We start from the raw sequence: 288,358 nt of genomic DNA on the forward strand, positions 1-288,358 counted from the left end.
CCTATTGACAATAGCTAGAACATGGAAGCAACCTAGATGACCAACAATGGATGAATGGATAAAGAACTTGTGGTACATATACATAATGGAATATTACTCAGCCATAAAAAGGAACTCATTCAATTCAGTTCTAATGAGGTCGATGAACCTAGAACCTATTATACAGAGTGAAGTAAGTCAGAAAGATAAAGATAAATATTGTATTCTAACGCATATGTATGGAATCTAGAAAAATGGTACTGAAGAATTTATTTACAAGGCAACAATGGAGAAACAGACATAGAGAATAGGCTTATGGACATGGGGTGAGGGGAGGAGAGGGTGAGATGTATGGAAAAAGTAACACGGAATTTTACATTACCATATGTAAAATAGATAGCCAACGAGAATTTGCTGTATGGCTCAGGAAACTCAAACAGGGGCTCTGTATCAAACTAGAGGGCTGGGATGGGGAGGGAGATGGGAGGGAGGTTCAAAAGGGAGGGGTTATATGTATACCTATGGCTGATTCATGTTGAGGTTTGACAGAAAACAACAAAATTCTATAAAGCAATTATTATTCAATAAAAAATAAATAAATTAAAAAAAAGAACTGCCTATATTTTTAAGTTTGAATAATGTTCCCTTATATTATATACCACATTTTATTTACTGATTTACTCATTGATGGACATTTAGGTTGTTTCAACCTTTTGGCTATTGTTAATAATGCTGCTATATAAGCATGGGTGTGCAGATATTTATTCAAGTTCCTGCTTTCAGTTCCTCGGGTATATACCCAGAAGTATAATTGCTGGATCACATGATAATGCTATATGCAATTTTTTGAAGAAAAACCATTTTCCATAGCGGCTGCACCCTTTTACATTCTTACCAGCAAGGCACTAGGGTTCCAATTTCTCCATATCCTTACCAACACTAGTTATTCTGTGTTTATTTATGTTTTTTAAATATAGTAGCCATCCTAAAGGGCTTCCCCAGTAGCTCAGCTATAAAGAATCTGCCTGCAATGCAGGAGACCCCAGTTCAATTCTTGGGTCAGCAAGATTCCTGGAGAAGGGGTAGACTACCAAATCCAGAAATCTTGGGCTTCCCTGGTGGATCAGATGGTAAAGACTCTGCCTACAATGTGGGAGACCTGGGTTAGATCCCTAGGTTGAGAGGATCCCCTGGAGGAGGGTATGGCAACCCACTCCCGTATTCCTGCCTGGATAATTTCATGGACAGAGGAGCCTGGTTGGCTACAGTCCATAGAGTTGCACAAGACTTGGACATGTCTGAGTGACTAAGTATGCATTCATGCCATCCTAAAAATCTGAAGTGTTAACTTGTGATTCTGATTTGCCTTTCCCTGGTAGTTGGTTTTTATGACCTTCTTTCTAATATTTAACATTATTCTTTTAAAGGAGTCAGACATCTCAAGGCAGAGAAAGTTAATGAGCATAGAAAGATAATGCCTCTATATGAGAAAAGCAAAATGGATGTTGGTGTCTGATGGTGAACACTAGACATATATATATATATCTAATACAAGTAAGAGCGAGGCTCTGAGTTTCCCTTTATAGCCCTTCGGAGATTAAAGATCCTTGCATGAAGAGGTATGCTACTGGCAGCCTCCAGAGAACACCAGAAGGCTGTGGGTTTGATTGTCTTAGGCCCTGGTCTGCAATCCTTGGCAGTGGGTTCAGGAATAGTAGGCTATCTGGGTTCTGCTTTTGGTCCCATTGATTCTCATTACTACATAAAACTCTAAGCTGGGGAATTTGAGTTATAAAACAGTTTCAGAGAATCCTGTTAATTCTGCTAGGATGTTTGGGGGCAGCAACCAAAATTATAACTCTCTTATATTATGTGAACTCAGTTTAACCCTCAAGAAAATGACATGAAAAACTGAGGACTCTTGAATCACATCAAAGCTATCTGATTTTTCACCACAGGGCCATAGGAGAAGAAATATTTAATATGTGCTAGGCATTGGGCAGCCCCACTCCAGTACTCTTGCTTGGAAAATCCCATGGACGGAGGAGCCTGGAAGGCTGCAGTCCATGGGGTCGCTGAGGGTCATACATGACTGAGCAACTTCACTTTTGCTTTTTACTTTCATGCATTGGAGAAGGAAATGGCAACCCACTCCAGTGTTCTTGCCTGGAGAATCCCAGGGATGGGGGAGCCTGGTGGGCTGCCATATGGGGTCACACAGAGTCGGACACGACTGAAGTGACTCAGCAGCAGCAGCAGGTATTGGGCGGAGAAGGCAATGGCACCCCACTCCAGTACTCCTGCCTGGAAAATCCCATGGACGGAGGAGCCTGGTAGGCTGCAGTCCATGGGGTCGCTGAGGGTCATACATGACTGAGCGTCTTCACTTTCACTTTTCACTTTCATGCATTGGAGAAGGAAATGGCAACCCACTCCAGTGTTCTTGCCTGGAGAATCCCAGGGACAGGGGAGCCTGAAGCGACTTAGCAGCAGCAGCAGCAGGCATTGGGTTAGATTCTTTTCATATAATATCTTATAAATTGTATATTACTATATTTTACAAGCAAACAAACAAAACCCCAAAAACAGGTTAGTGATTTGCTAAGGTCACATACTTAGTGCTAAAAACAGAACTAAAATCCAGGTGTAGTTCTAAACCATGCTACCTCTGGAAATACCTATTACACATTGGACATATTATGGTTATTTTTATATTTCCTTTAGTGACTAAAGTAGGTTATCTTTGCAATTCACAGATTAGGTTTGGTATCCTTGGAAGTATTATGGAATTTTGGAAAGTGAAAGTAAAAGTGTTAGTTGCTCAGTCGTGTCTGATTCTTTGAGACTCCATGGACTTTAGCCCACCAGGCTCATCTGTCCATGGGATTTTCTAGGCAAGAATACTAGAGTGACTAGCCACTCCTTTCTCTAAAGGACCGTCACAACCCAGGGACTGAACTCAGGTCTCCTGCATTGCAGGCAGTTTCTTTACTGTCTGAGCCACCAGGGAAGCCCATGGAATTCTGAAATACTCTAAAAATGGCTCAGTTGAGAAAAGATGCTGATTCTAGCTTGATGCTTATTAAAAAGTGTATAGCTGTGAATAGATATTCTATGATTTACTTACAAATGCTTGAGCTTATCCAAGTCACAGAAAAGACTTGGCATGGCCTTGTTTATCAGAGTCAGATTCCAGAAAATGTAAACCCCAGAAAAATTAGATTTTTTATCTTTCAAACTCTTTGGGCAGTGAATTGCATATAAAGAGGTAGCACAAGCCAAGAGGTGATTATACCACTGTTTCTGAGTTTCTGTTCTAACACCACTTTGTTTACCTCACTCCTGTTGACCAAAAAACCATTTAAAATATATTAAAAATATAAAACCTGCCCTATAATAACACTCAATTGCCTGCCATGTGATAGCAATGCTCAGGGGCACCTTTTATCTAAGGACTTCACAGGGCTTTATAGACTCATCAACTCACAACCCATCTGTTTTACTTCATTTTATAGCAGAGAAACAGAGGCATCATGGAAATCACACAATATGTTGTACAGCAGCTTAATAGGGAATTCTTCAGATTCTGAGTCTTTGGCCTGTTCATTCCTGACTTAATAAGAATTCCCCAGAGATGGAGAGCAAGAAACATCATAGTTAGTATTATTGAGAGTTTATTAAGTTCTCAACTCTGTACTAAATGCTTTGTATGTATCAGTTTGAATGTATGTTTCACCTTACAAATTCTATGAGGTGGAAGCTGTTATTATCAGGTAGAACAACTGAGGACCAGAGAGGTTGTTATTGCTGTCAATTTATAGTAAATGATGGAAACAGGATTCAAACCAGCCAGAGTCCATGTGCTAGGTTCTTGCATGACATTGCCTCTCAACATAACAGAAGGTCTTGTGTTTTAAACATATTAAAGCTTAGTGGTTTCAGAGAAAGCAGCCATCTTGCTCTGAAACATACAAAAGTGTGTATCAGTGTATTAATTGATATTCTGCAGAGAAATAGAACCAACAGGATGTGCATGACTATAAATCTATAAATATTAATAAAAAACTTAAAAAATATATAAAGAGATTGGTTTTAAGGAAACTGGCTTACATGATTGTGGAGGCTTTTGGTCTTTGGTAAGTCCCATATCTTTAATCTGGCAGGCTGGAGGCCAGGAAAAAGCTGCAATCTGAGTCCAAAGGCAGTGTTTTGACAGAATTCCTTCTTGGTGAGGGAGGTCAGTCTTTGTTCTATTAAGGCCTTCAACTCACCAGATGAGGTTGACCTACTTTAGGGAGAGTAATCTGCTTTAACAAAATCCACTAATTTAAATGTTGCTGTTGTCCAAAAAACACATTCACTGAAACATCCAGAGGGTTTGATCAGGTGTCTGGGTACCATGATCTAGCCAAGTCGACATGCAAGACTAATCATGACAAACAGACAGTATCAGGGAAGTTTTTCTGATGATTAATAAGCCATTATCTGATCCTCTAGTCAGAAGGGGGACAGAGATTTCAGTTTCTGTATAAATCAGACCCTAGAACCTCCTTTTATAACCTCGTGGGCTGTGTGAGATACAGGGCAGGTGCCAGGACACACTGTCCCCTGTTGACTTTGCTATCTCGAGTGGACTGGGGGTCTGACCCTGAAGTCAGGGTCCACCCTCCCTCGACTCCTCTTCTGTCATAGCTCTGGGTTACTGAAGACCTTCATTGTGGACTATCTTCGTCATCAGAATCATGTATTGATACCTTCCTTCATCTGAACCCCCCTCTGAAACTCACCTGTCTTTGGTTTCCTGATCTCCATAGTTGGTTCTCTGTACTTTTCAAGGTAACTAACGCAGCACATCTTGAAATTCTAAATGCAATTCCTAACTTCCAAGGAAGCAAAGCTAAATTGTTAGCTTTTTTAAATTTAGGTCTTCTATTTTAAGTCCCTCTGGAGATCATACTGGTTACTTATAGGTTGCTCAGCAAATTGATGGCAAACTTTTTTAGTTTCTCTGTTTCCACCTTTGTAACACTGTGATAATACTACCATGTTCTATGTCGGGTTAGGGTGTGGGTTAGGGGTTAGGGTTAGGAGATACACATGAGAACATTTATATTAAAATGCCTTGAAAAGTAAACTTACAGTGTGTGTGCGATATTTGTAACTTCTAGAAGTAGTTCTTCTCTTATGGCTCCAAAGAGTGACTTATACCTTGTTCATCAAAACAGCCACGGTAGGTATTTCAGACCATGCAGAAGGAAACACTGACCCTGGCAAGAGGATGAGGTGGTTAGAGGTTATAGGTGGTTAGTTATTTTCAGGTAGGACTCTTAGTACCTCCTAAATGTTACTTTAAAGTGCTCAGCAATTTCATTTTCATGGAAGAGTGACTTTGTTCTATGTATATGCTGATCTATTGGCTGGATTCTATTTATGAGCAAAATAAACTACTTAAGATATTATGGACATTTGAGTGATATAAATGGGACAAAAGAACAGTTGCAAATGATATCACAATAAGTATCAGCTTCAAATTATCTCTCAGCCCTTAGCTAAAGATGCAATTAAGCTGGCTATTACAAACTCAAATTTATTAGCCATATTAAATAATTACACAAGTGATAAAATAGAGCCCTCAAGAGATGGATAATAAAACAGTAAAGGAAAGAAATAAAACTAAAAATTAAAAGGAGGCACTGACCCAGTTATGGATTAAATTTAAAAATAAATACAATTAACACTATATTCATTGAGCAGTTATTCTATACCAAACAAACATGGTTTTAAGCTTATTATATGTGACAACTCATTTAATCGTCATAGCAGTCATATGAAGAATTATCATTTCCATTTTACAGATGAGGAAAGATGCACAGAGAGGTTACTACTTTGCCCTAGGTCACACAGCTGGTAAAAGGTACAGCCAAAAGTTGAACCCAAGCAGGCAGTCTGATTCTAGAGCCTGTGTTCTTATTGATCAGGCTAGATTAAATGAGAGAAAGTGATTATCAAAGATCCATACAAAGTGACTATCAAAGATCCATATAAAATTCAAAGTATTATAGTCATGATTATGGTTAGAAGGTTCATTTAAGATAATCTATCAGAGCCCCTCTTCTTGCATCTGAGAGAACAGGCCTGGTTAACTACTCTGTTCAAGTTCACAGGTGAACTCCAGCAGAAGCTAAATTTGCTCTATTTTAGACATCGATACTGTCAGCACCCTACATCACCCTTCCCCCATTACATTGAGAGTGTGGATTCTAATAATTGGGTTGCAATTCTGGCTTTTGCCAATGCTAGCTTAAGATAGTTCAGTGCATTGAAAGAAAAAAAATGATGGCAAACTGGAGTAGGGAGTTAAATAAATTAAAATAGTAGCAAAAAGACAATAACATCTCAATTACTGACACTCTTTTAGGGGCAGATTTATTCCTAAGATTCAGCAAGTCCCCATGACTTTCTGACACTTGAATGAACGTCTGCATATTAAGTGACTGCCTCTCCAACTTTCACCACTTACACACCTATGTGTCCAATCCCACACAGAATTCTGGAGTTGAAAACATTCATCTATCTCACCACAGATCTCCTTCCTGAGAGTTGTGTTCAAAGATGTCTCCTTCAAAGATTGCCTTCAATACTTATTTTAATCATTTTGACAGTATTAAATATGCAAGTGCTAAAAATAAATTAGTTCAATAAAGTGGGGTTTTGAAAGCTTCCCCTCTTTACTCCAGAAATGTTCCTGTCTTTTAGACTCACATTTTCCAGTAACAAACCCCAAATAATAATTTAAGGAATGTAATTATTAGGTATAACTTGAAGGTTCCCAGCCTCACCAGCCTGTGGGAACAAATGAGATCACTGAAGTGTTTATACCCACTTTTCACTGGTGTGGTGCTTGAGTCCCAGCTCCTAAGGCTTTTGCCACCAGAAAAGCCTATTAACAATACTCAAGGAATAAAGATAAAGTCTAACCTTTTTTCCCTTTATGCTTAGCCTAGTTTCACTTGCTCCTAGGGTGCTGTGTGCAGAGGCCATGCACGCAGCACACTTCAGACCAGAGTTCTTAGTGGGAAATGATTGTGCCTGACACTTCAGCTTAGTGGACCGTGTGCAGAAGGGCTGCAGCAAGTCAAGATGGCGGTGGCATACTGTGTGTAGAGAGCTTAGGGGTTCCCTGGGGATGGACAGGTTTCTCTGCATCTGGATCTGTAGCTGTGATCTAATAGTTAGGTCTCTATAAGAAAAGTTGAAAGGAAAGATGATGATCCTTTTGAATAGAATTCAGAATGCAGAGGAGTCTTTTAAGAATTGAAAAAGCAATTACTTCAGGTCCCTGCCCTGGCATCCCCAGATTTAGCTAAACCCTTTGACCTTTATATTCAAGACAGAAGGGTATTAGCCTTGAGGTATATCGCCCTTGAGGTATTAGCTGAAAAACTGGGGCTGCTTACTTGAGTGGTGCTTATTTCTTTAAACACTTAGGTCAAACTGCTAAAGGATGGCCTCCTTGCCTATGGGAAGTAGCTGCTACTATAGCCCAGATAAAAGAGGCTGAAAAGTTAACATCTGGTTAGCTAGTCACTATATGGACTCCCCACCAGGTTCAGGCTTTAGTGAGTTCTAAGGGAGCAGGATGGCTATTTTCCATAATGTTGATTCAAGTTCAGGTTATGCTTTTAGACAACCTAGAGGCTACTATAAACACCTGTCACAAGATAAATCTTGCCACCCCACTGCCCACAGAAATGGGGGTCCCAAGAGTATGACTGTATAGAAACCATCGATGTGATCTATTCCAATTGCCCCAGCCTAAGAAATGAGCCTCTCCGAAATGCTGAATAGGAATGATTCACAGATGGGACCAGTTTGTGAGAGCAAAAAAGGCTGGCAGGATATACAGTCGCCTCCCAGGCCCAAGTCGTTGAAGCACGCAACCTAATCCCAGGGACTTCTGTTCAAAAGGCCAAGCTTACAGCCCTCACCCAAGCCTTGTAGCTGATTGCAGGGAAGATCTTAAATGCTTATAAAGACTCCTGGTATGCCATTCTACATATACACAGGGCTATTTGAAAGGACAGAGGTATGCTTACTGTGAAAATAAACAGGTGAAACATGGCTTGAGCACACTGAAGTTCTTAGAAGCAGCACAGCTTCCAAAAAAGGTGGCAGTGATTAACTGTAAGGATCACCAAGGGGATGGCAGAGTTAATAAAGGGAAACAAAGCCCTAGAATGACTAACCTGGCAACTACCCCTCATACCTTGAAGGCTAGATCCATCCAGTTGTTCAAAGTCTTCAGTAGAGATCTAGGAGGTCATGTGTGGCTAGTTAGTGAACATGAGCCATGCTTCTTTCCCCAACTGTGGCTTATCAAGCCATCAGGAAAACTCATCAAGGAACTCACTAAGGGAGTGAAGCCTTACATAATTGGTTAGCTGATGTCATGGTAACTCCTGGCATTAAAAGTATCATCAGTCAGAGAGTTGACACAGTCCCCATCTACACAATGAATAACCCTAACACCAGGCCCCCAGAAGCCCCTAGACAAGGCCCAATCGTACCAGAGGGACATATACCGGGGAAGATAGGCTGATTTCACTGTCATGCCTGGATCATCAGGCAGCTTCAGGTAGAAAGATGCTGCCCCTGCATATGTTTTCAGGTTGAGTAGAAACACTCCCCCTTGAACTGAAATTGCAGCCAAAGTGGCTAAGGCCATTACTAAAAGAGATCATATCCAACTGTGGGCGCCTAGGAGCTCTGCAAAGTGATAATGGCCCAGCATTGTGTTCCAACTGACCAAGGAGATAACAAGTGCCCTGGGCATAAAATGGACCTTGCACTTAGCCTAGCGACCCCAATCCTCAGGGAAAGTAGAGAGATATGATCAGACCTTAAAATGAACCTTAGCCAAGCTATGCCAGGAGACTCAAGAAAACTGAATTAAGTTACCCGCAGTTTGCCCTACTCTGCATGTAGTTAGCTCGAAGAGATACGTTAAAGTTAAGTGTGGCGGGATGAGCTAGGAGACGGAAGGGAGGCTCAAGAGAGAGGGGACATATGTATATCTATGGCTCATCCATGTTGATGTATGGAAGAAATCAACACAATATTGTAATTATCCTTCAATTAAAAATAAATAAAAAAGTATAAAAGCTAAAAGTGTAGGGGGTAACACAGAGGCATTAGGCCCATATTTGAGCTTCTAAAAATCATATAAAATATTGCCTTGCTCAATGTGGGAATGCAGGTAATAATTTGCATAAAGTTTTGATTCCTAAAAAAAAATATATATATATATCAAAAGTAAAGTGTATATGAACTTATGTATGGTAGACTCATGCCTCAAGCATAAAATCAATAAAAGTGTGACCAGGGATATTTAAGGATGGAACTTTATTGATTATTGGATCTATCACTTCCAACCTGAAACAGGAAAGGACCATTAGATGAACTGTATTTAAGATGAACCTCAAAAACTGAAAAGAAAGCACTAAATACCACTCTCCTCCTAGCAGGCAATCCCAATATAAACCCAATCACAGCAGTGAGCCTCAGCATCAGGGCACACCAAGATACCTTCATTTTTAGGAAAAATTTGCAGGTCTTTAAAGCCACTCAACAATTGTTGCATACCCTGGTGTCAATCCTACCTGACAGGCAATGTCACCCTTACAACTGGACAGTACAACTTGCAACCTGCAAGGGAAACCATGTCCAAGTTCCAAACTGTAAATAGACTGATGTCAAAACTGGCCCCAGTTATGACACTTAGTCCAAAAGAGAAAAACACAGCTAAGTAGGATATCTAGATGTCCCAGTAAGACCCCAGATGTACCTATGTAGTTAGAATGCCAGGGTACCAGTCCTTCAAGAACTCATGTTAATGGCGTAGGGTTGGTGGGTTTATATGGAGGTTACTTGTTCTTAGGTAAGCACCCAGACTCAACAGGAGGCTGGGTATCCCAATGCTTGGACAATACCAAGGAAAGGGGCTATATCACCATTGGAACAGTGGGGCCAGGTCCGAGGCTGATTGAAGTTTACAATCAGACCATTAACAAAAAGGGGAAGCCACAATGCCCCAAAAGAGTGGCAGTACTCCTTTCAGGAGTCACTGTACTCACAGGCATGCCAGTGACCTTGGCCCAGGAAAACAAATACAACACGTGTCACCATAAAAAGGTAACAGCCCCCATGGAAACAATGGCCGATTAGTCTTGATTTCAATCCGTTATAAAAGTCTGTTGACTCACTGTTCAGGACTGTCATGGAAAACAAAATTGCCCTAGATCAGCTGACCAGATGAGGATCTATACATTAGCCAATATGAAGTGCTGTTTGTACTTCAACGAAACTGGCCTGTCTTGCTGTATCTCACTGTTGGCAGAACCCAGGATAGGCAAGGCCAGAGTGTGGAAGCTGAAGATGCGAGGAGACGTAGAAACTGCAGATATTCTTTATTCACAGCAGCAAGGCAGACATGCTTTACTCTCTAATCGCTGACAGAGCAGAAACAACAATTAGGCAACTGGACTCAAGGCCACTCGCCTAAACTTGATTACAAGAGCTTTTCAGGTGGTGCTTATATAGGTTATGCGCAGTGCTACAAATGATCTCAGCTGTTACATAATCATTATTTACAAAACGTGGGTCAAGAGCTGAGCGGATAGGGACCCAGAGAGCCTGACCACTGCCATATTGGCTAATTTGCTCTTTCCTTACGTGGCCTAATTAAATAAAGTGCAGACAGACTACTGGAAAAAGCCACTTGTCTAGCAGAAATCCAGCAGCCTAATCTGGCTGGATAAATCTGGAGCGGGGCAAAACAGGCCCTCCCTAGCGTCACTTTGTTTCTACTCTTCCTTGGCCCCTTAATGACCATTATTCTCTTGATAATATTTGGGCGATGCATGCTAAATGCTCTCCAAAAGCTTAGAATCCATAAAACTCCAAATGGTGGTTGCTCAGGGATGTGAACAGTTAGGGCTGAGGCCTGATGACAATCAAACACATCTAAAGGAAGCTGGGGAGAAGTTCTGCTCCTCCACCCGGGGGCTATTATTACCCCTAAATCAGCAAGGAGTAGTTACTGAAGAAGGACCTATGCCACTCAGCGCCCCTCAAAAACCAGGAGCAGGACAAGAAAACCAGTAAAGCAGCATTAACAATTCCCAGGGAATAAAAATAGAATCCGGGTAATAAAATAAGAGTCTAACCTTTTTTCCCTTTGTGCTTAATTTAGTTTCAGTTGCTCACGAGGTGCTGCATGCAGAGGCCTTGCCCCAAGAACTTTGGGCTAAAGTTCCCAGTGTGAAAAAGACACCCTGCTATTACTGCTGCTAAGTCGCTTCAGTCGTGTCCGACTCTGTGCGACCCCATAGACGGTAGCCCACCAGGCTCCCCGGTCCCTGGGATTCTCCAGGCAATAACACTGGAGTGGGTTGCCATTGCCTTCTCCAATGCAGGAAAGTGAAAAGTGAAAGTGAAGTCTCTCAGTTATGTCCGACTCTGTGCGACCCCATGGACTGCAGCCTACCAGACTCCTCCGTCCATGGGATTTTCCAGGCAAGAGTACTGGAGTGGGTTGCCATTGCCTTCTCCAGAAAAAGACACCCACTATACCTCAATTCAAGATGTTGTGGCGTGCCCTCTGCCGAGACCTAGACCCAACTGCACAGCTGTGCCTGTCTCTCGAGAGCTCCGTCACCTCACGAGAACTCTGCTGGCCCCGCGAGAACTCTGCTAGTCCCGCGAGAACTCTCCCAACTGCCTGCCCAGATCAGATCAGAACGTTCAGTCGTTCAGTCGTGTCGGACTCTTTGCGACCCCGTGAATTGCAGCACGCCAGGCCTCCCTGTCCATCACCAACTCCCGGAGTTCACCCAGACTCACGTCCATCGAGTCAGTGATGCCATCCAGCCATCTCATCCTCTGTCGTCTCCTTCTCCTCTTGCCCCCAAATCCCTCCCAGCATCAGAGTCTTTTCCAATGAGTCAACTCTTCGCATGAGGTGGCCAAAGTACTGGAGTTTCAGCTTTAGCATCATTCCTTCCAAAGAAATCCCAGGGCTGATCTCCTTCAGAATGGACTGGTTGGATCTCCTTGAAGTCCAAGGGACTCTCAAGAGTCTTCTACAACACCACAGTTCAAAAGCATCAATTCTTTGGCGCTCAGCCTTCTTCACAGTCCAACTCTCACATCCATGCATGACCACAGGAAAAACCATAGCCTTGACTAGACGAACCTTTGTTGGCAAAGTAATGTCTCTGCTTTTGAATATGCTATCTAGGTTGGTCATAGCTTTCCTTCCAAGGAGTAAGCGTCTTTTAATTTCATGGCTGCAATCACCATCTGCAGTGATTTTGGAGCCCAGAAAAATAAAGTCTGACACTGTTTCCACTGTTTCCCCATCTATTTCCCATGAAGTGATGGGACCGGATGCCATGATCTTCATTTTCTGAATGTTGAGCTTTAAGCCAACATTTTCACTCTCCACTTTCACTTTCATCAAGAGGCTTTTTAGTTTCTCTTCACTTTCTGCCATAAGGGTGGTGTCATCTGCGTATCTGAGGTTATTGATATTTCTCCTGGAAATCTTGATTCCAGCTTGTGTTTCTTCCAGTCCAGCGTTTCTCATGATGTACTCTGCATATAAGTTAAATAAACAGGGTGACAATATACAGCCTTGACGTACTTCTTTTCCTATTTGGAAGCAGTCTGTTGTCCCATGTCCAGTTCTAACTGTTGCTTCCTGACCTGCATATAGGTTTCTCAAGAGGCAGGTCAGGTGGTCTGGTAGTCCCATCTCTTTCAGAATTTTCCACAGTTTATTGTGATCCACTCAGTCAAAGGCTTTGGCATAGTCAATAAAGCAGAGATATATATTTTTCTGGAACTCTCTTGCTTTTTCCATGATCTAGCGGATGTTGGCCATTTGATCTCTGGTTCCTCTGCCTTTTCTAAAACCAGCTTGAACATCAGGAAGTTCACGGTTCACATATTGCTGAAGCCTGGCTTGGAGAATTTTGAGCATTACTTTACTAGCGTGTGAGGTGAGTGCAACTGTGTGGTAGTTTGAACGTTCTTTGGTGTTGCTCTTCTTTGGGACTGGAATGAAAACTGACCTTTTCCAGTCCTGTGGCCACTGATGAGTTTTCCAAATTTGCTGGCATATTGAGTTCAGTACTTTCACAGCATCATCTTTCAGGATTTGGAATAGCTCAACTGGAATTCCATTACCTCCACTAGCTTTGTTCGTGGTGATGCTTTCTAAGGCCCACTTGACTTCACATTCCAGGATGTTTGGCTCTAGGTCAGTGATCACACCATTGTGATTATCTTGGTCATGAAGATCTTTTTTGTACAGTTCTTCTGTGTATTCTTGCCATCTCTTCTTAATATCTTCTGCTTCTGTTAGATCCATACCATTTCTGTCCTTTATCGAGCCCATCTTTGCATGAAATGTTCCTTTGGTATCTCTGATTTTCTTGAAGAGATCTCTAGTCTTTCCGATTCTGTTGTTTTCCTCTATTTCTCTGCACTGATCGCTGAAGAAGGCTTTCTTATCTCTTCTTGCTATTCTTTGGAACTCTGCATTCAGATGTTTATATCTTTCCTTTTCTCCTTTGCTTTTCACTTCTCTTCTTTTCACAGCTATTTGTAAGGCCTCCTCAGATAGCCATTTTGCTTTTTTGCATTTCTTTTCCATGGGGATGGCCTTGATCCCTGTCTCCTGTACAATGTCATGAACCTCATTCCATAGTTCATCAGGCACTCTATCTATCAGATCTAGATCCTTAAATCTATTTCTCACTTCCACTGTATAATCATAAGGGATTTGATTTAGGTCATACCTGAATGGTCTAGTGGTTTTCCCTACTTTCTTCAATTTAAGTCTGAATTTGGCAATAAGGAGTTCATGGTCTGAGCCACAGTCAGCTCCTGGTCTTGTTTTTGCTGACTGTATAGAGCTTCTCCATCTTTGGCTGCAAAGAATATAATCAATCTGATTTTGGTGTTGACCATCTGGTGATGTCCATGTGTAGAGTCTTCTCTTGTGTTGTTGGAACTGCATTTTCTTGGCAAAACTCTATTAGTCTTTGCCGTGCTTCATTCTGTATTCCAAGGCCAAATTTGCCTGTTACTCCAGGTGTTTGTTGACTTCCTACTTTTGCATTCCAGTCCCCTATAATGAAAAGGACATCTTTTTTGGGTGTTAGTTCTAAAAGGTCTTGTAGGTCTTCATAGAACCATTCAACTTCAGCTTCTTCAGTGTTACTGAAGAACGCTGTAGGGCATTGGGGCATAGACTTGGATTACTGTGATATTGAATGGTTTGCCTTGGAAACGAACAGAGATCATTCTGTCGTTTTTGAGATTGCATCCAAATACTGCATTTCGGACTCTTTTGTTGACCATGATGGCTACTCCATTTCTTCTGAGGGATTCCTGCCCGCAGTAGTAGATATAATGGTCATCTGAGTTAAATTCACCCATTCCAGATCCTTATAAAGCAGCCCTATCCGTGTCCTGTCAGTAAAGCCTTTGCTCATACCTTTCTATTCTTTGATTAATGAGTAAATCTGTCCTGTGCTTCTGAACCAAACTGCATCTGGTTCTATTGATGCAAGTGACACTGAGGAGGAGGACCCCTGTTAGGGCTGGACTTGGGAGGGCCAATAGCACTTTGGTAGGCACTCTCATGGGTGGCACTTCCATAGCATCTCTGCTGGGCACAGAGTCCAGTGCTCGTGGCTGTCCTTCAAGTGCCTAGGGTGGAGTGGGTGAAACACTTTCCCCTTGGAATGAAATACAGACACAGGAAGTCAAAGCAGGGTCACTTGGTGGCCAGCGTGTTACAGAATTGAGGATGGTTAGCCTCCTCTGCTCAAGAGCAGGCCTGCGTCCAGTGCATAGGGTATTGGGTGCAGTGCCATTCTTGGTCAATTCTCAAGAAGCAGGAATTTTAAGGAATGCCTCCCTGAGTCCATGAAATCATAGATAAGTTTTCAGGACTCTGAGAATGCCTCTGGAATGGTGTAAGAAATTGAGTGTTGTAGGGGCAAATGGAATTTTTTCTATGGAGAGGGCCCAGTACTTTCAGCAGATCCTCAAAGGGGTCCAAGAAGCTGAAAGACTAAGAACTATCTCCCTCGTCCAAACTTTGTTATGAGGTTATACTCCTTACCCCATTGCTCTGTCCTCTTTCCCAGAAGACTCTTCTTTTTTTCCTTTATTTTTTTAATTGAAGGATAATTGCTTTACATAATTTTGTGGTTTTTTGTCATACATCAACAAGAATCAGCCATAGGTACACCCATGTCCCCTCCCTCCTGAAACTTCCTCCCATCTCCCTCCCCATCCCACCCTTCTAGATTGTCATAGAGCGTCCCAGGGGATTCTTTAGGCCCCCTCCACTTGAGGCAGGCTGCAGGGAGAGAAGTCTGTTTCCTCTGCTCTGCAAATAGACTTTTCTCACGCCTCACCCCCTGCAAAACTCTCTAAACACGCTCAAATATGAGATATGACTATGTTCAAGACTATGGTTCTGAAAGACATCCTTGCTACATGAGTTTAATTAAATTTAGAAAAGGTAAGTTTGCACATCTTATTGCCAGTCCTCCTGCATTTGTAGTAGAGGTTGTATTACCATTTTAAAACAGCCTTGGGGGTGAAAAAACCTCTTAGAGAGAGTGACAACTTATTCTGGGGAAATAGTAGGAGTGGTAACGGAGAGTGTTGATTTAATTAATTTTACTGCCTATCTGCATTGCTCAGGAAGAGGTAAAATAACCAAATAAAATGGCAACATTTCATTTTCATGATCCCTGCAGTTAAGTTCAGGGGGAACTTACTAAACTGCAGAAGCTGCTGTGGAAGGCATGGTTCAAAGAATACGAATGAGATGGGGAGGTCCCAGCATTCAGAGGCAACTTGGGTCTCCTAAAACTGAGCTCAAGTGGGATTGTGGGCACTGGCTTAAAGCAAGGGAATGGCCCTCACCTAGGAGAGGGTACCCTCAGGTTAAGCATGGTGGCGGGAGGGGACTAGGGTAGCCAGTAGGGCATTTGGGAGGAGGTTTTATCTGCAGGGGAGCCTCATACTTCTTTAACATGTGTTGATTCACACTTTATTCCATACTTTTCCTTTTTTTCCCCCTTTTTACCCCTAAGTGGTTCAATTAATTAACAAGTGGCCTGTATATCTTTCCTAGAACATTCCATTTTCTTCTAAGCCTCTTTAGGGATAGCTCCCACTTACTTGTGGGATCAGCAAAACTGCAGACTTCCTTCTTCCTTTGCATCAGTTTGTTGTCATGGTTCCCCTCTGCTCCCCAGAGAAGGAAGTTAAAAACTGCGCTGCACTGGGCACACGGTGGGTCAAGGTTTTCCACTGCGCTTGTGAATGGAGCCGAGCACATCTGCAGTCTCTCCAGACTGCTCCCTTTCTGGACAGAACTGTCCTGAAGATGGGGCTGTGTAGACTGGGCAGGCTTCCCAGCCTTGGAGCCCTTGCAGCTGAAGCAGCATTTGCTCCTCAGACTTCACTTCTGGCCCCCCTAAATGCCAGATTGCTCCTGTCCTTAAGGGTTTTGACTCATTCTAAACTATCAAGTTTCCGCATTGCCTAAGAGCTTGGCTCCACTTTCTCTATTTGCTTGTAACAAGCAGCATTTTACCTACTTTCTGAGACGCTGAGAATGGGTAAGCAGGCCATGAGAATTGAACTCCAAGTGCGGAGGGCTGTGGGCCACTACTTCAGGCCTCAGGAAGTCAGTCCCAGAGCTGTAGCTCCACCCAGCTGGTCACACCCACTGACCTTATTGTGCAAACCCGGTTCACCTCCTCCACACTCACAGATGGCAGGGCTTAGCTTCCAGGTGTGCAGCAATGAAAACATGTGCAGGAGGCCTTCCATTACCTGCTGGTTTCTCTCTTCAATGGCTAATTGAGGCAGAGCTACGCAATGGGAAATTTGGTGAATATGATTGCTTTTCTGCCTGTAATGGAAGTTTTCCAGCTTTGCTCTGGTAAGTGTTGTAAAAGATGCAGAAAAGGGAGCTACGCTTTTTTTCTCTGAGGTGTTCATGGTTGGAGCACATGCTAGTATTCATCAATGGCACCCCTAAATAAGAAAGCCACACCAATTGGCTAGCAAAGTGGGGCAAAATTCAAAAGGAGGAAAGAGAAATTAGAGAGTGCCTCCCTTCTTTTCTCTCTGTCATGGAAAATATGATTCTGGTTCTGTTGCCGTCTTCAGCTGTAGCAGGAGCATTTGACTCTGTGAGGATCCCCCTCTGGCTCAGTTTACAGATTCTGATCATAATGACATATGAGATCTCAGAGGGGAAATTAGATGACATTAGCACACAGAAGAGCCTGGTGGGCTGCCCTCTATGGGTTCGATGCGACTGAAGCCATTTAGCAGCAGTAGCAGCCGCAGACGAAGGCCAGCAAAATTCAAGCTCGTAGCAGATAAAGATCATTTATAACCTTCTAAACACTGTTCAACATATGCCATGGTTCTGAAGCATCCAAGACTTTTCAAGCATTCATGTCTCTAGCTATTATTTATTGTTATTATTTATTAAGTATGTGGGATCATCTTTCCCCACCCTCATTATCTTCATGATATAGCCCAATATCCTACATGGATTTTTGGAGTCAGTCATACAGGAATTTGTGTAGATTGTGGGCAATTAAGTAATTAATATCATTTAGCATCAACAGTCTAACAGATTATTCTGTGTCACTTAAGGAATTTCTAATGTAGATAAGTAATTTTAGGAAGTTTATTTCCAGAGTTTAATTCTTTTCCATCAGAAGTTTAGCAGTAAATGATAACAGTTTTCTCCCCAAATCTCCACGAACATAGTGCCAGATGACAGCTGAAATGCTCCGTAGGTCCATACCTAAGTGGGTTAGATGATGGTTTGATTAAGAAAAAAAAATACATCACTTAACCAAATATTCTTCCATCCCCCACTTAGAAAGCTGGTTTTTTTGTTTGTTGCTCCTCAGACGTACAAAATACATTTGCCTTCAGTAGTGATCAGGACACTAAATTTCTCTCACAGTCATAGGTGTGGTCCCTCTTTAGCTTTAAATAATTAGTAATCAATTAATGTATCTAATAATAACAAGTAATTAATAATAATGTATCTATACCTGGCTTCTCATTCAGGTCACCTAGAGAGTTTGTTTTCCTGTCAATGCCCACGGCTCATCACCTACATTCTGCTTCAGTTGATATAAGGCTTTGCTATTTTTGAAAGCTCCTCAGGTGATTCTCCTTTCCTGGAGAATCCCAGGGACGGGTCATGAGGTCATGGCTTTGCTATTTTTTGAATGCTCCTCAGGTGATCCTCCTTGCCTGGAAAATCCCAGGGACGGGGGAGCCTGGTGGGCTGCCGTCTATGGGGTCACATAGAGTCAGACACGACTGAAGCGACTTAGCATAGCATAACATAGCAGGTGATCCTCGGCCTGATTCATTTCAGCATTATCAGAAACAAAATAAGTCAAGTTAAAACAAATAGACATATGTGAAAAGGAATCTACTACTCAATTTTTACTTTCCTTGAAGGGCTTAATAAGCTCCTTTAGGGCCTGGTGAGAGTCTCTTTATTTTAGTATTCTTAGCACTAGTGTCTGGCACCTCATGGCTTGTAGAATGAAGATGATTATTTATTCCTATTGTGCAATAGTGGTTTATATGTTTCAGAAGTTATTTCTTGACAACCTCAACTTATAAACACTATGGAACATCTGAAAGTAAAAAAAAAGAAAAATTAAAAAATGCTGCAGTTGAGCAGCTAAAGCATATGTCAAAAAACTAAAAATGGTTCTAATACACTTTATTCCTGGGAGCATCCTTCAGGCTGCTCGGTGAGCTCTGTTCTTATTTTACACACAGTTCTACTGGTCTTACTTCTCTGGTTCTTCATTCACAGAAACTTAGAGGAGTGACTAAGGACAATGACACATCACAAAAGTAAACAATGGAATTCAGAGGATATGATAGTTGGGGGACAATTTAGGATGAAGGCAAATAGCTTTACATACCCAGCAGCCCTGACCAGCCCTGACTTGGTGCCCATCATTCATGTGTTTATTGGGATTCACTAGTACGAGGTACCCTGCTGGATGTATGGGGATGACAAAGGTGAACACTTTCATTGAGTAGGAGTATTTACCTTGGCTGCAGCTTCATTATTCTTGATCTTGAGCTGCTTAAAACACAGGAGTGTCAAGCTGCCGCTGCTTAGTTTTCACATAGCATTTTTTGCTGTCCAGAGCGTTTCATAATTTTTTATTACTGAGGCCCTAGTTCAGGTCATCCTGTGGCCGCATAACTGTCTCTCTGGTCTACATAGCCTTCTCTAACCCACACTTTATATTTCTACCAAAAAGATCTCTCTAAATGCAAATCTGATCATATGACTCCCAGTTAAAACCCTCGAATGATACCACGGGCCACACGACTTCACTGAGACTTCTGCATGAGGTTCTTCATGACTGATCCACTGACTGAGTCAGCTCATCTCCCAGCTGACTATTACCCTGTTTTTAGTAATAGTAATAGTATTACTATGACCATGTTTCCCATTTTCAGGTTCTATGACCTGCTCATGATTCCCTCCATACACTGTATTTCCCACTTCTGTGCCTTTGCTCACACCATTCCTTCTTTTTGGAAAGATTTTTCTTTTGCCTACTTTAGCTACCCTGTTCTCCAGAAAGTCTTCCTTGACATCTACTCACTCTGCATATGTGCCACCCCCACACACTGGGCTCATTGTCTTCCATGTGCTTTTATTATACACTGAAATAATGTTCACGAGTGTTGTCTTCAAAACCAACTCCTCCCTCTTCCGTCCCCAGGCTTCCCAGCATTTTAAGTAACCTAAAGTCAGGAACTGTTCTTATAATTTCACTGTCTTTCCAGAGTCTGATATCAACAATAAATGACTGCTACAGGAGATTAAACTGAAAGCTCTTTCCCATCCATTTCCCCATTTTTATTACTCGGATGTCATGTCTCAGCAGGAACTTCTGTAAATAGTTCACAAGCCCTGCGTTGCTACAAATGGTTCCCAGGATTTAGATGAGGAGTCTAAAGCTCTGAAAGTAGTGAGCAGTCTTGGAGGCTGTCTGGGATGAATGTGTGAGTTACTTCATCTCTGGAGCTTTGTTACCTCATCTGTTTCCTGGGTGTGTGCCGTGCTTATCAAGCCAACAATATATTAGCTAAAAATTCATTGAGCATTTATTATTTATTGTTTTTATCAGATCTTCACAATACATTTTGATATTTGCAGGGCAAGTAGTATCATCCTCATTTTATAGATGAAGTTATTGAGTCTCAAAGTTGCTTAAGATAAAGTGCCAGTAAGGGTAGGCTCTGGGGACTGGAATTTGGAGTTTCTGATTTTTGTCCATTTTTCTTTCCATAACTATATGACATCTTCTGCATATGTGCCACAAATGATGGCTTTAATGATGAGCTTGAATCATCAAGGAAATATTACAGACAATATATCATGTTTAAGAAGGCAGGACAATAGATTATAACTTTTAGAAAAGGTTCTATCCAAAAGTTCAAATAAAACCAAGAAAATGTGGTTCTGAAGGGACTAAGATTTGCATACGTAAAAAATAAATTTATTTGGACATCATATCCCCTGGTTTATAAGTCAAGCATTATATTAGCTAAATTTTCGTATCAAGGGATAGAGTTTCCTTGAGATGTATCCTAGAGTATTCCCCTATGTTTGCTTAAAGCCATGTTTTTCCTAGTCCACAACAATAAAGGATAAATTTTAAAGATACTTCTTTAAAAGCCACCTTAAAATATCCTCTTACTTTTCTAGAATTGCTACTGAAGATCTAGGAACAATCTTCCATAAACACCTAAAACCTCTTTTCTCTTATTTCTCTTCTTAAATCAGAAGTAACTTGGTTCCTTTATTTGTCTTGAATCGCTAGGTCTTCTTCCATATTACAGATGACTTCTGTTTTGTTTTGCTTTTTTGTTTGCAAGGAGAAAAACAAGTGAATTGATTCCTAGGGCATTTAAAATCTTTGTTTCATTAAAAGTATTTGATTGTTTGAAGATGGACCTCTTGGAGTCTTAATCTGAAGTCTGGTCTGAAAAGAAGTGGAAGTGTTAGTTAGTCATGTTCAACCCATTCCCTTCTCTAGGGTATCTACCCAACCTAGGGATCAAATCCAGGTCTCCTGTATTGCAGACAGATTCTTTACCGTCCAAGCCACCAGGGAAGCCACAGGTCTGGTCTACTCGGTGTAATCTTTGGAAATATTTATTGCTTTAATCTGGCTCAGATGGTAAAGAATCACCTGTGATGCAGGAGACCCAGGTTCAAACTCTGGGTTGAGAAGATCCCCTGGAGAAGGAAATAGCAACCTACGCCAGTATTCCTGCCTGGGAAATTCCATGGACAGAGGAGGCTGGCAGACTGAAGTCCAAGGAGTCACATAGAGTTGGACAAGACCGAGTGACTAACACTCACTTTTCTGGACTTGATATGCAACACTGCCTAGATCCATGAGTCATATATGTATCCTGAGGCCAATAATGCTTTTTTCAGTGTTATGAATCTGTCTGTCTTCTATCTTCTCCATGTTACATTGGGGGTGGGGTGGGAGTGGGTACCTGTTACGATGCAGATTACTGGGCATCACTCTTGCCCTCTGGAATAATAATCTCTAGAGGGAGGGGTGTGGTGCCCAGGAATATGCATTTTAACAAACTTTCCAGGTGATTCTTCTAATATTACTCTTTGAGCATCCATGATCCAGGTGGTCCTTTGAACCTCAGTGAAGGCTCAGCAGTCAGTTCAAATTTTTTTCCTACAGACAAAACAAAGTGGCCATGAAATTAAAAGACATTTGCTTTTTGGAAGAAAAGTTTGACAAACCTAGACAGTGTATTAAAAAAAGCGGAGACATCACTTTGCCGGCAAAGGTCCGTCTAGTCAAAGCTATGGTCTTTCCAGTAGTCATGTACAGATGTGAATTGGACCATAAAGCTGAGTACCGAAGAATTGATGCTTTTGAACTGTGGTGTTGGCAAAGACTCTTGAGAGTCCCTTGGACTGCAAGAAGATCAAATAAGTCGATCCTAAAGGAAGTCAACCCTGAATATTCATTGGAAGAACTGATGCTGAAGCTCCAATACTTTGGCCACCTGATGCAAAGAGCTGACTCACTGGAAAAGACCCTGATGGTGGGAAAGATTGAAGGTAGGAGGAGAAGGGGATGACAAAGAATGAGATGGTTGGATGACATCACCGACTCAATGGACATGGGTGTGAGCAAAGGCCGGGAGATGGTGAAGGACAGGGAAGCCTGGCGAGCTGCAGTTCATGGGGTTGCGAAGAGTTGGACACAACTGAGTGATTGAACAACAACAAAAGCAAAGCAACTACCCTATTACAAAAGCACTGCTTTCTAAGGCTTGAGACCAGTGCTACTTTTCTACTCTTGCTTGGTGTTCTGTATTCAAGCCAATTTCAGTGCTTAACTGCTCAGTATATTGATTTAAAATGGGCTCAGCCATACTGTGAATTGTGAGTGAGAATTAAAGCCAGCGTTTTGTTTTAAAGAAGGTGTGAACTTGACTGCGAGCTATCAGTAATGACAATGCACCTCAGGAGAGCCTTCTGTTACCTGGAGCTACACAGAGAAGCCTACTGATCTTTATCTTAGAAAGACAGAAATCAAAGTGCAACGTGTTCCTTCACTACATGGTTTTCCTATTTATCATGCAAGCTTTGATTTTAACGTTTAGTCCCATATGTGCCATGAGTTTATGTGCAGTGGAAAGTGAAATGGTTTTGGCATCCAAATAATGAATTCTCTTAAGGGAAGTGCCTGCATGGGATTCCAACCGCCTGACAGGAAGGAGAGTTTGTGTGTTACATTATCCTTTTATCATTTGAAACTTCTGGGTTCTGTAGGTTAAATGCTGTCAGCTGCTCTTCAAGGAAATTTTACTAGCTCTCCGCTCTTAGTTCTTACGTAGTTTGCGCTTTTTATGCATTTGGTTCTTCCCCTCTGCCTAAATTATAGAGGATGAAACATCAGATGATATGCCTAAAATGGCTGTCATCTCAGAGAAGGGAAAAGGAGACTGCCTTTTTTCAGTTGGTGGCCTATTGACTAGATTATGTATTTTATAATAAAAATGCCCTTCCAGTCAACAGTGAAAGGTGAATTCATTTTGATCTTATAATAATGTCATGGAGTTGAATGAATCTGCTGCTGCTGCTGCTAAGTCGCTTCAGTCGTGTCCGACTCTGTGTGACCCCATAGACAGCAGCCCACCAGGCCCCGCCATCCCTGGGATCCTCTAGGCAAGAACACTGGAGTGGGTTGCCATTTCCTTCTCCAATGCATGAAAGTGAAAAGTGAAAGTGAAGTCACTCAGTTGTGTCTGCCTCTTAGCGACCCCATGGACTGCAGCCCACCAGGCTCCTCCGTCCATGGGATTTTCCAGGCAAGAGTACTGGAGTGGGGTGCCATGAATCTAGGCGTTATTTATGCAATTGCCATAGAATTGGTGTTTAGTAATAAAAGACAGAATTGGTTGAACAACAGAACTTAGAACATGAGATAGATGAGAAGAATCTATATGAGAGGCATTGAGAATCATAGATCTGAAGAGGCTATTTACATTATTTAAATTATTAGGTGTTTCCTTTTTTAAAGTAATCTTATTACAATTTCTCAATATGTCAGCAAAATAGTCTTTCTCAAGGCAGAAAAGAAATCTGAATGGTAAAACTCCTTTTTTGCTTTTTATCATTATTTTTATTTGACATTTATTATGCATTTATTCTCCAATTATAATTTCTTGGGGTCTTTTAAAATTGTCCCTCTGTCATTATATAGTGGAGGTCTATTTTGGTTGTAACAGGGTAACTGATTATATTTACATGATCCTGAAATAACAACATGTGTTCCTTGTAAAAAAAAATGCAAAAATTTACCAAAACTTATGAATAAAATATAAATTCACATGAAAATCTACAACTCAGGGGTAACGTCTATCAGTCTGTATAACTCTTTTATCAGACATTTCTCCAAGTATATATACAAATGAACAGATAGTTTAAACTTTAATGCAAATGTGATCAAACTCAACATGTTGTTCTAACCTTTTATTTCCCCCATTAGGACACATATCATCAACATCTTTTCATAATTATAGGATTATGTCATTATGTGGTTTCCCACTCTGTAATTCCGTAATTTATTTACTCGTCTCTATAAATGAACTTTTTTCCGCTATTTTGAAACGTACTTCCAGACTCATAGCACCAATCTCTATATATCAGGTAGCTGAAAAAATAATTTCAATGCTATTAAGAACTCTGCATCAGATTAGCAAACCGAGTCTCAGAAAGGCTAAGTTACAAAAAAGGCACAGAGTAAATGGAAATGCCTATACAAAAAAAAAAAAAAAAAGAACTCTGCATCAGATTTAGATGTAAGCCTTAACCAGCAGTTACAGTAACATTAAGCACTATGACACATGCTATCTCTTCAGCTATTTTTAATAGTCTTCTACTTTCAGCCTTGATAAATAAGGTTGTAAATTTGTGTTGAACCAGACTTAAACTATCATTATCCCATTATTTTTCATCTGAGTGAAATTACTGAGGCAGATATTTTGAGGAGATGAAGAAGGCTGGTATCTTTCAGAGTGCAAAGTGTTTTTGGAATGTAAAGAATTTCCTTGAGTTGAGTTTCACTGAAGTTTGTAACTTACCCATGTTCCTGAACTATGAAACTATGAATATCTGGGCTAAGGAATAGTTTCTCTTGATAAACAAACAATTAAGAAACACTGTAGACACAAATCTTCTTAAATTTACAGGGTTAATGTCCTACAATAGAGCCTTGGATATGGAATTCCTGGCCCCAAGATTATGGGTAATTGACATAATGATACATATAATTCCAGAAAAGTCAAAGCAATATTTATTAATACAAACAGTGCACGAATGTATCTGTTTCCCCACTCTCACTGACATAAGGTTTAGAGAATTTATAATTTGTCAATATGCTAGATCAAAAAAATTTTGATGTAATTTGTATTTTTTAATGATGATAAACATCTCTTCATATTTAATAAGCATTGGTATATATTTTGCCTTTTCTGGGTTGCCTTGTTGCCTGTTTTGCTATTGGACTTCTCATCTTTCTTCTCTGAAAGAGTTTCCTCACTTCATTTTATGACCTCTCTGTATAATAAAGGTATGAAATTATATGTCACACTTATTATAAATATTTTCTTAATTTGTCTTGCATGTTTAAATCCTCCTTATAGTGTCTTTTAATTTTCTATATCAGAAAGGAACTTATTTTTGTAACAGTAGTAATTTTTTAATAACACAAAGAAGATTTTGATTTTCTACAACCTGAAATTCTGTTTTTGTTATACGGAATATAAGATTTATAAACTTCAAACAACTCTGTGATATATAAACACTTTGCATTTATTTTGGCTCTATTATTTTAGTACTATTTCTATTTGCATTATATTCTTGTGAATAAAAGCATCAACTTACAATGAATGGATTTGCTATTCTCCATTACAGATGTATTTTCCTCTGAGTCTAGGTTAACACTAAAAACTCAAAAATTGGCTAATTTGAGAAAATCTTAAAATTTAGAAATTTAAAATGAAAAATTAATTTCATTTATCTACTTACTGTGAAACCTTGTTTAGCAAACTGTAATTTACAGAAACATTTTTACATGTTTAATTTTATTTGCTTCTCAGAATTACCCTGTGAGTTGGGTATCATTGTGTCTGTTTTATATATGTGGAATACTGAGGTGTTGGGAACTTACATAAGATCATTTTCTGACATAAGGTCATAGAACTAACGAGCGTATGAAATGACCAGAGCTTCAGTTCAGGTCTTTCGAGTACAGAATATGTACTATTCTTTTTAATTCTCCTCTAGTCTAACTTTACTTTTCTACTATAATAAAAATGAAAAACAGGTGTTTAATGACAAGCTTGTCCAATCATCTGTAGATAAGTGACTTCTTTAAAATGAATAATGTGACACAAAGATATTTTCATTGCATCCACAGAGGGATTGATCTGACAACCTGAGGTTTGATATAGTCTGAGCATTTAGTGAGGAGTAGAAGAACACATTATATTTTCATTCTGGCTTTAGAAATTTTAGCCAAAGAAATCAGGGCAGTTCCTGACAGTCCCTTTTCATAGTTGCTGAAAACCTGCCTCATATCCCTGATGAATTCTCCTGGGGAGCTAATTACCTGGAGGAAGGAAGGAGGCAAAGATGAGCATCCCCTGTGGACTCTTCTCTTGCAATACTCATTTTCTCCTCAACCCACCACAGTACCAGAAACTGGCATTTTCTCATAGAGGTCATGTCACCTGTAATATTAATTGAGGGCCAACAGATTAAAGAAACAAATATCTGGTAGAAATAAAACTATCAGCAGAGACCAGAATCCACACAGCAGACCTAGAGAGGTGAAATGAAATTCTTCTGCCTGTTACCTGAAGATGCATGTGCTTATCAAGGGGGTATATTTTTATGTGAGTTTTTTTGGTTGTTTGTTTTGGGGGCATGCCATGCGCCATGCAAGATCCTAGTTCCCCAACCAGGGATCGAATCCATGTCCCTGCTTTGGAAGCTCAGAAAGTCTCAACTACCGGACCACCAGGAAGTCCCAAATGTGTATGTCTTGCTGCTGACCTATCTATCAAGGAGTTCCTGCTCATCGTCCCCCTCTTGCCATGATCCCTCTCTCTGACGGCAGCTCAGGCAGTGGGCACCCATTCCTCAAAACACCCCCCCAAACTCATTCTCCTCAGTTAATCTATTTAGACTCCCAAAAGGAGACAGCACAACAGGATTTTTACCTGATGTTCTATCAGTTCTTTCTCCTTCCCCCCCTGCCCCAATGGGAATCCCTTGGTTCTCTGTCTCAGCTACATTAACTGTAGTGTAATTTGCCTTAAAGCACTTTCTGAGAGAAAAATTTACACAACCACAACCATTTCTGCTCCAGAAAATAAGAATTCTTTTAGGGCAGAGAAGGAACAACTCAAGGGTGATATGTTTTGTGCATAATATAAAAGGATTTTTTTTTTTGCTGTCATAATACTTTAATTTTGTTAAACAGGTATCAAAACAGCTTTAAGTTAGAGGCATCTGCAGCTACATATTTCCCTGTCCTGGTCCTATCAATGTCAATATATCATTGACATTTACTTACCGCAAGTTCCTTCCTCTGTCTATTTGTGACTGTGTTTCACAGTGTGCCTTTAAGAATCTCACCATTTAGCTTTTAACACCCAGGAGGTCACTTCTCTCCTGAACGATTATGGTACTTGAGAAGAAGAGGAATACTCCTGAGACAAGTGTTGCCAGATTTAGCAAATAAAAATACAAGCTGTCCACTTAAATATGAATTTCAGATAGACAACAAATATTGTTTGGTATACATATGTTCCAGATACTTATTTATGGAACATACTAGTCTATGTGTAATGTCATAATACAAATTATAAAAATTTATGCTAAAAATTATTCATTACGTATCTGAAAATTTAATGAGGTATTTTTATATTTTATCTGGCAATCCTATGTGAGACCAGTTTTTAGATTCTATAGAGACCAGAGGTGGACCATGTCAGAGTAAGCAGCACATTTTTTGACTTTCTGAATAAGTAGGGGGTAGAATAGTAGTCTTTTCCCACTAGAAATGGCATAGGAAGGGGTACCCCTCAGGATTGATCCATTCTGCCACCTCAGAATCAGGGTGGATGATAAGATATATCTGCTTGATAGTGTTTTATAAATCATTGCTTGAAGCTATCCTTGGCTTCTTTTGCATTTAAATTAATTATTATGCTTTCATACTTCCTCCCTGAGGTGATGTTTTAAAACTTAGACTCTATAATAATCAGTAAATTCCTAGGTCTATTTGTATGTAGATACTTAAAATTTTTTGAGGATTGGTAAAATTTAGTGAGATTTAGAATGATACAAGAGAAATGAAATGTAATTGTCAATGGTGTCTATTAAAAAAAAAAAGCTTCTCTAGAGTTGAACTAAAACACAGTTTCTTCAAAATATGTCTGAGGGTCCAACCAGTGGTGAGAATTCGAAAGAGTCATATTGAAAATAGGCTTCCCTTGTGGCTCAGCGGGTAAAGAATCTGCCTGCAATGCCGGAGACCTGGGTTTGATCCCTGGGTTGGATAGATCGCCTGGAGAAGGGAAAGGCTACCCACTCCAGTATTCTGGACTGGAGAATTCCAGGGACTGTATAGTCCATGTAATAGTAAAGAGTCCGACACAACTGAGCGACTTTCATTTTCACTTTCAAATTGTGAGTGTAAAACTGGAATCTTAATAGACATTAACACTGACCTGATTATAAGTCAATTTTCAAACAGTGGAGTAACTCTTTGATAGAGGAAGTCTGTTGCCACATTTCAGAGCTGCACAGTCATCCACTGGCCTTAATATCTTAGAAATGAGAATTTAGCTCCTACTTCAACCCCTGTTTTTCTCAACTTAAAAAACTGATATAATCTGGACTTAAGATGGAGGAAAACAGAATCTATAATAGCCACAACGTGGCATTAGTGGTAAAGAATCCACCAATACAGAAGGCACAAGAGATGAGGTTTCAATCCCTGGGTTGGGAAGATCCCTTGGTAGGAAGTGGCAACCCATTCCAGTACTCTTGCCTGGAAAATTTCATGGACAGAGGAGCCTGGCGGGCTACAGTCCATGGGGCCACAGAGAGTTGGACATGACTGAGCACAATAGCTATAAAGCTACTACCAGTTCAGTTCAGTTCAGTCACTCAGTTGTGTCCGACTCTTTGTGACCCCATGAACTGCAGCATGCCAGGCCTCCCTGTCCATCACCAACTCCCTGAGTTTACCCAAATTCATGTCCATTGAGTCGGTGACGCCATCTAACCATCGCATCCTCTGTCGTCCCCTTCTCCTCCTGCCTTCAATCTTTCCCAACATCAGGGTCTTTTCAAATGAGTCAGCTCTTCGCGTCAGGTGGCCAAAGTATTGGAGTTTCAGCTTCAACATCAGTCCTTCCAATGAACACCCAGGACTGATTTCCTTTAGGAGGGACTGGTTGGATCACCATGCTACTACCACTTCCCTCAAAATTCTATAACAGATTAGTAGATTAAAGATGGCCAAAAATTCTTTTCTCAAAGTGAATAATCTCCTTCTCTTTGAATCTAGATTGATCTCAGGGACTTGCTTGATCAATAGAATGCAGCATAAGTGACATGCTGGGAGTTTTGAGACAATTTTATAAGAAGCCTTTTGACTTCCACCTAGAACTTCTTCAAATGCTCTCTCTGGGAGCCCTGAATTACTAGATAACTACCTGAGACCACTTAGCTGGGAAGACCACCCAAAGGTCCTTGAACTGTTCCAGTAGAGTCTAGCTTCCCAGTCCCTCCATCTAGGCAGACATACAAGCAAAGCTGTTTTGGCCTCCTACCAGCCAAATACTACCCAGGGATCTTTTATTGAGGACTCAGGAACAGAACAGCCCAGCCGAGCCTTGATAGAATTACTGGCCCCCGAGACTGTGATACGATAAAATGGTTTTATCTTAAGCTACTATGTATTAGAGCAGCTCATTAAGCAGATAACCAGAAAAAACCAGGATGTATTGCTCTTTACACTTAAAAACGGAATGAAGTGGAAGAAAAGAGGGGTTGGCTGATTAGAGAAGGTCAAAGGGGAGAGTGGAATCAGTTCCTCTAAAAGGAGATCATTATTGTGTTGGACTTGAATAAAAGATGAGTTTGGGATTTAGAAGACTCAGGGAATGTTTAAAAACTATGTCAACATTTTTGGCAGGCTGCTACTGTGATTTTGGGTCACACTTACAACTTTGGTCCAACTTCTTAGAGATTCAGAGGGAAAACAGCAGTAAAGTCTCACTTCATGCAGATGCTGTGAACAGTAATGAATAAACATGACAAATAAATATGCTGAAAATAAGAAGTGAAAATGCTAAATACGTTAGAAGCAATCTTTACACCTACTGAAAATCCTTCATCAGATGAGTTCAAATTGGAGGTGTCTCAGGAGAAAATAACTTTGAAAATAAACAGATTTTATTTTTTGTACTTTTATTGAAAAGGTACATTTAAAAAAATACACAGACATTTTACCATTTACAGATTGCAGATATAGATGCTCTAAAAGAGTTCATTTTATTTTGCTGTCTTATACCTCTTGCCCCTGATATCACAAACATTCCAGTCTTGTTGATATCAGCTTAGAAACGGGGGCATGGGAGCATAACCTGCAACAGATTCAGTGAACAGAAAGACAGATTGTTCAATTATAAATTTTTTTTTATCTTCTGTACATTATTGCATTAGGGAGCCACAAAATTATGTAGCATCATTACAAATGAAAACAGGTTAAAAATGAAGATAATGACATAGAAATACATAGATTTATTGTCTTCTTGCAGAGTGCACGAGAGGTGCAAAAATGTGCAATTTAGGAAGCTCTTTTTCTGTTTGTATACATTTGCTTAGCAACTCAAAACTGGTGAGGAAGCTCCAAAATAAGTTAAACAAAAATAGCGGACAGGTAGTAATCAGAGCTATGTTATATGGCTTTCTATTTTGTTTAAATATCACCAAATAAAATGTAAAACAAAGAAAATACATTATCTTTTGTTCTCTCAAAGAGAAAATTCAAAGCTACTTTGCCTCCTAACATTTACACAGCAACTAAAAGTGTTAATTCAGACAAGAAATACAGATCTAGTACTACACAGGATACAACAGCACTTGGGTCTAAAACAGTACACGATCCCTGTCAACAAGAGTACACCAGAAGGAAAACGCGGTGATCCGTTGGTAAGATGGTATCCACAAGCAAGCACTTGTGTTCATCTAGTTTTGTTCCACACTAGAATGTGCCCAGTTGGATTCCAGGATTATTTACAGACGTGTGAGGAAGACCCTAGTTTTCAAGTCTGTCAGGAAAATATTCCATATTGTTTCTAAGCCAGATCACACCCATGGAAAAATTGTCAGAGAATGATATATACGCACATATATATTTTTTTCTGACAAACACATTTGCAAGAAACTCAGTATTTCAAATACACAAATTGAATGGGTTAGGGCAAGGGGAGGAAAGAGAGAGACAAAGCTTGTGCTGCTCAGATTCCGAAATTACAGGAGCGCCCCCCCAAAAAACACTTTTGAATCTCAGTGACTTTCTCTTTGGAGTCAGATGCTGCATTCTGCAGCTGGGTGCGGCACTGCAACTCAAAATGCTCGAATTGCTGAATCCTTTTTTGGCTTTCCTGCTCTACTTCCCTACTGCCTCAACCGTCTGGGGGCTTGCGGAACATCAGTACGGGGCAAAGAGGATGGAGGCGGGGGTCGCGCGGATGGGGCCGTGGCCCGGCCTCAGCAGAGCGGGAGGGATGGCTGCAGCCTGGAAGAGCGAGGCCGACGGCCGGGGCGGCAGAGACAGCGCAGAGGACACGGCCGCCGCCGCCGCCAGGGGCGAGGACAGGAAGGCCGGGGCCAGGGGCTTCATCATATCCTTCTGGAATGCAAGTTTTGCCTAGGAGAGGGAGAAAACCAGGAGTGGGGTGGGGAGAGAGTTTTGAATGGTGGCAGCGCTGATATATTTTCATAAGTAAAAACCAACATTCAGAAGTCAAAATTTAAAAATCTTGACCTGTCTAGATTATTTTCACAAAGCTGGTTTCAAAGTCTCTTGGCATACCTTAACTATAATTTGTTTCCATTTCAACTCTTGTCTGGTGGTCCTTGCCCCTGGGCACTAGGTTCGGGGGAAAGCCTCTATGAATAGATACTGAAGCTATTTTATGCTGCTGCTCACAAGGAAAAACCAAATATACCCAGAAGGTTTCCTGTGTAGAGTGTGGAGGAGCTCCATTCAAAATTCTGGCTTATCTTAAGCCACAATGAGGCTTTTAAGAGAATGTGCCTTACCCTTCACCTCACATTAAAAAAGCTGCACTGGGTTGAGGTAACTGGAGTTTGGGACACTGGGGACCCATGAGGAGTCAAGAAGATATAGTCAGTTTATGCCTCTCTGGCTACTTAAAAACTATTCCCTGAAAATCTGCAGCTAACTCAGAGTTGTCATTGGTAATGATTGTAAGTGGGCTAGAAACTATCTCTATTTAAAAGGAATCCCAGGTGGACTCTTGCTGTGAAGTAAGAAATCAATCCTTAATCCCTCTCTTTTGCAATCAGGAGGAGCTTTGCAAGCTGGATTTGCTTAATGCTCGTAACACCTGCTTGCAGCATCCATGGAGCTTTGGAAAAGCTGGGGGTAATGTCAGTATCACCTCCAGCTGGCCAATCCCAGCTTTCAGCCTCAGACAGACCACCACATTGGGCTAAGTCCCAGGGAGACTAGGAAATCCTTCCATCTGGGTATTTATATGACATCTATTGGTGGAACCCATTGATATTTTTGCAAAGAAACTAAAAATAGCACATACTGAGAGCAGGTAAGACAGGCTGACTCTCAACATGCCTGCTAGACAGGGAAAGAGAGAGGAATATACACAACCCATGTGCTTTCTGGAAAAAGAGAAAAACACCCCAGAAAGGAGGAGGATATTAAATAGATGCACTTCGTTTTTGGAAAGCAGTCCCTTTTCCCTAAAATGCTCCAAGATTCCTCCGGCATCACTGCCCTTCTTCCCAAGACTTGACTTTTCTTTATATGCTAACGAAGGGAATCTTCAGAAAAGGTCCTGTGAACAGTAAGGTACTGGCCCTTACAGAGGTTCAGTTTCTTTCTTCTAAACAATCTATCTTCAAGGTGTCCTATAGAAGGGACTGAGTTCCTTCTAAATTTCCTCTCTATGAGGGCTATTTAAAGTCAAAATGCTTTCAGAACCAATTAGTCCCTAGACCCTCCTTACCCACAGTCTCTGCCCCAGCCAGCAAGGCGGCCCCACAAGACAGGTGAGCAGGCAAGGTGAACTTACTGCTAAAATGCTTGGGCTCCGCTGGAGTTTGTTATAAGGGCTGTATTTCGGCTTTAATGGCTTCCCAGCAACTCGATCCTTATGCCTTCGGCTAGAAATGTGCTGAAAAAAGTTTGATGCGTTAGCTGAATGGATGTGTGAGTCTTATGCTATGTAAAATGTATTTCTTAGACAGAAAAATATGTCTGGTTCCTGGAAATAGGACATACTGAGACCAGGTGAAGAGCTGGTTCCTCCACTCCCAGTTCCAGGTCCCTGGTTCTGTGGTGGTGTGGGTAAGATCACCACACTCTCTGAATTAAGATTTGCTCCGCATTATACTGCAACACCTCTCTCCCTTCCCTTTCTCTGTGGCACTCCTTGAACTTTGCCTGGTATTAACACTGTGACTAGGGGTTTCCCAGATGGCACTAGTGGTAAAGAATATGCCTGCCAATGTAGGTGATGTAAGAGACACAGGTTTGATCCCTGGGTTGGGAAGATCCCCTGGAGGAGGACATGGCAACCCACTTCAGTGTTCTTGCCTGGAGAATCCCATGGACAGAGGAGCCTGGCGGGATACAGTCCAAAGGGTAGCAAAGAGTCGGATGGGACTGAACAGGCATGCATGCACCACAGTGACTGATGAATCTGTCTCCCTAAGCAGACTTTGGGTCCTTGGAAGACAGACTGAACCTCTCCTATCTTAGAAGTCCCTGTTCAGCTGTAAGCTCCAAGTGACCGCGGTGCTCCTTGGTCTCTAACACCAAGCCTGGAATCTGACATGTGGTAATAGTAAGTGAAAAGTAAAGCATTAGTTGCTCAGTCATGTCCGACTCTTTGTGACCCCATGGACTGTAACCCACCAGGCTCCTCTGTCCAGAGGATTCTCCTGGCAAGAATGCTGGAATGGGTTGCCATGCCCTCCTCCAGGGGATCTTCCCAACAGAGAGATCAAACTCAGGTCCCCCTCATTGCAGACAGATTCTTTACCATCTGAGCCACAGGGAAGCCTGTAGTATTAGTAGGCACAGATATTTAGTACTAACTTTTTCTTCCACATAGCACTTCCATGTTGTATATCATAGGCATCCTATAAGGTCAGGAAATTTAACTGTGAGCACAGTGAGAACCATTAATATAGACCAGGGATACAGTCAAAAGGATACCCAAGCAACAGTGACTACTAATTCAGGGTACGTTACCTGTTTGAGTTGAATTTCTGAATTAACGTGAACATCACAGATTTCACAATGAAATGTCTTGTTCTGTAGTCCTGACCCCTTACTGCCATTCTGCATCTTTAATCTTGATCCAGGTCTTGGATAGGACTTAATTGGACCAGCTCCATTACGAGCTTCAACCATAGTCTTGTGTTTTGATCCTAAGACAGAAAGAAACATATAGTAAATAGCTATTTAAGAACTATATGAAGCTCTTGAAAAGTTTATCTTTAGGTTGCATTTCCCAAAACTTTTTGAAATGACTTTTTTAATGCTAATCTGGTGCTTCCCAGGTGGCGCTAGTGGTAAAGAAACTGCCTGCCAATGCAGGAGCTGCAGGAGACTCAGGTTCCATCCCTGGGTTGGGAAGATCCCCTGGAGGAGGGCATGGCAACCCATTCGAGGATTCTTGCCTGGAGAATCCCATGGACAGAGAAGCCTCATGGGCTAGGTCCCCACAGTCGCAAAGAGTTGGACACAGCTGAAGCGACTTGGCATTCACATAGATTTAACATATTTTCATTGAAAAAAAAAAAGGAAACCATGAGTATATAATAAAGAGAATATGAAAATATAGAGAAGCATAAGAAAATAAACATTACCTCTATTTTCACCACCCAGAGATAACCACTGTTATAATTTTAGTGTATTTCTTTTCAGTTTCTTTTCTTAGTATACTAAAAAAATATGTTTTCAAAATTGGGATCATGCAAATTAAATATCCTGAAAATTTCACACATCAAATCATATTTTCTTGTAATTTTACTGTAATGGCTGAGTGATATATTCTATCATCCTGGGTTACTATAATTCGTTCAACATTTCCCTGCTGAGGGACTTTTAGGTTGCTTCCATTTTTTTTCTCTTAGGAGTGTGTTGCAGTGAACCTTGTGCATAGAGAGAGATTTGTCTTCATTTCTGTCATTTCATCATAATGAGTTTGGGGAAGTACTAGATGCTTTTGAGAAAATAAAGAAGAGAACAAATTTTATCTCCAAGCTGCTTCTGCCTTGCTGTTTCTAAAGTTGTTATACCATACTTTCTTAAAATCACAAAGTAGAGAAGACCGAACAAACCTAATGTCTGAACAACAAAGGATAAGGTATTCTGATGGGAAAAGCTGGATCTTGTTATGAACATTATTTAAATTCAAACAGTAGCTGCTAACCTGTGTTGTGTGCCTCTAGCTGTGACAGGGAGTTCACAGCCACTTTGCATAGTGAACAATAAAGCAGTTTTTTGGCTTTTTCTTCTTCTGATTCTGAAACAGTACCAGGCGCTCCATTCGTGCTCTTGGAGGGAGAAGTGGCTGCTGCAGGTGGCAGGGCTGCTGTGCCAGGCTTGGGAAGAAATAAGCCACCTTCAGAGCTTGATACTTGATTGGAAATGCTGCCTTTTAACTTCCCTTTTTCTTCTAAGAGAGACACACAGAGACAATGTTAAGGCCTCATATACCATAAGGACAGACAAATTGACATAAAGGAATTAAAAATAAAAATCTGATTTATGCATGTAGTTTTTGAAAAAATTTTATTTTATATTGGAGTATAGTTGATTTACAATGTTGTTTTAGTTTCAAGTATACAGCAAGTGGCACCCCGCTCCAGTACTCTTGCCTGGAAAATCCCATGGATGGAGGAGCCTGGTGGGCCGCAGTCCATGGGGTTGCTGAGGGTCGGACATGACGGAGTGACTTCACTTTCAGTTTTCACTTTCATACATTGGAGAAGGAAATGGCAACCCACTCCAGTGTTCTTGCCTGGAGAATCCCAGGGACGGGGAGCCTGGTGGGCTGCCATCTCTGGGGTTGCACAGAGTCGGACACGACTGAAGTGACTTAGCAGCAGCAGCAGCATACAGCAAAGTGATTCAGTTATACATATATCCATCCTTTTTCAGGTTCTTTTCCATATAGGTTATTACAGAATACTGAGTAGAGTTTCCTGTGCCATACAGTAGATCCTTGTTGTTTATCTCTTTTATCTATGGTAGTTTGTGTATATGTTAATCCCAAACTCCTAATTTATTCTTCCCTACCCCCCACCTTTCCCTCTGGCAGGCAGAAGTTTGTTTTCTATATGTAGTTCGTGTGTGTGTGTGTGTGTGTGTGTGGTGCAGATTTTCGTTGAGATTGATTGAAGAAAGAACTCCATGGCTTCAGTTCCCATATCAGATCACTGCAAGGTCATGATGACTCCTGAAACATGACTTTGTTCTCCCACTTGCAGCAGGTAACTTTCTGTCTGATACCCCTGAGTTATAAATTTTGTCCCTTTAATATATAGGGAAACCAGCTACCTTCCAATCTGATTAAATGATATGATGGTAACATGAAATAAGACATGCAATGGCAGTTTCATTTGACTACTCATGTTTTAATTATGACATGGAGAACATAAAGTTAAAATTCAATTTTTATACCAAGTTAAAATTTTAACCTTAGGGAATAGGGCAGAGGGGAGGGAAGAAACATAGTTAATTTTGGTTATGATTGGTTAAGTTTTTGCTGCTCTTTGAATAGCAATGCAGTTTACCCCAAATAAAAGATTCAAAGATTCTACTCATTATACTTATTAACTACTGCCAGTCTGAATCATAAGTTTTAAATAATGACATTAACCAGAAGCACAGTATGAGGATTAGCCAAATCATTTATAGATGTCTTGGAATTTTGATCATGTAGGTACTTAATGTTTATAATCCTCAAGGCCCATGTGCAGGCTATAAGAGGGGTCAAAGTGACTTTAACAGAGTCTAACACTTTGGGGTTCATTTGTTATTCAAGACAGACTCTATTCAGTGGCTCCTTTGAGAAAGAAGGTGGAGCTTCTAAGGCAAGTACAAAATTCGTCACAAGTTTAATCCTAGTAGAGCCTTGCTCTTAGAAAATGTCTGTAGGTATGCTGATAAACTCTCATTAAGAGAGAAAGGGAATTAAAACTGAAAATTTATGTAATTGCCCTAACCATGTACCACGGACTTGGATGACCAAGAAGGAAGGAAGGAAGGATGAAGGAATGATAAGGTTCTGGGTGTCTCTTCTGTATTTGGGGCAAACCAACACTTCCACACACATCAAAAATGAGGGGAGATGGTATTTCTGCTTAATTGATTTAGGGATCAGCAGTTGATTTCCATCTCTTTTCCCGAGTTGGATTCATCAAGGTCAAGACTAGACACAGCAGGGATACTGTAGATACATTTCAACACCTGGGTGGTGTTTGGAATAAAGGAATGCTCAGATCCCTTTTAATCCTTGGTTTCCACAATCTCTAGTCCTTTTTAGAGAGTTTATTAAAACTTCAGGATACCATGAAGTATGATGGAAAAGATCTCAGGCTTTTACTAAACTGACCTCAAATAGTATGAGTGAAGGAAGTAAATCAGTCTTCCTAAATGGTAATAGTAAGTAAGTTAGATTGAAGATTACTTCAAGTCTGGTATTCTCTTGTCTATAAGGATCCCTCAGATTGAATTTGCAATTTTCTAGAACTCACAAAGCAGATATGCAGATAATAATGGCAGAAAGCGAAGAGGAACTAAAGAGGCTCTTGATGAAAGTGAAAGAGAATGAAAAAGCTGGCTTAAAACGCAACATTCAAAAAACTAAGATCATAGCATCCAGTCCCATCACTTCATGGCAAATGGATGGGGAAACAGTGACAGACTTTATTTTCCTGGACTCCAAAATCAATGTGGATGGTTACTGAAGCCATGAAATTAAAAGATGCTTGCTCTTTGGAAGAAAAGCTATGACAAACCTTGACAGCATATGAAAAAGCAGAGACATTACTTTGCCAACAAAGGTCCATAGAGTCAAAGCTATGCTTTTTCCAGTAGTCATGTATCAATGTGAGAGTTGGGGCATAAAGAAGGCTGAGTGCCAAAGAATCAATGCTTTTGAACTGTGGTATTGAAGAAGATTCTTGAGAGTCCCTTGGACAGCAAGGAGATCAGCCAGTCAATCCTAAAGGAAATCAGGACTAAAATATTCACTAGAAGGACTGATGCTGAAGCTCCAATACTTTGGTCACCTGATGTGAAGAGCAGAGTCATTGGAAAAGACACTGATGCTGGGAAAGATTGAAGGTAGGAGGAGAAGGGGGCAACAAAGGATGAGATGGTTGGCTGGCTTCATCAACTCAATGGACATGAGCTGGAGCAAACTCCAGGAGATAGTGAAGGACGGGGAAGCCTGGTGTGCTGCAGTCCATGGGGCTGCATAGAGTCAGACATGACTTAGTGACTGAATGATACAAAGCAGTGAAATAATTCAGTAATCTTTTAAGATTTGTTCCTACGGTATTACTCAGTTTCTTGTGATGGGAGCTTAAGTTATTGCGTGTAGCAAAATCCTTCTTGGCTTCAAGCAATTCATAAAATATTTATATAAATTCCTAAAGAATCTGACGTGTTTTAGTCATTTAGTCGTCACTCATTCTGTCTTTTATCCATATTATTTTAATTTCCCTTATGTTGACTTCCCTCCTATATTCTTACATAGAACTTTATAATTTACTAAGTACAATCACTTACATTATCTTTTAATCTCTTACAACAAACTTGTGAAAAACGTAAGGCTAAAGATTATTTCTACCTTAAAAATGTGGCAATGGGGGCTCATTAATATTCGAAAATGCCCCACAGATTAGTAGGTAGCATCAATGAGCATGATCTTTTCTGTAACTATTCACCATGTAATGTATTAATCTTCCTGCACAGAGAGGACTTCACGTGGCATTAACATTATAAGAGGCATACATTAGTCACCTGGAGATGTGAAAAAGCTGTTTCTTTGTTTTACAATTATAGGTTAGTTTTAAAGCATGTTTGCCTTAAAAATATTTATGGTATTCAACAATCATCTGATTCAAGCTACATTGAGAAGATGGACAAAACTATATCTTTTTCCTCTGTGTCCCTATTTCTTTAAGAAAAAAGTACACAGATTTCCTTTTTACATCTCCTTTTCAAAAGAGGTCATTTACTCATTAACAAGTGCGTATTTATAATATGCTAACTGCTGACAGTGTGCTAGTTACTGAAGAGCATAGTTCTGATAAATAAAGTAGGTACAGACTTTAAAAAGGGCTTCCCTGGTAGCTCAGCTGGTAAAGAATCTGCCTACAATGCAGGAGACCCTGGTTTGATTCCTGGGTCGGGAAGATCCACTGGAGAAGGGAGAGGCTACCCACTTTAGTGTTCTTGGGCTTTGCTGGTGGCTCAGATGATAAAGAATCTGCCTGCAATGCAGGAGACCTGGGTTTGATCCCTGGGTTGGGAAGATTCCCTGGAGGAGGTCATGGCAACCCACTCCAGTATTCTTGCCTGGAGAATCCCCCTGAACAGAGGAGCCTGGTGGGCTACAGTCCATGGAGTCACAAAGAGTCGGACCTGACTGAGCAACTTAACTTCAAGCATAGCACAGACTTTAAAAAAGTAATAGCTTAGCAGCGGATATAAGAAATTCACTCAGAGATCTCTAATTTATGACACAAACTGGCAAGAGGCATGGGAATCTAGAATTGAAAGTAATTATGTTTGGTTAATTGGAGAAGGAAATGGCAACCCACTCCAGTGTTCTTGCCTGAAGAATCCCGGGGACGGGGGAGCCTGGTGGGCTGCCGTCTATGGGGTCGCACAGAGTCGGACACGGCTGAAGTGACTTAACAGCAGCAGCATGTTTGGTTAGGAAGGAATTTTTCATTAAGGAAGTGACATTCTGTCTAGGTTTTGAAGATGAGTTTTGAAGATCAGATTTAGATAAGCATGGAATGGAGTGGAAAGGAGCAGGGAGTGAATGGTTAGAAGTGGAAATGTGAGGGAATGTTTAGCTGTTGGAAAGCGTGGAGTTTCCTGGTGAGTACCTGGTAGGTCAGCACAGAAAAGGGCAACAGGTGTAATGGGAGATATAAGGATGGATTGAGTCAGAAGGCAGAGAATATTTTAAAACTATTAAAGTAGATACTGCTGCTAAGTCGCGTCAGTCGTCTCCGACTCTGTGCAACCCCATAGACGGCAGCCCACCAGGCTCCCCTGTCCCTGGGATTCTCCAGGCAAGAACACTGGAGTGGGTTGCCATTTCCCTCTCCAATGCATGAAAGTGGAAAGTCAAGTCGCTCAGTCGGGTCCGACTCTTAGCGACCCCATGGACTGCAGCCCACCAGGCCCCTCCGTCCATGGGATTCTCCAGGCAAGAGTACTGGAGTGGGGTGCCATCGCCTTCTCCGAAAGTAGATACTATGAATAGCTGTTTCCCTTTTAAAAAGTTATAGAGTGTTTAAGATTTACACGGTTCACATTTAGATAATTTATGTTTTAGTTTGCATGCCCTAGATAGATTAGAGTCTTAAACTTTGAGAATATTAGGAACATATTGACTTTGGAAATGTGTAAATGGTGTCATCATATTCAGGGGATTCTGCGGCAGGAAAGTCTCTGAGCAATAGTTTAAATTCTGACTTTGTTTTTGGATATGTATACTTATAAGCATCAAAGCCTAATTTTATTATTCTCATTTTAATTGTTAGATATTTTTATCAAAGTGTGTTATTTCTCTTCCCTTACTGACATTTTTACAGCCTTCTTATTTTGTGTATTTGAAAGTTTAATTAATGAACTGTTTACTTCTGTTTCTTTTAATAAAGATGCATGTCATCTGGAACTTCTGGTTAATATGAATTCCAGTTTCAAGTATTCCCTCACCTAATGTTAATTAGCAGGTTTTCTGACTGTCTTAATTATTTCCTGATTACTCAAACTCCTTTCTTAAGGTTTTATCCTGCAGGATTTTGAAGTAAAATTTGCTGAGCTGCATCAGAATTGCCCTTTATAACAAATATCCATAATTTATGCATCCAAATGAATTTAGTTTTTCAAAGTAGCTTTCTTGAAAGGTCCCACTCTGATTCACTTATTTTCCAAAGCTCAAAACATTTTGAAAATCTCTCTTTTTGGAATGTTTTAATCTCCAGTTGATAAACCAGGTGAAAGAAATCAGTTTTCAATACTTATGTTTCACTATTTTTTTTACTCCAAAAATTTTACTCGAATTGACCCAGCTTAACACTATTTTACTTATATACAGCCTCAGAGCACAAATACTCTGACATGGAAGATGAAAAGAACGTGTAAGAATTCTGAAATCAGTTTTCAGAAACTAATACTGTTGGTAATTAGAAGAGTCATGTCCATTTACAGGTCTTGATTTTCAAAACAAATTAATATTCTAACTATAGCATAGACCTTATTTGAAGTAGAACTTTGGAAGCTATAATCAACTTTTGGTTTACACAAGGTTTACTCTTGAGTTTAATGTTATAAATAAAAGTTTTTTTCTAATCAGGTGTCAATGGCTTCAATAACAGATAACAGATATCAATAACAGATACATGCAGTATTTTATATGATAAATGCTTGATATAGAAAATAAAGTTAGACAAACATTTAAAAAAATTAAAATCGCCCATGATTCTATTATCTAAAATAAAAGTCAACAAACTTTTTTCTGTAAAGCACCGGATAATAAACATAGTGAGCTTTTAAGCCACACAGTCTCTGTTTCAACTTGTGCTAAACTTTGCTGTAATAGCAGGAAAGTAGCCACCTGCACATGTGATTATGGCAACCCACTCCAGTGTTCTTGCCTGGAGAATCCCAGGGACAGGGGAGCCTGGTGGGCTGCCGTCTGTGGGGTCGCATAGAGTCAGACACGACTGACGTGACTTAGCGGCAGCAGCACGTGTGATTGAACAAACTCAGATAAAGAGGCAGCAGGCTAGATTTAGCCTGCAGGTAGCAGTTTGCTGATCCTTGACTTGGACGCTTATGCTTCGATATCTATTACTCCATATTATTGTATATAATAGTGTATATGAATAGACAGTGGAGAAGGCAATGGCACCCCACTCCAGTACTCTTGCCTGGAAAATCCCATGGATGGAGGAGCCTGGTAGGCTGCAGTCCATGGGGTCGCTAAGAGTCGGACACGACTGAGCGACTTCACTTTCACTTTTCACTTTCATGCATTGGAGAAGGAAATGGCAACCCACTCCAGTGTTCTTGCCTGGAGAATCCCAGGGATGAGGGAGCTTGGTGAGATGCCGTCTATGGGGTCACACAGAGTCGGACACAACTGAAGCGACTCAGCAGCAGCAGCATGAATAGACAGAAACATAATGTTCTATTATTAACATTTGTTGCTTAGCAATGTGTCAAGAATATCTTTCCATTTCAATAAATATAGATAGAATTGGATCATAATTTATAACACCAAATGATGTATACTTACATGGATATACTATATTTAACAAATCTTTTGATATTTAGGTTATTTCTGGTTTGCACTTTTACTATTGTTAAAAAGATAGAGTAGGAATTCTTTTACCTGGGAATGAAGCCCACAACCCCAAACTGAAAGCAATTGGTATCAGGTAATTCAGTACCTTAGAAAAGGTCCTCAAAGAACCCCCAGACACATACTGGTAGCATTTAAAAAAAAATAGTAGACTTATCCTGTTACCAACACCCTATCACCTACCACTTGGACTGTATAAGGATTGGAGGACTTGCTGGCATTGTAAGTTTCTTGTCTGGTTGGAGGCTTCTGAATCCAGACAAATAAGTAAAGCTAGATATGCATGTAACAAGGGGACACTGGTATTTCATTCCCCCATCAAACGACTTTAGGCCTTGGTGATCTGTCTCTCATGCCAGGTGAGGTAGAGGAAAGGAAGGCTGGACAGAGATGAAGCTGAGAAAAGGTGGCCAGGCTTGAGCCTTGCTATTGGTATAAACACAAGAGGGCTGATCATCAGGACCCTGGCAGTAAGCCTGAGGAGTAGATCTTTAGTGGTCAGGACTGAGGAAGAATTGAACCACGTGGAGACCTTACTCATGGTCTTTGAGAAGCATCTGGATACCTACCATGCAGAAGGCATCAATAGTTGTCCTTAAGTACCAAAGTATTTGCCCTCCCTTCCATTCCTTCTCCCATCCCTAAAGATTGGAAAGGGTAAGAATCAGAAATGATATAATGGGGAAGAAGGAAAGGGCAAGCTATGCCTCTTCCCGTGGTCCAATCTGAGCCAGGATGAAGGCAGTGTTCAGTTGGATAAGAGCCTAAAGTTGCAGATAAGACCAGACTTTCTTCTGATATCTGACAGTGCCTTTGAGGAATGAGAAAGGAAGATTCAACAGAGTATATAGGCAATCATGTTTGTATGCCACTGAATTCGCATATACTCAATAAACAGCACTGTGTACAGACAGCTCTGTATACTTGTATTATAGTTTCCTCAGGACCTAAACTTTGAAGAGAAATTGTTGAGACAAAAAGCTTGTGATGCACATTGCCAAATTGCCCTCCAGATGGTTATACAAATTAATACTCTTAGAGCTTTGTAAGAAATTGCTGGCTTCCCTGTACCTTTACCAGCCTAAGCATCCATTGTTTTTTGCCAATATGACAGATGTAATACAGTACCTCATTGTCAATTTGATTTTCATTTCTTTTTATACTAAACAGGTTGAATATGTTTTCATGCATTTCAAAGTAATTTTTAAAAAAATTCTTAATTCTAAAAGGGAACAAAACTCTTGAGCTAAATGCATTTTTAGGAGTTAAAATTTTTACACTAAATAAGTAAACTTTACCATAATAACAAGCCTCCTTTTATATACAACCAATATATATACATATCTGTGTGCTCAGTCGCTGATTCATGTCTAACTTTTTGCAACACTATGGACTATAGCCTGCCAGGTCCCGCTGTCCTGGAATTTTCCAGGCAAGAATACTGAAGTGGGTTGTCATTTCCTACTCCAGGGGATCTTCCTGACCCAGGGATCAAACCCAGGTCTCCTAGGTCTCCTGCACTGGCAGGCAGATTCTTTTACCTCTGGGTAGCCTATATATATATATATATATATATATATTAATTATATATATAATTAATATATATTTATATATATTAATTGAAGCTTGTTGATTTACAAGGTTGTGTTAGTTTCAGGTGTACAGCAAAGTGATTTAGTTATACTTACATATATATATCTATTCTTTTTCAGATTCTTTTCCCTTATAGGATATTACAAAATATTGAGCATAGTTCCCTGTGTTAGACAGTAGGTCCTTGTTGGTTGTCTATTTTACATGTAGTAGTGTGTATATGTTAATCTCAAACTCCTCATTTATCCCCCCACCTTTCTTAACACTTTGGTAGCCATTAGTTTGTTTCCTATGTCTGTATACGTAACTAATACTGTTAAGTTGGTTGGAGCAGTGTTCTTAGAAGCTGAATTCAGAGGCTCAATCCTTATTTCAAGAAGTTTACTTTTATGTAAAACAAACAAAAAGTGATCTAGTAGATGTTCCTGGCAGTTATAGCTTAGAGTGATAGCAAAAGCAGCCATAATAATCACAAATTAATAGCCAATACTAGTTGAATACTCTCTATAGACCAAGCAGTATGGTAAGAACTTATGTTCATTATCTCGTTTATTTTTCATATCCTCTAATGCAGTACTGGTAACTATCTGTACCTATTTCTTTCTTTTTTATTGAGATATAACTTATATACTGTAAAGTACACAAAGTTTAATGAATTTATACCTATGTATACATTTGTGTCCCCTTCATGGATCACAGCCTTGTCGTGGTGAAGGGGCTTGCATAACTCAATGAAGCTATGAGCCATGCTGTGCAGGGCCACCTAAGACGCATGGGTCATGGTGGAGAGTTCTGACAAAACATGGTCCACTGGGGAAGGGAATGGAAAACCACTCTGGTTTTCTTGCCGTGAGAACCCCATCAACTGTATAAAAAAGCAAAAAGATATGACACAGAAAGATGAGCCCTCGGGTTGGCAGGTGTCCAATATACTATGGCGGAAGAGCAGAGGAGAGTTACTAATAGCTCCAGAAAGAGTAAAAGAAGAGGGTGGCAGAGGATGAGATGGTTGGATAGCACCACCGACTCAATGGACATGAATCTGGGCAAACCTGGGGAGTTAGTACAGGGAGGCCTGGTGTGCTGCAGTCCATGGGGTCACACTGTTGGATATGACTTAGTGACTGAACAACAAGAACAAATACATTTATGTTAACCTAAGATATACATAAGATATAAAATATTAATATATAAGATATAGAGATATAGAATGTTTCCACCACCCTGGAAAGGTCCACTGAATCCCCAATTAGTTGATACTCCCCTTCCCTTCAAAGATAACCACCATTCTCATCTCTATCAACTTAGATCTGTTTTGCCTGTTTTCGAACTTCATATAAATGGAATTGCCCAATATATATTATTTTATACTTGTCTTCTTTCATACAACATTATGTCTGAGATTCATCCATATTGTTGCACATATTATAGAAGTTTGTACTCTTCCTGATAGTTGGATAGTATTCATTGTATGACTATGCCATAGTTTATTTATCTACGTTAGTATTAATGAGTATTTGAAATGTTTCAATTTTTGGCTATTTTGAGTAATGCTACAATAAACATTCTTAGACATGTTTTTGATAGCCATAAATACTCATTTATGTTTTCTGTCTATCTCTCTACATATATATTTATCTTTGGTAGATTCTTAAGAGTTTTCCAAAATGGCAGTACTGATTTATATTTCTACCAGCAATGTATGAGAATTCCAATAGTTCTACATTCTCTCTAACAATAGTATCACTGTTTTCAGTCCTTTTGACTTTAGCTGTACTGGTGGGTGACTAATGATGTGGAACATCTTTGCATATTATAGGCTAACTGTATATCTTCTTTTGTGAATTGCTTGGTCAAATATTTCCCTCATTAAAAAAAATAGATTGTAAGCTTTTTTCTTAATGATTTATAGGAACAGGAGTCCTTTTTCAGATACATATATTATAGATTATCTCCCCAGAGAGTGGTATGCTTCCCTCTCTCTAATGTTGTGTTATAATTACAATTGTTCATAAATAAAAAATAACCAAGTCTTAGACAGACTAAATAACTTCCCACATTCATCCAGTTACTAAAATGGTAGAGCATGGATTCAACTACAGGCTTCTGAATCCTAAGCCAGTGCTTCTTATTGCTCTTCTGTTTTGAGGGAGTACAGAATAAGAATGTTCAGTCTCAGTAATACTTTTGTGAAGGCCTGACATTGTTGAATAAAGGTAAGTGAGTGGATGGAAATATCTTTGTATATCTTAGTTACATGGTGCCATATAAACATAGCACATTATAGGCAAAATTTGCTGAGAACCAGACAAATAAGTCTGTTTTAATAAAGTTTCTGTAAGGTTGCAAATTTGCATGAAACCTAGGAAACCTTCTTAAAGGCATATCTTTTGCTTCTGTGTTTTCTTCTCTGAGTTCTCACTTGACTAATTTCCCAGAAGGGTTAATGAAGGTTATGATACCCTATGGGAAGTAAAAATGTCCTTGCATTTTTGTTTTTGATAACACATGTGTTGGTTTATAAAGTTGTACAAATAACAACTAAAAATATTTTCTGCCACTGAGAAATGGCAAAGATTTAAAGCTTATCAGAGATGGAAAGATAAGATATAGTACCTGCTTGACTGAAATGTGGAGCAGCAGAACCATTCTGAGACATACGTGAAGTTCACACCACTCTACAAGTAAGTCCCACCTAAGAATACATCATAAGGAAATAACCATCTACCCATCCAACTAATTTAATAATTATTGACTACCTGTGACATTATCCTAGGCACTAAAGTTAGAGGTGAAAAGACCAGATCTTTGAATCAATAAAATTAATTATCTAGTGGTGGAGCCAGAAAAGTATATATATATATATATATATTTATATTTTATACAAATACACATATACTTTTATTACATGTGTATATATTTATAAAATGTATGTTAAATACATATAAGCAGGTATATAGTGTGTTTATATTATATATATATATAAGCATATATAAAAATGTATATAATATATACATATATATACATGCATATATATGTATAATGTGTGTGTATATATATATATATAGTCTCATAGTATGACGTGTACTAAGAAAAATAAAGCATGGCATGGTAATAGAGTCATTTCAAGGCTGTCTAAAGAGGTAATATTGACAGACCCTTGAATAAAATAGCAGGAATTCTGGGAAGAAGAGCATTCCAGGAAGAAAGAATAGCAAGTACAAAAACCTTGAAATGAGCAAGATCAAGGTGAATGAGAAGAGTGAATGCAGGCTGTGAGGTGAAGGAGCTGATCAGAGGCCATATAGTCTGATAGAGCATGAGAGAAATTTGGATGTGATCTAAGTGTGATTTCTGAGTCTCCTGAGGGGTGATCCGAGCCATGTTTTCCTAGGATCATTCTCACTGGTATGTGGAGAAGAATTTATGAAATGATAACACAGGGAGGTGAGTTAGGAGACTACTGTAGTTGTCCAAAAGGGAGCCGATGGTTGCTTGGACCAGGGTGGTAGTAGAGAATTGAGCAGTATATTTAGGATATATTTATGGGTAGAAACAACCAGACTTACTGGCTGATTAGATGTAGGGTACCAGAGAAAGGAATCAAGGATTACTACCAAGATTTCAGCATGAACACTTGGTGAATGGTGGGTAGTATCATTCACTGAGATTAGAGATAATGGTATTTAGGAGGGTGACCAAACTTCCTGGTCTCTCAGCCAGGAAAACTTGGGTATTTTTAGTTCTGTTTACTGATGAATAAACCTAAAGCAAGTGACTTAAGTGATTGGTGCCTTAATCTGAACATGTGCAAAATACCATCATTTTCTCCTTGGGCTCTAAGAAACAATAAGATTGTAAAGGTAAGGCAAGGGCTTCAGGCGGAAGACACGATGAAAAGTTAATAGTTTTGGGGCCTATGCTCAAGTGATTCACAGTTAATGAGATCAAGGTCATGTTCTGTTTCACATTTAAAGGCTGTGGATATCTAAATCTGTGTCTTGTGTTGAGTACCGAAAAAAATGAGTACTGAAAAAAAATGTGAACCAGTCTTTAGAAGTAAATCACTGCAAGTGGACAATGCCAGCTCACACCCCAGGCCCCAAAGCAGTGAGTTTTTAGGAGCAATAATATTCATTCAGTTACATAGTATTTTTATCATTATGGCTTCAAAAGACTTAAATTTTGGATAGAATTTTAATATATGAATTTTGCTTTCAGTGAAAATGCAACAGGTTCTCTGTTTATTGTGCTGTCATTTACCATTTGTCAGAGCCTTGCTCACTCACACCTACCAATGTCTTTCCAAGCCAAGCTTTCCAGAATAGCAAAGGAGTTCCAAATTCAGAAAAGTGCTCATGAAAAGAAGACTACAATTTCAATAGAATCGTACTTTGTGCTTTCTGACGTCACTGAAGGATACTGCTTGTCAGTTTTTACGATAATTTCCCTTTTTACACTTGATTCTGCACAAAAAAGATTAGGCACCAGAAGCATGCAGTGAAAGGATGGCTGGTCATACTGTTACCTGTTTTCACAAGTGCCTTGTCCAACATCTCATTTTTATTTCAAAAAAAACACAAAAGAAATGCCCGGATTATAGCTTAACACTCATGAAAGCAAATTAGTTCACTTTGAAACAGAATTCTGAAATCATTCTCTTCATTTTATCCATTTCTCAATGATGAGAAATGAATGGGTGTCAGTCAGAGGACCTACTTTTTTCGTGTGGTCTTGTGAGGAATGAAACTGAAAAGCCCATGGGACTCTGTACCAGACAAAGAAACATGGCGGACCTGTATGTATGTCAACTCATGTGCTGCAGAAGACTTCTTAAGCCTCTGCCCCACTTGTCCACTTCTTATCTATGCTCTGACACAGTACAAATGATAGAAACCACCAACTGATGACACGTTTTAAAGTTTAAGATAGAATTCCATTAAGACAGTTAATGGATGTATGAGGGAGGGGAGGAAGCAGCAGCATATGAACTGCAAGATGAAGAAGCCAATTTGTTACCTTGGAGTTCTTTGCAAAACAAAATGTAATTAGAGATGTACAGATGCTGGAGCATCATCACTGTATCGGTAGATGCACAAAGAAATGAGGATTCATTTGTAGTCTAACAGGACTGCAGCTGTTAAAAGAGCAGGAAGAGAAGACCTACATTGTAGATAATGTTTGGATATAACAGTTTGCCTCTCTTTATTTATTAGATGTTTTCTTTTTTTTTTTAATTAGCATAATCTTTATTTTTTTATATTTATTAAGTATTCTTGTCCATGGATACTAACTATAGATATAGTTATAAATATAGATATAAATATAGATGTTTTCTTAGAAGGTGACGTGCAAAAAGATCTTGGAAAATCTAGTAATAATTTGAATGCACTATTTAAAAGATTTTTTTTTTTGAAAGTAGAGCTCTTTTGGTAATGGAATAACCACACACACATTTTTAATTTCTGTAAACTTACATATTGCTGCTGCTGCTAAGTTGCTTCAGTCGTGTCTGACTCTGTGCAACACCATAGACGGCAGCCCACCAGGCTCCGCCATCCCTGGGATTCTCCAGGCAAGAACACTGGAGTGGGTTGCCATTTCCTTTTCCAATGCATGAAAGTGAAAAGTGAAAATGAAGTCGCTCAGTCGTGTCCGACTAGTAGTGACCCCATGGACTGCAGCCTACCAAGCTCCTCCGTCCATGAGATTTTCTAGGCTAGAGTACTGGAGTGACTTGCCATTGCCTTCTCCAAACTTACAGATTAGATTTGCTTAATTAGAAACATATATAGTAGAAAAGTTATATACCTGGAGAACATGTCAATAAATCAGACAAGTGGGAAAACAAGTGATTCTACAAAGGAAATATACACAACCAGTCAGCTTGCCCAAGGCAGCTTTAGCCTTTTTCTTAAGTCCTCTATTGATACTGCAAATCTCTCATGAGCAAATGTCTGGCTTTCCATTCCTGAGAAAAATGGCCCAGCTGGATGAATTTACCACTGATGTTACAGTTTCTTCCTTCTGCACCTATTTTGTTTGCATCTCTGAGGAAAGGTGAGTGCTTTCCACCTGGACTATCTATCTTTTAAATCTCTTCTCTCTTTCCTATAGCTCTATTTTGTTTCTATTAGGTTCTTTCTGTTTACAAAATGCTAACATTTTCATGTTCCAAAGCCATTTTCTGACTTGGTTCACTCATGGAGCTTTCCATTTATCTTTTCTTTGGCACTGAACTTGAAGTGGTCCTGTGCAGTGGCTCTTTCCCGTTCCTCTCTCCCTGTCCATCCTTCAGATCAGATCAGATCAGTTGCTCAGTCGTGTCCAACTCTTTGAGACCCCATGAATTGCAGCACGCCAGGCTTCCCTGTCCATCACCAACCCCCGGAGTTCACCGAGACTCATGTCCATCGAGTCAGCGATGCCATCCAGCCATCTCATCCTCTGTCGTCCCCTTCTCCTCCTGCCCCCAATCCCTCCCAGCATCAGAGTCTTTTCCAATGAGTCAACTCTTCACATGAGGTGGCCAAAGTACTGGAGTTTCAGCTTTAGCATCAGTCCTTCCAAAGAAATCCCATCCTTACCCACCTGCAAAAGCCAATGGTCTCTCTGTAGCATTCTCTTGCAATGGGTATACAACTTCCTTCCTGAAAAGCTCTACCCACTTGATGTCAACTACCCTGCCCTTGCCTGGTTCTCCTTCAGCCTCAATAAAAGCTCATTCCAGGACTTGTTCATCAGTTCCTCTTCTTCTGCCTGCCTCTAAGTGTTGGCATCCCTCAAGGTCATTTATTGTCCTCTTTGTGCATTATGTAATCTAATTCACTCCAATGACTTCCTCTACCACACTGACAGAGATTCCTAAGGTGAAAGTTCTACAGGTTCATGAACTGCCCCCCTTCTCTTTCCCTAATAGTCTGTGGACATATATTTCTGGGTATTTCCAACTCAACATGCCAGATACTGAATGAATGAGCTGCTCCACAAAGGGACCCTTCCAAGAAGTGCCCACGTCCACTGATGACCTTATGGTTGTATATTAGAATTGTCAGCAAAGACTCCTGAATTCTTCCCTCTTTTATCCTCTACATTTAATGAATGACCAAAATTTATTGATACTACCTCCTAAATACCTCTTCTGTCAGCCTTATTCACCTTTTCATCCCATAGACATTTATTCAGCATCTACTATCTGCCACTGCCTCATTTCAGGCCCCCATTTATCCTCCTTGGATCATCATAAAACTTCTTTAGAGATATTGTTCAGATCAGATCAGATCAGTCGCTCAGTTGTGTCCGACTCTTTGCGACCCCATGAATCGCAGCACTCCAGGCCTCCCTATCCATCACCAACTCCCGAAGTTAACTCAGACTCACGTCCATCGAGTTGGTGATGCCATCCAGCCATCTCATCCTCTGTCGTCCCCTTCTCCTCCTGCCCCCAATCCCTCCCAGCATCAGAGTCTTTTCCAATGAGTCAAATCTTCACATGAGGTGGCCAAAGTACTGGAGTTTCAGCTTTAGCATCATTCCTTCCAAAGAAATCCCAGGGCTGATCTCCTTCAGAATGGACTGGTTGGATCTCCTTGCAGTCCAAGGGACTCTTAAGAGTCTTCTCCAACACCACAGTTCAAAAGCATCAATTCTTCGGCGCTCAGCCTTCTTCACAATCCAACTCTCACATCCATGCATGACCACAGGAAAAACCATAGCCTTGACTAGCCGGACCTTTGCTGGCAAAGTAATGTCTCTGCTTTTGAATATGCTATCTAGGTTGGTCAAGGAGTAAGCGTCTTTTAATTTCATGGCTGCAGTCACCATCTGTAGTGATTTTGGAGCCCAGAAAAATAAAGTCTGACACTGTTTCCACTGTTTCCCCATCTATTTCCCATGAAGTGGTGGGACCGGATGCCATGATATTGTTACTTCCAGTCTACTCTCCAAGTTTTTCCCTCTCAACCACTGCTCTATGTTCTCATAATCCTCTTCATATAATTATATTTTGATCTCACACTAACTGCAATGTTTCACACTTAAATTTATTACCGGGATAGAGATATTCTTATGCTCTAGAACAATGTTTTAATTAATCTTTGTGTCCGATATTCAGAAAACCATAGGTGGACAATAAGTTTGTTGAGGTAAGGAATATTTAACTCATTGCAGGGTTTTCTAATCTCACAAGTAAAAATACTAGAAAAATCCACTGTTAACAGCCAAATCATAACTAGTGAAATGAATATAGATAGAATGGATAAATACATTTTAGCCATTGATTATGTAAAGTACTTGAATAATTATTTCCAAAGGTTTTATATATGTATATATATATGTTTATATATGCATATCAAATATCAATGCATATATATTTTTAGGAATCCTACACAAACTTACATATAAATAATAAGCATGTACCTTTGCCAGAAAATCTAAAGTACATGTGAAAACACAAATATCACAAAAATATAGCCAGACCTCTTTGCAACTTAACTGGTGTCTGGGTCTCAGGAAGGTTTCTCATGGGCTCTTTGTGTTTGGAAACTCATCAGAGGTTTGTAGCCCAACAACCCACCTGACCAATCAGTAACCGTAAGGAGTCAGTAACAAACTACATCATACTATACTCATCTAACTCAATAGAGGAACTAAAAAGCCTCTTGATGAAAGTAAAAGTGGAGAGTGAAAAAGCTGGCTTAAAGCTCAACATTCAGAAAACGAAGATCATGGCATCTGGTCCCACCACTTCATGGGAAATAGATGGGGAAACAGTGGAAACAGTGTCAGACTTTATTTTTGGGGGCTCCAAAATCACTGCAGATTTTGATTGCAGCCATGAAATTAAAAAACACTTACTCCTTGGAAGGAAAGTTATGACCAACCTAGATAGCATATTCAAAAGCAGAGACATTACTTTGCCAACAAAGGTCCGTCTAGTCAAGGCTATGGTTTTTCCTGTGGTCATGTATGGATGTGAGAGCTGGACTGTGAAGAGAGTTGAGCACCAAAGAATTGATGCTTTTGAGCTGTGGTGTTGGAGAAGACTCTTGAGAGTTCCTGGACTGCAAGGAGATCCAACCAGTCCATTCTAAAGGAATCAGTCCTGGGTGTTCATTGGAAAGACTGATGTTGAAGCTGAAACTCCAATACTTTGGCCACCTTATGCGAACCCATTTGAAAAGATCCTGGTGCTGGGAAAGATTGAGGGCAGGAGGAGAAGGGGACGACAGAGGATGAGATGGCATCACTGACTCAATGGACATGAGTTTGGGTGGACTCCGGGAGTTGGTGATGGACAAGGAGGCCTGGCGTGCTGCGATTCATGGGTTCACAGAGTCTGACATGACTGAGTGACTGAACTGAACTGATACTCATCTGAGTTATCAACAATTACATGATTGATAAACTTACGCAACAATGCTCTTTAAGAAATTCCAAGTACTATGTCTTGTGGTATTATTTAACTTTCCTCACCCTTTTAGATATCAGATGCAGGTTTTGTATCCTAGTGAGGATACCACTCATGACCAACCCAAACCCCTAAGACACATCATCTTTAGCAGGTGGCCTGAGACTGACCCAGTATATTCTGAGTCCTATAGTCGCCCATTTAGGCCTCCTCCACCTAGGAGCCTCATTTGGACTTGATCTAATTCCAAATGTCCAGAAGGGTCACAATACCTGCCAGTTAGCTCACCTGCTTTGACAGTCACAAGACTTCTCGTTGGAAAATGTTGATCTCAGTGCCCCACTTGAGAGTGAATCGCTGGACTGCTTTGAAAGTGGAAAGAATAAGCCATATAGAATTCTCCATATGGCTTATGATATGTAAAACAAAGTAAAGGACTTGCATGACAAGCTCAGAAACACCAAAAAGCTAAGTACCAACGTGGAAATGAAAGCTAGTTTATGAAATTCTCATAGCACTAAAGTATTATACAGTGGGTCAATATGATGCTTGCGGGCCCTTTCCACCTAATGCCATGTTACCACGGCTCTAGCTAAATTCCAGAAATCCTGTCTCTTCAAGCATGGTTTATCACTGTGACGCTTGCTAATTCCTAATTAACTGTGTTTATGTCTAATTTTCATATCTTGGCCTTTAGACTAATCCTGGAAGCACGGGAAATTATCTATAAATAAAAGTGACTCTACTGAATTGGAATGTGCATGCACTTACGATTAAAAAACAAAAAAGCGTATTTAAGTAACTTAGGACCCATCAGTCAGGTGGCTAATTTTATAAATTCAAAACAGGTCCTGTGATGTAATTTTCTGCCAGGCTCAATAGTGACTGAGGACATCCCTGCCCTTTCCATTTGAAAGCCTGTGCCAATCAGGTTCTGGCCAGTGGGCTACACCCCCCTCAGTGATTTTGTGACCCAGTGAAATGATAGTCACTGCCCTCCTTGTCTGAGCACCACATGACACCTGCTCCATCGTCCCTTGTGCCACTTTGTTTGAGAGCAGAAGCTGCCAGTCTCACACTCAGATAAAACAGTGGCATCTCCAAATACCTCCATGTTGGCAGCTGGCAGCTTACACTCTGTATCAGTGAGCTGGCACTGATGTAGTGAACTTGTCACTTCTAAGTGAGCACAAAACAGGTCTTATTTGCTAGACCTTGAATCTAATGAACAGCTTTCTCCTATTTTGTACAGTTTTCCAGTCATTTGACTTATACAATAGAGAAATCATATTTCGACTTCTTCAGGTTGAAAAATTGCCCCTTTTCTGATTTGTCACCAAGAGATGTGACACAGTTATTTCTGAGGCAGCTTTATTATGGAAAACAGAATAAGTAACTCATGTCACTCAAATCAAATCCCTCGGGGAGTAGGTCCAGTAGCGATTCAAAAGCCAGGAGTAAGATTAAAAACTAATTTTCTAGGTGGAATGAGGAACAGGTTCTTTTTCTTCTAAACTAATGGCCCTTCACAGAGGAAACATTCACAAGGTACAAGGGGGACATTTGAATTCTCCTCCCCCCACCTTCTTCCTTTCTAGACGCAGACTTTAGGCTTAGCTTTGAGGCTCCAGGCAGGGTGAGGAGCACGCCGATGATGGAAAGGTCAGCCTGAGAGGTACTGAGGAAACTGAGTCCTCACCTAAAATGTATATCTTTACCTAATAGAGAATGTATAAAACATTGTCAGCCAACAAGTTTATTGCCTTAGGCTGTTCCAAGAGATAGGTACAGGCTTTTACTCTTCATGGACTTAACTGGGTACTGCCTGCCCTAAGGAGACTGTGTAGACTTTTAGGGGCTGGACTGCCCAGGTATAACCACCAACCCCTTAAAAATACATCGCTAAAAGGCAATCATACTTCTCCATTTCAAATCTAGCATTTGTACCTAAATTCAATCTGCTGCTTTATTGCAAAGTTGTCAAAGCCAGCTTTATATTTAAGACATACAGGTTGCAGGAAAAAGTCTGTCGACCAGAGAAAGTCTCCTTTAAAAAGGTGAGATTGATTTAAGAAGCCTGATCTCTAAAGGGGTTTGTCTAGGGTGTCTCATCATGCTTAGGGGTACTGCAACATAGGGGCTTATGACTGTGACCATGATGAAATTGAGCAAGAAAGAGATACGACATTGTACTACAGACTGTGAGCTTCCCAACTATAATACAAAACAAATGGCTAAGAGTTTCTTTCTTGCCCAGCTTTGCCCCAAGGTATACAAACCTCATTAAGTCATTGGTTGTGGTGGTGGTTTAGCTCTAAGTTGCATCCTACTCTTGTGACCCCATGGACTGTAGTCCACCAGACTCCTCTGTCCATGGGATTTCCCAAGAAAGAATAGTGGAATGGATTGCCATTTCCTTCTCCAGGGGCTCTTCCCCATCCAGGGTTTGAACCAGCATCTTAAACCCGCGTCTCCTGCACTGCAGGCAGATTCTTTACTACTGAGCCACCAAGGACGCTCCATCAACTCATTAGAAGAAATTCCTTTGCAAGTAATATGGTATGTGGAGAATAGAGAGAGGAAAAAGAAAACCCACAATCGTCTTAAACACTAAACAGGAGTTTTTAACCTGGGGTCTGTGGACTTCCAAGGGGTCCATGAGTTCTCAGGATCCATGAAGTTGGATGATAAAAAGATACAGATATTTTCATTTATCTCTAACTGAAATTCACCGTATACTTCAATTATAAATGAAGGCAGTCTTGGTAATACATTTACCTTTGTCACCCATACACGTCAGATATTTTTAAATGAGATATTACAGTTGTCATAGAAAGGTTAAATACTGTTTAGCAACACTTCAAAATTATGGCAGATATGAGACCAGCTGTTAGATCTTATTTAATGCATTTTTGGTATACTACTGTATCATAACAAACATTGACAATGGTATTTTAATACAATTGGTTTCCTTTGTAAAACTATCAATTTCATTTTATGGATTTATTTTTTTTTACTTTTTAACTTTACAATACTGTATTGGTTTTGCCATATATCAAAATGAATCTGCCACAGGTATACACGTATTCCCCATCCTGAACCCTCCTCCCTCCTCCCTCCCCGTACCATCCCTCTGGGTCGTCCCAGTGCACCAGCTCCAAGCATCCAGTATCATGCATCGAACCTGGACTGGCGACTCGTTTCATATATGATATTATACATGTTTCAATGCCGTTCTCCCAAATCATCCCACCCTCTCCCTCTCCCACAGAGTCCAAAAGACTGTTGTATACATCAGTGAAACATCATTCAGAGAACAGGCTTCACTAGTCAGCCACAGGAATACAGTGGCTAAGACTCTGCACTCCCAATGCAGGGAGCCCGGGTTCAGTCCCTGATAAGGGAACTAGATCCCACAAGCTACAACTAAGAGTTTGCATACTGCAACTAAAGATCCCGCATGCCACAACTAAGCCTGAAAGCAGCCAAATAAATAAGTTAATAATAAAATAAAAAATTAAAAGATTAGAAAAAGAAGCATTGTGTCTAGGCCCATCACTTCATTATGCCCATACCACCTTCATTTCTGTCCCTAGCCATCATTGCAACTACTCTCTCACCAACATCCTGAGTTCCTTCTCTTGTCCCCAGGTGTTCTTTCATTGCCTCAGATGTTTGAATAGGGCAGTCTTTCACATCTTCCATTGTACGCAGTACTGGTCATTTTTCTGAGAATCCTCTTCCCTCCACCTCTAACCAGAGCCTCTGTGTCTCTCCCAACAGACAGAGACAGCTTCAGCCTCCTGCTTAAGCTCTTCCTTCATTCCCAGACTAGGTCAGCATCCCTTTCTTTCTATCAACCTTGTCATCATCTGTTTAGTATTACCCTTCCAGCTGATATGCTCTAATGAGGGCAAAGCCCACATTGGCCTGGTTCACTATCATGTATCCAGTGTGTAGTGTCAGGCTGGGTACCTATGGAAGCTCAATAAATATGTGTAAATACATGTCCCCAAAACCATTCTCTAACTTATGCTTTAATATATTTTATAACTTTTTGATTTAATGTATTGTACTCTTGTTTCATGTTGTTACTTTTATTTAAAGTGGCATAATATTCTATGGGGTATAAGTACTTTTTAAAAATAATTTCCCTAAAAATATTTAAAGCGGCATAATATTCTATGGGGTATAAGTACTTTTTAAAAATAATTTCCATCTTGTTTTCAGTTTTTACTAATGCTGTGATGAATGTCTTCATGTATATCATTTTATTTTTCTTGCTTTGTATGTAGGATTATTTCCTTAGTAAAAATTACAGGAAGAGGAGTTAATTCATCTATTGGAATTAACATTTTTATGGTTCTTGATTTATTCTATGACATTGCTTTCCAAAAGGATTCTCTCAATTTAAAATCCCATAAATAACATAAATAGAACATCTGCTAATGATTTTTCAAAGTACTTAAAATAACATTTGCTAGATTGTCATCATTGGATTGGTTAATAATGGGGTAAAATTTTTGTTGAAAAGGATAACATAAAAAACTTTAACTCAAAATGTAGTACACTAATTTCCACATTGAGGAAAATATTTTATTTGTTAACAGAGAAATAAGGACAAAGATATTGTGCTAGGGAAGACAAATTGTTTTACCTTAGACATGGCCATTTTGTTAGTTAAATGGGCAAAATTCATTGAAGACTCTATCTGAAGTTCAAATATTTGAAAGCAAGGAATAAAATAATCTCTATTATGTTATTTCATATTGAAAAGAAAAAGAACATAATTTCTAGAGGCTTAGTAATTAGTATATTAATAGCATACAAGAAACAAAAAATTAAATACTAAGAATTTTTTGCAAGCTGTTTGTTAGAAATAAAATGTATGGACTTACAAATTTCTCCTTATTTACGGACATACATGCCAGCAGGGACTTGTCAGGCAGGGCCGTGTTTCTCCTTCTGATTACACGTTCCCTCCTACTCCTGTCGTCTCAGTAGCCAACCTGGGCTTCAGGCTGGGCTGCTTCTTCACGAGTAGTACCCAATTTCTCCCTCAATAAATGAAGTTGTTTTGGGTTGTCCCTTGTTTTAATACCCTAGCTACACACAGAACAGACTGTTGACTTAGGAGGTGGGGCATCCGTCTTATTGAATATGAAGAGAAAGAGCTAACCAGTGTCTTGCTGCCCTGTTCATATTCTAGGGAGGGTACCAGAGCTTACCCCATTAAATTCTTCTTAATGATAGTAGTCTAATATATGCTAACTATGTGACTGCTGTGTGCAGGATGCAATGCCAGCATCTGCAGGGAACATAATGGATGATACGTTAACCAGTGGGAGACAAGTAGAAAGACATTTCCTGCATTATACAAATATGCACAGGAGAACAAGAAGGGTCCTTCCACATCTTTAAATGTCCCACTGGGAGAGTTCAGGTTCATCAGACCCTAATGTCCTGGAATGAAGACAAAAATGCAAATAATTGAACTGAGCTAATAAATCAAGTGCTTCGCTGAGGCTTAGTGGTAAAGAATCTGCCTGCAGTGAGACTCGGGTTTGATCCCTGGGTTGGGAAGATCCCCTGGAGAAGGAAATGGTAACCCACTCCAGTATTCTTGCTTGGGAAATCCCATGGACAGAGGAGCCTGGTGGGCTACAGTCCATGGGGCTGCAAAAGAGTCAGACTAAACAATAACAACAATAAAAGAAGCACATGAAGGGATGTAAGTGTAGGTCACTGTTGCATGGCGTGAAATGGTCATAAACTCAAAAGGACAGTGTCTTCAGTGAGCCAGGCACATTTATTGACGCAGTACTCCTGATGACAATCATGGGAGGTAGATATCAGCTCCCCCATTTTATAGATGGGGAAAGAGAAGGTCAATGAACATTACTTAGAGTTAAACATTCAGTGAGAGGTGGAAATGATCAAGCTTATGCTCTTTCTACTACATGCTAGGTAGGTAAAGGTACTCAACAATCATACCTTGGTTAATATATCTTTATCCAAAGCTACTCAAAAATTGATTTTTAAAAAACAGTTGTAAAATGGAATGGGGAAAGAAAGAACACACATTTCTGAGATGTCAGACCCAGTGAAAAAGGATCTCAAACAGTCTTCAAAAAGCATGTACAGTAAAGTTTATGAATCTTCATCTAAAGGCAGTGTATCATGGTAGCGAATTTGAGGGATCACCTGGGTGAGACCTTGAAACTACTTTTCATCTGAATGACTCTGAGCCATTATTTTCCCTCTCTAGGTCTCATGTTCTAGTATCCCTCAAAGGATTTTTATAATTAAATAAGATAATCTATATAAAATGTTTAGACATTGGTACTTTGTGCAGATCACAACAAACTGTGGAAAATTCTTAAAGAGATGAAAAAGTTGGCTTAAAACTCAACATTCAGAAAACTAAGATTATGGCATCTGGTCCCATCACTTCATGGCAAATAGATGGGGAAGCACTGTAGATGGTGACTGCAGCCATGAAATTAAAAGATGCTTGCTCCTTGGAAGAAAAGCTATGACCAACCTAGACAGCATATTAAAAAGCAGAGACACTACTCTGCCGACCAAGGCCCATCTAGTCAAAGCTATGGTTTTTCCAGTAATCATGTATGGATGTGAGAGTTGGACTACAAAGAAAGCTGAGCGCCGAAGAATTGATGCTTTTGAACTTTGGTGTTGAAGATTCTTGAGAGTCCCTGTACAGCAAGGAGATCCAATCAGTCAATCCTAAAGCAAGTTAGTCCTGAAGATTCATTGGAAGGACTGAAGCTAAAGCTGAAACACCAATATTTTGGCCACCTGATGTAAAGAACTGACTCATTGGAAAAGACCCTAATGCTGGGAAAGATTGAGGGTGGGAGAAGGGAACGACAAAGGATGAGATTGTTGGATGGCATCACCGAATCAATGGACATGAGTTTAGCAGGCTTTGGGAGTTGGTGATGGACAGAGAAGCCTGGTGTGCTGTAGTCCATGGGGTTGCAAAGAGTCAGACACGACTGAGCGACTGAACTGAATTGAACCAGGCATATAATGATATACTTTAATTATCAGTTGTACTGCTGTTAAAGTTATTTTTTGCATATAAGTCTAATAAGCTTGGATCTGTTTTATCTGTTTTCTAGAATATACTATATTAGGTGCAGCATAATAAAAGATAATGATAGCTGACTACCACAAGGGGCAGCTGTCTCATTGAAAGTAGCTGAGATAAGACCCCACAGGAGGACCAAAAACAAACAACCTCTCCAAAACTGTAAGAACACCAATAACAGTTGTTTTAATTATGCTTTACACTTTGCAAAGTCTTTCTGCAATCATTTCATTTGATTCAGACAACGTTACTGATTGTAGGGAGGGCACTGCTCCCACTTTACCAATGAGAAAAGAGGGTCTCAGAGAATGGAATGCCTTCTCTAGAATCAGAGCTAGTCAAAAGAGCAAAGAGTACCACAGTCTATAGATGTGCTGTGCAATAGGGTAGCCATATGTGGCTACTTAAATAAAATCAAATATGCGGCTCCTCAGGAGCACAAACCACATTCCAAGAGCTGAATAGTTCATGGCACTCATGTTGGACAACCCAGATTACAGACCATTTTCTTCACCATAGAAGGTTTTATTGAGTTATGCTGGCCTATAGAAACGAGAGCACCAAACCATTACTGCGTAATACTATGCCCAGTGTCCATGACAGTGACCCTGATTCTCAGAGAAAGATGTCAGGGAAAAGGAAAATACTTTAGAAATGTTTTTATGAAAAACACTAAACTTTTAACTCTAGAGTTAAATTTGTGTGGCACTAGGCTATAAGCAGGAGAAGGCAATGGCACCCCACTCCAGTACTTTTGCCTGGAAAATCCCGTGGATGGAGGAGCCTGGTAGGCTGTAGTCCATGGGGTCGCAAAGAGTCTGACACGACTGAGCGACTTCACTTCCCTTTTCATTTTCACGCACTGGAGAAGGAAATGGGAACCCACTCCAGTGTTCTTGCCTGGAGAATCCCAGGGATGGGGGAGCCTGGTGGGCTGCCGTCTATGGGGTCGCACAGAGTCGGACACGACTGAAGCGACTTAGCAGCAGCAGCAGCAGCAGGCTATAAGCATCATCAGAACTGCCCAGAATCTCCCAAAGTACCTAGAACCAGTGCTCTGCACACAGAATCTACAAATAGTTATTTAGTAGTTCTATTTCATGATTGACTCATTTCAGGAAAATATGTCAGTGTAAGAGAATTCTTCCCGAAGCAAATAAATTGAATGTCATAAAAATGTAATCTTTGTTAAAATCTCGAGGGAATTTATGTTTGTACATTTATAAAATTTAGTGTCCATACAAAGTCATTTTATATTTCAATATCTATTTGATGCAGAAAAGTTGTAAATAAATGTAATCAAAAGAGATGAATGCCAGTTAAAATAAATGTCTGAAGATGAGAAAAATTTTTAATAATGATATAAGCCTTAAAATAATGGTTTATAACATATCCCCAGTAAGTCATAAGTTAACAGATCCTCAGTAAATCATAAGTTGGTCTTAACTTTTGGTTCATTTTCTTAGAGCAACACTAGGAAATAACTTTCAGAAGTGGAGAGCCTGACAATAAGTGCTCAGTATTACTTCAAAGCAATATAAAATGCTCAGAAGTTTCAGAAGTTAGTTTCCAGAGGATGACAAATACTTGACTACACAAGAGTCATCGGCCTTGCCTGGCAGGATGGTGCTGTCAAATTCAAGGTGCACGGACAAAGATGGAGGCAGTTTCATTTTTTAAATCGACTTTGAACGTCTTAATGATATATGTACGTTTCATGGAAATATGAGCTTTAGTATAATGGTCTGTTCTCTTTAGACAGATGGGACTCAATTTATGTTGTACATGATTGTATCCCAGAATTTCAGCCTTAAGATGTTTGTCATAATATAGTTAATCTATTATTTTATGAGGGCTACTAAATCTTGGCCTCCTGAATTTGGGTAGATGCATGCCAAATTTATGATGGCGCTTGTCTAAAAATGACAGATGCTGCCAAAGCAGAAAACTATCATTTTCTTCTACTCAACAGCACAAGGTCTTGGTGTGAGAGACAGAAATGGGGGAAAGAGGCATTTACAAAGACCTTGCTGGCTAATCAATGGAGTCCTGCAGCAGTCTGTGGAAATGAGAAGCTGTCAGTTGGGAAACTTAGCCCCATTTGTAACAACACATAAAAATTGTGAAACACACAGGGGAACCCATAAAAACGATGAGGCGAGGGTCTCCATTTGTATCTTTGGCAGCAAAACTCTTCAGCAAAATTGAAAAATGCAGTTTCATAAGGTAATAGGATGACCATAAAAAGCTGAACTGTAGCCTTTCCAGGCAAATCGTACTGATGTACTAGTTGATAACTGCTCTGGGTTCACACGTGAGGAATTCCCACCATGCAAAAGCACATTATACTGGAAACTAAAACAGGTTTTGAGATGTCCTCACTTCTTTCCTTCCTTCTTAGGTATTTTCTGGTACTGTCATCTCTATCTCCATGTTATGGTCATGGGTATGGTTAAACAGGGCTTCCCAGGTGCTGCTGGTGGTAAGGAATCTGCCTGCCAATGCAGGAGACACAAGAGACATGGGTTCAGTCCCTGGGTTGGGAAGATCCCATGGAGGAGGGCATGGCAACCCACTCCACTATTCTTGCCTGGAGAACCCCATGGACAGAGGAGGCTGGTGGGCTATGGTCCATAGGATTGCAAAGAGTCAGACAGGACTGAAGTGACTTGCACACACGCATACACATAGGGGATAAACAAAAGAGTGTTTCTGTGCCCAGTAGAAATCTTTTAGAGGGGTGATCCAAATGCTACTGAAATTGTGGACAACATTCAGGAAAATCCCCTGGACCCCTGAGGAGGCAGCCAAGGCTCTGCCATATTGGTGATGCTCTTGCCCTCTGCTGACCTCTATCTAAAGGAGTGTGTCTGCCTCCAGTTACATAAAGTCAACATCTGTCAAGCAGGAGCTTTGAGAACACTTGTCATTTACGTGAAATGAGTGTTTCCATTCAAACTTGTCCTTGAAAAAATCTCTAACTCCTAAAGCTTTGGTCTCTTGCAGTTAAATGAAACAGACAACATATTGCACAGAAACGAAAGATTATCAATAAAACAAAGCCTTAATGGCCCTTTCACTGCCACATCTCCTACTGAAAAATACCGAGAGATAGCAAACAATTTAAAAGTAATACATAATCCTACTCAATAGTCTTTTAAAAAGTGGGTTAGTGGTTTCTGACTTTGCCCATTGGGACACTTGTATTAATTTTTCCGAGTTAGGAAAGTTTAGAAATAATGGGAACAGTGGAATCTGCATGGGACCAGAAGCCCCAAGTTCCTGCTCCGACTCTACTGGGATATGAGTGGTGCAAGCTCACAAAGCATTTCATTTCTCTAAGACCCAGGTACTTCAGTGTTGCCATATTTTGGGGAGCAGCTTGAAGGTGGCTACTGTATGTTATTTTTCTCTGTAGTCCTAAGAGACAATATAGGAAAACGAACAAAACCCCACTACTTTGGAAGCTCCTTGGGAGCAAGAAAGTGTCTTTCTGTTCATTGCTGTACCCTAGAAATGGCAAATGTTATAGATGCACTACACTACTTAGCACAGATAATAAATACTTGCTGAGTGAATAAATGGATATAGAGTTTATTGTGTGCATGTATGAAAGAGGGATACTAGTCTCAGCCTGACCAGTCACAGGGTTGTTGCGGGGGTCATACGAAAATAGTTATGTGACTGGATTTTACAAACTGAACAAACCCAAGGTATTCCTATTGTTATATTTTAAGCAGAACATGTTGGTTCCATCATCTTTTGCTCTTAATTGCATTTATAAATATATCTATAGCATTTTGAATCATTCCATCTGCTATCATCTTTTTAGACAGCAACTGATTAAAAGCTGTTTAGCTTTAAATAGCTTTATATACTTTGAGCTAGACGTGTATTTTCCCCATCTTGATACCTAATTAATTAAAAAAATCTTGTGCTAAAGACTAGACATATGGACCATTAGGTTGAATTATCACAATATTTATCTCTAGGTTGATTATCAAAATATTTCATTATTTTCTCGAAATAAGGTTTTCCAAAGGCTCTGCTATGAGTGGTTAAATGCTGTCACAAAGAGCATTCAACTTGATGTAAGGGGCATATTATCACAGGGAAGTGTACTGTCATATGGCATTATGACACTTGAACTCCAGGGAGAAATTTGGGTAGAATGTCTGGCCAATATGTTCTAGCCATCTTCCTGAAGCTGCCTAATGCTTGCTGTGTCTTGACCCCAATTTTCCCAAAGCACATTTATCCTCCCTCCTGCAAAGTTTTGAACTCCCACTGATACATCATGAAAAGTGGGGATAGATCCTAGAAGACTAGAAAGCTATTTCTTTGGATTTTATGTTTAATTCTATTCTAACTTCTAAAAAGTGAATAGGACAGCTATCCTTGCCTGAAATAAAACATATTTAGTTTTTTTCAATCATGTGGTCAAAGCTTCTTACAATAAATAAGTAACAGGAATTACTGTAGTTTAAACTCATTTTCTTTACAGATTTGAAAGAAAAAAAAAAAAAAGAGAGAGAGAGAGAGAGAAAGCTTCCAATAATACCCTGAACTTTTTATATCTGATAGTTTCATTATAACAAATCTCAGATCCAGACACAACATGATCAAATTATGTCTCCAAATGCATCATAAAAAATGGCTGCCCCAGTTGTTAAAATAGCAGGTAAAAAGGCTTTTCTAGCTCTTAGAAGATTGTTAGGTCACTTCTTAGAATAAATAATCTGTGTTCTCAGGGAGTAAAGTGAGATCATCTGTCAGTCCCGTACTTGTCAGATTCTTTGAAACGACATTTTTCTCTCAACTGATTTTCAGTGAATCCCCAGATGCTGTACTCCCAGAAGCTCCCTCCCTTAAAAGTTGGCTATTTCCTCTTCCTCAGGATTTGCCCTCATTTGGACAATACTCTATTGCTAAGTTATTGCTGCTAAAATATGAGAAAGGAAATTGAATTACTAAATCTTTTGGATGCTCTGAATGCCCGGATTTTGAAATGATAGCTGAGACACCATGTTACTAGCATATTCCCTTTTTACTCAAATATCTCAGAATCACATAGATACTGCTTAAACTCACTTGATAGGAACTCTTCATTCAAAACAAAAAGATCAGTGCTAGTGAATTTCAGTCTTGTAAGAATTATCAGTCAACCATGACTTCTCACTGTGACTGTTACTCTACTTTTTGGCTGACTCCTTAGAGGCAGCGTTGTCTGAAATAAAACACTTCAGTTAATTAAGTACCACACTCCTTCCTATTCCCTCCCCCTTCCCTCTGTGACCCACCTAGACTGTTTATGAAGGTGTGGTCCCTGGGTCTCCTATTCTCTTAAAGTGGGGTTTTAAACAAAATCAAAACCAGTTACCAAAATGTCATGACCGTCTCTCATAATAATGTTATGACAAAAGGAACTTTTTAAGGATTTAGAAATAGGTGGTCAACAATAGGTTTTGTATTACATTATTTAGACCAGATTTCCCATCTGGGCAAACTTTCTAATTTTCTAACTTGAAAATTGTACAAAACACATGTGTAAATTATTGCTTAGAAGCCAACATTTAGTTGAAGGTGGAAAAAAAAAAAACCATATATCTATTTAGCAAATATAACCTTTATTTTTAAATAGTGCCATTTTCCAACAGCTTTGGTATTGCTTTTATAGATATAATAGGACAAATTAAATGTTTCACTAGTATCAATATTTAAAACATGGAGAAACAAAAAAGTAATCTGAATGACCTAACCAATGACTTGCCTACTAATTTATGAAGATTTTGAGTATGAAGAACATGGAAAAGTGAGGTAACCCTCAAATACATATAGCTTCCATGATTTCTAATCCAAGTCTGGACAATGACATGGTGAGTGAGGTCAATACTGCTGGACCACAGGTATTTTGGGGGGGTACATAGGGGAGTGGCAGAAGCAGCAGAGGATGTAGGATTAAAGACAACCACATAGCTACTGGAGAAGAGACTCTGGGCTTGAGATTTGTTTTTCTCTCCCCACTGTCATCTCTTAGGGTTCTTCTAGATCTCAATTCTCTTTCCTTGTTTATACCACTACTGTGCTTGATCTTGGTGTGTTCCTATTACCCGCTAGGCAAACATGATTATTTGTAAAGTCTTAAATAAGCTGAAGGAATGGAGTGACAATAACCTCCACTGTTTTTTATCATTTGCTTATAAGGACTTCTGTGCATAAGTAGCACAAGTCAGGTAAGAAAACCTTTCTCAGAATATTATTTCATAGAGGCAACAATATCCTGTAGAAAATGAAATCAGGCAGGAAGTCAGAGATGATGGATCCTAGTCTTCCAAACACTGGGTAACATTGGGCAGATAGCGGATGCAATGTGGACCTCACCGTGGCTTGCTGATTTATAAACTGGAGATAATATTTGACTCTAATAACTGATAAGTCTGGGTTAAAGATTAACTTGCTAATATGCAGAAAAAGGTTTTGTTCTTTAGAAGGGGAGAAGTGTGATGTAATAATTTAGTATTTATTATCTGTTCATCAGGTATCACGATTTAGTGATCCTATCACACAGAGAACAAAAGTCTTTTATCACCAAATTTGAATCAGCTCATTCATTCCAGGCTTCAGAGCTTTGGGCACCAGCATCTATGGGACCTCACCAATAATGGTCACATTTTACATAGTCTCTTTGTCCGATGAGGGTTTTCTGAATCCTCCTTTTACAAATGGATTTGTTTTTCTCCCAAGCCCCTGGGCAACCACAGGAAAGCATTCTTAAGTCTCGTCCTCAAATTCTATAATGATTTGGAGAGGAGAAGAAAATCAGAAGAGCAGTGTGTGTCTGTGTGCTTCCAACAACAGAGAGGTACCTAAAGAGAGAGTCGAACAAAGGAGAAAAGGACCACTCTCTCAGTTTTCCTTCATAGATGGTCACTGCAACAGGGAGACTCCTCCATCTTGGGTGCTGACAGGTGGCTGTGAATGTGTGGAAGCCTATTAAACATCCAATTTCATGGCATACCCACTAGAAATACAATTTTTTTTTCTTCTTCCTGAGTCATTCAGTTTGAACCTACTCAGAAAAACTGCTGATTCACTGGGACTATGAAATAGAGACTCTTCTTAAGAGGCCCTTCCATGAGTAGCCCATTTCCGATTATATAAAGTTCTTTTAGTCAGCTCATAACTGTGAAAAGTTCCTTTAAAATCTTTGAGTTCATTTATAACTCTGAGGGGAAGTCTACAAAGACCTTAAAAAATCAATAGCTTTTATTATTGGACACATTTCTAGATTCACTTAATAGTGTTACTCTCTCAAAAAACTTTACTCTGTTGCCCTTCAACTCCTCTTCACTGGGGTAAGAAAATATAAAAATGTCTGTTAATAAACAAGTTTAAGAATTCCTTGACTGAAAGGTCCATTGCAAAAACCAAACATAAAAAGAATAGAGGGGAATAATAAACTCAGTATTTTAGACCCATTTCTTGATTTTTGTCTAAACACAATGTGACCAAGAAGCTTCCACTTATTTTCATGCATATATTATATATATATATATATTTATACACACACATATATACTTAAAGGTATATATTTAACAACATGGAATGGTAACATATCAAATGCTTAGATTCCGTGCAAACACATAACCTTTCCTGTGAAGGAAATATACTCATATTATAAAAACGAATCATGGAGAGTAACATGCAACAGTGGAGGGGAAGAGAACGAGGTAGGGACAGGACCAGGAGGAACACAGAGAATGTAAAGAACAAAAAGTGTCATTGACCTGATTTGTCAGAGTTGTTGCCTGTGATTGGAGTGATGGAGCAGCTGGGATTAGCCTTTGCGCTGTCCTTGGAAGAAACCATTTTGGGTTTATTTTTCGTTGCCTCTAGTGCTTTGACCTTCTTGGCATGTTTACTTCCTTTGTAGTGGGCCTCGGCCTGGCTCTACAAAGGAGAACAAATCAGGCTCATTGTTTTGCTACTTACAAACACCACAATGGATGATCATGCAGGAAAAAATACATTCAGTCATAGGCACCACAGACATTTATAGCTCAGCACTCAACTACGTTTTTGGCATTTAATGAGTAGCAGACCAGTATCTAAGAGATTTCTGCATACTGAGACCTTTTTTTATACAACACAGAGGACCTGTGTTTTTCAAAACCAGACATTATACAAGTGGACAGAAGGGTTAGGGCAAAACTGGGATGAAGGTGAACTTTGTCATTAATGTCTTCCCACCACTGCCCATCTGGGTTACTTGTCGAATGTTTGGCCGGCAACAAGCACCTTGAGTGTCCTACCTGGGTAAGACCTTACACGACCACTTCATTTAGTTTCCTTTTAGCTACAAATCTGTCTTCCCTGCACCTATATTTCTCTTGGCTCTGCTCTGAGAGCAAGTGATGTGATAAAGCAACCAGCTAGAGAGTGGAAATGGCACTGCATTGTGGAGTCATCTCTATGTGCTTAACGCGTCATTCTGATGACTCCAATTCTAAGAACAGACAATAGAAGCCACAAAGGAAATAGGGACAATGCTTGCTTCTGATCTCAGATGTGATTCTGAAGTCAAAGCAGTTAGTACTACATTCACGTATACTCAAAGCATAGGTGAAACTGTGACTTCAATACTAGATCAAAAAAAAAAAAAAAGAGTGATCAAGGCAAGTGATTTTTAAAAATTTTCAAAAGACAAAAAACAAGTTATGGAAAAACAAGAAAACATTTAGTCAATTTGCTGATTTTTGGAAAATTTTCCTCTACCTAAAGAACAAGGATTTTACCTTTTTGGCTTCTAGTATAATGCACATGTTAACTGAAGAATTAAGTATATTTGCTCCAATTTCAGAGAAGGCAATGGCACCCCACTCCAGTACTCTTCTTGCCTGGAAAATCCCATGGACGGAGGAGCCTGGTGGGCTGCAGTCCACAGGATTGCTAGGAGTTGGACACGACTGAGCGACTTCACTTTCCCTTTTCACTTTTATGCATTGGAGAAGGAAATGGCAACCCACTCCAATGTTCTTGCCTGGAGAATCCCAGGGACAGCGGAGCCTGGTGGGCTGCCGTCTATGGGGTCGCACAGAGTTGGATATGACTGACGCGACTTAGCAGCAGCGGCTCTAATTTCATTTAAAACAGACCCCCAAAATATAAACAAACTAAAACATATATGGTGTATTAGCTTGGTTAGAAAGGTAAAGATGCTGATAAACCTGTTATATAAAATAAGAAGCGAAAGCGAAAGTTTCTGTTCGAAGATTCCTAAAATAATAACTTTTTTAACTTCAGTTTTCCTTATATACACTTGTGTGTGTTTGAAGATGGTAATACTCATATTTTCATCCATTTTCCTCAGCAAGCAGAATATAGGTTGTGTGTGTGTGTGTGTGTGTATGTGTGTGTGTGTGTAGGTAGATGTGGCAATGGACAGGAGGCAGATTTTACTTCTACATTTCAACTAAATATATGTGATTTTCCTAGCACATAACCTGGATCCCCCAAGGTCAACAGATTTGAATTGAGTATACTTAGTCCCTAACTTTCTGAATATGTTTTCATAAATATTATTTTAGACTATCATTGACTTATCATTGTTCTTAGTTGGTTTGCTCAAGGACTTCTCATGCTGTTCTCTGTCAAGTTGAAAAAAATCCAATCCTAAAGGAGGAAAAAGTGTAATATTAAGTTTTATTAACATCTGAGAATGGTTAAATCCAGCAAATACTGTTGGGTAGGCATAAATTAAGAAAATACACAAATAAAACTAAAAATTGATAACATGAAGAAATAACAACAATGACCAATATTATTGAGCCTCTGCCAAGAACATTTCTAAATGAATTATGTGTATTTGCTCATATAATTATCATAATACCCTGTAAGGTAGGTACAATTATTGGTCAACACTTTACAAATAGAACACTGGGCACGAGAAGTTAAATACTTTATCAGAAGTCACACAGGTTGGTGTAGAAGGCACTTTGTGGATCTGAAATGCGTCCACGTGTACCCCTATTTAACTATACATTATTGTTGTTGCTTCAGTCACTGAGTCTTGTTCAACTCTTTTGCCCACGAGGCTCCTCTGCCATGGGATTTGCCAGGCAAGAATACTGGAATGGGTTGCCATTTTCTTCTCCAGGGGATCTTCCTGACCCAGGGATCAAACCCACATCTCCTGGTTGGCAGGTAGATTCTTTAATGGTGAGCCACCAAAGGAGCCCAAATAACTATGTATCCTCATTTTAAACATACACATACACTAAATTAACAATATAATTTTATTAGAAGTAAAAAAATTACATACAAAGCCCACTGCTTTTAATGACTAAGTGAAGGATTATACTTTAGTAGAAGTTTCTATGAGTAGGGACTATCTTCTTAATTCATGGAAATAAATTTATTGGATTGAAAAAGTTCCAATTGAAAATTGGACTTTTATGTATGATGCTATGGAAAAACTCAAACGAACTTTCTGGCCAAACCAACACTAACATAGTATGTTAGGCCTGAACCTTCTGTTGAGTAGCTAAGAAAGGCCCGCTTGTTTGGTATATAACAATTTCTACAAGACATCAGGAGACCGCCTAGTTAATTCATCTTTCCAAGTATACTAAATAGTGAGATGTTACTTTAGTGTCCTTTGGCTAAAGAAACATCAAGTTCTCTAAATAAAACCTCCTAGCACAAGATAAGTGGAGTGTCACTTCCTCATTATTATTTCCTGGCACCCTTGCAGAAAGCTAACAGCATCAATTAGCACTTGGGATTAAAGAGCCAGCTAAGTGACACCTCACTGGATGCCAAGATAGAAAGAGCTCTCTTGAGCCGTGATTCACCTTCCTTTTGAGTTCTGGGGCCTTGAGAAAAGTGAAACAAGCTTTCTTAGCCTCTGCTCGCTGCTGTTTGTGAAAGATCCCGAGTTAAGACAGTGGCAGACCCCACTCACTCATGCTTGGCATCTTTCCAATTCCCTGTGATATTCTTGGTTAGTAGCACTTTGCTGTCCTCAGTACTGTATCTGAGGTGTCAACAGCTTCTAAATCCTGGGCAAATCTTCAAGTGAAACTGAGACATTGTTAAATAGCAACACGATTAACCTGACTTCATTATCTGGGAATCTCCTTAATTGAGGAATGAAAGCAACAAGGACAAGAGCCAGAGAACCTATGAATGAGGCAAGACGATTAAGCCTGATCAGCGATGGTTCTTGTATCCTTTCTGAGAAACTTGGCTAACCAAATGAACTTATTTTATACCTCAGCGAGTAATCAGCAACCTATTTGTCTAGCACTAATGGCTTGCTTTCTGATTCCCTTCCAAAAGTACTTCTATACACCCTAAAGTGGCAGTAATCAAATAAACCCCTTGCCAAGAATTGTCAAAATCAGAGAGTTACCCAAAGCATCATACTGACTTTCACACAGGAATTCATTGATATCTAGGCTCTTACAGAGGTCACTCCAGTAGCTACCTGACCACCCAATGGTAGAGGAATAGCTTGGACAGGAGATGACATCCTGGGATGTTTTTTTCCTTCCATTCGTCTCTATCTTTATTACTAAGGCCCCTCACTTTCTGAAATCTCCACTTCTCTTAGGACCCTACTGGTCCAAAGAAAAAAGATAAATAATGAGACAATGCATTACTTTACAAATAAAAATGCTATAATGAGAAATTCGATAATTCGCTGAGCTCCCATATCTGTTTTTTACCTTATTTCTAGTTTGGACTTCAGAGAGGTAGATAGGATCTTGAAAGAAGACACTGAACTATGTTTTCTTTGGGCAGAACGAACAGCCCAAACACAAACTGGCAGGTGGCTGGAGCAAAGTAAAGTCACTGGAGGAAGTCCTCAACTATTTATTTACTAAGAAACCCAATTGTTTTGCATCTTAAAATGTAATTGGAACTGTTCCCTTAATTACAGAAAGTGTATCATTAAAACTGTTGGCACTGATTTTTCTGAGACCTTAGATTTCAATGCCTCAAGCAGTGTTAGTTGGGAAGTAGCAGAGGCCAGTTACTTTTCAGAAAAAAAATGTATATACTCTATATACGAAAATGCCAAATAAAACAGATGTCAAACAAACTACCATAAACCAGCCTAAACTAACAAGGGGAAAAAGACCCCTGATTATTCCACAGGGAATTACACCTGCCATTTGTTAGACATTGTGAAAGATTAAAAACAAAGGCCCCTTGCTCACAAGAACACCAATACAGTATACTAATGCATATATATGGAATTTAGAAAGATGGTAACAATAACCCTGTGTACGAGACAGCAAAAGAGACACTGATGTATAGAACAGTCTTATGGACTCTGTGGGAGAGGGAGAGGGTGGGAAGATTTGGGAGAATGGCATTGAAACATGTAAAATATCATGTATGAAATGAGATGCCAGTCCAGGTTCGATGCACGATACTGGATGCTTGGGGCTAGTGCACTGGGACGACCCAGAGGGATGGTATGGGGAGGGAGGAGGGAGGAGGGTTCAGGATGGGGAACACATGTATACCTGTGGCGGATTCATTTTGATATTTGGCAAAACTAATAGAATTATGTAAAGTTTAAAAAAAAAAAAAAAAGAATGGTAGTTGGAAGAAAAGACGGACGTATAAAAAACTATAACCCAAACAGAGAGTGAAACTATAAAATGGAAGATAAACTGGAACAAAGAAATCTGGGAGTCAGAGGAGAGGTAAATCTCTTTGGATTGGAGGAGGACCGTGGGGGCTTCAAGGAAAAGGAATATCAGAGCTGTGCCCTACTTCTAGGGTGGAGTTCTGAAGAGGCAGTGTGGAGGCAGAGGCATTTCAGGTAGAGGGACCAGCATGTGCTGGGCAAGTGAAGTCCTGTGAATTGTGCAGTGTTTCCCGGGCATAGCTGCTTTTCAGTATCACTAGAACACAGACATATAAAAGGAACAACAGGGAAAGGCTGCCACATCCAACATTATTATCCAGTGTAAAACAGAAAATATCTCATAGTGTTCTACAAGTAAAAAACAATGTTCTACTTGTAGGCATCTTTTATATAGATGGCTATAAGAACGTTGTTGCTTTTAAATCACAGATTTTATCCTCTGCTGCAAACTATAATCCCAAAGCACAACTAAATTATTTATATAGAAGATTTAATAATTTGAGATAAAAGCATGACACTTAAAATACCATAGTTAGATATATTAGAGTTTACTGAACAGTAGCTACATAATTCGGAGAAGGCAATAGCACCCCACTCCAGTACTTTTGCCTGGAAAATCCCATGGACGGAGGAGCCTGGTAGGCTGCAGCCCATGTGGTCGCTAAAAGTAGGACACGACTGAGAGACTTCACTTTCACGCATTGGAGAAGGAAATGGCAACCCACTCCTGTTCTTGCCTGGAGAATCCCAGGGACAGGGGAGCCTTGTGGGCTTCCGTTGGTGGGGTTGCACAGAGTCAGACACGACTGAAGCGACTTAGCAGCAGGAGCAGCTAGATAATTACTTGAATCTTTGCTTTAACATAAGGCTACATTCAACTCTAAACATGCTTTATTTTTTTGCACATTTGTTGCATTGATAAGATCACATCCTCTCAGAGACAATGCTACAACGTAAGAAACATAAAATACACCCAAGAGAAAGGCTTACTTAATCCAAAGATAAGTCTTTCTGCTGATATTTGCAATTTTAAGGCCTGCAATATCAGTAATGATGTACTACTGGCTTTGATATTCACTTTGTTTAGTCCTCATCTACTGGGATCTGTTGAAAACAAAGTCCAAACACAATTATAACCGTTAGGAGATTTTCAGCTTAAAAAGATGCAATGACTTTGCTAATTCATATGTTACAGCTAAGTGAAACACTCCAGGGGGCTATAGCCTGTCCAGGGTGGCCACGCTGTGCACTGTGTGTGCTGGGGGGGTGAGGGGGACTACCGTCACACAGACTTTAATGTGAATAGGGTCCTCTGGATTCCTTCAAGGCCAGAACTCTGGCTATGGTGTTTCATATTTACTGGCTTTGTAGTATATATGTATAAAGGCCATCAACTTCAAATATTTCTATATTATTAAAGAGAAAAGTGGTTACTCCAGGAAGAAAATAATGTATGCTCTAGATTGCTGATTCCCTTTGGGCCTAATTCAGATTCTATCAAAATATCACGAAACAGAAGTAGAGATGCTGGATTACAGCTGCTTTTAAAATGCCACTATGTGAATATATGAGCATTACACATGTATGTGTTTATGTTTTCCAAACTTTTCCATGTAGGTAAATTAAGCCATTTCTTAAAAATGCTAAGATTTTTGGTGGGCTTCAAGGTAGTTTTTCAAATGTACTCTCTTAGCTAAGAGTACTGATGTTCAGGCTTCTGGTGCATAATTCACTGGTAGAATTACTTTACACATTGAAATATGGAGAAGCTATAAATGGACCTAACAGCCACAACAGAATTTACATGATGAATTAAAAAAAAAATTGCAGTTTGAGTTTAAAATTACCTAGAATATAGCGAAAAGTGGCTTTTTAAAGAAGGGGCTTTAATCTTTTAAATAAAATTGTTTATGTACAATTCCAAGTGAACAAAAATTGGCCTCATCTTTCCAGTGAGTTTTATATTTCAACTATGTGAAGGCAGATTATTACGTTTAGATGATTCCCACAATCCAAAGTTCTGCCCCTGATTATCCAACTATACTCTATATTTCCAGTTTAGAGTTGAGGAGAATGGGGCATAAAAGAGACAGTTATTGGAGACTGACTATATCAGTTGTGATCTAAGCTCCAAATCCTTTCATTTGCTGAATTCTGCTCTCCCTTCCTGTTATTTCCTTTCTTTCAAAGTAGGCCAAAATTAAAAATAATCTCCTTTTGAAAACAAATTAATCATATATATGGGTCAAGGTAAAGTTCATCCCAGAAAATTAATTTCTTAATTCTATCATGAATACTGTAAATTATAGAGACTATATTTTTTAAATGAGGCCACCATCACCCTAATACCAAAACCTGACAAAGATGCCACACAAAAAAGAAAACTACAGGCCAATATCACTGATGAACATAGATGCAAAATCCTTAACAAAATTCTAGCAATCAGAATCCAGCAACACATTAAAAAGATCATACACCATGACCAAGTGGGCTTTATCCCAGGGATGCAAGGATTCTTCAATATCTGCAAATCAATCAATGTGATACACCACATTAACAAACTGAAAAATAAAAACCATATGATTATCTCAATAGATGCAGAGAAAGCCTTTGACAAAATTCAACATCCATTTATGATTAAAACTCTCCAGAAAGCAGGAACAGAAGGAACATACCTCAACATAATAAAAGCTATATATGACAAACCCACAGCAAACATTATCCTCAATGGTGAAAAATTGAAAGCATTTCCTCTAAAGTCAGGAACAAGACAAGGGTGCCCACTTTCACCATTACTATTCAACATAGTTCTGGAAGTTTTGGCCACAGCAATCAGAGCAGAAAAAGAAATAAAAGGAATCCAAATTGGAAAAGAAGAAGTACAACTCTCTCTGTTTGCAGATGACATGATCCTCTACATAGAAAACCCTAAAGACTCTACCAGAAAATTACTAGAACTAATCAATGATTATAGTAAAGTTGCAGAATATAAAATCAAGACACAGAAATCCCTTGTATTCCTATACACTAATAATGAGAAAATAGAAAGAGAAATTAAGGAAACAATTTCATTCACCGTTGCAATGAAAAGAATAAAATACTTAGGAATATATCTACCTAAAGAAATTAAAGACCTATATATAGAAAACTATAAAACATTGGTGAAAGAAATCAAAGAGGAAACTAATAGATGGAGAAATATACCATGTTCATGGATTGGAAGAATCAATATAGTGAAAATGAGTATACTACCCAAAGCAATTTATAGATTCAATGCAATCCCTATCAAGCTACCAACAGTATTCTTCACAGAGCTAGAACAAATAATTTCACAATTTGTATGGAAATACAAAAAACCCCAAATAGCCAAAGCTATCTTGAGAAAGAAGAATGGAACTGGAGGAATCAACCTGCCTGACTTCAGGCTCTACTACAAAGCCACAGTTATCAAGACAGTATGGTACTGGCACAAAAACAGAAATATAGATCAATGGAATAAAATAGAAAGCCCAGAGATAAATCCACGCACATATGGACACCTTATCTTTGACAAAGGAGGCAAGAATATACAATGCATTAAAGACAATCTCTTTAAAAAGTGGTGCTGGGAAAACTGGTCAACCACTTGTAAAAGAATGAAACTAGAGCACTTTCTAACACCATACACAAAAATAAACTCAAAATGGATTAAAGATCTCAACATAAGACCAGAAACTATAAAACTCCTAGAGGAGAACATAGGCAAAACACTCTCTGACATACATCACAGCAGGATCCTCTATGACCCACCTCCCAGAATATTGGAAATAAAAGCAAAAATAAACAAATGGGACCTAATTAACCTTAAAAGCTTCTGCACATCAAAGGAAACTATTAGCAAGGTGAAAAGACAGCCTTCAGAATGGGAGAAAATAATAGCAAATGAAGCAACTGACAAACAACTAATCTCAAATACATACAAGCAACTCCTACAGCTCAATTCCAGAAAAATAAATGACCCAATCAAAAAATGGGCCAAAGAACTAGACATTTCTCCAAAGAAGACATACAGATGGCTAACAAACACATGAAAAGATGCTCAACATCACTCATTATCAGAGAAATGCAAATCAAAACCATTATGAGGTACCATTTCACGCCAGTCAGAATGGCTGCGATCCAAAAGTCTACAAATAATAAATGCTGGAGAGGGTGTGGAGAAAAGGGAACCCTCTTACACTGTTGGTGGGAATGCAAACTAGTACAGCCACTATGGAGAACAGTGTGGAGATTCCTTAAAAAACTGGAAATAGAACTGCCTTATGATCCAGCAATCCCCCTGCTGGGCATACACACTAAGGAAACCAGAAGGGAAAGAGACACGTGTACCCCAATGTTCATCGCAGCACTGTTTATAATAGCCAGGACATGGAAGCAACCTAGATGTCCATCAGCAGATGAATGGATAAGAAAGCTGTGGTACATATACACAATGGAGTATTACTCAGCCATTAAAAAGAATACATGTGAATCAGTTCTAATGAGATGGATGAAACTGGAACCTATTATACAGAGTGAAGTAAGCCAGAAAGAAAAACACCAATACAGTATACTAACGCATATATATGGAATTTAGAAAGATGGTAACAATACCCCTGTATACGAGACAGCAAAAGGAGACACTGATGTATAGAACAGTCTTTTGACTCTGTGGGAGAGGGAGAGGGTGGGATGATTTGGGAGAATGGCATTGAAACATGTAAAATATCATGTATGAAATGAGTCACCAGTCCAGGTTCGATGCACGATACTGGATGCTTGGGGCTGGTGCACTGGGATGACCCAGAGGATGGTATGGGGAGGAGGAGGAGGAGGGTTCAGGATGGGGAACACATGTACACCTGTGGCAGATTCATTTTGATATATGGCAAGACCAATACAATATTGTAAAGTTAAATAAAATAAAATTAAAAAAACAAAAAAAAACAAAAAAAATAAATTTATTTATTTAATTGGAGGCTAATTACTTTATAATATTGTGGTGGTTTTTGCCATACATTCACATGAATCGGTCATGGGTGTATATGTGTTCCCCATCCTGAACCCCCATCCTACCTCCCTCCCCATCCCATCCCTCTGGGTCATCCCAGTGCACCAGCCCTGAGCACCCTGTCTCATGCATCAAACCTGGACTGGCAATCTATTTTACATATGATAATATACATGTTTCAATGCTATTCTCTCAAATCATCCCACCCTCACCTTCTCCCACAGAGTCCAAAAGTCTGTTCTTTATATCTGTGTCTCTTTCACTGTCTCACATATAGGGTCATCATTACCATCTTTCTAAATTCCATATATATGCGTTAGTATACTGTATTGGTATATTTCTTTTTGACTTACTTCGCTCTGTATAATAGGCTCCAGTTTCATCCACTTCATTAGAATTGATTCAAATGCATTCTTTTTAACAGCTGAGTAATATTTCTGCTTTATTGACTATGCCAAAGCCTTTGACTGTGTGGGTCACAATAAACTGTGGAAAATTCTGAAAGAGATGGGAATACCAGACTACCTGACCTGCCTCTTGAGAAACCTATATGCAGGTCAGGAAGCAACAGTTAGAACTGGACATGGAAAACAGACTGGTTCCAAATAGGAAAAGGAGGACTTCAAGGCTGTATATTGTCACTCTGCTTATTTAACTTATATGCAGAGTACATCATGAGAAACTCTGGGCTAGAAGAAGCACAAGCTGGAATCAAGATTGCCAGGAGAAATATCAATAACCTCACATATGCAGATGACACCACCCTTATGGCAGAAAGTGAAGAGGAACTCAAAAGCCTCTTGATGAAAGTGAAAGAGGAGAGTGAAAAAGTTGGCTTAAAGCTCAACATTCAGAAAACGAAGGTCATGGCATCTGATCCCATCACTTCATGGGAAATAGATGGGGAAACAGTGGAAACAGTGTCAGATTTTATTTTTGGGGGGCTCCAAAATCACTGCAGATGGTGACTGCAGCCATGAAATTAAAATACGCTTATTCCTTGGAAGGAAAGTTATGACCAACCTAGACAGCATATTCAAAAGCAGAGACATTACTTTGCCAACAAAGGTCCATCTGGTCAAGCCTATGGTTTTTCCAGTGGTCATGTATGGATGTGAAACTTGGACTATGAAGAAAGCTGAGTGCTGAAGAATTGATGCTTTTGAACTGTGGTGTTAGAGAAGACTCTTGAGAGTCCCTTGGACTGCAAGGAGATCCAACCAGTCCCTCCTAAAGGAGATCAGTCCTGGGTGTTCTTTGGAAGGACTGATGCTAAAGCTGAAACTGCAATCCTTTGGCCACCTCATGTGAAGAGCTGACTCATTGGAAAAGACTCTGATGCTGGTAGGGATTGGGGGCAGGAGGAGAAGGGGACGACAGAGGATGAGATGTTTGGATGGCATTGTCGACTCGATGGACATGAGTTTGGATGAACTCCAGGAGCTGGTGATGGATAGGGAGGCCTGGCGTGCTGCAGTTCATGGGGTCGCAAAGAATCGGACACGACTGTGCTACTCAACTGAACTGAACTGAATACTCCATTGTGTATATGCACCACAGCTTTCTTATCCATTTGTCTTATGATGGATGAATCAGGTTGCTTCCTGTCCTGGCTATTGTAAACAGTGCTGCAGTGAACACTGGGGTACACTTGTAGAGACTGTATTTTGAAAAAGATTTTTTTCCCTCCATCAACCTAATGGAAATAGGTTTTAAATGAAAATGAAAGTGTTAGTTGCTCAGTTGTGTCTGACTCTTTGTGACCCCAATGGACTGTAGTCTGCCAGGCTCCTCTGTCCATGGGATTCTCCAGGCAATAATACTGGACTGGGTTGCCGTTTCCTTCTCATGGGATCTTCCGAACCTAGGGATTGAACCCAGGTCTCCTGCATTGCAGGTGGATTTTTTACTGTCTGAGATACCAGGAAGCCCTGGAAATAGGTTTAGGTAATTTTTTTCAATATAGATAATGGATAATAAAATGAGTCTTATTTAATGTCACGATTTCTTTAACATCATCACAATTCAGTTAAGAATTAAGCAAAAAGTATCTGAGATGCTTACCCTAAGAAAATAAGGCTGCTTACCTCTCTGATTCATTTACAATTTTTGAAAGGTTTATTTACTTTGTATTTTGGGCTGAGGGTCAACATTTGAGTCAATTTAATGATAAGGTGTGTGCCAACTCCTAATATCCACTAGGGTTTAACTAAGGCAAGATGGAAGTAAATGAACACAGGGAAAATATGCCTTTAACCTCTCTTCTAAATCATAAGGGGAGTAAATCATGAACTTCACACAGAATACTGATGAAGCATATTCTATAAGTTATTATACTCAAATGAGAAAATTAGCTCTCTGTATATGAACATAATCTTGAATATGTAATAACGGGAACATTTATAATTTATGAAAATACCTAATTGTCTCAAAGACTTTTGCATAGAGGACCTCATCTGTTAGAACTTCTAAATCTTAGAATTTTTATGAAATACATGGATATCATCTTCTATCTTTATAATATGATATAAAACATTAAGGATTTACTAATAATTACTTACTATTCTTGAGTATCTTATTTTGTGATTTACCCCAAAGCTCTCAAAATTATCCACTTCTCTCAAACTAATTTCAAATTCTATATTAAACTGACACATTTTAGTTAATAATTTTCTACTACCTTGAAATATAAAGAAGAGTTTACAGTGATTTCAGAGTTACATCCCAAGTTCCTAAAGGGTTTGAGAGTGCTGCTATCTTTCAGTGGAGAAATGGATTGCCATTGTGTGCTTTCTAAGAGTGATTTTTGTTACTCAGTGATAAGTAATGCAATATAATTCAAGTCTCCGCATTAAAGCTGTGACTCTACAGCTAACTAATTCAAGTCTTCTGATGGTCCTTTAAATTAGGCTCCCAGGCTTCCATACATTAATTTTTAATCAGTCTAGAAGGTATTACATTTACTTCCATTTACATATTAAAGAAATTTACATAAATGATACAAAATAAATCTAAAATTTGGATTTGCAATGTGTTTCCTTATATTTGGTATATAATATCCTTAATGTAGACAAAAGTGGGAAAATAAGTTTGAAAGTGCTATGCTTGGAAAATTGGCTGAAGAATGGCTTTAGTGATGTTTTATAATATGTTTCATATATTATTTATTTAGCAAGCATTAGTCATTGAAAACCTCTTTTACAAAATAGGTTTTTGTAAAACCCCTACCCCAAAGCATTAAACCAATTTTTAAAGCCCAGTAGACATTTTATAATTTAAAATTAAGTAAAATATGTAAATATTAAGATTAATACCATACCATTTTCAAAACATACAAATACAAGTAAGAGAAAATAATAAAACTGTACATCTTTAGTAGTCACTTAGCTAACCTGAGTCATGTTAATGCTATTTTTACATTAAAGTATCAGATTGAGCTAGAAGTTGCTACTCCAGATTAAGCTGGTCAACCTTCCTCACATATAAGAAACTAGTTTGCCAGAGCAAAAACTAAAATAAAAATGCCCATACTTTTGATTCATTGATAAATACCAAAATATTTCAATATAATCAATGAATGCTAAGTGGCCTTTCATTTTTGATGTCATGCAATATTGTTTTAAAAGTTCTGCTCACCAATAAGAATCACAACAAAAGTCGTTCATATATGATAAGATCAACGTGAACCATGTCTTACTCATCTTTGAATCTTCTGAAGCACCTATTACATGATATCAGTTCAGTTCAGTTCAGTCACTCAGTCGTATCCAACTCTTTGCGACCCCATGAACCACAGCACACCAGGCCTCCCTGTCTATCACCAACTCTCGGAGTCCACCCAAACCCATGTCCATTGAGTTGGTGATGCCATCCAACCATCTCATCCTCTGTCATCCCCTTCTCCTCCTGCCCTCAATCTTTCCCTGCATCAGGGTCTTTTCAAATGAGTCAGCTCTTTGCATCAGGTGGCCAAAATATTGGAGTTTCAGCTTCAACATCAGTCCTTCCAATGAACACCAAGGACTGATTTCCCTTACGATGGACTGGTTGGATCTCCTTGCAGTCCAAGGGACTCTCAAGAGTCTTCTCCAACACCACAGTTCAAAAGTATCAATTCTTCTGCTCTCAGCCCTCTTTATAGTCCAACTCTCACATCCATACATAACCACTGGAAAAACCATAGCCTTGACTAGATGGACCTTTGTTGACAAAGTAATGTCTCTGCTTTTGAATATGCTGTCTACATAGTATAGACTCAATAAAAAGTTCTGAATTGAATATTATATATATATATAGTATCAGAAAGGCTTTAAAAGGATGATTTTCTATTCTTTTCAATCAATAGTTACAATATTTTGGAATATCTGCATTCTTTGAACTTGAATCAGCCATGATTTCTACTGAATTTCATTTTTGTCCAATTAGCTATTACTTTATTTTTTTAAATTTAAATTGTATCTATTTTTTATCCAAGTAGTATAATCACACAGTTTCAAAGTATAAAACAAAAGAACCTACACAGTGAAAAGTCTACCTTTCAGACTTAGCAATTAATTGCTGTCACTTTGTGTATCCTGCCAGAGATAACTGACATGCCTATCAAGAAAATATATATGTATGTATTTTTCCTTTCTTCTATTTCTAGACAAATGCCTACACACCACATATGTTGTTTTGCATTTTGTTTTTTCTATTTAGCAATATATCTTAGAGATTTTTTAAAAAGTCATTAATTAGAAAGTTTTCTAATTTTTAAAATAAGTGTGTATATTTACCCCATTATATGAATGAACCATAATATATCTCAACTGATATTTGGCCTTCCCTTTCTTTGGGATTGGGAGGAAAACTGACCTTTCCCAGTCCTATGGCCACTGTTCAGTTTTCTAAATTTGCTGGTATATTGAGTGCAGCACTTTCACAGCATCGTCTTCTAGGATTTGACATAGCTCAGCTGGAATTCCATCACCTCCACTAGCTTTGTCCGTAGTGATGCTTCCTAAGCCCCACTTGACTTCTCATTCCAGGATGTCTGTCTCTAAGGGAGTTATCACACCACTGTGGTTATCTGGGTCATGAAGATCTTTTTTGTATAGTTCTTCTGTTTATTCTTGCCACCTCTTCTTAATAACCCTGCTTCTGGTAGGTCCATACCATTTCTGTCCTTCATTGTGCCCATCTTTGCATGAAATGTTCCCTTGGAATCATTAATTTTCTTGAAGAGATCTCTAGTCTATCTCATTCTATTGTTTTCCTCTATTTCTTTGCATTGATCACTGAGGAAGTCTTTCTTATCTCTCCTGGCTATTCTTTGGAACTCTGCATTCAGATGGGTATATCTTTCCTTTTTTCCTTTGCCTTTCGCTTCTCTTTTTTCCACAGCTATTTGTAAGGCCTCCTCAGACAACCATTTTGCCTTTTTGCATTTCTTTATCTTGGGGATGGTCTTGATCACTTCCTCTTGAGCAAAGTCAAGAATCTCTGTCCATAATTCTTCAGTCATTCTATCAGATCTAATCCCTTGAATCTACTTGTCACTTCCACTGTACAATTGTAGGGGATTTGATTTAGGTCATACAAGAATGGTCTTGTGGTTTTCCCCACTTTCTTCAATTTAAGTCTGAATTTGGCAATAAGAAGTTCATGATCTGAGCCACAGTCAGCTCCTGGTCTTGTTTTTGCTGACTGTATAGAGCTTCTCCATCTTTGGCTGCAAAGAATATAATCAATCTGATTTCAGTGTTGACCATCTGGTGATGTCCATGTGTAGAGTCTTCGCTTGTGTTGTTGCAACAGGGTGTTTGCTACGACCAGTGCATTCTCTTGGCAAAACTCTGTTAGGCTTTGCCATGCTTCATTTTGTACTCCAAGGCAAAATTTGCCTGTTACTCCAGGTATCTCTTGATTTCCTACTTTTGAATTCTGGTCCCCTATAATGAAAAGGACATCTTTTTTGGGTATTAGTTCTAGAAGGTCTGTAGGTCTTCAAGAATTGTTCAGCTTCTTTGGCATTAGTCGTTGGGGAATAGACTTGGATTAGGGGATGACAAGAGGATGAGATGGCTGGATGGCATCACCGACTTGATGGACATGAGTTTGAGTAAACTCCGGGAGTTGGTGACAGACAGGGAGGCCTAGAATGCCGTGATTCATAGGGTCACAAAGAGTCGGACACGACTGAGTGACTGAACGGAACTGAACTGAACTGTGATACTGAATGGCTTGCTTTGGAAATGAACAAAGATCATTCTGTTGTTTTTGCGACTGCACGCAAGTATTGCATTTTGGACTCTCTTGTTGACTATGAGGGCTACTCCATTTCTTCTAAGGGATTCCTGCCACAGTAGTAGACATAATGGTCATCTGAGTTAAATTCACCCATGCCAGTTCATTTTAGTTTACAATTCCCAAAGAAAGGCAATGCCAAAGAATGTTCAAACTACCGCACAATTGCATTCATCTCACATGCTAGCAAAGTAATACTCAAAATTCTCCAAGCCAGGCTTCAACAGTACATGAATCATGAACTTCCAGATGTTCAAGCTGGATTTAGAAAAGGCAGAGGAACCAGAGAGCAAATTGCCAACATGGGTTGGATCATCAAAAAAGCAAGAGAGTTCCAAAAAAACATCTACTTCTGCTTTATTGACTACACCAAGGCCTTTGACTGTGTAGATCACAACAAACTGTGGGAAGTGATAGGAATACCAGACCACCTTACCTGCCTCCTGAGAAATCTGTATGTGGGTCAAGAAGCAACAGTTAGAACTGGACATAGAACAACAGACTGGTTCCAAATCAGGAAAGGAGTACGTCAAGCCTGTATATTGTCACCCTACTTATTTAACTTATATGCAGAGTATATCATGTGAAATGTTGGGCTGGATGAAGCACAAGCTGGAATCAAGACTGCCAGGAGAAATATCAGTAACCTCAGATATGCAGATGACCCCACCCTTTTGACAGAAAGTGAAGAGAGACTAAAGAGCCTCTTGATGAAAGTGAAAGAAGAGAGTGAAAAAGCTGGCTAAAGCTCAACATTCAGAAAACTAAAATCATGGCATCTGGTCCTGTCACTTTATGGCAAATATATGGGGACACAATGGAAACAGTGACAAACTTTATGTTTTGGGGTTCCAAAATCACTGCAGATGGTGACTGTAGCCATGAAATTAAAAGACACTTGCTCCTTGGAAGAAAAGTTATGATCAACCTAGACAGCATATTAAAAAGCAGAGACATTACTTTGCTGACAAAGGTCCATCTAGTCAAGGCTATGGTTTTTCCAGTAGTCATGTATGGATGTGACAGTTGGACTATAAAGAAAGCTGAGCACTGAAGAATTGATGCTTTTGAACTGTGGTGTTGGACAAGACTCTTGAGAGTACCTTGGACTGCAAGGAGATCCAGCCAGTCCATTCTAAAGGAAACCAGTCCTGAATATTCATTGGAAGGACTGATGCTGAAGCTGAAACTCCAATACTTTGGCCAGGTGCTGCAAAGAACTGACTCACTGGAAAAGACCCCAATGCTCAGAAAGATTGAGGGCAGGAGGGGAAGGGGACGATAGAGGATGAGATGGCTAGATGGCATCACTGACTTGATGGACGAGTTTGAGCAAGTTTCATGAGTTGGTGATGGACAGAGAAGCCTGGGTTGCTGCAGTCCACAGGTCTCAAAGAGTCGGACACCACTGAGTGAGTGAACTGAATTGATATCTCAACTGTACCTTATTTACAGATATATAGGTTGCTTTTCAAAGTTGTCCTGTCACTCATGATGCAAAAATAGGCATTAGATGCTTCAAAAGATTATTTTTCTTCTTTTTATAACTAGAAATGATTTTAAAATGCTTTAATTGAATCAAACCAGACATTTAAAAATTTCCTAATTATTTTCCATACCCTAATTTGTCATTATGGATATATTATAATTATCTGTTTTCCTAAACCTATTTCTGGGAATCAGGCAACAAAATGTGTACATACCTTTTCCTGGGGCTTAATAAAATGGTATGAAAATTTGTAAAAAGAAAGAGTTTTGAAATGGGCCTTCAATAATGGAAAGAATTCCCAAGACAAGAGATATATACTACTAATAATAAAGCTATAAGGAAAGAAATATATGGAAAAATCAATTTTTGTTTAGGGAAATGTGAATAATTCAGTTTGAGTGCAATGTGTGTGGAACAGGAATGGAAAATTATTAGAAGGACAAGTGCCTTATTATTTGGGTGTTAAATACTAGATAGTAGGAAGGTAGCTAACAAATACCATACTTAATTAGGTAGCTAATGAGAAGCCATTGAGGACTTTTGTTCTAGCACAATCTGATCCAGCTAAGACCTAGGAAAAGAAAAAAAAAAAAAAAGACAGTAGAGTAACTAGAAGGTTCTTATCACAGCAAGTCAAAGACAAATGGGGTTCCTAAACACACAGATTTCAAATCTCAGGAGGTTCTATAAACCAACAGTCAGAGCTTTAATAGAGAAGGAGCTATTCCTCCTATCAAGGCAAGTCTCTGTCTATATATTCTGTTTCCTTTTGCCTTCCTCAATGTCTATCACCCCTTCTCCTTTTTAACATTTATACTGGACTCCCCCTTCCCAAACCAAATCTTTATTTTTAAACAAGGCCTGATCTCTCCAACCCAGAAGAGACTGTCCCTCAACCGACTTTCAACATGAGCTTTTCAAACTTTTGGCTTCCTTTTGCAGACAAATCTGTTCAATTAATTGTAGGTGCATCTCCAATTTCTCTTCTCTAATCTAGTCCACCTCAATCCACTGAAACAGACATCACGAAGACACCAGTGCCCTGAGTCCTAAACCAAGAACATTGTTTATTCCTCATCTGGCTTGATCAACCAGTGATCCATGACCCTCCTGATCTCTCACTTCTGGAAGGCACTTTTGACTTAGCTCTTTCTTTGTTTGGTGTTCCCTCATCTACATTTCAGAACGATTTGCAGGCTCATCTTCCCCTGTCCAGTCATTCAATTGTTATTATACCCCAAAGCTCAGTTTTAAGCCTTCTTGTCTTCTCATTCCAAACTTTACTGTCTAATTCCATTCAGTTTTACCCACACAACTTTCCCAGGCACCTAGATCTACACCAATAATTTCCTGGTTTCTACCTTTCTGGTCCAGATTGCTCTCCTGAGCTCTAGATTCATCATATCCACCTGGATATCTCAAAGCACCTTAGACATAAGTTCAAAATCAAACTCCTTGTATCATTTGTTTCTGCTTTATTGCCAAAATCACCTACTCCTTCTAGCATTCCTTTTCTGCTAATGGCACCACTCTACATGTTTTGTAGGAGCCAAACCTAGGGTTCATTCTCATTGTCACACTCTATCTCCACTCCATGTTTAATCACTAAGTCCTATAGATTTTACCTCCTCAATACTTGTCTAATCAAGACAATTCTTAATATGTCAAATACAATCACGCCACAACTTGGTAGAAAAGCAATGACAAGCCTATGAAGTATATTAAAAACCAGAGACATTACTTTGCCTACAAAAGTCCATATAATCAAAGCTATGGTTTTTCCAGTAGTCATGTATGGATGTAAGAGTTGGACAATAACAAAGGCTGAGCACCAAAGAACTGATGCTTTTGAACTGTGGTGTTGGAGAAGACTCTTGAGAGTCCCTTGGACTGCAAGGAGATCAAACCAGTCCATTCTAAAGGAAATCAGTCCTGAATATTCATTGGAAGGACTGATGCTGAAGCTGAAGTTGCAATACTTTGGCTACCTGATGCAAAGAGCAAACTCATAGAAAAAGACCCTGAAGCTGGAAAAGGCTGAAGGCAAGAGGAGAAGGGGGCAACAGAGGATGAGATGGTTGGATGGCATCACCTACCCAATGGACATGAGATTGAGCAAATTCCGAGAGATGTGAAGGACAGGGAAGCCTGGCATGCTGCAGTCCATGGGGTCGCAAAGAGTTAGACATGACTGAGTGACTGAACAAGGACAACCACCTTGGTCCCAACTGCCATTATCTTTTATCTGGACTACTGCAACGGCCTCTTTAGTGATCGCCCAAAGGCCCCTTCCTGCTCACTTATGATCTATTCTCCACATAGTGGCCAAAGTGATATTTTAAAAATGCAAATTAGGGTCGCCAGTCCAGGTTCGATGCACGATACTGGATGCTTGGGGCTGGTGCACTGGGACAACCCAGAGGGATGGTATGGGGAGGGAGGAGGGAGGAGGGTTCAGGATGGGGAACACATGTATACCTGTGGCAGATTCATTTCAATATTTGGCAAAACTAATACAATATTTTAAAGTTTAAAAATAAAATAAAATAATTACGAATAAAAAAATAAAAAGGGTATTATGCAAACATCAAAAAAATGCAAATCTTAACATATCATTCCTCTGTTTAAAATTCTTGACATCTTTTCACTGTTCTTGGTTTAAAATCTAAAATCATCACATTCAAGACCTCTATGTCTTACTCCCTACCTACCTCTAGTTTCATTTGGTAGCTGGCTCTTTGTTTTTCTCGGAGGGACTGAAAGAGAGTGTGGCTGGAGTAGAAGCATAGTGCTGTCTTTTTGCACATGCCTATAATCCTATCTCTTTTCCTAGTTAATCCCTATTTACCTTGAAGAACACAGCCCAAATACTATATTCTTAAGGAGCCTTCCATGATCCCCCAGATTAGGTCACATCTTAACTTTCTGGATGCTTTTCTCTATAGTACTGCTCACAACTTAAACATTATTAAATTTTATAATAATTGTTTTCCACAACTAGACAATAACTTTCATTAATGTTAGGCCAAAAGGAAGGGTGAAGAAGTAGCTTTGCAGCTTTATCAAAATGAAAGAAAGCCATTGTGGCTGAAGGCTGGCCAACAATGGGGTGAGTAATAAAAGCTGGACTAAAGAGGTGAATACTGGTTAGAAACCTGAATTCTGAGAATGTTAAGTGACTAAGAGAGTAAAGATTTTTGGTATCAGGAGTGGTCATAATCAAATAAGTATCTCCTACATACTTCAGTTAAAACTGAACATTCAGAAAATTAAGATCATGGCATCTGGTCCCACCACTTCATGGCAAATAGATGAGGAAACAATGGAACCAGTGACAGACTTTATTTTTTTGAACTCCAAAATCACTGCAGATGGTGACTGCAGCCATGAAATTAAAAGACGCTTGCTTCTTAGAAGAAAAGCTATGACCAACCTAGATAGCATATTAAAAAGCAGAGACATTACTTTGCCATAAAAGGTCCGTCTAGTCAAGGCTATGGTTTTTTCCAGTGGTCATGTATGGATGCGAGAGTTGGACTATAAAGAAAGCTGAACGCCGAAGAGTTGATGCTTTTGAACTGTGGTGTTGAAGAAGACTCTTGAGAGTCCCTTGGACTGCAAGGAGATCCAGCCAGTTCAAGCTAAAGGAAATCAGTCCTGAATATTCATTGGAAGGACTGATGCTGAAGCTGAAACTACAATCCTTTGGCCACCTGATGTGAAGAACTGACTCATTGGTAAAGACCCTGATGCTGGGAAAGATTGAAGGCGGGAGGAGAAGGGGACAACAGAGGATGAGATGGTTGGATGGCATCACCGAATCAATGGACATGAGTTTAGCAGGCTCTGGGAGTTGGTGTTGGACAGGGAGGCCTGGTGTGCTGCCGTATATGGGGTTGCAAAGAGTTGGACACGACTGAGTGGCTGAACTGAACCGAACTTATTTCAAATTCCTGACTGACTTCTGCCTATGGTGAGAAACCGTGGACTGAAGCAGGGGTTACCAGTTGGTATGATTTTGGGGATCTGGCTGCTTGATCCACCTCATTGTGGGATGAACAGATTCCAAACAGACTAATTCCACAATTATTGGAAAGACAATTCTTATATACAGTGGCTCACTCACTTGTCTATCAAGATTGCCCCAGGTCAGAACACAAAATCAGTGACTTATGGATCATTCATTCAATTTGATCAGTGCAGGTAACTAAATTGGATAAGTCATCCTTCAAAACAATGCTTGTTTGGTCTGAACTATAAAACCTAGATACCCTGTAAGTTCAAACACTTGACTCAAAAGAGTTCCTGGGAAAATACTAACCAAGTCATAGAAATATCATTTGCTTTTAAAAAAAGAGAATGGGATTAGGTATTACTAGATGATTATAATTTTGGAAAAACCTCAACAATGTGGAATAATCTGGGTAAAGGGCATAATGAATGGTAAAAAAAAATTGAAAAGTTGAACATTTTGGAAGAAATGCTGTTAGCTATCAGAGATTCTTAGGTGATGTGTTAAAGTATATAAGAATTATTTTAAATTATATCATTGTTTGCATTTTAATCAGTGCCCTTAAAGTGCTTACATAATCACAGAAGAATTGGTTCTATTGGTATTCTAAATCTCTATGCTTCATCCTTCTTTGTAATACTCATTTGCATTATCTTTGAAGAACAAATTTAGACCAAACAAAAGTACAATTTAGCCCGTACCTGAATTATCACAAATCCCTAATTAGTGTTGTCCAAATTAATAAGAATTTACTGCATTTATAAAAATGGAAATTTATGCAAAAAACAATTATTCAATGTCTAGATCTTCAGAAAACTACCTTGAAAAGAATGCCTTTCAGATATTCAAATTTTGTATTTTTTAATCTATATCTGCACATTCAGTAATTCTTTTTGACATTGTACAAATAGAGACATCCATCATTTCCCAAACATTTACAGATGTTAGTGAATACCCCTTTCTATGACCATCTGTGTAAATGTATAAATTAGATCTTTAAAAGAGATTGTTGGTATTTTTAGTTTAAAAGTGCATATAGGGTATTTTTTTGGCATACATGATTTAATTTACAAAACTAATGAATAACCTAAGTCTCCTTTAATAAATCTATTCTTTCCCATTCCTCTCAAATGGTATAAAAAAAAAGCCAAAAATTCATGATATGAACAAATAAATCATCACAAAAAAAGGATTCCATACGTGTCTCTCAAATAATATAGAATGTTATTTCTTTCCAGAGCAAAAACCAGGTCACCTCAAGTTCACAGGTCAGAGATAATGAAAGCTACATTTCAGAGAATATGCAGTGGGCACTGTTAAAGATAAAAAAGGAAACTATTTGGAGATTACAAGTATAAATTAGCACAACTTTATCTCCAGGCTAAGTTTAACTAGAGTCTGTGCTTCCCAGGTGGCGCTAGCGGTAAAGAATCCGCCTGCCAATGCAGGAGACATAAAAGACACTGGTTTGATCCCTGGGTTGGGCATGGCAACCCGCTCCATATTCTTGCCTGGAGAATCCCATGGACAGAGGAGCCTGGTGGCTATGGTCCTAGGGTGCAAAAAGTCAGACATGACTGAAACAACTTAGCACACATGCCATACATGGTATACTGGAGGGGAGAGGGGAGATGTCCACTTCAGCACAGGAAACAAGGAGTTGCACTGCGTGTAGATAATTTGAAAACAGTAATAAAACTAACTGAAAACAGGTCTGCTTTTTATTATCATTACAGGTGGTAATTCTAAACAGTAATAGAATACTCTACCCTGAAAAATAAAAAAGTGTTGGTCTGTTTTAAACAATTGTGATTATAGCTGAATTATAGTAATATGTATGTAAACTTAAAAGTAGCACTACATGGAGTTAATATACAGAACTTGTAGTTATATTATCAAATACCCAATTCACAATGGCTCTGCTATACTTACTCATTTTGAAAGTAAATTCCTAATGCTTAGGAATTAAGTTTGCAAGCTCTGTGCCACTCATATTTTAGCATTTCAATAACTGATTTTGAAGTAAACAATGATAGCACAGTGATTACTAAAGATAAAGAAAACATAACTTGAAATTCTTCAATTCTCTCATTTTCCATGACTGATTAGCATTTTTATTTGTGTTTAAACTTTAAGGATGAGACAGTGCTAACTATGACATGTACTACTGTTGTTTGGTAAATAAAAATTTTTGCTTATATGTGATGGATTTTACTGACTTTTGTTAATATCTTTGAAATAAAAATTTATGCTTCTTTTTAGGTTCTTCTGTGCTTTAAAACTAAGGAATGAAGAAGAAAATATCAGTGGTACAAGTCAGTGGGTACATAAATTGTACTTTTTATATAATTTTTATTTTATTAAAATTTACTTGTTACTGTAATGTTATGATCATTTCTGTGATAGAATAATATATAGGCTTATGTTTCTCTCATTTAAAAACACATGAATATACTTAAAAAGGATCAATCCTTTACTTTTCTTCCCTTTTTATACTGTTATATTTGTGGTATAATAATATATTGAAACTTTAATAAAAAGCCTCTGCGTTTCTTTCCTGGTTTTTCTTACTATTCATGTAATTTCACAATTATTTCTGAAAATGACTTTGTCCTACAGAGGAGATGTTAAAAATGATCTGCTCTTGGTGTCAGAAATATTAGGTATGCCACTGATAAGAGCTGAAATACATTATACCTGAAGGAAATACACATAAATAAAAGCTGAATCATATTCTCAGTCCCCCCAAATCAGAACCTAAACAGAAAGAAGAATTATTGGGAGCTCTTGTTCATGAGATCTATTTTCTGAGTAGTGAATACCACATTTGTTTCCCATGCGCCCTAGAAGACAGAACGAAAGTGAGGGGGGAAAAAGACCACGGTTCTTTTTCTCTTTCTTTTTTTTTTTTTTTAAATAAAGATTTAGGTAAGACGAAATACTAAAAATGATTAAATACTAGAACATGTTGCCAAAGGAAGCTGTGGAACATTTCTCTCAGGAAATGGAAGATTCAATCACTTCAACATCTTTCTAAGTGATTACGGTTTCAGATACACAGACAGACAAAATTGTGCATAATTTTACACAGTTCATGGACCCCCTGCAGCCTATCCGTAGACCACATCCTCAAGAAGCCCTATTTGTTTCAGCTCTACTACTTAATAATTCTTCAATTCTCTCCTTGTCAAATGCTGACCATCTCTCAAGCCTTTCACAGTTTCATTTCCTCCTTGAACCTCACTCAGTACAAATACAGAAATAATATATGTGGAAAGAATCTAATATAGAGCCTGGTGGAAGAAGAGGCATCTGTCAAATGCTAGCTTTCTGCCCATGATACTTCTAGCCTATGTGCTGTCTGCTTTCCCAAATTTATATTAATATCACCTTACAGCAGTTAACACCACACAGTTCAACAAGGTTTCTATGTATATTTGTTTTGTTTCCCTAGCTAATCAGGTCTATGAGGGTAGGGAACCTGTCTTATATTTCTTGAATTTTCCTTTTTAGGCATGAACTATTTTGACCCTCTTCTTCTGTCTCTGGCTAATTTGACAGCTTCTTTACTCTCCTTGAAGAACTAAATTGAGCAGCAACACTATTTTTTCAACAAAAATTCCTAGCTTGAAATCTTAGACATTGGCTAGAGCAATATTTCTTCATATGCTATCTTCTCCCCAGCGACTAGCCATACCTCATAAAGCTCCTTATAGCTGGTCAGGCACTCCTGCCTACCCCACCCCCCACCCTCCAAAAAATTATCTTAATGCTGACCTATCATATCTAAAGGGCTTCCCTTGTGACTCAGCTGGTAAAGAACCCGCCTGTGATGCGGAACACCTGGGTTTGATCCTTGGTCGCGAAGATCCCCTGGAGAAGGGAAAGGCTACCCACTCCAGTATTCTGGCCTGGAGAATTCCATGGACTGTACATCTATGGGGTCGCAGAGTTGGACACGACTAAGCGACTTTCACTTTCACCATATCTAAAATTCTCTAGCCTTCAGGGCAAATGTTGTCACTTTATTTAAAAAGTTGCTTGAGAAGTAAAAGTGGTTAAAAGTTATCCCTTTCGTACAATGTTTTGAATTGTATTAATTCATCCACTTGCTTGAAAGCAATAGAGTAGGCAAGATTATTTCTTGTTGCATCCAGCTTTTCTGCTTCTGTCTTACATAAGTAATGCTTTTTTTCCTTGTTGTAAAGACTGTGAAAATTATAGCCAATTGCCCACTGAAGCATACAAATGATAAGCTATGGGAAATCAAACACATACTAAATAACACCTGAATATAAACTTTAAACCAGGAACTAAATCATTCAGGAACCCTACAGGTATTCAGCCAAGAAATTCTATCTGATTTCCAATTGTATGCTGCATGTATTTTTTAGCTTAAGAATCTAAACAACAGAGACTACAGAACTTACTCATGGCTGAACTCCAACTGGATGTGAAGAAGCCCTCAGGTGAACATAAACAAGGAGACTCAAATCAACAGTTGCCAACTGACCCAGGTGATAACGCCAAACCTGCTGACACCTGCCCAGAGCTGGTACTTAAAGTCAGAATTCAGAGCCACAAAGAAAATGACTTCATTGAAGTTGAACTGGATAGACAAGAGTTGAGTTACCAAAATCTACTACAAGTAAGCTGCTATGAACTGGGGATTAACCCAGAGCAAGTGGAGAAGATCAGAAAGCTACCAAACACATTGCTCAGAAAGGACAAAGACATTCTAAGACTACAGGACTTTCAGGAAGTAGAACTCATTTTAATGAAAAATGGAAGCTCTGAACTGACAGAATATACAGAACATACACCATCTCTGTTAGAGAAGCCCTGCTACAACAGCAATGCGACAAAAATGACGTATTAGATCGCAGAAATGAAAAACTGGAATCAAAATTTTGTAAATAATGAAGTCTGGATGCATCCAACAGTTTGCTAATTTCATATATGTACTTATTTCCTTGTTGTGCAACTTCTCTAGGCTTGGGAGTAGAGTACGTTTAAAGTACTTTAAAAATTTAAGTATACTTATGAACACAAGTTTAGTTTGTAAAGTTGTACCCCAATCCTGATCAGGCACGGGTATGTACTCCTGATACTCACGACAAATGTTCACAACAACTGTTCACAACAACTCCATTAAGGGCAGGGTGAGCTAACTGGAGCTAGGAAAGCCAGGACCCACTTGACACTCTGGTTTAAAGATCCTAGCTTCTAAAACCATCTCTTACCATCATTTCCATTTTACAACTTTGAAATCTACAAAATGGTGACAGGGTAACAGGCAGGAAGGCTAGGGGTCCCCAAGCGTCAGACTTTTTTTCCTCTCTTAAACGACAGGAGGAAACAACTGTCAGATATAATTTTTTCCCTTCTCTATACAAAATTAAAAGGTTTCTTTAAAAATTCTATGTTGTCATGACACCTGGTTCCACCTGAACTTTTCTCAAACCTTGAGCTAACCAATGTGTTTTTCTTACGGAAATGCTTAAGCTATGTTAATGAACCATGTATTTACCTAAACTCTTTCTTCAGGTCAGTTCCACCTAAGACTCAGAAACAATAATGGCTCAACAAACCAGTTTTACTCATGGAAATGTTCTCTTAAGCTATGTAAATAAAACTATGTATTTGTTCAGAAAAAAAAAAAAAAAGAATCTAAACAACAAAAATTGAGTGAAACATTATCTTATTGTTAAGGATTCCACACCCAATCTTAACTAAAGAAATCTGTACCAAAAAAAGAGAAAAATACACAAGCCTTCAAAGTTTTCCCCAACCCCAAAGTGGGAAGATGACAAAAACCAGCAATAAAATGCTTTGGAAATTGTTTCAGAAATCTTTTACTTTTGTCAAAATAGTTATTAACACAGGAATTTTACACAGGGAAGAAAGAAGACCCATAATATTTTTTAAAAGGTGTTATTAATGTTTGATCAGCTAAGCAACATTTAATGAATCCCTTAGAAGAAATGGAGTAGCCCTCAAACTCAACAAAAGAGTCCAAAATGGAGCACTGGGTACAATTTCTAAAATGGCAGAATGATCTCTGTTCGTTTCCAAGGCAAGCCATTCAGTATCACAGTAATACAAGTCTATGCCCTAACCACTAATGCCAAAGAAGGTAAAGTTGAACACTTCCAAGAAGACCTACAGGATCTTCTAGAACTAATGCCAAAAAAAGATGTCCTTTTCATCACAGGGGACTGGAATGCAAAAGTAGGAAATCAAGAGATACCTGGAGTCCAGGAAAGTCTGGCCTTGGAGTACAAAATGAGGCAGGGCAAAGACTCACAGAGTTTTGCCAAGAGAACGCACTGGTCATAGCAAACACCCTCTTCCAACAATGCAAGAGAAGACTCTACACATGGACATCACCAGATGGTCAATACCATCTGAAATCAGATTGATTATATTCTTTGCAGCCAAAGATGGAGAAACTCCACATAGTCAGCAAAAACAAGACCGGGAGCTGACTGTGGCTTAGATCATGAACTTATTGCAAAGTTCAGACTTAAATTGAAGAAAGTAGGGAAAATGACTAGGCCATTCAGGTATAACCTGAATTAAATCCCTTAAAATTATACAGTAGAAGTAATAAATAAATTCAAGGGATTAGATCTGATAGAGTGCTTGAAGAACTATAACAGAGGTTTGTAATATTGTACAGGAGGTGGTGATCAAAACCATCCCCAAGAAAAAAAATGCAAAAAGGCAAAATGGTTATCTGAGGAGGGCTAAGAACAGAAGTGAAAGGCAAAGGAGAAAAGGAAAGATATACACATCTGAATGCATATTTCCAAAGAATAGCAAAGAGCTAAGAAAGCCTTCCTAAATGATCAATGCAAAGAAATAGAGGAAAACAATAAAATGGGAAAGACAAGAGATCTCTTCAATAAAATCAGAGATACCAAGGGAACATTTCATGCAAAGACAGGCACAATAAAGGATAGAAATGGTATAGACCTAACAGAAGCAGGGTTATTAAGAAGAGGTGGCAAGAATACACAGAAGAACTATACAAAAAAGATCTTCATGACCCAGATAACCATGATGGTGTGATCACTCACCTAGAGACAGACATCCTGGAATGCAAAGTCAAGTGGGCCTTAGGAAGCATCACTATGAACAAAGCTAGTGGAGGTGTGGAGGTGATGGAATTCCAGCTGAGCTATGTCAAATCCTAAAAGATGATGCTGTGAAAGTGCTGCACTCAATATGCCAGAAAATTTGGAAAACTCAGCAATGGCCACAGGACTGGAAAACGTCAGTTTTCATTCCAATCCCAAAGAAGGGAAACGCTAAAAAATGTGCAAACTACTGTACAATTGCACTCATTTCACATGCTAGCAAAGTAATGCTCAAAATTCTCTAAGCTAGGCTTCAGTAGTACGTGAACCGAGAATTTGCAGATGTTCAAACTGGATTTAGAAAAGGCAGAGGAACCAGAGATCAAATTGCCAACATCCATTGGATCATAGAAAAAGAAAGAGAATTCCAGAAAAACTTCTACTTCTGCTTCATTGACTACATTAAAGCCTTTGGCTGTGTGGATCACAACAAACTGTGGAAAATTCTTAAAGAGATGAGAATACCAGACCACTTTATCTGCCTCCTGAGAAACCCATATGCTGGTCAAGAAGCAACAGTTAGAACCAGACATGGAACAATGAACTGGTTCCAAATTGGGAAAGGAGTATGTCAAGGCTGTATATTGTCACTCTGCTCATTTAACTTATATGCAAAATACATCATGCAAAATGCCAGGCTGGATGAAGCACAAGCTGGAATCAAGATTGTCAGGAGAAATATTAATAACCTCAGATATGCAGATAATTAACTTATATGCAGAGTACATCATGAGAAACACTGGACTGGAAGAAACACAAACTGGAATCAAGATTGCCGGGAGAAATATCAATAACCTCAGATATGCAGATGACACCACCCTTATGGCAGAAAGTGAAGACGAACTAAAGAGCCTCTTGATGAAAGTGAAAGTGGATAGTGAAAAAGTTGGCTTAAAACTCAACATTCAGAAAACGAAGATCATGGCATCCGGTCCAGTCACTTCATGGGAAATAGATGGGGAAACAGTGGAAACAGTGGCAGACTTTATTTTGGGGGGCTCCATAATCACTGCAGATGGTGACTGCAGCCATGAAATTAAAAAGACGCTTACTCCTTGGAAGGAAAGTTAGGACCAACCTAGATAGCATATTCAAAAGCAGAGACATTACTTTGCCAACAAAGGTTCATCTAGTCAAGGCTTTTCCTGTGGTCATGTATGGATGTGAGAGTTGGACTGTGAAGAAGGCTGAGCACTGAAGAATTGATGCTTTTGAACTGTGGGGTTGGAGAAGACTCTTGAGAGTCCCTTGGACTGTGAGGAGATCCAACCAGTCCATTCTGAAGGAGATCAGCCCTGGGATTTCTTTGGAGGAAATGATGCTAAAGCTGAAATTCCAATACTTTGGCCACCTCATGCGAAGAGTTGACTCATTGGAAAAGACCCTGATGCTGGGAGGGATTGGGGGCAGGAGGAGAAGGGGATGACGGAGGATGAGATGGCTGGATGGCATCACTGACTCGATGGACGTGAGTCTGAGTGAAGTCCGGGAGTTGGTGATGGACAGGGAGGCCTGGTGTGCTGCAATTCATGGGGTCGCAAAGAGTCGGACATGACTGAGTGACTGATCTGATCTGATGGCAGAAAATGAAGAGGAACTAAAGAGCCTCTTGATGAAAGTGAAAGAGGAGAGTGAAAAAGCTGGCTTAAAATTCAGCATTCAGAAAACTAAGATCATGACATCTGGTCTCATCACTTCATGGCAAATAGACGGGGAAACAATGGAAACAGTGACAGATTTTACTTTCTTGTTTTCCAAAATCACTGCAGATGGTGACTGTAGCCATGAAATTAAAAGATGCTTGCTCCCTGGAAGAAAAGCTATGATAAACCTAGACAGTATTCAAAAAATAGAGACATACTTTTCCGGCAAAGGTCCATACAGTCAAAACTGGTTTTTCCAGTAGTCATGTATGGATGTGAGAGTTGGACCATGAAAAAGGCTGAGTGCTGAAGAATTGAAGATTTTGAGCTTTGATGCTGGAGAAGACTCTTGAGAGTTCCTTGGACAGCATGAGATTAAACTAGTCAGTCCTAAAGGAAATCAACCCTGATTTTTCACTGGAAGGTATAATGCTGAAACTGAAGCTCCAATACTTTGGTCCATCTGATGTGAAGAGCCGACTCATGGGAAAAGACCCTGATTCTGGGAAAGATTGAAGGCAGGATAAGGGGATGACAGAGGATGAGATGATTGCATGGCATCACCAACTCAATGGACATGAGTTTGAGCAATCTCCAGGAGATGGTGAAGGACAGGGAAGCCTGGCATGTTGCAGTCCATGGGGTTGCAAAGAGTTGGACACAATGGAGAGACTGAACAACACAACCAAAGCTTGAAGGAATTAAGAACAGAAGCTTAATGTTTTTCTGTTGAAAACTTATTCTTATATGGGACAGTGAGTTTTGGTACTTTCCTTGTCCAAACTTTCATATTTTCTGTTCTTCATATCATATTAAGTAGGTCATCAGAACTTTGAATATTATTAAACACATACAAATCTCTAAAATAACATGTCATACAAGGCACCTATGTGTTCTTAGAGCACCCCAAATGATTGAATTATTTGTTGTATAATTTCCCCATTAGTTAAATATATGTTTTGATGAGTCTTTATAAGTCATAATGCTCACTTAATGGAGTATTACTCAGCCATTAAAAAGAATACATTTCAATCAGTTCTAATGAGGTGGATGAAACTGGAGCCTATTATACAGAGTGAAGTAAGCCAGAAAGAAAAACACCAATACAGTATACTAACACATATATATGGAATTTAGAAAGATGATAATGAAAACCCTGTATGCAAGATAGCAAAAGAGACACAGATGTATAGAACAGTCTTTTGGACTCTGTGGGAGAGGGAGAGGGTGGGATGATTTGGGAGAATGGCATTGAAACATGTATAATATCATATAGGAAATGCATCACCAGTCCAGGTTTGATGCACGATACAGGATGCTTGGGGCTGGTACACTGAGATGACCCAGAGGGATGGTACGGGGAGGGAGGTGGGAGGGGGGTTCAGGATGGGGAACACGTGTATACCCGTGGTGGATTCATGTTGATGTATGGCAAAACCAATACAATATTGTAAAGTAATTAGCCTCCAATTAAAATAAATAAATTTATAATAATAAAAAAAAGAACCAGAAAAAAAATAAAAGATTCTCTTTATCCTGATCTTCCTTTTATTTTCAGTGATGAATTTAAAATCAATTCTAAATGATCAAATGCCCATTTATAATAAGGTAGTTCTGAGAAAGGCTATAACATTTGGTAATGTTACAGGGCTAATTTAAGGCAATTAAAAAAATGCATAAGTAACTACTATATGCCTCCAAAAGGCTGACTAAATTTCTTAAAGAGCTTTCTTAAGCAGCAGCTATTGAAGCAAACTTTTAGTTCACTATGTTCCTTCTCCCTGTAACCACACTATATTTCTGTCATGTTGAAGCAAAAAATGTTCATCATTTTGGCAGCTCTGCCTGCAAAGCGAGAATTACCTTCCCAAGCTCCTGAGATTTATGCTTTTAATTACCTACTATCTGCTTCACTACCCTCCACACCTTAGAATCAATAATAAATAGTCTTATTTATGGGAAAAATGTAAAATGTTTGACAAAAGCAGGCTATCATTTTCTAGACTTCCATTTGATGCTATCGATTCTTTGCATCGTCAGTACCTTCTTTCTTGACAGAATCACTTGGTTTTTAAAACTTATACAATTATTCATTTATCTAATAATTTGTACTGTTTAGCAGCAGATGTAAACTTTACAACTAGCTTTCACTTTCCAACCCAGTAATGAGATTATCATTTCTTTATTTAATGACCAACTGCAGAGTTTAGTTTGAGTGTGACTTTCTCCAAATCCCTTCATCATAAACTCACTTTTTATGAGGACCAACTTCCATGGCTTATTTAATTTCTGAAGGGAAGGCCATTATTAGCATAGGTGAAACTTAGCAGGCTAAGTTCCAGTATTCTTAAAACTCTGCTGCTCACATTTTATCAGCATTGATTCTTAAAAGCACAATTAATGCCAAATGTATAGGAGTAAAGAGGGAGTTAGGAAGTCATCCAAAAAGCATTTTGAGGCAGAACAAGGATCACACTGGCTCTCCGTTCCACAAGCCAAAGTTATAGTGCACATAGCTCAGTAATGTTTTAAAAGAAAAATAAAACAAAACAAAACAAGAAAAGCTATACAGTCCTCATGTTTCTTCCTTTAGAGAGAAGCCAATTTCTCTTAATATTTGGGACAATTCTATAATCGATGAACTTTATGTTGAATTTATGTCTTTTGGCATTTGACATCTTGAATTGTAATAGTAATAACTTCAAATAAAGTTGCTTCAAACAGCAAAAAAAAAAAAAATGCAACAAGTTACACATATATACTTATATATAATTGTGTATACTCAGTTTATATGTGACTATATAAATATAGTATAAATTAATAGACTAAAGGAGCTGTTGTCCATCTCAAGGGCTTCAAGAGCGATGGAGTAGGTGTGCATGGGGAGCAGGCAGTGACCGTATACGTATGTCTGAGAGCGGGGAAGAGTTCAGTTGATCTGTGGACCTAACATATGCAGATATTTGTTGGACATATCTGATGGTGGTGATGTGTATGCTACTTGCTCAGTTGTGTCTGACTCTGTGACCTCATGGACTGTAGCCTGCCAGGCTACTCTGTCCATGAAATTCTCCAGGCAAGAATACTGGAGTGGGTAGTCATTCCCTTCTCCAGGGGATCTTTCCAACCCAGGGATTGAACCCAGGTCTCCTGTACTGTAGGCGGATTCTTTCCTGTCTGAGCTATCGAGGAAGGCCAGTGGTGATAAAGAGGGCCAAATATTAGAAAATGACTGTTCAAGGTTTTCCTTGACATATCAGTTATCAAAGGGCCTGAAAGTTCAGGAAATATAGGAAAAATTGTTTTAAACACTACACTGGTTGGAATTTAAATACTATGTTCAATACACTTTAAACAAAACTATCTTCTAGGCAGAAATGAACACAATTCTGTAAAGCAATTATCCTTTAATTAAAAAATAAATTAAAAAATATCTTTTAGGGGCTTTCCAAGTGAAAAGTGCCTCAGAATTTAAAGCAGTGAATCCAGTTATTAAACTTGAAAAAGCTTAATAAAGACATTATGTCCAGGAGAGAAGGAAAGAATAGTGCACTTGTACCTTTGTGCCAGAGAAGAGCTAGAGGAGAGGGAGAAAGGAAGAGAAGAGAGAATCCAGGAAGGAGGGACATGATGCAAAGAGAACACGTTGTGATGAGGAAAGACAAACACGAATGACTGCGGACAGAATTTCTAGAGTTAAAACCAGAGCTAGGCAGCCAAGAGTGAAATGCAAGTTCCCTAGAAGAGCATTTTTCAAACAAAAAGCTTGATCCTTCAGAAAATTTAAGCAGGTGCCCTTGCAGTTGGGTGCTTATTCCGCTGTTGCTTCAAGAAAGGTCTTCCAAGAAGGTGTGTAAGGGGTTCCTATCTCCCTGCTGCTCTGACCTCCCAGGGAAGGAACCACAGCTGCTGTAGGGACTTGCTGCCTCCTGGCAGCTGGTGGAGAGATGCAGTAAGGCCTGGGGGCCAAAGGAGATGGAGGGTCAGCCAAGAGCACATAGAAAGGGCATTTATATGGGACCCAAAATTGTTGTTTTCTCCCTAATCTCATGACTGCTGAGATCCCTGCTGGATGACAGGGAATGCCAGGGCCTCCAGCAGAAAACACACTAAAGCCTCTTGAGTGGCAGATGGTGGATGGGGGCTGTTTGTTTATACAAGACAGAGAATTTGTACTGTATTATATAAACTGCTAAAGAAATCAGGAAGTGGGCATAAGATTAAAATTTCAAAAAGAGATACAGGCAGAAAGGCCCAGGAGAGCATATTTAAATAACCTTGTCCAAATGAAAACTGCAAAATTGACAAAGATGCAAAATGCAGAGCAAAGAAGCATTGCAGATGTATCAATTACACATGAACCAAGGGTGATTGTTGGATGATTGCATTTCCTGAAACCTCAGAGATATTTATAGTAAAGAATAAGAGAGTCAGGTCACTTACAGAAATGTTCACACGAACAGTTGGTCACCTTGCCATTTTAACTTTTGAGCAAATCCTTAACTTTCTGTCCATTTGTACCGTATCAGTCTAATGTAAATTAATGAAATGGCATAAGGTCATCTATCTCCTTATGACTTAAGACATGAGGAAAAAGAACGTAGCAAGGGAAAAGAGCCGTGGGCTAGAATGAGAGAGAGGAGATACTAGGTAATCAAAATCCGAAACAAAGACAAAAGCAACACAAGTAAAAAATTAGAGGAGCCACAGGTAAAATTTGTATAAAAGTGCATGATAGATGATTTGATTTAGAATTCTATTCAAAAAGTAATGCTGTAAATTTAAAAAGTCAAATAGTTTGCTTCAAATGAGTGGGGTTAGCAGTTAGGGACCCTGCATCTCATGCTTAATCAATTGTGATGTTAATGCTGAGTACCAAAATTTCAGGGTCAGTTCCTGAATTAGAGTATATAAAACTTGATTAAAAAGACCATTATGCTCTCATTTTGATTTGCCCATGAAGTATAAAGGGCTCAGTCACATGTTTAGGGTATTTATGATTAACTCTGCTCTGAGATAACAACAATAAAAGAAGATCATCTCTATTTTTAAGCATTCAAGAGTATTAAGTTGCCTTGATTTTATGTAAAAATCTCTTTAAGGGTCAGTTTTCTTTATCCTTCTGCTACTATTCTCTAAGAAGTTAAAATTAATATGAAAATTAGAAATTATTTGGGATCTGCCAGCTTTCAACCTAGCCAAAATAGAAATGTCGGCCTCAAAAATATTTTAAAAGCTTTTGTTGAAAGTTCTAGTTTCTTGCTTTTCGTATGAAAACCGAAAATCCAATAATTTTGAGAGTCTTTTTAAAAACTGACTATGGAACATATGGAAGACCTATTTCCCTGGCAAGACTTAACTCTAGAAACATATTTCCCAGCTAATGGGAATGATTCAGATTTAAGCTTATCAATTTATAGCCACACTAGAGTTGCAGTGTACTTGTTCACCGGAGAAGAAGGGAGCATTCAAGCCCAGGACGATTTCATTCAGTGCTCAGCCTAAACCATGTTACACAGGGAAAAGGTGGTCAAGAAGAAACAGGGATGTGGGTGACGTACACATTTGAGCCAACGTCTAGGACTCAGTTGGAAAGACATATTATTCCTGGACTGCAACACCTGCCCCTTGGCAAAGTTAATGGCGTCAATTTGCAAAGGTTCACTTGGGAAATGTTTGTGATTAATGCTTGTTCATCTGCATAATGCTGTATCGTGTCAATAAAGCTGTAGCACTTTGTTTTCCAACAGTGGAGTTCTACCGAGATGATAAAAGCTGAACAAAGGGGGTTACTGGACACTTAAACTAGGTCACATTGAATTTTTATGCATGAAGTCTGCCCTGCTACAGTTTATATGGGTAACGGAGAATGGCAGAATGCAGTCTGTTTAACTGTGCAAATCTGCCTTCCAGATTTTTCAATAAACATATTTTCTACACTGAAGAGGAAAGCCAATTCAGTCTTAGGCTGATTTAGAAATGTTATTAAAGAAAATAAGGACGAGCATCTTCTTAATTCTTACATTAAAATGTAAATAGGGTAATTATAAAATAATAAACTCTCCCCCAAATAAAGAACGCTCAGTTTCAGAGCTCAGTTATGCAGATTATAGCACCATTACTAAACACTGAGAACATGTATATGTCACACTTGTGAATTTGCCATCCAGACTTTGTGGCTTTCCTGCCCAGAGTCTAAGCATGACTCAGAAATTTACTTTCATTCTCCATTATCAACAGAGCTTTAGTGATGACAAGAAAGCCAGTGGTCACGTGCTCATGAGTACATCTGTCCATGTCTCTGTTAGTAAATACAAAGAAAATTACTGACATTGAGTGAAGGTCATGTCAAAGACGAATCTGCTCCCAGAGCAATTCTAGGCTGTAGAAAGAAGACTGACATACCTCCCCTCACTCAACCCATGACACAAATAACAAATAAAGTGCATAGTCATTCTTTCTAGGTCTTAGCCATTCCACCTGTAAGATGGAAGTGTTTAAATCCCATCCTTCTAAAGAAATACCATGAAATGATTTTCAATCATTGTGCTGGAATGATCCTCTCAAAGACCATGTAGTCCATTTTAGGTTATGTTACAGAGGAGGAAACTGAGGCACACAGTGGTGAAATGGTTTATCAAAGTTCAAAGTTAGGGGTTAAATCACATTCAAGGACTCTTAATTCCATGTTTTACACTGTGCAGCCTTTCTATGTATAGAATAATGAACATATAGAGCTGAAAACTCAGAACATGTTCTGAGAGGATCCAATAAGGTTAATCCTTGAAAGCTTTCATGCACCCTGTTTACTAGTAAAAGTTGCTGTTGGATTCTGGAGTCTAGTATGTATGCTGTGCTGTGCTTAGTCACGTCTGACTCTTTGCGACCCCACTGACTGGCCCACCAGGCTCCTCTGTCCATGGGGATTCTCCAGGTAAGAATACTGGAGTGGATAGCCGTATCCTCCTCCAGGGATTCTTCCCAACCCAGGGATCGAACCCAGGTCTCCCGCATTGCAGGCAATTCTTTACCATCTGAGTCACCAGGGAAGCCCAAGAATACTGTATGGGGTAGCCTATCCCTTATCCAGGGGATCTTCCCAACCCAGGAGTCAAACTGGGATCTCCTGAATCACAGCCGGATTCTTTACCAGCTGAGCTACCAGGGAAGCCCCTAGTATGTATAGTGTTTGGCGTAAAATAAAATAGGAGCACAGTAAGTGCTAAGAAAATGAGTTAATTTTTAAGGCAACATAAGATAATGGGAGAGTTGTGGACTTATAGGCAAGATACCCAAATTTGTATACTAGCATGCTACGCTAAATCGCTTCAGTTGTGTCCAACTCTTTGTGTCCCCATGGACAGTAGTCTGCCAGGCTCCTCTGTCCATGAGATTCTCCAGGCAAGAAAACTGGACTGTGTTGCCATTTTCTTCTTCAGGGTATCTTCCTGACCCAGGGATCGAACCCACGTCTCTTTTGAAGATCTGCCATTTATTGGTTATGAAAATCTATGTTAACTCCAAAGATAAGAAAAAACCTAAGTGTCCACCAGGAAGGGACTAGTTAAAGAAACCATGGAACATCTACACATAGACTACTGTGTCAGTATTCTGTCGCTCTTGTAGAGAATTACCACAAACTCAGTGACTTAAACAACACACATTTATTATCTTACAGTTCTTGAGGTTGGAAGTCCAACATGGGTTTCATTGGGCTGAAACCAAGGTGTCAGCAGGACTGCATTCTCTTTTGGAGGCTCTGAGTCAATTTCCTTGACTTTTCACTTCTAGAAACTTTCCACATTCCTTGGCATGTGGTCCCTTTTTTCACCTTCAAACAAACAATGGCCACTCAATTTGTTCTTATATCGTGTCACTCTAACCTTTTATTTTGCCTCCCTCTTCTACCTTTAAGGGCCTTTGGGCCTGTGGGATAATCCAGGACAGTTATTTTCAGGTCAGCTGATTAGTGCTCTTAATTCCATTTACTACCTCAATTCCCTTTTGCCTTACAAAGTAATATAGTAAGAGTCAGAGACTAGGATGTGGACATCTTTGCCTATCACACCTACGAAAAAACAGTGAGGGGGCTTGCTAGGTTCTGATAGGGAAAATTCTCTAGGATATATTGTTATGTTAAAAAAAATGCAAGGTAAAAGTAAAGCATAAATAGTATACTATCTTGTATGTATAAAAGGAAGGAGATTGAGTATATATTCATATTTGGTTATATCTGCATAAACAAACCCAGGAAAGATAGGCAAGAAATATTAATGTAGTTATGATAGACAGAGAGAGAAAGGCATGGAGAGTGGGAGGATGGGAATAGGATGAAACAATATTCTTCAATGATTCTTTTAAAATTTCTTTTCTTTTTGGACCACATAAATAAATGTTTTCTTTTTTTTAATTCAAGGGATTCATAATTGCAAAAGTTTTTACTATTCGCTTGATAGTTAAAACATTTTACTTTGAGCAGCCTATCATCAACCTTTTAATTTTTCTCTTGTTAAATTAATACTTCTAACAGGCAGATCCTCATTTGTCAGTGACTTTGTATTAAACAGTTCTCCAACATGACAATCATGAGTTCATGAAAATCTGAATCTTTTGCAAGATTTTTGCAATTTTACTTTACAATCTCTTTGCTTTGTATTATGAGATGCTTCAACATCTGGCATCACTGCAGTGGGAATGCTAGAATTAAATATGGAGCATGTCTTCACCTGGGCATTCATTTTGTCAGTGGCCAGTTAAGTAGTGAACATTTTCATTTTATATTTGTAAAGTTACAAAGATGTTAATTTCCCTACATGGCTACATAAATTTGGATAATAACTGGGCAAAAATGTTAAATATACTTGGATCTATTTTCAGTATTTCTTATTCCATCTTTTCTTTAAAAAATTCTTTTAATTATTATACCTTAAATCTAGTAGCAATATTGTAGTTTAATATATCTAGTAGGTATGTTTCTATAGTTAGTCTTCAATTTACAAAATATTTCATTACTCCTATCACATTGATTTTGTTCTCCTAGTCAGGTTTGCTGAGGTATACTTTACATACAGTAAAATTCTTTTTAGGTATTGAGTTCTATGAGTTTTGAAGAAAAAAACAAAACAAAACAAAACAGTTTTGTAATGACCACAGCAACGAAGATTTAGAGTATTTCCATCACCCAAAAAAATTCTCTCATGCCCCTTGGTGATGAATTTCTCAACCCCAACTTCAGTCCCTATTAATTATGGGTCGGATTTCTGTCCCCACAGTTTTGTCTTTTGCAAAAGTTATATAAGTGTAACCATACAGTGTATCGTTTTTGTGTGTAACTTATTTTATTTAGCATACTGCCTTTGAAATTCATCCACACTGTGGGAGGCATTGGTATATAACTTCTTTCACTGCTGAGTCCATTGTAGGGCTATATTTTAGTTTATTTCATCATCAGTTGATAGACATTAGGATCAATTTCAGTTTGGGGCAATTATGAATAAAGCTCCTATGAAGTGAAGTCGCTCAGTCGTGTCCAACTCTTTGTGACCCCATGGACTGTAGCCTACCAGGCTCCATCCATGAGATTTTCCAGGCAAGAATACTGGAGCGAGTTGCCATTTCCTTCTCCAGAGGATCTTTCCGACCCAGGGATCGAACCCGGGTCTCCCACATTGCAGGCAGACTTACCATCTGAGCCACCTGTTTTCATTTCTCTTGGATAAATTCCTCGAAGTGGGATTGATGGGCTGTATGAGAAATGTATCTATCACTTTATAAAAATTCTTATAAATAGCCATCAAACTGTTTTCTAAAGGATCTGCACTATCTTTTATTTCCAACAACAGTTAATGAGAGTTCCAGTTGGTCCTCATTTTTGCATTTGGTAATATCAATTGGTTTAATTTTTATCATTTTAATAAGTATAGTGGTATCTGATTGTGGTCTGCTTCCCTAACAGCTAATGATGTTGAGAATTGTTTTGCATATTTATTTGTCATGGTAAAGTGCTTATTTAAATCTTTTGCCCATTTATTATTTATTATTGAATTGTAAGTTATTTAAATATCTGCATACAAGACATGTGTCTTACAAATATTGTCTCTCAGTCTGTAGTTTTTCTTTTCAATTTCTTAACAGTTTAATAGTGTCATTTGAAGAGGAGACATTTTTAATTTTGATGAAGTCCAATAATGAGCATTTTTATAATTCACATTTTTTATTTCATATTTTTTTAGACAAAGAAATCTTTGTCTAACTCAAGGTCACATAAGTTTTCTCATTTTTTTTCTAGAAGTTTTATAGTTTTAAGTTTATAGTTATGCATATGATCTATTTGAATTAATTTTTGTATTTTGTGGGAAATAGCACACAAGGTTCTTTTTTAAAAATTTACATGTAGATATCCAATTGCACTATTTGTTGCAAAGACTGACCTTTCTCCATTGAACTATCTTTGCAACTTTGTTGAAGATCAACTGTACAGGTGTGGGTCTATTTTGTTCTATTGATCAATGTGTCTACTACTCTTTCACCAATAATATGGTCTTGATTACTATAGATTTTATGGTAAGTATTAAAATCAAAAAGTATAAGTACTCAAACTTTGCTCTTTCCTAAAAAACATTTTGACTATCATAGGCCTTTTCTGTTACATTTAAGAAATGTCTTCGTATTTTCTACGAAAAAAGCCTTCTAGGATTTTTATCGAAGTTGTGTTAGGTGTATGTATCAATAGGGGAAGACATGACATCTTAACAATACCGAGATTTTCTAGTGAATTGGTACTATATATCTCTCAATTTATTTGGGAACATTTTAATTCTTGAATATGGAATTTGAGAAAGATTTTATCAGGTGCCAAAAAAATTCATTGGATTTTTGGTTGAAATTTCATTAAATATACTTTTATAAGTCATGATAGGCATATCTCCTCTTTTCCAATGACTATAATTTTCATTATGTTTCCTAAATAGAATTATGAAAATATCATTTACTGGTACATGCAAAGAAAGGTATTTACTATTTTAGTATTTTTGAAACTCATGAATCTGATAACATACTCTTTGCAAAATAACTTTGATGGTAAAATATCTTGGGAAAAACCACATATAATATATAGTTGCCAGATTCAGATTTGCATTGGTCATTGGCTTACTTGATAATTGAATATTATAAACATTCTAATATTATTTATTGTGATATTGTTATTTTATTTCTACATTCTAAAATTGACTTTCAAAAAATATTAATGTGTATCTTTTTATCATCTTTTTTTTAAACAGGATGGTTATGCTTGCCAGATAAGATAATTTACAAAGCTCTCCCTGTATTTCTATCTTCCCAGAAAATATAAACTGTGCAATAAATTATTCTTTCCGGTGTTTAATATGATTTGGCACACACACTTAAATGTGATACTTGCTATCAAGAATAATAACAATGGTTTTCTTCAACATTCATTGCAGTTTTTCATATTTTCATTGCATTTTAAACTTTTAAAAAATATTTTCTGCTATTCAAGTATTTCTGAAAAGTAAATATAACTGGTAGAATTAAGTATAAAATGATACAGATGAGACTGATTGCATAGAGAAATCCTTGATTTTTGATATTAGCCACTCTGTGGTTCAAGTTTCTAATGTTGAATCTGAATCCCTTTAAAATCGAGCACACTGAAATAAATGGGCCACCGACAGCCCACAGTAAATGTGCTTCTAGAGAATACATAATATGAAGAGATGTACATGTTCAGAACAATCAGACTCCAAGCTGACAGACTACAGAGAGCAATGAAAAGGTGATACTCACATCCGAGTTAAAGCGAAGCTGACAGACATTACAAGAAATAACTTGTTTCTTCTTTGGGGGAATGGACACTCCAAATGTGTGGTTAATGACTGCTTTTTGCACAGGATCCATCTGAGGAGCAAATGACAAAACAGTCAATTTATAGCTTCAAAGGACAGACAATAGTGTGTACAAGTAAAAGTAGCTGTATTATTCCTTGAGGTTTTTATCTTTTAGTTCCCAAACAAGGATCATAAAGAATCTCATTCATTAGTAATATGCTTATTTCCAAGAATTAAAAGCAAAAAAAATTTTTTTTTCAAATAAAAACACACATAAAACAATCACAGGAGAATCACATTTCAAGATATCTTATATTTATATAAGAAACCTTGAAAAATCTTAAAAGATTAATAGAACGAGAAAACTTAAGATCCAAATATCAGGGTTAAAATTAACTTGTTAATGTTTTCTCTATGTGAGGTAATAATACTTAAGATGGTCTGAAATGACCTCAGTGATGACTGTTACAGATATATTTAAATTTCTTAATTTTCTATCTGTGGTAAAGTCATAAATGATAGACATATTACAGACAATTAGACAAATGGAATTTTAAAATAATTTATTATTGTTTATGGACTCTAGATATTCATTTTACTGGAAATGCATGCTACTCAAATGTCCATAACAGAATGGTTAAGATGCAACACTTGTTTAAATATTCAAGGAAAGTTTTGACTTACAGCTTGTGACTTTGCTCTCTTTGGTTTGCATGTACCATACACAGATAGAGAAATATGCAATGATAGTGTAGAAAAAGCATGGCACAAAGCCATGAAAATACTTGGAAAAAGAAAGAACACTATCTGCAGAGCCTATAAAAAGAAATGCAGCAGTGATTCTCCTGTGTACTCCAGATAATAATCCAGCATTAACGTCAGACAACTGGCAGTTCAAAAAACAATGCGGATGATGAACAAAGCATAACTTATCAACAGATGTAATGTGAACAAAGACAGATCTACTGATACCATCGTCTAGGAAATCTCCAGAGGTTAGAGCTTAGGCCTGGATTAGTTGATGATATTTGGTAGAAAGGAAAAATGAATGCTATCCCTGATGAGGACCATAAATCAACCAAGTGTACAATTAGCAATTAGAAGAACTTAAATTCATTAGAAAGGAGAGTGGAACACAGATTTATTGAACAGTACAGCAAAGTAGGTTTTTTTTTTTTTTTGCTACAAGTTTAGGATAATATATTCCTACTATAAAGATAAGTTATATGGTTTGAAACACTTACAAATTCAAAGAAGAGAGTAATAGAATTATTTTATACCTTGACTGAAGTGATGGTTACACAAACTTATACATGTATGGAAATTTACAGGACTGTGGGCATTCTCCAAAAGTCAATTTTATTTATGATAACTTAAAAAGTGAAAGAGGAAAAAAAAACTGTTAAGAGTATTACATTTAACTATTTAATGTAAAATATCATTACTGGAAAATCTGGAGATTTGTTTCGCTCAAGGTTGTAGCAAAATTGATTGTATTAAAATTCATTTAACAAGAATTAAAAAAAAAACCTTCTATAGGCAAAAATCTCAAAATATCAGAAAATTAAACCCTAGTCCACTTCCTTAGTATACTCACAGTATAAATACTTAAGTCTCATCAATTTGCAAAACATGAACCTGTAACTTTCTGATTATTACTGCTGCCGCTGCTAAGTCGCTGCAGTTGTGTCTGACTCTGTGAGACTCCATAGAGGGCCTCCTACCAGGCTCCTCTGTCCCTGGGATTCTCCAGGCAAGAACACTGGACTGGGTTGCCATTTCCTTCTCCAATGCATGAAAGTGGAAAGTGAAAGGGAAGTCGCTCAGTCGTGTTGGACTTCTCGCAACCACATGGACTGCAGCCTATCAGGCTCCTCCGTCCATGGGATTTTCCAGGCAAGAGTACTGGAGTGGGGTGCCATTGCCTTTTCTGGGCAAAACAGTTTTAGACAGGCTTAAAAATAAAACAGCCGATCTTTATTGGCAGGATGGAAAACTTTGCACTATTTTGCAAAGCTAAAACAATAAGATAATTTTATTGAGATATTTTCTGTTCTAAGGTTCTAAAAAATACATCTAGTGACATGTAAACTATCTAGAATAAAACAATATGAATATTTCCTAAACACATTTTCCTTTCATCATTTTGTAATATACCTATACTATTATATATATTATTATTCTAACATTTTTCTTTAAATCATATTAAAATAGACTTTTTAAGAATGCAGCAATGATACTTATGAAATCATAGTTTCACTTCAAAAAATATATTGAAAGTTAAAAATTAAAACTTCCATCATCTAAAATAAATCTGCACATCCTAGTGGTTCCCATACTTCAATATAGAAACATAGACAAAAGATACATCTACAAAAACCTAGTTTCAAATTTTTAGTAAAACAAGATATCTGTTGAGATTTCCAATACAACCTTGGATATAAACATTCCCTTTCAATTTTTGAAACTGTTAGCTGCCTACATAATTTTTCAAGTAACTCCTAATACAAGTGCATTCTACTCAAATTTCATATTTATACCCTAAACCTGAAAATACCGTTTATGTTCCCAAGGCTGAGTGCTCTCTTCCTGAAAGGTGAGTTGTGGCTAAGCATCCCCATATAAAGGCAGGTGAGCTTCCACCCATCTGTTTCATGAGAAGCAAACTAAAGAGGTTCCTTCAAGAAATTCTTAGCTAGAATCGACTTCTCTACTTTATACATGGAATTTGCTCGATTCCTTTGCATCTGTCATTAACTCTGGCTTTCTTGTCATCCTTTGAATGGCTTAACTGCTAATCACATGAAAATTTTAACTTTCATATTTCTCACTTGGAACAAATTTTCTCTATTTTCCACTTGATTCTCTATTTTGTTATAGGTATTTCAAGAAAAGGTCCACTTTTTTTTTTTCTGTCTCAATCTTGTTTCTTTCCCCCTGTTTATCACAGAATTCTATATTTCTTATTCATATGTCACTTGGGAGGACACAATTTAGTTGAAAGAAGACTTTAAACCGTATAAGAAAGAAGCTTGCCAATTCATCCGATATTTTGAAACAGACACTGCTTATCTGATATTTTCAGTATTTGCCATTTGAAGGGCTATCGGTTGTGCTAGTAGTAAAGAATCTGTCTGCCAATGCAGGAGATGTAAGAGATTCAGGTTTGATCCCTGAGTAGAGAAGATCCCCTGGAGAAGGAAATGGCAACCCACTCCAGCATTCTTGCCTGTAAAATCCCAGAGAGGAGTGTGGCGGGCTACAGTCCATGGGGTTGCAAAGAGTCAGACACAGCTGAAGTGACTTAGCACGCAGTAACTACAAATATCTGGGTCATTTCAGCAGGATCCAGACTTAGCAACAACATAGAAAACGCTTTTACAACTTTCTCTTTCTTTAAAGTATAGAGTAGTAAAATCCTGAATTTTTTCTTGTAGTATTCCTAAAATACTTTAAAATTTAGGTAAAAATAATAACTATAATGTTAATTTATATCAACTTAAATGTTTTCTTCCCCTAATGCAAATTCATTTCTCTCTAATCATAGTGATTTGTCCTTAGTCTCAGTCATGTTCGACTCTTTGTGACCCCATGGACCGTAGCCCAACAGGCTCCTCTGTCCTCGGGGATTCTCCAGGCAAGAATACTGGAGTGGGTTGCCATGCCCTCCTCCAGGGGATCTTCCCAACCCAGGGATACAACCCAGATCTCCCGCATTGCAGGTGGATTCTTAACTGTCTTAGCCACCAGAGATATTTCATATTTCATAAAGAGATATGTATAACTAAATCAATGGCAAGTCTTTTATCCAATCAATTTTCAAGATGAATAAAACAATCAGGCTGAATAAAAACATTCTCATAAATCATAAAATATGATAAATGAAAATGATTCAATTTAGTATAGTCAATACCATATATCTATATCATAATCATTTCATATGTAGAGTACTCAAGAAAATTATTTAAGGTACTGAAATTATAAAACAAACTCTTATTTTTAAAGATTCAATTGGATTTCATACACATTTGATTATTAAAAATGCACAAATGTTTTCAAACACCTTTATTAAAATGTTTACATCACTTTTAAATGAACAAATGCCTTGTTAAATACTCATTAAATTAGCTCATGTTAGTTCACTTTGCACAAGAAAACTGTCTGTGAATTGAGAAGACTGATTCACTGGTAAACAGTACTAAAAAGAGCTTTTCTAGAGAAAAAAAACAACAACAACTACCACATAGCTCTAGCTCCCAATATTCCTTACCTGGCAGAATTTATTGGTCCCAAATAAGCCTCTTCTTTTCTAAAAGAGTAAAAGTCAGAAGTAGTCATCTGGAATTTTGAGGCTAGCAAGCATATTCACATGAAATTTAAAAAAAAATCCATTTGCTTTGCTCATCTCTGATTAAAAAGTCTGAAATATGTACTAACTAAAAAGCAGCAAGAGTTAACACTTGCCACTTTTTATAATGAAAGTCATGCAGAAATGAAAAGTAAAACCTATTAGTGCAATTAACTGGTAGGCAATAAAAATGAAAAATTGGGTTGTGGCTGTTGCCAGGAATTGAGGAGATAACTGGAGGGTATGTATGGACAAATTAACCATTTTATTACAGTACTTATAAAAGGAATTCATGAAGCTAGTCTTATCATACCATCTATTATATTTTCAATATCAAAATAAGAATAAACAGGCATCTTTGGGGGTATTCACAAAGTTTATGGAACTACAAATCTGTATTTGTATGAGTTCTTTTTTAAAAGATCATTACTTTCACTGATTATTCCAAAAAGTAATTTATATCCACACAGTGTAAGCAATCATATAAAAACACATGCAGTTGCAAATAAAACCTAGCCAAGGGGAAAAAAACACACCACAGCACTTCACTAAAGGCAGGATGAAGTCTAGGGGAGGGCAAAGAAGCCAGGGTAGGGAAGACATGAACAAATAACTTAGTACTAAGATGACATTTACATTCGAGATAATTTTCCTGGGTGGAATTTTAGGCAAATAAAATAAAATTACAAACCTTTCACCTATCTCAATAATTTTCAAGGGGATGAAGTTCAAATTGTATGAACTTACAATGAGTCTTACAATGACTTCACCGGCCATCACATGGGGCTGGGTAGGGAAGCAAACCAAGCACTACTTAATTAAATAGCAAAAAAGACTGCTCAAGAATTATACCAGGGTTTCTCATATGTGGCTGGGTATCCATACTATTCTTGAAGATGAGGACATTTCATCTTAAACGTAGCTAACTGCTTTAACCTATGTTCTATGAAGCATTTGGTAACCATTTATACAGTCTAGCAGGTAGTACTAGCTTTCCTACTAAACAGGAGCAGAAATCAGGTTTTTGACTTTAAAAAGTTAAAGATCAGTCATTCAACAAACATTCTGGAGGTCTAATATGTTCCAGATGTTGTCCCAAATTAGATGGGGTAGGATGAGTCAAACCCAAGAAAGGACATTGTAAAAATGAAAAAGGGTGATGATTAAGCAAATCAACGAGGCAAGAGAAGGCCCATGAAGGTCTGTCCCCTCTTGCTCCACCCTGACTTTGAACTTTTTCCCCCTTTTCTGATTTTCTCACACTTTAAGCATCCAGGATCCTCCCTTTAACAGTGACATAAATGTGTTTATACTCCTGCTCTATTTGCCTTTTAATTTTTTTCTCTAAGCTGTTATCCTGGAGAAGGGAATGGCAGCCCACTTCAATATTCTTGCCTGTAGAATCCCATGGATAGAGGAGCCTGGCGGGCTTCAGTCCATGAGGTCACAAAGAGTCGGACACGACTGCATGACTAATACTTTAAGCTGTAATAATAATAATAAACATCTTAATAAGAGCAGGTTAGATTTACAGAACTCTTAGCATGTGCCAGGAACTCTACTGAGGGATTATCTCGTGCAGTCACCACCATCATGTGAGACAGATATCACTGTTACCCTCCTTTTACAAATGAGGAATCTGAAGCTTTGAGAAGCTTAATAACTGGTCGCCCTTGAGTTTGTAGGTCTGAAGTCAGGATTCAAACTCAGGCAGGAGTCTCTCCCGCTACTCTTCCCCGCTAACGGACCACCAAGCAGGGTTATGGATATCGTGTGTAGCACTGCTCTAGGAGGTAAGATTTGCGAAGAAAGGAGGAGTGTTTCTAGAATTCCCTGCAGCCCAGACAAGCTACACAGAAGGCCTGCTTGGTGTTCAAGTAAGTTTCCTGGAGAAGTGAGTCTCAGTCTTTTTCTTTCTGACCAATATATGCCTTTCTAAGGATGAGCCCATTTCTTCTTGGGCTACTTCAGGAAATCCATAAATGAAAATTGGGGCTGCCCTGTTCTCTTTCCCCATTGTAACTGTTGGGCTTGCATACAGAAAAAAAAAATAAAGTTCCAGAAATACTTAGAGATTACACAGAGCAGGTGATGGCCATCCTTTGCACCTGTCCTTGATTTACTACAAAGCAGACCTCAGCTACTAAATCCTTGTGAGTTACAGCTTTCCAGAAGTTTGGCAAAGATCAGTTTTTTCATCGCAATATTGTCAAATTACAGGAGCACAAAAAGAATGACTATTTTTCATCCTTTCCCTTTCCATTATTGGATTTATGGAAAAGAATGAGACAATAGGGTCTCATTAGAGCTTCAAATATTCAGGAACTGACACTTCTAAAAGAAATAGCTTATGTCACTGAAGAGCAATTTATTTCTATGAAGTTACTACAAAAAAGGTTTTGCCTTTTATATTTAAATACTCTGACCATATGCCTTTATTATTACTGTTTTACTTGTTTCAAATCCTTAAAAACTTAAATAGAAACAAAGCAGACACAACTACTGCAAGACAAATTCCTTTTCTCAAAGATCAGGAAATACAAACACATCATTGGCAGCCTTGTTTCAACCCCACAACTCAGTACTGCTTTGGATTTCAAATCAGAAGTCTCAGTAAAAATAAGCCCCATGGCACGGCATGCTGTGAGACCTGCATTTTTGCCTGGGGGATGTGTAACAGTTGAGACTTGCCGTCCTGTCACTGCTTCTCCTGCCCAGAGCATCCTGACGGGTCCACCTGAATGCCATCAGTGTCACTGGGAGGAACACAAATAGCACACCGCACTCTCCCCAGACTGTTGATTCAACCCAGTGCCATATTTAGCTCTTTGCTAAAACCACACACTGTGACTGGCAAACAAAATCAGCTGTGCTCTTGTACCACAGGCATACCATTACTCCACCAGAAAGTCAGCCAGAATTGGTATAAAGGCTAACATAACACACTTACGAAAATAATAGGTCACACTGATCTAAGTCTCAGACCCACTAAAGCTATTACTATGACTACTAGTACTACTACTACTATTTTTATCAAAACGTTGTAGACCTTTGCAGTTTTTGAGACTGGTTGACAATTAGCAGTATTTTGATAGCTGCAGAAATTAAGGGCCCTTTCCACAGCCTTCCTAGTGGTGGTCAACATTCCTTGTAGAAAATGTGGAGCCAGTCCAGAGACTGGAAGCAACCAAACAGAGTATAGACCAGAATACATTTTTTTTTCTTTCCTTTCCTTTTCCCCTTAAAATGAATTTAGACAGTCTGACATCTTTCACTTGAATTCCATATTGTTAGGCCCTCTTTGAAAAGCTCTGGAATTCATCAAATAAGAATTATCTATTCCATAACACAGTTTGCTTTTGAACTATGGTGCTGGAGAAGACTCTTGAGGGTGCCTTGGACCACAAGGAGATCAAACCAGTCAATCCTAAAGGAAATCAGTCCTGAATATTCATTAGGACTGATGCTGAAGCTCCAATACTTTGGCCACCTGATGCAAAGAGTTGACTCATTAGAAAAGACTCTGATGCTGGGAAAGACTGAGGGCAAGAGGAGAAGGAGGCGCAGAAGATAAGATGGTTGGATGGCATCACTGACTCAATGGACATGAGTTTGAGCAAACTCAGGGAGACAGTGACCCCCAGACAGTTCATGGGGTCACAAAGAGTCAGTCACGACTGAGTGATTGAACAACAACATTCCATGACAAAAAGGATGGCTAGAGTAAGGAAAAAACACCCTGGGATCTATTTTGAAAGTAAACTAAACTGCATTTTAAGAGTAGTGTTTTTTTTTTGTTTTTTTTTTTTTGAGAAATTCCACCTTGGTTTCATTTCTAAAAGAACAAAAAAAGAAACATATATAGAATGTTAGAGATGTCTATTTCTGCCATAAAATAATGTCCTCTTTCTAGAGCACTCTGATAACAAAAAAATGCAAACTTTTCAGATATTAAGTGTTTCACATCAACGTAGACATTTCTGTCCTTGGGAATTTTTGCTCCTTTCCAACACATCACACTTTTAAAAATGTATAATTTTTAGTTTGCACACACACACTGTATTTTCTTGAAAATTGATTCATTTAACAATAGTTTATTAAATGACCGTCATGCACTGTTTTGGGAGCTGGACATACAGTAGAGAAAGCCTTCAAAAATACAACATTCTAGCTAGGGAGGCCTATACAGGTACTCCCTGTTTTTGAAAGTTTGCTTTGCACCACTTGGTTTTAAGAAAGACCTGTATTAGTACCTGTTTTCACTAACTGAAAGAAATCCCAACAGGATTTTTGCTTTTATGATAAAATCTGAAAATTGAAAATAGTGTTTAGCATTTCTTTTGAAATGCTTTTATAGAGAGAGGCAGTGGGCATCTCAAGCAGGGACAGTAGCACCACTAAGCTCCTTCCCCAGGAACTACACTCAGCATCTCAGCGCTCAGCTGCCCAAGCTTTGACTTGTGTCTGGGCTTCTGTGCTTTATCTGGATTTATTTTGTGCATCCATTAACAAGATGTGTCCCTAAGGAAACTGCTTCTTCGCTTTACATTTCAACTCAGGGAAGATTTTATAGTAATTCTCTACTTTCAGATAGGGGAACAAGTATTTCTAAAGTTATAATTATGGTACTTTCAGAGTGTTTTACTATGAAAAAAATAAAACAGGAGAATGGGAAAGAAACACAATTTTACCATGGATAATTCCTAAATACATTTTCACTGCCTTGATACAACCGTGATTCTGATAATTTCACATGTAAAATCATACCAAATACGTAAGGATAAGGACATTATCCCATGATTTAGGGAAGTTCATATAGAATTCAGAATCATACAACTGGTGAAAATGGCAAAGCACATGTTCTTTGGCTTTCCCAGCCATCTGTGAGATCTCCACAGAGAATTTTCTTCAGCTCCCAAGTCCCAAGACAACAGTTGGATCTCAGAGCCACCACTGTCATCGTACCCTCAAAGAGAAAGGGAAACTACAGTGATCTGCTTTCAGAAGTTCTCTAAGGATGAGAGCTAAGTGATGGATGCATCTCACCTGGAAACCTTCCTCATGGGTTTCTGGTACAGTGTGGTTGGCTTGGTACTTTCCAGTGAATAACAAAATGACCACAAGTTACTCCTCATCACTGCAGATGGTGACTGCAGCCAGGAAATTAAAAGATGCCTGCTCCTTGGAAGAAAAGCTATGTCAAACCTAGACAGCATATTGAAAAGCAGAGACGTTACTTTGCCAACAAAGGTCCATCGAGTCCAGTAGTCATGTACAGATGTGAGAGATGGACCATAAAGAAAGTTGAATACCAAAGAATTGATGCTTTCAAACTGTAGTGTTGGAGAAGACTCTTGAGAGTTCCTTACAGCAAGGAGATCAAACCAGTCAATCCTAAAGGAAATTAGTCCTGAATATTCATTAGAAGGACTGATGCTGAAGCTGAAGCTCCAATTCTATAGCCACCTGATGGGAAGAACTGACTCCTTGGAAAAGACCCTGATGCTGGGAAGGATTGAAGGCAGGAGGAGAAGGGGATGAAAAACAGTGAGATGGTTGGATGGCATCACCGACTCAGTGGACATGAGTTTGAGCAATCTCTGGGAGATGGTGAAGGACAGGGAAGCCTGATGTGCTACAGTTGATGAGGTTGCAGAGTCGGACACAACTGAGTGACTGAACAACAACACATATTTTGGCTAAACTCTAACAGTTTTTTGTGAAGGTATTACAAAAAAATAATGTTTTACATTGTTAACACTTCTAGAACTTTGGAGTTTCCAAATGGTACAAGTGAAAAAGCTAAAAAGAAAGGAATGGGTGTTTTTACCATCTCCTTCTCTTTAGTGGTAAACCAGTTTAACACTCTGGTGGATAAGTTTTAAATGGTTCTAGGTTGAAGGAATAAATTTTGAGTTCTTTTCCAGACAGTAGTTATTTTGTTAATGGGAGATGCCCTAAGGCATCTCTGCACCTTACTGAAGCTGAATGTCTAACTCTGACAGTAGATCTTTGTATGCAATCATATGGTCAGTGCAAATGTAAAATGTTCCATTTTCCTGGCTGGCTCCACAGGCCTGGTGATTTTCCACACTGCCAGGGATCAAGAGAGTTGCAGCAAAGCTGTAGTTACGCTGCTGGGTAATTTAAGAAGCCTCTTCAAAGAGCATTTCAAAAGTTCAGTTTAACAAATAAGACTTTCAATTTACATCTGCAATGGGTATGAGATTTAATTGAAGGTTTACTCATACCTCATTGCATGGACACATACATGCCCAGCAATGCTTCAGGTGCTGACGTTTCTATTCAAACATTAGATGAGTAAACTTAAGAACTGAAATTCAATGGCGTATGTACCCATATTCAGATTAAAAATGCATTTTGGAAAGTCTAATTGGCTGATATGATGTATTAAGGAAGCCTGGACCATGCTCAATTCCAATTCAGCTGCTCCTTTCAATGTAGGGAAAAGGCATTTAGGTAATGATCTAAATTATGTCTCTTAAGGAAATCCAGTGTTTTTCTTTGTTTTCATTCTTGAACAAATGAATGGTTAGACATGACTGGAAACCATGAGAAGAGAGAGGTGTTTTTCCATCAAGACACAAAGAAAGTTCTTGAAAGGCTTTCATTTTATCCTTATTATCTCATGTTCCTATAACTAAAATAATTTTTGGCCAATGCATGCATACAGATTTGAAAGTTCAGTAACAACTGTCAAAGACAAGGTAACAAACAGTTTCCGTGAAATTATTAGATGCACTGTTGAGAGAACTTATGAGAAAAGTTATAAAATATTTAAGAAAAAGGAAAAACTACCACGTAGGGTATGAATAAGAATTTAGCTCTATTCTGAATTTTATAATAGCACAGAAGAAGAAATGAAATGATGACAAATGCCATTAATATTTTCTGTGGAAAAGTTACTACCTTCAAAGTATTATACTTTATATTTCTCAATAAGGTATATTCATATTTCAAACAATAACCACAAAAAGCCCAAGGTATACATAGTTGACAATGAACAATCTTATCCAAAGAAACACACTATTCAGAGTGATGGGAAGAGCAACTGGATTCACCAAGAGAAACTAAAAAATAAGTCACCTGTTAGCTATGTTTTATTTACTATTTTGTCTCCTCAGGGTGAAATACAACAAGAAATAAACCATTTCAGGAATCTGGGCTGAAGAATAGGTTTTCAATAGATGTTAAAGTACTAAACAAGATAGGGGTTCACTTGAGGATAGCTTATGAGAAGTGATTATTCTACAGGATATTGAAAGAAGCTACCCAGCTTTGTTTGGAAGAACAGGTTGGTATCCGAGATAGAAGATGGTCACCTGCCTTCCGGCCTTTCCCGCTTTTCTTTTTAAAAGAGTGGCTTGAGAACACTCCAAACTTGGCTCTAGGATTTAAGCTTCTATAACATAAAATTCCACAGAAGGCAATGGCACCCCACTCCAGTACTCTTGCCTGGAAAATCCCATGGACGGAGGAGCCTGGTAGGCTGCAGTCCATGGGGTCGCTAAGAGTCGGACATGACTGAGCGACTTCACTTTCACTTTTCACTTTCATGCATTGGAGATGGAAATGGCAACCCACTCCAGTGTTATTGCCTGGAGAATCCCAGGGACGGGGGAGCCTGGTGGGCTGCCATCTCTAGGATGGCACAGTCGGACACAACTGAAGCGACTTAGCAGCAGCAGCAACATAAAATTCAGAGCCAAAAATAAGTCTGAGAAATATCTTTTTTTTTTAATAGAACTTAAAAAAAACAAAGCAGAACTTTTTATTCTTATTAAAAAAAAGGCATACAAATAACTACACAATACTTGCTCATGATTATAAATGCAATTAAAAAAATTATTGGTGCTAAGTCGCTGAATCTAAATAATAGTGATATATTTGCCTATTTTTCTGGTAAATGGCCTAAAAAAACATCACAAGGCCTTTCTCAGTGACTAGTGATGTAATGAGCTTTCTTGATTTAAAAACCAATATCCCTCCTCAACAGCCAAACGCACTGACTGACATCCTTTCAAAACCTTTCTGTCAAAGCTAAGCTTGAAACGATATTCAGTAACTATCAGATACCTCCTGACACGGAGGCAAAACAGGTCCATGACACAAATTAAAAAGGCTTAAGATGAAAAGAAAACCCCACCAGGCTGGAAGAATTGCAAAATCAGAAATCTGGACCTGTCTGAATGTATTCTTCATTCTGTAAAGGAAAGTGGAAATGAAGTGCTTTTTCCCCCAAGTAGAGGACAACACATTCCTTACTCTTGCACTCAGAAGGAGCCTGACAGGCGAGGACTGCAAGGCTCAATGCAAGGCAGCATATCTGGAATGTTCCAATCCTAAGCATCATTGTGGGCTGTTCCATGTCACATTCTCACAGGACAGCAGTAAAATGTCAGGGAGCATCTATACTTTCAAACTTTTAATTTGCTTTGAGTTTCAGAACCTTCCCCCCACTTTACCCGCAAACAGAATCCTAACTGGAAACACAGTATAATAGAACATGGAAAACAGGTCTGGTTAAAGCATGTAGGTGAGGTCCCAGTCTCACCACTATTATTTTACTCCAACTTTCTCACTTGAAAATGAGAAAAGATTTGCAGAATTTTAGTAACTTGCTTGAACCTCTACAGCTAAGACCAGAACCCAGATCTCCTGCTCTGGTTACCAAGCTTGAAATAAAAATCCTTTTTTTAAAAATATAAATGATGTGCCAAATATTACATAGGATATTCTTATGTTAAAAATACTTCATTGTTTACCTGGAAATCAACTTTAACTGGGTATCTTGCATTTTATCCGTTCCCTTCTCGCATTCCCTTCCAAGGATGTCATGGCTATACCAATGTTGATTCTACTGGTCCTTCTTCATGCAGGCTTACCTGTCACACTTAACATTTTAGGACTTTAGTTAGGAAAGTGGTCCCTGAGTGGTTTTGTGGATGGGTGACATAAAAACTATTATATATTATATGGTCATCTTGCTAGTACCTTTTTGTATGAATGGATATGTATATACATATTTACTCTTCTCAGCAAAAAAAATTTTTGATTCAACTCTGCATTTATATAATACAAAATACACCATACCTGCAAACTAAAATAAATAATTTTAATAAAGTGCCTTCCTCTGCTCTCTGGGGTGATAATCACTTTATTAAATAAGGCTTTATTAAATAAGTACAGCTTGACATTAATATTTATTCATTTGATTTATAATTATTTTTATGAGATGCAAGGAGGCTACATTTCACACCAAAAGTAGTTTAAACTGAACTGCCTTCCTTTCTTTTGAATTTGTAAGGAAATGTAGTGTTTTGAATTTGTAACAAAGGAACATTTACTTCTACATAAAACTATTTTATCCACCAAATTTATTTCAAATATAAAGAAAGTTCTTTCTGTCCCCATGTGTTCAGAGTAAGAGCATCATATGTAAGAGAAAAATGAATATGCAAATAAAATAAAATCATCAGTTAAAAACGTGTCAGTTTCCTTACATTTTGACCATGGACATGGCATCAAGATTTCCTAATCAAGCAAAGGAGAAAGACCTATATGAATTACATAGCAAGTTGTCATGAATCACAAAATCCCTTAGTAATGTTCATGAAGAATCCTAATATGAAGCAAAAATCACTGGTTTTTTAATCTATCTCTGAAGACTTTCACAAACATTTCTGAATTATTCTGTTTTCCATTCTGAAATTCGGTCTTTCAGGATGCTGGCTTCAAAATCTTCACAATAGTAATTTGAAAATTTTTATTTACCCTTCTGTCTCCCTCAACTTCTAACACTTATTAAAATGGAAAAAAATAATGATATCCAATAGCATGAGAAGTTGATATGTCACTTTATTTAAAAGGATTCTTATAATTAGTCAGGAATCACTGAATCTCTGCCTCACATCAGAACCATATCACAGAAACAACCGTTGGCGGTTATCAAACCATTGCAGCCTGAGTGGCCTCCTGAAGCTGGGGTTAAAAGCTGGCCTCTGGAAATCAATTGTTCTCAGCAGAGAAGAATATTTCAGTGATATGGAAGCCGAAATGGAGACTATAATCTTGTGTTATTACCCTTGAGGCCGAAGCAAATACAAAAAGGAAAGTCTATGAATTGCTGATAATTTCCTGTGATGACTGATTCCCAGGAAATTCTGATATTACTCTTGCTTGTAACCAAAATGATGGTTCCCCAGAAAGTGTAGCTTCAAAGAACTCCACATCTGGCTGTCACAATTCTTCTTCAGAGGCTACTCATCCATTTAAGGGGCTGGTCTTGTGAAGTGGCAGCTCTCTCAGAAGACAATGGAGGGTCTGATTGCACAAGAAGTGATGAGCTATGTGCCACAGGCTCTTTCTAGAAAGTTCTTTTAGGAAGGAACTGATTTAAAATGTATCTGTTTTAATCCCTCCCTTCCTGCCCCAGAAGTCTACAGATTGATACATTTCTCTGCTATTCCTGATAGCTATGGAGCTAGAATATCTTGGCTTGTATACTTTTAAAGTTTTATTTAGGCTAATGTTTATATTCTAAGAAAGAACAGTTTTCATACATATGTACATATCTTTAAGGGCTATATAATATTTGGGAATAGAGTATAAACCTACTGGTCGTATTTGAGGAAGCTTTGAGTTTACAGGTAGATGTCACACTGAATTTACAATTAGGTATTACTGCACAGGTTGCATGGGTTCTTCTCGTATGACTGGCAAATTAAATTCAAATTAAATTGGCAAATTAAATAAAAAAAGAAGGCAGTATGGTGAAGAGAGTTCTGTAACGGTCAAAGATCCAAAGAATGTTTAGAATATACTTCCTTTATCAATACAAGAAGGATAAATGAACATGTGGACTATTTTGAGTTTAAAATATGTTTAATTTCCATTTTAACTAACACCAGTTTGATTAATAAATAATGTGAGAATAAAGGTTCTCTATTTGGAAGTCAACAGCAGTGTGAAAATATAACAGAAAACATCTTTGTGTCTTTGGTGTCAATGACCATGTGTCACGGTGCAAAGTTTTTGGGCTCAAAATATCTTTATGCGTGGCCTTTAAAATCTAAATATTATTGAAGATAAATGGAGAAAAAAGGAATCCAGCCAAACTAGTTGTGGTTATTCCCAACCTCCACTTAATATACCTTCTCCCCAGCACTGCTCAAAATTCATTATTCCTCTTCCTTGTTTTCAGGCCGTCAGATGATTCTGGTCTTTAAGTATGCACTACTTTTATAGCATTCGAGCTAACATAAATTGAGCACCTGCTTAGTGCCAGACATGACTTCTTCAAGATGACTGTAAATTTAAAACTCACAAATGAGGTCTTAGCCATATTCTTAGCATTGACCTTAGTTAGGATTGCTCTAACACACAATTCTAGCCCCAGGGATAAACGTATCTTGATTTATTTAAGGTAACTGGCTAAGAAGATGAGATCAAAGAGATAGAAATATTAATAAAAATATTTATATTATTTATAAGAATACAGCTTTTCTGTTTGGGAATCACCTCATAAACATCTCATTTGAAATTGATGGGTATTTTAAATTACTAAAAATAGGATGGTGGTATGTTATATTGCTTCAGTTTTTTCACATCCACTAAATTCCAGAAATTTTCTCAATCGTCAGTCATATCCTCAATACTCCATAAATATAATAACTCAAATTTTCGTGATGTCATGATATAGACTAGGGAGGTATTAATCATCCCCTAGTTTTAGATTGAGGGAAAGTAGAACCAAGTTGCTTTTTTCAAGATCAAAGAAAACAAGTCCATTGCGGTGTTCTGACTCTTGTCAAGTGCTGCTTCCCTATGTAATGAAATAGCCCGCTCTTCCTTTTTCTCCCCTCCACTCTGGTTCCTGCTCCCCAGGGTGGCACAAAGTAGAGTCCAAGGCCAGGCAGGACTGTTAGAAGACTCACTTTGGAACATGTCAAGAAGCCTTATTTCTCAGATCAGAGGGGATGTTCCAAGTGGTTTTGGGGAGGAAGTGGGATATCAATGCTGACTGACTGACTGACTAAATGAATGAATGCCACTGTCTCCTTTACAAGGTAAGTACTTCAAAGTTGAAACTTAAGTATGTATCATGCGATAATGGCTCTTAGTAATCATTTTAGCATCTAATAGCTTCAGCTCATTTTGGAAATGGACATTTTGTGGATTTGATTATCATGACAATTAACCCTTTTACATACTATGGAAACTTGATGTCTACATAAGGAAAACAAAGAAATTAGACCCACATACAAGTTTTGAATTGTTGGAGACTTTCTGTATATATCTAATTATCTGTAAATCACAAGCCTGTGAAAGAGAACACATATATTTCCTGCTCTACCTCTCAGATCTTCACTTGGCTCTAGAAACTGTCCCTAATAAGAGAAAACAAGTATGAGACTGACAAGACAAATTCATCTTCTGAATAGAATATCCTGCAAAGCCCGATGTTAGGAGCCATGAGGATTTACTGGATACTTTAAATAGTATGCCCCATATGAACAACCTGTGAGAAATACACACATTTAAATTCAGGATACCGTAGGGTGGAAAACCAGCTCTTGCCTGTCTGATAGTTTTTACTTGCCCTCTTTTCATTGGCAGAGCTGTCTATAGGAAGAAATAAGAAGACTAGATTATATTCTACAACCTTCTGCTCTGCAAAAAGGGTACCACAAAGACACACGTAGTCTATTTTAAATATAGGTGTGTTAAAAAAATTTCATTCAATATTGTAAAGTTAAAAAAAAAATTCATTGTAGAATGCCTTTAAAATACACTAAAGCCCTCTGATACTAGAATTCCATGAAAATAAGGTATCATTCACATAATTTATGTTCTTTCATGTTGTCTCAAGCATCAGAATGTACAAAGGAAGGTAAGAAAACTTAAATTGACAGCTAAACCTGTGAAAAAAAAGTATTTTTCCAAGATCCCTACTGATCTCCGCAAAGATGTTGAAACTTCACAGATTGCTAAATAGCACTCCAATTCATCTTTAGTACCCTCAAAAGCCACTATAAAAAATACAGGGATTAGAATATTCTAAAACATGTTTTTCCCTTCCCCAAAGAGATTTGAGATCTAATTCTGAATATAAGAATCTAGAGAGAAGAAAAAAAAAGTCTGTGCTATTGGTGGGTCCCCAAGCTTTTGATAAAGGTTTCTCAAGGAACACCATCATCAATGATTGTTTAGAGAGTAACTGATTTAGAAATACTGCTTCTGGGCTGGAAGCAATGTTTTGTACAATAATATTCTGCCACATTTTGTATTTATTAAGCTCTCCTACTTTACCACAGGTATTAAAAAGGCTTGGTCACTGCAAGAACCTAGGAACAAGGTTGTTGTTGGTTTCTTCTTTTATTTAGCTGGAGATTAGTTAAGAATAAGACACATTTTTTAAAAAGAGGGCCTGACACAGACACTTTTGCCAAGTTGACTCTACTCTAAAAAATGCTGACCTGGGACAGCTCCAAGACTGAAGATCTGTCTTGCCAGAAAATCTGATGTGCCCTCCAAGTACACATAATCCTTGAAACTCTAGCACTGAAGATGAGGCTCCAGAGCCATGTGAGGTTGAGGCTAGGATAATGAAAGGGACACGAAAGAGGACACAGCATGGTGGAACTATGGGTCCCTCTTTTCACATGCTCCTGAAACCTTGTGATTCCTGACCCTGTAAAGGTCCATCAAGGTCTTAACCTGATGTTTCTGGCAGCTTTTATCAACTGACTTCACTATTCATTATAAGCAGAATCCTCTGTTATCTGATGACAAATTAAACAAGAGGAAGAAGTAGTATCTACCAGACAGTGAAAGCAGCTTCTGTCTTATTCACTATTACTCCTCCTTAGCACAAAGACTGGCACATGTAGACATTCTACAACTGGTTGTGAATGCATGTTTTTTTCCTTGGATGCCTTGGACAAGTAATTTCATTAAGGACAGAGCACATATATGGCCACACATTATGTAAGCATACATGGATATACACATACCATATCAATAATATCTATATATTCTAAAAGGATTCCAAGAGTGAAAAGAGAAATGGGATATTTGAACACAATCTAAGGACTTCATTAAATTGATATAGATTTTAAAGGCAGGTTAAAAATGGAATGTTCTAGCTTACTTCAGGTTTCCTTACAGTAACATCTCATGAGAAGCATGGCATGAATTCACAGCAAAGTGAATGTGAGTTTGATTCCTGATTTATTTTGGACCTCCTTGATAAATATATGATTATTTCTACTAAAAGAAATAAAAATTTTAAATAGTCATTGAAATCACAAACTATGAATGATCCAGAATCTCAAAGAATTTAGAACGATAAAATAAATGGTAAACACATTTCTCATTCCACAACTTGTTATGGATGGTTCAAAGAATCATATAGCAATTTGGGACTTTATATAATAGAAATAATCTTTATTCTTCTCCGCATGTTTGTTCATGAGTCAGGAAAAAAATAAATTCAAGGTAGGTAATAAAAATCCATTTTTTTTTCACAAAAATAAGATCACTGAGCCTCTTGCAATAAAGTATCAGTGACCCTCATTGTGCATATCCTTTCCTGGAGGAGATGCAAAAACATGGCAGGACTCACAAAGACATTTGAAATAAACAGGCATGGAAAATATTGCCAATCAGCAGAGAAACTGACAGACGACTCTGGTCTTACGGGGGCTCTTGATTATAGCTATAGCTCTGGAGCATCACACAAATATATCTGTGCATATATCTAATATGTGACTGTCAAAAAGAAACTTGAAAAAGTTGGACATGATTTAGCAAATGAATAACAACAAAAACAAAAACAATATATAGACTGCATATGTGTCTTAGTCTGCTTGAGCTGCCATAACAAAATACCATGGACTGGGTGGCTGAAACAACAGAAATAAATTTCTCAAAATCTTGGAGGCTAAAAGCCCAAGATCAAGGCCACCAGCGAGCTGTCTTTCTGCTTGCAGATGGCTTCCTTTTCACCATGTTCTCACATGGTAGATAAAGGAATAGCTTTCTGGTGTCTCTACTTAAAAGGGCATTAATCACATTATGAGGGCACCACCCTCAAGACCTCATCTAACTAATCATCTCTCAAAGGCCCAATTTCTAAGTATTATCAGGTGTTAGAGCTTCAATATGTGAATTTGGGGAGGAGGACATATTCAGTCGATAACAGCATGTATATAGGTATGCCTACAAAATGGACCTATTTTATCATATTAAGTTGACATGATCCATCATGGTAAGTATGCAACTTATTTAAAATTTGAAGATGTCTCTTATTAAGGATAACCATGTATTATCCAGATATAGAATACCAAGTATTAAATACCAAGTATTAATCCAGGTAAGAGGAAGATTAAAATGGAATCCACAATAAATAATTGGGAGATTCTGATTCTAATAGGAAGAAATAATTATATACATTTGGCAGCTAAAAAAAATCATGCTCAAAAATTAAAGGATGGCCATGAAGTACTTTGCAAATTGAAGTAAAGTGAATAACAAAGAAAATAGTTCTATTAGGATGCAAAATTCATTCTTTCTGGCCTTTCTTGAACAATATAAAGTTCAGTAACTATTTTAACTTTATCTATTTTGGGGGGGTTATTATATTATCTTGGAGAAGGCAACGGCACCCCACTCCAGTACTCTTGCCTGGAAAATCCCATGGATGGAGGAACCTGGTGGGCTATAGTCCATGGGGTCGCTAAGAGTCAGACATGACTGAGCGACTTCACTTTCACTTTTCCCTTTCATGCATTGGAGAAGGAAATGGCAACCAACTCCAGTGTTCTTGCCTGGAGAATCCCAGGGACGGGGGAGCCTCGTGGGCTGCTGTCTATGGGGTCGCACAGAGTTGGACACAACTGAAGTGACTTAGCAGCAGCAGCAGCATTATATTTTCTTGCCTTTTCTTACTTATTAATTCTATTTCTTATAAGTTTCTTGGGCACTATGGTACTCTTGTTTTAATTTTTTGTTTATCTCCTTCCCCAAACCCAGTACTCTTTAGTTCATATATTATGTTTTAATATGGAATGTTAATTCTATAACTAATGATCTTGATTTTAAACTAAATGCTCCTAAGACTAGGACCTAGGACAAAGAATGCAGTTGATATTTGTAGAGTTTCCATAACATCCACACAGAGAAAGCCAGAACTATAGCTAGAGAAAAGTTTATATCCAATTACTCCTTTTCAACTAAAAAAGGATGAAAATTCTCAGGAAAATAAAAGTAAACACCTACTCTTATCACCTTGTCTTTAAGGCTCAGAAATGCTGAAATTGCCTTTGCTAGATGGGGTACCAGGGACACTGAAAACTGAGAAACTAGAGCCCTTTCCTCTATCCTTCCTTCAAAAAGTTTTATTGAGCAGCTGTGCCAGACACCAAGCATACAAAGATAAACAAAATATAGCCCCTGTTCTCAAGAGTCTGACATTCCAGTGAAGATTGATGGTTAATCAGGGAGAAGATGGTGCAATTGGGAGTTCCTTTGGGAATACAGAGGATGGGCACTTAAGTCAGACTGGAAGAGTCATAGAAAGTCTCCCGTGAAGGAGGTGCTATCTGTGTTGGCCCCCGAATGACAAATAAACGAAGGCTGGGTAGCATGGCGGAAGTGAGCCTCAGTGACTTGCCTGGCAGGAAAGCCTATCAAGCTTTAGATAAAAAGGTCAAGACCTTTAAAAATTTACATTTTGGTTTGCTCAGTCTTTCACCCGTCAGAGGCTCAAACAGTCCCTCTGTGAAGTCCAACTCCTGAAGAGCAGAGTTAACGTCCTTATTCTCCAGACACGTACCTTTGACATACAGTCCACCACAAAACATCAGTGAGCCAAACCCCATTTTCCCTAGCATGTCTCCTCAGAACTCCCCTTCAAAAGTGTTCTTGAATTTTTTTGCTTATTCTCACCAATAAACACTGAGAGAGATTTTGTCAGTTGTAAGGGAAGATGGCCACTAAACGAATCCTGTGAAGCATGTATCTCCTTTGCATACAATTTAGCATAGAATAGCCACCTATTCTGCTTTCAGATATGACAGAATCCCATTTCATTCTTGCTGTGTTTATTGTGTAACAGTATCATACTCCACTATAAAAACAGGAGGAAATCATTACTTCACATATGTATTTTAAATCCACTTAGAGAAAATAGCAAAACTTGGAACTTAAAAAGCTTTCAGCCATGGTCTCAGAGTACAGTGTTCATTCTTCTGATAATAGTTATGGGTTAAAATATATTTCTTATATTTACTAATATTATTCTTGATTTAAAAATGAAGTGATTATGGTAGCATTCATGTTGGTTCTCAAAGAGCGCATAGACTACTGAGTAGAATATACTTTTAAAATTTGCTAATAAGAAATTATAACTTTTTAAAATACATCCCGCTTCATAGATATTGTTTGCAGAGGTCTATTTTACACATTCAAAAAAAATCCTTTCCTCTTTCTGCTGAAAATTGTCTACCAAGATGCCAAAAAGAGCACAGAAGATTTCTGATTGAGCATTGTTCACACTGAATGAGGTGGGAGGTGACATGGACCAAAAGAATCCAGGACACTGAAGAGCCAGAACATCAATTTTGAAGTTAGAAGATTGTAATTCAACACTCAGTTCTTCCTTCACTAATGCCTTTGCCTCATGTAGACAATAGGAATAATAATCATGGTCGATTAAAATGTTCTAAGGTCTGAGTCCTTTGAAGAATGTAAAACACCTCAAAATACAATAATCCAGTATAATTATTAGTAGTGATGTAAAACTATTTTCCTAGGAAAGTGTGGACAGTGACTTCTGTGAAATTGCCCTGGGAAGTCTGTTGGGTGAATTAGACATTGGAATGGAAGAGACGATTGGAAAAGGATTAGAGTAATTGAAACTTCAAATCAGTGAAAAATCATAGGTAACCCAATGATCCCATAAATTCAATTTTTTTTGCAAGATGATAGAGGGTCTCAATTAAAAATTAAATGACTTAATTTTTAATACATTACCAGAAGAACTCTCTATCCAATAAATGCCTTGGATATAATATAGAGAGAATAAAATGATCATATCAGGCAGTTCTTTGCTATATTCTTCACTTTCGGGAAAAAATATTTTCATTTGAAAGTTGGAGAAGGAAATGGCAACCCACTCCAGTGTGATTGCCTTGAGAATCCCAGGGACGGGGGACCATGGTGGGCTGCCATCTATGGGGTTGCACAGAGTCAGACACGACTGAAGCGACTTAGCAGCAGTAGCGGCAGCAAGAAGAAAAAACAATGAAATTCTACTAGTACAATTATTCCTTGGATTTTCTCAAATATTAATATGCTGCTGCTAAGTCACTTCAGTCGTGTCCGACTCTGTGCGACCCATGGACTGCAGCCTACCAGGCTCCTTCGTCCATGGGATTTTGCAGGCAATAGTACTGGAGTGGGGTGCCATTGCCTCCTCCCAAATATTAACATATCATATGGTTAATTGCTGTGGTGGCTCAGACAGTAAAGAATCTGCCTGCAATGCAGGAGACCTGGATTCGATCCCTGGGTCAGGAAGATTCTCCTGTATTCTTGCCTGGAGAATCCCATGGACAGAGAAGCCTGGTGGGATCTATGGGGCTGCAAAGAGCTGGGCATGACTGTGACTAACATCAGTGCATCTGTAAGCCCTACACAACATTAACAAGCCACTATAAGGCTGTTTTTTTTTAACTTATAAAATATTCTTTCCACTGTTGCTTTACAGCCATTAAAAACAGAGAAGTATATGTAAGACATTTAGAAGTTCTCTAAAAGTGACTTAGAGAACAGCACTAATCAGATGGTAGGTTCCTGTTATATATGTACATAACATACTTCTAGAAGGGGCTGGAAGAATGCATGCCAGCCGCAGAGAGCACTTTTCTCTAGTGAAGGGAGTGTGTCTACAGCAATAAGGAATGGTGACTTTGACATTTTGCTTTGAACGTTAATGTTTTATTTGAATTTTTGAAATAATTACTACTTGTGTTAAAAAAAAAAAATACAGAGAGGTAAACCACCGTAGGAGACATTTATGCTTACTCACATTTTCAATTCTGCTTTCTGACAGTGACTGGACTTCTGCAGTGGTTATAAATGCTGTCTTTCAAAAATACAGTAATCAAAACATGAATATCTAATAAACGTTTTCAGAAGTACAGCTTAATTCAATTATGCCTGGAATGCATCACCCATGTTTAGACAGAGGATAGAACAGGCGTGCTTCAGTTCATTCGCTGAAATGGCACAACATGTTGCTTTGGCATGGTCACTCCTGATGGATTAATGTGAGCAGGCCAGGTGTGATTTATCTTACTGAGCTGCTCCACTTCACCAGAAACAGTGTTCACCATTTTAGGCCTTTAAAAAAAATTGTGTGACTTGTGTCTGAAAAACCCCAAGAAGATGAAAACATTCAACCATTTACTTGCTAAGTCAAGGCCGGTGCTCTTTAAAAAGCTGGCTGACTAATGACCCTTTAATTACGTTAGCAGGCCTAAGTTACGACAGAAGGCCTGTCAGCAGATTTTATTTACAATCCTTGAGGAAAAGTCCTGTTGCTGTTTTCACTTCATACAGAAGATAAATCTGCAGAAGGAAATATTTGGCAGTGCTTCAGATGTCCCCTGTCTGGTGATACTGATAATGCAGTTCTTTTTCTTGATGATGGTAGCTTCTATTCTATAATGCTGGATCATTCATGTAGACCATCATGCCCCAACCCACTGTATTCATTGACTGAACAGACATAATTTATGCAATTATCTGAATTGGTTAACCTTTTCTTTTACTGTAAGCTTAGAAGTTGGCTATGGGCAGATTTTGGGCAGAATTCTATTGTTGAAGGGTGTCATGCTCCACGTGGCATATCTATAAAAACTGTCTTTCATTCAGATAAAAGGCTAGCTGCCCTGAATAAAGAACATTGGCAATTACAGGTAATTCACTAATATTTATCATGTTTTAAAAGGAATGTTAAAGTATCATGTGGACAACTAACATGTAGATATAAAGTGAATTTTTTCTTTTTACTAATAGCATCAGATTCACATAATCTTTGATAGCTTCCAAATAAAATTTTTGTTTGTGTAAGAGTCTTTATCTAAAAAAATCTTCCAAATAAAAATGTCCCCAGAGAGCTGAAACATACACTTTTTTTTCCCTTCTACTAGCAAGGAAAAATCAATATGACTTGAGATCTCTAAATTGTGCTCCTGAGCATGGGAACAGCATCCCCAAAATAACATAGGTTCTGAAGTCCCTGAAAAGTCTATCAAAATTGCCCAAAGCAACAGGTGAAAGTTGCCTGAATAAATATTTGTAAAGTAAATATGCTGGCTTTGTTTGGACTAATTCTCATGGGTGAAGCATTATCTTGCATAATACAGCTGAGTTGTATAACCAATATATGGTATAAAATTATACACTTGGGCACAGGTCCCATCTACTGCTTATTCACAACTGTAATGAAAGAGATTGAGGAGAAGATTAATAAAATAAAAATGCATGTACTCACTGTGTTAAAATTTGGAAAGAGCCCAACAGCAGAATTACTGTCCACTGGAAATGACATAAACGGTTTGATATCCAGTGAAGGCTGCATCATCAGGGTAGGTGTGCGCACAAGAGCAGGAAGGGTAGTAGTATGGCATGTACTGCCTGCCAAGAACAAAACAAAAATGAATGTAACCTCTTGCTCACATCCATCTCCCTCCCCAACTTAAAGCACAAAAAGAAGACCGCTGAGCTGCAACCTGCAAGCAAGAGCTATGCTAAGTCACTGGACATGACTTAGCAACTAAACCACCACAGAGTTATGCTGGCAGTCAGCAAATGGCACAGGAGGAGAAAATACTGTTAAAAAGGGTCTTCTTGCTCAATGTCTAAGACAGTGATACACGATGCTTCCCTATGGTAAAGGCCAGGGCTGCTAAGACTCTGCTGAAATACACAGTACACAGACCCTGCTGGCATGTGAGGCAGAATATCATCCTCTTGTTCAACTCTTGCCTCCAACTGGCCAAAAAATGTAGGCGAGAGGAGGGGAGGAGCCTCCTGAAGCCAGATGCTCTTTATTGTTCATAATTATTGACTGGCCAGTGGGAGCATTTTATGCAAATCAGAGATAGGCATAGGGTTTTCACCCAAGGAAGAAACCCTGGACTCATAGTTATGGTCTACTTCCAAGAAAGTTATCACTTGGACAATTTGTTCTCTAAAAACACAATTAGAAGGTTGTCCTTAGTCTAGACACTGGAGAGTTAGAGAATCCAAACAGGGTGATGATGTGGCAAGGTTTTGGAGGGACACAGAGGAGTTGGAACCAAATTTTTTATTTCACCTTTTATTTCTAATAAGCCTTGTATTATTTTAGTAACTATCCCTTTAACAATTCTATTAGTTGTCTTTATATAGCTGGTATAACCTGTCTGTAGGAGACTTAAAACACTCCTTTCCACCATTAACACATGTTTTTCTTTAGTCTGTAGTCTCTACATACTGTAGATCAGTAACTGCTGGTGCAGGTGGCTCTCTGGGAGACAGGCTCTGATATGCCCTTTTTAAACAAAATATGACAGGCATGTGAAGATAAAATTCACACACTTAGAGTGCACAATTTAATGATTTTCAGATATTCAGAGTCCTGTGCAACCAGGACCATAATCAATATTAGATTTTCATGATCCCTAAAAGAAACTCCATATTTATCAGCAGTCACTCTCACTTTCTCCCAACGCCTCCAGCTCTTGGTAGCCACTGATCTACTTTCTGTCTCTACAGATCTGTCTTTTCTGGACATTTCACATAAATGAAATCATATGATATGAGGTTTTTTGTGACTGTTTTCTTTTACTTGGCATGCTTTTAAGATGCATTCATGTTGTAGCATGTATCAGAATGTCATTCCTTTTTAATGATTAATAATATTCTATTGTAGATGTACCATTTTTTATTATTTAGTCATCAGTTGATGGATATTTGGGCTGTTTCCACTTTGGGGCCATTATGAATAATGCTGATATGAACGTTTGTTTATAAATTTTTGTGTGACAATGTTTTTAGTTCACTTAGATACACACCTAAGAGTGGAACCGGAGATTGTTGGGTCATATGATAGTCAAATGGTTTAACCTTTGGAGAACTTTCAGGCTGTCTTGCAAAATGGCCAAACCATTTTATACTACCACTAGCAGTGTATGGGAGAAGGCGATGGCACCCCACTCCAGTACTCTTGCCTGGAAAATCCCATGGACGGAGGAGCCTGGTAGGCTGCAGTCCATGGGGTCACCAGGAGTCGGACACGACTGAGTGACTTCACTTTCACTTTTCACTTTCATGCATTGGAGAAGGAAATGGCAACCCACTCCAGTGTTCTTGCCTGGAGAATCCCAGGGACGGGGGAGCCTGGTGGGCTACTGTCTATGGGGTCGCACAGAGTCGGACACGACTGAAGCAACTTAGCAGCAGCAGCAGCAGTGTATGAAGGTTCCAGTTTTCTCTGACATGCTGATAATGTGCTGTGCTTAGTCACTCAGTCATGTCTGACTCTTTGGAACTCCATGGACTGTAGCCTACCAGGCTCCTCTGTCCATGGAGATTCTCCAGGCAAGAACACTGGGTGGGTTGCCATGCCCTCTTTCAGGGACTCTTCCCAACCCAGGGATTGAACCTAGGTATCTCGCATTGTGGGCAGATTCTTTACCATCTGAGCCACCAGGGAAGCCCAAGAATACTGGTCTGGATAGCCTATTCCTTCTCCAGGGCATATTCCCAACCCAGGAATTGAACTGGTGTCTCCTGCATTGCAGGCAGATTCTTTATCAGCTGAGCTACCAGGGAAGTCCTGCTGCTGCTGCTGCTGCTAAGTTGCTTCAGTCGTGTCCGACTCTGTGCGACCCCATAGACAGTAGCCCACCAGGCTCCCCATTCCTGGGATTCTCCAGGCAAGAACACTGGAGTAGGTTGCCATTTCCTTCTCCAATGCATGAAAGTGAAAAGTGAAAGGGAAGTCGCTCAGTCGTGTCCGACTCTTAGAGACCCCATGGACTGTAGCCCACCAGACTTCCCCATCCATGGGATTTTCCAGGCAAGAGTACTGGAGTGGGGTGCCATTGCCTTCTCCGAGGGAAGTCCTATAGGACCACAAATAATTACATGCCTAAAATTGCCCGTTGACTTCAAGGAGAAATGAACAACATGGGAAAATGCTCTGACTATTAAAATTTCCATCAGTCTTTTTTCATAGTGTCTCAGAATAGCTAAAATTTTTATTTCAGTGATTTTTTTTTTTGGTAATGAATTTCCTTAATAAACTCTGCATCATTTTTCAAATCATTCCAGAACACTATTGGCAATAGTGTTAAAAGACTGTCATTCCTTATTTACATTGATCCTAAAAACAGGAAAAATGAGAAGGGCGTCTAAAGCATTTATCCCTAATGGCAAGTCTTTAGGTCAATCCATGCATTAGGGAATATAGAGTAGGACTCAGCAAACAGAGAATCAGCTAAAAGTATAGATCAAACAGAGATGTTCTTTTTTTCCCTAACGTCAAAGTAAATACTCTATATATTTTTTTCACTTAAAAAAGTTCCTTCTTTATTTGATATATCTTTGACTGTCTGTGATGTGCAAGGCCCTACAAAGTAAATACTTCGATCTCAACCGGGCATTCACATAACCACCTGCATTTAATTACACATCATTCTTCTGATTAGGTAATGTTACATTCCTTGCTAACTTCAGAGCTTGTAGATCCAAGATGATGTATTATATCAATGTGTCAAATGCAACAGAGGCATTTACTAAAATATTTATCTTAAAAGCTTTGCTTCAAAATCTTAGCTAAGTTGAAAGACAGATATTTCTTATATTAGATCAATGGCCTTTTACAATTTATAGCTATTATAGTTGTCAAAAGCCTAAAGTATAAAAGTATACAGTGTACTTATAGCTGCCTGTTAAAAAAGAAAAGACCTAAAATGGAGTCACTTGTGCTAGTACCTAACCTAACTGCAGTTACAACCTAGGAATGTAAACCTACCCAAGAATGTAATCCTAACCAGTTACGGTGGGATCTTCTGGTGAGCACCAGTGAGGCAACTGGTCACATGGGCCCTCTCCATCAACTAAAGGAAGATGCGGTAATCTTTCACACAGACCCCTTCTGTCCCCCATAGATAGGTTATTTAGGTTTGAAATAATCCCTTTTGTTTATGCTTTTCTTGCCATGCCTTTAAAAATCATCAACTACAAATTGTCATTTGCCGTTGGCACTTGCCATCCTCCTCTACAAGGATTAAATCAGGTGCTGGCTGTCGGTGCTAACTTGCAGCATCCCCCTGAAAGAAGCTCAGAGTAGAGAGTAGAAGTGACGTGCTCTGTGCTCTGAGAAAATCTGCCAGAACAGGTCTTCAGACAGACATTTTCAGGACCTGATTTTCTATAAGGCCAATTCTTGCATCTCCTCATAACTAGAAAAGCACTAAAATCCTTCATGGTGATGTTGATTCCTCATGACTAGCAGAAACCTTCTGCAAAAAATATTTATGTGACTGCATGCACTCCCCCTTCACCAAAAGGACATATGCACTGACTTTCCCCCATACCTCTTGGAAGTAGTTTCTCAGAGCTATCTGAATTGCTGTCTCCGGGGCTATAGTCTTCATTTTGCCCCAAATAAAAGTTAACTCACAACTCTCACATTGTGTGTTATTTTTAGGTTGGCAAAATCTTCCCGTTCTTTTGCCTGTTCACTGCGGGGATGCTGTCTGATGCATGAATCGTTCAATAAAACCAATTAGATCTTCAACATTTACTCAGTTGACTTCTGTCTTTTAACATGCCCAATGAACAAATGTATAATTATTTTGCCACTGTGGGTCTCACAAAGGGAAGCAAAATTCTTTCTCTAAGCCCACAATGGTGGCTCTGATAACACAGTAATACATGGCCCCCGAGAGCCTGCAAGAGTCACTTTGTACTAACAAACTCAAATCAAATAGACTGCAGCATGGAACTTGACAAACAGATTGCTGCATCAACAAAGGTCAGAATGCACAATGATCCCCCTTATCCAATCAAATCTCTGTGCTAATAAAGACAGGGCTTGAGAACTACTTAGCTGCCACCATTCATTAGCATAAAAAACTTAGCAGTTGTTTACCATTTCATTAGCATTTTAATGACAGACAATTTGCCATGTTAAACACAGATTGTTTTAAAGTACTGGTAGATCTTCGGAATAAATATTAACTATGCTTTCATCAATTCCCTCACCTCAACCTTGCTGTATTCACTTTTAAAACCTGCTCTTCAATATCACTTTACCAAAATTGATTGCTTCAAAGGATGTTTCTGCAAATGCAAAATGAGTAGAATAAACTGCACATTTTACACAAGTTAGTTTGAGTTTTGACCCCTCTGTCATCTTATTCCAGATTTTGCTGCTGCTGCTGTTGCTGGGAAACATTTCTCCTCACCTCAGGATGTCCAAAAGTCAGTGGGAGACACAAGCGGCAATTGGACCAAAATGCATTGCACCCTGCAAGAAAGTGCTTAATTTTTCTAAAACTCAAGAACTCACTGAGGAACAAAAAGATTGAAAATATAATGAGCAGGTATTTCAACACAAAGGGTGGTATAATGTTCCTATTATGATGCTATTCTCATGGGACAGAGCCAATACTGTCTTTTATACCAACAATTTGGCATTTATGTAAAATACTTCCTATGTGTATTTCTGTATCAAAGCTTAGTATATAATCTTACATACATCATAATAAATCGAGTCATAATAGGGATCCACCTTATTTGAAAATAAGGCTTTTTATATCACACTATAAATATACATTTATTTATATCAAATTCCTTTGAACACCTCAAAGATCTAACAGTCACCACTCTCACTGTAGAAATTACACACATCCATATATTCTCCCATAAGAATGCAGTTAGCTCTCTCTCATAAATTTCATTTTGATGGTAAAAGCCAAGTTGTATTCATTGTACTGTGAAACCAATAATATGTGAAAATCAACTCACTACTGCCTCTGTAACATAATAGGTGCCTTATTATGTCAATGGATTATGCTATAATCCAGCACAATAAAACCTCAGTTGAGGACCTGGTAATACTGGAAATATCTGCTGTAGTCTTTGACCTTTAGAAACAGACCTCTGAAGGTCTATTCAGGTTTTAGCTAGAGGTTCTTCTTTATAGAACAAAATACAAACAAACCAAACACCTAATTTTTAGAGGGTATGCCAGAGACAAAGAAAATCTGCTTGGAGAAGCATTCACAGAATGAAATAAAATCTACGTCTGTAACCTGTAGCAGGAGTTCCCTCTGATGCCATTATTACAATATGTATGCTTGCTTTAGTGAGTACTGAAATAAAAGAGTTCACGTACTATAAAAATCTATTAGGTGGAGACAATGTGGATTATAGAATTCACAAAGATTTCTTTAAAGAAATTAAAAGGAGCGGCATTTCAGATTTTCCACTAAACTCAGATTTTTGTTTCATCTCCTTTCTAGCTTTGGTGCCCCTTATGTTGAGTAATTTTCCCTTTTGCCAGGACAATCACCAATCAACAGCTCCTCCTCTCCTTTCCTCATCATTTCCATTGTTTTATCATTCTGCCGTGTAAGAAAAACAAGAAACAAAGGGTGGAGGAGGGAACAACGTGAATAGTGTATGTGACTGATAAATGATTATGCTTCTGAAAAGGCCACACGGCGTAGTAACAGGGATCACATTTTTATAGTGTCTGTACTAGGCACTATCCTTAGCACATTACATATGTGTTTTACATATAAGTGTATACCATATCCATATATACTCATTTACATATAAAATTATGTATTTATATCATATCACATATCACTCATATATTATTATTAAATATATACTTAATGCATATTAAATGAATATATGCACAATTATGTTCACAAAGGTACTTACAATAATCCCATGAACAAACTACTGTTACTAAGCCCTATTTTATAGATGGGAAACTGAGGTACAAAGAGGTTAAGACCAATCGCACATAGTTTGTACAAAAAGGAGCCAGGATTCAGACCCAGGAAAGTTGACTACTTAATTCTGTTTTTACTATTATGCTATGGTAACAGAATTGAATATCTGAGGATATCTCAGTTGTATAGACACTATCTCTAGTTGTAGATAGAAACATCAGCAAACTATGAGATTTAAAATCTAGGATTTCCTTTGCATCTAGGAACTATTTAAAACTTTTATTTGAGCTCAATGTAGTATTAATACTGAAATAACTAAAATATATAAGATTTTTTAATGCTCTATCAGTTCACTTCAGTCACTAAATCGTGTCCAATTCTTTGCAACCCCATGGATTGCAGCATGCTAGGCTTCCCTGTCCATCACACATTTATCTAAAAATAACCTTCCCCAAATAACAGCATTATTTAATTCAGTAAATACTTATAGAAGATCAACTGTACAGGCATAATGCTGATAGGAAGTATAAATTGAGTCAGAATTTAATTGCGAAGAGATAATAAAAAAAATAATAACTACCATTTAATGAGATTCTACTCTATGCTGGGTACTGTGCTAGTGATTTGTGGTCCTTATTTTATGAAATTATAACACAACTCTATGAGGTTGGCATTATTATCTCCATTATACAGTTGAGAAAGGTAAGGCTTAGAGTGATTAAGATCATTAAATATGTGGTAGGGCCAGAGTCCAAACTCTTGTTTGTTTAACTCTAAAGCCCATGCCATTATTCCAAAAAGTAGGCTATTTATAAAGTTATGTGGAAAAGATTCTTGTCATCAATACATAGAGAAGATGCTGGTTTCAACAAAATCTGAAATGGTTCTTTGCTAGAAAACATTTTGGAGTTTTTAATACACCAATAGGTACTATGAATGTCTAGGGAGATATAGCTTCTCCCCTCAATTTGAGAATGAATCAACCCTTTTTATTTTCACAGGGGTCTGGGATAACCACGATACTATGGCAAATCCTTTAGGCAATGCTGTTTTGTATACACTAAAAGCACCTATTCAGGAGAACACTGATGACTTTCAGGTCTACCATTTTCTTGCTATATGACCTTAGACAAGTGAATTTACTTCTGTAGACCCCTATACCTGCATTGAAGGACTGGTAGGAGAACTAATGGAGATCCTTCTATACAAGGGACTTAACCCTGTGCCTAACACCTATCAAGTGTTCATTAAGCTTCAGTTACTGTAGTTAGGAACCATTCCTATCCCTCTGACACTATGCCATATCTCTGGAGAGCATAAACAGTTAAATCCATCAATACTTATAAAAGGTGAGATATGTCAGTGGTCATACATTATTAACAAAATTTTAAGGAGGCTCCAGTGAGAAAGAAATTAGATCTGGTTAGGAGCTGGGTTCATAAATATTTCCATAGATGAACTATCTCATAAGATAAACCTGAGGAATGGTTAATATTTTGAGAGGTGGGTATGGGAGAATGGTGAAAGGGACCGCATAAACAAAAAGCATAGAAATATGTGTTAAAATTTAAAACTTGCTTAGGCACTCAGGAATTCTTACTGTTTCTGGATCAGAAGGTCAACAGTAAAGAGAAAAGCAGAACATCTTTGTGACCTTGGAGTAAGCAAAAGTTTCTTAAACAGTAAACAAAAAAGTGATAATTATGAATGAAAAACATAAGTATAGTTTATTAAGAATAAGAATGTAAGGATAAGACACAATCAAGGGAATGGGAAGACCATTCAGAGAGTGTGAGATAATATTGACAATATACACATTTTGACAAAAGACTTGAATCTAGAATAAAGAACTCCTACAGATCAGTAAGAAAAAGAACACAGTTGGAAAGCTGGGCATAAGACTTGAATGGACAGTTCACAAAAGTAGACACTAAAACAGCCTATAAACATATAAAAAGTTCACTTCAGTCGCTCAGTCGTGTCCAACTCTTTGCGACGCCATGAATCACAGCACGCCAGGCCTCCCTGTCCATCACCAACTCCCAGAGTTCACCCAGACTCATGTTCATCGAGTCAGTGATGCCATCCAGCCATCTCATCTTCTGTCATCCCCTTCTCCTCCTGCCCCCAATCCCTCCCAGCATCAGAGTCTTTTCCAATGAGTCAACTCTTCGCATGAGGGGGCCAAAGTACTGGAGTTTCAGCTTTAGCATCATTCCTTCCAAAGAACACCCAGGGCTGATTCCTTTAGAATGGACTGGTTGGATCTCCTTGCAGTCCGAGACTCTCAAGAGTCTTCTCCAACACCACAGTTCAAAAGCATCAATTCTTCGGTGATCATCTTTTCTTCACAGTCCAACTCTCATATCCATACCTGACCACTGGAAAAACCATAGCCTTGACTAGATGGACCTTTGTTGGCAAAGTAATGTCTCTGCTTTTGAATATGCTATCTAGGTTGGTCCTAACTTTCCTTCCAAGGAGTAAGCATATTTTAATTTCATGGCTGCAATCACCATCTGCAGTGATTTTGGAGCCCCCAAAAATAAAGTCTGCCACTGTTTCCACTGTTTCCCCATCTATTTCCCATGAAGTGATGGGACCAGATGCCATGATCTTCGTTTTCTGAATGTTGAGCTTTAAGCCAACTTTTTCACTGTCCTCTTTCACTGTCATCAAGAGGCTTTTTAGTTCCTCTTCACTTTCTGCCATAAGGGTGGTGTCATCTGCATATCTGAGGTTATTGATATTTCTCCCAGCAATCTTAATTCCAGCTTGTGCTTCTTCCAGCTCAGCGTTTCTCATGATGTACTCTGCATAGAAGTTAAATAAGCAGGGTGACAATATACAGCCTTGACGTCCTCCTTTTCCTATTTGGAACCAGTCTGTTGTTCCATGTTCAGTTCTAACTGTTGCTTCCTGACCTTAGGGATATTCATTAAACTATGAGATATTTATTCATACCTCATTGTAACCATTGTTACAATGTTTGTTGTAACCATTGTTTCAATGGTTACAATGAAGAAAGAAGATTATCAAGTCCTGAGGAGGATATGGTACAACTAGAACTCTTATTTGTTATGTAAATTTTTATAATTATGTTGAAAAATGATTTAGCAATGTCTACTAAAACTGAATACACGCTTACGCTATGACTCAGCAATTCTAAGTATATACCTAATAGAAATGATCTGTACAAGAATATTCATAGCAATACTGTATATAATAGTCCCAAACTGAAAATTCACAATTAACCCATTAACAATAAAAAGAATGATTCTGGTATCTTCACATAACCTAACATTCACATAATGGAATATAGCAATAAGAAAAAATGGTACATGGTGATATGAAACAACAAATAAACCTTGTAAATGTCATGCTGAGAAAAAGAACTAAAATAAAGAAGCATATCAACATGCTGTATGGTAGCATTTATTTAAAGTACACAATCAGGCAACACGAGTCTATGCTGTTTGTTAGAGTCCTGGGTATTCTTGTAGGAAGAGTAGGACGAGGTTAGGGTGTGGTGACTGGACAGGAGTATGAAAGGGTCTTCCGGGATGCTGGGGATGTTCCGTTTAGTTCTGTTTCCCAGGCGTGCATGTCTGTGTACATTCATTCAACTGTACATTTACAGTATGTGCACTTTTCTATATGTTACATTTCAATAGACATTTTTAAAAAGTAATGTGTTCGATGTTATTAATTTTAGTAAACTACTTTGATACATACAGGAAAAATTCCTCCATAAGAACATCTTCAAATACTGTCAAGTCTGCATACTTTTAGGATAAATAAGTTTTTTTAAGTTATTTTTTTCTACCACCAGCTTGATTTTGCTCAAAATAATTTGTGATAAAATAAAAGTTCCCTTTAATATTGATGCTTCCTTGATGAATTTCATAAGTGGATAGAGGAGACTGACATAGAATCCAGTGATGCCAAAGAGAAAAAACGTGTATCTTAGAACGCTGGGTCTTTAAAATCCTGACAGTTGGCAGTTTTCTGCCTGAATCTCCCTTGGGGCCGCTCAGGCTTCCCTCCAAAGTGCTTCAATAGTAGCAGCATCCTGGCAGAACGGTGAGTTTAAAAATAAATCCTTCTGAGTACCACCTTGAAGTTTATAAGCAATAATGAAGTGCTGCATCACAGAACAGCAGTGAAGCCACATCATGATAGATTTTAAGCCACAGTGTCCTCTGGGTTTAGCAGTAATATGCCAGCTTCTACACAAGATGATGAATCTTGTACTAAGATGCAACGGATGACTTTTTGGATGTGTAGCAAAACAGTACGTACAGCTCAGGGGTGGTTCATTTATATCTGAGTATTTTGTCCATGCACTGAACATCTTATATTTAAACACTGAAAAAATATCAGGAAGATTTATGTACTACAGAGTACAAAATATAATTTGATTAAACGCGTGACATACTTCATTAGCTGCAATCCTTTTTCAAAGCAGCATCAAAAAATCTGAGAATTACAGAATTTAAGTAAAGAAGACAACTAATTCACAAAAAAGTCTTAAAAAGCAATTGTCTTCTTAAGCTAATTTAAATAAGTTTTTCCTGGGTTACAGTGCTCTTCCAGTGTAACCCACTATGATTAGCCTGACCACACTAAAAAGGAAACACAAAGGAAAACAGAGTTCTGACAGGTGCTTTGTCAAGGTTTTTGAAATAGTTTTTAATACACCTGACTTATCAAAAGGGAATGTCATATGCTTCATTCCTAAATTACTAAGTCTTTAGAGAGGCCAAAATTATCTCCAGACAGGGCTTTACTAAAATTGTCTGAGGTCGAGACTGGATTGGGAGGTCAGTAGCCTGACGAAATTTTCTGGCAAAAAAAGACGTAGAGAGATGGTCCTGAGCTCCGTTTGCCCAGTGACTCCTGTCTATGGCGTCAAGATGCTTTCATGAGGTCTGACGCCTTTTTCGGTTACAGGATACCAAGGAACTCCTTGCTCTCCCTTTATGGCATGCTAGGGACCTACTGGCAATATGACTTATTTTAGAAACTTTCCTAAAAATACAGACTTTCCTAGGAAAGACAACTTATGTTTCTCAAACTGCTGAATATTTCTAGAGGAACTATATTCCATAAATTCTTAGCAGGAAACAATTTAGGAGTCTATCCTTCATCTTATATGAGGAAAATGGGATTAGGAGAAATTAATCCAGCATGGTAACTGTTTAATGGTAGAATTTAGAGCTCATTGCCCAGAGACACTGTTTTGAATATTTGTCTGTACAAAGATGTACAGGAATCATATACTGAAGTCTTTACATTTTTTACAAATTAGAATAGATTAGTATTCAGGCTGTTTTGTTTTTGTATATAGACTGAAATGTAGAAGCACTCATTTTTCAATGAGATTTTAATTTTAATGGCTTTATTAGTATGAATAATGGAAGAAATTAAGTAAAAGAGAAAAGCCAGTGTGGCCAAGAGCCAACATTTCTTCCCCTTTTAAAGAGCAGCAGAAGATTGGTTACAACACCTAATTTTAAATAATTATTTTAATATTCCCAATGAGTGGGAAAGAAGCGAACAACAAAACCCATTCAAACTATGCTTTAAATCATATTGCTTGGATCAATATAACTAATTAAAATAGCTGCATATAGGAGGTACACACATTTCTGCTGGTAGTTTTTATACTGCATTTCTAGCAGAATTGCTACAAAAATTCTATCTGAAAAGACACATTTTTCCAAAGAGTGGCAACTAACCTTCTATTGGAACAGATCAAAGCAGCGGGGCCTTGCGGCCTCTGGCTCTATCGTTAGGCCTCTCCTCTGCAGCTCACAGGATGGGCCCGCCTGAAGGGGCTGCAAACAGCAACTCAGGAGGTCCACACGCCGAGCTGCTGGTACAAATTCTATAGCTCCAGGACACAAAATGTTTTGCCCTCCAGTTTCAGAGAATTTCAGTCCTTGCATTCAGTGTTTAGGCCAAAGAGGGGAAAAGAAAAGAATAATGATTTACTTAATTGCCCTTTTTAAAAGATATTTTTCTCCCAGAAGCTTGCTTGATTTAAAGAAACAGAGTTAATATTTGTTCTGCCAGTGTTCTCTACTTCCACCTTGGTAGGAAAAAAAAAAAGTTTCCTTAGCTTAACTATTAACCAAACATTTCAAAGCTATTCAAAACCCGGTGCCCATACTAAAAAAAAAAGTTAACAGGCCCCTAGAAAACACAATTTGGGAATAAAGAGAACAGTAAAAACTGCACTAAAATCTTGTTCCCTTTTTGCATGCATATGTCATGGCTGCCATAATTATAATACACTGAAGAGAATTCAGAAAAAAAATTCTAGCGGAGGATTATAATCATGGTGACCATCATGGACGAGGCCCCTCTTGGTCCTCTATCAGCCGGAAGCCATTTTTATCCAGGCGCAGAAGAGATGGCTTCCACCTGGCGGTATAAGTATTCCACCTGTGTAAGCAGTTATGAAAGCCACCGTTCTATCCCTGTGGAAACCGGTACGGGGTGACTAAACCTGGCCGTGCAAGGGATAGGGTGAGCAGAAACAGGGCAATGTGGCAACAATGAGGTTAGCATAGGGAAAAGGATGAGGGGGATTTGGACCGGGAAGGAAGAGTGGTAAGTCTGGCTGAATTTTGCCAAGTGGACTAGAATTGGCACCAATGCCCTATTTGGAATTTCCCAACATCTCACTCCTAAAATGATTTACTTCTTTGTCATCTTCAATTATTTGGCAGAAATCTGTATAGAATGAAGGAGATCGAGGCCAAAACTGAGTGAGCAGGAACAACCTAGTTAAGCAGGGCATCTAAGTCCTTCAAACAAAGGAGCTGGGCAACTGGGAGACACCCTTATCCCGAGAAACACAGGGAATCCTCTGACCCAGGGGACGCTCGCTCTCCAAAGCATCTCTAGTACTGAGCAGAATGGCAAACCTCTGGCCTGATTTCTTGGAACTGTGCCACTGTCCGGACATCCTAGAGATTGATGCTACTTGCTTCAGTCATGCAGGCAGCTTCTGGGGCACAAGTGATATGCAAAACAGCATCAGATAAGGTCCTCTGGTGAGAGCCCAAGGAGTTTCTGCACTGGCAGTGATGCACTGTAAATGACTCTGACTGTCCCTGGGTATTATGTTTATCCTGTACCTTTATACTGCTTTCATTCTTTGGAATTTCTTTCTGGCTTCCCAAAGGACTCCTTCTCACTCCCCCAGTGAACACCGGAAGTCAAAGACATAACGCTCTTTTAATAAGGAGCCACACGGAAAGTAGGGAATTTAATTACAGCACTCATCACTTTCCTTTTCAATGATTTGCTTTCTAAGGCAACAAAGGAATGGAAATATTTTCTTTTAGAAGAATATTTGTTTTGACTCTTGGTCGCTTCTGAACTTCAAACAGCCTTTTAAAGCTCCCTTTGCTTTAAAGGACACAAATGGAAAGTAAACATTCCTAAAAATGGATCTGGTGCTCCATGCATTCAATATGACAAAGCATGTTGAAGTTTTAGTTAAAGAAAATGCAAAAGAATCCAAAGTTCCCAAATTGCACAATCTCTATTTCCAAACCTTGACTGACTTGAGTCTCTTTTTTTCCCTAACACCCACTTCCTCTGTTGTTCTCTTCTCTGACTTTGCTCTGTCTCTCTAGTCACCCCCATCCCATCTGTTTATCTTTTCTGCCTCTCACATCATCTCTCTTAGCTCTCTAATGTCTCTGAAATTTTCTGTCTCTGTCTCTGTGTATGTATGTGCCTCTCTCTCTCTTTCATATCTGTCTCTCTCTCTCTCTCTCACTGCAATACTGTCAGAAAACTAGAAACTACTGTCATTTGCCTTATTTTGCAGCTGAAGCACATTTATTTCATTTTCAATATTTGCTTCTATAAATCAAAAGATTAATAGCAAGATGTTGCCAATATCAGGATGAATTTGTCCCCATAACAAGACAAAACAATTAAGGCTGTATCTCCAACTATGTCAAAAGCCGTCGTGTCCGTTGCAACAACTGAGGATCTTTTTACATGTGCTCACACGATATTATCTGCCACCCACATGACAGAATGGCGCAAGTTGAGAACTTAAATCTAACACAGAATTTAACGATACATTTTTACAGAAATTCACCATGTGCCTTGGGTTATACAAATACTATAACTTTTCATTGAGAGGGACAAAGTACTTTTAAGTATATCAAGTAGACTTATAAACTGTTACATGGATTACAATTATCCCATGTTTTCCTGATGAAAAAATGATCCTCAGGGATAAATGATTCCATGACAAAGCAAATATACAAAACAAAGCCAATTATGGACCGAGAGCTAGAAAAAATTTTCTTGCCAAATCAGGTACTAACATAATAGCAAAAGGGACACTGAGCAATAGTATCTACTAAGAGTTCCCATAACACTGGGTCTCTAGGACCTTGGAAAGATTAATACATGTTGGTCTTAATCCACTCATTTTTTAGCAAGAGTCTATCGAACCCTCAGTGTTTATACCCCTAATCTACCAGTGAGGTAGAATAAAAGAAGCTGACGCTCTTTTACTTCCCAAACCACTTGAAATCCCGCTGGGGACAATGAGATAAAAACACCTTCCTCCCACCAAGAGGTTCTAAGCTCTTTCCTAATAGTAGTATTAATTCATGTTTAAAACATGACAAAACTGAAAGAAAAAGGATTTTTTAGGTGAGGCGGACTGAAGTGGTAATACTAAAACAAAAAGGAGAATTTCACAAATGTCTATTGTATCCATACAAAATACATTTATTCTCATGACAGACAACAGTGCCTCTTGAGGAGTTAAACTTACCTGGTTTCCAGAGAGATTGCTATGCTCAATGGTCTAAATAAGCATGAAGCCATTGAGTTTATATTTAAACGAGATGGAACATTAAAAGTTTGAAATGTGCCTATCATAAAAATCTTGTGACAACATACAAATCACCCACGTTACTCAATTTTATTACAGGCTACCAGACACTATTCTATCAATCTCAATGTGAATTCTTGAGCATGTACAATCATCTGCTTAAATATACTTCTTGAAGATAATAGGAAAGAGAGAGAGAAAGGGTTCTAACATAATATGGATCATATTTTTACCTAGTAAAAATGTGAAACCAACATCAAAAGAAAAAGAAAGCATAGTTCATCAGCATAAAGGAAGTGTGGGAAGTCCGTCACATCTTCATTTTACTTATCAAAGTGACCCCGTACAACAATGTAAATAAAACAAGTTAGATATGCCAGGGTGATGTTGGTTGGGGGAGTCACAAATTAGCACATTACTCTGATACATTTTTCCTTTTCTAAACTTGGTTTTAACTGTTTTACATTTTTTGGTCATATTTTTCATGAAAAAGTTCCCAAAGGTGTAAAGGCAGATCAGTCGGCAATGCTTACCTTGGTTTTTAAGATTACAATTCACGTTCACTTCTGCACTCGAGCACTGTACGAGGTAGTAGACTGAGAGATAAATAATTTCATCATTTCAACCTGTGCTCCCATGAAATATGGTGCTAGGAAACAGCCAACACAGTGCGTCTGGACAAATCATACGTCCTGCAATTGCCGCTTAGCTCTAATTACTATTGAGGTTTGCAACTTGATTCCAGGGAGAGGGCAGACTATCTTCTGACGACACTGAACCAAATATATCCTAAAAGACTGACACTTACTTTCTTTCCTGTAATTTTTCTGAGTATCTCCCAGCTACTCAGTAACTACCACTCTGCTATGCTAAAAATTAAACCAAATCATCTGACACCCACCTATCCTTTCCAACAAAGCAATTTAATTCTCTTAGAATATGTACTTATTGCAACAATTTGGAATTTTTAGTATCACTCTGACTTGAAAGGACTGTTTTTGTTTTTTTTTTTTTCTAGGTGGGCAACTAGATCTTTATTTTGAAATTGCTTTTTATTTAAAAAAGGAAAATGTTCTCAAAATATGAACTTGACTTATATTCTGCCAGTCCTGAATAATTTATTTGCATATCATTAGATCCAGAAAATTTGTTTTCTTTTCTGTGGAATTTTAGGTTTAAACTAAATATTCACAATGTATAATTTAAAAAGACTAAAGCAGATAATTTGATGTGGATGCCATTAATAGGGATATTTATGCATTTCAACTCAAAAATCTAATTTCACTTATATGGGAGAATTATCATAATGAAACTAACAGTTGTGTAGGCTTGAAACTAAAATGATATATTTATTCATATATCTAACTAATTCTACTCTCCCTCTAGTGACCTCTAACCATACGATCAGAAGAATAAGGCTTCTGATATGTCAGGTTACCCAGTGTGGCTATGACCAAATGGTTATTTTGCTTTGGCACCCTACTCCAGTACTCTTGCCTGGAAAATCCCATGGACAGTGGAGCCTGGTAGGCTGCAGTCCATGGGGTCGCTAAGAGTTGGACACGACTGAGCAACTTCACTTTGACTTTTCACTTCTATGCATTGGAGAAGGAAATGGCAACCCACTCCAGTATTCTTGCCTAGAGAATCCCAGGGATGGGGTCACACAGAGTCGGACACGACTGAAGCGACTTAGCAGCAGCAGCAAGGTGATGGTCACTGATACTGTTTCATTAGCTTAGTGAGTGTTTGGCTGAATGAAAGAAACTAAAAATGACTGATGTTTGCAAACGTCAGGAAGGATTTTGCACCTTTCATTGTGCAACTTGTAGCACATTTGCCAACCATGGCGAATACTTTAGTAATGATGTACAGGACAAATTACACCTACCCAAATTCAGAGATTTGGTGTATCTACTTAAGTCAGATCTGCACGGTAACGATCAGGGACAGGTAAACCCAAGGGAATAATTAGACGCAGCAATCAAGTTGGTATAAAACCAGCTCTTGGAAATGGCACATATCTCTTGGCCTCAGTTGTTATGAATAACAACAACATAGGACTCTAAATGGAACACAGTATGTTAGCCCTATACTTACTTTCCCCTAAATAATAATTGTGGACTTCTTACTCAGATAATACTTAGTTCTTTAGGATTAAAATAAAATTATAGTCACTGCTGTGGTTTTCACTTTATTTTTTATTTTATGATATACCTCTCCTAAGAAAACTCTTTACTTGTAGCAATTATGTTATTTTTCTTTCATGAAGCTAGACAAAACATTTCATTCTTTTTCTGCCTAATCTTAAATCATGCCTGACAGTGTATTCAAAAGCAGAGACAATCGCTTTGCCAACAAAGGCCCCTATAGCCAAAGCTAGGGTTTTTCCAGCAGTCAGGTACGGATGTGAGAGTTGGACCATGAAGAAGGCTGAGCATTGAAGAATTGATACTTTTCAACTGTGGTGCTGGAGAAGACTCTTGAGAGTCCCTTGGACTGCAAGGAGATCAAACCAGTCAATCCTAAAGGAAGTCAACCCTGAATATTCACTGGAAGGACTGATGCTGAAGCTGAAGCTCCAATACTTTGATGGAATAAAGTATTGGGGCATTCCATAAAAAATTGATGGAAGCTCCAATACCTGATGCAAAGAGCTGACCCACTGGAAAAGACTCTGATGCTGGGGAATATTGAGGGCAGAAGGAGAAGGGGGTGACAGAGGATGAAATAGTTGAATAGTATTATTGACTCAATGGACATGAGTTTGAGCAAACTCCAGGAGATAGTGAAGAACAAGGAAGCCTGTCATGCTACAGTCCATGGGGGTCACAAAGAGTTACACACGACTGAGTGACTGAACAACAACAACCAATCATACCTGAAGAGTATTTTTCTAGAACATTTCCAGATCTTGCACACTAGTCCACTGTAAGGTTCCCCAAATTCTTTATTTGTACCTCTCATAGGTCCTTAATTTAGTTCAGTAGTAGTAATATAAAATGTGGTCCCTAGATCAGCAACATCAGTATCATCTGAGAATTTGTAAACAGAGCAAATCCTGACTTCATCCCAGATCTGCAGAGTCACAAATGCTTGGGGTGGGATCCAGCAATCTGTGTTCTAACTGGCCCTCCAAGAGATCTGGAAGCACTCTGATGTTTGAGATCCACTGATCCATGCACGTAGGTACCAAAGGCAACAGGAGAAAGAGATAAGGAACATCTAAGCCTCTGTAGGGAAAACTATAGGAGAGATTGTTGTTTAGTCACTGAGTAGTGTCCAACTCTTTTGTGACCCCTTGGACTGTAGCCTGCCAGGCTCCTCTGTCCATGGAAATCTCCCAGGTGAGAATACTTTGAGAGGCTGCCGTTTCCTTTTCCAGGGGATTGTCTCAGCCCAGGGATCAAACACATATCTCGTGCTTGGCAGGCGGATTCTTTACCACCAAGCCACCAGGAAAGCCCATGGGAGACATACAGACTTATTTATTAACACAGAGATAGTGTTTCAGTGGTGATCTAAAGGATTGGAAGAGTCTGGATGAATCTGAAGGAGGCACCAAGGATCCCTCATCTGCTAACCCATTGTTTGTGCCCTTGAGTTAATGCAGCTGCAGCAATTCCAAGATCTTAGTTCATCAGTCACCATTTTTCTTTAGTCATTCCATTCTTTAGGAAAACAAAGACGTTCCTCATTCTTGTTAGCTGCTTAGTCTACTAACTACTCTCTTTCCCCTTAATTTTTAACTTCTTTTAGAGCAGCCTACACTTCCATTTTCACTTTTTCTTTTTCTTACTATTCCTTCACTTCGCAAATCCCCACTACTTCCCCAAGAGACTTCTCTCCTTTGGTGGTCTTTATTTCACTGCCTGGCACCATGAGTCTTCCAGATACCACAGATGCTAAAACTTGAGGCTCTATTTGACTGTTTCCTCTTCACTGCTCCTGAATTAAGTAGTTACCTTTATGAGCTCTCTCACTTCCTTCCCCTTTTTATACCCATTACTTAATACCTCCATTTAGGTTCTCATAAGCTATTCACTACAATCCTTTAATCATTGTGGTCCCACTGAGTCAACTGAATTCTTAAGAAGGGTAGTTCAAATCAATCATTTTTCTATTCAAATATCTTCCATGACTCAATTCAGTGAGTTATGGGCTTTGAAATCCAATACACCTGTTCAAATCCCTACTCTGATACTTACCAGCTGGCAACATTAAAGGAATTAACTGGCTAAGCCCCAGTTTTCTCAGCTGACAAGTAGGAATAAAAGAGTAATCATATCTCATGAGGAGACCAGAAGGAAATAATGCATGTAAATTCTTAAAGTGCAAAGAACCCTGAAGGACTTAGTGAATAATAAGCATTATTATCATCATCCCCAAAGCCATTGCTGCAGAATACAACCCCAGCACCTCAGTTCAGCATTCAGCGGCATCCTCAAGCTTAACTGAAAACCAATTCCTTACTCACACTTTTAATGTTAAACTGAATTATTCTTTAAGGACAAACACTAAGTCTCAGTTTTCTGTCTCTGGCTCCTCAGGCAGTGTCTTATACCTGGTAATCACTCCAGAAGTGTCCACTGCATGAAGCACGGGCCTTGTACAAACACACTTTCTTAGTTCCGTTGCTTTGTTTATGCTGCCATGCTTCCCCGGATGCCCTTTCTTCACTGTCCCCTTTCAAATCCTCTCCATTTTCAAGTGGCATTTTAAATACTCTCTTTCAGGAAGTCTTCCCACTTCCATACGAAGGAAATATCTTGCTCTCCTCTGAACCTGCAATACGTTTCATCTACACTTTCCTAATGGTATTTAAGACATTCTACATTCTACATTTAAGATGCATTGTACATGCGTCTTCTTCCCCAAGGAGCTATAAGCTCTTCTTGGTTAGAGAGCAGACTTGACTCACTGCTGTTTGCCTATAGTTCCTTGTCCACAGAAGCACTCAATAAATGTGTTAAATGAATGAATGAGGTATAAGAAATATCTACATTCTCATTATAAGAACTGTGCTACTATATACCACCTGATTAAGTTTTCTTTCTCATTGATAATTATGATGGTCTCCAAAGAGTAAATGGATTATGAAAATTACAGAAATAAGAGGACTCCTAATAACTGGGGTGTGTTCCTGACCTTGGGTTTAAAGTTAGTATTCTAGAACTCAGAAGCATTTTTCACAGAAACAAAGTGATAGATGGTCACTGGATTCCTGGGATAGTTCTCAAAAGGTTGATTAACCCACAAAGGTGTTAGAATATTACCCCAGCAATACCAACTCAATGCCATCAATATTATAAGGAGTCTTGAAAAACAGTCATTATCCTGTGTTTATGAAAATGCTCATTCTTCCATACAAAACAGAAAACCATGAATTTTGTTTCATTCTTACACTCAGAAAGCTGTAACCAAAAGCCTGTTTTCTTGTGTATTCAAATGATTAACCTTCATTGCTAGAATGAATGTGATCTGGTTAGAGACAAATTTTAACTGTCAATTATAAACTGTAAATTTAGAAAATGGAAGTCCTCTCTATAAATCCGTCTATACGCTTGAATTTTTAGAAATCATAACTTATTTTCTTTTTTACTTACAGCTCTAAATTTCAGCTCCTTTGTCTTCATTTCACATAATTTAAAATTGACTATGGCCCCTGATACTCTAGCTTCAGTTCCTTTACCACATCTCCTAACAAATACATAATGACCTGTTAACAAACTTTTAATTACATTCATTAGGGGAGTCAGTTATTTTAAATTAACTCTTGAGTGAGTAAATAATTCCTTTTTAATGGAAAAATGATTGCTTTTCCAATTATCTGAATGGCAATTTTGGATTCCCACAAATTTATTTAAAGTAGGCAGCTTATAAACAAGAAGTTGCCTATGAAAAAAGACATTTTCACTCTTCCTTTTTGCTGCCTCCAGCACTGAGCTAGACGTTCTTGGGGGCCCTGGTTCTTAAGAAGTTGACCATCTATTTGGAAAGCAAAAATAATGTATCTGAAATAATTAGACTAATGCAAAGACACAAAACATTTTGTGTTAATTACAAGCGCTGATAGAGAAGTACAGAAGAGATACAGGGCACGGGTCTTTGTTCTGTTTACAAGGAGATCAAACTGGTCAATCCTAAAGGAAGTCAACCCTGAATATTCATTGGAACGACTGATGGTGAAGGTGAAGTTCCAATATTTTGGTCACCTGATGTGAAGAGCTGACTCACTGGGAAGGACAATGATGCTGGGAAAGACTGAAGGTAAAAGGAGAAGGGGCAGCAGAAGAAGAAATGGTTAGATAGCATCACCGACTCAATAGACAGGAGTTTGAGCAAACTCCAGGAGATAGTGAAGGACAGGGAAGACGTGTGTGCTGCGGTCCATGGGATCGCAAAGAGTTGGACAGGACTTAGTGACTGAACAACAATGTATCCTAAGCACCTGGAGCTGATTATGAGCTCAAAAAAACAACTGTGATACAGAAAGGAGAGACAAACAGGGGTTAGAATGGCTGCAGACAGTTCATTGTGAAGACAGGACATTAGCAAGACCTTAAAATATAGCTGTCTCTTGGTACCTGCTCTGCTTGATACCAAAATCCATGGGTACTCTTTATAATGCTGTACTATTTTCATATAACCTGCATGTACACCCTCCTGTAAACTTTGAATCATCTCTGCTGCTGCTCCTGCTAAGTTGCTTTAGTCGTGTGTGACTCTGTGCGACCCCATGGACAGCAGCCCACCAGGCTCCCCTGTCCCTGGGATTCTCCAGGCAAAAATACTGGAGTGGGTTGCCATTTCCTTCTCCAATGCATGAAAGTGAAAAGTGAAAGTGAAGTCACTCAGTCGTGTCTGACTCTTAGTGACCCCATGGACTGCAGCCTACCAGACCCCTCCGTCCAAGGGGTTTTCCAGGCAAGAGTACTGGAGTGGGGTGCCATTGCCTTCTCCGTTGAATCATCTCTAGATTACTTATAAAATCCAAAACAATGTAAATGCTATGTAAATAGTTGACAGCCCACAACAAATCCAAATTCTGCTTTTTGGAACTTACTGTAATTTTTTTTTTTTAAGAATATTTCTGATCAGTGGTTGGTTGAATCCACAGATGTGGAACCCAGGGATATGGAGGGCTGACTGCATTTGATTTCTTGGTTCTTCCTTTCACTCAATAACTACATCCAAACTATTAACAAGTTTTGTTACTCCTACCTCCAGCATGTACTGCAAGTCTTTCTACATGTTGCTGCCTCATTCTCGTCCAAGTCATCAACATTTATCTGGACTACAACTAAGGGCTCTTAACAGATCTTTCTGAGACAACTGAGGTACACCGATACTTGGTTCTCTACGCAACAGCCAAACAAATATTTAAAACTACAAATTGTGTTACCTAGTGCATAATGGTTCCTCACTGCACTTTGAATAAAATAAACACCTTACCATGGCCTGTAGTTACTGTACGATTAAGCCCCTGTTTATTTCTAAAACCAACCTGTATCACCTCTCTTTACCACCCCTCTCCCCCATCTCTAAACTTCCGTTCTCTTTCCCAGATGTGGCAAACTCATTCTTATCTCAAAGCTTCTACCTCTTCTGTTCTCTCAGTGTGGAGCTCTCTTCTCCCAACTCAGTTGTGTCTCAGTGCAGCAGAGACACGACTGAGGACTTCAGCAAGGCCTTCCCTCAGTTACGCTGTTCTGTTCTATTTACTCCATTCACATATGTCTCTAAGATAATCTCATCCTATTTGGGTTCTGGTTCAGTGTCTCCTTTCACTAGAATATGGGCTCCGTGAGAGCAACAACTGTATTCTAGGTGCTCTATTCCCAGCTTCTAGAGCAGTGCCAGGCCTGTGGTAGGCATTCAAAACATATCTTAAATGAATGAATGGCTATATTTCTCCAGCCTTTTTAAACATGATCACACTTTTCAAGAACCAAATGGTTTGAAGAACTCCTCACATATCATTACCACATTTTCCCCTTAGTATTCATTGATTATATGCAATACTATCATGAAGTCAGTAACATTCGAATAAAGGCACAGACGTTCTTCAGAGATACAGCAGGTTGAGCTCCAGGCTACCACAATAAAGCAAATTTCTCAATAAAGTGAGTCACATGATTTTTTTTTGGTTCCCCAATGCATATACAAGTTATGTTCACACTATATTTAGTCTATTAAGTGTGAAAGTCTTATGTCTAAAGAAACAATGTATATACCTTAATTAAAAATACTTTATTCCTAAAAAATGCAAACCATCACCTGGGTCTTCAGTGAGTCGTGGTGACATCAAAGATCACTGATCACAGGTCATCATAATAAATCATAATAATAATTTAAGAAGATTGAAATATTGTGCAAGTACCAACATGTGGCACAGAGACACAAAGTAAGCAAATGCTATTGGGAAAATGGCCTGGACAGACTTGCTTGACACAGGGTTGCCACAAACCTTCAATTTGTGAAAACAATGTTATGTTTTAAGCACAATAAAGCCAAGTGCAATAGAACAAGGTCTGCCCATATTTCATTATCACCACAGGGCTGATATATATTTGGCAAGAGTATGTTGGATATGCACGAGCCATGGCATTTATTTAATCTACCAAATACTTGGTACACATTCCATTTATTGGGACACAAGGATCTTCAGTCCACAAAAATTAGGGGACCCACTGATTGATATGGAGATGATGTTAAGAGAGAAGAATGGTAGCCATCCTAGTTAAAGTGTCTCGCTTAAGGTCACAAAGCAGGTGAGCAGCATAGCTGGGACTCAGACCCTCTGAGTCTGGTTCCAGAGTTGCTATTTTAACCACTAAGCTATGCTGCCTCACTGATGTAAAGAGGAGGTACCTTCTTTACACTAGTAGAAAACCTCTTGTACCATACATACCAAGTCAGAAAAATAACATATTAGATGTCAGCTACTTATAACTATGCCCATTTCACTCCCAAACATTTTAAAGTATAGTTTTTTTTTTCTCATTACTACCAAATAAAGTTCTGAAATGCTTAGCAGCAAGTGATTTCATGAAGCAATTCCATATCATGTGGAAAATCATAAGGAAGATCTAAATCAAATACCAAATCTCATTGTGCTTCTAGTATCACTATGAAAACAGCGTGATTTTCTAGGACATACTGTGAAGTCAGAGGTGATAAGACAGCCTATCTTAAAATGACTTGAAACCAAAAATGGATTTGCCAGTGTGCTTTTCACCTTACCAAGAATGTTCCATTTTGACAGGTTAGAAATGAGGGTACAGATCTCACCCTGATACATAAAGATTTTAAGTGTACAAATCTCAGTGATTTCTGTACAGTGTAGGGTCAGGCTGTTTATGAAGAAAGTTCAACACCAGGTTATAGAACCAAGGCAGGATTCCAATAAGCCTCAGGTTGTTTTGGCATTCATATAAGGCCTTTCATTTATTCTGCCATCTAGTCCCTCTGCTTTAAAGAGATTAATTAGCTATCTTGTGAAATGTGAATGAATCAAGGAGTTGAGTCTCCTGAGCACAGCACATGTTTTGCAACATGACCCTTATGTAATAAATCTCTTGGAAAGCAGCTCTTCTTTTCCAAATGGGGCCTGTCTTCACTTTTCTCATGTGAGACTTGGCAAGTGGGACATTTTGAGTCTGACAGGCCACTTCTCTGCTCTTGGGCTGACAACTCTTTTACAGGATGTCAGCTGAAACCTTTGCTGGGGCACGTAGGGGATCAGAACTTTTGAGTCACATCCAGTCAAGAGAATGCTCAGCTCTTCACAGGCCCCACCTCTTCTCAATAGCAGCTCAGCACTCCTGCAAGTCAGGCCAGCTCCAGTGAGCCAGCACAGAAGCATGGGAGAGGGAAGAATTGGCTGTCAACATGGAGCTGTTTTAGGGCATTCCCTTCTAACAAGTTCACCAAGGAAGACAAATCTCTGCATTTTTGTGATTTTCTCTTTCACAAAGATTTAGGAGCTTGGGGAGAGATGTGAAGGAATTTAGGGCCTTTATCATGGTGCTGGGCTTCCCTGATAGCTCAGTGGGTCAAGAATCCACGTGCAATGCACTGACACAGGAGAAACAGGTTCGATCTCTGGGCTGGGATGATCCCCTGGAGGACAGCATAGCAACCCACTCCAGTATTCTTGTCAGGAAAATCCCATGGACAGCGGAGCCTGGCAGGCTACAGTCCATGGAGTTGCAAAGAGTCAGACACGACTGAAGCGAATAAGCATGCACAGTAGCTTTAGAGTCAGACTCCAGTTTAGATTTTGCTTCTGCTACTTACTAGCAATGTGACTTTGGAGAACTGCATACTATCTGAACCTCAGTTTTCTCATCAGAAATAATACCTATCTTTTTTACACCTGGAAAGGGAAGAACAACACAACACACATAAAATTCTTAGCACAGTGTCTGTCATGGAGGATGCCTTCATAAATGTTAGTCCTCTCTTGCTCTCATCCTGGAAAGGGCCAGGTGTCTTTAGGTCCAATTTCAAAAATGCCTCCAATGTCCTTAGCACATTCCATTTTGTTCTTATTTTGGCTTTATGCCAGAGATTCTTAAATTAGGATCCATGGACCACCCCCCCCAAAAAATTATATGCAAATATTTGCAACCATGCTCCTTTTTGGGAGAATTGAATCAGAGCTAATCAATTCTCAAAGGCTTCTGTGATTCAAAGAGATTTAAAATATCTGCATATGTTCCTGAAAAGTTGCAGGCAAACTCAATGTCTTTTGTAAATCAAATGTGATTTTTAATGTACTAGAAGAGCCAGTGAATAAAGGAATGCTACAATGAATCACAAGTACTTGTTTCATAAACTATACACTGAATCCAGGGTTTTGCAGATTTTACAAAAGATTCACATTTTCAATATCAGACTATTTAAAATAGCTTATATTGTGATATTATATGCAGAGTAGATAGCATCTGTTAACAATTTACAATGTAGCCTGGAGGTCAGGTTCAGGTTTAATGTAAACTGAAGAAGAAAGAACTCCAAAACGTCCCTTGTCTTAACTAGACAGAACCTTAGGTATCCTCCGCTCCAAAGACCTCATTTTATGTATGAAGAAATTGAGGTTCTGAGGTTACATGACTTGCCCAAGGTCATCTCAATAGTTATACACTGTAAGAAATAACAGCTGTAAAAATAACGACAGTGATTATGACGATGATGACAGCACTGTGATCTATTGAGCACTTACTTGATCTAGGCCTTTTAAAGACTTTAACCTCATGTACTTTCACTACGATCCTAGAGGAAGATTTTATTACCTCTACTCAGCAGATGAAGCATTCTGCCCAGGGCTCCACATCAGGAAAGGGACAACACAGGATTCAAACCAAGGCACAACTCAGAGCCTTGTTTTAGCTTGAAAGACTATGCTCTTAGGCACTAAACTGCTTCCCAGAATATAACAGAACAGAGAGTCACGTGATCTTGTATAGACAATTACAAGGTTACGTAGGAAATATATATCTATGACCTTTAAAGTATGTTTATATACTTGAACGGAGTTTTAAGAATACAGTATTAGATACTTTGCCAATGCTACCCCTCACAGATGTATACAGCAGGAGTATACGTACTGGAATAAATCCAGGTCATCCCCTGCTTACGTCAGCTTCAGACACAACCTCCCCGGCCATGCTTCTCCCAAGTCTGTGCGGCAAGGAGATGAGCCCAGATGGAGCCTACACTCTCCCACTGCCTCTTCTAGGCCACACGCTGGGCACCTGGGATTCCTTATGTCCACACTCTGGCCTTGGAGCGACTTGCCACCGTGTCTCTCTCTGTCATGGACAACAATATCCAGGCCCCATGAGGCGGCCTCTGGATGGCTGCTTCCAGGACATGTAGATTCATTTTCAGGAAATGTAGATGGAGCTTGGCCATGGGGACTGTGGTGTGAACACTCCAGATCCACTTTGTGCTCCCATGTTCTGGTACAGAACTTTGACACGTCGGAAATTCTAAAATAATACCTGGTCTTCTCAGGTTTTTATGCATTTACATTTGTAAAGGTAGGAGGACAGAATATACTTCATTTAGCAGCACAGTGGCTTGATCTTTAACTTTATGATAGATATAGGTGGGCTTCAATCTATAATTTTGTCCGAGGCCTCACGAATAGAAGGCCAGGGCAGGCTTGCCTGATCCCCTCCTTGCTGCTGCTGCTCTCTCTCAGCTTTCCTGGTCCTTCTTTCCCCTTTTCCTGTCTTTACTGGTGATCTGGTATGACCTATCTGAACATCGTCTGGTATCCAATTATGGCATGAAAAAGGAGATTCTTGAATGAGGCTCTCATTTATATTTCCTCTGTCAAAGATAATCATTTGTTTAAAATAGTCAGCCATCATAAAAGTTCCCAGGACAACTCAGTAATGACAATGTGTCTGAATTTCTATAATTATATTTGATTTGGGGTTGTCTCAAATATTACGGCAAGGATTTAGATTTAGTCAATATTTCAAGGTTTTGCCCTCAAACATTGATGTTAACCCAGTAAGTGTTGATCCTCTATAGACAAAGAAAATGAGACAATGACTAATTCATATCCTTTCCTAATATATCTTCTCAGACTTTACACATGCAACTTATAGTATATCTACACCAGAAATTAATCCTTATCACTATATTTGAGTTAAAGTCTTTTCTCAATCTTCAAGTTTTTAATGGGCTATCAATACCAGAAGTAAACATTTTAAGCAATAGCACTCAGATAAAAAATATAATTTTTATTTTTATTTTTTGCAAGGATAAATGTCAAGTTGATATGCCAACCTTTGTCAAGGTAGCAGCTATCAGGAGAAATATAAACAAAACTAAACAACCTCTAAATGATGGGTTCAGTTCTTAAAAAAAAAAAAAAAAAGAAAACTTAAAAGTAAACTATATCAGTTTTCTCAGTACTAATGGATATTACTCTTCATTACTCATTAGCTATATCATATGCCATATAGCTGGGTCTTTTTTAAAAATCTAAAATTTAGGTTTAAAGTCAAATTTAAGAAAGCTAATTTTGAACTTTTTAACAACTGTGCTGTGTGAATTTTTGAAGTTACAAAAATAGAACTCAATACTATGTAAGGAAAAAAAGAAAAACAAATGAGAAAGCGTTCAAGGGCTCCATCAATATTTTAAATAAGCTTGGAGGAAAACCAAGTTGTGGCAGCAGTACCAAGGTCACTCAGAGCTAATGTCTATATAACTTTGGATAAAATATTTAATTTCTTTATGTTTCAGTTTCTTCAGACAGAAAAGAAACAATCAAAACAAACTCACCAAATGCCATAGAAAAGGAAGTTTATAGTGAAATCTAACATTCACTTGATAAAAAGTATAGCATTCTTATCAGATCCATCTTACTTACTTTTTACTCCTATCTGTGTCCTTGTAAACCAAAAGGAATGATTTTAAAAATCACTTCTTTACTTTAATGATCTTTAAGATTGATCACAAAGCCTTTCCCCAGGATATATGTACAAATTTGTTGTTTAGCTGCTCAGTTGTGTCTGACTCTTTTGTGACCTCAAGGACTGAGCCCACCAGGCTCCTCTGTCCATGGGATTCTCCCTTCAAGAATACTGAAGTGGGTTGCCATTTTCTTCTCCAGGGGATCTTCCTGACCCAGGGATTGAACCTGCCTCTCCTGCACTGGTAGGGCTTCCCTGGTGGCTCAGACGGCAAAGCGTCTGTCTACAATGCAGGAAACCCGGGTTCGATCCCTGGGTTAAGAAGATCTGCTGGAGAAGGAAATGGTAGCCCACTCCAGTATTCTTGCCTGGAAAATCCCATGGATGGAGGAGCTTGGTTGGCTACTGTCCATCAGGTCACAAAGAGTCGGACACGACTGAGCGACTCACTATCACTATCTCCTGCACTGGCAGGCAGATTCTTTACCACTGCACCACCAGGGGAGCCCCAAAGGCACAAATACAAATTAATAAAACGAAGGTCCTTTACAGAAATACTACCCTTGCCTAGGTTAAAGGGTTTGAATCCTACATATAAACTGTATTAGGCAGTGGATGGAACATAGCTACACCACAATCTACTCAGGGAAAAACCACTGCACCTTTTTGTAGATAAAATAAAGACCAAAACTGATGCAAATTGGACATGCAGCATTGTCCTTGTTCAGAATGCGGTACAATAAAATGAACTTCTGTTTATCCTTCTCAAAATTGTTAGGAGTTCTCTTAGTGCAAACAACAAAGCAGAAAGTTCATAGAAGCAGAATCTAAACTGTTTCTATTTGGCTCTGAGCAATGTATTTATCTGTTTCATCCTGCACAAGGAGCAGAGTGGACTGAAAAATATCCCTTAGTAAACAAGGGTAAAATCTGCTGGATAACCACAAAAATAAGAACCATTGCAACACTCGCATTAGAGTTAAATTAATTATATAGCTAACTTACAGGAAAATACCATTAAAAGCCACAAAACCTATAAACAAAATAGATGGAAGTGATACTAAAAGGAGCTAATATAGAGTTATACTTGCACATGGTGGAAATTTTCTTTTCACATGGCAGAAATCATTAACACATATGCACAGCAACAAAGAACCATCATCTCCTCTTATGGTGCAGAAGAGCTGGGTAAGAATGGAGGATGGTGCAGGAAGCAGGTTAAGGAGGCAGGTTGATAAGAGAGAGAAATGCCTTTTGCCCAGAGCTCTTTGCTTCTCTTGCTCTCTCCCTCTTTCCTTCTTTAACTTCTCTTTAGCTCTGCTTTCTGGGACATGACTCTCCTGGCCTCCTCTGGTCTCTCTATTCAAGTTGCCCTTTCTCTGAGGCTTCCTCTTCCTCTTCTGATTCTGTGGATGTGGATGTTTGTGTTCTACCATTGGTTTTCTGCTGGTGGCCCTCTACACCCTCTTACTGGGTCATCCTCGCCTCTCAGGGCACTGTCTCTGCCAGTAACTGCTACTCAGAGCCCCTCTGCCCAAGCCTCAGCTCTTTATATCCAGATATCCATTGGCTATTGCCAACTGGATGCCCCTTAGCCATGTCTAGAACCAAACTTATTTGGGCTGAGAGAGATTACTCTGAAATGGGAGAGGATGAAGTTACTCATCCTAAAGGAATGTGCACGTGTATGCTCAGTCTGGTCCGACTCTTGGCGACCCCGTGGACTGCAGCTCACCAGGCTCCTCTGTCCATGGGATTTTCCAGGCAAGAATACTGGAGTGGATTGCCATTTCTTCCTCCAGGGGATCTTCCCGACCCAGGGATTGAACCCGCGTCTCTTATGCCTTCTGCATTCGCAGGCAGGTTCTTTAACACTAGCGCCACCTGGGAAGCCCCCTGAAGGAATATCCTGAGATAATAAAAGACCTGTTTAGAAGAGGAAGAGAGCTAGTGCCAAAGAGTAAGAAAAAAAACCATGAATATTTCTTACAAACCTTCACTGAACAAGAATTATATATTTTAAGAATACCTTTAACCATCTGAGTACAAGTTAAACTTAACGTTATTTGAACTTTAAGTTCAAATGAAGGATGATTCTTTGTTCTGGTGAGTTTGTTTCACTCCTCATCAAATGTTAAAATCCGACTGAGAGACAGAAATAGAAATGGTGTTCATTTGGAATTTTCCCTGGCCTCCAAGCATTGCTCCTTTTCTATGCAAAGTGGAGAAGTTTTCAAAGGCCACTTGTCTGGGAGCGAGGCTCCAAGGTGGCAGCTGATTCCGCCCCCATCTCCTATGGGGTCAACCCAGGGGAATAATGCCAAACAAAAACAGCAGAAAAAAAGAGGACAGAATTAACACATTTCTCTACCAGAATTTCTGTGTGGAAAATAAGTAGCAATTAGTTATATAAAAATGTTTTGGTGTCATTAAAATAAAAAAGAAAATTTTAAAGGTGAAGTGTTCATGTTTTCAGATTATGTTCTCCATCTAATGCTAATGTAATGTCCACAGGATATTTAAAAATGTTTAAGTGCTACAAGATTTTCATTGAAAACATGTAAGAATTTCATCTTGGGTTCATTTTTAAAGTAAAAGTTGAAACTGAATTATGATAGGTTTTCAGAAGAACTTGAACTTGATTCTTCCCCTAGACAACTCCTCTCCTTATATTCTTCAAGTTAAATGATGGCATCTCTATGGTAACACTTGCCTCTTATCTCTCCTTTTCTTCTCACAGCCACACAACCACCAGCTCCTAGGTGTTCAGCCCTCCAATACGAATCCACCAAATTCATCTCTGACTCTAGTTCAGACTCTCACCTCTTCCCATCATTACTAGTCACCTTCATTCCACTTTTATTCTTCTTAGATCCGTCTCCCAGGCTGCTGCCAGAACAATATAAATTGAAACACACAACTCTTCTGCTTAAAATCTTTATAAGTTCATCTATTTAAGAAATACTTGCTGAGGACCAGGACCTGTGTGTCAGAACAATGAACAATGTTGGGACTGCGGCATGAACAATACCAACGGGTCTCTAAGCCCATAGACCTTTGCCTTCACATGTGATTTACACTAATAGGGCTTAAATGGTCCTCCATGGTGAGACTTCTATCATCTGAGCTTCATCTTGTACCATGCCTGTCTCAAACATTACATCAACAATACACGTCTGTTTCTCATCCTTTGTATCCATCATGCTAAATATTTCTCACCTGTGTGATTGTCTCCCGCTGACCCTTTGCTCTCTTTCTCCGCTTTAATCTGCGTATTTCTATCCATTTTTAGAAAGGGAATCCCTCTTTGAACAGGAAAGGCTGGATGAAGTATCCTTCCACTGTGTTCCTGTAACACTTCATTCCACATCATCGTACCTACCTCTATCTGTCCTCTAACATGCCTCTATCTATCTGTCCATCCACAATCGTGGTAGGTACAACCTAGCTCTGTACAAATATTTATTTAACAACCACCAAACTCAAATATAATGATTTCATAGACAATCAGTGACAAAGAAATGTTAGTAATAGAGAGTTATAATTTGGAGAAGAGGACAGGAGGCAGAAGGTGTTTGGATCTCAGCTCCAATCCTGTATCCATGATGGGTTAAAAAACTCTGGCAGTTCAACAAATACAGATTAAATCCAACTGACTGGATCCAGTAATCTCCGCTATACTAGCATGTTTGCCTTCCTGATGGAGGTATTAAGACTTAAGCTTGTGGTAATAAAGACTTGTCCTTTTGCCAGAGAAAAAGAAATTGAGGAAGAACTCTTTAACAGATGACTTCAAGCATTCTTCATATGGGATATAAGAAGTCCATATGAAAATATATTGAGGCAGTAGAAACTAATCATTACCTATAAATGCACAAATATGACATGCAGAAGTCTTATACCATTGGGCTACTAAAATAAAATTAAGACTTTGAGGCCTTCAGAACACTCCATGAGACAATGAGCAAGCTATTCACTCCCTGTTGGATTAAAGGGATTCTGTTTTTTAAGGTCAGGATTAGTAAGCCAAAGCTCTCTCTTCAGATGAGATATTAGAATATTTTTTTTTCCATTTAAGCTACTTCTAGTTCTAATTTGAGTAGATAATATAAAGTTAATTCTATATAAGACACACAATTTCACAGTGAAACATAGAGTTTCTCTAATAATATACCACAAAGTATACATGAATATAGCTCTTTTTCCATCTGTAAGACCTACAACTGTGAATGTCTAATTACACAGAGCTGGTGTCTACTTTAAATAGTCTCTCTGCCCATGCTATGTCAGTATATTTCTAGTATAAAATGTGGCAACTAGACCTGTATTCATTTATAATACTAATCTTGAGGGATGGGAATCAGGCTAATTTAAGAGTTTATTAAATCCTTATAAGTTTTATAACTTCATATCAGAAAAAAGCCATAATTGATTTTTAACAAATGTGTGGATAATTAGATTTCACTATTTCTCATAAATTACTAAAATGAATAGTATTTCTGTCCACAGTAAGGGAAACAGTAAACAAAATAATTCCTTTGTGGTTTGAACTAAGTCTGTCTTTGTTCCAAAAACACCCCCAAAACTTGTGCCATGAATAAATATGTCAGTGGGCTTGAATTTCTGTCAACGTTCTTGGGATGATATATTTAACACTCATAATGTTTTTCAATTGACATATGTCTATTGCTATCACATTAAGAAACTAGCAAGTTCAAATTTTTTTCCTGCTTCATTATTTAATTACATATTGATAGGTTGTAATTGCTGGCTAAACACCTTAGATATTAATTGCTTAACTAGTGATAATTCTTTGAATATGGTATAAGTTTGTGCATGTATACACATCCATACACAATGATATATTCTTCATTTTATGTTTTTATTTATGTATGTTGCAAATTTAAGGACCACAACTTCCATTCACAAGCTCAAAGCCATTTATACATCTACTATGAAACAGGCTGTGTGTTCATCCTGAGTAAGACATGGTCTCTGCTCTCAAGAAGCTAGTAGGGAAAGTACAATGAGCATATGTTACAAGGGCAATGAGTGAGTTACATACATCCTTTCTGGGTACATACCACAGATTAAACCATATCTTAAAACTGTGACAATTGAACACACAAACAAGCTGATGTCATAGGTTTATCTATCTTGCTTTCTCAAATCAAAACCATGGGGGAATGTGTGGCTGTCTGTGTGTGTACAGTCACTCTGAGGTCATCTATGAGGCAAAGAAAGAAAATAATTTCATGCTCTCATCCACCTTACTCATCCATGTATTCATAGTTGCCCTGACCAGAACTGAGACCCATTTAGGAACAACTCAAGCATCAGGATTATTAATTCTCAATCAAGATGATTCAGAACTGACTAACCTTTGTACCCAAGGCGAAGCAGTTCTTTTACATTTCAAAGTCATTTATTCTGTTCCTGAAGCCTGAAAGTCACACTGGCCCTTCACTGTTTGTTCAGCTGATCACAAATCAGAGGTAATGACATTTACATTGTTAATTGACTTTGCCCCAACTGTTAACTGTGTTAACTCCTGGTCTGGTGTACTTTCTTCTACTTGAGAAAAGCTTATTTGACCTTCTGCATGAAACTTTAACTAGAACTAATTATCTGAACAAGAACATTCCCATACTCATACAACCACAAACATGCATACATATTAAATAGAGAAATGTAGGAAATTCTCTAATTACCTATTCTGTATTCCTAATCCATGAGAAACAGAACTAATGGGCAAAACAAATTAAAGTTTGTGTTATTAATTTACCCATATATAGACATTAAATTACTTGAAAAATTGGGGCATATTAGAGGAGTACCTTTCAGGCAATATGGTTGACCTAAGTCGATGTGATGATGACCTCTTACCTTAGGCTTGTAGAATCAAGACAAATAGAAAAAAGTATACATTTCAATGGATGAAATCCTGAATAATGTGGAGAATAGTCACAAATAATCTGACTTTCCTGTACAGCAAATTTCAAGCAACTAAATCTTTGCTTCTTGAATGTTTCTCTGATCACAGTTATTAGACTATATTGACTATTACTGGTGTGAAATGAAAAATGAGAATTCCAAACTCAGTTTCCTTTATTAATGAGCACTAAATGACCTGAAACCAAAGTCAGATAACTAAAAACATCCCACTGGTTTGCTTAAAGTATAACTGGTAGAGTTTAAAATATCTGCTAATTGTTAACTGTTTTAATCTGTTGCTTGACCAGTCAAGAATAAGTATCAGTTCAGGTCAGTTGCTCAGTCGTGTCCGACCCTTTGTGACCCCATGGACCGCAGCATGCCAGGTTTCCCTGTCCATCACCAGCTCCTGGAGCTTGCTCAAACTCATGTCCATCCAGCTGGTGATGCCACCCACCCATCTCCTCCCCTGTCGTCCCCTTACACACAGATATTGAGGTCACAATTCAGATGCTCACATCTCAATAAAATCCTTACTATGAATTTTAACACTTATAAGTTTGTAAAGTGTTTCGAGATTAGTCAATAGCCTACATAGTTTGAATAACATTTTATTCTAAAGTCTAGTAAAATGTATAAATCGGGTTTGAGTTAAATTCAATGCAATAGGATTTAATGTGTGCTTAAAAATAATAATCAACAATTTGGAATAATTTTCTATGCAGCAGGTGCTGTGCTAAGTGATTTCTGGGCATTATATAATTTAATTTTCATTAGAACCCTATGAGGTGGACTCTCTTATTTCCATGTCACAGAGAAGATTGAGGTATTCTAGTGAGTTAAGTAACTTGCCAACTTACTGTTATTAAGTGACAAATCTTGGATTGAAACCAAATCTAAGTGACTCTAGAGCCAAATTCAAACTTTTATTTGGCCTACTGTGGACTATAAATGAGAAGGCCTGGAATAAAGTCTCAGTGTCAATTAATTATTAGCTCTGAGACCTTAGGAAAAATCACTGAACTTTCCCAAACTTCTATTTTCTAGTACATAAGACAGAGTCAATAAAATGTTCCAACCATTCTCACAGAGTTACTATGACGATTAAAGAACTAATGTAAGCAAGAAATTTGTGCCTTGTAGAGTGCTTTGTAAATATTTTATTACATTGCAATATCTTAACATTTTATAACTCCTAAAGCATTTTGTGGTGCCAGTCTGATATTAAAATGGTTATCTCATTAGAGAGAGAGACTTAAGGAAGCCACTGGAATAATCTTTATTCTGCCATAGGAAATTTTAGGTAGATAACCTAGGATGACACAAGACAAGTATTTGAAAAAACATTCACCCTTTGTATGTCTCATGATAAATGAAAGAGAGATCTGTGTTATGGACTGATACTTGTATTCTCCCAAAATTCATATGTTGAAGCTTTATTTCTCAGTGTGACTATAGTTGGAGACAGGGCCTATGGAGAGGTGATAGTTAAATGAGGGCATAAAGGTGGGGCCATAATCCAATAGGGCTTATGCCCTTATGCGTGCTGTGCTAAGTTGCTTCAGTTGTGTCCGACTCTTTGTGACCCCATGGACTGTAGCCCACCAGGCTCCTCTGTCCATGGGGATTCTCCAGGCAAGAATACTGGAGGGGGTTGCCACACCCTCCTCCAGAGGATCCTCCCGAGCAGGGATTGAACCCAAGTGTCTCTGTGTCTCCTGCACTGGCAGGCAGGTTCTTTCCCACTAGTGCCATAGGAAGCCCCGATCCCCTTTTAACAAAGGGTAAACACCAGAGCACTATCTATCTGCCTTGGAAGGACACACAGAGAAGGCAACTACTCACAAGCCAGGAAGAGAGTTCTCACCAGAAACAGAATCTGTGGGAACCTTGACCTTGGACTTTCTAGTCTGCAAAACCGTGGGAAATAAATGGCTGTTGTTTAAGTGGCTATAGCATCTTCTCATAGCAACCCAAGCTCATTAACACCATCAGTATCATGCTCATCCTTCATACTGCTGATGTCAACTCAAGGGCAGGGCCAACCAAGCTGTGTCCAGCTACCAAGTGGAGAGCAGTGTGGTCTGAGAGATCACATGAGGGTCTGACAACATACACTTTGAACTCATGAATGTAAGAATGTCCTAGGTAAGCTTAGCATGAATGGGGCTCTGTATAAACTGCTTTGCCTGGAACCAAACTGTCCAAGTTCAGCATGTTAAAGTAAATATCCTTAGGAAACCAATCAAACTAAATCAATAGAAAAATGGAAAAAAAGTTCCTAAAGATGCAGTCCCACATCTGTAAGTATAAATTATTGTTAAAAGTTTAAAAGTGAACCCATGCTAAAAGTAGAATGTAGAATTCCAATTAACAAAATTACAACTGAACAAATAAAATAATTTCTATATAAAAACAAGTAACATAATTCTACTTTGTATCTTTCTTTTTCCTCCGGGACACTGTTCCTAAATTAATCTATCAGTTTCCTGAGCTAGAGGAAAAGCTAGCTGAGACCATTGCATATAAAACAAGTACACTTTGAAATAATTCTGCCACTTATTTTCCTTAGGATGAATATAAATCATTTCTTGGGAGCTGTGTCTTAATTTGAAGAAGATAAACAAATTTTCAAATGCAAACATAGCTTCCCAGAAAGGTCCATCCTAAATCCTGACTAATGGCAAAAGTCATAGTTGATAAAATGTTGCCACCTACCTTATCTTTTTACTCTCCTCCTCTTTCAGATGAGTTAAAGAGAATGTCATTTAGAGAGCATTCATTCCATGTAAGGCACTACTCCAAGTGCTTATGGCAGGCCCTGCTAATTTTCTTGTCAGTCTCCACAATACCAAAATACTAGTTTGGCCAAATTGCTTCCCAGCTAAAAGAAAACATTTCCCAGCTTCCATTACAGTTAGCTGGGGCCACATAACTAGGTTCTACCCAATGAGACGTAAGTGGAAGTGATAACTTCCGGGTCACACCCTTGGAAGGAAAGATGTGTTTCCTTCAGTTTCTCCTTCCTGTGACCTGGAATGTGGAAGTGAGGGCGAGTTGAACACGTGGGGAGAAAAAAAATGGAATGCAGATCAGAGGTGGCTAAGCAACAAGATGGGGTAGCCTGAGTTTCCGAAAAGCTGTTATTCCATTCATGGGTTGTTAGGTAAGAAGAAATAAGCCTCTGGTTTGTGAGAGTCACTGTATTCTTGAGCATTTGTTATAGTAATCTATCTTGTATTTTCATTAGTAAAGGATTGTACATATACTTTGTGAGGTACATTACCTCACTTTTACTAGAGATTGAGGGTTAGAGAGATTTTAAAACTTTCTTATAATCACATATGTAGGAAGTGGTGAGACCAGGATTTTAATCATGTGCCTTACCCATTAGACATTTTTTTATAGTAATAGAGATAAAATGATGAATCTATAGAAGATTAGTACTGGCCACTTTCTAACACCTGATCTATTAATCTCATAGGATTATAAAAAGGCTTCAGTTTTCTTGAATTAGAATCTGTGGCACAAATCTCTATTTTTCTAATAAAGAACCTGACAGTTACCAATCCCTCCAGGATCTTTCTCTCTTATTTTCCTAATGGAACAAACTATTCCTGGACTGTGCAGTGGAGGGCTAATCAGAATGCCCTAATAATTTACAAAATAATACATTGGGAAATCACAATGACTCAGAAACAGATGAGAGGGATTTTTGATGTGCATTTTCTTCCCTAGTGTTATCCTTAGGTTAACACATAAATTTGTTCTCAGAAGGTAATATGCTTGTATTCATTCAACATTTAACAAGCATTTATTGAGTGCCTACTCTATGTCAGGTATTTTAGATATTGGGGAGACATCAGAAAACAAACTAGACAAAGTCTATGCAAGCTTGGAAAATATACTCGATCAAATATACTGGGAACAATGTCCTATACATGTGAGTATGACAGCCTTTCAATATGTGTCAGAAATTTGTATTTTTAAAATAAACTATATTTTGGAATAAATTTGACTTTATAAAAAAATTATGAAGTTAATACAGAGAGTTCCTGTATATTCCTCACCCAACTTCCTCTAATATGAACACCTTATTACATGGTACATTTGTCAAAACTGAGAAATAAATATTGGTACATTTCTATTAACAGAAGTCCAGACTTCATTTATATTTCACTAATATTCTTTCTGCATCCAGAATACAATCCCCAAATACCACGTTACCTTTACTTATCAAGCTTCCTTAGTCTCCTCTAGTCCCTGACAGTTTTCTTAGTTCTTTTTTATCTTGAACTTGAAAAGTTTGAGAAGTACTGGTATTTTGTACATTTCCCTCAATTTGGGTTTGTTCACATGTTTTTTTCATGGTTGATCTGGAGTTATGAGTTTCTTGAAAGAATACCACAGAGGTAAAGTGTCCTTTTCATCACTTCATATCAACGAATAGATGACAGTGATGACTTATTCCTGGTGATGTTAACGCTGATCTCCAAGGACGCCTACTTCTGTTTCCTAGAGAAGGTATTTAGAAATTCAGCTCTGGACACTAGGTGTGCTCAGTGCTACTAAGGTATCACTGTTTCTACCCTTTTCTTAGTAAACAATATGATTATAAAAAATTAAATACATTTTGAATGTCAGAACTAATGATCTCCATTTCTAAATGTCTGCATCAAAACTAGTAAACTTATTTGGGAATACATTCATATGTATGTACACATACTAATTTGGAAGTGGTAAAATAATGTTATAGAATGATAAATTAACTCTTTAAATGCTACATTTCTGTCCTTTAAATTCTAAGATACTAGGTCTTAAGGGAATTTACACAAGAACACACTTACTGTTAGCAGAAATGTGTTTTGGAAGGCTCCTTAAAAGAAAGAGGGCATGACTTTCTTCACCCTACCCTCTAGACTGCTGCCTGGAGAACAGAAGTGGTGAGTGGAGCTCTAGCAGACATTCTAAGTACCAGGGCCATATTTAGGACTGGCAAAATGTTGAGCTAAAAGAGCTGGGTTTCCTTAATGAATTTTTGGAGGCATAATACAAATATTGGATTGTAGACCTCCAGACTTCTTTTGTGTGGGAGAAAAATAAACTACCTTCATAAGCCATTACTATCAGAGTCAAGTGCAATTCATAACTAATACAGGTAGTTTTTAGAAGAGGCAGAAGGAAATGTTTTCCATAACAAGGACTTTAGTCCATGAGATTATCAAAACAACACTATGCTTATAACTGAGAAAATGACACTATTACACTTGCTTAGGTATATAAAACTCAGTATTGAAACTAAGCCAGAATTTAAACCAAGCCCTATTCGCCCATCACAACATGCTAAAACATCTTGCTTACAGTAGGTACCTAGAACTATATCAGTTGCTAGTAATGGGTACAAACATATACATTTTTATATCTCACTCAACTAGTAGTATAGCACAATATTTAAATAAGTAAAATCAAATCTATTTAAATATGCAACAAGACAGAAACATGAATCCATAGTTTGAGCCCTCCTACTGCTCTCCATGATCAGACTTCAAACAGTAGAAGTGGCATCAAGGCTATTTTAGAAGTATAACCTCAGAACCTATTGCCCTCTGTCCACATATGTAGTTTTTCTCTCTGGGTCTGAATGTGACACCATTCAAACCATCCATCAATCTTTCCCACCTGCTTATGCACTTACGTTTACTGAGCATTTACCATTTGCCAAGCAGCTTTTACTTCCTGCATATAGCTGTTAGCTATTGTATGTACAATGTCAGATAAAACACAATTCCTCTTCTCCAAACCTTATAGTTTAGTGAGAGAAATAGAAAAAGAAATAGTATGCAATTACAATACAATGGGTTTTCTCATCCTCAGCTAGTGACATTTAGTACTGAATGATTCTTTGTTGTAGGGGCTTTACATTGTAGGCTATTTAGCAGCATCCTGGCTTCTACTCACCAGGTGCTGGGAGCACCCCAATGCTTTATTACAACCAAGTATCTCTAGACATTGTCAAATGTCCCCAAAGGACAAAAATTACCCTCCTACCTCCCACTCCCACCCTTCTCCCTCCCACCCTAACTGAGAACTGCTATAATAGAGTATAATCCACCATAAAACTACAAAAGATGGGTATTTAATAATGGAGGCCTGAGGTCAAAAATTTTTCTGGAGGAAGTCAGTCTTGCACAGAGGTTTGAATGTTCAGTAAAACTCAGACAGGTAAAGTAAATGATTGCATGTATATATTTATTCTTATGTGTAACAAGAAGGTCTTCTAAGCACGTGCAAAGACTCAGAATTTATAGAGTACAATATATCTGTGAGAAAAAATGAGATTTAACCTGCTTAGCGTGGCAAGCAGGTTAAACGCAAGCAGATGAATGCAGAGATGTAGTCATGACAAGATGAGAGATTGTAATCAGAAAAAGCAAACATTTGAGGAAGGAGGAGTTCACTTTGGGATGTGTTAAATTTGAGTTGCCTGAGGGACAGACAGGTGAAGATGTTTAGTATACAGTTAGATTTTTGTTTCTGGAACATAAGGACATGACCAGGCCCTAGAAGAGACACTAGCTAACACACAGAGGTTGTATGTGTGGATGAATGGCCCAGGGAGAGTAGAGTTCCAGGAAGGAGGAGCCCATGACCCGACAGTGGCAAAGTGGACAGAGGTGAGGGACAACAAGGGTGATCATGATGTCACAGAGGGAAAATGAGAGCATTTCATAATCACGACATAAAGATCAAGTAGGCTGAGGAGGGAGACACTCGACTGGAGCTGGCAACGGAGAAGACACGGTAGCCTTTGTGAGAACCAAGGTGTGTTCTTACAGTGGGCTGGAGTGAATGGGGTGGAATCAAGGAGAGATACCCTCAAGACATTTGCTAAGTGACAAACAGTGAAAAACAAAAGCAAATGGAAGGTGGGTGGGGATGGGTAGGAGGAATTTTCAGCATGAATTCTGACTTCAGGTCAGCTGTGGCTGCTGCTTACAGGCTCTGCTCTTGTTTCTGGCTTTCTGAGTCTCCTGGGTATTCATATTAAGCTATCTCATAGAATTTCTGAATGTGAGCACTTAACCGGACTGTTTTTGCCTCTTCACAATATGCTACATGATTCAGGGTGACTTAACAGTGCCCATTTACTTGTCTATGGTATGTCTTCCGAATAAAGAATCAATTTTTTATACCCTACTCATTCGGCACCAATATTATTAAGTTCCCTTCAAAAACACAGTGATTCTAATAGTTTAAAAGCAAGACAATAAGCCATTTTATCAAGCTCTAAAATATATTTACATTAAGTATGTTTATGAAAATCTTCTTTTGAATTAAGAGGTTTTGACCTAGCAGTCTTGAATAACTGACTCATAGGAGGCAAAAGCTAACAGGATTATAGAGACCTTCATCTTCTTTATTCATCCTTCATCCATTCAGTGATTTTAGACAAATCCCTTTCCTCATGTCTTAGTTTTTTCTCTTCCACTCCATAGCCACTACTCTCTTTCATCACCTCTCCCTGTGCCTCTGTCATAACCTTCTAAGTGGATTTCTTGCATCTAATCTTTTTCATATTTGAATAGAGTGGTCTTCCTAGAACACATTTATGAACAGCTGACAAACTCTACTTGAAACTATCATGGCTTCTCATAAAAATCCAAACTTTTGTGTCAAGTAAAGCCTTTTCCACTTGTTCTAGCTATTTCTTGCATGTTTTATCTCATGCTTGCATTCTACCCACACAGGCTCTCTGTAGGTTTTGAGGCTTTATGCTGACTTAGTCCTATAGTCCTGTGCTCTTATACCTTCTATATCTTGTTCATTTGGTGAATAACATCCAAATTCAGTTCAAATTTATATTATTTATTATTCAGGCCAAATAATATTCAAATTTAAGTTCAGTTCCGTTCTTCTCTGTAGAGTCTTTGTCAATCTCCTTTCTTTCCCCTAAACCCAGACAGAACTAACTATTCTTCTTTTGGTAACCCACCCCAAGACCAAAAACTTGTACCTTACATAAATATCTGTTATTACTATCAAAACCACTTTACTGCAAGATACAGAAAAAGTATTTGGTAAAATTCAACATCCATTCATGATAAAAGTTCTTACCAAAGTAGGCATAGTGGGAACATATTTCAACTTTATGACAAACCTCTAGCCTACATAATACTCAATGATAAAAAGCTGTAAGCCTCCCCACTAAAATCTGGAATAAGACAAGGATATTCATTCTCACCGCGTCTATCAATATAGTATTGGAAATCCTAGCCACAGCAGTCAGACAAGAAACAGAAATAAAGGGTATTCAAATTGGAAGAGAAGAGGTGGAACTTCTACCATATAGAGATGACATGATACTACATAGAGAAAACCTTAAAGACTTCAACAAAAGCTGCTAAAACTGATAAACTAATCCAGCAAGTTAGCAGGATACAAGATTAATGTGCAGAAATCTGTTGCATTTCTTTACTTTAAAAGTGAAATATATGTTCATGGATTGGAAGAATCAATATAGTGAAAATGAGTATACTACCCAAAGCAATTTATAGATTCAATGCAATCCCTATCAAGCTACCAACAGTATTCTTCACAGAGCTAGAACAAATAATTTCACAATTTGTATGGAAATACAAAAAACCTCGAATAGCCAAAGCGATCTTGAGAAAGAAGAATGGAACTGGAGGAATCAACCTACCTGACTTCAGGCTCTACTACAAAGCCACAGTTATCAAGACAGTATGGTACTGGCACAAAGACAGAAATATTGATCAATGGAATAAAATAGAAAGCCCAGAGATAAATCCACGCACATATGGACACCTTATCTTTGACAAAGGAGGTAAGAATATACAATGCATTAAAGACAATCTCTTTAAAAAGTGGTGCTGGGAAAACTGGTCAACCACTTGTAAAAGAATGAAACTAGAGCACTTTCTAACACCATACACAAAAATAAACTCAAAATGGATTAAAGATCTAAACGTAAGACCAGAAACTATAAAACTCCTAGAGGAGAACATAGGCAAAACACTCTCCGACATAGATCACAGCAGGATCCTCTATGATCCACCTCCCAGAATATTGGTAATAAAAGCAAAAATAAACAAGTGGGACCTAATTAACCTTAAAAGCTTCTCCATATCAAAGGAAACTATTAGCAAGGTGAAAAGACAGCCTTCAGAATGGGAGAAAATAATAGCAAATGAAGCAACTGACAAACAACTAATCTCAAAAATATACAAGCAACTCCTACAGCTCAACTCCAGAAAAATAAACGACCCAATCAAAAAATGGGCCAAAGATCTAAATAGACATTTCTCCAAAGAAGACATACAGATGGCTAACAAACACATGAAAAGATGCTCAACATCACTCATTATCAGAGAAATGCAAATCAAAACCACTATGAGGTACCATTTCACACCAGTCAGAATGGCTGCGATCCAAAAGTCTACAAATAATAAATGCTGGAGAGGGTGTGGAGAAAAGGGAACCCTCTTACACTGTTGGTGGGAATGCAAACTAGTACAGCCACTATGGAGAACAGTGTGGAGATTCCTTAAAAAACTGGAAATAGAACTGCCTTATGATCCAGCAATCCCACTGCTGGGCATACACACTGAGGAAACCAGAAGGGAAAGAGACACGTGTACCCCAATGTTCATCGCAGCACTGTTTATAACAGCCAGGACATGGAAGCAACCTAGATGTCCATCAGCAGATGAATGGATAAGAAAGCTGTGGTACATATACACAATGGAGTATTACTCAGCCATTAAAAAGAATACATTTGAATCAGTTCTAATGAGGTGGATGAAACTGGAGCCTATTATACAGAGTGAAGTAAGCCAGAAGGAAAAACATAAATACAGTATACTAACGCATATATATGGAATTTAGAAAGATGGTAACAATAACCCAGTGTACGAGACAGCAAAAGAGACACTGATGTATAGAATAGTCTTATGGACTCTGTGGGAGAGGGAGAGGGTGGGAAGATTTGGGAGAATGGCATTGAAACATGTAAAATATCATGTAAGAAACGAGTTGCCAATCCAGGTTCGATGCACGATACTGGATGCTTGGGGCTAGTGCACTGGGACGACCCAGAGGGATGGTATGGGGAGGGAGGAGGGAGGAGGGTTCAGGATGGGGAACACATGTATACCTGTGGCGGATTCATTTTGATATTTGGCAAAACTAATACAATTATGTAAAGTTTAAAAATAAAAGAAAAGAAAAGAAAAAAAAAAGTGAAATATAAAGAAGGAACGTAAAAAAAAAAAATCCCTTAAAAATTACATAAAAATACTTAGGAATAAATCTAACCAAGGAGGTGAAAGACTTCTATGCTGAGAACTATGAAACACTAATAAAGGAAATTGAAAATGATCAAAGATATCCCATGCTCTTGGATCGGAAGAATCAATGTTATTAAAATGGCCATACTAAGCAAAGCACTTCCAGATGTACAAGCTGGATTTAGAAAAGGCATAGGAGCCAGAGATCAAATTGCCAACATCCTCTGGATCATAGAAAAAGCAATAGAATTCCAGAAAAACATTTACTTCTTCATTGACTACGCTAAAGCCTTTGACTGTGTGGATCAGAGCAAACTGTGGAAAATTCTTAAAGAAATAGGAATTCCAGACCATCTTACCTGCCCCCTGAGAAATCTGTATGCAGGTCAAGAAGCAAGTTAGAACAGGACATGGAACAACAGACTGGTTCCAAATCGGGAAAGGGGTAGGTCAAGGCTGTATATTGTCACTCTGCTTATTTAACCTATATGCAGAGCACATCATGCAAAATGCCAGGCTGGATGAAGCACAAGCTGAAATAAAGACTGCCAGGAGAAATATCAATGTATACCTGTGGTGGATTCATTTTGATATTTGGCAAAACTAATACAATTATGTAAAGTTAAAAATAAAATAAAATTAAAAAAAATATCAATAACTTCAGCTATGCAGATGATGCCACCCTTATGGTAGAAAGCAAAGAAGAATTAAAGAGCCTCTTGATGAAGGTGAAAGAGGAGAGTGAAAAGTTGGCCTAAAACTCAACATTCAAAAAATGAAGATCATGGCATCTGGTCCCATCACTTCATGGCAAATAGATGGGGAAGCAATGGAAAGAGTGACAGACTTCCTTTGGCTCCAAAATCACTGTGGACAGTGACTGCAGCCATGAAATTAAAAGGCACTCACTCCTTGGAAGAAAAGCAACGTCAAATCTTGACAGCATATTAAAAAGCAGAGATATTACTTTGCCAACGAAGCTCCATCTAGTCAAAACTATGGTTTTTCCAGTAGTCATGTATGGATGTGAGAGCTCGACAATAAAAAAGGCTGAGCACCAAAGAATTGATGCCTTCAAACTCTGGTGCTGGAGAAGACACTTGAGAGTTCCTTGGACAGCAAGGAGATCAAACCAGTCAATCATAAAGGAAATCAACCCTGAATATTCACTGGAAGGACTGATGCTGAGGCTGAAACGCCAATACTTTGGCCACCTCATGTGAAGAGTTGACTCATTGGAAAAGACCCTGATGCTGGGAGGGATTGGGGGCCGGAGGAGAAGGGGACGACAGAGGATGAGATGGCTGGATGGCATCACCGATTCAATGCACATGAGTTTGGGTGAACTCAGGGAGTTGGTGATGGACAGGGAGGCCTGGCGTTCTGTGATTCATAGGGTCGCAGAGTCGGACACAACTGAGCGAGTGAACTGAACTGAACTGAAACTAGAGCTCTCAGCATTATACTGGGACACCATCTCATCTGTTTAAAAAGTAGGTACCCAGGGCCCAACTTTATAGGTTTCTACCTTTACTGAACCATGTTTTAATACCAAATATTTGAGTAATTATTTGATGAGAAAATGGTACTTTCAGATTGAGGGAGGAAAGTGAGACAATTTAAAAGTGATGTATTCTTTCTCATTTTCTTTCCTACTCTCTGCCCCTTCTACCTGGTTGATCAGTTAACATCATTTACGTATTTTTAAAGCGTTCAGAATCCCTAAGTACATACCAGCTGAATAAAAATTAAGGATTACCCTCATTCTTCTTATTGACAGAAGAAGAATTTGTCTTAGATTAAGAATTTTCTGTAAGTACTTCATACTAAAATAATCGAGTAGTTTGAAATTGTTTTGTTTGTATTCACTAAATAAATTCTAGACTTCCTTGGAATTATATGATTACATTTCCTTATATGAGGAAACTAAGTTTGTATTAGATGACAACTTTTTTCTAAGTGGCCATGAAAATAACTAGCTTGTCCTTTTCATTCATGATCACAAACAAAACAGAACATTTAACTGGTGAATATGTTTTATTTGGAATGCTTTAATAGTTTCTTAGTATGTAACATTAATATGTAAAGGCCCTAAAGAGCCCATTAAAACTCTGCACAACAAGCTGCATTTTAATAATGCAGAGATGATGTGAGATGAAAGCCAATTTCTGCCATTTAGGTAACATTAGCAAAAAACAATTTCCTGAAAGAGCTGAAGCTTATAAGTAAGACACTTAAAATGAACATGTTCTACAGATGGCAGAACTTAACATTGGCCCCAAAAGCACAGGAAAAAGAGAAGATTAAAAAAGATTCCTTCCAAACCCAGCTTTTCTTTCAAGTCTTCTGCTCAGAAGAGGATCAAGGGTACTAATGAATATTCAATGTCTAGTTTCTTCTAATAATAAATTCCATTTCTAAATCTATTAATATGAAGTAAAGCAAACTTGCCCTATATTTAGTTTCTCTCAAAAGATAAAGTGGTCTTGCATATCCCTTTGGGAGCTGGTAGGGCTTGAACACGATAAGACTTGACTTTCTGGTGGTGGTGGTTTAGTTGCTAAGCTGTGTCCAAGTCTTGCTACCCCATGGACAGTAGCCTGCCAGGCTCCTCTGTCCATGGGATTCTCCAGGCAAGAATACTGGAGTAGGTTGCCATTTCCTTCTCTAGGGGATCTTCCTGAACCAAGAATCGAAACTGGGTCTCCTGCATTGCAGGCAGATTCTTCACCAACTGAGCTGTGAGGGAAGCCCTGACTTTCTGGGGTGAGGTCAAAAGCTGGGTGCCATTTTCTCAATGCCCATCTCTAACCACCATTGGAAAGGTGAGCACTTTGCAGCCCCTTTTCTTTGGATCCACAATGCTTCTGATTTAAATCAGAAATCTTGTTCTGTTTGAGCAAATTTTCATTTCAAAGAGGCAGAATGAATAAGGAAGATGGTTTTTCTCATCTCTGTATTGAACATCCCACAAGTTGAGACCCAGTCCTGCCATCATTCCTCATGCATGTAGAGATAAGAGGTGGGATCTGAGTTCTGTCAGACTTACCCACCATGATTCCTAAAATCATCTTCCAATTTAGTCTCTCTCTCTTGGGAAGGAGCCTGAGGGCATGAAAACCACTCATTCATCACCTGCCACACCAGTGAGTCTTTGAGCAGACATCCTGGGCTGGCATAATTTGCTTGACAGCTCTGAGTTCAACATGCCTAGTGCCTGAAGCCTCTTTTCTTTTCCATATAAATGTTATAGCGCACTGTCCTTTCTGTACATGGATGATGTTCCTGACCCACCATCAATGGTGGTGAATCTGAACAGCAAAATGTGATGATACAGTAGGGCTGAGCTTGAGGGGTAGACAAAGAAGGAAAACGTCACAAAATGACAGAAACTCTTGAAAAACCCTATCTAGCATCTCAGAGAAAGCTCTGCATTAGTCTGCACTTCAGGATTTTAGAACTCCCCACTTTCAGCCACTCTGGTATATTTTTCGTATTTTGGATTAGCTTTCAGGCAAACTCCTATTATCTAAAACGATTTCATATGTTGACTGGCACACCCTATATTTAAGGGACAAAGTAGCATTAAATAATAATCATACTCAAACACTTTGGGGAAAATTAAGGAAGACATGTCAGCTCTAATTTTGAATTTTCTTGTTACTTGTTAGTTTGCTCTTCAGTCTTAATGCCAGGAGGGAATAAAAACTATCATTACTCTCGAATTGCTCAATGGCTTACACGAAGTGAACAGTGGGCTTGAGTCTGCTCTAACTGTGTTAATTTCTACTTGTATTAGCAGACAGCCCAGCACTGAATGACCCAGCTTCCAGTTCATTCTTCCATCAAATCCAAAGAAGTCAGAGTTGCCCAAATACACACATTCCACAGGGAAAAGAGACCAGTAAAGAAGAGAAGATGAAAGAGAGAGAGAGCATGTGTACATTTCTAAAGTGGGCTAAATGGGAGGCGGTATTGGCACTTCTTTAATCCATAGCAATTTCCTGCACTCCAGAAAAGGGAAAGAAATAGCAGTTCTCTTCCACCCCAATTAAAGTCCAGATTACATGTCTATTTCCTATCTGTTTATTTCCACTGAAACTGAATCTGATACATGAAGAATGTTTTCTATAGGGTCCAAGAATTTAGAAATAATTGACCAAGCCTTACTCTACCTTACTAGCTCCATGAACACACAGGAAAATGTCACTGAGACATCATCAGTTTAATCACTGGAATACAAGCAAGTTTAGAAGTGTGAGACTGTCCTATGTCAGTGATAGGAATTGATTCCTATGGAAACCTATGTAACAGGCCAATTTGGGAAAAAACAACAAAAAAATAGATGTTACTGTGATATAAATATTTATTGCTAGTGTTGATCTGCTGATTTTTCTTTTGGGAGGCAGATAAAATATAGTCAGATATCTAATTCAAGATTCATTAAACTTTCACCATAAGGACAAAAGTTCTAAAAAGGGGAAATGTAGACTAGTATAGCAGAAAGCACCTGTTTAAAAAGGGCTGGGTTAACTTCCTTGCTATAGAATCTGTGTGTGACCCTAGAGAAGTCACCTAAACTTCCTCTAAACAGGGAAACTAATATCTACATCAGTAGTTGATGCCATATTCCAGGGTTGTCAGAACTGAGTGAGAGAGGGAACAGACTCTGAGGACAGACAGCTGGGGTTTGAACACAAGCTTCACAGCCTCAGGAGAGTCTGGCAAATGAATGAATCTGTGTTTCAGGTCTCTCATTTGTAAGATGGGGATTATGTTAGGATTTATTAATATTTCATGATATAATATGAGACAATGTATCCATGGGTGTTTAGCGCAAAGCCTGGCATCTGAGACTTCTACCTGCATCCATTTACTTGTTTTATCTGTGACTGTTGTTGCTATTATTATCACAATTATTTTTCCATCCAGAATGTGGTAGTGCTCAATAAATAGTAGCTTTATTTCTCCTTTTAAAATCCTCTTTCTGGCCCCTTTGAAGAATTTTACATGGTTACCACTACATAAATATCATTTGATGGTTTCAGCTTTCACTTTAGACACATGCTTTACCAGACACACACACTTGTGATGACTGATGGTAACCACAAACCTAGAAAGTAAAGGTTTACTGAGACTTTGGAGAGTTTCTAATTATCCAGCTACTTATTGCAAAGATAAAACATCTCAGTCCCAAAGTGGCTCATTCCTCACAAGAAACAATCTATGAATATATACTTTATATATTTAATATTTCAATATAAATTATACCTATATATACAAACACATATATATCTATATATATTCAAGCTCTTAGAAACTCTTTTTGTAATCATATGAATTTTTTATGCTAGTATTTTTTTATTCTTTTCACTGTATATTTCCTATTTGTTCCATATAATTAAAACTGCTCACTCAGTCCTTTCTGTATTATCTGTATAGTGTAGCTCTAAAATGAAATTTCTTCAGCTTCCCTGTGGTTCTTGGATTAAGGAAAAATGAGAACATTTCTATTAGAAGATGTTTTACTTTGAGTAGAACATACTTTTGTTGTCTAGGAAAATACAGACTACAATTAAAGTGCTTAGAGGGACATGGCTCTCAAGCAAGCAAATAAAACCCGATGGGATTCAGGGGATTGGGCTGGCTAATGCTTTTCCTACAAACCTTCTTAAAAGACTTTGTATAATGATCATCCCTAGAAAGTTGCTCCCCTAGTGAACCTTTAACTTAATCCCTTCTAAGCTGGGTTAATTTCTTAGAAGCACCTCAAGACTGTTCCACCCAATGGTGACCTCAGCACCTGCTATGGCTTCAGAGTAGAGAATAAAAGCAACTGGCCCTTCTCCTTCTGCTGTGACTTGTCCGTTGTTCTGTATACTTTACACTAGGAACGTGTTCTCCTTGGGGTTAACATAGATTCTCTCTTGTCCTCGTAAATTGGACATGATGGAATGCGTTGATTGTCCTTAATAGATAAACTGAGGCACAGGCAAAGCCTTTCAGTGATTTATCAAGCATCAGAGCTGTTCGGCTGAAGCTGAGGGTCTTCCTCCAAGTCTATTCCATAAGGCCACTTGGACCCCAAGGTCCCTTCCGCTCCAGCGACTCTAAGTGTCATACAGCTTCTTTTCTTTATCCTCAGTGGAAAACAAGTCCAAGAGCCTATCTCATGCTTCATAATGAGAAAATGTAGTCATGTTAGCAGTAGTGTGGTTAGTTATTTTGAGATCACAAATTGTGTAGGAACAGTATCTTTTCAAAAATTAAATCACTGAAATCTGAGCACACTCCATTTATGAAGAATAAACAGTTATGAATGCTCTCAAAAATGAGGCAAATCTGAGGCTGGCAGATCTCTCTTTCTTTACCTGCTCTTCCCCCCTTTTTCATTTTTTTTTTTTTTTCTGGAAAACACATAGACCTTCCAGCAGTGATGTAGTTAAGAGCGCTCTACATTCTCTAGTTGTTCACACAGGCAAACATAATGTCTACTTAGAAAAAAAAAAAAAACAACCTGTTTCCTTAAATAACTGCCACTTTATTAACTCATAAGTATAGTACTGGACACTGTAATTTAATAGTCTCAGTAAGTTGGACGGCTAAAATACACAATTCAATCATAACAATCATTACACCATCTCCACATTTTTATAGGATGCTTTATTTTGGCAATAAGTATACCTCATTAAAAAAGTGAGCATGGAAGTATGACATTGCGATTAACTCCCTGTTACGCTTACAGCAGCAGCAGAACCCCACAGCAAGTTTCATCCTGGAAAAGTGCTACTATTTGGTAACTGGGGAAAAAAATACTGAATGAAAGTACACTGTAAGATTGTTGGATACTTTTTTCACATACAAAATATAAAATTCTTTGGAATTATGTTTTATTATTTCATGGTCCAGATGGGGTTGTTGCATGACATTAACAAGGTAACAAAATGTTAAACTGAAAGTATGTTGGCTCTAACTGAAAGCTGTATGTCTAAACAGCTTATGGAAGGGTTTTGGCAGTCTAATCACCAGATATTTTACTCTGCTATGTCTTCATTTTTGTTGGTAGCAGACTCTACTGCCATCTCAAAACTCCCTAAAACCTTATACTAAGTATATTGTAAGTAAACATTGTGAATCTTCAAATGGGAATACTGTCTGTTGCAACTTACATGGGGATCCTAAAATCAATTCTTTGCAGTAAGCTTTATTTATTCAACTCACCATAAATAGTTATAATTAGATGGAAAGACAAAGGAAATAACTTGTCTGGGTTCAATTAAATTTCTCCAAAATGTTACTATAAATTATGATAAAAAATGAGTTATTTGCTATTAGTAGGAATGAAAGCCCTGTCTGGGATAAGAAACATTTTCTTTAAACTATAATAAACACTGAAACATAACAAAAATAGCCTTCAAATATTATATATGACAAAGAATATTAAACTACCTGAAAAAGACACCACTCTATTAATTTTATTCTATTTGCTGTAGCATTTTAAATATTTTGCATTTAAACACTTTTTCTTCACTCCAAATTATCAGCAACAATAGTGTCCTCTAAATTTTTTTCAAATCCATGATTTCATTTTATTAAAATTCCATTTATATTTCTAAAATATAATTTCAATAAGAATTTTTGTTAGGAATATTTTTTAAAATTTTTGAAAGGAAAAATATCCTCTCATTTATTATAATTCTATAAGAACCTGGGTAGTTCAATTTTCTTGCATATAAACAAGAAAAAAGTGCTTAAATACTTGAAAACACTCCTAAAAGATGACAAAGTTCTGTAGAGTACACAGAGACCCCAGTGCCAAGGAAGGCAACTCCGTCCTTGCTGTTATTAATAACTTGGTTCTACCAAAATTTCAACTATTAAGTTCATACATTTTTATATACCATCATTTAGCCCAGCTTAGTTACAGCTAGGGTGACTATGTAATTTACCATTTAAACCAGGAGAGTTTTGAGAATGAAAGGAGAGGCTATTAATAGGCATAGACTGGGACTGTCCTAAGCGAACTGGGATAAATGATCACCTTAGTTATAGCAATCTTCCTTCAAAATCTTTCTAATATTATTAAGTTAAAGAGCACATGTGTAGTTGTCATATTCTCCAAATATAATTTCCACTACCAGGTCATATAAGTGATGATGGGAAAGGGAGGGGTGGAAGTAAAACAACCAGATGTATTTCAACTTTGAAAAGAAAAAGCTGGCAAAAAGGGACAAAAAGACCAAAGAAAATAAGACCATTTACTAGAAGAAAGTAAAGGTTAAAAAAAGTCACTTTGCTGCTTGAGAGACTTACTTATTTTCTTTTGAGCCCTTTGCCTACTAGTATAGGTTAGTAATTTGTTTAATTTATTATTGTTATTAAGCAATTCTAATTTCAACTTCGTTTGGCAGTAGCACAGATAAATCTGAATAAATATTAGACTAAGAGGTGGTTAATTGTCAGGTTTAATTAATGAACAGAGCTCAAAGCTATTGTAAAGGGTCCGCCACTCTCCAATGGCAGCTCTGCTCACTTAGTCATTGTTATCTCATCAACATACACGTTATCATACCTACTTTTTTTGTATATGGTACAGCAGGGAAGAGATTGTTCACCACCACTGGCTTCTAAGTCTTCTTTGTGACTGCCCACATCTAAGCCCCAATGTTCTGAGTGTAAGTCACAGAAGATAATATCCTAAAATATGACTTGAGCCAGCTACTGGCACTTGGCCTACGGTTGATTCAGTTACTAAAACTACCATCATTGCTGCAAGCCCATTGTAAGCTGATGTTATTTTTGACATTAGTATTTTTTGATGTTATTTTTGACATTACTATTTTTGACATTACTATTTTTGACATTATTTTGAGCTAGTTCAGATAAAGAGGAGGTGCGATGCCAAAACATGCTTGTTAAGTAGCACTCTCATCTCAGGACAACAATATTTTATTCAAACCGTGATACAAAGCCCTTGTCTGAAGTGATAAAGGTGAACTCTTACTATAAGTTAGAAATGACTCACAGACTGCAGATTTATGATATCACAATAAAACAAATTTTATACAAGCATAAAATAAATGTCAATGAAAAATAATAACCTGATTTTTACCTTCATTTAGCGTTAATCACTAAACAGAGAACTTATACTGTAAAAGTAAAAACTATCATTTAAAAAAATTTAAATCTGAAATTAGGACAGTTCAAAGGAAAAATCATCCTTTAACTATCTGATCTATGTTACTACTTTCAAAACAAAGAATTTGGCTTTTTTAAGTAAAAAAGCTTTCCTCGGCCTTTTTAGTTTAAATAGTTAAGCCTCTGTGTGGGAAACTGTGGGCTGTGTAAACTTCCTTTATTCCGTCCTAGAAAGCTTAAAAACTGCATTTCTATAGAAACCATATAGATAGTACAGCATTTAAAAGACATTTCCAGAGCAAATCTTTTGTAAACAGTTTAGGAGTATACATAAAATCTCTAGGAACCATTTTTCCTCTCTTTTGAACTATATGAGCTAAACTCTTTAGAATTTTTTAGAGAATCTAGTGATTAATATCTGTATTAGTTTCTATTGCTACATACCAAATTATCAACAAACTTATGGGCTTAGAACAACACTTATTTATTATCTCATGGTTCCACAGGTAAGAAGTTTGCATGAGCTTGACTGGATTCTGTGCTTGGGATCTGACAAGGCCAGAATCAAGATGTAGTTTCTTATCTAGAAGCTCTTATCTAGAAGCTCTCAGTTCTGGTACCTGGATTACTGGTTCTGCCCTCTGAGTCATCCTGCCTTTTTCATGAACAGTAGCATATGTGTGCAACTGTAGTCTAATGAACCTACTTCCTATAGGTAGAAATTTGGAGTCCAATAGCCTCTTTTCATTTTGTACTCTCTTGTTTCTTTCCATGCAAATTGGTAGTGTCTCTGCTGATATAATTTTCTTAAGAAAGTTGTGGATTTCTTGTGGATGGCACAGCAATACTCTCCATTAGAAAGAAGCTACATTCACAACATTTTTTTGAGATAATCCTTTCTCTATCTTTGGCTCTTGTTGAGATGACTGAGGGCCAAAGAGATTTCTAGAAGATCTCTAATTTAACTGATATATAATGTTAATCTCTTATGACTGAACACTCTGATCTCTTAATCTTTCAAAGGTTACAGCAAAGATGGTTGTATATGGTGGTAGAGCCATACCTTTGGCCTTTTTTTTTTTTAAAATATGCCATACTTTCAGAGGTAATCTCTTAATTTTAGTATTTTTTTTTTCATCTGAATAGGATGAGAAGATCCCAAATTATCATACCCTGGTTCCTTTTTAAGTTCTTCTTTCAACTTATATCTCTCTTCTTGCATTTTGCTTTAATCAGCAAGAAGCAGGGCACATCTTCAACATTTTGCTCAGAATTCTCCTTAATAAGATATACCTACTCACCTTTTACAAGTTTTTAATATAACTGAAGGGCACAATTCCATTGAGCTTTGCCATTATATATCAAAGGTCTCCTGTCTTCTAGTTTCCAATAATATGTTCTCACTTCCTACTGTACCCCCACTAGCAACATGTTCAAAGTCCATATTTCTAAGAGTCTGTTCAAGGCAATCTAAGATTTTTCTACCATGTTCCTCAAAATTCTTCCAACCTCCAGCCACTTCCTTATTCCAATTCCATTTCTACATTTTCATTTAATTGTAATGGCAGTACCCCATTTCCAGGTATCTAATCTATCCCTTTGTACTAAGTCGCTTCAGTCGTGTCTGACTCTTTGCAACCCTATGGACTGTAGCCTGCCAGGTTCCTCTGTCCATGGGATTCTCCAGGCAAGAACACTGGAGTGGATTTTTATACCCTCTTCCAGGGGATATTCCTGACCCAGGAATTGAACTCACATCTCTTAGGTCTCCTGCATTGGCAGGCAGGTTCTTTATCACTAGAGCCACCCAGGAAAACCTAATCTATCCTTTCAGAAAGATCCTATTTCCCTTGGTTTTTGTTCTTGACTTTTCTTGGTTCTTGTGTTTTTAACCACATCTGGTACTTAGTATTTTTATTGTGGGTTCAGTGCATCATCTTATCTTAAACACACAGCAACACTAACATGGTTCAGTAGTAGTATCTATAAAGTATGTACTACTATGCTTGTATTTTACAGATAAAATGTATACATTAGCACCTATGTTGGATATGGGCATGGCTTAATATGATGCTGATGACAGAAAATGCAACATCGATCTGTATCCTTCACAGTTATCTCGCAAAAGTCAGTACAATACTCTTGAAAATAAGCTTCTATTAGCCTTTCATGTTCCCTCCATTACTTTTCCTTTGGCCACATCATCTCAGCTTATCACACAACTAATATAAAGCTATTTTTGTGCCAGTCTTTCATGGGTCCTCTTGATAAAATCTAAATTCCAACAGCTTGGGCACACTGAAATTTTTCATTAAAAAAATCTTTGTTTTTTTTTTTAATAAATTTTTAAAAATATTATGTTTGTGTCTTACAGTTAGGGGAAAAACTAGATAACATTATTGCTTCATAAGCCTTTTAAAATATTTATGCATTTATTTGGCGTGCTAGGTGTTAGTTGCGGCACTAAGGATCTTCATTGCAGCCTGTGGGAGCTGCAGTTGTGGCATGCGAACCCCAAGTTGCAGCATGTACAACCCAGTTCCTGGACCAGGGATTGAACCTGAGCCTCCTGCATTGGGAGCCTGGAATCTTAGCCACTAGACTATCAGGGAAGTCCCCCATGAGCCTTTGTTTCTTGATTTGACCAGCAAGTTCTAAATTTAAGTATCCTGATACAAAGAATTCAACAAGTACAAAACCCTTTGAAAAAATTAATTCAACTTTTCACAGTGTGAAAAGGTAAAAATCATCTTCACTAGAGCTCAAGCACTGAAAATGTCAGTACGAAGAGAGAATCTTAAAAAAAGATCCAAGTTAGTAAAAGAAAGAGTTCTAATGTAGTTGCCATGGTAACTGCAGTATTACCCTGTTGCAAACTAGTATGTGGTTAGTAAAGTGCTTCTGTATTAGACTGTATTAGATTCTTTGGGATGGAAGGTATTCTATAAATCTAAATTATAAGAACTCAAAATAATATCAGTAAATCTTAAAATGTTTTCAAGAAGATATCTTAAAAATATAACAAAATCTAAAATCCATTACCATGAGCTTGTTTTCTTGACATGCCTGCAACTAACTCAACTGCCTCCTCTGCCATGACTGACTCACCTGTTCCTGGTGATGCCACCCTGGGTACAGTACTGGCTGATTTTTTTCATGAGAGATGCCAACAGTTGTTATACTATGGAGCGCATGATATTACACATTACCATAGTTTTGAATTTGGTTTGTAAAAATAGCTTCAAGTTGTAATAAACGCCATAATGAATTCCATGTACTTAAGGCTCTGTCTGCATAATAACTGGTATCTTCTAATATTGAGCTGTTTGGCACTTTGAAAAACTAGGCTTAGAATTAGTGTTCATCCTTCTAAAAAGAGTTTATTAATTCTTATGGTTCACAATGTTTATTTTGAAAAAAAAAAAAGACATAGATATAAGCAGGGCTTCCCTGATGGCTTAGCAATAAAGAATCTGCTGGCGATGCAGGAGATAGAAGATACACAGGTTTGATCCCTGGGTAGTAATGATCCCCTGGAGGAGGAAATGGCAACTCCTCCGATATTCTTGCCTGGAAAATTCCATGGATAGAGAAACTTGGAGGGCTATAGTCCAAAGGGTTGCAAAGAGACAAGAATCAGTGAGTGAGCACACATTGCTATAAGGAACAGATTTTTATGTTAAATGCCTTTAGTATTTAGAATGTAAAGAAGGAAATGATTCCTGAGGATACTGTTGTGAAGAATTCTAAAAGATATGAGGAATCATTGTTTATCTGGATTATGGGGAAGCACATTATTTGACAAAAGGTAGAAAGTAAATGAGTAAAAGAATGTTTTAATAATTGTATTAGCAACTACTGTGCATGTGTGTGTTGACAGATAACAAAACACCTCCAAAGGAATGAACAGGTATTTAGACCTTTTGAGTAACAGATGGTATTTGACTTTTCCAACCAACCGCCTAGCTATTACATGTCTATCTTCTATAGAATCTCTTGAGTGATCTAATTACTGGTAAACTGGTTTGTGGTTCAAAAATACTCACTTTATAAATTGAGAAACTGAGCTCCAGAAAGGTTAAGGGATTCGCTCAAAACTATGCTATTTCAAAGCTGAGACTAAACTCAGATTTTCTGATTTAAAAAAACCTAAGGTATTCACTCCTTCATATATCTTAGTGCCAAGTACATGTGGATGGAAAGTATTTAAAATAACAAAAATTAATAGCAATGAAATGAGAATTCCTGATAAGCTTATATTACATGCTGTCATATCAAAGACAGAACATCCAGATGTTTGATTTCAACTAATAGGTAAAATTTCTTAGTCGCAGCTAAACAAATGGGCAGAACTCAGAGCAATTCTTTTTAAACTTCTCTACCTAGTATTTTCCCCAAATAATTAAAAAATAGGAATACTTTTTATAGTTTTGTATGGAACTGTTTCCTACCTAAACTTTCTTTTCTGTTAAAATACCTCCATTAAAGGAGATTCTATATTATTTAAATATTATGGCATTACATGTCAGTATAGTATTTTCTCCAAACTGGGTATCCAATAACTACTTTGGATGATAAAATCAACTCCGTTATTAAACCACAAACTACTATCCAGGTAGTGATTAAATCAACCACAGGATTCAGCAAAGTGGCCTCTTTGGAAATTTAAATACCATTCTGAAGACTGATAGCAGCTGTTTGATGACTCAGTAAAAAAAAAAGAGTAAATGATGGTGATTCAGGAAGAAATTCCTGCTATCATCACAGATAAACACCCTTCTCCTAGCCTCACAGCCTGTGAGAGAAGTTCTGACCTGGTCTGTCTAAGCAGATTCCTCATGGTATGTGGACTGCCTGACCTCTTTGAATAACGGGAAGCATCAGAAAATGTCTCCGCTGACCTGTATCTCAGTCTCACGTTTGTTGTGCTGTTTGCTGGTTCATTAGAAACCTTAAGTGAAAACAATTCTAAACAGAATCTGTCTTCATTTGTGCCAATCTTCCAGCCTAGAGCAGATTTATTGCAAGACCCAGCCACTGTCACTAATGAATGCCTTCCAACCTAAGGGTCAAGAAATAACAGATCCAGTCTGAACTCTAATACTGATCTCAAGAAAGAAACTAACTCCACATCTCAGAAACCAAACACAGCACTTGAAAACTAAGTGGCATTTCTTTAAAATACTATTTTAATATGAAATTAAAGAAAAGTCAACCAGAGGACATTTTAAAATGTTCTAATCAAAGAAGTACTGCATAGCTTCCTTAGGTAGCTACTCCGAATGAGAAAAATATTTATCTGAATATGGGAGTCTGGTGAATTATGTATCTATTTCTATATCTTTTAGATCAAACATTTCCTCTCTCAAATCTTTGCCCAGGAATACTCCTTTAAATTGAAAGCATCAGTAACATAATTTTTTATGTTGGTTCTACAAAGGGGCTACTGCTGCTGCTGCTAAGTCGCTTCAGTCGTGTCCGACTCTGTGCGACCCCATAGATGGCAGCCCACCAGGCTCCCCCGTCCCTGGGATTCTCCAGGCGAGAACACTGGAGTGGGTTGCCATTTCCTTCTCCAATGCATGAAAGTGAAAAGTGAAAGGGAAGTCACTCAGGTGTGTCCGACTGTTCTCGACCCCATGGACTGTGGCCCACCAGGCTCCTCCGTCCATGGGATTTTCCAGGCAAGAGTGCTGGAGTGGGGTGCCATCGCCTTCTCCTACAAAGGGGCAGAGCCATTTAAATTGCTTAACTAAAGTGACTATCTTGCATTTCTTGTTTTGTAGGATGCTGCTTGTTTTTATAGCAATCTTGACGACTACACCAGGAGATACTTTAAGGCAAGAACCAATCTTGTATTATTTCTTTTTCTTCCTCCATCACTGAAACCAGCATGTGGAGAATGCCCAACAAAAGTTTTCAGAATTATACCACTCTCATAGAAAAGACCCATATTCCATTTAGGGAAAATGTTTCCAACTTTCACTTTCCCTACATAATAACAGCAGTTAAACTCCCATTGGAGAAGGAAATGGTGAAGTGCAGCTAAGTTTCTCAAAAGATTCATGACAGTATGTGGATAGAAAGAAAAAAAAATAAATGACAAGGTGAAGGTAAATTATAAACATAGCCATTCTTGGATGAACGAAGGCATATAACCCACTTGGGTATTCCAGTCAGCACCATTTTCTTTGAATACACAAGATAAAATGGCACAGTGTTACGGTCCTTTGAGAGCATTAGAGATTCTGGGCATAATCCTTTGGCAACATTTAGAAACTACATTTAAGTTTGGGGATGCTGCCAGCTCATTTGATAACTGTGTGCTGAGGAAGGGTTAGGTTTCAGTCTGGATAAAGCAAGAAAAAGATTTTGAAGTTCACTAAGTAAATTCTGAAACTATCCCAAAGCAATAATAAAATATTCATTTCATGTATAAAATTCTTGGTTATTATCTAGGATGGCCATTTTTAAGCCTTTATGAAACTAGATAACAGGTATGGAATAAACAATTTTCTGACTTCTAACATAAGTTGTACACAAAGTTTCTAAATCTATGTATGACAACAGTTTTATATTGTTGATTCTGTTTTTTTAAAAGCTCTGGCATTATGTAAAAAAAAGAATCTGATGTAGAAATGTAATTTTGCCTTGTGTCTAAGTGAGTTGAAGAATCTTCTTTCAAACTCACATTCACCATTTGAATTTATGACATAGTTATGACAGATGTGCATAATTCTGAGTTACTTGAAATGTTGTATTAATTGAAATACATCCATTACGAATGTTTCTTGGGATCAGTTGCTACAAGGTCCCTTAGAATCAACAGAGCCATCAATATTGTTATACTAAAATGTCAAAATCAAAAGAAAAAAGTTTTAAAATATCTTTTCTCCCAAATATGCTATTAGGACAATTTGCTTTTTCATTATCTATTTCTCCATTTAAAGCTGTGAACTGCTATATCTGTTATGATGACAAGATCCAAGGAGTCAATAAGAAACAGATTGCTGGGCAGGATCAAAATGATTCCCATTTTTACCACTTTCTTTTTTACCTACAATTCTCATCACATTGATGAGAGGTATACATAAAGTCTATAGCAACAAATAAAACTAAATGTCTCTTTACAGTAAGTTCTAAAACAAAGAAGAAATATAACACAAATATTGTATATAAGGATTTATAGGATTACTGACCACTGACATACTGCCTAGGCTCACTTTAGTAGTACTTATTTTATTTTGTAAACTGTCTGAAACTTCATTAGGAAACATCCTGAGAAGATATTTATGCAATACTTAAAAGTGTCCACTAATAAAATGAGCAATTAGGATCACGCCATTTTTATGTGTTTATTTTTAAGACATTGAAGAATTATGTATTCAGTCTCATTAGCCAAAATAAAACATGCAAGCTTTTTAATATTTTTTAAAAGTGTTACAATAATTATAAATATTCTACTTAGCAAATCACCTGGCTACCAACTTGGACTTGCAATTTTAAATGTTAGAATACATTTCTCTTTTAGCCCACCTAGTTGTAAATTAAATTTTTTGCCTTCTCTATAATGGTAACTACTCTGCAATTTTTCAAGAGAAAATATCATACATATTGCCAATATATGAGAGTCTGGAAAACCAGAATTATTTTTCAACTGGAGTGTCATTATTTTCTTAATGGAAGTTATCATAATTCAAATGTTATATTAGAGAACAAAATCTTGATATTATGACATAAATTACATATTTGGAAAATTCATGTATTGCTAATAGGAATGTCTTAAGCAATAACTCATTAAATAAGTTTATTTTGCTATTTAATTTTCCTCATTATTTTTAAAATTCTTTATTTTAAAGATGCCAAAATTTTCCTTAACTACCTCTAAAGATCCATGTGATTCCTTCAGTTCAGTTCAGTCGCTCAGTCGTGTCCAACTCTTTGCGACCCCATGAATCGCAGCACGCCAGGCCTCCCTGTCCATCACCAACTCCCGGAGTTCATTGAGACTCACGTCCATCGAGTCCATGATGCCATCCAGCCATCTCATCCTCTGTCGTCCCCTTCTCCTCCTGCCCCCAATCCTTCCCAGCATCAGAGTCTTTTCCAATGAGTCAACTCTTTGCATGAGGTGGCCAAAGGACTGGAGTTTCAGCTTTAGCATCATTCCTTCCAAAGAAATCCCAGGGCTGATCTTCAGAATTCCTTAGGTATCTTCAAATTAATTTGATATTAAATAATATAATTCTTACTATTTAATTTACTTCCTCATGGATTTGGATTGCTAGAAAATTGATTGGGCTTTAGCTAATAGCATTGCCAGGCCAAAAAAGAACAAATGAGCATTGGTTCAGGAGTAAAACAATTGTGGATTCAGGTTTGGTTCTGCACCTTTTGATCTGTATAGCCTTAGACACATGAGTCTATCTAAGCTACAATTTCCTCACCTACACATTGAATTCAATAATACTGCCCACCTTTATCGGGCGGTATTGAGGATTAAATGAGACAATGTGCCCTAAACTGTCAACCCAGGGCTTAAGAGAGTGCTCTTAAGCACATACTCTGTATGTGTTAGCTGATGTTAGTACAATCTTCCAAAGCAACCTCCTAAAACAATCTGGGTATGCTGCAGTCTAGTTCAAAGTTTGTTGTTGTTTAGTAGCTAAGTCGGAGAAGGCAATGGCAACCCACTCCAGTATTCTTGCCTGGAGAATCCTGTGGACAGAGGAGCCTGGTGGGCTGCTGTCCATGGGGTCACACAGAGTCAGACACAACTGAAGCGACTTAGCATGCATGCATGCATGCATTGGAGAAGGAAATGGCAACCCACTCCAGTATTCTTGCCTGGAGAATCCTGTGGACAGAGGAGCCTGGTGGGCTGCTGTCCATGGGGTCACACAGAGTCAGACACAACTGAAGCGACTTAGCATGCATGCATGCATGCATTGGAGAAGGAAATGGCAACCCACTCCAGTATTCTTGCTTGGAGAATCCTAGGGACAGAGGAGCCTGGCGGGCTGCTGTCTATGGGGTTGCACAGAGTCGGACATGACTGAAGTGACGCAGCAGCAGCAGCAGCAGCAGTAGCTAAGTCGTGTCCAGCTCTTTTGCAACCCCATGGACTACAGCTCACCAGGCTCCTCTGTCCACGGGATTTTCCAGGCAAGAATACTGGAGTGGGGTGCCTTTTTCTTCTTCAAGGGATCTTCCTGACCCAAGGATCAAACCTGTGTCTCCTACATTGGCAGGTGAATTCTTTACCACTGAGCCACCAGGGAAGCCCACAGATCAAAGTATAAGCATTGGTAAATCCTATATCTTTTATTTAAAAAAAATTTTTTCTAGGGTCTCAATTTTTCTAAAGAAAAAGATTTTTTCCATTCCAACATAATGCAATGGCCAAGGACCTTAGAACAACAATATTATTTTATAATGTTCAGTGTGCCATGGTTAAGACATAGTGTAATAATACTGCCTATTTTTATGGCACTTTTTAGTACTCAACGTGTTATCTCATACATTATCTCATGTGACTGTAAGCAACAATCCCATGAAGGAGGCCAAGTAAAGGCGGGGTGACAGCAATTGGTTACTTGGGAAAGCACACAGGACTATTTTCTGATGGAGCCTACTGGAGTTCAGTTCTTCTTAGTCTGGTACTTCTTCCTTACTCCCTCCCTACCTGAACTACAACAACTCTCTTTTAAAAATTCTACAATATACACCAATATTTATCAGAAGTTAAATGCAAGTCTTTCTTTAGAAAATACCTCTTTGGTAATTTGTGATCCATTTTAAAGCTGAGTCCATTCAGAACTCTTTTATTGAAAGCTTTCTCTAAGGACTGGCACTGTGGGAGATATCAATGTGAACTCACAGAGACTTTTAAGTTTAAAAATTAAAAAAAAAAAATCCTAAAGGTGTAGGGCAGATTATAAAAATATAAATTAAAAAAGTGGATTTCTAAGAAGGGGTTAATTATGACTAGGAAAAAGATGTAATCTAAATAAATGGTAGAACTGAAAGAAATAATAAAAGTAATTCTATCCCAATAAAAGAACTGCCGTATTAGCTAGAAATTTTTAATTAATTGACAAGAAATAACTAGTTAGAATCCACTTCCATCAACTCTTCCTATAACTAAAAAGTATTTATGTTGGTAATAATTTTTGAATTCTGTTCATCATATAAATTCAAATGCAAATAATAAACCAGCTGTTGTTGTTGTTCAGTCACTCAGTTGTGTCCACCTCTTTGTGACCCCAGGGACGGCAGTACACCAGGCTTCCTTGTCTTTAACTATCTCCCAGAGTTTGCTCAAACTCATGTCCACTGAGTCAGTGATGACATCCAACCATCTAATCCTCTGTTGCCTGCTTCTCCTACAGTAAGTCATAGTATCCAGAGAGTTTTTACAAAGCAAACATTATTATATGTGGTAACAATTTATTACTACAACTATTCTATATGAATATGAATTTTCTATATGAAAAATATATAACTATACTATAGGGTTTATTCTATACATACTTTAATTTGTTGCAAAGTAAAACAGCAAGATTGTTTTTGAGGAAACTTTTGTCTGCTCTCCTTGTCAAAGTGGTTACTGGAGGGAATGTCTCAAAATTTCCAAAGAGTATTCTAACATTTAAAATTGTAAAATGTCACTGAGCCTGTACACATTTTAAAACTCAATTCAAAACAGTTTATACTCTGCAGCAAAAGGGAAATAATATTTTCTTCTTGGACAAGGTACATAATTGTGAAGTGATTTGTTTTCTACATTGCATATTTTAAGAAGTAATCATATTCTGTTTCCAGCTCCATGTCTGTTGAAACAGTGCTCTTTATATCTTTTACATAACAAAGTCCCTTCCCCGTGGCAAGTGCCTGATAGAAGTATGTTTAAAGCACACAGTATGATTTTTTAAAAAATACAATCTATTTTGACATGTTCAGTTCAGTTTGACATGTTAGACATAGTTATTTCAAATATGTAAATCTTTTAATTCCAGCACATACTATTTTATTTACCACTCTTAGGCAGGCTAGAAATACTTTATGATTCTTAATTCTTCAGTGTCCACTTTCCTTTTATTTTTCCTTTTAATTCTGGTTAAAATAGGACATCAAGACAGACTCTGCCTGTGCTTTTTCATCTGTCATAGTGCTTTGGTTTATAAAACAATTTAAGTTAACTACCTATTGAAGAGATATTTTCTAAACATGAAACAACTGAAAATGTCATTAGAATCACCAATTGTTAGTGCTGTGCAGTTGCTAAGTAGTGTCTGACTTTTTATGAGCTCATGGACTGCAGTGTACCAGGCTTCCCTGTCCTTCAGCATCTCCTAGAGCTTGCTCAAACTCATGTCCATTGAGTCAGTGATGCCAACCAACCATCTCATCTTCTGTCATCCCCTTCTCCTGCCTTCAATCTTTCCCAGTATCAGGGTCTTTTCCAATGAGTCGGCTCTTTGCATCAACTGGCAAGAGTATTGGAGCTTCAGCTTCAGCATCAGTCCTTCCAATGAATATTCAGGGTTGATTTCCTTTAGGATTAACTGATCTAATTTTCTTGCATTTCAAGGGACTCTCAAGAGTCTTCTCCAGCACAACAGTTCAAAAGAATCAATTCTTTGGCTCTCAACCATCTTTATGATCCAAATTTCACATCCATACATGACTATTGGAAAAACCATAGCACTAACTAGATGGACCTCAGTTGGCAAAAAATGTCTCTGCTTTTTAATATGCTGTCTAGGTTTGACATTCCTTTTCTTCCAAGGAGCAAGCATCTTTTAATTTCATGGCTGCAGTCACCAACTGCAGTGATTTTGGAGCCCAAGAAAATAAAATCTGTCACTGTTTCCATTGTTTCCCCATCTATTTGCCATGAAGTGATGGGACTGGATGCCATGATCTAAGTTTTCTGAATGTTGAATTTTAAGCCAACTTTTTCACTCTCCACTTTCACCTTCATCAAGAGGCTCTTTAGCTTTTTAGTTCCTCTTCACTTTCTCCCATTAGGGTGGTATCATCTGCATATCTGAAGTTATTGATATTTCCCCAGCACTCTTTATTCCAGCTTGAGCTTCATCCAGCCTGGCATTTCATATGATGTAGTCTGCATATAAGTTAAATAAGCAGGGTGACAATATACAGCCTTGATGTACTCCTTTACCAATTTGGAACCAGTCTGTTGTTCTATGTCCGGTTCTAACTACTGCTTCTTGACCTGCATACAGATTTCTCAGGAGGCAGGTCAGGTGGTCTGGTATTCTCATCTCTCAGAATTTTCCACAGTTTGTTGTGATCCACACAGTCAAAGGCTTTTGCATAGTCAATGAAGCAGATGTTTTTCTGGAATTCTATTGCTTTTTCTATGATCCAGAGGATGTTGGCAATTTGATCTCTGGTTCCTCTGACTTTTCTAAGTCCAGCTTGTACATTGGAAGTTCTTGGTTCATGTATTGTTAAAGCCTACCTTGAAGAATTTTGAGCATTTCCTTGCTAGTATGTGAAATGAGTGCAATCGCTTGGTAGTTTGAATATTCTTTGGCATTGCCTTTCTTTGGAATTGGAATGAAAACTGACCTTTTCCAGTCCTGTGACCAGTGCTGAGTTTTCCAAATGTGTTGGCATATTGAGTGCAGCACTTTTCACAGCATCATCTTTCAGGATTTGAAATAGCTCAGTTAGAATCCCATCTTCTCCACTAGCCTGGTTCGTAGTGATCCTTCTTAAGGCCCACTTGACTTCAGATTCCAGAATGTCTGGCACTAGGTAAGTGATCACACCATTGTGGTTATCCAGGTCATTAGGATCTTTTTTGCATAGATCTTCTGTGTATTCTTGCCCCCTCTTCTTAACATCTTCTGCTACTGTTAGGTCCCTACCATTTCTGTCCTTTATTGAGCCCATCTTTGCATGAAATGTCCCCTTCGTGCCTCTAATTTTCTTGAAGAGATCTCTAGTCCTTCCCATTCTATTGTTTTCCTGTTTCTTTGCATTGTTCACTTAGGAAGATCTCTCCTTGCTATTCTTTGGAACTCTGCCTTCAGATGAGTATATCTCTCCTTTTCTCCTTTGTCTTCACTTTTCAGCTATTTATAAGGCCTCCTCAACCAATTGTTAGTAAGTAGCTTCTTTTTCCCCCCCAAATGGAAGAGACCAAGAAATGGTCTTGGATTTGAAGTGTATTTATGGGCAGTCAGGCATGAGGGTGGGATATCATACTCCATTTTTTAACCAGGGTGACAGCTGGTCCCAATGCTTAAAAAATCTGTGCACTGGCAAGTACCTGTATAAATACTTATTGAGTGATTTGGTTCAATGTGAAAAATCAGGAATCTACTCCTTATCCCTTAAGATGCATTTATTTTCATACATTATTAAATAAGCTTAATTATTATAGGGAGTACAAGTGGCCGTTACAAATTTATGTCCTTAAGTATAGTATTCTCAAGAGGAATAACTGTTTATACCTAGTAAACATCAACAGTATTAGAGGCCCTAAGCCTCTAGTGTCCCAGTGAACAAGGGCAGCAAAACAGTGAGAAAGCCAACTTTTCCTTCTTCACAGGAATTTCAGCTCAAGATCTGTGAAATCTTCTAAAGAGAACATTGATATTTGGGTCAGGAGGCTTTTTAGTACCAATGAATTTTGAACTGATTTGTAAATCCCCTTTACAAAATAAGGATCTATTATTTTGTAAGTCTGAGTAGAGATGATAGTTTTTTTGTAATAGCATAAGAAGTATAAATAGTAGCTGGGAGTCAATAAATTCTTAGAAATAAACTAATATATCTGTTAAGGGCTTTGCTGATGACATAGTTGGTAAAGAATCTGCCTGCATTGTGGGAGACATGGGTTTGATCCTCAGATTGGGAAGAGCCCCTGGAGAAGGAAATGGCAACTCCCTCCAGTAGACTTGCCTGGAAAATCCCATGGACAGGGGAGCCTGGTGCATTGCAGTCCATGGGGTTGCAAAGAGTTGGATACTACTGAGTAATTAAGCACAATCATATTTGTTTACATTTATACAAAATTACTTCTGATGTGATCAAAACTGATCCAGTGTTCAACTAGTAGAAAGCATACTTCAGCTAATTGTGGAGCCTATAAGTTGAAGTTAAAGTGTGAAGCAGAAATTTGATAAGGACTCTTCTTGCTCAAAAAGAAACACAAAAAACAAAAAACAAATAAAACGGTTAAGAGTATCCTGTGACACTGGGCACCTCCTTAAAAGGTGTTTGGACTTTAGTGCTGCCCACCATCACACCCTGACTCTTTTTTAAGGCTCTTCTCCTTACTGTAGGACTGGGCGGTATTTTCACCAGTACATGAGAGTCACAGACATTTAAGAAATGCTCCATTAGTTCAGTATTGCCTTTAGAAAGGACAATTTCTGCTCTCTGAGTCTTCATCTATTTCTTCTTTTTTGTGGTGAGAAAAAGACATTCCTCCTTTGGATTTTGAGAGCTGTGGAATCTAGATTGCTTTAAACTCTAGACTGGACTTTAGGAGATTTACTGAATGTCTATAAAATATGCAAATAATTTAAAATTTAATGGCTGCTGTGTCATTCTGGTTTTTTGTTAATCTGTTCTTAGAAGAGTTGCCTTGACAAAACAGATTAATTTATAAAAATAATTGAAGAGTTTCTTTCTTATTATAACAGCAATACAACTTTATCAGAGAAAATTTGAAAAGCATAAGAAATGATAAAAATGAAAACTTATATTTCCATTATTTGGGGATAACTACCTATGGCATTTAGGTACTGGCCACGTTTTCACAGTCTCTATAGGTTGCAGACGGAGTAGAATCCGGTTGACCTGGATGAAAGCTTCCCATACTGGGAGCACTCATGGAAGGCACACACCTATCAGAGCATGTACACCAGGCACCTGGGTGTCTCATGGGTCTTGGGCCTGTCTTACTCTGGGGTCTGTGGTTTCTCCTTTGATACCTATTCTAGATTTACTGGCCCAGATTATTTGGTTCTATTTAGACTTGGTTTATAGCTTGTTCAAGGATGAGGATATGGGCACAATGATATCAAACAGACATATATGTGGTGTGGGCCAATATGCCGGATGAGAAGTAATAGACCTGAATATTTGAGACCCAGAAGGTATTGATAAACAAACCACAAGGATCAATAAAAGTGAAGAAGAGTGACCAAAAATCCAGGGAGAGGAAGGAACTAATAAAATAATAGGTATGTGGAGATCCTGAGTGCTGCCAGAGCAATAGAAGGCCATAAAACATGGAAGCAGAGAGTGACTAGGAAACATTAAAAAAGACTTCAGTAACTGTTACTCATGATGACAAAATCTGACATTCAAACTTCCAACATTCAAGTTTCTGTGTTTCTCCTGACTGACAATGTCACTTCTATTCTCTTCTATTACTGAATTTTCTAAATGCATTGTCTTAAGACACGAACTTCATGTCTTATTAAAACTCAACCGCTCCTTTCTTTTTTCTCTTTCTTGGTCTGTGCCCATGCCTCCACTTTCAGGCTTGTACACTGTAACCAAGAAGTACCTGCCAGGGGTGCATGCACGCTAAATCACTTCAGTCATGTCTGAATCTTTGGGACCCTATGGACCATAGCCCACCAGACTCCTCTGTCCATGGGATTCTCCAGGCAAGAACACTGGAGTGGGTTGTGATGCCCTCCTTTAGGGGATCTTCCCGTTGCGGGAAGGTGGGTCCCTTACCACTAGCACCACCTGGGAAGCCCAGTAGCCTGAACCTCAATCAGAAGTGAGCAAGAGTCAGGAGGGATCCTGGTGTGAATCTTTCTGGAGAAGAAGTTCCATGTGCACATGCCAAGTAAGCCTATAATACCTGCTGACCGGGCTGATGTGCCCCTTCCAGACTCAGCAGCCAGCCCAGCACCCCACAGCTTTGCAGCCACCCTTGCCTGTCTTCCCTTTCCCCTTACTTGTGCTCCCCTGGGCTTGAACTCTCAAATGAAATCAGAACTTTAATCCTTGCCTCAGGCTCTGTTTTCTAAAGCAGTGATTCTCAAATTTTAACGTGGATACAAATCACCTGGGGATCTTGTAAAATAAAATACAGATTCTGTGTTGGGAGATTTGGGGTGTAGACTGGGAAGCAGGGTTTCTCAGCACTTCTCAAGTGCCACCTGCACTGCTAGTCCTTGACACAGCAAGTCTTCTAGAAGACACGCTGCTGCTGCTGCTAAGTCGCTTCAGTCGTGTCCGACTCTGTGCGACCCCATAGATGGTAGCCCACCAGGCTCCCCCGTCCCTGGGGTTCTCCAGGCAAGAACACTGGAGTGGGTTGCTATTTCCTTCTCCCATGCATGAAAGTGAAAAGTGAAAGGGAAGTCGCTCAGTCGTGTCTGACTCCTAGCGACCCCATGGACTGCAGCCTACCACACTCCTCCGTCCATGGGATTTTCCAGGCAAGAGTACTGGAGTGGGGTGCCATCGCCTTCTCCGCTAGAAGACATAGAGTAAGACAAAACTCATCACAACTGTAAAGGACACTCCTTGATGGTCAAAGCTGTGTCTCTCTGTCTCTCTCTTTTCATTGTTTTATCCCCTGAACCTATGACAATGCCTGGGATATCGGAAGTGCTCAATAGGTATCTATTGACTGAGTAATAAATGAATGAATTCTCCCAGGTGACTTTAGTAATTCCCAGTTATGGTAAAAATTTCTAATTTTAACATGCAAAATTCTAGGGTAGATTACATTGTCTGGTTGTGGTTTTCTGTATTTCTTGTTACTGACAAATGAATTTTTATATACCCTGGAATGCAGGTAATAGTGTTAGGAGATGGGGCCTTTGGGAGGTGACTAGGTCATGAGGGTAAAGCCCTCATGAATGGAATTAGTACCCTTATCAAAGGGACCCCAGGGACATTCCTTGCTCCTTCAACCATGTGAGATTATAGCAAAAAGACAGCCACGTAGGATACGGCTCTTACCAGACACCAAATCTGCAAGCACCTTGATCCTGAACTTCCTGGCTTCTAGAACTGTGAGAAATAAATTTGTCTTACTGCTAAAAGTTACATGGTGTTCTGTGGTATTTTAACAGCTCAAATGGACCAAGACAATGTTGAATGCCAAATACAGATATACACTTATACTGTCCCAGCATCAAGGAGTTACAGCTAAAAGCCATGAAATCTACAAGGTATGTGTCAGAAACTGGTTGCTGATTTGGAAGCCTGGATAGACCGTGCTGAGGTATCCAGTTCAGGAAAGCTGCTATTGGGTTCCCAAAGGCCAGCCTTCCTTTTAAAGCCTGATTGTCTTCTCTCAGGTGCTAGAGTGCAAAGAGAAGTGTGCTTAAGATCCATTATATTGGCTGCTTCTCATGGTTACTCACCCAGCACTTCACTTTTCATACAATGCCTTCTATTAGAGAGGGTAAATGGCAGTTTTCCACCGAATTTTAAAATGGTGCATCATGTATAATTCATAAAAAGTGCCAGTAGCATCAACATCCTCCTCTGGTATTTGTCCTACTTAAGAAATGTCAGACATTAGCCTTCAGTGATAGGTGCGATGCCTATTATTGGATGTAACTGTCCTTGTCCGATGTAACTGTTCCTTCTGTGGCTACCAACGGTCATTTAGACATTTGAGATTTTTTAGCTGACGACCTCAGCAATTATTATTTTCATGTTACAGTTTTACTGTTGTCATAGAGGCACAGAAACAGCTGAATAGTTTTCATATATGGAATTCCTGATAGGGTGATACTAAGCAGGCTACTATATGTCACTGAATTTATTTCTAAACAGGCAAGGTTAGATGTTTGCCCTTGAATTTTAAGGAATTTCTAGAGGCCACGAGAGTTTGTTTTTTTTTAACCAGGAACTCTTGTTTGGAAGTACTCTCTATTACAGTAGTTCTCAAAGTGTGGTCCTGAACCAGTGGCATTTGCATCACGCTTGAATTTGTTAGAAAATTCTGGAGCCTGTAATGTTTCACCAGCCCAGTCAGCTGGCAAAACATTATTTTGAGGTGTATCTGTGAGCGTGTTTCCAAGAGATTAGCATTTGAATCAGCAGACTGAGTAAAGAAAATCTGCCTTCACCAATATGGGCAGGCATCATCCAATCTGCTGAGAGCCTGCACAGAACAAAAGCTGGAGGAAGGGAGCATTCTCTCTCTCTTCCTGAGCCGGGACATTCATCCTCTCCTACCCTCGGACACTAGAGCTCCTGGTTCTCAGGTTCTCAGACTTGGACTGAATTATATCACCAGCTGTCCTGGTTTTCTAGCTTGAAGATGGCAGACTGTGGGACTTCTTAGTCTCCATAACTCTGTGAGCCAATTCCTATAATAAATCTCCTCAAATAGATTCATATATATCCTATTGGTTTTATTTTTGGGGGAGAACCCTGAGTAATAGAAGCCCCATCCCAGGACCATTACATCAGAAACTCTGTGTTTTAACAAATACTTCAGGTGTTTACAATGCATGCTGAAGTTTGAGAACCATTTCTCTACTAGCTATCTTCCTGTCTCTAAAAGATAGTTTTGATGAGAAATACAAAAGCACTCAAGAATTCAGAGGTAAACAGAATGAATGATGTTCTACTTAGGGGTATTTTAAAATCAAAGGTATAGAATAGTATTTTTAGAAGTGAGATTATATTATATACAATACCATGGGAGAGGATTTCTTAAAAATAGGCAAGTCTTAACCCTACCCAGATCTAGTGAATCAGAGTGTCTGGGTCAGAGCTCACTGCCTTTTACAGGGCCCTCCAGCTAGTTCTTTGGCTCCAGGCATGATAAACACAAGAATCAAGTGTAGCTTATGCTAACATCAGTAATCTCTAGGTGATGGGACCAACACTAATATATATTTTCAAATACTTTTTAAAGTTTTTGAGTTGGATGCAATGATTATATTTTACTTTTATAATCATAAAATTGCAAGACAATTATTTAAAAAGGATGGACGCAAACAGGCTAGCACCGAGTCATCTTGAAGACCCAAGAACGTGGGGAATGTATGCATTTTCCTTGTATTACACATATCAGAGTAGTAAAGAGCTCAGATTCTGAATTAGAACTTTCCGAGTTCAAATCCTAGAGGCTTAGTTATTAGCCGTGCAACTTTGGCCCAAAGCCTTAGCTTCCTCACCTCTTGTGATGAGATAGTAATAGCAGTGTCTCTTTCCTAGGATTGTTGTGAAAATCAAATGAGAATACTTAGTACAGTGCTTAGCACATAATGAAAGCTCCAACCGTTAGCTATTAGTAATGCAAGGATGTCTATGTTTCATAGTTACTCTTAGCTCTATTTTCCCTTTTTTTTGATATTTTATTTTATTTTTTTTTCTTTTTATTATTTTTTTTACTTTACAATATTGTATTGGTTTTGCTCTGAGTCACATGTTAATCAATCAATTAATCCGTTTTTATTATAATGCTTAAATTAAAAAACTGACCATGACTTCAAGTGGAAGATGCTCTCTTCATGGATAGTAACTCCTCTGCCTCACCCTGGCCTCCCCCTCCTCTCATCTGACTCTTGTCACTGCCATGACTCTCATCTCTCACGCTCCATCCTCTTGACAAAAAGCTGTATCTTAGCTCTTCTCCCATCCAGTGCCAAACATCTTCATGTTTTTATTTTTCCCTTTTCAGCACGGTGTCTGTTACCTTTACCATCAAATTTATTTGACCCTTAAAGGTTGTAATTGCCAGTTATCTCTATGCATTTAATAAATGTTTACTAAATTTTATTAAAGTTCTGCATCACTAGTTTTTTTTTTTTTTTTTCATTCTGTACATAACGATTTGGGTGTCTGAAATTCTGTCAGATAGAACGTTTCTGAGCCTTGGATTAAGAATTGATTTTTAAAAAATCATTCCTGAGTGTGTACGTCCAGGGCAGGGGCTGATGTGGTGCCGATGCAGCCCAGCTGGGTGCTCCTGCGGCTGCCGTTCTGTAAGGTCAAAGCCACACTTCTCTTTTTCAAACACAGATTTGAATGTGTCAAAGGCATAGCACCTGTTGGGACAGTTTCTCCCAGAGCTCATCAGAGAATTGTAAATCATTGAGAAAGGGGGTTTAGGAGAGAAATCCACCAACCTTCTCCTTCCTGGAGTTCTTTTCATATTCAAAACAAATACTTTAAGGCAGTAGTTTCCAAACTTTGGAGAATCACCTGCTGCTGCTGCTGCTGCTGCTCAGTCGCTTCAGTCGTGTCCGACTCTGTGCGACCCCAGAGATGGCAGCCCACCAGGCTCTGCCGTCCCTGGGATTCTCCAGGCAAGAACACTGGAGTGGGTTGCCATTTCCTTCTCCAATGCATGAAAGTGAAAAGTGAAAGTGAAGTCGCTCAGTTGTGCCCAACCCTCAGCGACCCCATGGACTGCAGCCTACCAGGCTCCTCCATCCATGGGATTTTCCAGAGAAGAGTACTGGAGTGAGGTGCCATTGCCTTCTCCGGGAGAATCATCTGGAGGTTTGCTATATATGAGATGGTGTGTCCTCCCTTGCCCCAAATTCATACTTTGAAATCTTAGCCTCTAAGGTGAGGGTGTAAGGAGGTAGGGCCTTTGGGCGGTTAGGTCATGAAGACAGAGCCCTCCTAACTGGGATCAGTGCCCTTATAAGAGAGACCCCCACTCCCGAAGCTCCCCAGTCCTTTCTGCTTTGTGAGGCTCCAGTCTGTGAGGAAGTGAACCCTCCCCAGTCACTGAGTCCACCAGGGATCCTGGACTTCTCAGCCTCCAGAATTATGAGAAATAAATTCCTCTTGTTTAAAAGCCACCTAACTAATGGTGCTTTTGTTATAGAGGACCTAATGGACTGAGACAAGGACTTAATAAAACATTTTTCTCTTTCTCTTTTTCTTTTCTTCCTCCCATTGTGCATGTCAGCCACTCAGCCATGTCCAACTCTTTGTGATCCCATGGACTGTAGCCTGCCAGGCTCCTCTGTCTATGGGATTCTCCAGGCAAGAATACTGGAGTGGATTGCCATTCCCTTCTCCAGGGGATCTTCCTGACCCAAGGATCAAACCCAGGTCTCCTGCATAGCAGGCAGATTCTTTATTGTCTGAGCCACCAGGAATAGCCACCGTATTTCTTCCTCTTGCTTACTGAATATTCCTCAGATTTAGCCACTCCAACCTGCAAAAGTGAGCAGTCCTATCGATACTCAGTAAATTCCAGAGAACCTTATCAAAGAAAAATCATAGAAATTTTTAACCTTTGCCTTAGAAAGCTGATACCAGTTTCAGTAAGTATAAATGTTAGTCGCTCAGTCAAGTCCAACTCTTTGCCACACCATGCACTGTAGCCTCTGTGCATGGAATTCTCCAGGTAAGGATACTGGAGTGGGTAGCCATTTCTGTCGCCAGGGGATCTTTCTGACCCAGGGATCAAACCCAGTTCTGCTGCACTGAAGTTGGATTCTTTATTGTCTGAGCCACTGGGGAAGCAAAGTGACTTTTTGTTTCAGGTGTGCGCATGCTTACTTATGTCTGATTTTTTTGTGATCCTTTGGACTGTAACCCACCAAGCTCCTCTGTCTGTGGGATTTTTCAGGCAAGAATACCAGAGTGGGTTGCTCTTTTCCTCCTCCAGAGGATCTTCCCAACCCAGAGATCAAACCTGAATCTCCTGTGTCTCCTGCATCGCACATAAATTCTTTACCCGCTGAGCCATCTGGGAAGCCTGATACCAGCTTACCAACGATTATAATTTTAATAGCAAAATTTAAAATTTAGCTCTCCTGATTCCAACTTCTGTACCTTTTCCTACATATTTATCATCTGAGCATACCTTTCTATAGTCAATATCTGTGGTTCATTCCTACCTTAAGCTTTTGTACATGGAGCTTCCACTGACCTGAGTGTCACGTCATTTCCTGTCTCTCCATGTCCACAACTTCTTTTAAACCAGTTCCCTAAGATTCAATGCCACCAAAATACCTTTCTTTAGAAATTTTGACTCACGCAAATAATTCACTTGCTTTCCAGGGGATAAATACAGTTCATAGCTCCTATATGTATTTTCTATTATTTTCCAGTATCTTCTGGCCAATTTGTCTCCTTATTTTTTATTTTGCTATCTTCCTCTGACCATGGCACTCTTCCCCTAAACCCAGGAGATGACATGGAATCAAAACTAATGATAGTATCTCCTTTCATTGCCTGAGCTGCTCTACAAATGGCTCAGGGGGCAGGGGACGGCCAGGTTATGCTGGAATGGGAGAGGGGTGGGTGGGGCACAGGAAAGCTCTGGACTTGGGTTTCTTGCCTCTAAGTCACAATGTCCACACTCCCACTGCCAGCCATGACAAGGCCCCTAAATATGTTGGCTTCATTGGTCCCCAGACCCTAAAAGTAACCTGCTCATTCTTCGCTCCCACTCAGAGCAGTCACAATAACCATGCTCATGAAGGCCGGGCAGCCAGAAGGGCGACGGCTTTTGTTTTATGCTTAATTTGTACTTCACTGTTCAGAGAATATATCATGCAGCTACTGTGAAACAGCACCTGGTCTGTTTATCAACAAGATATTCTGAAAGTAAAACATCATTTAAAAAAGAAAAAAAAAGAAGAACTGAATGGCTGGGCCCCAGGACAAAACTCAACCACAAATTATCACATCACACTCGTAATTACCACAATGATCTGAGCGTGGAATAGATGCCAAATGATTCAGGCCGGCTAGGTTAGGTTCCCCTGCTTCGCCAGCAACGTATCAGGTACATCTTAACAGTGCATTGCTGTGAGTCTGAAAAGCACAGCGAGGGGCCCAGGAAGCCGGCAACAGCCAGTAAACTCAGAGACCCATAGGTTTCCAGGAGCAGCATATATTTAGCGTTTGTTTTAGAGAAGCAATTTATTCTATTAGGTCAGTTGGTTTTCACATTTTAACTATGTTCTTTAGTGACCTTTACTCTGATGTTCAATGTGTGTAACCCAAAGGGAACTCTGGCAGAAGCTGGGTAACCAAGCTTTACCTCATTTCTGTCCTGACCGTCAATCCAGCCAAGAACTCTGTGAGGCTCTTGAAGCACCTCCTTCAAACTGTTATGGCCCGACAAAGCAGAAGTGAAGAAACAACAGTGATAACCTCATTGATTCACAGCAAGTGAAAGTGTCAGTCACTCAGTCATATCTGACTCTTTGAGACCCCATGGACTATAGTCCACCAGGCTCCTCTGTCCATGGGATTTTCCAGGCAAGAATCATTGAGTAGGTTGCCATTCCCTTCTCCAGGGGATCTTTCCAACCCAGGGATCAAAACTGGGTCTCCTGCACTGCAGGCAGATTTTTTACCATCTGAGCCACCAGACATAATCTCAAATTTTTCTCTACTCATTCACTTGAAAGGTAGATTTATTTATAGGGAAGGAGGCACACTCTTATTATGAATCACTTTGAACAGATTTTTATCAATTCTAAACATTTAGACCTGGTTCTTTGAAGGCTATTCTCTACAGATTTTAAATAGTATGAATGAAAATATAGAAAAAAGTGAAAGTTCCATTAACCTTAGAAATTACTATTAAAGCATTTATTGAGCACAATGTGTATTGCAGCATAATAAAAGGAAAGTCAAAAGAAAGCTATGGAATGAAGTTCTGGTTCTTTATTTACCAGATATGTAGCCTTGGCAAGTCACTCAATCTCTCTGAATGTCAGTTTTGATTTTTTAAAAAGAATTTAAAAAATGCTGATAATAGTGTATTTCAGGGTAGTAAACTATGAGGTTTTGGCTAGTCAATTTCTTGTTCTACATCTTATGAATGATTAGCTAAGATTAGAGTTGCTTTCCCCTAGACTCTGGCTAGACACAGAGAAAAACATTTCCCATTCCTCTAAGATTCTGAGATTTTCCCTGGCTGCAGATCCCAATGGTCTGTCCCCTCATCTCTAACTAGTCTATTCCTTCCTATAAAGACTAAGTGAAAACCCCTCTGCAGAGACATATTCTGATCTGGAGTCCTCTCCATACTGCAGTAGCCTGAATAAAATCAGTTTTCTTACTTTTCTGGTTTTTGTCTTTGATGATATCATACATGTTAAAGTGCCAGACATGTAACTGGTCCTCAGTAATTGGCAGTTTTACTAAGGACCTTCTATAAACAGCGCTCTGCATATAACCTATGGAGGGCACACAGATAACCAGAATGCATCTTCTGCGTTGGCATCTGCTAAATCTAGTAACAATTCCATACATCTATGTCACTAAAATCTTATTTTTAAGTTTTCCTGACTCCCATGACAGTAAGCTAATTTTGGCAGATCGGTAAACAAAATGAACTAACTTACAAATTACTTTGGTGTGAATGTTATAGTCATCTGCTCATAAAAGCTATAAATAGAGCTGAGATTTAAAATGCATATCAGTTCTTCAAGACATGGTTAAAAAAGTCTCTGTCTCCATGAAGCCTTCTCTAATTTCTGTAGTCAGAAATAATCTGTAGTCTCTGTGGTCTGGCTTGCATTTTTCTTTGCTTTTTCTAATATCATCTTTAACATTATTCTCTACATTAGTCTCAACTGTGTGTGTGTGTGTGTATACATACACACACATATATATATATATCTGATTTTCTTCCTAGATTTTATATGTTTGAATCTAGGTACTGTGCCTTATTTTCTCTGACAATGTCTAAGACATCTGTGATGTCTTAGGCAAAGGAGATATTCAATTAGTGATTGTTAATTGAGTCTATAATACTCTTTGCTTGGATCATACTAACTAGGCACTGTGCATCTGAATACTTCATTACATTTCTATGCTGAGAAGACTAAATAATCAAGGCAGGATAATAGAAAATAGAGTAAAAAAAGATGAGTAGGTGTGAAGAGATAACTTACAATGCATTGAGAAATTCAATGAGGTAAAAACATAGGAAACAGATCCATCCTAACTAATTTTAAATGGAACACTTTATTCCAGTCCTACGTATCTCTAGTGCACAGAGGTCTGGGTAAGACAGACTATAGTCAAGGTTGTTAGAAATATCAGGTACACAGACAAGTCAGAATCAGGAAGTGATCATAATAGTAAGGTTGAGATGAATAATGTTCCCTTCAACAGCAGGTCACCAGAGGAAAGCTAGCAAATGTTAACAAGCTATTCTTGGGGGAGACAGAGCCCTGATTGGTAGCATTGCCAGTTTCTCGGGTTTAAATATCCCCACCATGGCTGATTTTAAGCTATCAACATATTACTTTAATGTAAGTGTGGGAAGAGATGCACACAATTGGCTCTTCCAAGCGAGTGAGAGCTGGTGCCGTCACACTACTGCCAGCTCCCTTTCTCTTCCCCTTCCTTCTTTTACTTCCTTCTAATGATGAGGAAAAGAAGTTACAACAGATGTAGTGGGAAGGACAGCCAAGGAACAGAGCTCCACATGGAGTTTAGCTCCTTGGTTTCCTCTTTGGGATTCTGTTTTGTATCACCTCCAATTCATACCCTCCATCTCACTTTTCAGTGGAACCTGGAATTCCAAGAATCTCTTCAGAAATAAAATGAAAACCTACCATCTTATTTTAGGCCATAGATGAAAATGTTAGAAAGACTTGCTTCATGACAAATGTTACTCTCAATTTGACAAAATGTGTATTTAGTTTCTCTTACAGAAGCTATAAAATTATACATGAAAAAGATTTAAATCACTGAATTATCCGTTTTTTTGCTTCTCCACTTACACTAAGCTGTAACTTTCTAGCTACAAGCTACAGCTCATCAGTTGAGCCAACATTTGCTTATCAAAAATCTATGTGCTTGTTTTCTCTTAACACACACACACACAAAATGCTGAAATAAAATTAGCATGGTTCTGAGCACATATGCAAATAAGTAGAAGCTCAAAGACCCACGGATAGGAATGAATCAGATCTCAAGATGTGCAACTACTAATGAAAATGTAATATAAAACCCTTCGTGGAACTTATTCAGGGTCATCACTATCAGATGTATCATCACCCGGACATCTTTCAGCCTAGCTTGGGCTGATGGAAACAATAAACCCACAGAGTTTCCTGGATTTATCTTCAAGGATATGCAGAGGAAATCCAGCTTTTTGCAGCATATACTTTGTGGCATTAATGATGCTGAAACATCCCTTAAAAAAAAAAAAAAACCTGGAATAACTGAGAGGCACCAAAGTCAAATATAAGTCTTACTTTCTAAAGTTAGGCTAGAAAGACTTGGGAGGGCATGCTCCTAAGAAGGAATAAAGAAGTTATTTTGGCCCCAACCCCATATTATAGAATTTTACAGGAGTTATTTATGTTCTTATTCTGCATTTTCAGAACCTTGTATCACTTTAAACTTATACAGGACTTATACAGGACATTTTAAACTTATATGTACAGTTTATACATATAAAATGTATAAACGTATACATTTTAAACATATACAGGAATAAGAATTTTTGAAAACAACTGGTTGGATAATCTTTCCATGTCCTTGCTTGTGCAACTGTCATACCAGAGTGTGGCCTGGCATGATTGTCTGTAACTAGCATGTCAACTAACAGGAGACAGAAGGAAGACTGGTCTAGAAGAGCAGCAGTACAAAGGACTGGGTGGCTGGCAGAGCACCCATGAAGAGCCATCTGCCTATGTAGTTGGCACCTACAAGGGCCATTTTACATGCTAGCGTCACTGTCGAGGCTTCCCTGGGAGTCCGCAGATGGGCATACACATGGGAAACCCCCAAACATCTAGATTTATTTTCAACTATTCCATTTAAAATACAGTCACCAGCAACAGAAGGAATTTGATGTCAAAATTTAAAACATTGGCACTCAACACCAAGAAGTTGTGATGCATGAGGCTTAACTAGATCCTCAAATTGGCAATGTTCTGGGAAGGTCTGAATCTCATCTTTTAAATTGGACCACAAAATCAAGACTCATTGGGTTGCCTTTTCTAGAGTGACCTGAAGAATTTAGCTTTAAAAACCATTCCAGAACTCAAGAATATATGAGGGTTTGAAAGATTTAGTACAGTTGTCTTCTCTAGGGGAATAAGGGAGCCCAGAATCTAAACCTTATGTCTCTTTGAGGAGTTCACACCTTACTAGTCTTGGCTGGAAGCAAAGTTTGCTCTTCCCTATAAGCACTTGCTATGGATTGAATGTTTATGTCACTCCAAAAGTCATATGTTGAAACTGTACCATTTAATGCAATGGTATCAATAGGTATCATATCATCAAATGTCCGTATAGTCAAAGCTATAGTTTTTCTAGTAGTCACATATGGATGTGAGAGCTGGACCATAAAGAAAGCTGAGCACTAAAGAATTGATGCTTTTGAACTGTGGTGTTGGAGAAGACTTTTGAGAGTCCCTTGGACTGCGAGATCAAACCAGTCGATCCTAAAGGAAATCAGTCCTGAATATTCATTGGAAGGACTGATGCTGAAGTGGAAGCTTCAATACTTTGGCCACCTGATGCAAGGAACTGACTCATTGGAAAAGACCCTGATGCTGGGAAAGATTGAAGGCAGGAGGAGAAGGGGACGATAGAGGAGAGATGGTTGGATGCATCACCAACTTGATGAACATGAGTTTGAGCAAGCTCTAAGAATTGCTGATGGACTTGGAAGCCTGGTGTGCTGCAGTCCATGGGGTCGCAAAGAGTCAGACAGGATGAGCAACTGAACTGAACTGAACTGATCATTAGGTAAGATCTTTGGGAAATAATTAGGATTAGATGAAGTCATGGCAGTAGTTCATGGCAGTAGTCCTCATGAACAGGTCTGGAGGTTTTATAAGAGTCACAGGAAAGCTTGCTTCCTCTCTCTGGTCTCTGCCATGTGAAGATACAAGGAGAAATCTGCAGTCTGCAGCCCAGAAGAGGTCTCTCACCAGAGTCTTACTATGCTTGTACTCTGATCTCAGACTTCCAGCCTATAGAACTTTGAGAAAGGAGTGTCTGCAGTATTTCTGTTATGGTAGCCCAAATGGACTAAGAGCCCAAAAGGCCAGATTTTCATTTTCTTAGCCTTCCTTGAGGCTAAGACCAGGTAGATTCCACGGCATGAAACTAAGCTGTTTCTGCTGCTTCCATTTGTCCTGAACCTGGTTCTGCAGACTGTGGCAAGCCTGTGAGCTCCACGATGCTTTTCCAATAGGTTTCTTTTCTGCTGTAAACAGTCAGTTTCATGACGAGCAACTAAGCCCCCTGATTATTATAAAACAAATTAGAGTCAAAAACTTAATTTTTCAAAACAGTTGTCTGTTAGACTTCTCCTCCCCCATACACAATTAAACAACTTTTATTTCCTTCCAAATGATTCACATGCAGCCATATTTAAAAAATAAAATGGCAGTCTGGTAGCTGTTTCATGTTTTCCTGAAAATGACCTTTCCTTAGGTTCAGTAGAACTAGCCCAAAGATATTCTATTTCATCGTCTCTTCCTTACTCTTCCCACCTCTCACTTTTAAGAGCCTACTTTCCCTCCAAGTAAATGAGGAGTAACATTTACCTGATCATTCCTAGACAACTTCTTTCATTCATATTTGCCATTCTTTTGCTTTCCCAAACTGCTCGGAAGCCCTAGTCTAACTCCCTCTATTCCATCCTCTGTGTTTAATCACAGGTTTCATATGAGTCCTCCCAGAGCTGCCTGAACTCTTCCTTGTTACTCCCATGTTTGCAGCCCACCTGCACTTAAGATAATGTTTATTATGGACTTTAAGTTGTAGAAATGATTCTTCTACCACTGTATGAAGTAGATGATTCATAAATATCTGAACATTCTAACAATCCTATTTGGTGCCCCCAAACACTAGGTCCTTGGTGTTTCAAATTCATTTCCAGATTTCTTGTCCACTTTAGTATGAAAACTAACAGGACTCTGTGACATACACAAAGCTTAACAAAATAATATTACTACTAGATTGAACAAAAGCTGGTGATTAGCAGTGCCATAAAGAAAAAACAAGCAAAGCATAGACAAAAACTATTCCCACATATTTTGAAACTGCTTTGGAATGATACTGTGGATTTCAGCCTTGAAAACATTGCACAGAACAGCCCATTATTGTGTGGAGATGAAGTGCCTGACTTGAGATAAGAACCTTGGTAAAGTTACCAATTTCCATCAGGGAATATTGATTTGATCTCTTAATCATAACTTTTTCTAAAGCAGATGGATTTTTTTCAGCCAACAACCCTAATTGCCTATGAGCTCCATGTTTGCCAGAAAATGTAATTGTACACTCTCTACAATCCCATCTAGTTAAAAAAATCTGTCTGGGGTAAATGCTACTCAGGGAGACTGCTTAAATAATCTTCTTATAAATAAATATTCTAAGTATCTTTAGAACAGAAAAAAGATTAACTTATTGGACCACACTTTCCCATCTTTTTACAGATTTAACTTTTGCTGGGTTTTATCACTGAGCCCTTCATCTTTATGGTGGAGCAGAAGTAACAGAAATAAAGTCTATTACCACAGTTTCTTTAGGAGTGGTGGTGCGGATATTTTCTCCTATATGAAACTTCATGTGAGAAATGCCTTTTAGTCATGTTCTTGTGTATACAAAGAAACCTTTGTCTCCTCTGAGGGTGTCTCTTTTTCTTTAGCAATAAAAATTAAGTAACTGACATGGTGCTTCCCGGGTTGCACAGAGGTAAAGAATCTGCCTGACAATGCAGGTTTGATACCTGGGTTGAGAAGATGCCCTGGAGGGGGAAATGGCAACCTACTCCAGTATCCTCACCTGGAGAATCCCATGGACAGAGGAGCCTGGCAGGCTACAGTCCATGAGGTCACAGAGTCAGACACAACTGAGCATGCCTGCAACTGACATACATTCTTTTTCACTTCACCAACCGGGTAGTTCAGATGCAAGAATGAGGCTCAAAGAGAAAATTATGAAGGAACCCAGAGAGTCTGATTATTTACATTTTTCTTCTGACTTTATTTTTATTTATGATAATAAGAATGCATATGTATGTGTGTGTATAAATATGTATTTACAAATGTGTATATGGTATATGATTTTTAATTTATAATTCAGCCACTATTTTTCTGTTCATGCCATAAATTACAGTACATTTTGTGGAAGATACAACATGAATAAATATATAAACATATAAATAAATATGGTCAAATACCATGTTAGGATGTACTTTAGCCATTTAGTCGTGTCTGACTCTGTGTGACCCCATAGATGGCAGCCCACCAGGCTCCCCCATCCCTGGGATTCTCCAGGCAAGAACACTGGAGGGTGTTGCCATTTCCTTCTCCAATGCATGAAAGTGAAAAGTGAAAGGGAAGTTGCTCAGTCGTGTCCGACCCTCAGCGACTCTATGGACTGCAGCCTTCCAGGCTCCTCCATCCATGGGATTTTCCAGGCAAGAGTACTGGAGTGGGGTGCCATTGCCTTCTCCGTCCACTATTAACAGTAATTACTTAAGAAGCATCTGCTACTGTGTGTGCAAGACACATGCTGGGTGAGAAGATAAAGAAAGCTTAAGGCAAAACTCCTTACCTCATAAGTCTTGAAATCTAATTGAGATAATAGGTCTGGTACACAAGACTATAATATAATAAATGCACTCTACTCTAGTAAATTACATATACATATATACATGTGTGTGTGTGCATATATGGACAGGCCAAGTAATAGTATCCTTCCTGCTTAAGAGAGAAAGAAATGAAAGCGGACAGAAGGTTCATCTCCATAAGCACTCCCCCACAAGAGCGCAACTCCCCTCTCCTTACTGACCTGTGTTGTTACCAGTAAGACCCAGGCAGAAACGGGAGACTCACAACTGCTCCAGACCCCACCAAGTCCAGGGTGATTCTATTTAAAGCAACAATAACATTCCAAAAAGATCTGTTAATCTAGATAAATTTTGATATATACTATAAGAGGAAGAGTTATTTTATTTTCAGGATTTTTTTATTGTACATTTTAAAACATTTAAAAATGTTCTCTTTTTGAGGACACTAATAGATGGAGAAATATACCATGTTCATGGATTGGAAGAATCAATATAGTGAAAATGAGTATACTACCCAAAGCAATCTATAGATTCAATGCAATCCCTATCAAGCTACCAACAGTATTCTTCACAGAGCTAGAATAAATAATTTCACAATTTGCATGGAAATACAAAAAACCTCGAATAGCCAAAGCGATCTTGAGAAAGAAGAATGGAACTGGAGGAATCAACCTACCTGACTTCAGGCTCTACTACAAAGCCACAGTTATCAAGACAGTATGGTACTGGCACAAAGACAGAAATATAGATCAATGGAACAAAATAGAAAGCCCAGAGATAAATCCATGCACATATGGACACCTTATCTTTGACAAAGGAGGCAAGAATATACAATGGATTAAAGACAATCTCTTTAACAAGTGGTGCTGGGAAATCTGGTCAACCACTTGTAAAAGAATGAAACTAGAGCACTTTCTAACACCATACACAAAAATAAACTCAAAATGGATTAAAGATCTCAACATAAGACCAGAAACTATAAAAATCCTAGAGGAGAACATAGGCAAAACACTCTCTGACATACATCACAGCAGGATCCTCTATGACCCACCTCCCAGAATATTGGAAATAAAAGCAAAAATAAACAAATGGGACCTAATTAACCTTAAAAGCTTCTGCACATCAAAGGAAACTATTAGCAAGGTGAAAAGGCAGCCTTCAGAATGGGAGAAAATAATAGCAAATGAAGCAACTGACAAACAACTAATCTCAAAAATATACAAGCAACTCCTACAGCTCAACTCCAGAAAAATAAATGACCCAATCAAAAAATGGGCCAAAGATCTAAATAGACATTTCTCCAAAGAAGACATACAGATGGCTAACAAACACATGAAAAGCTGCTCAACATCACTCATTATCAGAGAAATGCAAATCAAAACCACTATGAGGTACCATTTCACACCAGTCAGAATGGCTGCGATCCAAAAGTCTACAAATAATAAATGCTGGAGAGGGTGTGGAGAAAAGGGAACCCTCTTACACTGTTGGTGGGAATGCAAACTAGTACAGCCACTATGGAAAACAGTGTGGAGATTCCTTAAAAAACTGGAAATAGAACTGCCTTATGATCCAGCAATCCCACTGCTGGTCATACACACCAAGGAAACCAGAAGGGAAAGAGACACGTGCACCCCAATGTTCATCGCAGCACTGTTTACAATAGCCAGGACATGGAAGCAACCTAGATGTCCATCAGCAGATGAATGGATAAGAAAGCTGTGGTACATATACACAATGGAGTATTACTCAGCCATTAAAAAGAATACATTTGAATCAGTTCTAATGAGGTGGATGAAACCGGTGCCTATTATACAGAGTGAAGTAAGCCAGAAAGAAAAACACCAATACAGTATACTAATGCATATATATGGAATTTAGAAAGATGGTAACAATAACCCGGTGTACGAGACAGCAAAAGAGACACTGATGTATAGAATAGTCTTATGGACTCTGTGGGAGAGGGAGAGGGTGGGAAGATTTGGGAGAATGGCATTGAAACATGTAAAATATCATGTAAGAAACGAGTTGCCAATCCAGGTTCGATGCACAATACTGGATGCTTGGGGCTAGTGCACTGGGATGACCCAGAGGGATGGTATGGGGAGGGAGGAGGGAGGAGGGTTCAGGATGGGGAACACATGTATACCTGTGGGGGATTCATATTGATATTTGGCAAAACTAATACAATTATGTAAAGTTTAAAAATAAAATAAAATAAAATGTTTTCTTTTTTACCGCAGCTCACTGAAAAAGAAATTTTACTTCATGACTTAGAATTTAAGAACACATACATATACAATGGAATCCTCAGTTTCAGAAAACACTATTCACACACTATTTTCTACTCTATTTTGTTTCATTTTATTTCTAAAAGCATTCTTATTATGATCTATTAAATTAAATTTAGTATAAATAGCGTTATTTTAAACAAAGAGAAGTTCAAATTTCCAAGGGGCAAAGGTTTTAATTTACTAGAAGAAAACTATTCTTTTAAAGATCAAAGGAGATTGAGTTCATTTCAGATGGATAATACAGCATACTGCTTCTTATCTCATAAGTATTTGCTCAGAAATCTGAAAAATGCAAAGTTATGATTCATGCAACTCTCCTTCAGAGGGAAAAACATACCTCCAAGTTGTATTTCCATTAGAAACACATCACTCTACCCACATAAATCTCATTTCAAACGCCTTTGGTATTCTTGTCTCCACATTCTAAATATGGGCTTGATTCATAATTCAGTTTCTCTCTAGCCTTTGTTATAATGAACTCAAAAAAGATTTTTATATATGCATATAATTCACTAGTTCTGAAAACTGCATCATTACTGTCTAATCAGTGATGACCTTAACTTTAGGTCTCTACACACAAAAAATTAGGATTTCAGGAAACAATGGAAAAATTCCTCTTTCAGTAACTGATACCATGGTTAATCACCAATTTAAATGAAGATTTTGGAAAGTAAAATGCTACTATTATTAATAACAAACAGTCATCAAAATTGTGAATGGAAACATTTCCAATTTGCCAACATAACCCTTATGCTTATTCATGCCAAAGCATCTCAGGATGTCTTAACATTCCCTAAGAGAAGATTAAGCAGGTTATAGACCTTTTACCATGCCAGTTCTAAGATAATACTTAATTCTTCCCATGGATCTGCAGTGCCAGATTACAGTGGACAGAACTACCTGTAACAGATAGTTCTATTCTAGTCACGATTGTGTCACATCAACTTGCCAGCCTACCTAATAATATTCAACCAAATTAGAGCTTGGTGAACTTCTGGCAGTTTTGTGACACTGCACCTGAAATCTGCAATTTTAACTAATTATAGAAATTCTGGGCAGGAAGCCCTCTGAAAAGATGATCCGCTTCATTCCTTTCTTTGGAAACTGTGAAACTACCCCATGTCAGGAGTCCTCTGTTCTATTTTAGCTTGAAGAGAAGAAAGGATAATAACACGAAGGATGTCTCACTGTGTAACTGGAACCACACCAGATTCATTACATGTGTGATCTCTTTTCTGAATGCAGCAGGAATTACCACCTTCATTTAACAAAGGGGAAACCAAGGCTCCAATAGACTAGTAAGATGACCACAGACAGTGCATGTTCGTGTTGGCACCTGACCGAGAGTCTGACTCCAGAAACTAATGCTTTTCTGGCATCTATCCTAGTAGTGGGAGGCACGCAGCTGGCCATAGAGACAACTTATCTCTTTCAAAGTCCACATTCAATGATGTTACACAATAGCTTGAAATCAGCCACGATGGGCAGATTTACACTGTGCAAACTGGCAAACACTACAAATCAGGGTTTTCTTCTTTAGAAGAAAGCCATTTACCAGCACACCACTACCTGTATGTAACACATTTCATATTTCACAAATGTCATTCTATTGGTCAGTTTTTTCATTTTCTGAAACAGTTAATAAGAGTATAGGTATAATATCTTCCATTATGTATTTCCCACATTTATTTCCTGTGTACATTTTCCTACCATTAAGGAAAAACTTCAGGGAAAGGTTTAAAAAATGTCCACATCCAGATTTAACAACAATCAACATATACCAACTTTATCTCATTTATACTCTCCACTTTTTCCTCCCCAGCTATATTATTTTTAAATAAATCTAAGATATTATATACTTTTAAAATTTATTTATTTTAATTGAAGGGTAATTGCTTTACAATATTGTAGTGGTTTTTGCCATACATTGACATGAGTCAGCCATGGGTGTACATGTGTTCTGCATCCTGACCCTCCCCCCCACCTCCCTCACCATCCCATGCCTCTGGGTCATCCCAGTGCATCAGCCCTTAGCACCCAGTCTCATGCATCAAACCTAGATGGGTGATCTATTTCACATATGATAATATACATGTTTCAATGTTATTCTCTCAAATCATCCCACTCTCACTTTCTTCCAGAGTCTAAAAGTCTGTTCTTTACATCTGTGTCTCTTTTGCTGTCTCATATATAGGGCCATCATTACCATTTTTCTAAATTCCATATATATGCGTTAATATACTGTATTAACTGTGTTTTTCTTTCTGACTTATTTCACTCTGTATAATAGGCTTCAGTGTCATCCACCTCATTATAACTGATTCAAATGCATTCTTTTTAATAGCTGGGAAATATTCCATTGTGTATATGTACCACAGCTTTCTTATCCAATCGTCTGCCGATGGACATCTAGGTTGCTTCTATGTCCTGGCTATTGTAAACAGTGCTGTAATGAACACTGGGGTACATGTGTCTCTTTCAATTCTGCTTTCCTCGGTGTATATGCCCAGCAGTGGGATTGCTGGGCCATATATTTATAAACACATCATTTGTATCTCTGAGAAATAAGTTCATTTTAATAATACCATGCTCATACATTAAAATTGTCCATAATTCCTTACTATCATCTAATACTCTTGTCTACATTCAAGTTTCTCCAATTGCCTCAAAGCTGTATTTTACAAAGTTGCTTTGTTCAAATCAAGAACCGAAGTTGACATATTACATATGGATGAAATGTCTCCCAAATATTAAGTCATCACCATATGTTTAATTTTTATAGTTTTACCTGCCTTTTTTCTCTTGATGTTTGTTTATAATAAAAATTGAGTCATGTGTTCTATAGAATATCTTACATTTTGGAATTTGCTCATTGATTCCATGGTTTCATACAACATGTTCCTCTTCTATATTTCTTAAAAATTGGTAGTTAGGTTTAAAGGCTTGAACAGATCAATTTTCTACATTTTGGCAAGTATATTTCATGGGTAGGATAGTGCACTTCCTATGTACCATTAGAAGGTACATAATATCCACTATCTCTATTTTTATAATCAGTGGCTTTTGGTGTTCCCAGTCTAATCCATCTCAGAGGAACCAGAGAACAAATTGCCAACATCTGCTGGATCATGGAAAAAGCAAGAGAGTTCCAGAAAAACATCTATTTCTGCTTTATTGACTATACCAAAGCCTCTGACTATGTGGATCACAATAAACTGTGGAAAATTCTGAAAGAGATAGGAATACCAGACCACCTGACCTGCCTCTGGAGAAATCTTTATGCAGGTCAGGAAGCAACATTAGAACCGGACATGGAACAACAGACTGGCTCCAAATAGGAAAAGGAGTACGTCAAGGCTGTATATTGTCACCCTGCTTATTTAACTTATACGCAGAGTACATCATGAGAAATGCTGGGCTGGAAGAAGCAAGCTGGAATCAAGATTGCCGGGAGAAATCTCAATAACCTCAGATATGCAGATGACACCACCCTTATGGCAGAAAGTAAAGAGGAACTAAAAAGCCTGTTGATGAAAGTGAAAGTGGAGAGTGAAAAAGTTGGCTTAAAGCTCAACATTCAGAAAACGAAGATCATGGCATCCGGTCCCATCACTTCATGGGAAATAGATGTGGAAACAGTGTCAGACTTTATTTTTCTGGGCTCCAAAATCACTGCAGATGATGACTGCAGCCATGGAATTAAAAGATGCTTACTCCTTGGAAGGAAAGTTATGACCAACCTAGACAGCATATTGAAAATCAGAGACATTACTTTGCCAACAAAGGTCTGTCTAGTCAAGGCTATGGTTTTTCCAGTGGTCATGTATGGATGTGAGAGTGGACTGTGAAGAAGGCTGAGAGCTGAAGAATTAATGCTTTTGAACTGTGGTGTTGGATAAGACTCTTGAGATTCCCTTGGACTGCAAGGAGATCCAACCAGTCCATTCTGAAGGAGATCAGCCCTGGGATTTCTTTGGAAGGAATGATGTTAAAGCTGAAACTCCAGTACTTTGGCCACCTCATGCGAAGAGTTGACTCATTGGAAAAGACTCTGATGCTGGGAGGGATTGGGGGCAGGAGGAGAAGGGGACGACAGAGGATGAGATGGCTGGAGGGCATCACTGACTCAATGGACATGAGTCTGAATGAACTCCAGGAGTTGGTGATGGACAGGGAGGCCTGGCATGATGTGATTCATGGGGTCTCAAAGAGTTGGACACAACTGAGCGACTGATCTGATCTGATCCAATCTGTTTTTAACTGTTCTGTATACAGCTACTCTAAACATACTCTTAACATTTTCTAAATTGAAGTATGATTGATTTATAATGTTCTGATTCTCTGACATTTTTGATGTAAATATAAACTAGTTATGTGGGGAATACAACTTGAAGTGGAACTGCTTGCTCAAAAAGATGTAAAACATAGTTAGACATAGTTAAAAACGTTTCCTGATGGGGCTGTACTCAGTACCTGAGCACCCCCAAGTGCCCCACAATTTTGCCAACACTTAGTGTTGTCAATGTATTTCATTTTAGTTATTCTAATGACTTTGTACTGGCAATCCTTTCTAGTTTGAATTTTCATCTTCCTAATGAATAATAATTTGAGCACATATTCATTCATACCATTAGAGGTTTATTTTAATGAGCTGTTTTTTTCTCTATTGATTGCAGCATTTTGTTCTCAGATATATGCATTGTGAATATTTTCTTCATCTGTGAATTTCCTTTTCACTTTTATCTTTTTCAGTAAGTAAATTGGTTTTTGTTTTGATGAAGTTTTGTTTTGTTTTGTTTTGGAATTCACTTGTGTGCTGAGAAATTTTTTCCTTTCCTCAAGTTCATGACAATGTTATCCCATATAATTTTTTTTTAGAATCTTTATAGTTTCAGCTTTCAAATTTAGGTTTATATTATATTGCAAATAAAGATATTTTACACTGTGGTAAGAAAAAAAAAAAAAAGAAAGATCCTCTATCAACCCTTCACCAAATGTTTTAGGCAGTGTTGATGATCATTCCCTAGATTCATTATTTCAGTAGGGGTTGTAAAACAGTGATGGCTTATTTCTTTATTTCCTTCTGCATTTATTGACTGAAATGCATCTATAAAGCAGACATTTTTCTCATCAACTATTCAGTTCAGCTCAGTTCAGTCAATCGTGTACAACTGTTTGTGACCCCATTAACTGCAGCAAGCCAGGCCTCCCTGTCCATCACCAATTCCCGGAGTTCACCCAAACCCATGTCCATTGAGTTGGTGATGCCATCCACCCATCTCATCCTCTGTCGTCCCCTTCTCCTCCTGCCCTCAGTCTTTCCCAGAATCAGGGTCTTTTCAAATGAGTCAGCTCTTCACATCAGGTGGCCAAAGTATTGGAGTTTCAGCTTCAGCATCAGTCCTTCCAATGAACACCCAGGACTGATCTCCTTTAGGATGGACTGGTTGGATCTCCTTGCAGTTCAAGGGACTCTCAAGAGTCTTCTCCAACACCACAGTTCAAAAGCATCAATTCTTCTGCACTCAGCTTTCTTTATATTCCAACTCTCACATCCATACATGACCACTGGAAAAACCATAGCCTTGACTAGATGGACCTTTGTTGCCAAAGTAACATCTCTGATTTTTAATATGCTGTCTAGGTTGGTCATAACTTTCCTTCCAAGGAGTAAGCGTCTTTTAATTTCATGGCTGCAGTCACCATCTGCAGTGATTTTGGAGCCCCCCAAAATAAAGTCAGCCACTGTTTCCACTCTTTACCCATCTATTTCCCATGAAGTGATGGGACCGGATGCCATGATCTTCGTTTTCTGAATGTTGAGCTTTAAGCCTACTTTTTCACTCTCCTCTTTCACTTTCATCAAGAGGCTCTTTAGTCCTTCTTCACTTTCTGCCATAAGGGTGGTGTCATCTGCATATCTGAGGTTACTGATATTTCTCCCAGCAATCTTGATTCCAGCTTGTGCTTCTTCCAGCCCAGCATTTCTCATGATGTACTCTGCATATAAGTTAAATAAGCAGGGTGACAACATACAGCCTTGACGAACTCCTTTTCCTATTTGGAACAGTCTGTTGTTCCATGTCCAGTTCTAACTGTTGCTTCCTGACCTGCATACAGATTTCTCAAGAGGCAGGTCAGGTGGTCTGGTATTCCCATCTCTTTCAGAATTTTCCACAGGTTATTGTGATCCACACAGTCAAAGGCTTTGATAGTCAATAAAGCAGAAATAGATATTTTTCTGGAACTCTCTTGCTTTTTCCATGATCCAGCTGATGTTGGCAATTTGATCTCTGGTTCCTCTGCCTTTTCTAAAACCAGCTTGAACATCTGGAAATTCACGGGTCACATATTGCTAAAGCCTGGCTTGGAGAATTTTGAGCATTACTGACATGTGAGATGACTGCAATTGTGAGGTAGTTTGAGCATTCTTGGCATTGCCTTTCTTTGGGATTGGAATGAAACCTGACCTCTTCCAGTCCTGTGGCCACTGCTGAGTTTTCCAAATTTGCTGGCATATTGAGTACAGCACTTTCACAGCATCATCTTTCAGGATTTGAAATAGCTTAACTGGAAATCCATCACTACTACTACTACTACTGCTATTCCTACTAAGTCGCTTCAGTCGTGTCCGACTCTGTGTGACCCCACAGACCGCAGCCCACCAGGCTCCACCGTCCCTGGGATTCTCCAGGCAAGAACACTGGAGTGGGTTGCCATTTCCTTCTCCAATGCATGAAAGTGAAAAGTGAAAGTGAAGTCACTCAGTCATGTCCAACTCTTCGCGACCCCATGGACTGCAGCCTACCAGGCTCCTCTGTCCATGGGATTTTCCAGGCAAAAGTACTGGAGTGGGGTGCCATTGCCTTCTCCAAATCCATCACTATGGATTTCCTAAGTCTGCTAGCTTTGTTCATAGTGATGCTAGTCTGAATTACAGTTTGTCAGGAAAGGTAGGATAGTTTGTTTCTTTCTCTTTATCAACCAATGTTTAGAATGAGTTTGTGCCCTCACACCCTTCAAAAGTGATCACACTTTTTGGATTTTACTTTTTCCTATCGTTAATGTACTCACGGATTTTAATATATTTTACGTGTTATAATAATTTCAGTCAACTTTAAAAAATCCGTCCAAATTAGCTATTAAATCTTTTTTTAAATATAACCCCATAGATTTTTGATTGCTTCCTTGCTTTCTGGTATATTCCAGGCTCTTGTACATTTCCTGCACCAGTCGTAGAAACAGACGTTTTTCTGAGGGGCTTGATTATTTATTGTGGGAAATGGTTCTGCCTGCCATATAAACTGATTATGTCTCATTCAAGAGAAATTCTCAATCAGAATACTCTGAGTACTCATGGGATACAGAAGAAGTACCAAAACTGGCAGACATCATAAAAAATTTTACTTCTTAGAGAAAAAGTTGCCACATTATTATAGGATCTATTAGGTAAATGTATACAATTTTATCTTTACTGTAACCTAATCATTGATTGAATAATGAGTTAAGAATGTGAATGAGAATATTTATAAGATTGCACTTTATTTAGGGCTTCCCTGGTGGCTCAGTAGGTAAAGAATCTGCTTTCAGTGCAGGAGACTCGAGTTCAATTCCTGGGTTGAGAAGATCTCTTGGAGAAGGGAATGGCAACCCACTCTAGTATTCTTGCCTGGAGAATTTCATGGACAGAGGAGCCTGGCGAGCTACAGTTCATGGAATCACAAGAGTCAGACATCACTTAGTAACTAAACCACCACCATCACACTATATATTAGTAGAGAAATGGGCAGATCAGCTTTTGTAGAACCTGAAGTCTAAACAATCAGGAGGGATCTCTCTTTTAGAAAATGAGTATGAAATTACAGAAACAAAATTAGATGAGAACGTGAACATTTATCATTTTTGTCTTATCCAAACTCTTCACTGGTGGAATCAGTAGTTTATACAAATCTTTAGTTTATAAGAAGCTGTTTGCAGATTAAAAATACAGGTCATTTACAGAAATATATCTAGCCCCTGTTGGCAGTAACCAAGAGTACTACAAGTGAAATGTAAGAAGTCATAACAAATGATTTCTAGTTATTATTTTGGTTCCTACTACAGTGTACCTACTAGCAAGAGTAGAAATGATGCACTTGCTTTAGTTACAGTATGCGGCACTTCTCAAGCCAGGGAGTTGCCTGCAGGCATTTCATAAAAATTTCCAGAGCTATTATTAGATATTACACAGAAGACTTTCCTCCTAGTTTTCAGCCCTGAGTTCTCTGGCAGATGCCTTGGTGATTATAGTGACAGTAATGCTTGGCATCCCGACAGACATTCTGCCCCAGGACTAGCAGCAGCAACTGACCAGGGTTTTGCAGGAGGAATTTTTATTTTTATTTTTCAGATACTTCAAAACAAGGACAAGGTCATTCCCAATGCCAGAACTTCTAGCTAAGTCATAACTTCTCCTTGTGTGTCAAAACTACTGAGAGAAAGGAATAAAATACCAAAAAAAAAAAAAAAAAGAAAACCCATTACCAAGAACATAAGCCTTTAAATATAGTATTAGGAACTCTGGATATCCAGAATACACTGTTTCAAACTGAACACCAGCATCACCATCAGCACCAGAAAAATCATAGGTAATATTCATTTTTGCACTGTTCATCAGGCTCTGAGCTAAGTGCCTTGTATTACACTTGGCAGAATCCTGATTTTATACAAGACAGGGAAAGAACCTGGTTGTAAGTGTGGGGTGGGGACCAAGATTTGTCCATAGACAATCTAATTCCGGAGACAATTTCTTAATCCTGCTCAATACTGCCTTGCAGTTTCCTCTACTTGAAAAACACTTTTCTTGATCCTGAACTTTTAGACGTAATAAAAATTTAAATCTTATTATTACAAAAAAGAAGAATATTAATGCTTTTCCTCTTTTAGTTTCTAAACTGATCTTATATATGATGACCGAATTTTGCATATCGTTAGTAACATTTGGATTTAGTGTTTAAAACACCAGCTTCTGTATAGTCAAAAATGCATTAACAACACTGGAAAATAAATTCTTAAATCTATTATATTAACAAAAAGAAGTAAACCTAAACTTCTATTGACTTTTAAAAGTTTTATCAACTTTTATCAAATTGATAAGAGAAGAAAAAATAAAACTAATTTACATAAAAGCTGATTTGTAAAAATACTCTGACTATATAGAGAGACATATATTATAAGAACAAAAAGAGCTGTAGGGAATTTTGAACATGCCACAGGAAGTTTGTTGTTGGTTAGAGGTACTGATGCAGCAGATCTGAAACAATTTTGTGCATTGTGAGGCTGAAGAAAGAAGTACATAAATACACTGGTATTGTGGGGTGTGAGGATTCTCACTTGGGAAAAGAGAAACAGAAAAATACAATGGGGGAAGGAGAGGAAGAACCCAATGATGTTGGAATGGAATTAATGGTAGTAGTAGTGGAGAAGGAAATGGCAACCCACTCCAGTGTTCTTGCCTGGAGAATCCCAGGGACACTGGAGCCTGGTGGGCTGCCGTCTATGGGGTCGCACAGAGTCGGACACGACTGGGGCGACTTAGCAGCAGCAGCAGTAGTAGTATAGCAGTATTATACTGCATAGCTCTGGCAGTACCCTATACATATAAGGGTGTGTGTGTGTGTGTGTGTGTGTGTGAACATGAGCATGGATGTGAAAGTTGGTAAACATTCTAGCATCTACTGAAAAGGCCTAGAAGTAGGGATACTCCTGCACTGATGAGGAAACCTAATGTCCAGATCTAGGGTTTCGAGCTAGATCTAGTTCTAAAAAGAAATAAGACTCTCAGAACAGGAAAATACAATCCTGAAGCATCTGGATGTGCCACTGAGAATGAGTTCATAGTGATGAGGACACATCAAAAAGAAACAGCACCCAACTCTGAAGAGCTCCCATTAGTCAAATTTGGAACAATCTGAGTATCAAAGGAATGATAAGAAGAATAGATTATAATAATACTGAACTGAAAGAATATGTTCATAAGTACATAGTGATGCCTAAAATTTTTTTAATGCAAAGGAGGAGAAGAAAAAGAAAATCAACTTATAAATGTAAAAGTATTGATAGAAATGGAAAACCAGAATTTCACAACCATATAGCAATAATGAATTCAGGTAACAATCATCAGTGGATACGAAAACCAGTAGGTTCAAAAGTCGGTAGTGAACTATTCATGCAATCTCAAAGTATCCCTGTGCAGACTATATTTGGATTAAAAAGGGGAAAAGTTGCTTTATAATAGAAAAATCATGCAGACACTACCTTTATCTTAACATAGGCAGTAATAGAGTACATTGAGATCCTAGTTCTTCTGGGGACACTGGGAAGGACACCTAGGAAGATAGTCTTCCAAAACTCTTAATCTGAATCTAATCACAAGGAAACAATCAAATCCAAAATGTAGGGCATTCTGTAAAACATCTAGACTGACTGAACTTTTCCAAAACATCAACACAATGTAGAACAGCAAACGCCACCAAATAAAGCTGGATATCTGTTTTGTTTAAAGAAGAAAAAGGAGATAGGAACACTAACACAGTGTATAATCCTGGATTGGAACTTAGATTGAAAAACAAAGAAAATGACTATAAATGATACTAGCAGGACAACTGAGGAAATGTGAATGGACTGTGTGTGATATAATACTGCTCTGCTAGCCCTGCCAGGTATTTTGCAGGGAATGTTCTGGTTCTTCGCAGTTGGTGAGCCAAATGAAGGCCAAGACTTTCATCCCAGGAGCCACAGGTAGAATGGATAGTGATCAGAGGCCATCCTTGCCTTAGATGCTTTTAACATAGGTGAGAAAAGGCCTAACTGTCAATGACTACTGGCCTCCATTCATCCTGGGCATAAGCATGAGCAACATCTGGCTCCCTTAGCAGCACTGACAGTCTTAAAGAATTTGATTCGATTCTAACCTGCAAGTTACTAAGAACAGCATCTTGCAAAAAGCTCTCTAAGAAACCACACAAAACTGAAGACTGATTTAGAATGAAATTGAGTTTTCAGAGGTATGAAAAACTTTAGTCTGAAAAAAGCTACACATTCTTTGGGACCACGAAATCATAACATTTAATTTGGAGGAACATCAAGAAATCATTTGATCTGGCCATCCACCTTCAGATATGTGAAATCAGAGAAGTTGTAAGAGAGAAAATAGGATTGTGTTCTGAAGATCTCTAGGGCATGAGACCCATTATCCTCCCTTCCAAAGGTCAGTAAGTTTCTTCCCTTTCACCCATGTCTTTTTGTGCCTAAGCCAATCCTATCCCTCTTTTTTTCTCCTCACAGAAACTGTATTCCATAATGACTTCAGTTATTCTTCTTTGAACCAGTATGAAGTATAATTTAACTGGCAACTCTCTAAGCGTGGTCTATAGACACTATGGGTCCCAAAATACATTTGGGGGTCTGTAAGGTCAGAACTGTTTTCATAATAACATTAAGAGTTTTTTTTCCCTGCCTTTTTCACTTCACTGACGTTTGTACTGATGGTACTTCAGCAAATAGTGTGTAAATTTGCCGATGAGTAAAGACAGTGACACCAAACTCTACCAGGGGTGCTTATCTTCATGAGCATACATTCAAAGTTTAAAAAATGAAAGAAAGAAAAAGAAAAAAATTATCTTGAGAATGTCTTTGATAAAGCAGTAAAAATTAGTTAATTTTATTAGATCTCAACCCTTTGGTTAAGATTTTGAATAGCTTGTGTGACAAAATGAAAAGTATGCATAGAATCACCTCTGGGTGATTGAGTTGCAAGCTGAACTGGCCACTTTTTTCATTTGAAAGAGTGACTGGCAGATAAACTATAGTTATTCACACTTGGCCATCTAGCAGACATTTTCTTAATAACAAATGAAGTGAACTTATTACTTCAAGGAAAATTGATAGAATTTTTTTGCCAATTATAAAATTCACGATTTCAAGTAAAAAAGTAAGATTTTTTTGAAAACTAGTATTTACTAGTGTGAGCTTGACAGCTTTCTAATACTTAGACTTCTGATGGAATTTATAATGATATTAACAAATGTGATTTTTGAAGTATTATATAAAGACATGTATCTACATTTGAAGGATCTACACATCTCAGGAAACCAATATTCTTCAAATGACTAATGCAGATGTTACCAAAACCATTCATAGTTAAAAGACCCACTGAAATTACAGACGAATCAATGTATTTCTCACAACAGCATGAAAATCAAAACTACAATTGTACAGTTTATTAGAGAAATGCAAATCAAAAATACAATGATGTGGTTTTGATTTGCATTTCTCTAATAATTGGCAATGAGCTTCTCTTCATGTGCCTATTGACCTTCTGTATGTCTTCTTGGGAAAATTATCTATGTAGGTCTTCTGCCCATTTTTTGATTGGGTTGTTTGGAATTTTTATTACTGAGTTGTATGAGCTGTTTGCATATTTTGGAAATTAAATCCTTGTTAGTCTCATCATTTGCATATTTTCTCCCAGTCTTTGTTTTGTTTATGGTTTTCTCTACTGTACAGAAACTTGTAGGTGATAATTAGGGAGTCTGAGGTGGACAAGTACACGCTGCTATGTTTAAAACGGATAACCAACAAGGAACGACCGTGTAATGCAGGGAACGCTGCTCAGTGTTACGTGACAGCCTGGAGGGGTGGGCAGAATGGAGAGATATATGTATGGCTAAGCCCCTTTGCTGGTCACCTGAAACTGTCACATCATTGTTAATCGGCTATACCCCAATACAAAATAAAAAGTAAAAAAAACTACAATGAGGAATGACCTCACACTTGTCAGAATGGCCATCATTAAACAGTCTATACACAATGAGTGTTGGAGAGGGTATGGAGAAAAGGGAACTCTCTTACACTGTTGATGGGAATGTAAATTGGTACAGCCATTATGAAAAACAGTATGGAGTGTCTTCAAAAATCTAAAAATAGAGTTGCCATATGATCTATCAATCCTACTCTTGGGCATATATAACAAACTATAATTTGAAAAGATACACGCACCCCTATGTTCAGCGCAGCACTATTTACATGAGCCAAGACATGGAAACAACCTAAATGTCCTTGACAGGTGAACAGATAAAGATGTGGTTTGGAATCACAATGGAGTATTACCCATAAAAAGAATAAAATAATTCCATTTGCAGCAACATGGATGGGCCTAGAGGTTATCATACTAAACGAAGGAAGTCAGAAAGAGAAAGACAAATACCATATGATATCACTTATACATGGAATCTAAACTACAACACAAATAAACATATCTAAAAAATAGAAACAGACCCACAGACACAGAGAACATTCCTGTGACTGCCAAGGGGAAAAGGGGATGGAAAAAGAAAGAATTGGGAGTTTGGATTAACATATCCAAATCAGTATACATAGGATGAATAAACAGTATCCTACTGTATAGCACAGGGGACTATATTCAATATTATATGATAAGCCATAGTGGAAAAGAATATGAAAAATAACATTATATGTATAACAATGTTGCTTTTCTATATAGCAGAAATTAAACATTATAAATCAACTCTACCTAAATAAAAGAAAACAGTGCAATACTCAAAAAAACGGAAGAAAAAATCTTACAGCACAAGCAATGTTAGTTCACAGAACACAATAAATGTTAGCCTTATATATTTATAAAACTCAAAATCCTGAAACACTTTCAATCTGCTTATATAATTTGATTCTTTGAAAAGATTCTACACCCCCAAATATTTCTCCTGACGATACTCATGCTCTTATGAAAATAACATGAAAGCCAAAATCCTGGAGCTTGCTCCCAGTTCTCCTTCTAATTATAGATCTTCCTTGACTTATAATGAAGTTATGTCCCAATAAAACCTTTATAAGTTGAATTTATTGTATGTTGAAATGCATTTAATTCACCTCACCTACTGAATATCATAGCTTGGCCTAGCCTAACTTAAACGTGTTCAGAACACTTATACTAGCCCAAGGTTGGGCAAAATCATCTAACACAAAGCCTGTTTTATAGTAAAGAATTGAATAGCTCATGTAATTTGTGGACTGATGAACTGAAAGTGAAGAACAGAATGGCTGTATGGGTACAGAGTGGCAGTAAGTGAATTGCTAGTGTGCCCTTGGGACTGTGTAGCTGATGGGGAGCTGGGGCTTGCTGCTGCTGCCTGGCATCACAAGAGAACACTGTGTCACATATCACTGGCCTGGGAAAAGATCAAAATTCAAAGTACAGTTTCTACTGAATGTCTACTGCTTTTGCACCCTCATAAAGTCAAAATCATAAATTGAACCATAGTAAGTCAGGGACCATCTGTATAGGAAAGGAGACACAATCCGTTCTTTTACCACTGCCCTAGATACTATGAAGCTCTATTTGCTAGTGTTGCCAACATTGGATTAAGGTAACAATAACTGTTAACTTTTATTGAGTGATTGCTATCTTCAGGACCTGTGTAGAGATTTATACTCAGTTCTCTCACTTAAATCTCAGAACAGTCTTACTAGTTAGGCAGTATCGTTGCATGATCATGGAGCTCACAGTCAGATCACAAAATGCAGACGTGGCTGCTGTGCAGAGGAAACTCTACATCTAAGTTATCAAGGCCCAATATTTACCAAATAGGCATGTAACAGGAAAGCTGCCATTTTCCCTATATCCTAAAAGCCATAAATGTTTCAAAACTTAAGAGAGATTTCTATTCCAAATAATTTCTGGAGAAAGATTTACTTCCATTATGAAAATTCAAATCAAGATGCCAAATTATCCAAAGACGTTTTGGCAACTTTGTATGCCTATCATTTCCTGGATTATGAGTGATAGGGTTGGAAAACTGGACTAAAATAAAACATGAAGAAAGCCCAAGCCCATCATATGATCAAACAAATTCACTCATTACTAATGGACTCCACCATCCTCTACATTTCTTGTCTTATTTTCCTAAAAGTTATCCCTTTTGGCATCTTTCTCATAATGTATTTGAAATGGTAATTTAGAACCTCACTATCTAAACTTACTGACTTAAAGTCTCAATTTGTATCAACTTTTACAGCTTATATAGACCACAGATTTTTTAATGCAATTAAAAAAAATGTAATAGATATAGTATGATTTCCCATCATTATTTACTGTCAAGAGAATGGTTTCATCTGAAACAGTGTCATCTTTCTGTATAACTACTATCAGAGAATAAGATGTCATAATTTTAATGGTTGAGAAGTTTGTGAAAAATTTTACAACACTATGGGATGCATTCCACATTATTACTTTATTAAATCTACAAAAAGCAAAGGAGAAAAGGAAAGATATATGCATTTGAATGCAGAGTTCCAAAGAATAGCAAGGAGAGATAAGAAAGCTTTCCTCAGTGATCAAAGCAAAGAAATAGAGGAAAACAATAGAATGGGAAAGACTAGAGATCTTGTCAAGAAAATTAGAGATACCAAAGGAACAGTTCATGCAAAGATAGGCTCAATAAAGGACAGAAATGGTAGGGACCTAACAGAAGCAGAAGATATTCAGAAGAGGTGGCAAGAATACACAGAAGAGCTATACAAAAACGATCTTCACAAGCCAGATAATCATGACGGTATAATCACCCACCTAGAGCCAAACATCCTGGAATGTGAAGTCAAGTGGGCCTTAGGAAGTATCACTACGAACAAAGTTAGTAGAGGTGATGGAATTCCAGTTGAGCTATTTCAAATCCTGAAAGATGATGCTGTGAAAGTGCTGCACTCAATATGCCAGCAGATTTGGAAAACTCAGCACTGGCCACGGGACTGGAAAAGGTCAGTTTTCATTCCAACCCCAAAGGCAATGCCAAAGAATGTTCAACCTACCACACAATTGCACTCATCTCACACGCTAGTAAAGTAATGATCAAAATTCTCCAAGACGGGTTTCAGCAATACATGAACTGTGAGCTTCCATATATTTAAGCTGGTTTTAGAAAATACAGAGGAACCAGAGATCAAATTGCCAACACCTGTTGGATCATCGAAAAAGCAAGAGAGTTCCAGGAAAACATCTACTTCTGCTTTCTTGACTATGCCAAAGCCTTTGACTCTGTGTATCACCACAAACTGTGGAAAATTCTGAAAGAGATGGGAATACCAGACCACCTGACCTGCCTCCTGAGAAATCTGTATACAGGTCAGGAAGCAACAGTTAGAACTGGACATGGAACAACATATTGGTTCCAATTTGGGAAAAGACGTCAAGGCTGTAGATTGTCACCCTGCTTATTTAACTTATATGCAGAGTACATTGTGAGAAACACTGGGCTGGATGAAGCACAAGCTGGAATCAATAATGTCAGATATGCAGATGACCTCATCCTATGGCAGAAAGTGAAAAACAACTAAAGAGCCTCTTGATGAAAGTGAAAGGAGTGTTTAAAAGTTGGCTTAAAGCTCAACATTCAGAAAACTAAGATTATGGCATCTGGTCCCATCACTTCATGGCAAATAGATGGAGAAACAGTGGAAACTGGCTGACTTTATTTTGGGGGGCTCCATAATCACTGCAGATGGTGACTGCAGACACGAAATTAAAAGATGCTTACTTCTTGGAAGAAAAGTTATGACCAAACTAGACAGCATATTAAAAAGCAGAGATATTACTTTGCCAACAAAGGTCCATCTAGTCAAAGCTATGGTTTTTCCAGTAGTCATGTATGGATATGAGAGTTGGACTATAAAGAAAGCTGAGTGCCAAAGAATTGATTCTTTCAAACTGTGGTGTTGGAGAAGACTCTTGAGAGTCCCTTGAACTGCAAGGAGATCCAACCAGCCCATCCTAAAGGAGATCATTCCTGAATATTCATTGGAATGACTGATGCTGAAGCCAAAACTCCAATATTTTGAACACCTGATGCAAAGAACTGGCTCATTCGAAAAGACCCTGATGCTGGGAAAGATTGATGGTGGGAGAAGAAGGGGAAGACAGAGGATAAGACGGTTGAATGGCATCACCAACTCAATGGGCATGAGTCTGAGTAAACTCCGGGAGTTGGTGATGGACAGGGAGGCCTGGCGTGCTGCAGTCCATGGGGTCGCAAAGAATCGGACACGACTGTGTGACTGAACTGAACAGAACTAAAATCTACAAAATAAATGGGAGGATTCTCCAATTTTAATGTGGCTCAGCATGGCAGCTCTAATGACTTCTGCTTCTAGGAGATGTGTACTGTGACATCTAATCTTTCTATGGAAAAACTGACAGCGTGAGAAATGCTACTTTTTAAAGGTGGCTCTTAAACAGATTTTAGTTCTAAATCTTACACTGGTGATACCAGTGAGCTATCCTACCAAATGACCCTCTAACAATCTGGGGAAACCTTAACACATCTCATTGTCTTTTATGTATTCTGTTGTACTTAATAATAGTTAACAACTTATATTGACTGAGGTCTATGTATCAAACAGGCAAAATGCTAAGGGTTTCATAAGCATCATCTGTTGTGTATTTGTTTACTGTGATTTCAAATCCACTTCTTTTTTTTCATTTTGACCTAAGAATGACACTGTTTTGTTCTAAGAGTGAAGTTGTTTACCTTGAGGAAGCTGTGTCAGAATGTTGTTATTAGCATCTATTGTTGTAGACAAGCAATCAGAGGCTCAAGAGAGAGGGGATAGATAAATATATATATATATATAATTATGGTTGATCTGAGTTGCTGTACAGCAGAAACCAACACAACATTGTAAAGCAATTGCTCTCCAATTAAAAATAAATTTATAAAAAGCTCAGCTATTGGCAAGTACTGCTGGGGGCTTATCGATAAGAATGGGTGATGGAAGGACCCTCCTCGGGGGTCAGGGGACTTTTAAGCTTTCAACACCAAGAGGTTTGACCTGCACCTCAAGAGTGTTTGGTCTGGGCAAGGTGGCTCTTAGCCCAGCAGTTGTAGAAACCATAGTAGCTCCAAGAAGGAAATACTTTGCCTGCCAGTGTCTTTGTTCCCCAGTAATGTGCTGTAGCAACCACAGACTTTCATTTTCTTGCTAGGCTGCTGGACATTAGCTCAGGGTTAGCTAAGCCCACTCTTCTGAAAATGAACTTGTAGAAATATCTACTTCCAGTAAATTTGGATTTTATTCTGTTAAAAAGAAAAACCACAGGCCCAAAATGGTGTCACTTGTGCTAAAGCCCATGACACCAAACCTAGATTTAATACCTAACCTACTTGCAGTTTTGACCTTCACTAGAAATGCAATCTTAATCAACCAGTCTGAAATTTTCTGGTCAGCACCAATGAGGGTCCTCTCCATCCCCCAGGAAGAAGAGGCTGTCTGCATGATAAAACCCTTGCTGCACCCAGTCCTCCCAAGAGAAAATGTCCTGACCTAAAAGTAATCCTTTCTTTTCTTGGATAATAGTTCGTTCGCCCAGTTCTTCTTCCTACAAAACCCTCCCATCTTGTACAACCCCTCAAAGCATAATTCTAGTTGCTAGATGGATATGGCCCAATTCATGAATCAGCTGTTATAGGGAATTAGATCTTTACATTCACTTGACTAAATTTTGTTTTTCTCACTATTCCTTTCATCTTCCCCTTGCCTGGAACAATAATGTGATTAATCTCTTACTGTTTTGGAGTATGTTAATTCTTTATTGATTTCTTCAGAGACATTATCCTGCATGTTATTGGCTTGTGAAATTACAATTCCCACAGTGAACCTGTGCTAAATAAATTATTGGCAAAGACAATCTGAGTCTCTGAGCATAATTTGCCCCCAAACAGAACATCATGACATAAGAGGAAGAGTTTTAAGATAGCTCCTGAGTACTAGTCACTCTTGAGACTCAAGTCTTAATAGTTCCCCAAACACAGTTCATGAAGACCCATTAAATGCTAAAAGCCTGGAGACTGTTTATGCCATCTGCTTATTCCCCACCCTCACCTGTTGAAACTCCCTCTTCCTTTCAGATCATAACAAATCACAATATTATGTGACTATATTGATCATCCAGATGACCAAAATATATTTCTCACATATTAGGTTGGCCAAAAAGTTTGATCATTTTTTTCCATAACATTCTACAAACTTTTTGGCAAACCCATATTTGGTCTTTATCCACTGTTTGATTCACAGCTCTCAAATTGCACAGAATTTCCTGAGCTATGAGAACAAGAGGAACATCTTTGCATAACAATGATTTGGGAGAATGGCATTGAAACATGTATATTATCATATGTGAAATGAATTGCCAGTCTAGGTTCAATGCATGAGACAGGATGCTCAGGGCTGGTACACTGGGATGAACCTGAGGGATGGGATGGGGAGGGAGGTGGGAGGGGGGTTCAGGATGGGGAACACATGTATACCCGTGGCGGATCCATGTCAATGTGTGGCTCGATTGCATGCAGTACCAACGGCATTATATGTCCACTTATCTATTGGGAAGAGCAAACCTGTATTGGACATCATGCATGAATTGATACCATCAAATTAATAAAGCTCTGTAAATTAAAAAAAAAAAATTGCTCTCGTGTCCTTTGAAAATACTTCAGAGCCCATAAAGGTGAAATGGGTGTCTGTGATTAATTCCTAATAAGCTCGTTTCCAGTGTAACTGGGTTGTTGTTAAGAAGGTGATCTTTGATAGCACCAATAGGTGGGGGCCAGGTGCCAGGGGAATCAATCACGTAGTTCAGTTCAGTTGCTCAGTCGTGTCTGACTCTTTGTGACCCCAAGGACTGCAGCACACCAGGCCTCCCTGTACATCAGCAACTCCCAGAGTTTACTCAAACTCACTAAGTCAGTGATGCCATCCAACCATCTCATCCTCAGGCATCCCCTTCTCTTCCCACCTTCAATCTTTCCCAGCATCAGGTCAGTTCAGTTCAGTTGAGTCACTCAGTCGTGTCCAACTCTTTGCGACCCCATGAATCATAGCATGCCAGGCCTCCCTGTCCATCACCAACTCCCAGGGTTCACTGAGACTCACGTCCATTGAGTCAGTGATGCCATCAAGCCATCTCATCCTCTGTCGTCCCCTTCTCCTCCTGCCCCCAATCCCTCCCTGCATCAGAGTCTTTTCCAATGAGTCAACTATTCACATGAGGTGCCCAAAGTACTGGAGTTTCAGCTTTAGCATCATTCCTTCCAAAGAAATCCCAGGGCTGATCTCCTTCAGAATGGACTGGTTGGATTTCCTTGCATTCCAAGGGACTCTCAAGAGTCTTCTCCAACACCACAGTTCAAAAGCATCAATTCTTCGGCGCTCAGCCTTCTTCACAGTCCAACTCTCACATCCATACATGACCACTGGAAAAACCATAGCCTTGACTAGATGGACCTTTGTTGGCAAAGTAATGTCTGTGCTTTTGAATATGCTATCTAGGTTGGTCATAACTTTCCTTCCAAGGAGTAAGCGTCTTTTAATTTCATGGCTGCAGTCACCATCTGCAGTGATTTTTGAGCCCCCAAAATAAAGTCTGATACTGTTTCCACTGTTTCCCCATCTATTTCCCATGAAGTGATGGGACTGGATGCCATGATCTTCGTTTTCTGAATGTTGAGCTTTAAGCCAACTTTTTCACTCTTCACTTTCACTTTCATCAAGAGGCTTTTTCATTCCTCTTCACTTTCTGCCATAAGGGTGGTGTCATCTGCATATCTGAGGTTATTGATATTTCTCCCAGCAATCTTGATTCCAGCTTGTGTTTCTTCCAGTCCAGCATTTCTCATGATGTTTTTCAAATGAGTCAGTTCTTCACATCACGTGGCCAAAGTATTGGAGTTTCAGCTTCAGCATCAGTCATTCCAACGAATATTCAGGACTGATTTCCTTTAGGATTGATTGGTTTGATCTCCTTGCAGTCCAAGGGACTCTCAAGAGTCTTCTCCAACACCACAATTCAAAGAATCAATTCTTTGGTGCTCAGCTTTCTTTATAGTCCAACTCTCACATCCATACATAACTAATGGAAAAACCATAGCCTTGACTAGACAGACATTTGTTTTCAAAGCAATGTCTCTGCTTTTTAATGTGCCATCTAAGTTGGTCATAACTTTTCTTCCAAGGAGCAAGTGTCTTTTAATTTCATGGTTACAGTCACTATCTGCAGTGATTTTGGAGCCCCCAAAATAAATTCTGTCACCGTTTTCATTTTTTCCCCATCTATTTGCCATGAACTAATGGGACCAGATGCCATGATCTTAGTTTTCTGAATGTTGAGTTTTAAGCCAACTTTTTTACTCTCCTCTTTCACTTTCATCCAGAGCGTCTTTAGTTCTTCTTTGCTTTCTGCCATAAGGGTGGTGTCATCGGTATATCTGGTTTTTGATATTTCTCCTGGCAATCTTGATTCCAGCTTGTGCTTCATCCAGTCCAGCGTTTCTCATGATGTACTCTGCATATAAGTTAAATAAGCAGGGTGACAATATACAGCTTTGATGTCCTCCTTTCCTGATTTGAAATCAGTCTGTTGTTCCATGTCCAGTTCTAACTGTTGCTTCCTGGCCTACATACAGATTTCTCAAGAGGTAGGTCAGGTTGTCTGGTATTCCCATTTTTTTAAGAATTTTCCACAGTTTGTGGTGATACCCAAAGTCAAAGGCTTTGGCATAGTCAGTTAAGCAGAAGTAGATGCTTTTTTGGACCTCTCTTGCTTTTTCGATGATCCAGCGGATGTTGGCTATTTGATCTCTGGTTCCTCTGTATTTTCTAAAACCAGCTTGAACACATGGAAGTTCACAGTTCACATACTGTTAAAGCCTGGCCTGGAGAATTTTGAGCATTACTTTACTAGCGTGTGAGATGAGTGCGATTGTGCGGTAGTTTGACCATTCTTTGGCATTGCTTTTCTTTGGGATTGGAATGAAAAATGCCTTTTTCCAGTCCTGTGGCCAGTGCTGAGTTTTCCAAATTTGCTGGCCTATTGAGTGCAGCACTTTCGCAGCATCATCTTTCAGGATTTGAAATAGCTCAACTGGAATTCCGTCACCTCCACTAGCTTTGTTCATAGTGATGCTTCCTAAGGCCCACTTGACTTCACATTCCAGGATGTCTGGCTCTAGGTGAGTGATCATACCATCGTGATTATCTGGGTCATGAAGATCTTTTTTGGATAGCTCTTCTGGGTATTCTTGCCACCTTTTCTTAATATCTTCTGCTTCTGTTAGGTCCCTACCATTTCTGTCCTTTATTGAGCCTATCTTTGCATGAACTGTTCCCTTGGTATCTCTAATTTTTCTTGAAGAGATCTCTAGTTTTTCCCATTCTGTTGTTTTCCTCTATTTCTTTACACTGATCACTGAGGAAAGCTGTCTTATCTCTCCTTGGTATTCTTTGGAACTCTGCATTCAGATGCTTATATCTTTCCTTTTCTCCTTTGCTTTCTGCTTCTCTTCTATTCACAGCTATTTGTAAGTCCTCCTCAGACAGACATTTTACTTTTTGCATTTCTCATGTACAAGGTCATGAACCTCTGCCCATAGTTCTTCAGGCACTCTGTCTATCAAATCTAATCCCTCAAATCTATTTCTGACTTCCACTTTATAATCTTATGGGTTTGACTTAGGCCATACCTGAATTGTCTAGTAGTTTTCCCTACTTTCTTCAATCATGTGGTTAGAGGTTTGGAACTTTCAGTCCCACCCCTTGATTTTTGGAGAAGGGAAAGCGTCTAGAGGTTGAATCTATCACCAGTGGCCAATGAGTTAATCTTTTTTTTTTTTTTAATTTAATTTTATTTTAAATTTTACAATATTGTATTGGTTTTGCCAAATATCGAAATGAATCTGCCACAGGTATACGTGTTCCCCATCCTGAACCCTCCTCCCTCCTAAAAGATCATACACCATGACCAAGCGGGCTTTATCCCAGGGATGCAAGGATTCTTCAATATCCACAAAGCAATCAATGTAATACACCACATTAACAAATTGAAAAATAAAAACCATATGATTATCTCAATAGATGCAGAGAAAGCCTTTGACAAAATTCAACACCCATTTATGATAAAAACTCTCCAGAAAGCAGGAATAGAAGGAACATACCTCAACATAATAAAAGCTATATATGACAAACCCACAGCAAACATTATCCTCAATGGTGAAAAATTGAAAGCATTTCCTCTAAAGTCAGGAACAAGACAAGGGTGCCCACTTTCACCATTACTGTTCAACATAGTTTTGGAAGTTTTGGCCACAGCAATCAGAGCAGAAAAAGAAATAAAAGGAATCCAAATTGGAAAAGAAGAAGTAAAACTCTCTCTGTTTGCAGAGACATGATCCTCTACATAGAAAACCCTGAAGACTCCACCAGAAAATGACTAGAACTAATCAATGATTATAGTAAAGTTGCAGGATATAAAATCAACACACAGAAATCCCTTGCATTCCTATACACTAATAATGAGAAAACAGAAAGAGAAATTAAGGAAACAATTCCATTCACCATTGCAATGGAAAGAATAAAATACTTAGGAATATATCTATCTAAAGAAACTAAAGACCTATATATAGAAAACCAATGAGTTAATCTTGCCTGTGTTATGAAACCTCCATGAAAATCCAAAAGGAGGAGCTTCTAGGTTGGGGAACCAGAATGCTTCCACATGCCAAACTCCACAAGCTCCTTGAGCACGCAACCACTTTGTTTGGGACCTTGTCCTATATCTCAGTCTGTGGGGTCTGGGTCCTGGTGCGTACAAGCTTTGTTTGAGCCTGCTAAGCCTCTCTGGAGGGTATGGGGTTTGATTCTAAATCAATTTCACCTGTCCTACTGTCTTGCCGGGGCTTCTCCTTTGCCCTTGGACGTGGGGTATCTCCTCAAAGTCACTCCAGCACAACACAGCCGCTGCTCCAGCAAATCTGGAAAACTTAGCAGTGGCCACAGGACTGGAAAAGGTCAGTTTTCATTCCAATCCCAAAGAAAGGCAATGTCAAAGAATGCTCAAACTACCGCATAATTGCTCAAAATTCTCCAAGCCAGGCTTCAACAGTATGTGAACTGTAAACTTCCAGATGTTCAAGCTGGTTTTAGAAAAGGCAGAGGAACCAGAGATCAAATCGCCAACATCCGCTGGATCATCGAAAAAGCAAGAGATTGCGAGAAAAGCATCTACTTCTGTTTAACTGACTATGCCAAAGCCTTTGACTTTGGGTATCACCATAAACTGTGAAAAATTCTTTAAAAGATTCTTTTTAAGACTTAAAAAGAATATCAGACAACCTGACCTACCTCTTGAGAAATCTGTATGCAGGCCAGGAAGCAACAGTTAGAACTGGACATGGAACAACTGACTGGTTCCAAATCAGGAAAGGAGGACTTGAAGGCTGCATATTGTCATCATGCTTATTTAACTTATATGCAGAGTACATCACGAGAAACACTGGGCTGGATGAAGCACAAGCTGGAATCAAGATTGCAGGGAGAAATATCAAAAACCAGATATACCGATGACACCACCCTTATGGCAGAAAGCAAAGAAGAACTAAAGACGCTCTGGATGAAAGTGAAAGAGGAGAGTGAAAAAGTTGGCTTAAAACTCAACATTCAGAAAACTAAGATCATGGCATCTGGACTCATCAGTTCATGGCAAATAGATGGGGAAAAAGTGAAAACGATGACAGAATTTATTTTGGGGGCTCCAAAGTCATTGCAGATGGTGACTGTAGTCATGAAATTAAAAGACACTTGCTCCTTGGAAGAAAAGTTATGACCAACCTCAACAGCATATTGAAAAGCAGAGACGTTACTTTGCCAACAAATGTCTGTCTAGTCAAAGCTATGGTTTTCCAGTAGTCATGTATAGATGTGAGCATTGGAATATAGAGAAAGCTGAGTGCCAAAGAATTGATTCCTCTGAACTGTGGCATTGGAGAAGACTTTGAGATTCTCTTGGACTGCAAGGAGATCAAACTAGTCCATCCTAAAGGAAATCAGTCCTGAATATTCATTGGAAGGACTGATGCTGAAGCTGAAACTCCGATACTTTGGCCACCTGATGTGAAGAACTGACTCATTTGAAAAGACCCTGATCCTGGGAAAGATTGAAGGTGTGAGGAGAAGGGGATGACAGAGGATGAGATGGATGGATGGATGGCATCACAGACATGAGTTTGAATCAGCTCCGGGAGTTGGTGATGGCTAGGGAGGCCTGGCATGCTGCAGTCCATGGAGTTGCAAAGAGTCAGTCACCACTGAGCGACTGAACTGAACAGAACTGAACTTGTCCTATGTGTCTCTTCACCTGGATTTTGATTTACATCCTTTAATATTTTTTTGTAATACATTGGTAATCTAGTGAATAAACGAGTTTTCTGAGTTATGTCAGCCATTCTACCATATTAATCATACCCAAAGAGGGGACTGTGGGAACCTCCAGTTTATAGTGAGCTGGTCAGAAGTACAGGTAACAACCTAGGTTTGTGATTAGTATCTGAAGTGGAGGGTGGTCTTGTGGGACTGAGCCCTTAACCAGTGGGATCTGATGCTATCTCTGGGTAGACAGTGTCAGAATGAGGTGTCCTGAATTAAGTTACAGGACATTCTGCTAGTGTCTTTGAATTGTTTGTGAGGCACGCCTCCATGCACACACTTTGGAATTGGGTTCAGGAGCCCAAATTGGGTTCAGCCCCTTGCTGAAGATCCTTAGAGCAGGAGTGTTGCACAAGTATCTCCTGAGAACTCTAAGGCCCCAGGCCTGCAGCCCGCCTTCCTGAAGACCACGTGACAGACCTTGTGAAACTGTATTCACGCCCACGTACATTCCTCTCTATGAAGAACAGCAAAGGTTTTCATTTATTGATAAAGGGATCCCAGTTCTGAGACGTTTAAGAACTACATTGGGTCTCATCCCTCCCTCTTTCCACCGCACTGCCTCCACCTCATGTCAGCACCTTCCCACTGGTTACTTGTGGTTTTCTCTGGTCTGCTTTCCTGCCTTGTTCTTCCTGTCCTGTATTCCATCTCCCACAAAGCTGCCAGCAATCTTAAAACATAAACCTGTGATGTATAGATCAGTCTTATGGACTCTGTGGGAGAGGGAGAGGGTGGGGAGATTTGGGAGAATGGCACTGAAACGTGTATAATATCATGTATGAAACGAGTCGCCAGTCCAGGTTGGATGCACGATACTGGATGCTTGGGGCTGGTGCACTGAGACGACCCAGAGGGAGGGTATGGGGAGGGAGGAGGGAGGGTTCAGGATGGGGAACACAGGTATACCTGTGGTGGATTCATTTCGATATTTGGCAAAACTAATACAATATTGTAAAGTTTAAAAATAAAATAAAATTAAAAAAAATAAAAATAAATTAAAAAACAAAAACATAAACCTGATGTCATATTCAACTTTGTATCTGTTGGGGAAACACACTGACTGAAACTGCCTGCTCTGGCTAGGCACCATAGTAACTATTTGCAGGACTAATTTTACAACAGGAGGTCATAGTAAGGAACATAGAACTAACAAGCCACCAACAACCAGAAGAATTTGGGAAAGGTCAAAAAGAGATACTATGTGTCCTAGTACCTCCCAGAATCCTTCTGACTGGCTTCCATCTTGGCTGAGCAATGCATGAGCCACCAGGAAGGACTCTGAGTCAGAATGATTGGCCAAAGACAGCCTGGACTCCCATCACCATAAAATCTGAGACTGCGAGCCATGTGGCAGAACAGTTCTCCTGGGTTCCTTACCCTACTGCTCTCCGCCCGGGTGCCCCTTCCCAGTAAAGGCTCTTGCTTTGTCAGCTCATGCGTCTCCTCACACAATTCATTTCCAAGTGTTAGACAAAAGCCCAGACCCTGGAAAAGGGGTTCCACTTCCTGTAACATATCCTTTTAAATACACTTAACAGTAGGTTGAATACAGGAGGTGTTCAATAAATATCCATTAAATAAATGCATTGATAAATGAGCTCCTGCTGACAGCCCACATCCTCATCCTAGGACCCCAAAATAAACCCCGACTTGCTTCATGCAACACCCTAGGACCTTTGAGCCTAAGGGTCTGGCACTGTATTAGGTATAATAAAACATACTCTAACATGCGAAATTAAAATCACAATCTCCAATTTGTGAAATGAGTACATTACAAAAATATGCTCTTGACTCACAGTCATGTGAATAGATATGTGTAGGTGTATGAGCTCTAAATCAACAAGAGGTGATCAAAGAGGACTATAATCTACTTTAGTGGCTGTGGTACTGAAGTGAGGTTTCTTTCAATATACCAGAGACAAGAAAGAACATGTGATTGAGGAGATGCCAGGGATGGAGGAAACCAGAAGAAGATATTCAGGTATATGAATGTTTGTATCAAGCTTGTAAGTTAAGGACTACCTACATTAAAGAGACAAAATATGGGATAAGAGCATCAGTAATCACAGATGTGGTGGGGAGGAGCAAGGATAGCCTCGGAGAAGAGAGGTGACATAGTCTATAATATTAACCAAAATATTTAGTGCTCACATCTTTTATTCCTCCTTTATAGTTATTTAAGTTTAAATATTGGCAGATAATTTTTTAAAAATTTACTCTTCCACCTTCTTGAATAATTTTTTTTGAACTTTATTAGATGGGGCAGGGCAAGGTAGATGCTGCATCAGAGTGGGACTGGGGGAAATTTGCAACTCAGAACAGGGTGTCAGAACAGAACAGGTGAGCAAGGCTCCTGCGGCTGGGGATTATCCAGTATGGGAAGTCAAGCCCCAGTAGGGTAATGAAGGTTCCCACATGGCAGCATCCCAGGACCAAGTGTGGTAGCCTGAGTGGGCGAGGATGGTATCTACACTGGTGCATGAACCCAGCCTGCTGGGGGTAGAGGTCGGGTCACGGGGAGTGACGGGGGTGAGGAGGACTTTCACATGGGCAGGAAGCGTAGGGGTGGGATGATTGGCAGCCCCCTGTGGTAGGTCAGAGCCCAGGTGGGTTGAGGAAGGCATCTGCATGAGGGAAAGGTGGACGCAGCAACGAGAGAGGGATTACACACAGAGGAAGTGATCAGATATGTAAATAGAGCAAGAACGATGAGAGCCAATTTCTCACTGGAGACGTGAGCTACAAATAGGAAAGGGGAGAGATAAACATAAATGGAAATGTATGTGTGTGTACATTTATATGGTCCTTAGAACTGTCCGCTGAGAGGGCTTGATAGAAGAAACATCCCCAAAGGCAGTGCTCATTTAGTACCCAGATCTGGGTTTCTAATACCAATCTCCACTGGAAAGGAACAGAACTCCTTGAGAAAAGACTAACATAAGGGATAGAGTAAGGAATATAAGATGAGCCCAAAATATTTTACTATACCAGGGAGCAAGGAGGTGTTAAAAAAATGACAAATCTCCTAAGTCAAAAGGACACAGGAGTCAGCTTGAAAGAGCACCTCTGGCCTGATTTGGGATAATCTGAGCATCAAAATAAATGATTGTAAGGGCTGTAACTCACTAGATAAAATAGGAAACCATGACCTATATGGATACCTAAGAGTACATGGAGAATCTGATAAGAAATGAACTTTTTATGGTTTTTAAGCACCTGCCCACAAAAGGCTTGTTAGTTGGAAAAGGTAAAAGAGTACTTTATGGTAGGAAAGCCTGGACAGAACCAATTTTATCAAGAACATCATCACTGATGCAAGAAATTAAAATTATCTGAGACTTGACGGGACATGATTAGAGGAAGACAGCATTGATTTCATGATATTCCTTTACAAGACCTAGAACCTGAAGTTAATCAAGAGGAAGCATCAGAAAATCCAAAGTGGCCAATAATCTTCAAAAGAATCAGATCTTGAAAATTAAAAATAAAATAAAATAAAATAAAACACTGAGCAACTATTTCAGAAAGTGAAAGTAAGGTTGCTCAGTCACGCTTGACTCTGCGACCCCATGGACTGTAGCCCACCAGGTTCCTTTGTCCATGGGATTCTCCAGGCAAGAATACTGGCGTGGTTTGCCATTTCCTTCTCCAGGGAATCTTCCCGACCCAGGGATTGAACCCAGGTCTCCCGCATTGCAGGCAGACACTTTAACCTCTGAGCCACCAGGGAAGCCCTCCAACTATTTCAGACAGGAGACCAAATCTTCATGGCAACTAAATTAAGTGAAAAAGGTTGAAACAGAGCACAATATTAGGACAACTGCCAAAACCTGAATGGTATATGAAGAGTAGACACAGGAGTACATCTATTTGAGTTTCCCAGTCACTCAGTCATGCCTGACTATTTGTGATGCTATGGACTGTATGTGGCTTGCCAAGTTTCTCTGTCCACGAAATTCTCTAGGCAAGAATACTGGAGTCGGTAGTCATTCCCTTCTCCAGGGGATCTTCCAAAACCAGCGTTTGAACCTGGTTTCAATCCACCTCCTGCATTGCAGGTGGATTCTTTACCATCTGAGCCACCAGAGAAGCCAATATAGTAGTAGTATTTTACAGTAAATAAACAGTAAGATATTCTAGGGAAATCAGATAAAAAAATGTTCTTGGTACTATATTGTAAATTTTTGTAAATTTGATTTTGTTTAAAAATTTAAAAACTGTCTTTAAAGAAAGAAAGAGGTAAATATATAAATTCTTCTATGGAAAAACCACAAGACATACTAGATATAACACTAAGTAAAAGTATTAAGGTATAGAATGTGTCATATGATACTATTTGTGTTCATGCAGACATATATGTATACATAAACGTATATATGTTTGTGTGTGTGCATGTTTTGTTTTAGTTTTTTGCTTTGTTTTACTCTGAAACAAAGCACAAAATCCCTTAGCAAAGTTTGTTTGAAGGAACAGGATTAGGGGTTTGGGGAATTTTTTTTTTTTCAACTTTTTATTGCATACTTTTCTATATTCTTGTTTTGCCATGTAATGTTTTACTTTAAAAAATCTCAGTGTTCAGCTTAATTAAGTAAAATCAGTACCAAATAAATTTAAAAACATAATTCTAATCATAATACCTGTTTGCATTTCCAGATACCAGTATCCTTTCTTTCCATTTTGCAAGGCTAAGAGAAAAGAAATGGCACCACTGGAGACTTGGTATGTAGCACAAATCCTGGTCCCTAGCAGACAATTATTAGCATGTGTGTGTGTGTCAGTCACTCGGTCATGTCTGACTCTGTGACCCCATGAACTGTATGTAGTCCACCAGGCTCCTCTGTCCAAGGGATTCTCCTTGGACAAGAGTACTGGAGTCAAGAGTAACTGGAGTGGGTTGCCATTTCCTTCTCCAAATTATTAGCATATTGCTGAATAAATGCATGAGGCAGAAACTCAAATACATAGGCATTTCACTAATAGATGATTTCATCATTTTTTGAGGTATAGAAGGTCTGCGTTTACTGTTATGTCTGTAATATGTAGACTACGCTTAGAGTAACAAAGTTCCTCTTTATGAAGACTCAGAAAACTAAAGAAGCCGCAGAGAAATCTTACTCAGAGAGATTATGTGTATGTAATATGTTTTGGAAAAAAGGAGTATATTTTAAGTATTAGAAAAGAGATAAATTCTGATTCATATTTTGCTCCATTAATCCAAAGTTCCAAGTTCAGGACACTTGTCTTTAGAGAAGTTTTGCTTGACAAAGAGCAAAACATACTCAGGGGCACTCACAAAGAATAACATATATGAGAGAAGGTGACATACGTTATTCAAAATAAGGGATGCTTGAAGACGAATGAAAGCCCAACTACTAGATACTGCTAAATGCTGAAAGCATAACATGCTATCCTTCCTGCTTGAGCTTGGTGCAAAGGCTTTGGGGTTTTGTTGTTGAAAGAGGAATCCTGTAACAAGCTGTCATTTTGAGAGTGACATTGTGCTTCTTTCAGTCTTTTGGCTCTATCAGTAACTCACATTTATTCCACACACGATAGCTATTTCACTGCCTTTATCAGAAGTAGAAGAAAAACAAATCAATAAAGTAGAGAGGTGAGAAATCAAGACACAAAAAACTCTGTGGTTATCTATATAACATTACGAATTTTCTTTGACTTAATCTGTCATCACAGCACAAGACTTGCCTGACTGATAGTTAAACCTTTCCCTGTCTTACTAGAGAGTTAAGAGGCATTAAATCCACTGGACAACTGATAAAGTCATACCTAGAAACAAGAATTGATTAAAGCAAAATAGCAGCATAACAGTGATCTTCAGCATCAAAATGGCAAACATTTGGAAACAATGCCTACTGATTACCCTTTGCCACTGACATTACTCAAGGATGAAAACACAATATACACACAGTGATTTAGCTGCATAATATCCAACAAAGACACAGACTTGCTTAAATTACTTTGACTTTAGTATCTTCAGAGTACATGTTTTATCATAAGATTTTTTTTTACCATTTCAGGAAAATCTGGCAAAAGGGTCAAATTATACAGTTTTTCTGCAAAGTTAGGTAACTAACACAGGATACAATTATTAACTATTATTATTAATTTTATTGCAATATAATTGACATATATCATTTTAGTTTTCAGTATACAACATAATGATTTAATATTTTTAAGTATCAACTTTTAAAAAATATTATGTAAGTTATATTTTGAAACACTATGTTCATTAATGTGTTTTTTGGTGAAGGACCTCCATCTGTTAATAAATGTAAAGCAATGCAATGGTTAATCTTTAAAAAATAAAAAAGCTACTCAACAAACACACTAACAATAAAATATTTGTACTTTTTTAGATGAATAATTGGGCATATTGCTTTCCATTATAGGTACATTGCCTTAAATGTGGCTGAAGAGAAGTGCACAGAGTGTAATATTTTTAAAGGTAGCTAATGTATACTATAAAATTAAGTTTATACTCTTTCCTAAACTCATGGACACACTATATTATACAGTCCACATAAACCATGATCTTTAAATCTATAGGCTAATAAAGGAAGATGTGAATGCTGCTCTGTAGGGGCCACCGAGGTCTTTAAGTGAGAAAGCATCAGCAGGGTCCCACACAGGCTGCTGTTAGAGGAGGAACTGAGACATGAACCCACCCTGTGAATACTGTGGGGAACCTGAAGACTGTCCTCCTCGTGGGAAGTGGCTAACACTGGTTTCTCTTCTCTTTATCGGGGACATTTTAAAAAATGTGGGAAAAGAGAGTTAGGAAACAACAAAAAACGTTTCATAGGAGTGTTCCTTTCAATCATTTAGAAAAAAAGGAAGAGCCTCATTGGGCATGCCAAAACTGTACTGCCAGGAAAAAGTTTCAGTCTTAGATTAAAACTAGAATTCTGAGCTTCTATTTTTCAGCATGTTAGAGGATCAGCTAACCTTGGCTTAGACCGAGCATTTTAAGGTATAGATTTGGAAACATGACAAAGGCTATGACCAATATTGCTAGAGAGTCCAAGGTTAAACTGGTAAAATAGAAAAATAAAGCCAACCATTATTAGGGCATTTTTTAAAAATTATGTGGTTTCATTTTTCAATTTCAATGAGTATTTTTCCAGAGTACAGGTATAAGCTATTCATATAAAATACATGTTCAGTGATCTCTAAAACTGTACTTTCTACCAAGCCTCCTAATTCAGAGTCACGTGGTTTATCCTAAAACAGTGTTAACACTGTGCCTGGACCTGTTTCATGTGTGTTTCAAAGAGTTGAACAGTTTGTGCCCATGGATTCTGGGAAATGCTGCTTTTACAAGTCAGTGCTATGGGACTTCTATAAATAAAAACACAAGTTACTAACAGAGAGGCTTTAAAGGACTTGCCTGAGCAGCCAGGAAACTAGACGTTATGGTTATTATGGCAACTCTCATAGACACTCTCATCCAAAACAGTGGAATTGTTTGCTAGGCCCACAGCCCTTGACACGGTGCCATTTGCAGGTATTTGCATATTTGCTTCCCACTAGATGAGCAGTACTCTGAACACTGAGATATTTTCTTAATTTCTCAATTGCTACATATACTAGCATATAGTAGATACGCAGATTTATTCTTTAAATGTATGAACACCACCACTAAATAGTGTACCATAAACACCTCACTTATTTACTTGGTAAACTCAACAGTTCAGAGTTCAGCAAAGCACCAGAAACTGTCTCCCATTACCACCTCCAAAAGCATCAGAAGATTAACAATTCTTAAGAGAATTCCTAAGGTCTCAAATAGTTAGTTTAGAAAAATAACCGAGGCATACACTCCTTAAGGGCAGGAACCTTTTTTCCTTTGCTTATCCTGATATTCTCAGGGCCTTTAAGGAGCATAATAAATGCTCAATAAAAATGTATTGGGTGAATGGCTACAGTAATGGTTATCTCTTTCCTAAATGCACAGAAGAATGAAAATAATAGAATTCAGAACAAGGATCTGGAGCTGCTATGAACGTGCACTGCTGTGATACATGCCTCCTGACACTATAGAATACCAGTAGGCCATAAAAAAGCATGATTAGGAATGCAAAAGCATGACAAGTTGGCATTATTTCTTTTTAGGGGCAAACAGATCTCAGTCCCTCCCTAGCCCTGTGCACCACTGCTGCACAGCACAATAATTTACATGTGCATTAAGGATCCCAAGTTAACATAAAAATTCAAAAGCCAATCAATGTCTAGAACATTAAAGAAAGCACAGAGGAATATGATACAGTAAAGGAAAATTCCCATAAATTGCTGTTTAAATTAAATACTGGGTGGGGAAGATGTTCTGAAATGAGTTCAGAAGACCATGTGTACCGCTTGTTCTGTGCTTGCAGATCTTTTCTCTATTTGTTGCCCATTCTGTGTGGGAAAAACAGAGTCAGACATTGGAGACACTGGAGTATTCCTTCCTTGCGTGCTTTCTAGCAGCAGCTTCCTTCTATGCTAACCACTCTCACTGAACAGTCTCCCTTTCTGTCTCCAACTTGGCCCACCAAATTTAGATACCTCCATTACCTCCCCTTCCTCTTCAAGAATGCAGACACTTACAGCTGGTCAGCAGGAACCCTGACATCTATTGTTGACTCCTTAAACCTTTACCACTCCTGTTCAAACAGGTCCCTTGCTCAATTCTTTTTGAAAATACCAACTGATTACACTTTCAGTGTTCAATCAGAATTTCTTGATTGATACACTATAGTCCATCTTCCTTTGCATGAGACTTAGATCAAATATATTAGGCACAAGTCAATTATCAAAGCAAATTGTCCCTATTTCCACCTACCCCATTAAAGTACCCCAAAAGGCTCAAAACACAGCATGTGATCAGCAAGGCAAGCATTATCTAATTTCAACAATATCCCTGCTAGTGAACAAATCCAGACTGGCCTGTGTGACTTCCTCACATTGGCCAAGGCCACTTTAACCTTCCTGAAGGGATGGAAAATAATTGATGATGATTCTCCAAGTTATTTTGAAATATTTCCATGGAAAGAAACAGAGAAATGAACATGAGTAAGAAGAAACAAGACAGTTTTAACAGAGAAATATAATGGATCTGGTTCAGCTAAATTTCAAGCAGATTACAGAGGAAGACCTTGTTCTTTTCTTTTCCTCTTCATTTTTTTTCATAATTAAAAAGAATAAAAGCTACAACAAATAACCATATTTGACTTCAGTTCAGTTCAGTCGCTCAGTCGTGTCTGACTTTTTGCGACCCCATGAATCACAGCACGCCAGGCCTCCCTGTCCATCACCAACACCCGGAGTTCACTCAGACTCATGTCCATCGAGTCAGTGATGCCATCCAGCCATCTCATCCTCTGTCGTCCCCTTCTTCTCCTGCCCCCAATCCCTCCCAGCATCAGAGTTTTTTCCAAGGAGTCAACTCTTCGCATGAAGTGGCCAAAGTACTGGAGTTTCAGCTTTAGTATCATTCCTTCCAAAGAAATCCCAGGGCTGATCTCCTTCAGAATGGACTGGTTGGATCTTCTTGCAGTCCAAGGGACTCTCAAGAGTCTTCTCCAACACCACCATTCAAAAGCATCAATTCTTCAGCACTCAGCCTTCTTCACAGTCCAACTCTCACATCCATACATGACCGCTGGAAAAACCATAGCCTTGACTAGATGGACCTTTGTTGGCAAAGTAATGTCTCTGCTTTTGAATATACTATCTAGGTTGGTCATAACTTTCCTTCCAAGGAGTAAGCGTCTTTTCATTTCATGGCTGCAGTCACCACTGCAGTGATTTTGGAGCCCAGAAAAATAAAGTCTGACATTGTTTCCACTGTTTCCCCATCTATTTCCAATGAAGTGATGGGACCAGATGCCATGATGTTCGTCTTCTGAATGTTGAGTTTTAAGCCAACTTTTTTACTCTCCTCTTTCACCTTCATCAAGAGGCTCTTTAGCTCCTCTTCACTCTCTGCCATAAGGGTGGTGTCATCTGCATATCTGAAGTTATTGAGATTTCTCCCGGCAATCTTGATTCCAGCTTGTGCTTCTTCCAGCCCAGCGTTTCTCATGATGTACTCTGCATATAAGTTAAATAAGCAGGGTGACAATATACAGCCTTGACATACTCCTTTTCCTGTTTGGAACCAGTCTGTTGTTCCATGTCCAGTTCTAACTGTTGCTTCCTGACCTGCATACAAATTTCTCAAGAGGCAGGTCAGGTGGTCTTGTATTTCCATCTCTTTCAGAATTTTCCACAGTTTATTGTGATCCACACAGTCAAAGGCTTTGGCGTACTCAATAAAGCAGAAATAGATGTTTTTCTGGAACTCTCATATTTGACTTACTAGAACATAAATACTAGTTTCAAATATAAGTACTAAGCCAGACTTTGCCGACAAAGGTCTGTATAGTCAAAGCTATGATTTTTCTACTAGTCATGTACGGGTGTGAGAGCTGGACCATAAAGAAGCTGGTCATTGAAGAATTGACGCTTTTGAACTGTGGTGTTGGAAAAGACTCTTGAGAGTCCCTTGAACTGCAAGGAGATCCAACCAGTTAATCCTAAAGAAAATCAATCCTGAATATTCATTGGAAGGCCTGAGGCTGAAGCTGAAGCTCCAATACTTTGACCACTTGACACAAAAAGCTGAGTCATTAGAAAAGACTCTGATGCTGGACAAGATTGAAGGCGGGAAGAGAAGGGGACGACAGAGGATGAGATGACTGGATGGCATCACCGACTCCATGGGCATGAGTTTGAGCAAGCTCTGAGAGTTGGTGTTGGACAGGGAAGCCTGGAGTGCTGTAGTCCATGGGGTTGCAAAGAGTGGAATACGACTGAGCAACTAAACTGAACTAAGCCAGACATAAGTTACACTATACTAAAAAAAAAAAAAAAAAAAAGAAAAAAAACAATACAGTAAAATTCACACTCTACAGGCTTATGGAGTCCTTTGAGATCTTCACCTAGAGCACTGTTTTTCAAGACTTTTTTTTTTTTTCCATTTTGCCCTTGTTTAATGAGTTTTCTTTACAATGTTATCTTTAATGGGGTGCTCCATGAAATTTTAATGCCACAGATATACTGCATGTCTGTTTATGTACTATATTAATACTTCATAAAAGTAGTACAATTTTTTTTTTTTTTTTTTTACTTTTTTGCTTCTGAGAATGAATTTTTGCCCCTTGGCGAGCAGTGAGAATGGCTAATCTAGAGGTTATATCTGTTTATCCCAAACCTTTCAACCCACTAGTTATTACTTAGCATTGCATGGGGTTAGGGTTTAAAATTTTTAGCTTGAAGTTTTTCAGTGAGTTAAAATACAAACTCATAGACTATGTTGAGCCATTTATACCTTAATGTGAGTAGAAGAACAGAAAGCCAAAATATACAATGGAGAAAAGACAATCCCTTTAACAAGTGTTGTTGGGAAAACTGGTCAACCATCTGGAAAAGAATGAAACTAGAAAACTTTCTAATACCATACACAAAAACAAACTCAAAATGGATTAAAGGTCTAAATGTTAAGACCAGAAACTATAAAACTTAGAGGAAAACATACGCAAAATACTCTCTGATATAAATAACAGCAAGATTCTCTATGACCCACCTCCCAGAATAATGTTGAACTAAACACAAAAATATACAAACGGGACCTAATTAAACTTAAAACCTTTTGCACAATGCAGGAAGGTATAAAGCAAGGTGTAAAGGCAGCCTTCAGAATGGGAGAAAATAATAGCAAATGAAACAACTGACAAAGAATTAATCTCCAAAATACACAAGCAGCAGCTCAATACAAGAAAAATAAATGACCCAATCAAAGAAATGGGCTGAAGAACTAAACAGACATTTCTCCAAAGAAGACATACAGATGGCCAACAAACATGAAAAGATGCTCAACATTGTTCATTAACAAAGAAATGCAAATCAAAACCACAATGAGGTACCATCTCACGCAGGTCAGAATGGCCACCATCAAAAAGTCTACAAACAATAAATGCTGGAGAGGGTGTGAAGAAAAGGGAACCCTCCTACACTGCTGGTGGGAATGCAAACTAGTACAGCCACTATGGAGAACAGTGTGGAGATTCCTTAAAAAACCTGAAATATTTCTCCATCTATTAGTGTCCTCTTTGATTTCTTTCACCAGTGTTTTATAGTTTTCTATATATAGGTCTTTAGTTTCTTTAGGTAGATATATTCCTAAGTATTTTATTCTTTTCGTTGCAATGGTGAATGGAATTGTTTCCTTAATTTCTCTTTCTGTTTTCTCATTATTAGTGTATAGGAATGCAAGGGATTTCTGTGTGTTGATTTTATATCCTGCAACTTTACTATAATCATTGATTAGTTCTAGTCATTTTCTGGTGCAGTCTTTAGGGTTTTCTATGTAGAGGATCATGTCATCTGCAAACAGAGAGAGTTTTACTTCTTCTTTTCCAATTTGGATTCCTTTTATTTCTTTTTCTGCTGATTGCTGTGGCCAAAACTTCCAAAACTATGTTGAATAGTAATGGTGAAAGTGGGCACCCTTGTCTTGTTCCTGACTTTAGAGGAAATGCTTTCAATTTTTCACCATTGAGGATAATGTTTGCTGTGGGTTTGTCATATATAGCTTTTATTATGTTGAGGTATGTTCCTTCTATTCCTGCTTTCTGGAGAGTTTTTATCATAAATGGGTGTTGAATTTTGTCAAAGGCTTTCTCTGCATCTATTGAGATAATCATATGGTTTTTATTTTTCAATTTGTTAATGTGGTGTATTACATTGATTGCTTTGCGGATATTGAAGAATCCTTGCATCCCTGGGATAAAGCCCACTTGGTCATGGTGTATGATCTTTTTAATGTGTTGTTGGATTCTGATTGCTAGAATTTTGTTTAGGATTTTTGCATCTATGTTCATCAGTGATATTGGCCTGTAGTTTTCTTTTTTTGTGGGATCTTTGTCAGGTTTTGGTATTAGGGTGATGGTGGCCTCATAGAATGAGTTTGGAAGTTTACCTTCCTCTGCAATTTTCTGGAAGAGTTTGAGCAGGATAGGTGTTAGCTCTTCTCTAAATTTTTGGTAGAATTCAGCTGTGAAGCCGTCTGGACCTGGGCTTTTGTTTGATGGAAGATTTTTTATTACAGTTTCAATTTCCGTGCTTGTGATGGGTCTGTTAAGGTTTTCTATTTCTTCCTGGTCGAGTTTTGGAAAGTTGTACTTTTCTAAGAATAGATGGAGAAATATACCATGTTCATGGATTGGAAGAATCAATATAGTGAAAATGAGTATACTACCCAAAGCAATTTATAGATTCAATGCAATCCCTATCAAGCTACCAACAGTATTCTTCACAGAGCTAGAACAAATAATTTCACAATTTGTATGGAAATACAAAAAACCTCGAATAGCCAAAGCGATCTTGAGAAAGAAAAATGGAACTGGAGGAATCAACCTACCTGACTTCAGGCTCTACTACAAAGCCACAGTTATCAAGACAGTATGGTACTGGCACAAAGACAGAAATATTGATCAATGGAACAAAATAGAAAGCCCAGAGATAAATCCACACACATATGGACACCTTATCTTTGACAAAGGAGGCAAGAATATACAATGGATTAAAGACAATCTCTTTAACAAGTGGTGCTGGGAAATCTGGTCAACCACTTGTAAAAGAATGAAACTAGAACACTTTCTAACACCATATACAAAAATAAACTCAAAATGGATTAAAGATCTCAACGTAAGACCAGAAACTATAAAACTCCTACAGGAGAACATAGGCAAAACACTCTCTGACATACATCACAGCAGGATCCTCTATGACCCACCTCCCAGAATATTGGAAATAAAAGCAAAAATAAACAAATGGGACCTAATTAAACTTAAAAGCTTCTGCACATCAAAGGAAACTATTAGCAAGGTGAAAAGACAGCCTTCAGAATGGGAGAAAATAATAGCAAATGAAGCAACCAACAAACAGCTAATCTCAAAAATATACAAGCAAATCCTACAGCTCAACTCTAGAAAAATAAATGACCCAATCAAAAAATGGGCCAAAGATCTAAATAGACATTTCTCCAAAGAAGACATACAGATGGCTAACAAACACATGAAAAGATGCTCAACATCACTCATTATCAGAGAAATGCAAATCAAAACCACTATGAGATACCATTTCACACCAGTCAGAATGGCTGCGATCCAAAAGTCTACAAATAATAAATGCTGGAGAGGGTGTGGAGAAAAGGGAACCCTCTTACACTGTTGGTGGGAATGCAAACTAGTACAGCCACTATGGAGAACAGTGTGGAGATTCCTTAAAAAACTGGAAATAGAACTGCCTTATGATCCAGCAATCCCACTGCTGGGCATACACACTGAGGAAACCAGAAGGGAAAGAGACACGTGTACCCCAATGTTCATCGCAGCACTGTTTATAATAGCCAGGACATGGAAACAACCTAGATGTCCATCAGCAGATGAATGGATAAGAAAGCAGTGGTACATATACACAATGGAGTATTACTCAGCCATTAAAAAGAATACATTTGAATCAGTTCTAATGAGGTGGATGAAACTGGAGCCTATTATACAGAGTGAAGTAAGCCAGAAGGACAAACACCAATACAGTATACTAACGCATATATATGGAATTTAGAAAGATGGTAACGATAACCCTGTATACGAGACAGCAAAAGAGACACTGATGTATAGAACAGTCTTATGGACTCTGTGGGAGAGGGAGAGGGTGGGAAGATTTGGGAGAATGGCATTGAAACATGTGAAATGTCATGTATGAAACGAGATGCCAGTCCAGGTTCAATGCACGATACTGGATGCTTGGGGCTGGTGCACTGGTCCGACCCAGAGGGATGGTATGGGGAGGGAGGAGGAAGGAGGGTAAGAAAAAATAAAATAAAATAAAATAAAATAAAGAAGTTGACGGGGTTGGAGACTGGATGGATGACTAAGAGTCTAGACAGGAGTCTAGCCAAGGATAGCGAGTGAGAAGTGGGCAGTGGGGGTGTGGGGTGCGTGTCCTGGAGTTCCTTTTTCAGGTATCCCCATGCACATTCCCAGGACAGCATGGGGACCTTGGAACAGGAGATCGTGAACAACTGTTGTCTGTCTTCAACAGTCCCATTGACTGAGGGCAGAAATTTTTTGAAAAATGTTAGATGAAGGGATGATTCCCTGGAGATAAATCCTGAAAAGAAGGGGGCTGAATTCTCTGTGGGCATGGGGGTGGAATCCAAGGCTTTCAAAGCAAAAGCTAATGTTCAGGTACAAAATGTTTCTGAAGAAACAGATCATAACAGTTGCTTCTATGGAGGGGAAGTTGGTGGCCGGGAATGGGAAGTGAACAAGTCTTGTCTTAGAATAACTTTTTGTACATTATGAATTTTGAATAAAGTGAACTTAGCATCTGTTCAAAATAAAAATTTTTTAAAAAGAAAAAAAAATAAACAAGGGATCTAATGATATCCAGTTTATTTTATGACCATGTAATTGAGGGACACCTATTTCTTATGCAACAACAAAGACAATGAATTTTGAGATTTAAAAAGCACTTTATGCTATTAAATGATTACTTTTTGAAAAAAAAAAAAAAAAACTGAAATAGACTGCCATACAACCCAGTAATCCCACTTCTGGGCATACACACTGAGGAAACCGGAATTGAAAGAGACACGTGTACCCCCATGTTCGCTGCAGCACGGTTTACAATAGCCAGGACATGGAAGCAACCTAGATGTCCACCAGCAGATGAATGGATAAGGAAGTTGTGGTAAATACACACAATGGAATATTACTCAACTATTAAAAAGAACACATTTGAGTCAGTTCTAATGAGGTAGATGAAACTGAAGCCTATTATATAGAGAGGAGTAAGCCAGAAAGAGAAACACCAATGCAGTGTATCAACACATATATATGGAATTTAGAAAGACGGTAATGATGACCTTACATGCAAGACAACAAAAGAGACACAGATGTAAAGAACAGACTTTTGGACTATGTGGGAAAAGGCAAGAGTGGGACGATATGAGAGAATAGCATTGAAACATGTATATTACTGTATGTAAAATGGATGACCCGTGCAGGTTCGATGCATGAAGCAGGCCACTCAAAGCTGATGGCTCTGGGACAACCCAGAGGGATGGGCTAGGGAGGGTTGTGGGTGGGGTGTTCAGTATTGGGGGACACCTGTACACCCGTGGCTGATTCATGTCAATGCATGGTGAAAACCAACACCATATTATAAAGTAATTAGCCTTCAACTAAAAAAAAACTGAAAAAAAAAAAGAAAAGCAGAAAGCCAGTCTGATAGGTGAATGTAAGGGTCCTCCCTTACTGGAGCAGGGGGGCAGGGGTGTGGAGTCGGGGAGAGGAGGGGAGATAGAGAGCCTCTGGTGCCAGAATGCCTGTGTCACCACTGAGCTTCAGTGCAGTCCTGTTGAACATGTTGATGTGAAATAAGGACTGTAAGAAGAGATGCGAGCTTCCATTCATGATGAACAAGAAATCTTAGTCATAGCCACCTTAGTGACTGTCACCTTATTGATTAATGTGTAAACATTAGGTTTCCTGCCTGACAAGAATTTTCTCTTTGGTCCCATTCAGGCCTGTTTGCATATTTCCCAACTGCTACGTGGCCAGGAACAAGAAAGTTTGTGTAACGTTCCAAGGAAACCTCTTGACACCATGGCTCATTTTAACCCAGGTATGAATAGCAGACAGAGATGAATTCACAAATACTTCTTTCAGATGCACTGTCAAATATAACTTTTCACTCCCAGAGGCCAAAATGGTCTTAACCATTGAAGTAATTATAGCTCACAACTATAATTTAGAGTGAGGTCTGGTTGACTCTACATTCACACAGGAAAATAATTCACTCGTCTTGTTGGAGCACTGCAGTAAATAACTATATAAAACCTATATAGTTTCAGCAACCCTAGACAGTATGGTGAATCTAAATAGAAATCAATGGTTGATAGTTTAATAAGACAACAATAATAATTATCTACCATCTATTGGTTGCCAACTTCAATGCTAAAATGCTATACTCAATCCTTTATAAACACTACTGATTTAATTCCTCCAGCAATCCTATGAGATAAACATTTGTATTGTCATTTTCAGAGGAAATGAGTTCAGAAAGGATGGATGATTTTCCTTGAACCATTTACCAAGTGAGGGAAGAAGTCAAACTTCTGCCATCTGAAGCTCATGTTTTGCTACTTTAGTCACAGTGAAATTATCTCAGTGAAATGACAGAAAGATTCATGTCTGCAAACTTAATATCCAATCAAATGGAGGAATCTTGGGCAAGTGAAGAGGTAATAAATATGCTGTATAGTATGTTTTGAGATTTTGCATGTGAGAAGCTACTCGTGCAGATGATTTCAAATGAAGTATCATTTTTAAAAAAATAAATGTCTTTAAGACAGGTATTGGTTAGAATTTTCTGACTTTGAGGGTTGTAAAACATATACTTGTGTATATGTTTACCCTTGTAAATGACAAACAAAACGGCGGCTATTTCACAGGAGCACAGGTACACTTCCCAGAGGCTGGGACTATTGTCCTAAATTGTCTGTATCACCCATTCCCTATTCATGGCATGGGACCTTATGATTTGAAAGGACTGGCCATGTGAAAGGATGGTCCTTGTTTAAAATTTCCAGCATACTTTACATTTTGTATTAGAGTCTCTGACAAGACAGGATAATGAAAACTAGAAAGGCAGAAGTGGAATTGCAAAAAAACAGTCAGGCTCTAAGAAATCATTTTATGAAGGAGGATACACAGTGGTTAGGAGCCATGTTAATGAGCCAGAACTCAAACTTAGGTCTCCTAATTCCTAGACCAGTAATTTTTCATAACAGTACAATGTTACCAAGTAGAATAATAAATAGGCTTGAAATTATAGCAAAAATTGACCTAAATATACACCATCAATTATAAGCTTCTCCATGCAGACTGACCTAATTAAATATTTTAAACAAATGAACAACAAAGGAGAAATATAATTTATCTTTTAAACTACTAACATGATTATGCTTACTATGTACCAAATGGATAATCAAACATCCCTATATAGTGATAGTATGAGTAGCTCCAAAATAAAGGCTGAAATTGTTCTCACATGTGAAGTAATGTGTGCAACTGGTCAAAGTATAACCACTGCAATAAAAGATGTTTTCACTTAATTTCCTGGAGATTTCAGATGTTTGTTTAGCCTTTATTAACTGGAAAATTCCTCTACTCATTGTACACTTACTGACATATTCTATTAGGAAAATGTTTGTTTTCCAAAGAAATAATCCAAGCCACAAAATTCAGCCAGTATTTCACAATATTAACTTGACAATAAAGTATTTTATCAATAAAACATTTTTTAAATGTTTATGTAGCCACCAATGAAATTCTTACTAATTTAGAGTTTAGAAATTCTTACTAACTTAATTATGCTCCTCTGAGAAAGCTTCCTATATCAGATCTTTGAAAGATTTTACTAGATTTCCCTTAAGACTAATGCATGCAAATGTTATATTTTAAAATATACTGTATAAGATATAATTATGAACATTACTAAACAGATGCAGCATACAAACTTTACCTTTTCAATGTTCTATTACTTAAAACTAATTTTATAGCTGAGAATCTAGGCATTTTCTATATATTTTAAACATTAATAAAATAATCATGTAGAATCATCCCTTTCTAGAAGACTCATCATAGCATTTTAACAACATATGGAAGTCCAGTATATTTTTAAACCAGAAGTCATGTTAGCACTTAGTTCATGAAGATTCTGTTGTCTATAACAACTACTGATTAAACCCCCAAATGTTGTGCTTATCTTAATAGAAGGAAAAACATACAGTTACGTGAGTCGTGAGTGCCTCCTTAACTTAGACACACATTTACAACACTATTCTAAATTGCCAAACCTCATCATCCCAAATCCTAGGATGACAGATAATACTATCATGGCATTGCTCAGCACTGTATGAAATCTGTACCAATCTGGAAAATTACAGCTAAAACCAAGTATACTTCCATATGTATTGCCTATCACTTTCAAACAAAAACACCATTTGTAAGTCTTGTTACTTACCTAGAAGCATGTTTCTCAGCAGTAGTCAATTCAGCCAGTCTGCAAACTCTGTATAATAAAGGTATCAAGAGCTGAGCAGTATGTTAATCTGCCACAGGTTTTATTACAGTGAGAGTGGGAGCCCTCACAAACTCTTCCTTGTATCCTAAGCCTGCTGGAGTACTGGACTGACTCCACTCACTCGCCGTGGACCTTGGTGGAAACTTAACAAACAATGCAGAGACTGTCAGTAGATGCTGCGTCCTCAGCCCACAGAGCCAAAAAAAATTATGGAAAAGTAGGTTATTTCACTGGAGTTGGAGATATAAATTTTGAATTGATCATGCTGTTTCTTTAAAATTCTGAGGAGCATTTTCTACTAAATTAACAAAACAAGTGAAACTCATGCAAACAAGCTTATAAAATCATATTTAAAAAATCGAACTACCCAATTTTCCCCCGATGCTTTTTTTTAATTTAAAATACATTTAACTCTAAACTAAAAAGAAATTCAGAAGGCAAAATAAGCTCTGTATAATATACATGTTTTTAGGGAAGACTGTGTATTCACTCATCAAGAATCAGAGAATGCAAATATTTTTATTATTTGGTGTTATGAGCTTGAGCCTCCAATGAGATTTCAGTTTCACAAAGGATTGTTTGTTTGATTCCAATACAAAGATAATTATTTCTGAAATAGGTTTCTCTTGAGAGAACAAACCTTACAGTTTTAAAGCAATAAGGATATTGCAGTGCATATTTAACAAAGGAATATCTTATTTCTTTGCATGTTTCTACTGGCTGTGAATTAACAATTTAAAAGGAGAAAAATCTATGTGACCTCAAAGGAAGAATACATTGCACTCCAGCTAACACTAAAGCCAGTAAGTTGAATGTGATTTCTGAGACTATGCTTTTTGAAGTAGAAAATAAAATGATACATCCAAATATTACACATTTTAGCAATTATTTTTAAATTATCCTGCAGCAGATATTTCTTTTTACATATTATAATGACAGTGGACAGAAATTAAATTATGTATACCTTCCTGGGATCCAGATCCTTGAGCAGTAAAGTTTTCCTGGTATTCATTCATGTTTCTGTATTTCCCTATTAAAGATAATTTTGGGATTCAACTTTTACATGATCAGCTACTTTTATTTTGATTAAAATAGGCTGAAAAGTTTAAGAAAAATGAGCGTCAGATAAAGAGATAAATAGGAAACAAATCTAGGAACAAAGAGAACAAAAGGAGAGGTGGTCAAGGATGATGATGACACAACAGACCAACATCTGGGGTTCTTCGGTCATTGTAGAATGTAGGCCTTGCATATATCAAATATATATATTTGGATGTAGTGACCTGAAGGATTATGCATAGAAATTCTCATATGGGGTAAACCAAGTTTCAAAGGGACATGTGTACGCATGTGTGTATGTTTATACTAATAAATGTTTTTCTGTAAATGTGGAAGGAAGCCTCTCTCCCTGCCCTTGACACCCCATTCACTTTTACCGAGTGGCTGTCACGCTTGAGCGACATCAGAATCCCCTGAAGGGCTTGTTAAAACAGACTGCTTGGCCCAAGCCCTAGAATTTCTGATTCAGTCTGTCTAGGGTGGGGCCTGAGAATTTATATTATAGCACATTCTCAGGCGATGCTGAAGTTTCTGGTCCTGGGACCACACTTTGAGAACCATTGCTTTAGCTCATTATGTTATCCTATAATCTAGCATGAAGACATTTCCAGTGTGAATTGCTTATTACTATATTACATAGATTCCAAGGGCTTCTTCACCCGCACATTTTCACAGCTCTGAATCAGGATGTGTCTATAATTAATCACAACTTACAGAAGCTATGCAGAGGGCAGCACCCACAACACGCAGTGTCAGTGTCTGCACGGACTTGGTCACAGCTGTTCATACTGTCTCTTCAGTTGAGTGATATCATTTTTGAATGATATCAAATGTTGAGTTTGCCATTTAAAAATAATTTTTTAAACCAATGCTTTAAAAAGCACACTATAATTTTAAAAATAAGTCACTGCATACAAAGATGAAATACAAACAGGTGTGGTGTGTGTATTTGTTGTTGGTGAAGCAGATGTTAATTACTGGAGAAATGACAGCAACTTCAGACTTTCTTGGAAAGTAGCATTTATTCCATTAGAGGATATAAGAATGGTAATCACTAGTGGAAGAAACTATGGTACATGTGAAGTTTTGCCTATCACAGGCCCAGAAATGCAGCTGAAGCTAGACGGAATCACCAAATCCCTCTGAACAGAAATTTAAATGTGATTTGCTAGTGTGAATAATTCACAGGTCCAGAGGGAATCTCTTTAAAGCTCTGCATCATAGTTTATTGACAGTTGCTGTTGCTGGGGGCTCCCATGGGACCAAGCTATGGAAGCTGATCCTCTCAGATGAGCTGAAGCCCGCTCACCAAAAGAGGGAGTGGCCCTCCTTGAGCCCAGTCTCTGACACAGGGCTGTCTCCCTCTAAAAGGACCCACCAGCGCTCTAAGTCAGATGCCACCACCAGCATAAATCTCAGCAGCAACCTGAAACGAACAGCCAGCCACCCTAAAGTGGAGAATGAGGATGAGGAGCTCTCCTCCAGCATCGAGAGTATTGATAATTCATTCAGTTCCCCCATCAGACTGGCTCCTGAGCGAGAATTCATCAAGTCCCTGATGGTGATTGGCAAGTGGAGGGCCACGCTCCCCACCAAGGAGCAGAAGACACAGCAGAGGATCTCAGAGCTCTCCCTGCTCAACCACAAGCTCCCCGCCCAAGTCTGGCTGCCCACTGCTGGCTTTGACCACCACATGGTCTGCGTGTCCCACACCCAGGCTGTCGTCCTCAACTCTAAGGACAAGGCTCCCGACCTGATCTATGTGGAGGTCCTCGAATGTGAAAACTTCGACACCACAGATCTAGGGTCCCCGCCCAGATTCCCAAGAACCGAATTCGAAGCACCCAATCTGTAGAGAACCTGCCCAAATGAGGCATCACCCACGAGCAGCGGGCAGGCAGCTTCAGCACTGTGCCCAACTATGACAACGATGACGAGGCCTGGCTGGTGGATGACATAGGTGAGCTTCAGGTGGAGCTCCCTGAAGTGCACACCAACAGCTGTGACATCTCCCAGTTCTCCGTGGACAGCATCACCAGCCAGGAAAGCAAGGAGTCTGTGTTCATTGCAGCAGGTAAAATCCGACGGCGCCTTTGGGAGCAGCTGGCTCACACCCCCACAGCCTTCAAACGAGACCCAGAAGACCGTTCTGCAGTTGCTCTCAAAGAGCCCTGGCAGGAGAAAGTGTGGTGCATTAGAGAGGGTTCCCCCTATGGCCTTCTCCCCAACTGGAGGCTCCTGTCAGTCATTGTCAAGTGTGGGGATGACCTTCGGCAGGAGCTGTTGGCCTTCCAGGTGTTAAAAGCAACTGCAGTCCATTTGGGAACAGGAGCGAGTAGCCCTGTGGATCAAGCCATATAAGATTCTTGTGATTTTGGCCGACAGCAGCATGACTGAACCAGTGGGTCAAGGCTGCATCCATACACCAGGTGAGGAAGCAGTCACAGCTCTCCCTGCCTGATTACTTCCTCCAGGAGCATGGCAGTTACACCACAGAGGCATTCCTCAGATCCCAGCACAATTCTGTGCAGAGTTGGACTGGCTACTGTTTGGTCTGCTACCTGCTACAGGTCAAGGACAGACACAATGGGAACATCCTGTTGGATGCAGAAGGCCACATCATCCACGTCGACTTTGGCTTCATCCTATCCAGCTCATTCTGAAACCTGGGCTTTGAGACATCGGCCTTTAAGCTGACCACAGGGTTTGTGGATATGATGGGCGGCCTGGATGGCAACATGTTCAACTATTACAAGATGTTGATGCTGCAGGGGCTGATTGCAGCTCAGAAACACAGGGCTAAGGTGGTGCAGATCGTAGAGATCATGCAGCAAGGTTCTCAGCTTCCTTGCTTCCATGGTTTCAGCACCATCCGCAACCTCAAGGAGAGGTTCCACGTGAGCATGACTGAGGAGCAGCTCCAGCTGCTGGTGGAGCAGATGCTGGACGGCGGCATGCGGTCTATTACCACCAAACTCTATGACAGCTTCCAGTGCCTCATCAATGGCATCATGTGACATCCTCCTCAGGCTCCTGCGCGAATAGGGTTGGGGGGTTCAGGGGACCCTCCCTGGGAAGGCCCTTGGAGAAACCCTAAGCCAGGAAGGCCCACCCACCTGGCCATCCACCAAGGGAAATGGAAGGCAAGACATACAAAGGCTCATGTGGTAACAGTAGAGCTTGCCAGGGCGGGTGGGGAGAGCCAGCTGTGGGGTCCAGACTGACTGGGGCTTCCTTGCCACCACCCCAGCTGTGTCAGTATTACCACCTGATGGACTCCAGGACTCACTGCCCTCGAGAGGACAGAAGTGATAAATGTGGGGGACGCTGGGGCCTCGCTTCTCCCCACCAGGGTCCGAGAGGATCTTTCCACAGGCCATCTCTGCATGTAATCTGGGTCCCAGGAAGGAGAAGAGAGTAGGTTCTTGGTACTTAGGACTTGATCCTGTGGCTGGCCTTTGGCCATGCTGCTGCCTGACTGTCCCCTCCAAGGGACTGAGCCCTAGCCCGAGTTCTCCTGGGTAGGTGGGCTTTGGCATAGGGTCCTGCACTTGCTGAGGTCCCCAGCAAGTGAGGAAGGGAATGATTATGGCCCCTCTAGTCTGAGAGTACTGGCCTAGCCTCGGGGAATCCCTTGTCCTGATCCCTTCCCCACAACCAGGGAGATAGCTCTCAATTTTTTATTTTTAATTCTTGTTTGAAATAAAGTCCTTAGTTATTAAAAAAATTTTTTTTCTTTCCTAGTGATGTGTAAAGTAATGATGTGAATGGACAATCTGGACTTGTGTGGTGGTCCAGTGGGTAAGACTCCATGCTTCCACTGCAGGAGACACGGGTTCCATTTGCAGTTGGGGCAATTCCACAGGCCAAGGAGTACAGTCAAAAAAAATTAAGAAAATCTGAGGTTTGATAACATGTGATATTATTTGGAAATAAAACAATTACTCTTGGGAGAAGCTATGTACAAATTAATGACAAATAAGTTGATTTAAAGCAGGTTTTTGTTGTTGTTATTCAAAATGTGGTGTGGAAAAACCTAAAGAACCACCCAGGATGTCTGCTAAAAACACATATATCTGGGACTACCAGAGATCCACTGACTCAAATATCTTTGGTCTGAAGACTGACCATTTCACCTCTAAGTAAACAGCAATTTAATAAGAATAGCAATACTGGAGGACTCTTAAATGTTTGTGGTAATAATGTATTTCTGAAAAGCAAGCAAGCTACCTTTGATTCTAAATCAATTACAATAAACCTTGGGTATTGCCTAAATGAGTAAAGCTACGTATGGATGCCTCTGTGACAGTTTATCCCCACAGGAACTTTTAAAAACTGAAACACTAAACTGCATACGTATCTCAATGGTCCTTTGTGAAGGCAGAAGAGAAAAAGCCAGAAGCAAAGGTGCATGCTCATCTGACCAGACACAAAGCAAGTAATGCTTGATAGGAGGGCAAGATACCAAGAAGGATGAATATGCAGCAGTAGCACATCCCCAATAAGACTCCAACCTCTGGCCCAGTACTGAGTGGGGTATCTCTATAAGCCTCCAGTGGTGTGAAGCATTTGAAAGAAATGATAAAATAACCAGGATGAAAATGACCAGCTGTTACATTGCCAGTTTTAAAGCTGGTCACTAGTTGTAAAACTAGTCACTGTAAAGTGACCAGTTGTAAAGATAGTGGAGGTGATGGAATCACAGTTGAGCTATATCAAATTCTCATGCTGTGAAAGTGCTGCACTCAATATGCCAGCAAATTTGGAAAACTCAGCAATGGTCTCAGGACTGGAAAAGGTCAGTTTTCATTCCAATCTCAAAAAAAGGCAATGCCAAAGAATGTTCAAACTACTGTACAATTGCACTAATCTCACATGCTAATAAAGTAAAGCTCAAAATTCTCCAAGTCAGGCTTCAGTAGTTCATGAACAGAGAACCTCCAGATGTTTAAGCTGGATTAAGAGAAGGCAGAGGAGCCAGAGATCAATTTGCCAACATCTGATGGATCATTGAAAAAGCAAGAGAGTTCAGAAAAATGTCTATTTCTTATTTATTGATTAGGCCAAAGCCTTTGTGTGGATCACAAAAAACTGGAAAATTCTTAAAGAGATGGGAATACCAGACCACCTTACCCGCCTCCTAAGAAATCTGTATGCAGGTCAAGAAGCAACAGTTAGAGCCTGACATGGAACAACAGACTGGTTCCAAATTGGGAAGGATACATCAAGGATGTATGTTGTCACCCTGCTTATTTAACTTATATGCAGAGTACATCATGAGAAATGCCAGGCTAGATGAAGCACAAGCTGGAATCAAGATTGCTGGGAGAAATATTAATAACCTCAGATATGCAGATGACACCACTTTTACAGCAGAAAGCAAAGAGGAACTAAAGAGCCTCTTGATGGTGAAACAGGAGAGTGAAAAAGTTGGCTTAAAACTCAACATTCAGAAAACCAAGGTCATGGCATCTGGTCCCATCACTTCATGGCAAATAGATGGGGAAACAATGGAAATGGTGAGAGACTTTATTTTGGGGGGCTCCAAAATCACTGCAGATGGTGACTATAGTCATGAAATTAAAAGACGCTTGCTCTTTGGAAGAAAAGCTAGGACCAACCTAGACAGCATATTAAAAAGCAGAGACATTACTTTGCTGACAAAGGTCCATCTAGTCAAAGCTATGGTTTTTTCAGTAGTCATGTATGGATGTGAGAGTTTGACTATAAAGAAAGCTGAGCACTAAAGAAAAGATGTTTTTGAACTGTGTTGTTGGAGAAGACTCTTGAGAGGCCCTTGGACTGCAAGAAGATCCAACCAGTCCATCCTAAAGGAAATCAGTCCTGAATATTCACTGGAAGGACTGATGCTGAGGCTGAAAGTCCAATATTTTGGCCACCTTATACAAAGAACTGACTCATTGCAGAAGACCCTGATGCTGGGAAAGATTTAAGACAGGAGGAGAAGGGGACGACAGAGGATGAGATGGTTGGATGGCATCACCGACTCGATGGATGTGAGTTTGAGCAAGCTCCAGGAGTTGGTGATGGACAGGGTAGCCTGTCATGCTGCAGTCCATGCAGTCACAATGAGCTGGACATGACTGAGCAACTGAACTGAACTGAACTGAAAGTTGCCCAATATCAGTGAGTCTGTTTCCTTAATAAAAGAATAAAGGTAAGGTTAGAATAGATTTCTATGGTCCATCCTAGCTCTAAAATTACATAACATTCAAAAGCATTTAAAAGGGTGTGGCTCTTTCATAGTTTTATTAGGAAAAAACCTTATAAAAGTGAATGACTGATGAACCCAAGATAAAAGACATTGTGATGGTTTGAATTATGTCTCTTCCCAGTCCTCCATTCATATTTGAAGATACTAATGCCCAATTTCTCAAAATGTGATCTTATTTGGAGGTAGATTCTTTCCAGAGGTAATCAAATTAAGATGAGGTTGCTAGGGTGGGTGTTCATCCAATATGTCAGGTGTATTTATAAAAACTGAGAAATTTGGATGCAGACTGGTACGGAGGGAGACTTTGTAGAGACACAGGGAAAAGACAGCCGTCTGCCAGGCAAGGAGAGGCGCCTGAAACAGATACTTTCCTCTGAGCTCTCAGAAGGGAACCCACCCTTCTGACACCTTGAATTCAGAATTCTAGCCTCCAAGACTGTGACAGGATAAATTTTTGTTGTTTAAGCCATCTGGTTTGTAGTACTTTATTACAGCAGGTTTAGCAAAACAAATTGGCACTGTTACTAGGTCCTTGTTACTAGGTACTTAGCATGTTACCTGTTACTAGGTACTTAGCATGTTACCTGTTACTAGGTACTTAGCATGCTAAGTACATGCTAACTTTTCAGAAGTCTGAGTAGTAGTTGGGGTGCTATTTTTTGAAAGTTAGAACTCAGATGTTTTATATTTGTTCTTGTTTAATGTTTCTTTAATCAGGTTGGTTGTGCATTTGTCTATTTAAGTAGATTTTAAGTGGCTGTTTTGTCTTTTTTAATATATACTTGCTTTACTCTATTCCACCAATATTTGCTTCTGTTTTTATTAATGTCTGCTTCCTAACATCTTTTGACTAATTTTGATACATGTTTTCTAGGTTTTAAGATGTATACATGCCTCATTTATTTTCAATTTTTGTTTTTTAATATGAAGTCCCATTTAGGAGTGCGATTTTTAATATTTTCCCTTCCATTAACTTTTAGATAATCTATCACGTTTAGTTTAGATTTTTCTCTTCTCTCTTTACTTGATGGTTAATAGGACCGAGAGATAGAAATAACATGTTATCTTTTATTCTAGCTTTATTATTAATTAATTTAGCTTGGCCTTGGGCCAGTCACTCACCTTCCATGGGCTTCTGTGATATTGCCTGTGTGAGAATCAAACTAACTAAATATGATAATATTTGAAACCATAAATTGCTATACAAATTTAAGTCATTTAAGTCCATGTTTTAATTATTTTTTACCAACTCACTATTCACAAATAAATTAGGATAACCCTGGGGATATCAGAATTGCTTAACTTTATAGTTTTAACTTCATTTCTGTTTGTTGTATTAGTAATCATCTCTCAAATTGCCTGTAAGTTTATAATTTTATGGAAAAATAGCAAGAATTCACCTACTAGCTCAGTTTTATTTATTTTTTTATATATTAGTTGATGAAGTTATTTGAAGGAGAGAAACCATTTTAAAAACTCACCTTCTGAAATAATCTGTCATTATCATTTAAGAGTGGGAACAAAACGAACTAGCATTATCTAAATTCAGTTATGTGTCAAGCACTTTTTTAGGTGTTTTGCATTCAATTCTTTAAACAACCATTGCACAGATGAAGATACTAGGAAAGCATAAGCAAACTGCCCAAAGTTATAAATCTTCTGATCCAGCCCTTCCCAGCTCCCTCCCTATAAAATGAGTCAATAAAGATAGCAGGGTTAAAGTTTTTATCTAACAATTTTCAGAGAATGTAAACTAGTTCTTTTTTTAAAATTGAAAATATAAATCATGATTAACTAAAAGTAAATGTGATTTTAAAAGGCAGTGGTCCTTTTGTTTCTCTTTGAATCTCTTTTCTTCAGAAGAGACTTTTATTTTTCCTTTTTGTTTCCTTTAGGGGAGAATGAAAGTATCTGAGAGCAATCATTTACTTTGAACTACACCATTACTTCAGAATTTTCTATCATGCTAAATATTAAGTTCATCTTATGTATTAATTCAAGAGTTCTTATATGTAGTATCTAAAATACATGTAAAATTCTTCAGTAGCATTCATTTGTAATATTTAGTTTTTTGCTTAAAACTACCTAAAGGCATTAACTACTATTATTTCTGATGAAATTATACATAACTGAGGAAAAATTGTAGCCTAATCAGCTTTGCAATTTTCTACAAGTACAGTTCTCTGTAGATAAAAGATCATTACTACTAACTAGACTGGCACTGATTTGAAAAGAGGAAACATTTACAGAATTATATGAGTTCTGAGTATCAGAACCCAGAATGTTCCCAGAAAAGAGAAATAGAGAATAAGAAGAAATGATTAAAATTGCTGTATTAATGAAGATGTTCATTACATTATATATAAGCACAAACATATAGAAACAGTCTTAAAGCTCAATAGCAGAGGAGTGGTTGTGTTGATAGTGGGAAATATTACAAAATATATTCAGTGACATAGGAAAATGTTCACTATATAACAAGTGGGAGAAAATATGTAGAACTGGATGTACAGTAGATGTCACACATGTAAATAAAAAAGCATATTGCACATGCATATGAATGTATATGTGCATATCTACAGAAACACGTCTAGAAGAAAATACCCCAAAATATGTTAAATACTGCAGGTTTATTGAAAATTTTACTTTTTTTTTTCTGTATTGTTACATTTTTGTACTAAACTGAAAGAAAAAAAAAAAAAAACCCTTCATCTTAAACATTACAGTGGGAGGGATTTCACTACAAAAAAGAAAATGTATATAATTTCTAAAAATAGGGAGGCAGAACTAGCTAATTTAGATAATCTCTCTTTAAAAATTTATAGTAAGTTAATGTCAAGAACTAGTTACGTTCTCAAGTTCCTTTTGGGTCTTAATGATCCTCTGATTCAACTGGAGTAAGGGCAAGCACAGGACTAAACACAGGCAGGAGGCTCTCCTTGATCACTGTAACAGTGCAAATGCATAGTAATTGGAGTGAAATAAGCAAGAGAAAAGGGAATGAGGGTAATGGTAATACAATATTTATAAGAGGCTTGAGCCATCAATTCCCAGAACTCCCCAGTGATTTAATCTCTTGGTCTGTAGTATCTGCATCCATATAGATGAGTGTCAAGAGCCTGCAGAGAGGTGATGGCAGGAATCCAGCCCACGGATAGTATGTAAGAATCACTTACGTACATGATTTCTTCCAAGGCATTAAATCTTTTTAACTACTATAGTAGCATTGCTATTTTTACTCCAGTGTTTAACTTATATGAAGGGAATGATTTATATGCCCTTAGATAACATGGCTCTCATTAAACTATTTATTCTCTATCAATGTCAACAGAAGACTTCCATGACAATATAGTGACATATAATAGTTAACATGGTTCAGACATATCAGATCTCTGCACAACTGGAAACATCAAAAGAACTATGATATCATCAATGATGCTACCAGATAGAGCACCTGCTCCCCTCTCACATTAGACAGCAGATGTTCAAATAATACCACATAGATTTTCTTAAGCTGTATCCTGAGATCTGTCAAGGTTTTCACCATGGTTAAATCAGAAATGTCACAACTTTTTCTTTTCATTAAAAAAAATTCTCTACCTACCTAATAGGTGCCCACCCTACATAGCTTATGTTTATGTAAAGGCAGCTTGTCCTCTTAGAGGTGGGGTTTGCCTGCTGCTGCTGCTGCTGCTAAGTCGCTTCAGTTGTGTCCAACTCTATGTGACCCCACAGATGGCAGCCCACCAGGCTCTGCCATCCCTGGGATTCTCCAGGCAAGAACACTGGAGTGGGTTGCCATTTCCTTCTCCAATGCATGAAAGTGAAAAGTGAAAGTGAAGACGCTCAAGTGAAAAGTGAAAGTGAAGACGCTCAGTTGTATCCGACTCTTCGCGACCCCATGGACTTCAGCCTACCAAGCTCCTCCATCCAGGGGGTTTGCCTAGGGCAACAAAATGCTCTGTGACTGTTGAGCCCATGTGAGTGATCACTAGCTGGGAACAATGCACTTTTTCTAGTGTACCTACAGCATATATTTGGAAAGAGATGGACAAGACCATAAAACTTTGGACAAGTTGGACAATTTTGAAATGAGACGACTGTTCAGCAAACAAAAAATGTTTGGGTACATCTAACTTCAGGAGATGAAACCCAAAGGGATTTTAAGGTCTGTTCTCCATAAACATAGAATATAAATACATAAATATCACCAATGTGCTTTGCTCTCTTTCAAGAGTTGCTTACAGTTAGTGTTTGGAAGAAAGTGAAGTCGCTCAGTGAAAGAAAGTGAAGTCGCTCAGTTGTGTCTGACTCTTTGCGACCCCATGGACTGTAGCCTACGAGGCTCCTCAGTCCATGGAATTTTCCAGGCAAGAGTACTGGAGTGGGTTGCCATTTCCTTCTCCAGGGGATCTTCCCAACCCAGGGATCAAACCCGGGTCTCCCGTGCTGCAGGCAGACGTAAATTACCGTCTGAGCCTCCAGGGAAGCCCTTGGAAACAAGATTGAAAACCACTTAGAACATTCTATAAAAGGTGAATTCACTGAAATCAAAATGGCTAAAATATAGTTCTAGAGACAAATGAGTATGGCTTCCCCACATCTGATCTGTTATTAAATTAGCTGTAGAAATATTTTTATCAGTAATATACTTTTCCAATATCATTTACATATATAGACTCTAAACCATTTTAATGAGGAAAAGATAAAGGATTCTGCTTTGTCCAAGGGCTGAGTCCACTTGCTTTAAAATAGAAAACAGTATGGAGGTTCCTCAGATCAATTACCATATGATCCAGTAATCTCATTCCTGAGCATATACCCAGACAAAACTATAATTCAAAAACATACATGCACCTCTGTGTTCAAAGCAGCACTAGGTCACAATAGCCAAGACAGGGAGACAACCTAAACGTCCATCAGCAGATGAACTGATAAAGAAGAGGTGATGCATACATACACTGGAATACTACTCAGCAATGAAAAAGAATGAGATACTGCCATTTACAGCAACATGGATGAAACTAGATATTATCATCCTGAATGAATTAAGTCAAAAAGAGAAAGACAAATGTTACATCATATCTCTTACATGTGGAATCTGAAATATGACACAAACAAATCTATCTATGAGGCAAAAACAGACTCAAAGACACAGAAAAGAGGCTTGTGATTGTCAAAGGGGAAGGAGGATGAGAGAGGGAATGGACTGGGAATTTGGGGTTAGTAGATGCAAACTATTACATATAGAATGGATGGACAATAAGGTCCTATTGCATAGCACAGGGAATTATATTCAGTGTCCTGGGATAAACCATAATGGAAAAGAATATAAAAAAGAATGTATACATGTGTATAACCGAGTCACTTTGCTATACAATAGAAATCAACACAACATGTAAATCAACTATACTTTGATTTTGAAAAGTAAAAAAATATAAAAGCAGTTTTAGGAGGAAAAATAAAATGCAGTTTTAAGGAAAGATTTAACAAATGTCTAGAAATTTTGAATACAGGTCAGATAGCTTGTGGAGAGAAAATCATAAGAATATTTATTCATCCTCCAAACCTTTGTTGAGTACCGTTCTGCCCAAAGCACTGTTCTGAGTGCAGAGGCTATAGGAGCCCTGCTCTCAGGGAACTTACGTTAGACTAATGTTCCTGATCCTGATCTCAAAGCTCTTTTTCATTTGATCACATATTTCTCTCACCAAACAGGCTAATCTATAATACAATTTACAAAGAGACTCCCATGTCTGATAAAAATGTCTGGTTTTTTTCCCCACCTAGATTCATCTATCATATATAATCTTTCTTAAAGATTTATCCACATTAAACCTTTATTCATATTACAAAGAAAACCAGCAGATCTTTTTGTGTCTTTCAGTGGGCAACTTGCATAAGATTTGTTTTATGTTTTTTTATTGTATAAATATAACATATTTGAGATATAATTGCATAATATAACTGGCAGTATTTCAATTTTTTTCCTTGGGTCCTCCAGAAAGAGAAAAATTCTGAGATTCAGAGATGATACACTATTTCTTTTTCAATTTAATTTTAGGCATTTCTATTAACATTCAGCATTTATCATATTATGATTCAAGTGAATGATTTAGAAAAATACCTATATAATTTCGAACAATCTTGTATTAGTCTACAACTACAGGGTAAATCAGGAAGAATTCTAACTTCTCATTTTATCCAGTAGGAGTCTGCAGAAATCATGTTCTGCACATGTACTACAACCTTTAGCAGGAAAAGCCTTAGGTAACCCATTTCGTAATTAAGGCCGAATACAAAACATGTTTCCATGTTTCCAAAGCATGCTTGCCAGAGTCCAGCCTCTTCTGCCTAATACGAACCCCCTTAGTGTCACATGACTGTATCCTATTCCAGCCACAGCTGGACAAACCAGGACCAGATAACTGATTTAGGGGCAGCTAATCATCAAAGACATTCTTGGAGGTCTGGTTCAAAACATGACAAGCCATCATCAGGAGTTGGGAAGATGAGAGGTGACGTAAGTGTGGAGACCAGGTTCGCTGGGGTCATACTCAAGCCTAAGTTTGTGATGAAGGACGGAGCACTAAAGAGAAAAAAAAGACAGCATAAAGGGCTGAAAAGGCAGAGCCAGTGGGACGTAGAGATTGCCTCTGAGAGAAAAGATGGTTCCCCATCTTTTCCAGTTGACACCAGTTTCCATGAGCTCCAGCTTGTTCCAATGATTGGCTTTGTGTTTCCTGAGACTGGCTGTTGTACCCTCACAACAAATCTCCTCTTTCTTAAGTTAGCTTGAGTCTCGCTTGCAACCAAATAAATCCTGGCCGAGAGAAATAGCCTTTCATGGATCTGCACTGAGTTTTTACCACAACAGGAAAAGAGCACAAGTCAGTCACAGGTGACAGATTCAATTCCACTTAGATCTCTGAAGGATCATCTAACTGTAAGTCAATTTGGGGCACTGGTTCCTATGTCATTAATTTTTAATGACATGGTGGTATTTAATAATTTCTACAACCTTCTAAATATAAAATCATATGAGGGTTAACATAGTACTGAACTGATCTTTTCCAATTTTCAACTTCCAGATAGTTTTTGATGATGCTCATAGTGTCTACTTACGTCACCTCTTCCCTGTTCTCTATCAAAGACATTGGAAAAAAGCACCCAAGGAAACCACAGTAAGAGTAGTCTGGTTTGCCATGGTTCTGATACTCTTCTGTATCAAAATGTTGCTTTCTGGCTGTTTTTCCTAATGCATTTTGCTCCTAAAGTAGCATATTCAGGAGGACTTTTTCCTTTATTCTCCATCTAATTAGTCATTGATTCTCCTTAAACTGAATGGATGAGAAAACATATTTTGTCCTGTGTTTTACTTTTAAAGATTTGATCAAAGTATTTTTCACTACTTGTTCATCTTTATCACACAGTTCCTATAGCAAATACAAGTCTTTTCTTCTGTATTTGTTCTGTTCTTGTTGGGAATGGGGTCTATAAAAATTATTGTTACCACCTCAAAGCTTTATTCTTTATAATGTAAAGAAAACATCATTTTCAGCCAACACAAATGCTTTAATTCAAAAGATTTATTAACATGACAAAGCAGCTATTGTTCAGCTATGGCTTTGAGCCATCTAAAGGACTTTACTTTGTCTGAGATTTGCCAATCTCAGGAAAAATGAAAAATTTTGGACAGTTAGAAGGGGAAATATTAATATGATTAAAAGCTAGAGAAGAATAGAAAAAAGTATAGAAGAAAGAAAATCAAAATACAGCCTTCAAGTATTCGGTTGGTCAATAAGTTCATTTGGGTTTTTCCATAGGCTGTAACTTCCCAGGTGGCTCAGAATGCAACCTTCCCAGTGGGTAAAGAATCCACTTGCAATGCAGGAGACATAGGTGATATGGGCTTAATCCCTGGGTCAGGAAGACCCCTGGAGGAGGAAATGGCAACCCACTCCAGTATTCTTGCCTGGAGAATCCCATGGACAGAGGAGCCTGCCCGGCTAGGGCCTGCTGCTGCTAAGTCACTTCAGTCGTGTCCGACTCTGTGCGACACGATAGATGGCAGCCCACCAGGCTTCCCCGTCCCTGGGATTCTCCAGGCAAGAGCACTGGAGTGGGTTGCCATTTCCTTCTCCAATGCATGAAAGTGAAAAGTGAAAGTGAAGTCGCTCAGTCATGTCCTACTCTAGCGACCCCATGGACTGCAGCCTGCCAGGCTCCTCCATCCGGGCCAATGGGGTCGCAAAGAGTTGGACACAGCTGAAGCAACTGAGCAAGCATGCATGTAATGGAAAAACCCAAATAAGCTTTTTGGTCAACCCAATATATAAAAGGCTATACATTACCAAGCATGGAAATGACCAATAGAACTACTAAGAAAGTGTTCTTTGTAGGAACAATACCAGCCACAAACATTTCAGTGCCACATCCTTTTCTAAATGTTTACCTGCATTTACTAATATAATATTACTCTAATTTTATACAAGATGGAATTGAGGCATGGAGACAGAAAGTCACTTATCTGAGGTTACACAGCTGGGACATTGAAGAGAGGGAATTTGAAAGTGGCTCTGGCCCTGCAGCCAGAACCCATGATCACAGGCAGTTTGCTCTCTCTGTAAATATTCTGACCAGGTTTTAAATTTGTTGTACGTTACAACCATCTCAAGAACATCTCAAAGCATAGCAACACCTAGGCTCTACCCCTGGAGATTCTCACATGATAGTTCTGTGTGGTAGACATTTTTAAAATGTATTTAAAGTGCCTAGGTGATTTCAGATGCAGAGAGGCAAGATCACTAAGCCCCGGTCACCTTTTTAGTGGTTGAGACAGGAGCGGAATCCAAGTGTCTTGACTTTTTCCTGTATGTTACAGTAGCTCCTATCTACAGCAAATTGAGGGAGAAAATCGGTTTTTACTCTGGAGTGACAAATTTGAATTTGATAAACCAAAAACCATTGGTTCAGTGGAGATCATGAAACACAAGGATGGTATTTCTTTTAGTGGTTATTAAAATGAAGATGGATTCTCAAATTTCTGAAATAATAAATATGTTAATGAGAAACTGATGAACATTTTCAAAGTCCCTTTATTAGGTATTGCAGCACTAACATAATTTAGACACCAGAGATCTTTGCTATACAATTTAAACTCTAAATATAATACAGAGTCTTCCTCAAAATCAACTCAAGGTAAAAATGTTTTTAAAGAAATGATAAAGGGGATGGTGTAGTAAATGCTAAATAACTAGATCTCTGGGGAAGAAAGCTTTATTTGTAGTGTTTACCAAATCATGATGCCAACAACCCACCATTGCTACTTTCAAGCTGCCAATGTGATGGGCATTACTGAATGTAGAACTGGGAAGAATACTCAGCAGCACACCATTATATAGCACTTCCTTCATATACACACACAGATGTAAAAACCCTCAAGAGCACAGGTAATAGGAAAATGTAGTTTAAAAATTATAAAGTAGTGTGAATTTTGAGTATTTATTACCTTTGTCTTAAATAGAATTCATTTGGTGTATGTTTCTATGATTTAAATGTTAACAATGCTGTATTTAATAACTGGCTTGCCAAATACCTGAAAATGTAATAACCACCTCTTGCAAGCATATCACCGAAAAGGCATCCATTCACTCACACATTTTTCTTGGAGAAAGGCAATATTTAATTTGATAAATTGAATAAAGGGAAGAAAACACACATTCTTAATTTATTCAGCTTTCTTAGGAATGAAAACTTCTGATCACTCCTCCAGCATAAATCTGACCTTCATTTTGAGCAACAGAACACAGGGGTTAAGAATGTGGGCCCTCCTGGAGAAGGGAATGGCAACCTATGCCAGTATTCTCACCTCAGAAATCCCAAGGAGAGAAGGAGCCAGTCCATGGGGACTGTAATTAGTTGCTATACTCATTGAAAAATTCAAAGTTTAGGAAAAGAATAGCCTTGGTGTCTGCTGTTAGTTGAATATCGTTTGTATAATAAAGGAAGCTACGTGACTATAAAGACTCTTTTTCTTCTAAGAGTAGATGTGGAATTTTATTTAAATTATCAATTATCTTATATAGGCAAGTGGAATGATGAAGGAAGAAACGAAGAAAGAAAGGGACAGAGGGAGTGCAGAAGAGAAAAGGAAAAAAGGAAAGGAGGGAGGGCTGGGAAATTCTTTTCTTTTTTTGAGGAACCATATCTTTAAATATAGAATTATAATTGACATTGGTCTTAGCTCTGTTTTTGTGGATGTGCCCCAAAGGCAAGGGAAACAAAAGGAAAAGTAAACAAATGAACGTATACCAAACTAATACAACAAAGGAAAACATCATCAGAAGAAAAAAGCAACCTGCTGAATGAGAGACCATATTTGCAAATCGTATATCCAATAAGGCGTTAATATCCAAAAAGTACAAAGCACTCATACAAATCAACAACAACAAAAACAACCCAATTAGAAAATAAGCAGAGGACTTTCTAGCAGTGAAGGAGATGAAGAGCAGTGGTCCTCAGCTGGGCATGATTTTGCTCCTCAGCGGCTATTTAGCAATGTCTAGACATTTTTAGATGTTCAAACTGGTTTTTGAAAAGGCAGAGGAACCAGAGATCAAATTGCCAACATCAGCTAGATCATCGAAAAAGCAAGAGAGTTCCAGAAAAACATCTATTTCTGCTTTATTGACTATGCCAAAGCCTTTGACTGTGTGGATCACAATAAACTGGAAAATTCTTCGAGATGGGAATACCAGAGTACCTAACCTGCCTCTTAAGAAACCTATATGCAGGTCAGGAAGCAACAGTTAGAACTGGACATGGAACAACAGACTGGCTCCAAATAGGAAAAGGAGTACGTCAAGGCTGTATATTGTCACCCTGCTTATTTAACTTAGATGCAGAGTACATCATGAGAAACGCTGGGCTGGAAGAAGCACAAGCTAGAATCAAGATTGCCAGGAGAAATCTCAATAACCTCACATAGGCAGATGACACCACCCTTATGGAAGAAAGTGAAGAGGAACTAAAAAACCTCTTGATGAAAGGGGAAGAGGAGAGTGAAAAAGTTGGCTTAAAGCTCAACATTCAGAAAACCAAGATCATGGCATCTGGTCCCATCACTTCATGGGAAATAGATGGGGAAACAGTGGAAACAGTGTCAGCCTTTATTTTGGGGGGCTCCAAAATCACTGCAGATGGTGACTGCAGCCATGAAATTAAAAGATGCTTACTCCTTGGAAGGAAAGTTATGACCAACCTAGATAGCATATTCAAAAGTAGAGACATTACTTTGCCAACAAAGGTTCGTCTAGTCAAGGCTATGGTTTTTCCAGTGGTCATGTATGGATGTGAGAGTTCGACTGTGAAGAAAGCTGAGTGCCGAAGAATTGATGCTTTTGAACTGCCGTGTTGGAGAAGACTCTTGAGAGTCCCTTGGACTGCAAGGAGATCCAACCAGTCCATCCCAAAGGAGATCAGTCCTGGGTGTTCTTTGGAAGGAATGATGCTAAAGCTGAAACTCCAGTACTTTGGCCACCTCATGCGAAGAGCTGACTCATTGGAAAAGACTCTGATGCTGGGAGGGATTGGGGCAGGAGAAGAAGGGGGACGACAGAGGATGAGATGGCTGGATGGCATCATCGACTCGATGGACGTGAGTTTGGGTGAATTCTGGGAGTTGGTGATAGACAGGGAGGCCTGGCGTGCTGCAGTTCATGGGGTCACAAAGAGTCAGACACGACTGAGCGACTGAACTGAACTGAGACATTTTTAGTTGTCACAGCTGGGATGGAGGAAAGAACTACCAGCATGTAATGTGTACAGGTCAGAGACGCTGCTGAACATCCTAGGATGTACAGGATAGCCCCCCATAAGAGAATTATCTGACTCAAAATTCTAATGGTGTCCAGGCTGAGAAACTATAGACTACAGAAATATTTAGGGAGCAACATGGACTTCACTTTAGATATTAACTTTAAGGTCAATGCCAGATTTATTCAAATAAAATGACATGACCACCAGAAAAGCAACATAACTGCTTTAGAGATCACAAAATTGAAATAAACAGGTGCAAATCAAAGCAGTCTTTAAATATTTATGTATATTTACTAAAGTGTTTAGAAGGGATGAGAGCTGTAAACTACATTCCCAGCTTGACAGAAATACACGGTGACTAAATCTAGCATTGTCTGCAAAAGAGGTATGCACTTCACTTCGGTAATAGTCAGCAGGATCTAAATTTAGGTTATACTCTTAGTGTATTAAAATAGCATCAAGAAGCTCAGGAAGTCTAAAACCATCACACTCCAAGTTTCTGTCTATACGGTTAATAGCTACTTGCCAGAGATCCCTGTTGCCTGTTTGATTACAGTCTATTAAAAACATATTCTTTGCAAACTTCTCCCATAAACCAGGAAATGGAGTTAAAAGACTGATTCTACATAAAATAATTAGAACACAAATATCATGATGTAAAGCATTCATAGAGAATATACCTTAACTTCCATAGTTTTGTGAGAAACTTTATGAGGCTTTTATACTGGTTACCATGAAAGTAAAAATGCTTTCTTTCAGAGTTCCAGTGTCACAATGGTAAATGAGTGAAGCAAACGAACATTTTTAGTTGAACAGAAGATCTATAATATTAACTGCCTGTAATCTGACTTGGATAAAAGTTGAACTGGGGAAAGGCTGAGACAAGCCTACTATTAAGTGATTAAGATTGTGTCTTGGTACCTTAATTTATCTGTTTACTCTCTCTTCTATTGAAACAAACAAAAACCAGATGGACTAACTCAAGGATATTTCTTTTTTTTTCACTCCACTTTAGAGGCCCTTCTAAAATGTAGTTTGCTATTTTTAAAAAATTGCTTCATTTTCTAAAATTGTAGCTCAAAATATATTCCTTGTAGTAAAGCACTCTCAACTGTTGCAATCTAGAATCACCTAAGCAGATGCATACCAGGAGAAGAACAAACCTAGAAAGTGTTCAGAATTAATGTCCTACAGCAAGGATGATGAAGGCTTTTTTTCTTCTAAGGGGCTATGACTCAAGAATAAAAAGAAATCAGCTGTTTCACAAAGTAAAATTAAATAATGCTAGATTTCTCTGTTAAGCAACGTATATATAATGCCCCCTCTTGTGGCAGGTTCTTTTCCTGTGTTAGATACATGAGATACAAAACATATCTGCTTGAATCACTCTCCTCACACTATGCTACCCTCTTCATGCTTACGCACTCATCCCTATGACTATATAAACTTTTTAAGCTAAGTACATGGCTACCTGGAAAAAAAGTCTACCTTCCCTAGCCTCTCTTGCAGCTAGGTGTGGCCATGGGACAAAAAGCCAGACCAAGTGAGATTTCTGGGTATTTCCATAATGGGAGAGGAAGTCACTCTGCTCCTCTCTTCCGCTGTCTGGGACATAAGATATATTGACTGATGCCCCAGTGGTCACAGAGGACATCAAGGTGAAAGCTGTGTGTTGGGATGTCAGCATAAAAGAAAGGAGGAGCCCAGTTCCTTGACACCACGGATACTGTACCAGACATGGATGACCTACAAGCTATATTTAAGTTATCAAGAAATATATTTCTATTTTTCTTTAACCACTGCTATTTTGTCTAAAACATGATTTTAATTCAAACTAATACAGTATTTTCAAAACCCTTCTTTTCTGACCAGCTGTATTCTCTCTCTTAAAGTAGTTTAGGGTATGTGTTTTTAAGGAACACTTTCAATTGCACATTCTTATAGAAACTACTCTCTACATTAAACTAAGACTTGTCCACACATTTCCATGTGA

General features: G+C 38.5%; 2 protein-coding genes and 1 pseudogene across 5 annotated transcripts; 2 read left to right on the plus strand and 1 right to left on the minus strand.

The window, feature by feature from the left end:
• Positions 1-30,190: 30,190 nt before the first annotated feature.
• ZNF385B (zinc finger protein 385B) lies at positions 30,191-189,450 on the minus strand. Of its 3 annotated transcripts, XM_070359146.1 has the most exons (10): positions 151,657-151,837; positions 147,987-148,189; positions 135,780-135,922; positions 115,118-115,156; positions 110,807-110,917; positions 68,525-68,687; positions 35,434-35,679; positions 34,248-34,426; positions 33,064-33,165; positions 30,191-31,655 (listed from the first exon to the last, which is right to left on the minus strand). In XM_070359146.1, the coding sequence occupies exons 3-10, from the start codon at positions 135,867-135,869 to the stop codon at positions 31,437-31,439; spliced, it is 1,149 nt and encodes a 382-aa protein (XP_070215247.1). In that variant the 5' UTR covers positions 135,870-135,922; positions 147,987-148,189; positions 151,657-151,837; the 3' UTR covers positions 30,191-31,436. The 3 variants fall into 3 exon arrangements, with proteins under 3 accessions (XP_070215247.1, XP_070215255.1, XP_070215242.1); XM_070359154.1 differs by lacking the exons at positions 147,987-148,189; positions 151,657-151,837 and adding an exon at positions 189,383-189,450; XM_070359141.1 differs by lacking the exon at positions 147,987-148,189.
• Positions 94,637-95,095, plus strand: LOC102272046 (putative ANKRD40 C-terminal-like protein). 2 transcript variants are annotated; one of them, XM_070381194.1, is made up of 2 exons: positions 94,649-94,685; positions 94,782-95,095. In XM_070381194.1, the coding sequence occupies exons 1-2, from the start codon at positions 94,649-94,651 to the stop codon at positions 95,093-95,095; spliced, it is 351 nt and encodes a 116-aa protein (XP_070237295.1). The 2 variants fall into 2 exon arrangements, with proteins under 2 accessions (XP_070237288.1, XP_070237295.1); XM_070381187.1 differs by having other exon boundaries at positions 94,637-95,095.
• Positions 189,451-267,838: 78,388 nt separating the features above from the next.
• LOC102271759 (phosphatidylinositol 4-kinase beta-like) lies at positions 267,839-271,339 on the plus strand (annotated as a pseudogene).
• Positions 271,340-288,358: the final 17,019 nt, after the last annotated feature.

This window comes from Bos mutus, chromosome 2, assembly GCF_027580195.1.
Source record: "Bos mutus isolate GX-2022 chromosome 2, NWIPB_WYAK_1.1, whole genome shotgun sequence".
Classification (NCBI taxonomy): domain Eukaryota; kingdom Metazoa; phylum Chordata; class Mammalia; order Artiodactyla; family Bovidae; genus Bos; species Bos mutus.

What these genes read in the sequence shown, in the direction of transcription:
- ZNF385B (XM_070359154.1), bottom strand. Translation starts at nt 135,869, where the DNA reads ATGATGCAGCCTTCACTGGATATCAAACCGTTTATGTCATTTCCAGTG. An exon ending in CAACAACTCTGACAAATCAG is followed by an intron (nt 35,680 to 68,524) that starts GTCAATGACACT and finishes TGTCTCTCTTAG; the next exon opens with AAGAAAAAGGGAAGTTAAAA. An exon ending in GGAGCCCAAGCATTTTAGCA is followed by an intron (nt 31,656 to 33,063) that starts GTAAGTTCACCT and finishes TCCCTCTCCTAG; the next exon opens with GCAAAACTTGCATTCCAGAA.
- LOC102272046 (XM_070381187.1), top strand. Translation starts at nt 94,649, where the DNA reads ATGGCTGAACTCCAACTGGATGTGAAGAAGCCCTCAGGTGAACATAAA.